The 288,358-nt window shown below is 34.6% G+C and overlaps 3 protein-coding genes across 3 annotated transcripts; all 3 read left to right on the forward strand.

Annotated features, from left to right (window-relative positions):
* The first annotated feature begins 79,588 nt into the window (after positions 1-79,588).
* LOC139886350 (uncharacterized) lies at positions 79,589-81,234 on the forward strand. Its single transcript, XM_071870133.1, has 2 exons — positions 79,589-80,000; positions 80,794-81,234. The coding sequence occupies exons 1-2, from the start codon at positions 79,683-79,685 to the stop codon at positions 80,920-80,922; spliced, it is 447 nt and encodes a 148-aa protein (XP_071726234.1). The 5' UTR covers positions 79,589-79,682; the 3' UTR covers positions 80,923-81,234.
* A 203-nt stretch (positions 81,235-81,437) lies between these two features.
* On the forward strand, positions 81,438-204,755 carry LOC139855078 (uncharacterized). The gene is made up of 7 exons (XM_071844334.1): positions 81,438-81,500; positions 82,270-82,479; positions 194,221-194,314; positions 203,645-203,745; positions 204,012-204,240; positions 204,388-204,512; positions 204,669-204,755. The coding sequence occupies exons 1-7, from the start codon at positions 81,438-81,440 to the stop codon at positions 204,753-204,755; spliced, it is 909 nt and encodes a 302-aa protein (XP_071700435.1).
* LOC139886351 (leucine-rich repeat protein 2-like) lies at positions 199,330-201,406 on the forward strand. The gene is made up of 7 exons (XM_071870134.1): positions 199,330-199,505; positions 199,670-199,805; positions 199,954-200,025; positions 200,348-200,491; positions 200,573-200,644; positions 200,742-200,813; positions 201,182-201,406. The coding sequence occupies exons 1-7, from the start codon at positions 199,427-199,429 to the stop codon at positions 201,246-201,248; spliced, it is 642 nt and encodes a 213-aa protein (XP_071726235.1). The 5' UTR covers positions 199,330-199,426; the 3' UTR covers positions 201,249-201,406.
* Positions 204,756-288,358: the final 83,603 nt, after the last annotated feature.

The following is a 288,358-nucleotide window of genomic DNA, read 5'->3' on the forward strand; positions in this document are numbered from 1 at the left end:
ATGGACAACTTAATTTAGCACAAAAATCTCTACTCATATAGCTTCTATCCGCACCCGAATCAAATAAAACGTAAGCAGATTTATTGTCAATAAGAAACGTACCCGTAACAAGCTCCGGGTCTTCCTGTGCCTCTGCCGCATTAATATTGAAAACTCTTCCGCGGCCTTGTCCATTCGTGTTCTCCTGGTTCGGGCAATTTCTAATAATGTGGCCCGGTTTTCCACATTTATAACAAACTACATTGGCATAGCTTGCTCCGACACTACTTGCTCCGCCATTACTCGTTCCGACACCATTTGTTCCTTTTGTTCTATTAACCCCTGGTCCGTAGACCTCACACTTCGCCGCGTGATATTGCTCTAAACATACATATTATTCGACGCAATATCACTTATATTTCATAGGTTTTTATCATCTACAAAGACATTCAATGCACATTTCACGAGAAAAACGACAAAAGTGGATAAGAGCTTACTATTTGAAGATTCGACGATAAAACGTTAGTTTTAACCAGATTTATATCAAGAAACGTTTATCCGAATAAAAGTACAAGATAGATGAAGAAAAGAGTTCAAATGTAAAGTGCCAAGTCAGAACACGTCAACACGGGATCAACAGAGAACGAACGAAAAAGAAAAATAAAGAAAATTGCTGTTTACTCTTACACGAATAGTGTAGGTCTACACGAATAGTGTAGAATATTTACTCTTACACGAATAGTGTAGGTCTACACGAATCGTGTAGAATATTTACTCTTACACGAATAGTGTAGGTCTACACGAATCGTGTAATGTTAGGCCAAAGTCACTGTTCGGATATCCAGAAGGTCGGCTGCTTTTTGGTTTTTAAACATTTCTTTTGACTCAATTGAAGACAGCAGGATTTCAACAAGTCTTTTTGACCAACTTTCATGTTTATAAAAGGAGTACGTTCAGAGATACAAAGACACAGAGAATATTACAACACAAATTTATATTTCAATTACTATAGTTAAAATTATTGTTAATTTTATTACGCTGTAAAAATAGTTTCAGTTATTAAGGGGGTATTGTTCGTGAAAAAGGGTGTTATTGTACGCATGAAAGGGGTGTTATTATTGTAATTTTTCTACCATTTGAAGTTAATGCAAGTGAAGGTATTTTAGTAAGTTTACTCTGTTAAAATTAGTGTTATTATTATGCTTGCATATCTATATTTTTATGTCTCCCCTAGTGTAATGGATAGCTAAATTTCCCTAGTGTTTGCTTAAATGTAGAGCCCCTAGTGAAATGGATTGTTACCATTAGTAAAGTTAAAATGTAACTTTAGTATTTTTAATATTGAGCCTAGTTAAAAGAACCATTTTTATGTAATTAGGTATTTAACCCTTGCCACTTAATTTAGTAAATTTAAATAACGAAAGTTATATTTATTTACCTAAATTAAGCTTCAACATTAAAAATGATCTAGACGAATTTATGGATAAGTTATTGACACCAATTTAGAAATAAACTTCGGTGGTTTGGGTGATATCAATAAATTATATGAAAGTGAAATTATAAAAAGGGAAACCGTTATAATTTGGGTAATGGCGAAAGTCAAAACTAGGCTAGGTCTCAATTTAAATACTTAGGGATTAGTAGCTTTCTAAAAAGAATCCGATAAAAATTAGATTTTATTTAGTTAAGTTGTAACTTTATATTTATTCGAGAGAAAAATGTAAAGTTTGATACTAGAACATTTTAATAGGGCGTAAAACTTAAGACAATCCATGGACCTAGGGGTGACACAATTAAGTAAACACTCCCATTTTATCTTATTTATACTTCTTATAAAAGTTTTATCATTTTTATTTACGAATTATAAGTTTAAAATATATAAAAATACATAAAAACATTTAATTTTTCGAACAGTAAACTGTCACATACTTTTAGCCTTACACGAATCGTGTACGGTCACACGAATCGTGTAGGCCTTGACGCGGCTACAGTACCAGCTAGGGTAAAAATTAGGGTTTTGATTAATTAATTATTTATAATTTAGGTTATTAGTTATTTAATTATTATAATTAGGTTATTTATTATATAATTAGTTTTAATTAAGTATAAAATACAAAAATACATGTTTTAATCCTAAAATTAGTATTAATCATTATAGGTTTATAAATTGTAATTAGTTTATAATTAGTAAATTAATTAAATTCCTTTTAATTTGTATTAGTTTTATTAAAAATGCATTTTAGTTAAATTAATTAAGTTTATATAATTTTTGCTTAAAACAAAAATCTAAATATATAATTTTATTAAAAATTACTATTTTACTAATTACCATTTAGTAGCATAATTAATGCATCATAATTAAGTATAATTTCATTTAGTAGCATTTTAAGATAATGCTTGTCATATTATAATTTTATTTTAATTAGTAAATTAGTTAAGTTATTTGCTTTCACTGTTACTATAAATTGCCTAATCCAAAACCCCTCTTTAATTAAGTTTGACATCAAAGACTATTAAAAAAACCATTAAACGCTCCATCTCCCTGTGGAACGAATCGGATTTACCAACAAACTAAACTACACGGATAGGACTAGTTGCCTATATATATGTGTGAAATCAACCTAAAATCTATAAAATACCACATATACAATAAATCAATTCGTGTAACAAAACAACTCAAATCCGTTCATAAATAAAGGTCTTGATCCAGCACATCAACTTTTTGGCGCCGCTGCCGGGGAGTTGGCAGTAAATAAATAGATAATTTTTCTGGTTCGTAGTAATAGTTGGATTTGTACGTGGAACGGGTTGTTGGATCACCAATTTTATTGGTCTTTGAAGGATCCTGCCCCTCTGCTGCATCTTTTGGCTATTCGAAACGTGGGCAAAAATCAGAAGGATAATCTATTTGTTTAAAGGTTTTTATCATTGTTTTTATGTTATTCGATCCTCTCGAGGAAATTCATTTCCAAGAAAGTTCAAAGTTTTTGAATAAATCCTTTAATTCTTTGTACAATTTCCCAAATTGTATGATCCGTTCAATCCTAAACTCGTTAAACTTAATCCGGAACCTCAAAGAATTAATAAAGGACAAAAACAACAAAAGGAAATAGGAAGTACTAGTAATTTTAAAACACCGAAAAAACACTAAAAAAAAAAGAGAAACAAATAGGTAACCCTAGATAAACCTTTAGTGAAGTGATCTCATAATAGAAATTAATGTATGAACTTACGTTCCTCCAACGCTGAATTAACTCCTTCACATCCTGAACCCGAAAGAAAACTCCACGAACGCTTAAGAGCTCAAGACGTAGATACTCTTGCTAAAAATTTAGAGTCACTTTCCTTAGAATCCGACTCTGAACCAATAATTCAACCAATCATAGAGCCGATTATTAAAGAAGAAGAAGAAATGGCTGATACAAATCAAACGATGGAAGCATTAATGAAGGCCACAAGAAAAGGTCAAGGCCACGCAATCATCCAACCCACGATGAGTGATGGCTTTGAAATAAAAGGTCAATTTTTACACATGGTAACTAATACATGCCAATTCGGTGGAGCTCCAAACGAGGATGCTAACGAGCATCTTCGTAAGTTTGTAAGCATTTGCAAACTATTCAAAATTAAGGATGTCACCGATGATGTCGCATGTTTAAAAATATTTCCATGGTCATTAAAAGATGAAGCTAGAGATTGGCTAGACTCATTACCTGAAGGCTATATTGAAGACTGGAATGATATGATGGACAAATTTTTGTCAGAATTCTTTCCGGCTTCAAAAGCAGCAAAATTACAAAGTGATATAAATCACTTTAAACAAAAACCTAATGAAACTCTTTATGAAGCTTGGACTCGATTCAATAAAATGCTTCGAATATGTCCTCAACACGGGTTGAGTACATTCCAAAAAGTCTGTGTATTTTATAAAGGAGTCAATGTTGCAACTAGAAAAGATATAGATGTTGCAGCCGGAGGTTCAGTTATGAAGAAAACACCTGAAGACGCTCATACAATCATTGCTGATTTAGCGTCCCATTCTCATAACTGGCATCAAGAAATAGAATTTTCTAGATCATCAAATGTTGCTAGTATTAAAAGTAATGATGAAATTGCTTCTTTAAAAGTTCAAATAGCAAATCAAGCAAGGCAAATCGAGAAAGTAACCAAGGAAATGCATTCTATTAGAGTAGGATGTGAACTATGCCAAGGTCCCCATCTTACTAGAGATTGTGATCAAAGTACAATGGAAGAGCAAGCAAATTTCTTAGGTTACTTACGAAAAGGTGAAATGAACTTTAGCGATTTTCCAGCTATAGAAGCAAACAATCGAAAATATCCTCCTATTAATAGCTATCAAGCAGGAGGACCTTCAGGATCAAATAATAACTATCAAAATAACAATAACTATCAAGGAGGAAATCCAGGTTACCAAAACAACCGGAATTTCCCAAATCAAAATCAAAGAAATCCGCCGCCAGGTTATAATAACCGAAATCAACCTCAACGAAATTATCAAAATAATTTCCAACACAATCAACCACAACCACTAGCACTCATGCAACCACAACCATTAGCAATTATGCAACCTCAACCCGAGAGGAAATCTGGTTTAGAAGATCTCTTAAGAGATTTTATGGTTAATCACGAGCAAAATGCGGAACTTCAAACTCAGCAAATCCGAAATCAACAAGCCACGATTCAGATTTTAGAAAGAGATGTTGGAAGGATCTCACAGTTACTAGCAGAGAGACCACCAAGTGCAAGTAATCCTCCGGTTATACTAAAGAAGAAGGATCCTCAAGCTCCAGCATATTCACAAGTGAATGCTATTTATAGTTTCTGTGAGGATGAAGCAAGTTTCAAAACACCGGAGCATAGTCCTATTTTTACTCTTGGGTGTGAAGATGATGATGAAGAGTGTGATGAGTTTATATTTTCTGATTTATCCAATATGGCGGATTACACTCCTTATCAAGAGATGGATGGTACCCGAGCTGAAAGTGTGAAAAGTATAACATGTGAAGATGAAGAGATCCGAGTTGGTGACATAACTCCCGAGTATGGTGATTATTTGATGAGGCTGATGTCAGGAAATCATGTGGAAGTGCAGAAAATAGAGATCACCGAGCCTTCCGAATTTAGGGTTAATGATAAGAAAACCACGGAAGAAGCGAAAGATATGGTAAAGCAAGCACCTAAAGTGGAAGACTACAAACCACCCATTCCATACCCGCAAGCACTTGCATCCGAAAAACCAAAGGAGAACCATTGTAAGCCTTTAAATACGGATAATATTTGTGTAGATGTACCTTTGGTTGATGTTATTTCAGGTATGCCAAACTATGGGAAATTCTTGAATGATTTGATGGCAAAAGAAGGAGTGTGTGAGCAAGCATCATCAGCATTCCTTGAAGCAGAATGTGCTGCTATTATGAAGAAGAATGAATTGCCACCTAAGTTAGGTGATCCCGGACCATTCATAGTACCTTGTAAGCTTAATGAATCTAAAACTCTTAGATCATTAGCTGACTCAGGTGCAAGTATAAATCTCATGCCTTATTCCATTTACTCGCATTTGAACTTAGGTGAACTTAAACTGACCAATTCAGGCATTAGATTCATTGATCAGTCGGTTAATAAACCTATAGGGATTGCTGAAAACTTAATAGTAAAAACAGGTGAACTTGAGTTTCTAGCTGACTTTGTAGTTGTAGACATGAAGGAAGATAAGTTTGTACCTATTATTTTAGGTAGACCATTCTTAGCAACTGCAAGTGCTTTAACAGATTGGAAAACAGGAAAACTAGTTTTGAAGGATAGAGGCAAGAGTGCAACCTATCAAACTGAGTTTAGTATGAACCCACCACCCACACCGATAGTTTCAGTGAATATTGTTGAAAATGTCAAACCCATTAGTCAACAAGCTAAGTGTGGGGAGGGTGATGAGGAGAAACTAGATAGTAAACCGCCCAATGATAGTGTTGTTGAGAAAACCATGAAAAAGTTATATGGTAGGGTTAGAAATGCTATGTCGAAAAAAGATGAACATTTGAGAGAGAGATTAGTGTCAAACTTATCGAAATTTGAGAAAGATAAGTTAAAAAATTTAGTTAAAGAGTCAAGATTTTCGGACTCTTGGTTATTGTCAAAAATTAATGGCGAGAATGGTTGCGGTAATGGTTCTATTGGAGTAAAGAAGGGTGATGTTTATCACCCCGACGTTAGTTAAAATTGGGGTGGAGTCGCGTGAACGACTCGCTAATAAACTTCACAAATTGTAAATAGTCCCATTCGTGTGTCTCGTTTTTATTTTAAATTCCTTTTTATTTGTATTTCTCATATACTTGTTTTAAAATTTAAAAATGTTAATCTTTTTAACACAAAAATAGAGTGTTTTTATTTTATTTTAAATTTGTTTTCGAAAATTTTTAAAACTTTAACTTTTAATGAATTGAATTTTATAAATTGAATTTAAAAATTTATAAACGGATTAAGATCAGGTATAACAACCGAATTTCCGTTACAAATATAAATTTATAAAAGATATTTTAAATTTAATTGATTACAAGTTATAAAAAAAAAAGTTGAAAAAGAAAAAGTAAAAAAAAAAAAAACTTATTATGTTTTTATTTTTTATATATTAGCAAGAAAATATAGTGTGGGGTAAAAATGTGTTGAACGATTGAATTAAAACCCCATATTTTGTGTGTTTTTAACATGGTTTTGACAGGTACAGACGAAAATGCAATTAGACGAAACGAAACATCAAATTACATTGTGATATAAACATTGGATATGATCATAGGTAAAACAATTTGAAAATCCAAATCGGTTAACAAAGGAAGTTCCAAATACTCTACACTTTTTGTCCTCTCAAATTTATACATTATTATCTGATTTTATGTAATGAGGGCATTACATAATCTTAAGTGTGGGGTGGGAATATATAAATTCTCGAGAACTAATAAGTTATTGGTTTTTATGAAAATTTGTAAATTTTTAAACAAATGTATCTAATCAATTTTTAAGGTAACTACGAGCAATTAAAGATCAGGTGTAAAAACCGAAATTGTTGTCTCCATACATTAAAAATACATAAGTTTATTTGTTTAAAACTTATAAAAGAAAACCATGTATAACAAGAATTTATAAATCCTTATATTGAGAACCATTTATCACATGTTTCTTTGAAGTTTATTGCAGATATCATTGCTACAGAATGTATAAACCTGAATATTCCATTATCACGAATAATAGAGGATGAATCAAATCCATCCCGTAAGGAAGTAAAGTCTTCCGAATTGACACACTTGCTAACTTATGTTAGAAGATGTAGTCCAGAACAGCTGTAGGTTGACGAAAAATCTTGAAAAGTCATCCCTAAAATCGGCTGGAAATCCACCTAACCTCAGCATCAAACAGGGTTTTTGGTGGTCAGACTTATCCTAACCATGAGATGGATCTGTCTCGTACAATGGGGGGGCACAATGCAAATTAGCTTTTAAGACTAATGAATCTAATCCCCAGATGGATGATCTCCGTAAAGATCAACTGCATCTATGTTTGACCGCGGTCAACATACATATGCCATAACAAATTGAGGTGTGCAAACTCATGGTTCACCGATGATATTTGGACACGATATAATTTTGTTCTAAAACTTATGCTATTTTATGAATTATATTTGTGTAAAACTATTTTTGGACATTTGGCTTCAAGTTCCATGATACTACAATCATGGGGGCGAATAGCTTGCTAATCGCCGACTGAGACTACGGTTTTCAGTTACCCTCAACCGGAATTTGAGGTTAAAACCGGAAAACGTGTCTAGTGTAAAAACTAGCATGACATCTTATAAAAATCATAAAACGTTTTCACAAGGTCCAATTTTCCCTAAGGATCCAAATTTTTAAACCCTAATCACGAGTTTCATGTTTGTTTCTGTTGTCAGAATTTCGTTTCGTGTGGTGTGCGTGTGATCCAATAAATACTGTGTTGTGTAATATATTTCATATAGCGTGTGTTTCATTTCGTGTAGCGTGTGTTGTGTGATCTAAATGTTTGATAAGAAAGATATATAATGTTCTAACTCTGTTAAAGGATGCAATTGCTTGAGGACAAGCAACGTTCTAGTGTGGGGTATTTTGATATTGCTCTAAACATACATATTATTCGACGCAATATCACTTATATTTCATAGGTTTTTATCATCTACAAAGACATTCAATGCACATTTCACGAGAAAAACGACAAAAGTGGATAAGAGCTTACTATTTGAAGATTCGACGATAAAACGATAGTTTTAACCAGATTTATATCAAGAAACGTTTATCCGAATAAAAGTACAAGATAGATGAAGAAAAGAGTTCAAATGTAAAGTGCCAAGTCAGAACACGTCAACACGGGATCAACAGAGAACGAACGAAAAAGAAAAATAAAGAAAATTGCTGTTTACTCTTACACGAATAGTGTAGGTCTACACGAATAGTGTAGAATATTTACTCTTACACGAATAGTGTAGGTCTACACGAATCGTGTAGAATATTTACTCTTACACGAATAGTGTAGGTCTACACGAATCGTGTAATGTTAGGCCAAAGTCACTGTTCGGATATCCAGAAGGTCGGCTGCTTTTTGGTTTTTAAACATTTCTTTTGACTCAATTGAAGACAGCAGGATTTCAACAAGTCTTTTTGACCAACTTTCATGTTTATAAAAGGAGTACGTTCAGAGATACAAAGACACAGAGAATATTACAACACAAATTTATATTTCAATTACTATAGTTAAAATTATTGTTAATTTTATTACGCTGTAAAAATAGTTTCAGTTATTAAGGGGGTATTGTTCGTGAAAAAGGGTGTTATTGTACGCATGAAAGGGGTGTTATTATTGTAATTTTTCTACCATTTGAAGTTAATGCAAGTGAAGGTATTTTAGTAAGTTTACTCTGTTAAAATTAGTGTTATTATTATGCTTGCATATCTATATTTTTATGTCTCCCCTAGTGTAATGGATAGCTAAATTTCCCTAGTGTTTGCTTAAATGTAGAGCCCCTAGTGAAATGGATTGTTACCATTAGTAAAGTTAAAATGTAACTTTAGTATTTTTAATATTGAGCCTAGTTAAAAGAACCATTTTTATGTAATTAGGTATTTAACCCTTGCCACTTAATTTAGTAAATTTAAATAACGAAAGTTATATTTATTTACCTAAATTAAGCTTCAACATTAAAAATGATCTAGACGAATTTATGGATAAGTTATTGACACCAATTTAGAAATAAACTTCGGTGGTTTGGGTGATATCAATAAATTATATGAAAGTGAAATTATAAAAAGGGAAACCGTTATAATTTGGGTAATGGCGAAAGTCAAAACTAGGCTAGGTCTCAATTTAAATACTTAGGGATTAGTAGCTTTCTAAAAAGAATCCGATAAAAATTAGATTTTATTTAGTTAAGTTGTAACTTTATATTTATTCGAGAGAAAAATGTAAAGTTTGATACTAGAACATTTTAATAGGGCGTAAAACTTAAGACAATCCATGGACCTAGGGGTGACACAATTAAGTAAACACTCCCATTTTATCTTATTTATACTTCTTATAAAAGTTTTATCATTTTTATTTACGAATTATAAGTTTAAAATATATAAAAATACATAAAAACATTTAATTTTTCGAACAGTAAACTGTCACATACTTTTAGCCTTACACGAATCGTGTACGGTCACACGAATCGTGTAGGCCTTGACGCGGCTACAGTACCAGCTAGGGTAAAAATTAGGGTTTTGATTAATTAATTATTTATAATTTAGGTTATTAGTTATTTAATTATTATAATTAGGTTATTTATTATATAATTAGTTTTAATTAAGTATAAAATACAAAAATACATGTTTTAATCCTAAAATTAGTATTAATCATTATAGGTTTATAAATTGTAATTAGTTTATAATTAGTAAATTAATTAAATTCCTTTTAATTTGTATTAGTTTTATTAAAAATGCATTTTAGTTAAATTAATTAAGTTTATATAATTTTTGCTTAAAACAAAAATCTAAATATATAATTTTATTAAAAATTACTATTTTACTAATTACCATTTAGTAGCATAATTAATGCATCATAATTAAGTATAATTTCATTTAGTAGCATTTTAAGATAATGCTTGTCATATTATAATTTTATTTTAATTAGTAAATTAGTTAAGTTATTTGCTTTCACTGTTACTATAAATTGCCTAATCCAAAACCCCTCTTTAATTAAGTTTGACATCAAAGACTATTAAAAAAACCATTAAACGCTCCATCTCCCTGTGGAACGAATCGGATTTACCAACAAACTAAACTACACGGATAGGACTAGTTGCCTATATATATGTGTGAAATCAACCTAAAATCTATAAAATACCACATATACAATAAATCAATTCGTGTAACAAAACAACTCAAATCCGTTCATAAATAAAGGTCTTGATCTAGCACATCACCGCGCTATGACCATTTCTTTTACACTTGTTGCAAAATTTGGTGCAGAACCCCGAGTGATACTTTTCACACCTTTGGCATAGCTGTTTCTGATTGTTGTTGTTGTTGTTGCGGTTATTATTGTTGTTGGGATGATTGTTGTAGTTGCTGTTGTTGTTGTTGTTGTTGTTGTTGTTGTTGTTGTTGTTGTTGTTGAGCCGTTTGTTGTAGTTGCGATTGATGTTGCGATTGTTGTTGTTGTTGTATTGGTGATTCTTATCACCATTTTCCTCCCACTTTCTTTTGACTTGCTTCACATTGGCCTCTTCAGCAGTCTGTTCTTTAATTCTTTCTTCAATCTGGTTCACTAGTTTGTGAGCCATTCTACATGCCTGTTGTATGGAGGCGGGCTCGTGTGAACTTATATCTTCTTGGATTCTTTCCGGTAATCCTTTCACAAACGCGTCGATCTTCTCTTCCTCATCTTCGAATGCTCCCGGACACAATAGGCACAATTCTGTGAATCGTCTTTCGTACGTGGTAATATCAAATCCTTGGGTTCGTAACCCTCTAAGTTCTGTCTTGAGCTTATTGACCTCGGTTCTGGGACGGTACTTCTCGTTCATCAAGTGCTTGAATGCTGACCACGGTAGTGCGTACGCATCGTCTTGTCCCACTTGCTCTAGATAGGTATTCCACCATGTTAACGCAGAACCTGTGAAGGTATGCGTAGCGTACTTCACTTTGTCTTCTTCAGTACACTTACTTATGGCAAACACCGATTCGACCTTCTCGGTCCACCGTTTCAATCCGATCGGTCCTTCGGTTCCATCAAATTCCAAAGGTTTGCAGGCAGTGAATTCTTTGTAGGTGCATCCTACACAATTTCCTGTACTGCTAGATCCAAGGTTATTGTTGGTATGTAGCGCAGCCTGTACTGCGGCTATGTTTGAAGCTAGAAAAGTACGGAATTCCTCTTCATTCATATTCACGGTGTGTCGAGTAGTCGGTGCCATTTCCTTCAAAATAGTTAAATGGAACAAGTTAATCATACAGAATATTAAGAGTAGTTAATAGTATTTCGTAGCATAATATGAACTCATTTATAAAAACTTTTTCTTCATATTAGCGTTTTATAAGTTTAAATTCGGGTAGTACCTACCCGTTAAGTTCATACTTAGTAGCTAATATACAATTCAACTACTACAATTCTATATGAAAAACTGATTATAATAATATTTCGCGTTCAAACTTTTATACAATATTTTACAAACTTACAATACCGCTTATTTTACATAAAGCATGAAATATAGCACACAATAACTTTGATACAAGATAGTTGTGAAGATAATTCTAGCTAATACACAAGTCGTTCAGCAAAGGCAATAAAGACACGTAATTCATACGTCCAGAAACAAGTCATGCATTCTGGTTTTACTAGGACTACTTCCCATCCTTGGTCTTGTGCAACATAACCGTTATGGCCGTTGATAAGACAGCGTGTTGTAACGTCATCAAAGGGACGAGGGTTACGTAATGTCCAACAATCCCGTAACAATCTAAAAACCTCATTTCTTACCCCAATTACCGACTCCGTCACTTGTGGAAATGTTTTGTTTAATAGTTGTAGCCCGATGTTCTTGTTCTCACTTTGGTGAGAAGCGAACATTACTAATCCGTAAGCATAACATGCTTCTTTATGTTGCATGTTAGCCGCTTTTTCTAAATCACGAAGTCCAATATTCGGATATATTGAGTCAAAATAATTTCTTAACCCGTTGCGTAAAATAGCATTTGGGTTCCCCGCAATATATGCGTCAAAGTAAACACATCGTAACTTATGGGTTTCCCAATGTGATATCCCCCATCTTTCAAACGAAAGTCTCTTATAAACCAAGACATTCTTGGAACGTTCTTCGAATGTCTTACAAACTGATCTCGCCTTAAATAGTTGTGCCGAGGAATTCTGGCCGACTCTAGACAAGATTTCATCAATCATGTCTCCGGGTAGGTCTCTTAAAATATTGGGTTGTCTATCCATTTTGTGTTTTTAAACTGTAAAATAGACAAGAGTTAGATTCATAAAAAATACTTATTAATACAAGCAATTTTTACATATATCATAAAGCATAAGAACACTATATTACATATATTACACCACACGAATACAACTCTCTTATTCTGACTCGTTCGTTTCTTCTTCTTCGATTTTTTTTCGTTTTGCCAAGTTTCTAGGGATATATGATGTTCCCCTAATACGAGCCGTCGTTATCCACATTGGTTTAGAAAAACCTGGTGGTTTAGAGGTTCCCGGGTCATTGTTACAACTTAAGGACTTCGGGGGTTGACGATACATATACAGTTCATCGGGGTTGGAATTAGATTTCTCTATTTTTATGCCCTTTCCCTTATTATTTTCTTTTGCCTTTTTAAATTCAGTTGGGGTAATTTCTATAACATCATCGGAATTCTCGTCGGAATCTGATTCATCGGAGAATTGGTAATCCTCCCAATATTTTGCTTCCTTGGCGGAAACACCATTGACCATAATTAACCTTGGTCGGTTGGTTGAGGATTTTCTTTTACTTAACCGTTTTATTATTTCCCCCACCGGTTCTATTTCTTCATCCGGTTCCGATTCTTCTTCCGGTTCCGATTCTTCTTCCGGTTCCGACTCTTCTTCCAGTTCCTCTTCGGGAACTTGTGAATCAGTCCACGAATCATTCCAATTTACATTTGACTCTTCATTATTATTAGGTGAGTCAATGGGACTTGTTCTAGAGGTAGACATCTATCACATAATATCAAACGCGTTAAGAGATTAATATATCACATAATATTCACATGTTAAAAATATATAGTTTCCAACAAAATTTGTTAAGCAATCATTTTTCAAGTAAACACGGTCGAAGTCCAGACTCACTAATGCATCCTAACAAACTAGATAAGATACACTAATGCAAAATTCTGGTTCTCTAAGACCATCGCTCGGATACCAACTGAAATGTCCCGTTCTTATTGATTAAAAACGTTCCATATTAATTGATTTCGTTGCGAGGTTTTGACCTCTATATGAGACGTTTTTCAAAGACTGCATTCATTTTTAAACAAACCATAACCTTTATTTCATCAATAAAGGTTTAAAAAGCTTTACGTAGATTATCAAATAATGATAATCTAAAATATCCTGTTTACACACGACCATTACATAATGGTTTACAATACAAATATGTTACAACAAAATAAGTTTCTTGAATGCAGTTTTTACACAATATCATACAAGCATGGACTCCAAATCTTGTCCTTATTTAAGTATGCGACAGCGGAAGCTCTTAATAATCACCTGAGAATAAACATGCTTAAAACGTCAACAAAAATGTTGGTGAGTTATAGGTTTAACCTATATATATCAAATCATAATAATAGACCACAAGATTTCATATTTCAATACACATCCCATACATAGAGATAAAAATCATTCATATGGTGAACACCTGGTAACCGACATTAACAAGATGCATATATAAGAATATCCCCATCATTCCGGGACACCCTTCGGATATGATATAAATTTCGAAGTACTAAAGCATCCGGTACTTTGGATGGGGTTTGTTAAGCCCAATAGATCTATCTTTAGGATTCGCGTCAATTAGGGTGTCTGTTCCCTAATTCTTAGATTACCAGACTTAATAACAAGGGGCATATTCGATTTCGATAATTCAACCATAGAATGTAGTTTCACGTACTTGTGTCTATTTTGTAAATCATTTATAAAACCTGCATGTATTCTCATCCCAAAAATATTAGATTTTAAAAGTGGGACTATAACTCACTTTCACAGATTTTTACTTCGTCGGGAAGTAAGACTTGGCCACTGGTTGATTCACGAACCTATAACAATATATACATATATATCAAAGTATGTTCAAAATATATTTACAACACTTTTAATATATTTTGATGTTTTAAGTTTATTAAGTCAGCTGTCCTCGTTAGTAACCTACAACTAGTTGTCCACAGTTAGATGTACAGAAATAAATCGATAAATATTATCTTGAATCAATCCACGACCCAGTGTATACGTATCTCAGTATTGATCACAACTCAAACTAAATATATTTTGGAATCAACCTCAACCCTGTATAGCTAACTCCAACATTCACATATAGAGTGTCTATGGTTGTTCCGAAATATATATAGATGTGTCGACATGATAGGTCGAAACATTGTATACGTGTCTATGGTATCTCAAGATTACATAATATACAATACAAGTTGATTAAGTTATGGTTGGAATAGATTTGTTACCAATTTTCACGTAGCTAAAATGAGAAAAATTATCCAATCTTGTTTTACCCATAACTTCTTCATTTTAAATCCGTTTTGAGTGAATCAAATTGCTATGGTTTCATATTGAACTCTATTTTATGAATCTAAACAGAAAAAGTATAGGTTTATAGTCGGAAAAATAAGTTACAAGTCGTTTTTGTAAAGGTAGTCATTTCAGTCGAAAGAACGACGTCTAGATGACCATTTTAGAAAACATACTTCCACTTTGAGTTTAACCATAATTTTTGGATATAGTTTCATGTTCATAATAAAAATAATTTTCTCAGAATAACAACTTTTAAATCAAAGTTTATCATAGTTTTTAATTAACTAACCCAAAACAGCCCGCGGTGTTACTACGACGGCGTAAATCCGGTTTTACGGTGTTTTTCGTGTTTCCAGGTTTTAAATCATTAAGTTAGCATATCATATAGATATAGAACATGTGTTTAGTTGATTTTAAAAGTCAATTTAGAAGGATTAACTTTTGTTTGCGAACAAGTTTAGAATTAACTAAACTATGTTCTAGTGATTACAAGTTTAAACCTTCGAATAAGATAGCTTTATATGTATGAATCGAATGATGTTATGAACATCATTACTACCTTAAGTTCCTTGGATAAACCTACTGGAAAAGAGAAAAATGGATCTAGCTTCAATGGATCCTTGGATGGCTCGAAGTTCTTGAAGCAGAATCATGACACGAAAACAAGTTCAAGTAAGATCATCACTTAAAATAAGATTGTTATAGTTATAGAAATTGAACCAAAGTTTGAATATGATTATTACCTTGTATTAGAATGATAACCTACTGTAAGAAACAAAGATTTCTTGAGGTTGGATGATCACCTTACAAGATTGGAAGTGAGCTAGCAAACTTGAAAGTATTCTTGATTTTATGAAACTAGAACTTTTGGAATTTATGAAGAACACTTAGAACTTGAAGATAGAACTTGAGAGAGATCAATTAGATGAAGAAAATTGAAGAATGAAAGTGTTTGTAGGTGTTTTTGGTCGTTGGTGTATGGATTAGATATAAAGGATATGTTATTTTGTTTTCATGTAAATAAGTCATGAATGATTACTCATATTTTTGTAATTTTATGAGATATTTCATGCTAGTTGCCAAATGATGGTTCCCATATGTGTTAGGTGACTCACATGGGCTGCTAAGAGCTGATCATTGGAGTGTATATACCAATAGTACATACATCTAAAAGCTGTGTATTGTACGAGTACGAATACGGGTGCATACGAGTAGAATTGTTGATGAAACTGAACGAGGATGTAATTGTAAGCATTTTTGTTAAGTAGAAGTATTTTGATAAGTGTATTGAAGTCTTTCAAAAGTGTATAAATACATATTAAAACACTACATGTATATACATTTTAACTGAGTCGTTAAGTCATCGTTAGTCGTTACATGTAAGTGTTGTTTTGAAACTTTTAGGTTAACGATCTTGTTAAATGTTGTTAACCCAATGTTTATAATATCAAATGAGATTTTAAATTATTATATTATCATGATATTATCATGTATGAATATCTCTTAATATGATATATATACATTAAATGTCTTTACAACGATAATCGTTACATATATGTCTCGTTTACAAATCATTAAGTTAGTAGTCTTGTTTTTACATATGTAGTTCATTGTTAATATACTTAATGATATGTTTACTTATCATAGTATCATGTTAACTATATATATATCCATATATATGTCATCATATAGTTTTTACAAGTTTTAACGTTCGTGAATCACCGGTCAACTTGGGTGGTCAATTGTCTATATGAAACATATTTCAATTAATCAAGTCTTAACAAGTTTGATTGCTTAACATGTTGGAAACATTTAATCATGTAAATATCAATCTCAATTAATATATATAAACATGGAAAAGTTCGGGTCACTACAATAACGACAAAATACAATACACAAAGATTCCCAAAATTATGTAATAGTAGTGGGTTTGTTCGGGTTTGGTGTTTGACAATCAAAGAAATGGTTTGTGTGATGTTTTTCGAATAAAACCTCAATAGAATATAAGAATAGAAGTTGCAGTATGAATATCGAGTAGCAACAGTTGATGAATGTTTGATGATGATTGTGTTGGTTGGTTCTCCGATGGTGTTATGGTGATGGAGGTTTGGTTCCTGGTGATCGAACACGAAACCACAATAGTATTAATAGGCGATGGGTTGTAAAAGTGATGGTGCTCTTGGTGAGTAAGGATTGTGGTGTATGAGTTCATCATGTTATATATGTAATCATATATATATTCACTGAAATGTTATAATTAATGAGAAGAAGAACCAAAAACAGTGACTAGGGAATAGTATAGCAGCCTTTAATTTGTTCTCTTCTACCGACAGTTTTCACGGGGTGTGTCCATTGCTAAACAGTTACGGCTAATTTAATTCGGAAAAATCCCATATTTTAAAATTAAGTCCATTTATTTATTTCAGTCATTACCTGTTTGAAATCCGATCAAAAAGATTCGATAATTACTTATTTTCTGTTCCAATTTATATGTACGGAGTACAAAAACTTAGATTGAAAAGGTAATAAAAATATTTATCAAAACTATAATCTTTTCAATCAAATTTTGGAACAACTTTTATTTTAAAACTTCACACACACACACACACACACACACACACACACACACATATATATATATATATATATATATATATATATATATATATTAGACCTATTTTAAAAATAATTAAACGTCAACCGAAAGTTACAGACATTTACCATTTAAGCTCAAAATTAATTATATTTAATATACACTATGTATATATATAAACAGTTTTAAATAACAAAATTTACTATGCACATAAATATATATTAAATAATTAAATTAAATATTACAATATATATATACAAGTAATGTACATATAAAATAATAGTTTTTATTACAATGTATTTTATTGTACATATTTATTTATAACAATAAATGTATATAATAGTTTATTAATGTTCATGTTATTATATATAATATACATATATTTAAATACACATATTTATATATATCCACATATTTACAAGCAATGGTTCGTGAATCATCGGGGACAGTCGAAGGTCACATGAATATATGAAAATAGTTCAAACTTTTTGAGACTCAACTTTACAGACTTTGCTTATCATCTCGAAATCATATAAAGATTAATTTTAAATTTGGTCAGAAATTTTTGGGTCGTCACAGTACCTACCCGTTAAAGAAATTTCGTCCTGAAATTTGAGTGAGGTCGTCATGGCTAACAATAAAAAATGTTTTCCTGACGAATATGAGCTGATAAATAGAGTTTTATTACTGTTGAGTAATATGAATAAGATAATTCGACTACAGAGTACGAGTGAAACTATTACAAAAGAGTGAAATGAGTAAATGAAGGTTCGTCTTAACCGGTGACGTAGTCACGATTGATTTCTGGAATTCAAGGATTTTAGAGGAAATCTTCGTAATAAGATTTGGTTTTTCGGTAATTAAGGAAATTAGGATTCTCTTTGATTAAATGCGATAATCTGTCTCGATTGTTTTGTCTGATATTTTGCTATAAATCCATCCTCTTCATTTCCTTTATATTTTGGAGATCCATACATTTGTTTTCTCTTCCTGACTTTAAGTCAAACGAATAATGGTCCAGAATTCGTATGTATCAAGTTTCGAATGTACATAACTAATGTTCTAAGAGAGAAATTGTAATAGTACGATCTTGATTGGTTAAATTACCAGAAAGATAGAACTATCAAGAAATTATGTTCTTGATATGTTTGGAGATTAAGTAGAATGTAAGAGTCGTGTAAAATGGCACATGATGATGTTGTGATCTGTGAATCATCACGTTCCATTTAGAAACTCAGCATGACTTACTGTAATATAATCACGTTGATCAAGTGTCATTATATTATACTAACTCATGCATCAGTTCCCAACACTACTTCAAAAACATTCATAATTTAAATTAAAAGATTTATAGAATATAGAAACTAAAACAGTTTTCTTTTATGAGATAACACAGATAGTGCGGAGAGATAATTAATATCGGACGAGAATATTTATGAAGATATCTTCAGAAATATTGAGGATATTTACAATGAATGATACGATAATATCTTGGAATGTTAGAACCAAATTGTGATGAAGAAATTCATTCACGATGATTTAGAACGGTTAAGGAGTAAGGTATTCGCTAAATATTTCATCAGAAATGGAATCATCAGGATTCTTTAAATACAAGGTTTGGTCCTTGTATTTGTCCTTGGTCTCCTTCATGGTTTGTTCGATTCATTTTTCAGAATTCAAAGATCTGATTCGTAAGCTAGAGTGCTTTTCAGAATTTCAGAATGAAAGTTCATAATTCTATGAGATAAATGTTATATGTATACATATAACTGTTGATGTAGAAATGCTATGAGATTCAAAATACTGATTGTTGATTTCCTATAAATTGTATGACAATTCTTGTTACAGGATGCGGATGAGTATATGATAAGACTTCAATAGATAAATATAGTGATTTGTCGGAGATATTTAAGCCAAGGAGCAACGAGGTTGCTGGTACGTCTACTGATAATATGGTGGGATATGAAAGGACCCTCGGTAACAATAAAAGTGCACGCATATATATTAAGATTATAATAAGGCTAATCCGAATGAAAATCGAAGTTGACTTGCTGGAGCTGTGACAAAATTTGCTACTTTGAAAAAGAACTGCAAAGTTATTTTAGGTAATAATAACACTAAAGGAATTAGCACAGCTACGTGTTAAACGTTTACTCAAGTTCCGAGTGTTTTCAAGTGCATAACTATATGCATCAATCTCTTCTTACATAGATGAAGTGCGGTTGGTTCATCCCCTCGATTGAGGTGTTTTCAAGAATTATGAAAGGTTTGAACGCAGATTGTAATCGTCAAGATACAAATGAGGTTTAAGATGAAATCAAGTGGCAACTTGAAGAAAGGTTTAGTTTCATATGTTATAATCAATATTTTAATTCATTTTAATCGTCCAATGTTATTAGTTCACAGTCGATAGTCCACAGTTAACAGTCCAATAATTCATATATAGTTTAATATATAATATTTAAATTAATTAATACGTATCGTGACCCGTGTACATGTCTCAGACTCGATCATAACTCAAACTATATATATTATTGTAGAATCAACCTCAACCCTGTATAGCTAACTCCAGCATTACTGCATATAGAGTGTCTATGGTTATTCCAAATAATATATATAGATGCGTCGATATGATATGTCAAAACCTTGTATACGTGTCCCGATATTTAAAGTGCGTAAAATAAATAACAGAAATTAAATGACGATAAATAAAATTGCTAGAATTAAAATTGCGATAAATAAGATGCAATAAATAAATTGTGATAAATAAATTACGATAAATAAATTGCGATACGGAATTAACAGTTAGCTAGGAATAGTTAGCGTGGATTCTTAACAAAATTTCTCATAGTTAATTTGTTTGTTTCTAACAAATTTTATTTTGTCCAATGTTTTCTTCATTATGCCACTTGTTGGATTCTGATAAATCAAAATCCAATTATGAAATTGGATGAAAATAGTTATTCTGCGGTGAACAGATTCGTATATCTGTGGATGTAGGTAGGATAGTAAATGATTGTTGAATCAGATGGGAAGAATGTACAGTGTAACTCATTAATGTGAAATCTAAATATTCCTCGGGTATTACCTACCCGTTAAAATATTTTCACCATTATCAGTTTGTACGAAAGAATTTTTAATTACAATTTTTATGAAAACATATATACATATATATTTTCTTCCGATGTAATCATGGATTTAATGAGTTAATATAGTATTAAACTCATTTGGTTTACCGTCAAAACCAGAATATATAATCTCTAAAACATTAGAGATTACATAATCGCCATGTCGAACGAAGATAAATGATGTAGAATGTCATGTAGAACGATGATTATACTCGAGGTACAGAATGAGATGCTGAGGCATAGATTGTTGATGGTACTGATGCTATTACTGATGATACTGTTGCTGCCGATGATGTTGCTGAAGCTGGTAAATTTTGCACCATATTCTCCAAATTGATTATTCGAGCGCGAAGTTCGTTGACTTCTTCTATTATTCCGGGATGATTGTCGGTCAGAACAAGTGGATGAATAAGGTTTAGAATTTTAGATAGAATATAATCGTGGCGAGATATTCAGGAAATGAAGGTGAAATTGGTGTTTCGGATTGGTTCGCCGGTGAGTTCTTCAGGTTCATCGCCTAGAGGGAAATTTGGTTGATGGGATGTATCGCCTTCTTCTCGTCTCTATCGATTAAGTCGACTACGAACTCATCAGATGAATTGGGGATGGTTGTTTGGTTGAATGCATTCTGGTGACGCTGCTTCCGTAGCTTGGGTGAACATCTATGTCGGAATAGTTGTTGGATTCCGAAGAACTTGAACTAATGGCTAGTTCCATTTCGTACGATTGAGTAAAGGGTTTTTCGATATGAAATGATTTTCGAATATTAGATGATATTCTAACTACATAGAATACATATATATAGCATAAAGATTTCACAAATTACGGAGAAAATTTCAAAAGCTGTCAGGCAAAGGTAACAGTAACAGATACGCTAAGATTTGAATTAGCAGATATGCTAAGATATGAATTTTATCTATACACTATTCATGCAATCAATGCAGTAAGATATGTCTAGACTAAGAATGATAAGCAGGTAATTTCCTAAGGATGATAAGTAGGTAATTTTCGACACGAAATGATAAGCAAAACTTTTGACATGCAGACACGGTCGAAGTCCAGACTCACTAATGCATCTAAACAAATATCAGTTAGACACACTAATGCAAGACCTGGTTCGTTAAGACCACCGCTCTGATACCACATGTCATACCCCGTCCTAATCCAACTGGACGAAGTCACCAACATCTGGTCCCATTGCGATGATCGACTCCAAATAATGTCTTTAAAATGAGCAAATGCACAGCGGAAGATTTCTTTCATACCTGAGAATAAACATGCTTTCAAGTGTCAACCAAAAGGTTGGTGAGTTCATTTGATTCCCTTTTACTCTTTACATTTTTGGGACTGAGAATATATGCGCTACTTTTACAACTGCTTTATTAAATGCTTTTGAAATACATTTAGAACTGCGAATACATGAAATGCTTTTATAAATGTTTGATAAGATAGACACAAGCAAAACATTCCTCGAATGAATTATGTGGACGTGATAATTGCCACAATTGATATGAATATTTTTCCCCCTGATTATTATTGCTTGGTAACCTATGAATTAGGGAACATCACTAATTTTGAGAATTAGTGCACGCCTAAATGACGAGAATCCTAAAGGTAGCTACCGGGTTTAACACCCCCACCCAGAATGTTCACTAGACGGAAGGGCTAGTGGGCGTGGTGTTTAGTACTTCAAAGTTTATATGATTATTATACAGACGAGATGTTCTGTTTTGGGGATATTATTATGCGCATTATATGTTAAGGTCGGTTACCAAGCCAAGCTATGAAAGCAATGAAAAGTGAATGTTATGTATCGAGAGAATGATTTTATACACAGGTTATGTGTATGTTATTTTTGTGCACAAGATATGTGTACGGTTACTAAGATTTATGAAAGATGATTTCGTACACGAGAAAGGTGTACTATATTTAAAAGATATCGCATGTACATTACAGGTGGGTATAGGATTCGGGCCCATTTGTACCATGCAGGATTTAAATCTTGTGGTCTATCAAAATGATGAATTTTATTGTTTTATGATAAATCTAATGAACTCACCAACCTTTTGGTTGACACTTGAAAGCATGTTTATTCTCAGGTATGAAAGAAATCTTCCACTGGGCATTTGCTCATTTTAAAGACATTATTTGGAGTCGATCATCGCAAAGGGACCAGATGTTGGTGACTTCGTCCAGTTGGATTAGGACGGGGTATGACATAAAGACCACCAATCATCCCGACCATTCGAGCATCATAAGACCTCAAACCTTGCAGCCGCTAGTCTTTCGGTGTACACCCATTAAATCACCATTACCAAACCTCACAAACACCTTACTACTGCAATCATCAAACGACACCAAAACAACCATAGATGACCACTATTGTTGCTGCTAAATGTTTTCTGTTTGCCCATATTCGAAACTCACTCAAGAAAAAGAAGAGGAGAGGAAGAGAATACGATGAAATTATGGACAATTATGAAATCATAATATGATGAATGTGGTGACATAAGGAGCTGTAAAGTGTAAAGAAGATGCACTTACGAATTATTTATGCAAAGTATTATTAGAGTCGGTAAACTATCTTTATGTTTAGGATAATGGACGATGAGGTGATGATGATGATTTGATGATGCGATTAGAATAATAACCTTTGAAGTCTTCTCCTGTTTAATCTCTATATTGGTGTCGATATACTACAACTGAACTAGTTTCAAATATATATTGGGCTCATTAACAAGTTGGGCTAATAGGCTTTATTTGAAGCCTTGTTCCATTCTATGTGATATTGGGCCGAATAGTTAACTGGCCATACGAATTATCATGTTCTTGATTCGCTGCTATAACCGTTTTCCTGCCATGTTACCGCTACTTGATTACGGGTTACAGAATACACACACATACCCATAATAGCAATGGTGATGATACACTGTGAAGGTGGTAAATGATATAAGTGATAACAATGATGTTATGATAATGATAAATTGAAGATGATGATTATGATAGTAGGGTGATGGTGAGTGATGATGTTTAACAATGATGAAGATGATGATACAGTGAAAACGAGATTGATGATGATGGTGATGAGAACGAAGGAGGAGGATAAACCGCGAACTTGGTGTATGATGTACAGTTTTGATGTTGATAATGATAGATGAATGGTACACGATGAGATCATGGAAGATGATAAGTGATAAACGATTTCGTACTAGTTAAATAATTAAACACGATAGTTATTAGAGAAACAAATAAAGTGCCCATTGGTTAGGGGTGTTGACAAGGAACGAGAGGTAACGGTTTCGAGCCTTGGCAAGGGTGTTTATATTTTTTTTAAAGCCTAGTACACTAAGGTAGTCTTTCTATTATTATTATTATTATTATTATTATTATTATTATTATTATTATTATTATTATTATTATTATTATTATTATTATTATTATTATTATTATTATTATTATTATTATTATTATTATTATTATTATTATTATTATTTATGTTTTTATTATCAAAAATATTATTATTATTATTAACATATAATATTTTATTTTTATTATTAATAGTATCATTATTATTATTTTTATCATTATTATTATTATGTTTAACATTATTATTAATACTTTTATCATTAATATTATTATTATCATTATTTATTATTATTACAATTATTATTTTTATAAACAAAAGATATTTATATAAAATGTATATTTATCACATATATTATAAGATTTTTAATTCATTAACTACTATAATATTATTTATATAACATTTATTAAAGTGTATACATCATATAAATATTTATAAGGATTAATATAATTATATATAAGGATATTCATCTATATGTATTATAAAAGATATATAAACTTAGTTGATTAATGTTACAATGTGTTAATATATATAAATGATATAGGTTCGTGAATCCGAGGCCAACCCTGCACTTGTTCAGTGCCGTCATATACATAATTGCTACGAAATACAGTATTGTGAGTTCATTTTATTCCCTTTTACTCTTTACATTTTTGGAACTGAGAATACAGCCGCTGCTTTATAACTGCTTTACAACTACTTTATTAAATGCCTTTGAAATATATATTTTTGGACTGAGATGCTTTTATAAATGTTTGACGAGATAGACACAAGCAAAACATTCCTCGAATGAATTATTATACAGACAGAAGTTCTGTTGATTATTATTGAATTAGGTGGACATGATAATTGCCACCAATTGATGAATATATTTTCCCCTGATTATTAATGGTTGGTAACCTAAGAATTAGAATCGGGTATGGCCTTAATTCATACGAATCCTAAAGGTAGCTATCGGTTTTAACACCCCCACCCAGAATGTTCACTAGACGGAAGAGCTAGTGGGCGTGGTGTTTAGTACTTCGAAGTTTATATATTATACAGACGAGATGTTCTGTTTTGGGGATATTATTGATGCGCATTATATGTTAAGGTCGGTTATCATGTTGAGCAATAAAATCGAAATGAATGTTATGCATCGAGAGAATGATTTTTATACACAGGTTATGTGTATTAGTTTTGTGCACGAGATATGTGCACGATTATTTAAAAATCGCGAGGCAACTTACGGGGGAGAAAAGGATACGAACCTACTCTACTAAGCATTATGAAAAATGGTTTCGTACACGAGATAGGTGTACTGTATTTGAATCTTGTGGTCTATCAAAATGATGAATTTTATTGTTTACGATAAACTTATGAACTCACCAACCTTTTGGTTGACACTTTAAAGCATGTTTATTTTCAGGTATGAAAGAAATCTTCCGCTGTGCATTTGCTCATTTTAGAGATATTACTTGGAGTCATTAATGACATATTTCAAAAGACGTAGCATTCGAGTAGTTGAGTTCATCAAGATTATTATTAAGTCAATTATAGTTGGATGTATTATGAAATGGTATGCATGCCGTCAACTTTCGATGTAATGAAAGTTTGTCTTTTAAAACCGAATGCAATGTTTGTAAAATGTATCATATAGAGGTCAAATACCTCGCAATGAAATCAACTATTGTGAATTGTTTATAATCGATATGAACGGGTCCTTTCATTCTCCAACTTCTTAACATGATCATCCCACAAATCGGGACACTCCGTCCTTCGGTGCCCTTCCTTACCACAATTATAACAAGTGAGTTTCGTTGTAGTAGATGGTTTGGTGCAATAACGGGCCATATGCCCCTTTCGTCCACAATTGTGACAAGAATACGGAAAAACTCCAGAAGCACCTTTCTTCACACTACCAACACTCTCGGCTGCACCTTTACTCTTCATGTTTGAAAATTTCGATTGACTCGAACCCTCAAATTTTCTTTTACCAACAGTAAATCCACTCTTCCTCAAAACGAGCGCCTCAAAACCTTTGGCCATGTCGAACAACTCATCAAAAGTCTTTCTAATGACCCATTCATATCAATTATAAAGGATTCACAATAGTTGATTACATCGCGAGGTACTTGACCTCTATATGATACATTTTACAAACATTGCATTCATTTTTAAAAGACAAACTTTCTTTATAATGAAAGTTGACGGCATGCATACCATTTCATAATATATCCAACTATATTTGACTTAATAATAATCTTGATGAACTCAACGACTTGAATGCAACGTCTTTTGAAATATGTCATGAAGGACTCCAAGTAATATCTCTAAAATGAGCAAATGCACAGCGGAAGATTTCTTTCATACTTGAGAATAAACATGCTTTAAAGTGTCAACCAAAAGGTTGGTGAGTTCATTAGTTTAACATTAATAATCATTTCCATCATTTTAATAGACCACAAGATTTTCATTTTCATTTCTCATAAATATACGTCTCATGCATAGAGACAAAAATAATCATTCATATGGATTGAATACCTGGTAACCGACATTAAGAAGATGCATATAAGAATATCCCCTATCATTTCGGGACATCCATCGGACATGATATAAAAACTTGAAGTACTAAAGCATCCGCTACAACGGATGGGGTTTGTTATGTAGTGACCCGAACTTTTCCATGTTTATATATATTAAATGAAATTGTTATTTACATGATTAAATGTTTCCAACATGTTAAGCAATCAAACTTGTTAAGACTTGATTAATTGAAATAGGCTTCATATAGACAATTGACCACCCAAGTTGACCGGTGATTCACGAACGTTAAAACTTGTAAAAACTATATGATGACATATATATGATTATATATATAGTTAACATGATATTATGATAAGTAAGTGTTTCATTAGGTATTTTAACAATGAGTTATATACATAAAATTGAGTTTATTGAATTAAGAAACTCGAAACGATAAATATAACGATTATCGTTATAGCAACGTCTTACTAAATACATATGAATCATATTAAGATATTGATACTATGTTTAATCATGATAAATGATAGGTAAACATGTCATTAAGTGTATTAACAATGAACTACATATGTAAAAACAAGACTACTAATTTAATGATTTCGAAACGAGGCATATATGTAACGATTATCGTTGTAACGACATTTAATTGTATATATTTCATATTAAGATATATTAATACATCATAATATCATGATAATGTAATAATTTAAATCTCTTTAGATATAATAAACAATGGGTTAACAACATTTAACATGATCGTTAACCTAAAGGTTTCAAAACAACACTTACATGTAACGACTAACGATGACTTAACGACTCAGTTAAAATGTATATACATGTAGTGTTTTAATATGTATTTATACACTTTTGAAAGACTTCAAGAAACTTATCAAAACACTTCTACTTAACAAAAATTCTTACAATTACATCCTTGTTCAGTTTCATCAACAATTCTACTCGTATGCACCCGTATTCGTACTCGTACAATACACAGCTTTTAGATGTATGTACTATTGGTATATACACTCTAATGATCAGCTCTTAGCAGCCCATGTGAGTCACCTAACACATGTGGGAACCATCATTTGGCAACTAGCATGAAATATCTCATAAAATTACAAAAATATTAGTAATCATTCATGACTTATTTACATGTAAACAAAATTACACATCCTTTATATCTAATCCATATACCAACGACCAAAAACACCTACAAATACTTTCATTCTTCAATTTTATTCATCTAATTGATCTCTCTCAAGTTCTATATTCAAGTTCTAAGTGTTCTTCATAAATTCTACAAGTTCTAGTTTCATAAAATCAAGAATACTTCCAAGTTTACTAGCTCACTTCCAATCTTGTAAAGTGATCATATAACCTCAAGAAATCCTTGTTGTTTACAGTAAGATATCATTCTAAATCAAGGTAATACTCATATACAAACTTTGATTCAATTCCTATAACTATAACTATCTTAATTCGAGTGATAATCTTACTTGAACTTGTTTTTGTATCATGATTCTACTTCAAGAACTTTCAAGCTATCCAAGATCCTTTGAAGCTAGATCATTTCTTGTCACTTCCAGTAGGTTTACCTACTAAACTTGAGGTAGTAATAATGTTCATAACATCATTTGATTCATACATATAAAACTATCTTATTCGAAGATTTGAACATGTAATCACTAGAACATAGTTTAGTTAATTCTAAACTTGTTCGCAAACAAAAGTTAATCCTTCTAACTTGACTTTTAAAATCAACTAAACACATGTTCTATATCTATATGATATGCTAACTTAATGATTTAAAACCGGAAAACACGAAAAACACCGTAAAATCGGATATACGCCGTCGTAGTAACACCGCGGGCTGTTTTGGGTTTGATAATTAAAAACTATGATAAACTTTGATTTAAAAGTTGTTCTTCTGGGGAAATTATTTTTCTTATGAACATGAAACTATATCCAAAAATCATGGTTAAACTCAAAGTGGAAGTATGTTTTTCAAAATGGTCATCAAGACGTCGTTCTTTCGACTGAAATGACTACCTCTTACAAAAACGACTTGTAACTTATATTTCTGACTATAAACCTATACTTTTACTGTTTGGATTCATAAAATAGAGTTCAATATGAAACCATAGCAATTTGATTCACTCAAAACGGATTTAAAACGAAGAAGTTATGGGTAAAACAAGATTGGATATTTTTTGATTGTTGTAGCTACGGGAAATATTGTAACAAATCTATATTAATCATATCCTAGCTAACTTATATTGTATTATGAAATGTCCCGTTCTTATTGATTAAAAACGTTCCATATTAATTGATTTCGTTGCGAGGTTTTGACCTCTATATGAGACGTTTTTCAAAGACTGCATTCATTTTTAAACAAACCATAACCTTTATTTCATCAATAAAGGTTTAAAAAGCTTTACGTAGATTATCAAATAATGATAATCTAAAATATCCTGTTTACACACGACCATTACATAATGGTTTACAATACAAATATGTTACAACAAAATAAGTTTCTTGAATGCAGTTTTTACACAATATCATACAAGCATGGACTCCAAATCTTGTCCTTATTTAAGTATGCGACAGCGGAAGCTCTTAATAATCACCTGAGAATAAACATGCTTAAAACGTCAACAAAAATGTTGGTGAGTTATAGGTTTAACCTATATATATCAAATCGTAACAATAGACCACAAGATTTCATATTTCAATACACATCCCATACATAGAGATAAAAATCATTCATATGGTGAACACCTGGTAACCGACAATAACAAGATGCATATATAAGAATATCCCCATCATTCCGGGACACCCTTCGGATATGATATAAATTTCGAAGTACTAAAGCATCCGGTACTTTGGATGGGGTTTGTTAGGCCCAATAGATCTATCTTTAGGATTCGCGTCAATTAGGGTGTCTGTTCCCTAATTCTTAGATTACCAGACTTAATAAAAAGGGGCATATTCGATTTCGATAATTCAACCATAGAATGTAGTTTCACGTACTTGTGTCTATTTTGTAAATCATTTATAAAACCTGCATGTATTCTCATCCCAAAAATATTAGATTTTAAAAGTGGGACTATAACTCACTTTCACAGATTTTTACTTCGTCGGGAAGTAAGACTTGGCCACTGGTTGATTCACGAACCTATAACAATATATACATATATATCAAAGTATGTTCAAAATATATTTACAACACTTTTAATATATTTTGATGTTTTAAGCTTATTAAGTCAGCTGTCCTCGTTAGTAACCTACAACTAGTTGTCCACAGTTAGATGTACAGAAATAAATCGATAAATATTATCTTGAATCAATCCACGACCCAGTGTATACGTATCTCAGTATTGATCACAACTCAAACTATATATATTTTGGAATCAACCTCAACCCTGTATAGCTAACTCCAACATTCACATATAGAGTGTCTATGGTTGTTCCGAAATATATATAGATGTGTCGACATGATAGGTCGAAACATTGTATACGTGTCTATGGTATCTCAAGATTACATAATATATAATACAAGTTGATTAAGTTATGGTTGGAATATATTTGTTACCAATTTTCACGTAGCTAAAATGAGAAAAATTATCCAATCTTGTTTTACCCATAACTTCTTCATTTTAAATCCGTTTTGAGTGAATCAAATTGCTATGGTTTCATATTGAACTCTATTTTATGAATCTAAACAAAAAAAGTATAGGTTTCTAGTCAGAAAAATAAGTTACAAGTCGTTTTTGTAAAGGTAGTCATTTCAGTCGAAAGAACGACGTCTAGATGACCATTTTAGAAAACATACTTCCACTTTGAGTTTAACCATAATTTTTGGATATAGTTTCATGTTCATAATAAAAATCATTTTCTCAGAATAACAACTTTTAAATCAAAGTTTATCATAGTTTTTAATTAACTAACCCAAAACAGCCCGCGGTGTTACTACGACGGCGTAAATCCGGTTTTACGGTGTTTTTCGTGTTTCCAGGTTTTAAATCATTAAGTTAGCATATCATATAGATATAGAACATGTGTTTAGTTGATTTTAAAAGTCAAGTTAGAAGGATTAACTTTTGTTTGCGAACAAGTTTAGAATTAACTAAACTATGTTCTAGTGATTACAAGTTTAAACCTTCGAATAAGATAGCTTTATATGTATGAATCGAATGATGTTATGAACATCATTACTACCTTAAGTTCCTTGGATGAACCTACTGGAAAAGAGAAAAATGGATCTAGCTTCAATGGATCCTTGGATGGCTCAAAGTTCTTGAAGCAAAATCATGACACGAAAACAAGTTCAAGTAAGATCATCACTTGAAATAAGATTGTTATAGTTATAGAAATTGAACCAAAGTTTGAATATGATTATTACCTTGTATTAGAATGATAACCTACTGTAAGAAACAAAGATTTCTTGAGGTTGGATGATCACCTTACAAGATTGGAAGTGAGCTAGCAAACTTGAAAGTATTCTTGATTTTATGAAACTAGAACTTTTGGAATTTATGAAGAACACTTAGAACTTGAAGATAGAACTTGAGAGAGTTCAATTAGATGAAGAAAATTGAAGAATGAAAGTGTTTGTAGGTGTTTTTGGTCGTTGGTGTATGGATTAGATATAAAGGATATGTAATTTTGTTTTCATGTAAATAAGTCATGAATGATTACTCATATTTTTGTAATCTTATGAGATATTTCATGCTAGTTGCCAAATGATGGTTCCCACATGTGTTAGGTGACTCACATGGGCTGCTAAGAGCTGATCATTGGAGTGTATATACCAATAGTACATACATCTAAAAGCTGTGTATTGTACGAGTACGAATACGGGTGCATACGAGTAGAATTGTTGATGAAACTGAACGAGAATGTAATTGTAAGCATTTTTGTTAAGTAGAAGTATTTTGATAAGTGTATTGAAGTCTTTCAAAAGTGTATAAATACATATTAAAACACTACATGTATATACATTTTAACTGAGTCGTTAAGTCATCGTTAGTCGTTACATGTAAGTGTTGTTTTGAAACCTTTAGGTTAACGATCTTGTTAAATGTTGTTAACCCAATGTTTATAATATCAAAAGAGATTTTAAATTATTATATTATCATGATATTATGATGTACGAATATCTCTTAATATGATATATATACATTAAATGTCGTTACAACGATAAACGTTACATATATGTCTCGTTTCAAAATCATTAAGTTAGTAGTCTTGTTTTTACATATGTAGTTCATTGTTAATATAATTAATGATATGTTTACTTATCATAATATCATGTTAACTATATATATAACCATATATATGTCATCATATAGTTTTTTTACAAGTTTTAACGTTCGTGAATCACCGGTCAACTTGGGTGGTCAATTGTCTATATGAAACCTATTTCAATTAATCAAGTCTTAACAAGTTTGATTGCTTAACATGTTGGAAACATTTAATCATGTAAACATCAATCTCAATTAATATATATAAACATGGAAAAGTTCGGGTCACTACAGTACCTACCCGTTAAATAAATTTCGTCCCGAAATTTTAAGCTGTTGAAGGTGTTGACGAATCTTCTGGAAATAGATGCGGGTATTTCTTCTTCATCTGATCTTCACGCTCCCAGGTGAACTCGGGTCCTCTACGAGCATTCCATCGAACCTTAACAATTGGTATCTTGTTTTGCTTAAGTCTTTTAACCTCACGATCCATTATTTCGACGGGTTCTTCGATGAATTGGAGTTTTTCGTTGATTTGGATTTCATCTAACGGAATAGTGAGATCTTCTTTAGCAAAACATTTCTTCAAATTCGAGACGTGGAAAGTGTTATGTACAGCCGCGAGTTGTTGAGGTAACTCAAGTCGGTAAGCTACTGGTTCGACACGATCAATAATCTTGAATGGTCCAATATACCTTGGATTTAATTTCCCTCGTTTACCAAATCGAACAACGCCTTTCCAAGGTGAAACTTTAAGCATGACCATCTCTCCAATTTCAAATTCTATATCTTTTCTTTTAATGTCAGCGTAGCTCTTTTGTCGACTTTGGGCAGTTTTCAACCGTTGTTGAATTTGGATGATCTTCTCGGTAGTTTCTTGTATAATCTCCGGACCCGTAATCTGTCTATCCCCCACCTCACTCCAACAAATCGGAGACCTGCACTTTCTACCATAAAGTGCTTCAAACGGCGCCATCTCAATGCTTGAATGGTAGCTGTTGTTGTAGGAAAATTCTGCTAACGGTAGATGTCGATCCCAACTGTTTCCGAAATCAATAACACATGCTCGTAGCATGTCTTCAAGCGTTTGTATCGTCCTTTCACTCTGCCCATCAGTTTGTGGATGATAGGCAGTACTCATGTCTAGACGAGTTCCTAATGCTTGCTGTAATGTCTGCCAGAATCTTGAAATAAATCTGCCATCCCTATCAGAGATAATAGAGATTGGTATTCCATGTCTGGAGACGACTTCCTTCAAATACAGTCGTGCTAACTTCTCCATCTTGTCATCTTCTCTTATTGGTAGGAAGTGTGCTGATTTGGTGAGACGATCAACTATTACCCAAATAGTATCAAAACCACTTGCAGTCCTTGGCAATTTAGTGATGAAATCCATGGTAATGTTTTCCCATTTCCATTCCGGAATTTCGGGTTGTTGAAATAGACCTGATGGTTTCTGATGCTCAGCTTTGACCTTAGAACACGTCAAACATTCTCCTACGTATTTAGCAACATCGGCTTTCATACCCGGCCACCAAAAATGTTTCTTGAGATCCTTGTACATCTTCCCCGTTCCAGGATGTATTGAGTATCTGGTTTTATGAGCTTCTCTAAGTACCATTTCTCTCATATCTCCAAATTTTGGTACCCAAATCCTTTCAGCCCTATACCGGGTTCCGTCTTCCCGAATATTAAGATGCTTCTCCGATCCTTTGGGTATTTCATCCTTTAAATTTCCCTCTTTTAAAACTCCTTGTTGCGCCTCCTTTATTTGAGTAGTAATGTTATTATGAATCATTATATTCATAGATTTTACTCGAATGGGTTCTCTATCCTTCCTGCTCAAGGCATCGGCTACCACATTTGCCTTCCCCGGGTGGTAACGAATCTCAAAATCGTAATCATTCAATAATTCAATCCACCTACGCTGCCTCATATTCAGTTGTTTCTGATTAAATATGTGTTGAAGACTTTTGTGGTCGGTATATATAATACTTTTGACTCCATATAAGTAGTGCCTCCAAGTCTTTAATGCAAAAACAACCGCGCCTAATTCCAAATCATGCGTCGTATAATTTTGTTCGTGAATCTTCAATTGTCTAGACGCATAAGCAATCACCTTCGTTCGTTGCATTAATACACAACCGAGACCTTGCTTTGATGCGTCACAATAAATCACAAAATCATCATTCCCTTCAGGCAATGACAATATAGGTGCCGTAGTTAGCTTTTTCTTCAATAACTGAAACGCTTTCTCTTGTTCATCATTCCATTCAAATTTCTTCCCTTTATGCGTTAATGCAGTCAAGGGTTTTGCTATTCTGGAAAAGTCTTGGATGAACCTTCTGTAGTAACCAGCTAGTCCTAAAAACTGGCGTATGTGTTTCGGAGTTTTCGGGGTTTCCCACTTTTCAACAGTTTCTATCTTTGCCGGATCCACCTTAATACCTTCTTTGTTCACTATGTGACCGAGGAATTGAACTTCTTCCAACCAAAATGCACACTTTGAAAACTTAGCGTACAATTCTTCCTTCCTCAATACTTCTAACACCTTTCTCAAATGTTCACCGTGTTCTTGGTCATTCTTTGAGTAAATAAGTATGTCATCAATGAAAACAATGACAAACTTGTCAAGGTATGGTCCACACACTCGGTTCATAAGGTCCATGAACACAGCTGGTGCATTAGTTAAACCAAACGGCATGACCATAAACTCGTAATGACCGTAACGTGTTCTGAAAGCAGTCTTTGGAATATCATCTTCTTTCACCCGCATTTGATGATACCCGGAACGTAAGTCAATCTTTGAATAAACAGACGAGCCTTGTAGTTGATCAAATAAGTCGTCGATTCTCGGTAGTGGGTAGCGGTTCTTGATGGTAAGTTTGTTCAACTCTCGGTAGTCGATACACAACCTGAATGTACCATCTTTCTTCTTGACAAACAAAACAGGAGCTCCCCACGGTGATGTGCTTGGTCGAATGAAACCACGCTCTAAAAGTTCTTGTAATTGGCTTTGCAGTTCTTTCATCTCGCTGGGTGCGAGTCTGTAAGGAGCACGAGCTATTGGTGCAGCTCCTGGTACAAGATCTATTTGAAATTCAACGGATCGATGTGGGGGTAATCCCGGTAATTTTTTCGGAAATACATCGGGAAATTCTTTTGCAATGGGAACATCATTGATGCTCTTTTCTTCAGTTTGTACTTTCTCGACGTGTGCTAGAACAGCATAGCAACCTTTTCTTATTAGTTTTTGTGCCTTCAAATTACTAATAAGATGTAGCTTCGTGTTGCCCTTTTCTCCGTACACCATTAAGGGTTTTCCTTTTTCTCGTATAATGCGAATTGCATTTTTGTAACAAACGATCTCCACTTTAACTTCTTTCAACCAGTCCATACCGATTATCACATCAAAACTCCCTAACTCTACTGGTATCAAATCAATCTTAAATGTTTCGCTAACCAGTTTAATTTCTCGATTCCGACATATATTATCTGCTGAAATTAATTTACCATTTGCTAATTCGAGTAAAAATTTACTATCCAAAGGCGTCAATGGACAACTTAATTTAGCACAAAAATCTCTACTCATATAGCTTCTATCCGCACCCGAATCAAATAAAACGTAAGCAGATTTATTGTCAATAAGAAACGTACCCGTAACAAGCTCCGGGTCTTCCTGTGCCTCTACCGCATTAATATTGAAAACTCTTCCACGACCTTGTCCATTCGTGTTCTCCTGGTTCGGGCAATTTCTAATAATGTGGCCTGGTGTTCCACATTTATAACAAACTACATTGGCATAACTTGCTCCGACACTACTTGCTCCGCCATTACTCGTTCCGACACCATTTGTTCCTTTCGTTCTATTAACTCCTGGTCCGTAGACCTCACACTTCGCCGCGCTATGACCATTTCTTTTACACTTGTTGCAAAATTTGGTGCAGAACCCCGAGTGATTCTTTTCACACCTTTGGCATAGTTGCTTCTGATTGTTGTTGTTGTTGTGGTTATTATTGTTGTTGGGATGATTGTTGTAGTTGCTGTTGTTGTTGTTGTTGTTGTTGTTGTTGTTGGGCCGTTTGTTGTAGTTGCGATTGATGTTGCGATTGTTGGGATAATTGTTGCGATTATTGTTGTAATTGCTGTTGTTGTTGTATTGGTGATTCTTATCACCGTTTTCCTCCCACTTTCTTTTGACTTGCTTCACATTGGCCTCTTCAGCAGTCTGTTCTTTAATTCTTTCTTCAATCTGGTTCACTAGTTTGTGAGCCATTCTACATGCCTGTTGTATGGAGGCGGGCTCGTGTGAACTTATATCTTCTTGGATTCTTTCCGGTAATCCTTTCACAAACGCGTCGATCTTCTCTTCCTCATCTTCGAATGCTCCCGGACACAATAGGCACAATTCTGTGAATCGTCTTTCGTACGTGGTAATATCAAATCCTTGGGTTCGTAACCCTCTAAGTTCTGTCTTGAGCTTATTGACCTCGGTTCTGGGACGGTACTTCTCGTTCATCAAGTGCTTGAATGCTGACCACGGTAGTGCGTACGCATCATCTTGTCCCACTTGCTCTAGATAGGTATTCCACCATGTTAACGCAGAACCTGTGAAGGTATGCGTAGCGTACTTCACTTTGTCCTCTTCAGTACACTTACTTATGGCAAACACCGATTCAACCTTCTCGGTCCACCGTTTCAATCCGATCGGTCCTTCGGTTCCATCAAATTCTAAAGGTTTGCAGGCAGTGAATTCTTTGTAGGTGCATCCTACACGATTTCCTGTACTGCTAGATCCAAGGTTATTGTTGGTATGTAGCGCAGCCTGTACTGCGGCTATGTTTGAAGCTAGAAAAGTACGAAATTCCTCTTCATTCATATTCACGGTGTGTCGAGTAGTCGGTGCCATTTCCTTCAAAATAGTTAAATGGAACAAGTTAATCATACAGAATATTAAGAGTAGTTAATAGTATTTCGTAGCATAATATGAACTCATTTATAAAAGCTTTTTCTTCATATTAGCGTTTTATAAGTTTAAATTCGGGTAGTACCTACCCGTTAAGTTCATACTTAGTAGCTAATATACAATTCAACTACTACAATTCTATATGAAAAACTGATTATAATAATATTTCGCGTTCAAACTTTTATACAATATTTTACAAACTTACAATACCGCTTATTTTACATAAAGCATGAAATATAGCACACAATAACTTTGATACAAGATAGTTGTGAAGACAATTCTAGCTAGTACACAAGTCGTTCAGCAAAGGCAATAAATACACGTAATTCATACGTCCAGAAACAAGTCATGCATTCTGGTTTTACTAGGACTACTTCCCATCCTTGGTCTTGTGCAACATAACCATTATGGCCGTTGATAAGACAGCGTGTTGTAACGTCATCAAAGGGACGAGGGTTACGTAATGTCCAACAGTCCCGTAATAATCTAAAAACCTCATTTCTTACCCCAATTACCGACTCCGTCACTTGTGGAAACGTTTTGTTTAATAGTTGTAGCCCGATGTTCTTGTTCTCACTTTGGTGAGAAGCGAACATTACTAATCCGTAAGCATAACGTGCTTCTTTATGTTGCATGTTAGCCGCTTTTTCTAAATCACGAAGTCCAATATTCGGATATATTGAGTCAAAATAATTTCTTAACCCGTTGCGTAAAATAGCATTTGGGTTCCCCGCAATATATGCGTCAAAGTAAACACATCGTAACTTATGGGTTTCCCAATGTGATATCCCCCATCTTTCAAACGAAAGTCTCTTATAAACCAAGACATTCTTGGAACGTTCTTCGAATGTCTTACAAACTGATCTCGCCTTAAATAGTTGTGCCGAAGAATTCTGGCCGACTCTAGACAAGATTTCATCAATCATGTCTCCGGGTAGGTCTCTTAAAATATTGGGTTGTCTATCCATTTTGTGTTTTTAAACTGTAAAATAGACAAGAGTTAGATTCATAAAAAAAATACTTATTAATACAAGCAATTTTTACATATATCATAAAGCATAAGAACACTATATTCCATATATTACACCACACGAATACAACTATCTTATTCCGACTCGCTCGTTTCTTCTTCTTCGGTTTTGGTTCGTTTTGCCAAGTTTCTAGGGATATATGATGTTCCCCTAATACGAGCCGTCGTTGTCCACATTGGTTTAGAAAAAACCTGGTGGTTTAGAGGTTCCCGGGTCATTGTTACAACTTAAGGACTTCGGGGGTTGACGATACATATAAAGTTCATCGGGGTTGGAATTAGATTTCTCTATTTTTATGCCCTTTCCCTTATTATTTTCTTTTGCCTTTTTAAATTCAGTTGGGGTAATTTCTATAACATCATCGGAATTCTCGTCGGAATCCGATTCATCGGAGAATTGGTAATCCTCCCAATATTTTGCTTCCTTGGCGGAAACACCATTGACCATAATTAACTTTGGTCGGTTGGTTGAGGATTTTCTTTTACTTAACCGTTTTATTATTTCCCCCACCGGTTCTATTTCTTCATCCGGTTCCGATTCTTCCGGTTCCGATTCTTCTTCCGGTTCCGACTCTTCTTCCGGTTCCTCTTCGGGAACTTGTGAATCAGTCCACAAATCATTCCAATTTACATTTGACTCTTCATTATTATTAGGTGAGTCAATGGGACTTGTTCTAGAGGTAGACATCTATCACATAATATCAAACACGTTAAGAGATTAAAATATCACATAATATTCATATGTTAAAAATATATAGTTTCCAACAAAAATGTTAAGCAATCATTTTTAAAGAAAACACGGTCGAAGTCCAGACTCACTAATGCATCCTAACAAACTCGATAAGACACACTAATGCAAATTTTCTGGTTCTCTAAGACCAACGCTCGGATACCAACTGAAATGTCCCGTTCTTATTGATTAAAAACGTTCCATATTAATTGATTTCGTTGCGAGGTTTTGACCTCTATATGAGACGTTTTTCAAAGACTGCATTCATTTTTAAACAAACCATAACCTTTATTTCATCAATAAAGGTTTAAAAAGCTTTACGTAGATTATCAAATAATGATAATCTAAAATATCCTGTTTACACACGACCATTACATAATGGTTTACAATACAAATATGTTACAACAAAATAAGTTTCTTGAATGCAGTTTTTACACAATATCATACAAGCATGGACTCCAAATCTTGTCCTTATTTAAGTATGCGACAGCGGAAGCTCTTAATAATCACCTGAGAATAAACATGCTTAAAACGTCAACAAAAATGTTGGTGAGTTATAGGTTTAACCTATATATCAAATCGTAACAATAGACCACAAGATTTCATATTTCAATACACATCCCATACATAGAGATAAAAATCATTCATATGGTGAACACCTGGTAACCGACAATAACAAGATGCATATATAAGAATATCCCCATCATTCCGGGACACCCTTCGGATATGATATAAATTTCGAAGTACTAAAGCATCCGGTACTTTGGATGGGGTTTGTTAGGCCCAATAGATCTATCTTTAGGATTCGCGTCAATTAGGGTGTCTGTTCCCTAATTCTTAGATTACCAGACTTAATAAAAAGGGGCATATTCGATTTCGATAATTCAACCATAGAATGTAGTTTCACGTACTTGTGTCTATTTTGTAAATCATTTATAAAACCTGCATGTATTCTCATCCCAAAAATATTAGATTTTAAAAGTGGGACTATAACTCACTTTCACAGATTTTTACTTCGTCGGGAAGTAAGACTTGGCCACTGGTTGATTCACGAACCTATAACAATATATACATATATATCAAAGTATGTTCAAAATATATTTACAACACTTTTAATATATTTTGATGTTTTAAGTTTATTAAGTCAGCTGTCCTCGTTAGTAACCTACAACTAGTTGTCCACAGTTAGATGTACAGAAATAAATCGATAAATATTATCTTGAATCAATCCACGACCCAGTGTATACGTATCTCAGTATTGATCACAACTCAAACTATATATATTTTGGAATCAACCTCAACCCTGTATAGCTAACTCCAACATTCACATATAGAGTGTCTAGGGTTGTTCCGAAATATATATAGATGTGTCGACATGATAGGTCGAAACATTGTATACATGTCTATGGTATCTCAAGATTACATAATATATAATACAAGTTGATTAAGTTATGGTTGGAATATATTTGTTACCAATTTTCACGTAGCTAAAATGAGAAAAATTATCCAATCTTGTTTTACCCATAACTTCTTCATTTTAAATCCGTTTTGAGTGAATCAAATTGCTATGGTTTCATATTGAACTCTATTTTATGAATCTAAACAAAAAAAGTATAGGTTTCTAGTCGGAAAAATAAGTTACAAGTCGTTTTTGTAAAGGTAGTCATTTCAGTCGAAAGAACGACGTCTAGATGACCATTTTAGAAAACATACTTCCACTTTGAGTTTAACCATAATTTTTGGATATAGTTTCATGTTCATAATAAAAATCATTTTCTCAGAATAACAACTTTTAAATCAAAGTTTATCATAGTTTTTAATTAACTAACCAAAAACAGCCCGCGGTGTTACTACGACGGCGTAAATCCGGTTTTACGGTGTTTTTCGTGTTTCCAGGTTTTAAATCATTAAGTTAGCATATCATATAGATATAGAACATGTGTTTAGTTGATTTTAAAAGTCAAGTTAGAAGGATTAACTTTTGTTTGCGAACAAGTTTAGAATTAACTAAACTATGTTCTAGTGATTACAAGTTTAAACCTTCGAATAAGATAGCTTTATATGTATGAATCGAATGATGTTATGAACATCATTACTACCTTAAGTTCCTTGGATGAACCTACTGGAAAAGAGAAAAATGGATCTAGCTTCAATGGATCCTTGGATGGCTCAAAGTTCTTGAAGCAAAATCATGACACGAAAACAAGTTCAAGTAAGATCATCACTTGAAATAAGATTGTTATAGTTATAGAAATTGAACCAAAGTTTGAATATGATTATTACCTTGTATTAGAATGATAACCTACTGTAAGAAACAAAGATTTCTTGAGGTTGGATGATCACCTTACAAGATTGGAAGTGAGCTAGCAAACTTGAAAGTATTCTTGATTTTATGAAACTAGAACTTTTGGAATTTATGAAGAACACTTAGAACTTGAAGATAGAACTTGAGAGAGTTCAATTAGATGAAGAAAATTGAAGAATGAAAGTGTTTGTAGGTGTTTTTGGTCGTTGGTGTATGGATTAGATATAAAGGATATGTAATTTTGTTTTCATGTAAATAAGTCATGAATGATTACTCATATTTTTGTAATCTTATGAGATATTTCATGCTAGTTGCCAAATGATGGTTCCCACATGTGTTAGGTGACTCACATGGGCTGCTAAGAGCTGATCATTGGAGTGTATATACCAATAGTACATACATCTAAAAGCTGTGTATTGTACGAGTACGAATACGGGTGCATACGAGTAGAATTGTTGATGAAACTGAACGAGAATGTAATTGTAAGCATTTTTGTTAAGTAGAAGTATTTTGATAAGTGTATTGAAGTCTTTCAAAAGTGTATAAATACATATTAAAACACTACATGTATATACATTTTAACTGAGTCGTTAAGTCATCGTTAGTCGTTACATGTAAGTGTTGTTTTGAAACCTTTAGGTTAACGATCTTGTTAAATGTTGTTAACCCAATGTTTATAATATCAAAAGAGATTTTAAATTATTATATTATCATGATATTATGATGTACGAATATCTCTTAATATGATATATATACATTAAATGTCGTTACAACGATAAACGTTACATATATGTCTCGTTTCAAAATCATTAAGTTAGTAGTCTTGTTTTTACATATGTAGTTCATTGTTAATATAATTAATGATATGTTTACTTATCATAATATCATGTTAACTATATATATAACCATATATATGTCATCATATAGTTTTTTTACAAGTTTTAACGTTCGTGAATCACCGGTCAACTTGGGTGGTCAATTGTCTATATGAAACCTATTTCAATTAATCAAGTCTTAACAAGTTTGATTGCTTAACATGTTGGAAACATTTAATCATGTAAACATCAATCTCAATTAATATATATAAACATGGAAAAGTTCGGGTCACTACATATTATACATGTATTCTAATATATTATGTAATCTTGGGATACCATAGACACGTATGCAAATGTTTTGACATATCATATCGACCCATGTATATATATTATTTGGAACAACCATAGACACTCTATATGCAGTAATGTTGGAGTTAGCTATACAGGGTTGAGGTTGATTCCAAAAATATATATACTTTGAGTTGTGATCTAGCCTGAGACGTGTATACACTGGGTCGTGGATTGATTCAAGATAATATATATCAATTTATTTTCGTACATCTAACTTTGGACAACTAGTTGTAGGTTACTAACGAGGACAGCTGACTTAATAAACTTAAAACATCAAAATGTATTAAAAATATTGTAATTATATTTTGAACATACTTTGATATATATGTACATATTTGTTATAGGTTCGTGAATCGACCAGTGGCCAAGTCTTACTTCTCGACTAAGTAAAAATCTGTGAAAGTGAGTTATAGTCCCACTTTTAAAATCTAATATTTTGGGATGAGAATACATGCAGTTTTATAAATGTTTTACGAAATAGATACAAGTAATTGAAACTACATTATATAGGTGAATGATCGAATCCGAATATGCCCCTTTTACTTGGTAACCTAAGAATTAGTAAACCGACCTACTAATTGACGCGAATCCTAAAGATAGATCTATTGGGCCTAACGAACCCCATCCAAAGTACCGGATGCTTTAGTACTTCGAATTCGTTTTTATCATGTCCGAAGGATTTCCCGGAATGATAGGGGATATTCTTATATGCATCTTGTTAATGTCGGTTACCAGGTGTTCACTATATGAATGATTTTTATCTCTATGTATGGGATGTATATTGAAATATGAAATCTTGTGGTCTATTATTATGATTTGATAATATATAGGTTAAACCTATAACTCACCAACATTTTCGTTGACGTTTTAAGCATGTTTATTCTCAGGTGATTATTAAGAGCTTCCGCTATTGCATACTAAAATAAGGATAAGATTTGGAGTCTATTCTGTAAAAACTGCATTCAAGAAACTTATTTTTGATGTAATATATTCTTATTTGTAAACCATTATTTAATGGTCGTGTGTAAACGGTATATTTTAGATTACCATTATTTGATAATCTACGTAATGCTTTTTAAATCTTTATAGATAAAATAAAGGTTATGGTTATTTTAAAAATGAATGCAGTCTTTGAAAAACGTCTCATATAGAGGTCAAAACCTCGCGACAAAATCAATTAATATGGAACGTTTATAATCAATATGAACGGGACATTTCAGTTGGTATCCGAGCGTTGGTCTTAGAGAACCAGAAAATTGCATTAGTGTGTCTTACCGAGTTTGTTAGGATGCATTAGTGAGTCTGGACTTCGACCGTGTTTTTCTTCAAAAACGATTGCTTAACATTTTTTTGTTGAAAACTATATATTATTAACATATAAATATTATGTGATATATTAATCTCTTAACGTGTTTGATATTGTGTGATAGATGTCTACCTCTAGTACAAATCCCATTGATTCACCTAATAATAATGAAGAGTCGAATATATTTTGGGAAGATTCACAAATTCCCGAAGAGGAACCGGAAGAGGAGGAACCGGAAGAGGAGGAACCAGAAGAGGAGGAATCGGAAGAGGAGGAACCAGAAGAAGAAGAGGTTCCGGAGGAAGAAATATTGATACCTATAGTAAATCGATTAAATAAAAGAAAATCCTCAACCAACGGACCAAAGTTAATAATGGTCAATGGTGTTTCCGCCGAGGAAGCAAAATATTGGGAAGATTACTAATTTTCTGATAAATCGGATCCCAATGAGGATTCCGATGATGTTATAGAAATTACCTCGAACCAATTTAATAAAGCGAAAGAAAATAATAAGGGAAAAGGTATAAAAATAGAGAAACCCGATTCCAACCCCGATGAACTTTATATGTATCGAAAACATCCGCATTTCCTAAAATGTGACAATGACCCGGGAACCTCTAAACCACCAGGTTTTTCTAAACCATTATGGAAAACGACGGCTCGTATTAGAGGAACACCATATATTCCTAGAAAATTAGGAAAACGAACCAAGTCCGAAGAAGAAGAAACCAGTGATTCAGATTAGAGGGTTGTAATCATGTTGTGTATTATATGTATTGTAGTGTGCTTGTACTTTTATGTTCTATGTAAAAATTGCTTGTATTGTTTGTTAATTATCTTTTACGAATCTAATCCTTGTCTATTTTACAGTATAAAAACAAAATGGACGTTAAGGGTAGAGTCTACCGAATATTTTAGAAGACCTACCAGAGGATATGATTGAGGAAATCTTGTCTAGAGTCGGTTAGAATTCATCAGCACATTTAGTTATGGCGAAATTAACTTGTCAAACATTTGAAAGAATTTCCAGAAATGCCTTAGTTTATAAAAGGCTTTCCTTTGATAGGTGGGGTATATCACATTGGGGAGACCGTAAGTTACGCCGTGTTTTCTTTAAAGCATTAAATGCGGGGAACCCAAATGCAATTTTACGCTACGGGTTAAGAACCTATTTTGACTCAACATATCCCAACATAGGATTTCGTGAATTAGAAAGAGCTTCTAACATGCAACATAAAGAAGCATGTTATGCTTACGGGTTAGTGATGTTCGCTTCTTACCAAAGTAAGAAAAAGAACATCGGATTGCAACTTTTAAATAAAACCTTCTCACAAGTGACGGATTCAGTAGTTGGGGTGAGAAACAAGGTTTTTAGATTATTACGGGGCTGTTGGACATTACGAAACCCTCGTCCTTTTGACGACATTACAACATGATGCCTAGCCAATGGTCATAATGGTTATTTTCCACAAGACCAAGGATGGGAAGTCGTCTTAGTAAAACCAGAATGCATGACTTGTTTCTGGACTTATGAATTACGTGTCTTTATTTTCTTTGCTGAACAACTTGCGTATTAACTAGATTCATCTTCAAAACTGTCCTGTATCATAGTGTACTATATTTCATGTTATATGTAATATAGCGAAGTTGTAAGTTTGAAGAATATTTATATGCGATATATTATTATAATCAGTTTTTCATATGGAATTGTAGTAGTTGAATTGTATATTAGCTACTAAGTATGAACTTAACGGGTAGGTAGTACCAGAATTTAAACTTATAAAACGCTAATATGAAGAAAAAGCTTTTATAAATGAGTTCATATTATGCTACGAAATACTATTGACTACTCTTAATATTCTGTATGATTAACTCGATTCAGTTGGCTATTTTGAAGGAAATGGCACCGACTACTCGACACACCATGAATATGAGCGAAGAGGAATTTCGTACCTTTCTTGCTGCAAACATAGCCGCAGTACAGGCTGCGCTACATACCAACAATAAATCTGAATCTTGCAATGCAACTAACTGCGCAAGAAATCGTGTAGGATACTCCTATAAATAATTCACTGCCTACAAAACTTTGGAATTTGATGGGACCGAAGGACCAATTGGATTGAAACGGTGGACCGAGAAAGTCGAATCGGTGTTTGCCATAAGTAAGTGTACTAAGGACAAAGTTAAATACGCTACGCATACCTTCACAGGTACTGCGTTAACGTGGTGGAACACCTATCTTGAACAGGTAGGACAAAATGCTGCTTACGCACTACCATGGTCAGCATTCAAGCAATTGATGAACGGGCAGTACCGCCCTAGAAACGAAGTCAATAAACTCAAGGCAGAACTTAGAGAGTTACGAACACAAGGGTTCGACGTTACCACATATGAACGACGATTCACAGAGATGTGCCTATTGTGTTCGGGAGCATTCGAATATGAAGAAGAGAAGATCGACGCATTTGTAAAAGGGTTACCAGTAAGGATTCAAGAAGATGTGAGTTCACACGAGCCCGCTTCTATACAGAAGGCAAGTCGAATGGCTCATAAACTCATAAATTAGATTGAGGGAAGAATTAAAGAGCAGGCGGCCGAAGAAGCCAATATGAAACAACTCAAGAGGAAGTGGGAGGAAAACGGTGACAAGAGTCACCAGTACAACAACAACAACAATTACAACCACAATCGCAACAACTATCCCAACAACCGTAACAACAATCGCAACAATAACCACAATCCTAACAATAACTACAACCCAACAACCCAACAACAATAACAATCCCAACAACCTCAATAACAACGACGGCAACAAAAACCAAAAACAGCCATGTCATAGGTGTGAAGAAAATCATCACGGGTTTTGCACGACATTTTGCAACAGGTGTAAAAGAAATGGTCATAGCGCGACAATGTGTGAGGTCTACGGACCAAAGTTTAACAGAACTAAAGGAACAAATAATGTCGGAACAAGTAATGCCGAAACGAATAGTGTCGGAGCAAGTAATACCAACACTGTTTGTTATAAATGTGGAAAACCGGGCCACATTAATAGAAATTACCCGAATTAGGGGTATACTAATGGGCAGGGCCGTGGAAGAGTTTTCAATATTAATGCGGCAGAAGCACAGGAAGACCCGGAGCTTGTTACGGGTACGTTTCTTATTGACGATAAATCTTCTTATGTTTTATTTGATTCGGGTGCGGATAGAAGCTATATGAGTAGAGAATTTTGTGCTAAATTAAGTTGCCCATTGACGCCTTTGGATAGTAAATTTTTACTCGAATTAGCAAACGATAAATTAATTTCAGTAGATAATATATGTCGGGAGAGAAAATTAAACTGGGGGATGAAACGTTTAAAATTGATTTAATACCAGTCGAGTTAGGGAGTTTTGACGTAATAATTGGCATGGACTGGTTGAAAAAGGTGAGAGCAGAGGTCGTTTGTTACAAAAATGCGATTCGCATTATGCGTGAAAAAGGAAAACCTTTAATGGTGTACGGAGAAAAGAACAACGCGAAATTAAATCTTATTAGTAGTTTGAAGGCGCAAAAACTAATAAGAAAAGGTTGTTACGTCATTCTAGCACACATCGAGGAAGTTAAACCTGAAGAAAAGAACATCAGTGATGTTCCCGTTGCAAAAGAAGTTTCTGATGTATTTCCGAAAAAATTACCGAGATTACCCCCACATCGATCCGTTGAATTTCAAATAGACCTTGTAACAGGAGCTGCACCAATAGCTCGTGCTCCATACAGACTCGCACCCAGCAAAATGAAAGAATTTTAAAGTCAGTTACAGGAACTTTTAGAGCGTGGTTTCATTCGACCAAGCACATCACCGTGGGGAGCTCCTGTTTTGTTTGTCAAGAAGAAGGATGGTACATTCAGGTTGTGTATCGACTACCGAGAGTTGAACAAACTTACCATTAAGAACCTCTACCCACTACCGAGAATCGACGACTTATTTGATCAACTACAAGGCTCGTCAGTTTATTCGAAGATTGATTTACGTTCTGGGTATCATCAAATGCGGGTAAAGGAGGATGATATTCCGAAGACTGCTTTCAGGACGCGTTACGGTCATTACGAGTTTATGGTTATGCCGTTTGGGTTGACTAACGCACCAGCTGTGTTCATGGACCTCATGAACCGAGTGTGTGGACCATACGTTGACAAGTTTGTCATTGTTTTTATCGATGACATACTTATTTACTCAAAGAATGATCAAGAGCACGAAGAACATTTGAGAAAAGTGCTAGAGTTGTTGAGGAAAGAAAAAATGTACGCTAAGTTTTCAAAGTGTGCATTTTGGTTGGAAGAAGTTCAATTCCTCGGTCACATAGTGAACAAAGAAGGTATTCAGGTGGATCCAGCAAAGACTGAAACCGTTGAAAAGTGGGAAACCCCGAAAACTCCGAAGCACATACGCCAATTTTTAGGGCTGGCTGGTTATTACAGGAGATTCATCCAATATTTTTCCAAAATAGCAAAACCCTTGACTGCATTAACGCATAAAGGGAAGAAATTTGAATGGAAGGATGAACAAGAGAAAGCGTTTCAATTGTTAAAGAAAAAGTTAACTACGGCACCTATATTATCATTACCTGAAGGGAATGATGATTTTGTGATATATTGTGACGCCTCAAAGCAAGGTCTCGGTTGTGTATTAATGCAACGAATGAAAGTAATTGCTTATGCATCTAGACAATTAAAGATTCATGAACAGAATTATACGACGCATGATTTGGAATTAGGCGCGGTTGTTTTTGCATTAAAGACTTGGAGGCACTACTTATATGGGGTCAAAAGTATTATATATACTGACCACAAAAGTCTTCAACACATATTTAATTAGAAACAACTGAATATGAGGCAGCGTAGGTGGATTGAATTGTTGAATGATTACGACTTTGAGATTCGTTACCACCCGGGGAAGGCAAATGTGGTAGCTGACTCCTTGAGCAGAAAGGACAGAGAACCCATTTGAGTAAAAGCTATGAATATAATGATTCACACTAATCTTACTACTCAAATAAAGGAGGCGCAGCAAGGAGTTTTAAAAGAGAGAAATTTAAAGGATGAAATACCCAAAGGATCGGAGAAGCATCTTAATATTTGGGAAGACGGAACCCGGTATAGGGCTGAAAGAATTTGGGTACCAAAATTTGGAGATATGAGAGAAATGGTACCTAGAGAAGCTCATAAAACCAGATACTCAATACATCCTGGAACGGGGAAGATGTACAAGGATCTCAAGAAACATTTTTGGTGGCCAGGTATGAAAGCCGATGTTGCTAAATACGTAGGGGAATGTTTGACGTGTTCTAAGGTCAAAGCGGAGTATCAGAAACTATCAGGTCTACTTCAATAACCCAAAATCCCGGAATAGAAATGGGAAAACATTACCATGGATTTCATCACTAAATTGCCAAGGACTGCAAGTGGTTTTGATACTATTTGGGTAATAGTTGATCGTCTCACCAAATCAGCACACTTCCTGCCAATAAGATAAGATGGCAAGATGGAGAAGTTAGCACGACTGTATTTGAAGGAAGTCGTCTCCAGACATGGAATACCAATCTCTATTATCTCTGATAGGGATGACAGATTTATTTCAAGATTCTGGCAGACATTACAGCAAGCATTAGGAACTCGTCTAGACATGAGTACTGCCTATCATTCACAAACTGATGGGCAGAGAGAAAGGACGATACAAACGCTTGAAGACATGCTACGAGCATGTGTTATTGATTTCGAAAACAGTTGGGATCGACACCTTCCGTTAGCAGAATTTTCCTACAACAACAGCTACCATTCAAGCATTGAGATGGCGCCGTTTGAAGCACTTTATGGTAGAAAGTGCAGGTCTCCAATTTGTTGGAGTGAAGTGGGGGATAGACAGATTACGGTTCCGGAGATAATACAAGAAACTACCGAGAAGATCATCCAAATTCAAAAACGGTTGGAAACCGCCCAAAGTCGACAAAAGATCTACGCCGACATTAAAAGAAAAGATATAGAATTTGAAATTGGAGAGATGGTCATGCTTAAGGTTGCACCTTGGAAAGACGTTGTTCGATTTGGTAAACGAGGGAAATTAAATCCAAGGTATATAGGACCATTCAAGATTATTGATCGTGTCGGACCAGTAGCTTACCGACTTGAATTACCATAACAACTCGCGGCTGTACATAACACTTTCCACGTCTCAAATTTGAGGAAATGTTTTGCTAAAGAAGATCTCACTATTCCGTTAGACGAAATTCAAATCAACGAAAAACTTCAATTCGTCGAAGAACCCGTCGAAATAATGGATCGTGAGGTTAAAAGACTTAAGAAAAATAAGATACCAATTGTTAAAGTTCGATGGAATGCTCGTAGAGGACCCGAGTTCACCTGGGAATGAGAAGATCAGATGAAGAAGAAATACCCGCACTTATTTCCAGAAGATACGTCAACACCTCCAACTGCTTAAAATTTCGGGACGAAATTTATTTAACGGGCAGGTACTGTAGTGACCCGAACTTTTCCATGTTTATATATATTAAATGAAATTGTTATTTACATGATTAAGTGTTTCCAACATGTTAAGCAATCAAACTTGTTAAGACTTGATTAATTGAAATAGGTTTCATATAGACAATTGACCACCCAAGTTGACCGGTGATTCACGAACGTTAAAACTTGTAAAAACTATATGATGACATATATATGATTATATATATAGTTAACATGATATTATGATAAGTAAGTATTTCATTAGGTATTTTAACAATGAGATATATACATAAAATTGAGTTTATTGAATTAAGAAACTCGAAACGATAAATATAACGATTATCGTTATAGCAACGTCTTACTAAATACATATGAATCATATTAAGATATTGATACACTATGTTTAATCATGATAAATGATAAGTAAACATGTCATTAAGTGTATTAACAATGAACTACATATGTAAAAACAAGACTACTAATTTAATGATTTCGAAACGAGGCATATATGTAATGATTATCGTTGTAACGACATTTAATTGTATATATATCATATTAAGATATATTAATACATCATAATATCATGATAATGTAATAATTTAACATCTCTTTAGATATAATAAACAATGGGTTAACAACATTTAACATGATCGTTAACCTAAAGGTTTCAAAACAACACTTACATGTAACGACTAACGATGACTTAACGACTCAGTTAAAATGTATATACATGTAGTGTTTTAATATGTATTTATACACTTTTGAAAGACTTCAAGACACTTATCAAAATACTTCTACTTAACAAAAATGCTTACAATTACATCCTCGTTCAGTTTCATCAACAATTCTACTCTTATGCACCCGTATTCGTACTCGTACAATACACAGCTTTTAGATGTATGTACTATTGGTATATACACTCCAATGATCAGCTCTTAGCAGCCCATGTGAGTCACCTAACACATGTGGGAACCATCATTTGGCAACTAGCATGAAATATCTCATAAAATTACAAAAATATTGGTAATCATTCATGACTTATTTACATGTAAACAAAATTACACATCCTTTATATCTAATCCATATACCAACGACCAAAAACACCTAAAAATACTTTCATTATTCAATTTTCTTCATCTAATTGATCTCTCTCAAGTTCTATCTTCAAGTTCTAAGTGTTCTTCATAAATTCTACAAGTTCTAGTTTCATAAAATCAAGAATACTTCCAAGTTTACTAGCTCACTTCCAATCTTGTAAAATGATCATCCAACCTCAAGAAATCCTTGTTATTTATAGTAAGATATCATTCTAAATCAAGGTAATACTCATATACAAACTTTGATTCAATTCCTATAACTATAACTATCTTAATTCGAGTGATAATCTTACTTGAACTTGTTTTTGTGTCATGATTCTACTTCAAGAACTTTCAAGCTATCCAAGATCCTTTGAAGCTAGATCATTTCTTGTCACTTCCAGTAGGTTTACCTACTAAACTTGAGGTAGTAATGATGTTCATAATATCATTCGATTCATACATATAAAACTATCTTATTCGAATATTTGAACATGTAATCACTAGAACATAGTTTAGTTAATTCTAAACTTGTTCGTAAACAAAAGTTAATCCTTCTAACTTGCCTTTTAAAATCAACTAAACGCATGTTCTATATCTATATGATATGCTAACTTAATGATTTAAAACCGGAAAACACGAAAAACACCGTAAAACCAGATATTCGCCGTCGTAGTAACACCGCGGGCTGTTTTGAGTTTGATAATTAAAAACTATGATAAACTTTTATTTAAAAGTTGTTCTTCTGGGAAAATGATTTTTCTTATGAACATGAAACTATATCTAAAAATCATGGTTAAAATCAAAGTGGAAGTATGTTTTTCAAAATGGTCATCAAGACGTCGTTCTTTCGCCTGAAATGACTACCTCTTACAAAAACGACTTGTAACTTATATTTCTGACTATAAACCTGATATTGCTCTAAACATACATATTATTCGACGCAATATCACTCATATTTCATAGGTTTTTATCTTCTACGAAGACATTCAATGCGCATTTCACGAGAAAAACGATAAAGGTAGACAAGAGTTTGTTATTTGAAGACTCGACGATAAAACGATCGTTTTAACCAGATTTATATCAAGAAACGTTTATCCGAATGAAAGTACAAGATGAAAGAAGAAAAGAGTTCAAATGTATAGTGCCAAGACAGTACACGTCAACACGAGATCAACAAAGAACAAATGAAGAAGAAAAATCAAGAAAACTGGAAATTTGCCTTACACGAATCGTGTACTATTACACGAATCGTGTAATATCTCTGGTCATACACGATTCGTGTATATATACCCGATTCGGGTAATGTTAGGCCTCAACAGTTTCCAGAACGTGCAAAAAGCTGGCGGCTGCTTTATTATTTTTTATACTACTTTTGGCTAGTGCTGCAAGTAATGGACGAATAATCATCAAAACACTCAGCAATTGGACAGTCTTTTTGACCAAATTAAGCTCAACTACTACTTCTATTCAAGCATAAATACGGAGTACTATCAACAGACACAAGAGAGATATTACAACACATTTACAACACAAGTTTATTATAGTTAAATTATTGTCAATTTTATTACGCTGTAAAAATAGTTTCAACTATTAAGGGGTATTGTTCGTGATAAAGGGTGTTATTATATGCGTGAAAGGGGTGTTATTATTGTAATTTTTCTACCATTTGAAGTTAATGCAAGTGAAGATATTTTAGTAAGTTTACTCTGTTAAAATTAGTGTTGTTATTATGTTTGCAGATCTATATTTTTATGTCTCCCCTAGTGTAATGAATAGCTAAATTTCCCTAGTGTTTGCTTAAATGTAGAGCCCCTAGTGAAATGGATTGTTACCATTAGTAAAGTTAAAATGTAACTTTAGTATTTTTTAATATTGAGCCTAGTTAAAAGAACCATTTTTATGTAATTAGGTATTTAACCCTTGCCACTTAATTTAGTAAATTTAAATAACGAAAGTTGTTTTTATTTACACAAATTAAGCTTCAACATTAAAAATGATCTAGACGAATTTATGGATAAGTTATTGACACCAATTTAGAAATAAACTTCGGTGGTTTGGGTGATATCAATAAATTATGTGAAGGTGAAATTATAAAAAGGGAGACCGTTATAATTTGGGTATTGGCGAAGGTCAAAACTAGGCTAGGTCTCAATTTAAATACTTAGGGAATAGTAGCTTTCTAAAAAGAATCCAATGAAAATTAGATTTTATTTAGTTAAGTTGTAACTTTATATTTATTCGAGAGAAAAATGTAAAGTTTGATACTAGAACATTTTAATAGGGCGTAAAACTTAAAACAATCCATGGACCTAGGGGTGACACAATTAAGTAAACACTCCCATTTATCTTATTTATACTTCCTATAAAAAGTATTGTTGTATTTATTCATGAATTATAAGTTTAAAATATATAAAAATACATAAAAACATTTAATTTTCGTAACAGTTATGTGTCACACATTTTTACACTTACACGAATCGTGTAACCTCACACGAATCGTGTAAGGCTTGAATACGGCTACAGTACACCGTAGGTCAAAAATTAGGGTTTTAATTATTTAATATTATAAAATTAGGTTATTAGTTATTTATTTATTATAATTAGGTTATTTATTATATAATTAGTTTTAATTAATATAAAATACTTAAATACATGTTTTAATCCTAAAATTAGCATTAACTATTATAAGTTCATAAATTATAACTAGTTTATAATTAGTTAATTAATTAGTTTCCTTTTAATTTGTATTAGTTTTATTAAAAATGTCATTTAGTTAATTTAAATAAGTTTATATAATAATTACTTAAAACAAATTTCTAAACATATAGTTTTATTAAAAATTACTATTTTACTAATTACCATCTAGTAATATAATTGTCACATAATAATTAATATAATTTCAATTAGATTCCCTTTTTAAGTTAATTTTTGTAATCTTGTAATTTCATTTAGTAATTTAGTTTAAGTTATCTTCTTTTACTGTTACTATAAATTGCCTAATCCAAAACCCTCTTTAATTAAGTTTGACATCAAAGACTATTAAAAAACCATTAAACACTCCATCTCCCTGTGGAACGAATCGGATTTACCAACAAACTAAACTACACGGATAGGACTAGTTGCCTATATATATGTGTGAAATCAACCTAAAATCAATAAAATACCACATATACAATAAATCAATTCGTGTAACAAAACAACTCAAATCCGTTCATAAATAAAGGTTTCGATCCAGCACATCAACTTTTTGGCGCCGCTGCCGGGGAGTTGGCAGTTAAATAAATAGATAATTTTTCTGGTTCGTAGTAGTAGTTGGATTTGTACGTGGACCGGGTTGTTGGATCACCAATTTTATTGGTCTTTGAAGGATCCTGCCCCTCTGCTGCATCTTTTGGCTATTCAAAACGTGGGCAAAAATCAGAAGGAAAATCTGTTGTTTAAGGGTTTTTATCATTGTTTTTATGTTATTCGATCCTCTCGAGGAAATTCATTTCCAAGAAAGTTCAAAGTTTTTGAATAAATCCTTTAGTTCTTTGTACAATTTCCCAAATTGTATGATCCGTCCAATCTTAAACTCATTAAACTTAATCCGGAACCTCAAAGAATTAATAAAGGACAAAAACAACAAAAAGAAATAGGAAGTACTTTTAAAACACCGAAAAACACTAAAAAAAAAAGAGAAACAAATAGGTAACCCTAGATAAACCTTTAGTAAAGTGATCTCATAATAGAAATTAATGTATGAACTTACGTTCCTCCAACGCTGAATTAACTCCCTCACATCCTGAACCCGAAAGAAAATTCCACGAACGCTTAAGAGCTCAAGAAGTAGAATCTCTTGCTAAAAATTTAGAGTCACTTTTCTTAGAATCCGACTCTGAACCAATAATTCAACCAATCATAGAGCCGATTATTAAAGAAGAAGAAGAAATGGCTGATACAAATCAAACGATGGAAGCATTAATGAAGGCCACAAGAAAAGGTCAAGGCCACGCAATCATCCAACCCACGATGAGTGATGGCTTTGAAATAAAAGGTCAATTTTTACACATGGTAACTAATACATGTCAATTCGGTGGAGCCCCAAATGAGGATGCTAACGAGCATCTTCGTAAGTTTGTAAGCATTTGCAAGCTTTTCAAAATCAAAGATGTCACCGATGAAGTTGCATGTTTAAAAATCTTTCCATGGTCATTAAAAGATGATGCAAGGGATTGGCTAGACTCATTACCAGAAGGATATATTGAAAACTGGAATGATATGATGGATAAATTTTTGTCAGAATTCTTTCCTGCTTCAAAAGCAGCAAAATTACAAAGTGACATAAATCACTTTAAACAAAAGCCTAATGAAACTCTTTATGAAGCTTGGACCCGATTCAATAAAATGCTTCGAATATGTCCTCAACACGGGTTGAATACATTCCAAAAGGTCCAAATATTCTATAAAGGAGTCAATGTGACAATTAGAAAAGATATAGATGTTGCAGCTGGAGGTTCGATCATGAAGAAAACACCTGAAGACGCTCACACAATCATTGCTGATTTAGCCTCCCATTCTCATAATTGGCATCAAGAAATAGAATTTTCTAGATCATCAAATGTTGCTAGTATTGAAAGTAATGATGAAATTGCTTCTTTAAAAGTTCAAATAGCAAATCAAGCAAGGCAAATCGAGAAAGTAACCAAGGAAATGCATGCTATCAGAGTAGGATGTGAACTGTGCCAAGGCCCCCATCTTACTAAAGATTGTAATCAAGCAACAATGGAAGAGCAAGCAAATTTCTTAGGTTACTTACGAAAAGGTGAAATGAACTTTAGCGATTTTCCAGCTATAGAAGAAAACAACCGAAGATATCCTCCTATCAACAGCTATCAAGTAGGAGGACCTTCAGGATCGAATAATAACTATCAAAATAACAACAACTATCAAGGTGGAAATCAAGGTTACCAAAACAACCGGAATTTTCAAAATCAAAATCAAAGAAATCCACCGCCAGGATATAATAACCGAAATCAACCTCAAAGAAATTATCAAAATAATTTCCAACCCAATCAACCGCAACCATTAGCACTCATGCAACCACAACCATTAGCAATTATGCAACCTCAACCCGAGAGGAAATCTGGTTTAGAAGATCTCTTAAGAGATTTTATGGTTAAGCATGAGCAAAATGCAGAGCTCCAAACTCAGCAAATTCGAAATCAACAAGCTACAATACAAAACTTAGAAAGAGATGTTGGAAGGATCTCACAGTTACTATCAGAGAGACCACCAGGTACTCTCCCCTCAAATACTCAAGTGAATCCCAACAATCCCCAAACAAGGAACGAGCATGTAAATGCTATAACTACTAGAAGTGGTTTAACTACTAAACCCGAGACTCCAAAATCTCCGGAAGTTCCTTTATCTCCTACTATTTCACCAATACCGGTTGATGAAAACGAGCAAGATAACGAAGAACAAGAGAAAAATGATCTACCGGAGGTCATACAAAAGAAAATTGAAGAACCACCAGTAAAAGTGCATAAGGAACCTATTCCTTACCCAAAAGCATTAAAGAAAGATAGACTCGCAAAGCGATATGAGAAATTTGCGGACATGATTAAGCAAATTAGCATTAACATGCCACTCGCAGAAGTTCTTAGGGATATGCCCAACTACGGGAAATTCTTAAAAGATCTAATATCTTCAAAGGGTAAATACCATGATGTTTCTGCCACATTCCTCCATGAAGAATGTTCGGCTATCTTAAAGAAACAAAATGTACCTCCAAAATTAGGAGACCCTGGTAGTTTTATCATACCATGTATGATGGGTGATTCGGTAGTGTACGATGCACTAGCCGATCTAGGTGCAAGTGTCAATTTAATGCCTTACTCATTATATTTAAAACTCGACTTGGGAGACCTAAAACCAACCCGAATGGGTATTCGATTAGCAAATTAATCATTTGATACTCCCATAGGTATAGCCGAGGATATACTTGTAAAAGTTGGCTCACTCATCTTCCCCGTCGACTTTGTTATTCTAGAAATGCAAGAGGACACAAAAGTTCCTATCATTTTAGGACGTCCTTTCCTAAATACTGCAGATGCTATCATCAATGTCCAAAAAGAACAATTAAGTCTAGGTGTAGGAAACGAGAGAATAATTTGTCACATTGACAAAGCCATGAAAAGACCCACTTCTACCGATGACTCTTGTTTTCAAATTGATGTTATAGATCTATGTGTCGAAAATGAATTAAAAGAACTACTAGAAATTGATATCCCGGGATTAGCCCCGGTAAGTGAAGATGAATACTTCAATATTGATGAAGATTTTGATAAGTTAATGAAGGTAGTCACGGATGACGAGACCATTAACGAAGAAATTCCCAATGAAGAGGAAACATTTGAGGAAATCAATAATGAAGATAGATTCCGTATAAAGAATTCCTTGGAAGAACCACCCGTACTAGAGCTTAAAGAGCTACCCAAACACTTGGAGTATGCTTATCTCGAAGGTACATATCAATTACCAGTAATTATCGCTTCACATCTTTCCGATAATGAGAAAGATAGGTTAATTTCTGTTTTAAAAACCCATAAAAAAGCTATAGCCTGGAAAACAACCGACATTCCGGGAATAAACCCGTCTTACTGTACACATAAAATTCTCCTTGAGAATGATTACAAACCCGTAGTACAAAGACAACGTAGGCTAAATCCCAACATGAAAGAAGTTGTCAAAAAGGAGGTTATCAAGTTACTTGATGCCGGGTTAATATACCCTATATCCGATAGCCCGTGGGTTAGTCCTGTTCAAGTAGTACCCAAGAAAGGGGGTACAACTGTAATCCTTAATGATAAAAATGAACTCGTTCCTACGAGGACAGTCACTGGTTGGAGAGTCTGTATAGACTACCGTCGTTTAAATGACGCCACAAGGAAAGATCATTTCCCACTACCTTATATTGATCAAATGTTAGAACGTTTAGCGGGAAAAGAGTACTATTGTTTCCTTGATGGATTCTCCGGTTATTTTCAAATTCCCATTGATCCATTAGACCAAGACAAGACAACTTTTACTTGTCCATTTGGTACCTTTGCATACCGACGAATGCCGTTCGGATTATGCAATGCGCCAGGCACCTTCCAAAGGTGTATGATGGCAATATTTCATGACATGATAGAAGGAAGTATGGAAGTCTTCATGGACGATTTCTCTGTTTTTGGAGATTCCTTCGATTCATGCCTTTCAAACCTCGAACGAATGTTAATTCATTGTGAAGAATCAAATCTTGTTTTAAATTGGGAAAAATGCCACTTCATGGTGAAGGAAGGCATTGTCTTAGGACACAAGATTTCTCGAGATGGAATGGAAGTAGACAAAGCTAAGATTGATGTAATTTCAAAGCTTCCTCCTCCAACTAACGTTAAAGGAATTCGTAGTTTCTTAGGTCATGCGGGATTCTATCGACGATTCATAAAGGATTTTTCCAAAATCGCTCGACCCATGACTAAACTTCTTGAGAAAGATAGTACATTCGATTTCAATGACGAATGCCTACAAGCTTTCTCCATCCTAAAAGAAAAACTTACGAATGCACCTATCATAGTACCTCCCGATTGGTCCAAACCATTTGAGTTAATGTGTGACGCAAGCGATTATGCCTTAGGTGCTGTTTTAGGACAACGCTCAGATAATCATTTTCGTCCGATTTATTATGCAAGTAAAACTCTAACAGGAGCCCAAATTAATTATACCACCACAGAAAAGGAACTCCTAGCAGTTGTCTATGCATTTGATAAATTTCGGTCATATTTAGTGTTGTCTAAAACCATTGTTTACACAGATCATTCAGCACTTAGATACTTATTCAAGAAGCTAGACGCAAAACACCGTCTAATTCGTTGGGTTCTTTTACTACAAGAATTCGACATTGAAATACGTGATAAGAAAGGAGCTGAGAATCTAGCTGCCGATCACTTATCTCGACTTGAAAATCCCGAATTAGAGAAACTTGATGATACAATCATCAAAGATACATTCCCTGATGAATCTCTAATGAGAATAGAAACCGACTTTGAAATTCCATGGTTTGCTGATTTTGCAAACTATCTTGCTACAGGAGTATTAATTAAAAATCAAACATACCAGCAAAAGAAGAAATTCTTTGCTGATTTAAAGTATTACTTCTGGGAGAGTCCTAATCTTTTTCGAATAGGAGCGGATCAAGTTATCCGCCGTTGCATATATGGTAAAGAAGCTCAACAAATATTAGAGCACTGTCATCAAGGCCCAGCAGGTGGTCATTTCGGACCTAGCTATACAGCCAAAAAGGTTTTTGACTCGGGCTTTTATTGGCCAACTATTTTCAAAGATGCATATCACATGGTTAAAACATGTGATTCTTGTCAAAGATCGGGAAATATCTCCAAGAGAGACGAAATGCCACAACAAAGCATCCAAGTATGCGAAATATTTGACATTTGGGGTATTGACTTCATGGGTCCATTCCCCGCTTCTAACAAATGTAAATACATTCTCGTAGCAGTCGATTATGTTTCTAAATGGGCTGAAGCAAAAGCCCTACCCACTAACGATGCTCGAGTTGTTGTTAGCTTCCTTAAAAACCTTTTCTCACGTTTTGGGATTCCAAAGGCATTAATCAGTGATCGTGGAACTCATTTTACAAATCAATTACTCGAGAAAGTGCTTAAAAAGTATGGAGTTAATCATCGTTTCTCAACTTCTTACCACCCTCAAACGAGTGGCCAAGTTGAAAACACTAATCGAGGTCTTAAACGAATTTTAGAAAGAACGGTAAATAACAACCCGAAAATCTGGCATCGAAAGCTAGATGATGCGCTATGGGCATTTAGAACCGCATTTAAAACGCCCATTGGTACTACACCTTTCCGATTAGTTTATGGTAAGGCATGTCATCTACCTGTCGAAGTCGAACACAAGGCATATTGGGCTTTAAGAGAATGTAACACCGACCTTGTGCAAGCCGGGGAAAACCGATTCTTACAAATTAATGAATTAGATGAATTAAGACTACAAGCATATGAAAACTCTAAAACATATAAAGAGAAAACTAAAAGATGGCACGATGCACGACTAAAAACAAAGGAATTTGAACAGGGAGATAAAGTTTTAGTCTTCCAATCACGTTTTAAGTTTTCACCTGGGAAATTAAGATCCCGATGGTCTGGGCCATATATAATAAAACAGGTTTTTCCATCTGGATATGCAGAATTGTACGGTAAAAACGGTGGAACTTTCAAGGTGAACGGTCATCGACTAAAACTATACTTTGAAGGGATCAACACTACGGAAAGAGACGAAGTCACATTCTACCCTAAGGACAAGTAAATTCAGGGTAACTCTAAGGTTTTAAACTCCATTCTCACTTTTCATTTTTATCTTCAAGAGTGGAGTTCGATTGGTCTTTCCCTAGCAGACCCTAAAGAACTAGTCTTCTCCCCCCATTCTACCTTTTTAATTTCTTTTGGTTTGTTTTTATTTCTTTATTTTCAAGATGCGAGGTAAATATACCTACAACCACTTCATTTTAATGTGCGATAAAATTCTACCAAGAGATGTGGTATTAGATATTAAGAAACGATGCGATGCGATAAGAAAAAGAGAAAGACAAGATTATAATGAAAAAAATTATGCAAAAGGTAAATCAAAATGCGCTAAGAGACGTCGAGCACGACAATTGGGTAAATGTGGAAAATGTGGAAAACCGGCTCACTCCGGAGATTGCCCAAAGAACCAAACGGACTCTAATTTCGAGTACGTAACTTTATGCCGAGAAGGGCCTTTCAAATGCTTAGACGAAAACCTTTTAAACCCACGTGGTTACGCCTACGAGGCGATGGGAAGTGAAATTTCGCGACTCGACTACGAAGCGAGTCAACGTGGGTTCACTATCTAATTCTTTTTCTCGTCCATTGTATGTATGTGCATATTTTGTTTTTATTTTGTGTGTTTATGTTTTTGTGTGTTTATTGTTTGCCGTGTGTTTTTTTTTAAAAAAAAAAAAAAAAAAAAAAGGGTTTATTTAATTTAAATTGATTAAACTTGAATTTAACCTGTTTTCATTGAAAACAATAATGTTAAAGTGTTAAAACTGAATTATTGTTGTTCAAACTGCACGAAATTAATTGTTAAATTGTTAAGATATCTTTTAAATAGTAAACCACGAAAACAAAATAAAAATCAGAAAAATTCTTTCTACTAAATTGAGGTGAAACGCCTTGAGTTTAACTTGTTTCTTTGAAAATGAAAATGTTAGGTGTCACAACTGAATTTTCATTTTTAAAAATTGTACATAATATTTATTAAACTCTAAAAGTCTGTAGTAGATTGTAAAAAATATACTCTTTTATCAATAACCGTAAAAATATATAACTTGTAAATCTTTGTTGCGGATAATGATAGGTTTGACGACCGACATTAATCTCTACCTAGACGATAGGAAACAAAGTTTTAAGTTTGAAAATTAGTTGATTAAAGGGTATATAACAAAAATAGAGTGAATTTTTATTTGTTTAATTTTTATTTTTCATGTACTTGTTTTTATTTTACTTATTTTCGATAAAACTATAAAAAATTTTAAACTTTTAATTAATTGAATTTTATAAATTGAAATTAAAAATTTATAAATGGATTAAGATCAGGTGTAAAAACCGAATTTCCGTTACAAATATAAATTTTTAAAAGATATTTTAAGATTCAATTGATTTTAAGTTATAAAAAAAATATAGAGTGTATTTTAATTTGTTTAAACTTTTATTTTTCATGTACTTGTTCTAAAATTAAAAATGTTAATATCTTTAACACAAAAATAGAGTGTTTTTATTTTATTTTTGAATTTGTCTTCAGAAAAAACGTTAAAAACTTTAACTATTAATGAATTGAATTTTATAAATTTATTTTTAAGATTTATAAACGGATAAAGAACAGGTGTAAAAACCGAATTTCCGTTACAAATATAAATCTATAAAAGATATTTTAAATTTAATTGATTATAAGTTATATAAAAAAAAATATAAAATAAAAAAAATATATAAAAAGAAAAAAAAATTAGTTTGTAATAACATAATTTTTTGGTGTGTATTGAAACTTATTATATTTTTATTTTTTATATATTAGCAAGAAAATATAGTGTGGGGTAAAAATGTGTTGAACGATTGAATTAAAACCCCATATTTTGTGTGTTTTTAACATGGTTTTGACAGGTACAGACGAAAATGCAATTAGACGAAACGAAACATCAAATTACATTGTGATACAAACATTGGATATGATCATAGATAAAACAATTTGAAAATCCAAATCGGTTAACAAAGGAAGTTCCAAATACTCTACACTTTTTGTCCTCTCAAATTTATACATTATTATCTGATTTTATGTAATGAGGGCATTACATAATCTTAAGTGTGGGGTGGGAATATATAAATTCTCGAGAACTAATAAGTTATTGGTTTTTATGAAAATTTGAAATCAAAGACTATTAAACAAATGTATCTAATCAATTTTTAAGGTAACTACGAGCAATTAAAGATCAGGTGTAAAAACCGAAATTGTTGTCTCCATACATTAAAAATACATAAGTTTATTTGTTTAAAACTTATAAAAGAAAACCATTTATAACAAGAATTTATAAATCCTTATATTGAGAACCATTTATCACATGTTTCTTTGAAGTTTATTGCAGATATCATTGCTAAGGAACGTATAAACCTGAATATTCCATTATCACGAGTAATAGAGGATGAATCAAGTCCATCCCGTAAGGAAGTAAAGTCTTCCGAATTGACACACTTGCTAACTTATGTTAGAAGATGTAGTCCAGAACAGCTGTAGGTTGACGAAAAATCTTGTAAAGTCATCCCTAAAATCGACTGGAAATCCACCTAACCTCAGCATCAAACAGGGTTTTTGGTGGTCAGACTTATCCTAACCATGAGAAGGATATGTCCCGTACAATGGGGGGGCACAATGCAAATTAGCTTTTAAGACTAATGAATCTAATCCCCAGATGGATGATCTCCGTAAAGATCAACTGCATCTATGTTTGACCGCGGTCAACATACATATGCCATAACAAATTGAGGTGTACAAACTCATGGTTCACCGATGATATTTGGACACGATATAATTTTGTTCTAAAACTCATGCTATTTTATGAATTATATTTGTGTAAAACTATTTTTGGACATTTGGCTTCAAGTTCCATGATACTACAATCATGGGGGCGAATAGCTTGCTAATCGCCGACTGAGACTTCGGTTTTCAGTTACCCTCAACCGGAATTTGAGGTTAAAACCGGAAAACGTGTCTAGTGTAAAAACTAGCATGACATTTTATAAAATCATAAAACGTTTTCACAAGGTCCAATTTTTCCTAAGGATCCAAATTTTTAAACCCTAATCACGAGTTTCATGTTTGTTTCTGTTGTCAGAATTTCATTTCGTGTGGTGTGTGTGTGATCCAATAAATACTGTGTTGTGTAATATATTTCATATAGCGTGTGTTTCATTTCGTGTAGTGTGTGTTGTGTGATCTAAATGTTCGATAAGAAAGATATATAATGTTCTAACTCTGTTAAAAGATGTAATTGCTTGAGGACAAGCAACGTTCTAGTGTGGGGTATTTTGATATTGCTCTAAACATACATATTATTCGACGCAATATCACTCATATTTCATAGGTTTTTATCTTCTACGAAGACATTCAATGCGCATTTCACGAGAAAAACGATAAAGGTAGACAAGAGTTTGTTATTTGAAGACTCGACGATAAAACGATCGTTTTAACCAGATTTATATCAAGAAACGTTTATCCGAATGAAAGTACAAGATGAAAGAAGAAAAGAGTTCAAATGTATAGTGCCAAGACAGTACACGTCAACACGAGATCAACAAAGAACAAATGAAGAAGAAAAATCAAGAAAACTGGAAATTTGCCTTACACGAATCGTGTACTATTACACGAATCGTGTAATATCTCTGGTCATACACGATTCGTGTATATATACCCGATTCGGGTAATGTTAGGCCTCAACAGTTTCCAGAACGTGCAAAAAGCTGGCGGCTGCTTTATTATTTTTTATACTACTTTTGGCTAGTGCTGCAAGTAATGGACGAATAATCATCAAAACACTCAGCAATTGGACAGTCTTTTTGACCAAATTAAGCTCAACTACTACTTCTATTCAAGCATAAATACGGAGTACTATCAACAGACACAAGAGAGATATTACAACACATTTACAACACAAGTTTATTATAGTTAAATTATTGTCAATTTTATTACGCTGTAAAAATAGTTTCAACTATTAAGGGGTATTGTTCGTGATAAAGGGTGTTATTATATGCGTGAAAGGGGTGTTATTATTGTAATTTTTCTACCATTTGAAGTTAATGCAAGTGAAGATATTTTAGTAAGTTTACTCTGTTAAAATTAGTGTTGTTATTATGTTTGCAGATCTATATTTTTATGTCTCCCCTAGTGTAATGAATAGCTAAATTTCCCTAGTGTTTGCTTAAATGTAGAGCCCCTAGTGAAATGGATTGTTACCATTAGTAAAGTTAAAATGTAACTTTAGTATTTTTTAATATTGAGCCTAGTTAAAAGAACCATTTTTATGTAATTAGGTATTTAACCCTTGCCACTTAATTTAGTAAATTTAAATAACGAAAGTTGTTTTTATTTACACAAATTAAGCTTCAACATTAAAAATGATCTAGACGAATTTATGGATAAGTTATTGACACCAATTTAGAAATAAACTTCGGTGGTTTGGGTGATATCAATAAATTATGTGAAGGTGAAATTATAAAAAGGGAGACCGTTATAATTTGGGTATTGGCGAAGGTCAAAACTAGGCTAGGTCTCAATTTAAATACTTAGGGAATAGTAGCTTTCTAAAAAGAATCCAATGAAAATTAGATTTTATTTAGTTAAGTTGTAACTTTATATTTATTCGAGAGAAAAATGTAAAGTTTGATACTAGAACATTTTAATAGGGCGTAAAACTTAAAACAATCCATGGACCTAGGGGTGACACAATTAAGTAAACACTCCCATTTATCTTATTTATACTTCCTATAAAAAGTATTGTTGTATTTATTCATGAATTATAAGTTTAAAATATATAAAAATACATAAAAACATTTAATTTTCGTAACAGTTATGTGTCACACATTTTTACACTTACACGAATCGTGTAACCTCACACGAATCGTGTAAGGCTTGAATACGGCTACAGTACACCGTAGGTCAAAAATTAGGGTTTTAATTATTTAATATTATAAAATTAGGTTATTAGTTATTTATTTATTATAATTAGGTTATTTATTATATAATTAGTTTTAATTAATATAAAATACTTAAATACATGTTTTAATCCTAAAATTAGCATTAACTATTATAAGTTCATAAATTATAACTAGTTTATAATTAGTTAATTAATTAGTTTCCTTTTAATTTGTATTAGTTTTATTAAAAATGTCATTTAGTTAATTTAAATAAGTTTATATAATAATTACTTAAAACAAATTTCTAAACATATAGTTTTATTAAAAATTACTATTTTACTAATTACCATCTAGTAATATAATTGTCACATAATAATTAATATAATTTCAATTAGATTCCCTTTTTAAGTTAATTTTTGTAATCTTGTAATTTCATTTAGTAATTTAGTTTAAGTTATCTTCTTTTACTGTTACTATAAATTGCCTAATCCAAAACCCTCTTTAATTAAGTTTGACATCAAAGACTATTAAAAAACCATTAAACACTCCATCTCCCTGTGGAACGAATCGGATTTACCAACAAACTAAACTACACGGATAGGACTAGTTGCCTATATATATGTGTGAAATCAACCTAAAATCAATAAAATACCACATATACAATAAATCAATTCGTGTAACAAAACAACTCAAATCCGTTCATAAATAAAGGTTTTGATCCAGCACATCAAAACCTATACTTTTTCTGTTTAGATTCATAAAATAGAGTTCAATATGAAACCATAGCAATTTGATTCACTCAAAACGGATTTAAAACGAAGAAGTTATGGGTAAAACAAGATTGAATATTTTTTTATTGTTGTAGCTACGGGAAATATTGTAACAAATCTATATTAATCATATCCTAGCTAACTCATATTGTATTATACATGTATTCTAATATATTATGTAATCTTGGGATACCATAGACACGTATGCAAATGTTTTGACATATCATATCGACCCATGTATATATATTATTTGGAACAACCATAGACACTCTATATGCAGTAATGTTGGAGTTAGCTATACAGGGTTGAGGTTGATTCCAAAAATATATATACTTTGAGTTGTGATCTAGCCTGAGACATGTATATACTGGGTCGTGGATTGATTCAAGATAATATATATCAATTTATTTCTGTACATCTAACTTTGGACAACTAGTTGTAGGTTACTAACGAGGACGGCTGACTTAATAAACTTAAAACATCAAAATGTATTAAAAATATTGTAATTATATTTTGAACATACTTTGGTATATATGTACATATTTGTTATAGGTTCGTGAATCGACCAGTGGCCAAGTCTTACTTTCAGACGAAGTAAAAATCTGTGAAAGTGAGTTATAGTCCCACTTTTAAAATCTAATATTTTGGGATGAGAATACATGCAGTTTTATAAATGTTTTACGAAATAGACACAAGTAATTGAAACTACATTATATGGATGAATGATCAAAGCCGAATATGCCCCTTTTACTTGGTAACCTAAGAATTAGTAAACGGATCTACTAATTGACGCGAATTCTAAAGATAGATCTATTGGGCCTAATGAACCCCATCCAAAGTACCGGATGCTTTAGTACTTCGAATTCGTTTTTATCATGTCTGAAGGATTTCCCGGAATGATAGGGGATATTCTTATATGCATCTTGTTAATGTCGGTTACCAGGTGTTCACCATATGAATGATTTTTATCTCTATGTATGGTATGTATATTGAAATATGAAATCTTGTGGTCTATTATTATGATTTGATAATATATAGGTTAAAACTATAACTCACTAACATTTTTGTTGATGTTTTAAGCATGTTTATTCTCAGGTGATTATTAACAGCTTCCGCTGTTGCATACTAAAATAAGGACAAGATTTGGAGTCCATGCTTGTATGATATTATGTAAAAACTGCATTCAAGAAACTTATTTTTGATGTAATATATTCTTGTTGTAAACCATTATGTAATGGTCGTGTGTAAACGGTATATTTTAGATTATCATTATTTGATAATCTACGTAATGCTTTTTAAACCTTTATAGATAAAATAAAGTTTATGGTTGTTTTAAAAATGAGTGCAGTCTTTGAAAAACGTCTCATATAGAGGTCAAAATCTCGCGACGAAATCAATTAATATGGAACGTTTATAATCAATATGAATGGGACATCTCATGTTAGGCCCAATAGATCTATCTTTAGGATTCGCATTAATTAGTAGATCGGTTTACTAATTCTTAGGCTATCAAGCTAAAGGGGCATATTCGGCTTCGATCATTCAACCATATAATGTAGTTTCGATTACTTGAGTCTATTTCGTAAAACAGTTATAAAAGCAGCGCATGTATTCTCAGTCCCACAAATATATATTGCAAAAGCATTTAAAAAGGGAGTAATGAAACTCACGATACAATATTTTGTAGTAAAAATATTCATACGACGATACTGAACAATGCAAGGTTGGCCTCGGATTCACGAACCTATATCATTTATATTTATATATATATATATATATATATATATATATATATATATATATATATATATATATATATATATATATATATATATATATATATATATATATATTTATTAGTTATATCATTTTTATATTAATAACCTATATGTTTCATATATTCTTTTTATATATATGTAAAATAAAAAATATTACTCTTGTTATGTTTTATATATTAGATATATTTTTATGTATATATATATATATTTTTTATATATATCGTTTGTTTGTTAAAATTATAATAATATTAAAATAATATTAGTAATGGTAAAAATAATAATAATGATAATAGAGTTAGAAATGACACTTAACGATAAAAATGATAACTTAAATAAAAATGATACATTTAATAAAAATGTTGATTTTAATAATAATGAATACTAATACTAATAACTATAAAAATAATGATTTTACTAATAATAATAATAATAATAATAATAATAATAATAATAATAATAATAATAATAATGATACTAATATTTATATTTTTAATATTTGTAATAACATAATAATAATATTAATTACTAATAACAATAATAATAATAATAATAATAATAATAATAATAATAATAATAATAATAATAATAATAATAATAATAATAATAATAATAATAATAATAATAATAATAATAATAATAATAATAATAAAAATGAGTAATAAGTAAACTACCTCAATGAAGTAGCCCTTAAAAAAATGCCTAAGTCCGGGTTTGAACCCACGACGTCTCGCTAACCCGTTAACACCTTTAAACCAATGAACTAACGATTCGTTTTGGTACTAACCCGCATGATTAACTAGTTCATCATCATCAAACACTTACCGTTACATCATTATTATCATGATCTAATATCATCATCATTCTTATATCATAATCATCATGATTATTCAGTATCATCATGCCATCATCATCTAACATCATCATCATAAACTACTACGTACACCTATGTCAAGTAATTACTATCATCATTTTCTTATTACTATCATCAACATAATATCCATCATCACACCCGTATCATCATGGAATCATATAACATAATTAACTCATCATTTTTCAAATTAATCATTATCTTTATTGCCATTACTTACAAACCATAATCATCATTAATCATCATATCACAATTATCATAGTATAATCATCATCATGATCTTTACTATCATTATCATAATTCACATTATTGACATCATCTCACAGTTTCACCATCATCTATTTATCATGTACCATACCATTTTCATCACCTCGACACCCTCATCATCCTAACTCTCGATCTTTCATTTCATCACCTCCTTCGTGTAACATCCTCCCAAAATACACACATATATCATTATCATTCATATCTTAGTTACCACAGGAACCGAATAACAAATAAAAAAAATTGTAGCTGGTACAGGAGGTCTTCGTGGTTTATATATGACAAGGCAGCCCAAAATTCTAGTACATGGCCCAACAGCAAAATAAAAAATGGCACAACTGAAATAAATGGGCACATGAATCTCGGCCTTTTAGCAGCCCAAATGTATAAGTCCATTTGGCCGAAATTTTCTGTTTGCATAGCTCGTTTGATTATATCCACCAAATCCTATCACTAGTTTATTTAAAAGAAAACCTTGGCCTAATTCTAATATCTTTTCCTACAGTAACAAGATCCACCAACATACCCATTATCATAAGTCAAAAAGTGAATTCCATTCATTAATAAGACAACCGAAAGTAGTGGATTTGCAGCTGTCTTAATCGATTACTATAGTTATAATATTGAATCAAAAAGGTGAAAGTGTTTTAGTTGGTTCTCGGTTAAGACTAGAAGAGAGAGAAATGTGAGAGAGAGAGAGAGAGAGAGAGAGAGAGATCGTGGTGATCATGGTGTAGGGTGTTTTATGGCTGCAAGAAAGCAGTAATAGTTGCAGTAGCGTAGCAATAGAAGTAGTAGTTATCAAAAGTAAGAGAGTGATGGTGTTCGATAGTAACCTGAAACAGAAACCGTGACTTAGCGGTGGTGATTGGGCGGTGTTGGTGATCGAGAAAAAAAATGAACAAGATGGTGATTTGGGTCTGTTTCGTTAACTGCAGTAAGCCTGATCCACAACAACAAAATAGCACCTATTACTCATTGACGATGAGTTGGTGAACCGTAGGTGGTGATGAGGTTGATTGTTGTCGCAGCTTGGTTTAGTCACGGTTCAACAATAACAATAATAGTAGTAGCTATTAGTGATTGATGGGGATGATGGTGAAGGGTTTGTTTGATTTGTTGTGGTGGGTTGTTTTGGTCCAAACAATAGTAACGGACTGCAGTCACAGGTGATGGTTCGAGTTTTAAGAAGAAAGGTGGTTTTCGATTATGAGAGAGAGTGGAGAGAGGAATAGAGAGTAGGGAGGTGAGTTTTGATGGTGATTACTAGGGTGGTGGTTTGTAGTGGTTCTAGGTGGATGAGAGGTGATGATGGCCGGATAGTGGTGGTTGTAGGTGGGTTTCGATTGTGTTTGTTCATCGATCAAAAACGATATGACTAGTATTGAGTTTTGATGGTGTATTGTTTTGATGATCAACGAAGACGATAAGTTGTTCATGATGATCGAAGGTGGTGGCAAGTGGCTCACAACATAAAACGAAAGAGAAGCTCGAGTAAGAATGGGAGAGATATAGAGAACGAGGGAGATAGATAAATGGTTGCAGGGTGAAGTATATATATATATATATATATATATATATATATATATATATATATATATATATATATATATATATATATATATATATATATATATATATATAATATATGTATGTCTCCATTTTGTGAAGAATTAATAAAGAGAACACAGTACTCATCAATCATAAAACAATTATCACGGATCATTCATAGTTCATAAAGTAATAATAATATAATTATAATAATGTTTAAAAATATAAACGTGTGAATATATTAGCCGTCGTCTACTATTCCTTTCACGGACTGGATTTCATACTCCATTGATAGTCAGGGGCGGATAAAAGTTATTAGAAAAATTCCAAAATTTTAATTCAAGTATATTTACTTACTTTGGTCATTATGGTATAAAATTCGATCTTTAGCTATTACATAAAAATTAACTCGCTGTCCACACTCGATCTCAGGTAAAATATAAAAATATGTTGAAATTTATTAATTAGCTCCTAAATATATTTTTTAATAAGCCTAAAATTTATCTAGCTTATTTTTATGAATCACCGTTTATTTTATAATCACATAAGTTCGAATTTAACCTATTTAATAATTATCAAAATGATAAACGAGTGCTACAAGCGTTTGTTAAATAAATTCTATATATTCAGTATATATATATATATATATATATATATATACATATATATACATATATATATATAGACATATATATATATATATATATATATATGTATATATATATATATATATGTATATATATGTATATATATATATATATATATGTCTATATATATATATATATATATATATATATATATATATATATATATATATGTCTATATATATATATATATATATAGTAATATCATATATTATTTTATTTACAAATGAATTAAATCATATAAGTTTCTATTTCAAATATATATATATATATATATATATATATATATATATATATATATATATATATATATATATATATATATATATATATATATATATATATAAATTTAAATATATATGTATTTATTTATAGATAGTGGTTCGTGAATCGTCGTGATCAGTCGAAGGGTAAATGATTACATGAAACAGTTCAAAATTTTTGAGACTCAACCTAACAGACTTTGCTTAACGTATCAGAATTATGAAATCGTATCGTAAGTTTGGTTCAAAATTATTCGAAATTTTCCGGGTCACTACAGTCTTCACCGTGGTTACACTAATCTTCTCTTGATAGTGGTCATTTAAAATTCGATAGAAGTTTTCCTTCAAGATTTTATCATTCCCGACATACTCCGGGCAAAATTGGGTCTTTGACAAGAAAACGGATTTGAGAGTGTTCAAATCCATCGACCCTTGTCTCAAGGCACGCAACTCGTCCTTAAATCTAGTAAGATCGGCAGAAGTTCGGTATTCTTTGAAAAATTCCGCCTTGAATTCATCCCAAGTGAATTCCATGCATTGCTCTTCACCATAAAGTTGAATTTTCGCGTCCCACCACAACTTTGCATCACCCCTTAACATGCTATAACCATACCTCGTCTTCTTATCAAGAAGGTATTCACAAGTACGAAAAGCCCCCTCCATATCTTAAATGGGTCTCGTTCGCCTTCAAAGGTGGGAGGTTGAGAATCCTTGAAATTCTTATAAAAGAAGTCCCGCCTTCCAACATTATCTTCTTGTAGAACAACCTTCACTTGTTCCTTAACTAGATTGACTACTTTCTCGTCAATCGAGTCTAGAAACATCTTCCTAACGTCCTCAAGGAAAGCCATGTGATGCCTTTTCAAAATGGCCTCAACCTTGGCCGTAAACTCGGAGTCCTCGCTCGTACCTCTTTCATTGGTATCATGTCCGTTTCTCATCTTCATTCTATAAAACTGAAATAGGTTAAACCATTAAACGAAAAGACATAACACATAAATACAAATACACCTCACCCCCCATCTTGCTCAACAATCATCGTACATCGCTTGTTTGACACGATTTGAACCCGTAACAATGGTAGCTAATCATTGTTACGCGAGCACGTCGCATTAACTTGCTAGTACAATGCCTATCTCGCTTGATGATTGCAAACACAATACAAAACAATTAGTGCATAGTTAGTTCACCTAAACCTAGGCACTAACAAATCCCTGTTCCGACCCGTCTCCTACAAGTCCCGCATAAAGCGCATACACAATAAAGTCTAAGTCTAGGCACATATCTCAAGTCGTCTAAATCCCTTAGACCATGCTCTGATACCACTTGTAACAACCTAACCCGTTATCCAACCGAATACGTGCAATAAAAAAAAATTTACAAAGGGGTGCGCGGCGCGCACAAGCTACATCAGCTTCTATCCGGTTTTGCCAATTTTCAAATAAAGATCTCCCACTTCCCGAAACATTTAGATGAAATGCTTTTCACAACATGTTATAATAGTTAAAACTCACACGATTCAATAATAAAATAAGTTTTACGAAACGGGGCCCACATCGACCCGAATTACAAGTATCATACTAAACATAAGTTTCGACCACATTAGTTTAAATTCCAAACTACACTTTGAGCATGGTGTTTGGGGGTTAAACTACCCAAATCTCGGTCAAACTTCAAAAGCTAAACGTCCCAAAAAGCGTCTCCTATCAACACAAAGCGGGATCACTAGTCCAAACAAACGCCCTTACCCTTGTCCACGCCAGAGCCTATAAAAAGGTAAACAACGAGAGGGTAAGCAAAACACTTAGTGAATGCAATAATTATACATATACATATATAACCTACTTACTTGCAATCACTTACACAATACCTCATACAAGCTAGCAATTCAACAACCATGCAAACGTTATGCATAAACTAAAAACCGCAATTCACAATGAGCTAGCAATACCAATAGCATATAGTTCACAATTAAATATGCTAATAAAAAATTCACACAACCATGGTTAACCAATCGTACAAGGGAACGGTACTCGCGAGGGACCATCGGAGTTCATAACATCCATTAGTGTACTTAAACACCGCGTAATCACTAATCTCCCGGGTGATGTCTTAAACACCGCGACTAACTCACCCCCATGACAATGTGGTGTCTTAAACACCGCGACAATCCCACATGTCAATCAAACCCATGAGTGGTGTCTTGAACACCGCGACAATCCCACTCCCATGACAATGTGGTGTCTTAAACACCGTGACTATCCCACATGTCAATCAAACTCATAAGTGGTGTCTTGAACACAGCGACAATCCCACTCGCTACGTAGAATGTGGTGTCTTGAACACCGCAACTATCCCACATTCACGCTACACAAATAAATACATTATATACATACGTGCATAATTATTCCACTCACCTTACGCCTTCGGTGAGTTGATAAACCAAGCTCGCAACTTCAAAATAACGTACCATTACATTATGCACATATATCAATCATACATTCAAGTTGGTCAGCCAACTTATTCGCCATCAAAGTGCCATTTGACCCATAGTGCAAACGTGACCCATTTGCACCATTAACTCTACCACTAGGTCGGGATTTTGTCAAACCCTTATCCACAATTCAATTATGGTCTTAATACGGTTATCTCATTTTCGCACCCATTAACCCACTTGGGTCATCAAAGGCTCATTTGACCCATTTCAAGGTTAACACACTCATTTCGGTCACTAACATACCCAATATACCCATTCACTTTAACCACTAAGTGTGCTAGTGATTTACTAACATTTAAGACCGATTTACACAAATTAACATTTCAAAACCCTAAGTTAGTCATCTTTGAGTCCTCATGACCCAATCTTACCCACAACACCCAAAATCACCAAATATGGGTTTTATGTTCATCACTAACCCAAACCCTAACCCTTATATAAATCAAAGTAAGGAAATTAAGATTAGAGCATACCACCACTATCACAACGTAGCTAGTGATTAGATGAACAACTTTAATACACGCGATTTGGCCCGAAATCAACTTCTTCCTTATCGATTTGAGCTTTCTCTCACTTAAAGGGTTTCTCACTCTAGGAATTGAATTGAAGAGATGAGGTGGTTGGTGATAAATTTAAGTGTGTTTCATCCACCACCCATCTGGCCATTACATCCCCAAACTCGTTCTCATGTGAAAAGACCACAATGCCCTTCATTTAACTTTAATTTAAAAAACTGGAAACTGCCAACAGTAGCAGTGCGCGGCGCGCACCCCTACATATGCGCGGCGCGCACAATGGCCTGGGCAGGCTTTGACCTCTATTTAATTACACACTGCAGCCCACACTTTATGTACTCTATTTACAATCTGTACGAATAGTTATTTGGGTCTTACAACTTGTTATATTTTTAAAGTCGGCCAAATCTGTGTGTATTACTTCAAGTAATTGAGGGCTTTTATATGCAACATTTTTAAAGGACTTTTTAGCATATTTTGCTTCAACACATATTGCACACTTTGAAAATTCTTTTGCATCAATTACCTTAATCAGATTCATACTTCTAAGTTTCTTTATGGATGATATATTTAAATGTCCTAATCTACCATGCCACATATTAGCAGACTCAACTATATAAGCAAAAGCAGATGAACTTTCATTAGAACTTGAATCAATATTTAGTACAAATAAGCCCCCATTCTCATATCCCATCCTGACAAACACATTATTCTTAGAGATGACTACTTTATCAGCCTCAAGAACAACTTTTAAACCTGCCTTAAGTAGCAACGAACCTGACACCATATTTCTACGAAGAGAAGGCACATATAAGACATTATTTAAGGCCAAAGTTTTACCAGAGGTGAATTTCAAAAGAACCTTTCCTTTACCAAGTACTCCAGCAGTGTTGGAGTTTCCCATGAAGACATGTTGACCTTCTGGAACCTCTTCAAGTTGATGAAAAAGTCCCCTGTTATTGCAAAAGTGCCCTGTAGCACCACTATCCATTATCCACACGGAATTATCTTCTATCAGATTGGTTTCAACAACCACGGCAACTATAATATCATTTTCAACAACGTTGACTTGTGGTGCAATCTGCTTTTGATTTGAATTTTATTGATCTTTGCGGTCTTTGCATTGAAAAGCTTTGTGCCCGGACTTCCCACAAACATAGCACGAGCCTTTGATTTTTTGAATACCACCATCTCCTTTTCTTGGGACGAATTTCTTCTTCTGGTGCCCAATTTTATAGTTCTTATCTTTTCCTTTGAACCTGTTTTTTGAAGGACCAACAGATTCAACCAAGTTAGCTTTAATAGAACCAGTAGGTTAGTGATTTTCTTATCCTTCAGTCGATTAGCTTCTTCGGTTCTCATGTGACTTATAAGTTCTTGCAATGACAGATCACGTTTTGCTTGAGTTGATTGCGGTAGTCATTCCATAGAGGAGGAAATTTCTCCAGCAACACATTTGCTTGCAAAACTTCACACATCTTCATTCCTTCATTTAGAACATCAGTCACCAAGTTTTCATATGTATGTATTTGTTCCATGATTGGCTTGTCATCTACCATCTGAAATTGCAACCAATTTCCAACTACATATTTCTTTTTACCAGCATCATCTGCACCATATTTTTTCTCAAGGGTTTCCCAAATAACTTTTGCAGATTTTTGGTTGATAAAAAGATCAAAAAGAGTATTAGTCATATGATTCAAAAGATGACCTCGAGCAGTCCTGTTATCTTTTTCAAATTTCGGTTACAATTTATCCAATTCAATTGTTGACTTTTCAGTAACAACATCAGGACTCTTAGAGGTATCAATTGTCGACTTTTCGCTAACATCAGTAGGACTCTTAGAGGTATTGTGTTCAAATTCTTGAAATAGAACATAGTCAATTTCAAGTTACTCAAAGAAAATTAAAATTTTTTGAGACCATCTTTTGTAATTGGTTCCATCAAACGGTTCCAATTTTGACAAATCTGGTAATACCTTATTCAATGATACAACCATTTAGAAAATAAAAATTTAATTTTGCTTTCAAATTGTTGGTCCTGGCTGTATCTACGAACCAGCACAAATCAATATATATATATATATATATATATATATATATATATATATATATATATATATATATATATATATATAACAGTAACCAAAATCACTTATCGAAAAGAGAATGAGTTGTTGAGCTGTGATACAATCACTGCCTTGAAAGCAAAATTCAGCACGACCGAGGTGCAATCGAGAATGCTATTTGCTCCCCAAGGTTAACGCAACCAGTCGACTAACATGTGCACTCGTGGTGGACGACTTGGAGCTTGCCAAACAATTTCCCAAAATATACAAATTAATCGTGGAGAAAAGCAGATGATTTTATGAGAATGAAATCACTGAAAAAAGAGAGTTTTTGTGCCCCAATATATGAAGCCAGTATAAGGTATTTAAACCTAAAATTAACAACCGACTCTTGAGAAAAGTATGGTGTACGTGGAGTAAGTTTTGGGCTGCTCCTTTCAATTAGGAGACTTTATTACTTGGACTCTTTTTTATCCAACGTACATATAGAAATCAATACTTTACTTGGTCAAATTAGAATAAAACATATATTCTACTGATATAAAATTAGCAGCCATTATATAATAATAATCTTAACTTATTATTCCAACACCTTTTACTTTGTTTGAGAGGATCTCATTCGTGAATACGAGAATGAAGTGGAAATGTGTATCATAACTAAACTAATCTACTTATTTGGGTTTGAAATCACTTCAATTTGAAGGTCATTCTCGATTATGAAAACTCAAACCTTTTAAACAAATATTCCGTACATGATATATACGGAGTATGATATTATATTAATCTATATATAATTAGAATTGGAATTAATTATTGAATGAAATTCTCTTAGCTTTCCAAAAAAAAAAAAAAAAAAAAAAAAGGAATTAGAATTAATTATACTATAAATAAATTGGCCTATCCAATATGTCAAACTCAAATCATACTCATATCATTTTTATATATCAAAATCAAATCAAAATATCAATCAAAACACTCTAACATTACTGTTTATATGTCTCAGATTGAGACATAACAAATTATGAAATCATGTATTCGACTTTAATTCAATCTTATTCGATCTAGATGGAATTTACCTTGAAAGGAATGAAAAAGGAATGAATGACTATATATGAGTATATGTTAATAAATGTGATATAAAACATGACAACAACACTCTTATCCGTATAGCTTATATATGTAGCATTGATATTTTTACATATTGTTGAGGATAATCTAGCTAAACACATTAATCACAACACAAAGCCAATTCATGACTGAAATTTGTACGAAGTAATATTGAACTAGCGGTTTCAAAACAAGTCAGTATGTAACAAATGGTCGCAAAGAGGCTGCAACTCTCATCTACATTAGAATCTAACGATAAATCCATTTAGTTATACCAAGTCTCTTATATTTTTAAACAAAAACATGTTGAAACATGATATCACTAGAATAGTTATGTATTGTATTATTTAAGTTTAAAACGAGAATGATAACTGTAACCTTTAGCTCTATGATTAAGCTTACGGTATATAGATTATTTTCATATGAATAAGGGTCTGTTTACTTTTTATTTCATTAAGTCCTGTATAAGTAAAGATGGCAGTATGGATATATAATGTCTATATGCAATAATCAAAAATTGAAAAAATCTTGTTTACTTATTGTGCTGAATAATTCATCTGAATGATAAAATTGACTTTTTTACCCCTAAACTAAATAGATAAAATTGAACATTAGTCGCTCATATTTAACTAAAAAGAAACCAATATTATGAAAATAAGCTCGTAAAATTATCAATTTTAGCTGGGTTAAGATCGATTAACATCATGGTCACGAGACCCACCTTCATCATCTACAGGTTGCCTTGAGTATACTAATAATTAAGAGTTTTTTAAGTAGTATAATTTTGCTCATGCCCATTCTGAATCATAAATAAATTTTCATTTAAAGCTAATAATTAATGAAAACTCACATGTTAGACATTTTGTCGAACACATTGCCTACACCAAAAACTAAATATATTTTTCATACAATTCTTCCAACACCCGTAATACCTAAACTCACTATTTTCTATAAAAATCATACATCAAATCAATTAAAATACCTTATGGATTACGTGATTTTCCAAATTGGTTTCAAGTGCAATGAGCTTGTGAAACTATAAGGAAATTAGGGCAATCAATCATATATGGTTCCCAAGGATCATTTTGCGAAGAGCAAATGAGCCGTCATCACAGAACGACGAGGTCGAGTGAAGTCATTGGACAATTAGCGTGGGCCATTCAAGAGAGTAGAAAAAACAAGACGTAAAAAAATTGTTTGATGAAGAAGGAGCTTCACGTTTATGTGTTCATTTGAAGAAAGGGGGTAATATTGGTAAGAAACAAGCCAGATGGGGACAAGTGCTATATTTTGGGTGAGTCAAACAGGTCTCTAGTAAATTAAGCAAAAAAAATAAGTCACAAGTAAACAAGTAAAAGTGGTGACCGAATAATCAATTTAGAACAATAAGTCATATTAAGTTCAAAGTAAACAGCCCCTAAGTAAGAGATTTCATGAATTTATTCATGCATCAAAAATAATTAAATTAAAGAAAGGCAATATTTAAAAAAAAAATTATACCTTTTAATTATTTTAGAAGAGTTTGAAAGTTTTAATATAAATCTAAAGATTATGTTTAACATTTTTTAAATAATAAATAATTTAAAATGTTTTATGTAGTGCAGATTAATTCCCAAAAACTAAAAAATAATAAACTAGTACTACTACCAAGGTTGCAAAATTCGATATTCGGAGATTAATCAGTCGGGACTTTGGAAGGATTAATCGGCAATTCGGGGATTAATCGGAGATTAATCGGATTATACTGTATACATTTAAATATTAAATTTTAAAAATTATATGTGTAACTATAGAAAAAAAAATCATAAATATAAAGAAAATTTTTAACATAATTGTCTAAAAATGTTCATTTTGCTTCAAAACTATACAATTCTAGTTTAAATTCATGTTAAAATGTTAACCATTTTTTACTTTGATTGACTTTGATTACCATATGCGATTTTGATCTATCAATTAATGTTGACCGTTTAATTAAACGGATTTTTAGAAAACGGAACGTATTGCTCCTAAAAATGATTAATCGAAGATTAGTCGGCGAGTAATCGGATTTTTACAACACTGACTACTACTACTACTACTTGGCTTGTTTTGTTAGGAACTTAATAGGCGAAGTCATGAACCCAAAAAATGATAAGTAGCCCAAAATCATGAGCCCAAAGATCATCCTTGTTCGGGCGCGTATCATATTTCAAAGTCGGAGCTCCGGTCCGAATATAAAGCCCTCTTTCCCTAAAACCCCAAAATTCTCGCACTAAATTGAGTATATTCTTATCCTAAACACAGCCTCCACTTTCAGACCAAACAATCAATCAATCAATCAAACACCATGGCTATGGCTATGCCGCTGGGGCTTTTCTCTCCCGTCGGAACTACGCCGTTAACCAAATCTCCGTCATCAGCATCCTCGTTAATGTTTGTTAAACCGACGTCGTTTCGATTGTCTCAAGTTAAAGTGTGCACAATAGTAACATACGCCACCGCTTCTGAACCTGCGACGGAAACGAAGAAGAGAGCGCCGAGAGGATTCTCGAAACCGCGTCCGGTGTCGCCGGAAATGAAGGAATTTCTTGGCGGTAGAACCGAAATTCCACGTACTGAAGTTTTGAAAGTTATTTGGGCTCATATCAAAGAAAAAAACCTTCAGGTAACGGCAAGCGATATATTACTCGTATATCTATCTAATCATTCATTTTCAGAATTTATAGTTGCTAATTAAATACAGTAGTTTATATGAAACTGTTGTTAGTTTTTTGTTCAATTTTTAAGCTTTCAATTGCTTTTTATTTATGAAACCCTAACTTGCTGAGGCAGCCGAGTGGCGGTCAATTTTTGCTTTTATCTCAGAGTTTATAGTTTTTACACAGAAACGATTATTTGTTTGTTAATATATATATATATATATATATATATATATATATATATATATATATATATATATATATATATATAATTATTATTTATTTATTTTTGCTGTCTTTTCAGTGTTTTTAGTTTTATACTAACAGTTGTGTAAACACTAGGCTTGGTTATAAACGTCGATTGTTGTTTCATTTTTACAATAATAATTAGTTGATCATTTTTTATGTCCAGTCTTGAACGCATGTTTGAAAAAGTTACTCTCAATAACTAGTCTTTAAATTGTTTATATGAAACACTAGCTTGTTACCAAACACTACTCAGGATAGAAAACTATAAGCTTGATAGTTGATGAATGTGATTCCAATGCTTGAATTTGGCACTCATTTTAGGGTGTTTACTTGATTTGTACTGTTTTGATTACCAAAGATTTTTTAAGTATTTGCTTCTGATTTAGGTATAAGTCTTGTTTGATTTCGGTGGCTTTACTGGCACGAGGCTTTTGTGTTGACATGCTAGTTTGAAATCGATTGTTTTGTCTTACTGTGTTCATTTTATTTTTATTTTATCTATTTATTTAGGATCCATCGAATAAGAGAGTTATTGTATGTGATGAGAAGCTGAAGAAGATATTTGGAGATAGGGATCAAGTTGGGTTTTTGGAGATTGCTGGCCTAATTAGTCCTCACTTCAAGAAAGTGGAAAATTAGTCTGTGTTCACTGGTGGTGGTGGTGGTGGTGAGGTCAGGTGCTATGTAAATGAAGATCTATTTTGGTTGATGATATTACTAGTTACTAGTTACTAGTAGAAACAAAGAAAGAATGCAAGAATGAATGAATAGTACGTAGTACTCTCTACACCCAACTTTTTGTAGTTTATGTATGGCTCCTATTAGGTTTGAGAAGCCAAATTTTAGAATCTTGTTTTCCTAGTGTTTTTGGTTTCTTGAATCTTTTTACTTTAAAATTGTTTAGGCTTCTATGTTTAATGGATTTATATGCGCACTAGTAGTTTCATATTTCATGTGTTGTGCTTGATACTTTCCTGCTTGCAGTATGAAGTATGAACTTGTGGTCACTTGATATCCCGTTCTATTGCATGTAGCACATAAATGAGTAGTATCAGTTTGTGCCTTTGTGGTTTGATCTCAACTCTAATATCAATATATTCTATTCTCATCACCAACCTCATTAGTGTTTTGCTTAATGACCTTTTATTTTCAAAATGCCAAGGTTGGAGATTCTATTTTCAGCTACAGAAATGTGTTCAAGTGGAAGAAAGATTTTCGTATACATGTCTGAAGTGTAGACCTAAATTCATACATAATTCATACACTTGACACTGGCCTAATTTTATACATAATTCTTACACTAAAGCACATTCATCCTTCCTTGTTTAGGCACGTATAGTTAGACATATTTAGCATTTTTCGTGGAAGAACTTGGAGGGAAATGTGGTTCCTTCTTGTTTTTATATACAATATCATTTTATCAATGAAATGTAAAACTTAAATCTAAACTCATTTAGGGGTTATTCTATGTTTTGGCTGACATGAAGTTATATTTGTAACTGTTAAGACTGTTGAGCATAGAACCTTCAACCTTAGAGTCAAAACAGAATGTATCAAGATAATATATCAATTCCAAATTCAAGAGTCAAGACATGTTTAAAGCTATTAAAACAAGAGTTTCCAATGCAAGGGTGGTGAGTTTGGTTTCAAATCGTTAATAAATGTTGGGATTTCTTGACTTAGTTCTTCAATAACCTTTATTTTTCTCATAAGAGAGTTCTTAAAATAAATATACTTTAGTCTTTATATAAATATAATATTTAAATACAAATAGATATAGAATATCTTTATATAAATATAAAATTTAATTACAAATAGATATAGAATATAGATAGATAGGTAGTTAAAGCAGCTGGTTTTGGTTAATCTCTACCTTTTTAAAGTACCAAATAAACCCGGTGGGTTCCTCAAAAGAACGTCAAATTCCATGGTGACGAACTTATATTTTTGGATCGAGAGGATGCTGTTTTACCTTGTGGTTCGAAGGCTCAGGACATTTCGGTTTTAGATGTGGACGAGGAGATTACTCTCGAGTCAGTTGCTCCGAATGTGGGCCCTTCAAAGGTGGCGGATGTCACTTTGCTCAACATAAAAGAAGGTAAGAAACCGGTGGCTTTTTTTGGCGGTGAAGATGAAGGTTCTTCCACGGGTAAATATGCGAGTTTCTTCAAGTCGGTGATGAAAGATTTTGAAGGTGTTTGCGTCGAGGGTAAACTCATTAATTCTAACATAGCTCCCAAATCCGAAAGGTTGAACGAAAAAAGTTTAAGGGGGAAGAATTGAAGAACTTCAGTGTGGTTGGCGTTTGATCGTTTTGATGGGTCTTGTTTTCTTTTCTAGTCTTATTGCATTGCTTGGATCTTTTGGTTGGTCCGTGTTTGTTTTAGGCTTTTAAGTGTTCGTGTGTGCTCGGTTTGGTATGTTTAGGTTTGTTGGTTTGGTTGCTCGGTTTTGTGTTTGTTTTTCTTCCGTTGGATAGCTTCTGGATAGTTTAGGGTGGGTCTATTGTTAGTTTAGTTTTTAGTTGTGATCCGGTTGGGTGTATTGTTGGCTCTTGTTTTGTTTCTTTCATCTTTTAATCGAGGTTGTAAGAGACGCTGGACGGGGTTGAGACGATCGGGTCTCGAGCGACACAACGATCAAGACGGGGTCGAGATGGGTATTGACTAATGTTGACTTTTTTTATATATTACAAACAAAAACATCTCAAACACAAATATGTAAAATTAAAGAAAATTTCTATATTTGATTTTAAATATTTGCATTTAGTTTGAAATAATGTTTATGTTTAAAATATATATTAAAAGCCAACGTTTGTCAAAATCCATCTCGATCGTTTTTAAGGTTTTTGACAGTTGTTTAATCGTTAATCGTTAACTGTTTTTTACCTGTTTTTTTTAAATTCGTTGCGATAGTGAAAAATAAATTCGTTGTGAATTGCAACACTGCTTTTAATGAAATTACTATTACTATTGTACTTGCTATGTTTTTTTTTTTTTTTTTTTTTTTTTTTTTGACAAAAACATAAATTAAATTAACAAGACTCGATTCATTAAAATGATGAAAAGAGCCAAAAGTACAATAAACATCATCTACAATCCTTCGTATGAATCCTTCGTATGAAAGAAAGAGACCGAGTAACAAAAGGCTACGATTGAGATGTTATTAGGGTGCTCCCAATGGTTACGCCCAGCAGCCGCTCAGAAGCCGCCCAGGCTGGGCCTTGATGGCACCAATTTCGCCCAGGTCGCGCCCAGGTCTAGCCCAGCTTGATCTGCTACGAAATCGTCCAGTTTCAGCATTTTTGTGGACGAGGGAGATGCAATAATCACAGGTACCTTTTGCTTTTGAAGTTGCACATGTATTTATTTAATTAAGATAGTGGGTTCAATTTATTTGAGGGAGGAGTGTCATTGTTGGGAATGTTTAGTCCTGTGTTTAGTCCTGATAAGGAAGTGGGATGGAAGTGATGATGTGTCGCTGAATGGTTGACTAGTCCTGGAAGACATTCTGTGTAACAACCCAACCCATTTCCAAACTGAATATGCGAAAATAAAATTTTTTTTTTTTTTTTTTTTAAACTGTATAGTGCGCGGCGCGCACAAGCCCCAACAGCTTCTGTCCGGAATTGCAATTTTTCAAATAAAGATCTCCCACTTCCCGACGTATTTAGACGAAACGCTTTTCACCACATGTTCATATATGTAAAACTAACACGAATCAATCATAAAACAAGTTTTACAAAACGGGGCCCACATCGGCCGTTTTACGAGTTTCGTACAAATCATGAGTTTCGACCACATTAGTTTAATTTCCAAACGACACTATGAGCATGGTGTTTGGGGGTTAAACTGCCCAAATCTCGGTCAAACTCCAAAAGCTATCACATCCCAAAAGCGTCCCCTAAACAACAAGCGGGATCTCTAATCCAATCGAATGCCCTTACCCTTGTCAACGCCGGAGCCTATAAAAAGATAAACAACGAGAGGGTAAGCAAGGCTTAGTGAATGCAATAATTATACATATACATATATAATATACCTACTTGCATACACTTACACACACCGTATTAATCGCTAGCAATCACAATTAGCATACAAACTCCAAGTATAAGCTAATAACCTCCAAATACCGCAACTAGCATAATCAATAGCATATTCACCAAAATAATATATTATGCTATACAACAACTCATACACAAGCTATATGGTTAACCATAAACGCGTCATGGTGCTACCGGCTCCATGGTTCACACCATACGCAATGCTATGACGCTACCGGCTCCGTGGTTCACGTCACTACGCATTTGAGTCATACTCTTTTATAGTGCTACCTGCTCCGTGGTTCACACTTCGGTGCTACCGGCTCCGTGTTTCACACCTAATTTTTATAGTGCTACCGGCTCCGTAGTTCACACTTTGATGCTACCGACTCCGTGGTTCACATCACAACACATGAACCACGATGCTACCGGTTCCGCGGTTCACATCATAGTACACTCGCACACACTATGGCACTCTCGTCTCCGTGGGTCATACCATAGCATACAAATAAATACACCATATACATACATGTATAATTACTCCACTCACCTTAACAATTTGGTGACGATTTTATAATTCCGCAAGCTTCAAAGCAAAGTACCTAATATAATAAGTACTCCATTAACACACAAACTAGTTGGACTAAATGCCAATAATTTACACATGTGCATTCAATGACTTAATTGCATTAAATGCCCCATTTACCAAAACCGTCATTTAAGGTCAAGACCCATCATCAATCACTAAAAGCTAGTGATTAAGGTCTAACAACATCGATTTACACAAACTTAGGACATTTCACACTCATCTTGCCCAACTAGGTCAACACCTACCCATTTAATCACTTAATGTCAACACACCCATTTCGGGTCTTCCACAAACCCACATAACACCCATTTACTAAACATCTAGGTGTGCTAGTAATTAACTAACCAATTTATGTTCATACACCCCAATTAACACTTTAAAACCCTAGGTTAGTTACTATTGAGTCTTCATGACTCAATCTTACCCAAGAACACCCAAAATCGCCAAATATGGGTTTTATGTTCGCCATTTACCCAAACCCTAACCATAATATAAATTTAAGTAAGGAAATAAAGATTAGAGCATACCACCACAATCAAAACGTAGCTAAAAGTTAGATGAACAAGTTTAATACTTGAGCTTTAACCCGGATCAAGCTCCTTCCTCCTTGATTCAAGCTTTCTCTCACAAGAACACTCTTCTCTCTCTAGAATTTGATTTGGGATTGAAGATAAGGTTGGTGATGAAGTTAAGTGTGTTTCACCCACCACCCAACTGACCATTTAATGCCCTAACCCGTTTTCATGTGAAAAGACGACAATACCCCTCATTTAGCTTTTAATCAAAAGCTGGGATTCGCCAACCATAGAAGTGCGCGGCGCACCCCTATATCTGCGCGGCGCGCACGAAGGCCTGGGCAGGCACTGACCCCTGTTTAACTGCACAACGTTACCCACACTCTATGTACCATATTTACCCTATTTATATTTCAGTACAATAATTGTTCGGGTCTTACAACTCTCCACCACTTGACTCGGAGCGCGTCCTCACGATCCAAGCATGACTAGCGGGAAGATACACCAACACAAACTCTTCGGACTCCCATGTGAACTCGGAACCTTTACTTCGACGCCATTGAACTTTATATGTTCTCACCTCCTTATTCCTCAACCTTTTCACCTTTTCATCGAGTATAGCAACTGAAATGTCCCGTTCTTATTGATTAAAAACGTTCCATATTAATTGATTTCGTTGCGAGGTTTTGACCTCTATATGAGACGTTTTTCAAAGACTGCATTCATTTTTAAAACAAACCATAACCTTTATTTCATAAATAAAGGTTTAAAAAGCTTTACGTAGATTATCAAATAATGATAATCTAAAATATCCTGTTTACACACGACCATTACATAATGGTTTACAATACAAATATGTTACATCGAAATCAGTTTCTTGAATGCAGTTTTTACACAATATCATACAAACATGGACTCCAAATCTTGTCCTTATTTTAGTATGCAACAGCGGAAACTCTTAATATTCACCTGAGAATAAACATGCTTTAAACGTCAACAAAAATGTTGGTGAGTTATAGGTTTAACCTATATATATCAAATCGTAACAATAGACCACAAGATTTCATATTTCAATACACATCCCATACATAGAGATAAAAATCATTCATATGGTGAACACCTGGTAACCGACATTAACAAGATGCATATATAAGAATATCCCCATCATTCCGGGACACCCTTCGGATATGATATAAATTTCGAAGTACTAAAGCATCCGGTACTTTGGATGGGGTTTGTTAGGCCCAATAGATCTATCTTTAGGATTCGCGTCAATTAGGGTGTCTGTTCCCTAATTCTTAGATTACCAGACTTAATAAAAAGGGGCATATTCGATTTCGATAATTCAACCATAGAATGTAGTTTCACGTACTTGTGTCTATTTTGTAAATCATTTATAAAACCTGCATGTATTCTCATCCCAAAAATATTAGATTTTAAAAGTGGGACTATAACTCACTTTCACAGATTTTTACTTCGTCGGGAAGTAAGACTTGGCCACTGGTTGATTCACGAACCTATAACAATATATACATATATATCAAAGTATGTTCAAAATATATTTACAACACTTTTAATATATTTTGATGTTTTAAGTTTATTAAGTCAGCTGTCCTCGTTAGTAACCTACAACTAGTTGTCCACAGTTAGATGTACAGAAATAAATCGATAAATATTATCTTGAATCAATCCACGACCCAGTGTATACGTATCTCAGTATTGATCACAACTCAAACTATATATATTTTAGAATCAACCTCAACCCTGTATAGCTAACTCCAACATTCACATATAGAGTGTCTATGGTTGTTCCGAAATATATATAGATGTGTCGACATGATAGGTCGAAACATTGTATACGTGTCTATGGTATCTCAAGATTACATAATATACAATACAAGTTGATTAAGTTATGGTTGGAATAGATTTGTTACCAATTTTCACGTAGCTAAAATGAGAAAAATTATCCAATCTTGTTTTACCCATAACTTCTTCATTTTAAATCCGTTTTGAGTGAATCAAATTGCTATGGTTTCATATTGAACTCTATTTTATGAATCTAAACAGAAAAAGTATAGGTTTATAGTCGGAAAAATAAGTTACAAGTCGTTTTTGTAAAGGTAGTCATTTCAGTCGAAAGAACGACGTCTAGATGACCATTTTAGAAAACATACTTCCACTTTGAGTTTAACCATAATTTTTGGATATAGTTTCATGTTCATAATAAAAATCATTTTCTCAGAATAACAACTTTTAAATCAAAGTTTATCATAGTTTTTAATTAACTAACCCAAAACAGCCCGTGGTGTTACTACGACGGCGTAAATCCGGTTTTACGGTGTTTTTCGTGTTTCCAGGTTTTAAATCATTAAGTTAGCATATCATATAGATATAGAACATGTGTTTAGTTGATTTTAAAAGTCAAGTTAGAAGGATTAACTTTTGTTTGCGAACAAGTTTAGAATTAACTAAACTATGTTCTAGTGATTACAAGTTTAAACCTTCGAATAAGATAGCTTTATATGTATGAATCGAATGATGTTATGAACATCATTACTACCTTAATTTCTTTGGATAAACCTACTGGAAAAGAGAAAAATGGATCTAGCTTCAATGGATCCTTGGATGGCTCGAAGTTCTTGAAGCAGAATCATGACACGAAAACAAGTTCAAGTAAGATCATCACTTGAAATAAGATTGTTATAGTTATAGAAATTGAACCAAAGTTTGAATATGATTATTACCTTGTATTAGAATGATAACCTACTGTAAGAAACAAAGATTTCTTGAGGTTGGATGATCACCTTACAAGATTGGAAGTGAGCTAGCAAACTTGAAAGTATTCTTGATTTTATGAAACTAGAACTTTTGGAATTTATGAAGAACACTTAGAACTTGAAGATAGAACTTGAGAGAGATCAATTAGATGAAGAAAATTGAAGAATGAAAGTGTTTGTAGGTGTTTTTGGTCGTTGGTGTATGGATTAGATATAAAGGATATGTAATTTTGTTTTCATGTAAATAAGTCATGAATGATTACTCATATTTTTGTAATTTTATGAGATATTTCATGCTAGTTGCCAAATGATGGTTCCCACATGTGTTAGGTGACTCACATGGGCTGCTAAGAGCTGATCATTGGAGTGTATATACCAATAGTACATACATCTAAAAGCTGTGTATTGTACGAGTACGAATACGGGTGCATACGAGTAGAATTGTTGATGAAACTGAACGAGGATGTAATTGTAAGCATTTTTGTTAAGTAGAAGTATTTTGATAAGTGTATTGAAGTCTTTCAAAAGTGTATAAATACATATTAAAACACTACATGTATATACATTTTAACTGAGTCGTTAAGTCATCGTTAGTCGTTACATGTAAGTGTTGTTTTGAAACCTTTAGGTTAACGATCTTGTTAAATGTTGTTAACCCAATGTTTATAATATCAAATGAGATTTTAAATTATTATATTATCATGATATTATCATGTATGAATATCTCTTAATATGATATATATACATTAAATGTCTTTACAACGATAATCGTTACATATATGTCTCGTTTAAAAATCATTAAGTTAGTAGTCTTGTTTTTACATATGTAGTTCATTGTTAATATACTTTATGATATGTTTTCTTATCATAGTATCATGTTAACTATATATATATATATATATATCCATATATATGTCATCATATAGTTTTTACAAGTTTTAACGTTCGTGAATCACCGATCAACTTGGGTGGTCAATTGTCTATATGAAACATATTTCAATTAATCAAGTCTTAACAAGTTTGATTGCTTAACATGTTGGAAACATTTAATCATGTAAATATCAATCTCAATTAATATATATAAACATGGAAAAGTTCGGGTCACTACAGTACCTACCCGTTAAATAAATTTCGTCCCGAAATTTTAAGCTGTTGAAGGTGTTGACGAATCTTCTGGAAATAGATGCGGGTATTTCTTCTTCATCTGATCTTCACGCTCCCAGGTGAACTCGGGTCCTCTACGAGCATTCCATCGAACCTTAACAATTGGTATCTTGTTTTGCTTAAGTCTTTTAACCTCACGATCCATTATTTCGACGGGTTCTTCGATGAATTGAAGTTTTTCGTTGATTTGGATTTCATCTAACGGAATAGTGAGATCTTCTTTAGCAAAACATTTCTTTAAATTCGAGACGTGGAAAGTGTTATGTACAGCCGCGAGTTGTTGAGGTAACTCTAGTCGGTAAGCTACTGGTCCGACACGATCAATAATCTTGAATGGTCCAATATACCTTGGATTTAATTTCCCTCGTTTACCAAATCGAACAACGCCTTTCCAAGGTGCAACTTTAAGCATGACCATCTCTCCAATTTCAAATTCTATATCTTTTCTTTTAATGTCAGCGTAGCTCTTTTGTCGACTTTGGGCGGTTTTCAACCGTTGTTGAATTTGGATGATCTTCTCGGTAGTTTCTTGTATAATCTCCGGACCCGTAATCTGTCTATCCCCCACTTCACTCCAACAAATCGGAGACCTGCACTTTCTACCATAAAGTGCTTCAAACGGCGCCATCTCAATGCTTGAATGGTAGCTGTTGTTGTAGGAAAATTCTGCTAACGGTAGATGTCGATCCCAACTGTTTCCGAAATCAATAACACATGCTCGTAGCATGTCTTCAAGCGTTTGTATCGTCCTTTCGCTCTGCCCATCAGTTTGTGGATGATAGGCAGTACTCATGTCTAGACGAGTTCCTAATGCTTGCTGTAATGTCTGCCAGAATCTTGAAATAAATCTGCCATCCCTATCAGAGATAATAGAGATTGGTATTCCATGTCTGGAGACGACTTCCTTCAAATACAGTCGTGCTAACTTCTCCATCTTGTCATCTTCTCTTATTGGTAGGAAGTGTGCTGATTTGGTGAGACGATCAACTATTACCCAAATAGTATCAAAACCACTTGCAGTCCTTGGCAATTTAGTGATGAAATCCATGGTAATGTTTTCCCATTTCCATTCCGGGATTTCGGGTTGTTGAAGTAGACCTGATGGTTTCTGATGCTCAGCTTTGACCTTAGAACACGTCAAACATTCTCCTACGTATTTAGCAATATCGGCTTTCATACCCGGCCACCAAAAATATTTCCTGAGATCCTTGTACATCTTCCCCGTTCCAGGATGTATTGAGTATCTGGTTTTATGAGCTTCTCTAAGTACCATTTCTCTCATATCTCCAAATTTTGGTACCCAAATCCTTTCAGCCCTATACCGGGTTCCGTCTTCCCGAATATTAAGATGCTTCTCCGATCCTTTGGGTATTTCATCCTTTAAATTTCCCTCTTTTAAAACTCCTTGTTGCGCCTCCTTTATTTGAGTAGTAAGGTTATTATGAATCATTATATTCATAGATTTTACTCGAATGGGTTCTCTGTCCTTCCTGCTCAAGGCATCGGCTACCACATTTGCCTTCCCCGGGTGGTAACGAATCTCAAAGTCGTAATCATTCAATAATTCAATCCACCTACGCTGCCTCATATTCAGTTGTTTCTGATTAAATATGTGTTGAAGACTTTTGTGGTCGGTATATATAATACTTTTGACCCCATATAAGTAGTGCCTCCAAGTCTTTAATGCAAAAACAACAGCGCCTAATTCCAAATCATGCGTCGTATAATTTTGTTCGTGAATCTTCAATTGTCTAGACGCATAAGCAATCACCTTCGTTCGTTGCATTAATACACAACCGAGACCTTGCTTTGATGCATCACAATAAATCACAAAATCATCATTCCCTTCAGGCAATGACAATATAGGTGCCGTAGTTAGCTTTTTCTTCAATAACTGAAACGCTTTTTCTTGTTCATCATTCCATTCAAATTTCTTCCCTTTATGCGTTAATGCAGTCAAGGGTTTTGCTATTCTGGAAATGTCTTGGATGAACCTTCTGTAGTAACCAGCTAGTCCTAAAAACTGGCGTATGTGTTTTGGAGTTTTCGGGGTTTCCCACTTTTCAACAGTTTCTATCTTTGCCGGATCCACCTTAATACCTTCTTTGTTCACTATGTGACCGAGGAATTGAACTTCTTCCAACCAAAATGCACACTTTGAAAACTTAGCGTACAATTCTTCCTTCCTCAATACTTCTAACACCTTTCTCAAATGTTCACCGTGTTCTTGGTCATTCTTTGAGTAAATAAGTATGTCATCAATGAAAACAATGACAAACTTGTCAAGGTATGGTCCACACACTCGGTTCATAAGGTCCATGAACACAGCTGGTGCATCAGTTAAACCAAACGGCATGACCATAAACTCGTAATGACCGTAACGTGTTCTGAAAGCAGTCTTTGGAATATCATCTTCTTTCACCCGCATTTGATGATACCCGGAACGTAAGTCAATCTTTGAATAAACAGACGAGCCTTGTAGTTGATCAAATAAGTCGTCGATTCTCGGTAGTGGGTAGCGGTTCTTGATGGTAAGTTTGTTCAACTCTCGGTAGTCGATACACAACCTGAATGTACCATCTTTCTTCTTGACAAACAAAACAGGAGCTCCCCACGGTGATGTGCTTGGTCGAATGAAACCACGCTCTAAAAGTTCTTGTAATTGGCTTTGCAGTTCTTTCATCTCGCTGGGTGCGAGTCTGTAAGGAGCACGAGCTATTGGTGCAGCTCCTGGTACAAGATCTATTTGAAATTCAACGGATCGATGTGGGGGTAATCCCGGTAATTCTTTCAGAAATACATCGGGAAATTCTTTTGCAATGGGAATATCATTGATGCTCTTTTCTTCAGTTTGTACTTTCTCGACGTGTGCTAGAACAGCATAGCAACCTTTTCTTATTAGTTTTTGTGCCTTCAAATTACTAATAAGATGTAGCTTCGTGTTGCCCTTTTCTCCGTACACCATTAAGGGTTTTCCTTTTTCTCGTATAATGCGAATTGCATTTTTGTAACAAACGATCTCCGCTTTCACTTCTTTCAACCAGTCCATACCGATTATCACATCAAAACTCCCTAACTCTACTGGTATCAAATCAATCTTAAATGTTTCGCTAACCAATTTAATTTCTCGATTTCGACATATATTATCTGCTGAAATTAATTTACCATTTGCTAATTCGAGTAAAAATTTACTATCCAAAGGCGTCAATGGACAACTTAATTTAGCACAAAAATCTCTACTCATATAGCTTCTATCCGCACCCAAATCAAATAAAACGTAAGCAGATTTATTGTCAATAAGAAACGTACCCGTAACAAGCTCCGGGTCTTCCTGTGCCTCTACCGCATTAATATTGAAAACTCTTCCACGGCCTTGTCCATTCGTGTTCTCCTGGTTCGGGCAATTTCTAATAATGTGGCCTGGTTTTCCACATTTATAACAAACTACATTGGCATAACTTGCTCCGACACTACTTGCTCCGCCATTACTCGTTCCGACACCATTTGTTCCTTTCGTTCTATTAACCCCTGGTCCGTAGACCTCACACTTCGCCGCGCTATGACCATTTCTTTTACACTTGTTGCAAAATTTGGTGCAGAACCCCGAGTGATTCTTTTCACACCTTTGGCATAGCTGCTTCTGATTGTTGTTGTTGTTGCGGTTATTATTGTTGTTGGGATGATTGTTGTAGTTGCTGTTGTTGTTGTTGTTGTTGTTGGGCCGTTTGTTGTAGTTGCGATTGATGTTGCGATTGTTGGGATAATTGTTGCGATTATTGTTGTAATTGCTGTTGTTGTTGTATTGGTGATTCTTATCACCGTTTTCCTCCCACTTTCTTTTGACTTGCTTCACATTGGCCTCTTCAGCAGTCTGTTCTTTAATTCTTTCTTCAATCTGGTTCACTAGTTTGTGAGCCATTCTACATGCCTGTTGTATGGAGGCGGGCTCGTGTGAACTTATATCTTCTTGGATTCTTTCCGGTAATCCTTTCACAAACGCGTCGATCTTCTCTTCCTCATCTTCGAATGCTCCCGGACACAATAGGCACAATTCTGTGAATCGTCTTTCGTACGTGGTAATATCAAATCCTTGGGTTTGTAACCCTCTAAGTTCTGTCTTGAGCTTATTGACCTCGGTTCTGGGACGGTACTTCTCGTTCATCAAGTGCTTGAATGCTGACCACGGTAGTGCGTACGCATCGTCTTGTCACACTTGCTCTAGATAGGTATTCCACCATGTTAACGCAGAACCTGTGAAGGTATGCGTAGCGTACTTTACTTTGTCCTCTTCAGTACACTTACTTATGGCAAACACCGATTCGACCTTCTCGGTCCACCGTTTCAATCCGATCGGTCCTTCGGTTCCATCAAATTCCAAAGGTTTGCAGGCAGTGAATTCTTTGTAGGTGCATCCTACACGATTTCCTGTACTGCTAGATCCAAGGTTATTGTTGGTATGTAGCGCAGCCTGTACTGTGGCTATGTTTGAAGCTAGAAAAGTACGGAATTCCTCTTCATTCATATTCACGGTGTGTCGAGTAGTCGGTGCCATTTCCTTCAAAATAGTTAAATGGAACAAGTTAATCATACAGAATATTAAGAGTAGTTAATAGTATTTCGTAGCATAATATGAACTCATTTATAAAAGCTTTTTCTTCATATTAGCGTTTTATAAGTTTAAATTCGGGTAGTACCGACCCGTTAAGTTCATACTTAGTAGCTAATATACAATTCAACTACTACAATTCTATATGAAAAACTGATTATAATAATATTTCGCGTTCAAACTTTTATACAATATTTTACAAACTTACAATACCGCTTATTTTACATAAAGCATGAAATACAGCACACAATAACTTTGATACAAGATAGTTGTGAAGATAATTCTAGCTAGTACACAAGTCGTTCAGCAAAGGCAATAAAGACACGTAATTCATACGTCCAGAAACAAGTCATGCATTCTGGTTTTACTAGGACTACTTCCCATCCTTGGTCTTGTGCAACATAACCGTTATGGCCGTTGATAAGACAGCGTGTTGTAACGTCGTCAAAGGGACGAGGGTTACGTAATGTCCAACAGTCCCGTAATAATCTAAAAACCTCATTTCTTACCCCAATTACCGACTCCGTCACTTGTGGAAACATTTTGTTTAATAGTTGTAGCCCGATGTTCTTGTTCTCACTTTGGTGAGAAGCGAACATTACTAATCCGTAAGCATAACATGCTTCTTTATGTTGCATGTTAGCCGCTTTTTCTAAATCACGAAGTCCAATATTCGGATATATTGAGTCAAAATAATTTCTTAACCCGTTGCGTAAAATAGCATTTGGGTTCCCCGCAATATATGCGTCAAAGTAAACACATCGTAACTTATGGGTTTCCCAATGTGATATCCCCCATCTTTCAAACGAAAGTCTCTTATAAACCAAGACATTCTTGGAACGTTCTTCGAATGTCTTACAAACTGATCTCGCCTTAAATAGTTGTGCCGAGGAATTCTGGCCGACTCTAGACAAGATTTCATCAATCATGTCTCCGGGTAGGTCTCTTAAAATATTGGGTTGTCTATCCATTTTGTGTTTTTAAACTGTAAAATAGACAAGAGTTAGATTCATAAAAAAATACTTATTAATACAAGCAATTTTTACATATATCATAAAGCATACGAACACTATATTACATATATTACACCACACGAATACAACTATCTTATTCCGACTCGCTCGTTTCTTCTTCTTCGGTTTTGGTTCGTTTTGCCAAGTTTCTAGGGATATATGATGTTCCCCTAATACGAGCCGTCGTGATCTACATTGGTTTAGAAAAACCTGGTGGTTTAGAGGTTCCCGGGTCATTGTTACAACTTAAGGACTTAGGGGTTGACGATACATATAAAGTTCATCGGGGTTGGAATTAGATTTCTCTATTTTTATGCCCTTTCCCTTATTATTTTCTTTTGCCTTTTTAAATTCAGTTGGGGTAATTTCTATAACATCATCGGAATTCTCGTCGGAATCCGATTCATCGGAGAATTGGTAATCCTCCCAATATTTTGCTTCCTTGGCGGAAACACCATTGACCATAATTAACCTTGGTCGGTTGGTTGAGGATTTTCTTTTACTTAACCGTTTTATTATTTCCCCCACCGGTTCTATTTCTTCATCCGGTTCCGATTCTTCTTCCGGTTCCGATTCTTCTTCCGGTTCCGACTCTTCTTCCGGTTCCTCTTCGGGAACTTGTGAATCAGTCCACAAATCATTCCAATTTACATTTGACTCTTCATTATTATTAGGTGAGTCAATGGGACTTGTTCTAGAGGTAGACATCTATCACATAATATCAAACACGTTAAGAGATTAATATATCACATAATATTCATATGTTAAAAATATATAGTTTCCAACAAAAATGTTAAGCAATCATTTTTAAAGAAAACACGGTCGAAGTCCAGACTCACTAATGCATCCTAACAAACTCGATAAGACACACTAATGCAAATTTTCTGGTTCTCTAAGACCAACGCTCGGATACCAACTGAAATGTCCCGTTCTTATTGATTAAAAACGTTCCATATTAATTGATTTCGTTGCGAGGTTTTGACCTCTATATGAGACGTTTTTCAAAGACTGCATTCATTTTTAAAACAAACCATAACCTTTATTTCATAAATAAAGGTTTAAAAAGCTTTACGTAGATTATCAAATAATGATAATCTAAAATATCCTGTTTACACACGACCATTACATAATGGTTTACAATACAAATATGTTACATCGAAATCAGTTTCTTGAATGCAGTTTTTACACAATATCATACAAACATGGACTCCAAATCTTGTCCTTATTTTAGTATGCAACAGCGGAAACTCTTAATATTCACCTGAGAATAAACATGCTTTAAACGTCAACAAAAATGTTGGTGAGTTATAGGTTTAACCTATATATATCAAATCGTAACAATAGACCACAAGATTTCATATTTCAATACACATCCCATACATAGAGATAAAAATCATTCATATGGTGAACACCTGGTAACCGACATTAACAAGATGCATATATAAGAATATCCCCATCATTCCGGGACACCCTTCGGATATGATATAAATTTCGAAGTACTAAAGCATCCGGTACTTTGGATGGGGTTTGTTAGGCCCAATAGATCTATCTTTAGGATTCGCGTCAATTAGGGTGTCTGTTCCCTAATTCTTAGATTACCAGACTTAATAAAAAGGGGCATATTCGATTTCGATAATTCAACCATAGAATGTAGTTTCACGTACTTGTGTCTATTTTGTAAATCATTTATAAAACCTGCATGTATTCTCATCCCAAAAATATTAGATTTTAAAAGTGGGACTATAACTCACTTTCACAGATTTTTACTTCGTCGGGAAGTAAGACTTGGCCACTGGTTGATTCACGAACCTATAACAATATATACATATATATCAAAGTATGTTCAAAATATATTTACAACACTTTTAATATATTTTGATGTTTTAAGTTTATTAAGTCAGCTGTCCTCGTTAGTAACCTACAACTAGTTGTCCACAGTTAGATGTACAGAAATAAATCGATAAATATTATCTTGAATCAATCCACGACCCAGTGTATACGTATCTCAGTATTGATCACAACTCAAACTATATATATTTTAGAATCAACCTCAACCCTGTATAGCTAACTCCAACATTCACATATAGAGTGTCTATGGTTGTTCCGAAATATATATAGATGTGTCGACATGATAGGTCGAAACATTGTATACGTGTCTATGGTATCTCAAGATTACATAATATACAATACAAGTTGATTAAGTTATGGTTGGAATAGATTTGTTACCAATTTTCACGTAGCTAAAATGAGAAAAATTATCCAATCTTGTTTTACCCATAACTTCTTCATTTTAAATCCGTTTTGAGTGAATCAAATTGCTATGGTTTCATATTGAACTCTATTTTATGAATCTAAATAGAAAAAGTATAGGTTTATAGTCGGAAAAATAAGTTACAAGTCGTTTTTGTAAAGGTAGTCATTTCAGTCGAAAGAACGACGTCTAGATGACCATTTTAGAAAACATACTTCCACTTTGAGTTTAACCATAATTTTTGGATATAGTTTCATGTTCATAATAAAAATCATTTTCTCATAATAACAACTTTTAAATCAAAGTTTATCATAGTTTTTAATTAACTAACCCAAAACAGCCCGCGGTGTTACTACGACGGCGTAAATCCGGTTTTACGGTGTTTTTCGTGTTTCCAGGTTTTAAATCATTAAGTTAGCATATCATATAGATATAGAACATGTGTTTAGTTGATTTTAAAAGTCAAGTTAGAAGGATTAACTTTTGTTTGCGAACAAGTTTAGAATTAACTAAACTATGTTCTAGTGATTACAAGTTTAAACCTTCGAATAAGATAGCTTTATATGTATGAATCGAATGATGTTATGAACATCATTACTACCTTAATTTCTTTGGATAAACGTACTGGAAAAGAGAAAAATGGATCTAGCTTCAATGGATCCTTGGATGGCTCGAAGTTCTTGAAGCAGAATCATGACACGAAAACAAGTTCAAGTAAGATCATCACTTGAAATAAGATTGTTATAGTTATAGAAATTGAACCAAAGTTTGAATATGATTATTACCTTGTATTAGAATGATAACCTACTGTAAGAAACAAAGATTTCTTGAGGTTGGATGATCACCTTACAAGATTGGAAGTGAGCTAGCAAACTTGAAAGTATTCTTGATTTTATGAAACTAGAACTTTTGGAATTTATGAAGAACACTTAGAACTTGAAGATAGAACTTGAGAGAGATCAATTAGATGAAGAAAATTGAAGAATGAAAGTGTTTGTAGGTGTTTTTGGTCGTTGGTGTATGGATTAGATATAAAGGATATGTAATTTTGTTTTCATGTAAATAAGTCATGAATGATTACTCATATTTTTGTAATTTTATGAGATATTTCATGCTAGTTGCCAAATGATGGTTCCCACATGTGTTAGGTGACTCACATGGGCTGCTAAGAGCTGATCATTGGAGTGTATATACCAATAGTACATACATCTAAAAGCTGTGTATTGTACGAGTACGAATACGGGTGCATACGAGTAGAATTGTTGATGAAACTGAACGAGGATGTAATTGTAAGCATTTTTGTTAAGTAGAAGTATTTTGATAAGTGTATTGAAGTCTTTCAAAAGTGTATAAATACATATTAAAACACTACATGTATATACATTTTAACTGAGTCGTTAAGTCATCGTTAGTCGTTACATGTAAGTGTTGTTTTGAAACCTTTAGGTTAACGATCTTGTTAAATGTTGTTAACCCAATGTTTATAATATCAAATGAGATTTTAAATTATTATATTATCATGATATTATCATGTATGAATATCTCTTAATATGATATATATACATTAAATGTCTTTACAACGATAATCGTTACATATATGTCTCGTTTAAAAATCATTAAGTTATTAGTCTTGTTTTTACATATGTAGTTCATTGTTAATATACTTTATGATATGTTTTCTTATCATAGTATCATGTTAACTATATATATATATATATCCATATATATGTCATCATATAGTTTTTACAAGTTTTAACGTTCGTGAATCACCGATCAACTTGGGTGGTCAATTGTCTATATGAAACATATTTCAATTAATCAAGTCTTAACAAGTTTGATTGCTTAACATGTTGGAAACATTTAATCATGTAAATATCAATCTCAATGAATATATATAAACATGGAAAAGTTCGGGTCACTACAGCAACCGGCTCCTCAACATATTCTAGCTTGTTGTTCAACTCGATTTCGTCTAATGGCATCCAAGAAGAATCATCCGCGAGACACTTGCGGAGATGGGAAACATGAAATGTATTATGGATCCCCGCAAGTTCTTCCAGTAATTCCAAACGATACGCAACTTCACCAACACGAGCTAAAATTTTAATTGGCCCAATAAACCGAGGAGCTAACTTTCCCCGTTTTCGAAACCGAATAACACCTTTCCATGGAGAAACTTTAAGCATCACCATGTCGCCCTCTTGAAACTCAATCGGTCGTCTTCGTTTGTCGGCATACGCCTTTTGTCTATCTTGAGCCTTTTTCAAATGAGCCCGTGTAAGACCCAAATATTTATTGTACATAATGTATTTATGGTGTACGATGCGTGTATGAAGTGTACGTGTTGCTTGCTCGAACGCCGAAGGAAACTGGACGTTGTCTGAAGTGACAAGGTGTGTACGTATCTTTTCAACCCCAAATAAAGTTTGTGTTGATGTTTCAAAGCCTTACCATTAGAAATAAAATCTTATTACGTTTCCAACGATATTTGATTCATCGAAAACGGAGCTACGGTCAAAAAGTTATGGCCAAAACAAGAAACTGAAAACTGACCTGAAGGTTGGAGCGGCGCTCCACCTTATGGCGCGGCGCTCCGAATGCGTCAGAAGAAATTTTCATCTTTTTTAAAAGGTTTAAATGAGGGGTACTTTGGTCTTTTCATTTAGGGTCGATTTAGGGTCACCAAAACTGATCTAGAACTCATTTCTCACCCACACAAACACTCTCATCCATATCTAGAGAGAGAGGAAGGGTTCTAGAGTGAGAGAGCTTGAATTGGAGAAGAAGGAGTTGGATTCTCACCAAAGCTCGGGTTTTAAAGTTGTTCATCTCGCTCCTAGCTATGTTTTGGTAGTATTGGTAAGTTCTAACTCCGAATTTCATTTGTTAGATTTCGATATTCAAGTTAGGGTTTGAGATTGTTAGTTGTAAAACCCATTTGGTTGATGAAGAGGGTTTATGGAAACTTGCTATTTTGATATTTGGCGGGTTTTGGGTTGGTTAATGATTTAACCATGTTTAAGACTTGTAAATGGTGTATAATCACTAGTGTTAGTGATTATTGGTGTTTTGGAAACCATTAGGGTTCTTATGGTTGACTAATTTTGACTAGAGTCAAAATTAGGGTTTGTTGATGATTATGACTCAATTGCCGATTTAATGAGGTTTATAAACTTAAAATGGATTAAGTTGAAGTATAAAACCGAGTTATATATGCTTTGGTGTCAAAACTTGTAATTGGTGAGATTTTGACTTTATGGGTCAAAATTAGGGTTTATGGGCGATTTTGAGAACGATAAGTGTTTAACACTTGTGATTGGGTTTAATTGGCATATTAGGACCATTTTCACTTGTGTTAGTGATCATTGGTTAGTTTGGGCACGTTTTGTGCTTGGAAGTGCATTTGGGTCGAAATTGCACTAAGTGTCGAATTGGGTTGGTTTGTAAATCCACTCTAAGTGTGTTGTTGTAATTGTGATAATGGAATAGGTACTTTCCATTGACGAGTTGCGAATTATTTGAAAGCATTCATCAAGGCGACAAGGTGAGTGTTAATATCCTATATGCATATGTATGTGTAGGATGGGTGCGGGTCGGGTGAAGTGATTCTCGGCTATAGAGCTCACTTCACATGTAGGTGGATTTGATGGACTTGTGTATGGGTCCAATTGGCACGATTGTGCGTTTTGGTTGGCCACCTTTGGCGAAGTACACACTTTGGGTGTACGTTATCACACGTGGTTGCGAGTGGAATGATTATACATGTGTGTATATAATGTATCTATTTGTAGGGCGGGAAAGGGGCCGGGTATACGTGTCTATACCACCAAGAGTTAGTGATATATTTCGTTGTACACTAACGATGGATATTTCGTTGTCCAAATTGCCCAAGAGTTAGTGATATATTTCATTGTACACTAACGATGGATATTTCGTTGTCCAAATTGCCCAAGAGTTAGTGATATATTTCGTTGTACACTGACGATTGCTTGAACGGATATTTCGTTGTCCGTGTCGCCTAGGGGTTAGTGATATATTTCGTTGTACACTAACGGTTGTTACGAACACCGATGGGAAATTCGAAGTACCATTCCCTTGTGTTATTGGTTAACCATAATTACGCGTTGTATTGTAGTATATTATATTATTCGAGTTATATATATATATATATTGACGTATTGTTGTGATGTAGCTAACCCTCCAGGTGTAGCTTATTTGGCGTTGTTCACGTCGTTGTTGGTGAACTTATATTTTGTTGATATCTTTAGCTCGTTGCTTAGAGATCGTACGGTATGCTTAGTGTAGTTGCCTTATTCATGGATGCTTCGGTATGCGGTATTTGATATTTGTGTGGCGTGTCCATTTTATACATATATATGTATGTAGTATATTATCACTCACTAAGCGTTAGCTTACCCTCTCGTTGTTTACCTTTTTATAGATTCGCTTGGATGCGGTGGCTCGGGTAAGCGTGGGAACTAGTGGCTTGCGTAGTTGCTTTAGAAGGCTTGCTTTTGGATTGATTAGGATTGGGTAGCGTATCCCCAATCGCCATGCTCGGCTTTATTTTGTATTAAAAGTCTTGTGGTCGAAAACACGTATTTGTACTTAAAGGGGTAATTTGGGCATATGTGGGCCTGGTGTCGTAAAACCCTTTTTATTAATGGAACGTGTTAGTATTACATATTTGAATATGTGGTGTAAAGCGTTTCGTTTAAAAATGTTGGGAAGTGGTCAATCTTTTTCGCGTAATTGACTTTTTGGGACAGCAGCCTGTCCAGGCCATTCTGCGCGCCGCACAATAGCTTGGCGCACCGCGCAAGTTCCTGCACAAAGAAATTTTTTTTAATCGATATTTCCGCGTGATCGTTTGTATAACGGGTTGGGGTGTTACAAGTGGTATCAGAGCATGGTCTAAGGGATTTAGGTGACTTGAGATAGGTGCCTAGACTTAGACTTTTGTGTGTGCTTAATTTATTGCGGGACTTGTAGGATTACGGGTCGGAATAGGTTATAGTTAGTGCCTTGTTTGTAGGTGGACTAACGTTTATATTAGTAATGCGGATACTATTAATATATTAATTGTGTTGTGATAATAATTCTCGCGTATGTGCATATCGCGTTGAATTTTGTTTGTGTTTGTTTATATCATCGAGCGAGGCGGTCGTTGTACTAACGAGTTGATACGGTGTGTGTGCGTAATAAGGACTTGCAAACCTTATTACGGGTGCAAATCGTGTCTAGCAAGTGATGTACGCCGAGTGTTTAGCAAGATGGGGCGGTATTGTGTGTGTGCTTTATACGTTCGTGATCTAATCGCTTTGCATTCCTTAGAATGGCGACGGGAAACGGGATCGAGACGAACGATTTGGAGTTTAACGCTAGAGTTGCGGCCGCCGTTACGGAGCAAATGAGTGCGTTTCGAGAAGAAATGGATAGGAAGTATTCCGAACTTCAAGGTAGTAGTGGAATGGAGCGTTGTCTTAAGAACTTCATGAGTGATCGGGTGAAATTTGACAAACTAAAGCAATTGGATGATTGCGAGTGTATAGTTCGTGTAATTTGTGGTACACTTTTCGTTCGAAGTGTTTAAGGATAGGTTAGGATCCTTGGTATGCTCAAAGTTGAAGCAAGACATGGTGATGGGCCGTGTGAACCCAATTATTGGTAAAGTCTACCTTTGGTAGCATTGTGCGGGTGTACGAGATGCGGTTATTGAACGTAGTTCCAAGTGGGGGAGTTACACTCCCGCACGCGGAGGTTTTAGTGTGAGATTTCGGACAATGCTTTTGGTAGATCCGAAATTTGTGTCGGGACCTAGATTTGGTCGATTTGTGGTAGAGTACAATTTCGGTTAAATTGTACCTATGATTTTTGGATTTGAATTATCACCAAGGTGGTAATGTGGTAAATCTCGTTGAGAGATAATGGACGGGTATGACGAGCAAGGTAAAATCCCTCGGTTAAGGGATGTGCGTATCGGATCCTCTTTTAGAGAATTAATGTTTTGTGCCTATGTTTGATATAGGTGGTTCTTGCTCGATTGTGTGAATGGTTAGTGGTGTCCGTTAGGATTCACTATGGCGTAGCAGAGCGCGTTGTTACGCTACCCGTCGTTCGAGGCCAAAAGGGCGTTGATTGATGAAGCATGACCTTCGGGGTCCGCTGACTTCATCATGGTATTGGTGATTGATGAAGCATGACCTTCAGGGTCCGCTAACTTCATCATGGGATCGTTGATTGGTGGAGCATGACCTTCGGGGTCCGCTGACTTCATCATGAGATCGTTGATTGGTGAAGCATGACCTTCGAGGTCCGCTGACTTCATCATGGGCGTAGTGTTATATCGGTGAAGCATGACCGTTGACGGGGTCCGCTGACTCCATCCGGTGTTGAGATTTGGGAAGTGGGTCGCGTGTAGTTTTCTGCCAGCCTTCATGTTGTTGGATGTGAGATCTATTGGTTGTTTTATACGCCAATGGTGGAGTCGTAAGGACCACGTTGTGTGAACTAACGGTGGTTTTATATGCCGATGTTGGGGTCGTGGGGACCATGTCGTGGGATTAGTGAGGCGATAGCCGTGTTTCGCTCACATGTTGTTACGGGTGTAACAATAGTCGATTTTTGTGCACCTTGGGTTTAGCGTTGCCATAGTCATTTTGGGCGCTTTTGGTTTTAGCCGTTGATTATGATGTTAGGATAGTAGCGTATTGGTTATATTGTGCACTACAAAGGATGTTTAGTGGTAAGTGTAATCCGTAAGGATTCATGTGGTTCGATCTTCAACGTTCGGATTGTTGACTTTAGGTTGAGACTTGGTCGCTTTTAGCGTTGTCCTTGGTAAAGGTACGCTAAGGAATTGATATCTCGGTACGAGATTGGTTGAGTTTGTCCCGATATGGGGAAAAGAGCAGGTTTTAGTGCTCGGATGGTGGTTTTGTTAAATCGCGGGTGACGATTTAGTTGTTAAAGGCGATTCATTTGGAAGGATTGCCTAAGAAAGTCAAATTGGAACATATGTTGAGGACCTTTGAGTGTAGGTCCAGATGGTTAAGTGACGAGGATCACGAGAACGTGATCGAGTTTAAGTGGGGGAGAGTTGTAAGACCCAAATATTTATTGTACATAATGTATTTATGGTGTACGATGCGTGTATGAAGTGTACGTGTTGCTTGCTCGAACGCCGAAGGAAACTGGACGTTGTCTGAAGTGACAAGGTGTGTACGTCAACCCCAAATAAAGTTTGTGTTGATGTTTCAAAGCCTTACCATTAGAAAGAAAATCTTATTACGTTTCTAACGATATTTGATTCATCGAAAACGGAGCTACGGTCAAAAAGTTATGGCCAAAACAAGAAACTGAAAACTGACCTGAAGGTTGGAGCGGCGCTCCACCTTATGGCGCGGCGCTCCGAATGCGTCAGAAGCAATTTTCAGCTTTTTTAAAAGGTTTAAATGAGGGGTACTTTGGTCTTTTCATTTAGGGTCGGTTTAGGGTCACCAAAACTGATCTAGAACTCATTTCTCACCCACACAAACACTCTCATCCATATCTAGAGAGAGAGGAAGGGTTCTAGAGTGAGAGAGCTTGAATTGGAGAAGAAGGAGTTGGATTCTCACCAAAGCTCGGGTTTTAAAGTTGTTCATCTCGCTCCTAGCTATGTTTTGGTAGTATTGGTAAGTTCTAACTCCGAATTTCATTTGTTAGATTTCGATATTCAAGTTAGGGTTTGAGATTGTTAGTTGTAAAACCCATTTGGTTGATGAAGAGGGTTTATGGAAACTTGCTATTTTGATATTTGGCGGGTTTTGGGTTGGTTAATGATTTAACCATGTTTAAGACTTGTAAATGGTGTATAATTACTAGTGTTAGTGATTATTGGTGTTTTGGAAACCATTAGGGTTCTTATGGTTGACTAATTTTGACTAGAGTCAAAATTAGGGTTTGTTGATGATTATGACTCAATTGCCGATTTAATGAGATTTATAAACTTAAAATGGATTAAGTTGAAGTATAAAACCGAGTTATATATGTTTTGGTGTCAAAACTTGTAATTGGTGAGATTTTGACTTTATGGGTCAAAATTAGGGTTTATGGGTGATTTTGAGAACGATAAGTGTTTAACACTTGTGATTGGGTTTAATTGGCATATTAGGACCATTTTCACTTGTGTTAGTGATCATTGGTTAGTTTGGGCACGTTTTGTGCTTGGAAGTGCATTTGGGTCGAAATTGCACTAAGTGTCGAATTGGGTTGGTTTGTAAATCCACTCTAAGTGTGTTGTTGTAATTGTGATAATGGAATAGGTACTTTCCATTGACGAGTTGCGAATTATTTGGAAGCATTCATCAAGGCGACAAGGTGAGTGTTAATATCCTATATGCATATGTATGTGTAGTATGGGTGCGGGTCGGGTGTAGTGATTCTCGGCTATAGAGCTCACTTCACATGTAGGTGGATTTGATGGACTTGTGTATGGGTCCAATTGGCACGGTTGTGCGTTTTGGTTGACCACCTTTGGCGAAGTACACACTTTGGGTGTACGTTATCACACGTGATTGTGAGTGGAATGATTATACATGTGTGTATATAATGTATCTATTTGTAGGGCGGGAAAGGGGCTGGGTATACGTGTCTATACCACCAAGAGTTAGTGATATATTTCGTTGTACACTAACGATGGATATTTCGTTGTCCAAATTTCCCAAGAGTTAGTGATATATTTCGTTGTACACTAACGATGGATATTTCGTTGTCCAAATTGCCCAAGAGTTAGTGATATATTTCGTTGTACACTGACGATTGCTTGAACGGATATTTCGTTATCCGTGTCACCTAGGGGTTAGTGATATATTTCGTTGTACACTAACGGTTGTTACGAACACCGATGGAAAATTCGAAGTACCATTCCCTTGTGTTATTGGTTAACCATAATTACGCATTGTATTGTAGTATATTATATTATTCGAGTTATATATATATATATATATATATATTGACGTATTGTTGTGATGTAGCTAACCCTCCGGGTGTAGCTTATTTGGCGTTGTTCACGTCGTTGTTGGTAAACTTATATTTTGTTGATATCTTTAGCTCGTTGCTTAGAGATCGTACGGTATGCTTAGTGTAGTTGCCTTATTCATGGATGCTTCGGTATGCGGTATTTGATATTTGTGTGGCGTGTCCATTTTATACATATATATGTATGTAGTATATTATCACTCATTAAGCGTTAGCTTACCCTCTCGTTGTTTACCTTTTATAGATTCGCTTGGATGCGGTGGCTCGAGTAAGCGTGGGAACTAGTGGCTTGCGTAGTTGCTTTAGAAGGCTTGCTTTTGGATTGATTATTATTGGGTAGCATATCCCCAATCGCCATGCTCGGCTTTATTTTGTATTAAAAGTCTTGTGGTCGAAAACTCGTATTTGTACTTAAAGGGGTAATTTGGGCATATGTGGGCCCGGTGTCGTAAAACCCTTTTTATTAATGGAACGTGTTAGTTTTACATATTTGAATATGTGTTGTAAAGCGTTTCGTCTAAAAATGTTGGGAAGTGGTCAATCTTTTTCGCGTAATTGACTTTTTGGGACAGCAGCCTGTCCAGGCCATTCTGCGCGCCGCGCAATGGCTTGGCGCGCCGCGCAAGTCCCTGCACAAAGAATTTTTTTTTTAATCGATATTTCCGCGTGATCGTTTGTATAACGGGTTGGGGTGTTACAGCCCGAATCATATCAATCTTGCTATTCGTCTCCAAAACCAAATCGGTACTCCCGATCTCTCTTTGTCCCACTTCACCCCAACAAATCGGAGTTCGACACCTCCGCCCATAAAGCATCTCTTAAGGTGGCATCCCGATACTAGTATGATAACTATTATTGTACGAGAATTCCACCAAAGGTAAGTGCTCATCCCAACTACCACCGAAATCTATAATACACGCCCGTAACATATCCTCCAATGTTTGATTCGTACGTTCGGTTTGACTATCCGTTTGAGGATGATACGCCGTGCTCAATTTCAATTGTGTACCCATATCTTCATGAAACTTCTCCCAAAATCGAGATGTGAAACGGGTACCTCGATCCGAAATAATAGATATAGGAACCCCGTGTCTCACTATCACCTCCTTGATAAACAACTTAGCCAAAGTCTCCGATGATATCGCTTCCCGAATGGGAAGAAACAAGGCACTCTTTGTCAATCGATCAACTATTAGTCAAATCGAGTCAAATTGGGTTCTCGCCGTCTTTGGTAACTTTGTGATGAAATCCATGGTAATGTGCTCCCATTTCCATTTCGGGATTTCTAACGGTTGTAACTTACCATACGGCTTTTGGTGCTCGGCCTTAACTTGCAAACACGTGACGCATTGTTCGACATACTTTATGACATCACGTTTCATGCCCGGCCACCAATACTCCTTTTTCAAATCAAGATACATTTTCGTCGCGCCCGGATGAATGGAATACTTTGACTTATGTCCTTCATCAAGTAGCACCCGTCGATGATCACCCATTTTAGGCACCCACACTCTTCCTTGAAAAGATAACAAACCATGCGGACCTAAGGTAATAAACTCCGTTTGTCCCACGATTCGTTCCTCATGCTTATTGTTAACAAAAGCTTCAATTTGAGTCTCGCCAAGCTTTACAAGAAAATCGTTAGTAATAATCATGCATAACGATCCTACTCGTATCGCCGGATGTTGACTCTTCCGACTTAACGCATCCGCGACCACATTCGCCTTACCCGGATGATAAAGTATTTCACAATCATAGTCTTTCACCACATCCATCCATCTACATTGACGATAGTTCAAATCTCTTTGATCAAAAAGGTGTTTTAAGCTCTTGTGATCCAAATAAATTGTACACTTGACACCATACAAGTAATGGCGCCAAATTTTCAACGCATGAACAACCGCCGCCAACTCAAGATCATGAGTCGGATATCTCGTTTCGTGTTCCTTTAATTGTCGAGAGGCATAAGCGATGACTTTACCTCTTTGCATTAGAACACACCCTAGTCCGTTTAGAGAAGCATCACAATAGACCGTCATGTCTTCCACCCCTTCCGGCAAAACTAGCACCGGAGCTTGACACAACTTCTCTTTTAACAATTGGAAAGCAATTTCTTGCTCGTTCTCCCAATTAAATCTCGCGTTCTTTCTTGTCAACTTCGTCAATGGAGAAGCAATCTTGGAAAAGTCTTGGTATAAACCGACGATAATAACCGGCCAATCCGAGAAAACTTCGAATTTCCGTAGGCGTAGTCGGTCGTCCCCAACTCTTCACCGTTTCTATCTTCCCCGGATCTACTTGAATACCGTCTTTGTTCACAATATGACCAAGGAATTGAACTTTCCTTAGCCAAAATTCACATTTGGAGAATTTAGCGTACAACTTCTCCTTCCGCAACGTCTTCAACACACCCCGCAAATGATGTTCATATTCCTTCATACTCTTCGAATAGACAAGTATGTCGTCGATGAACACAATAACCGACTTGTCCAACATAGGTTGGCACACTCGATTCATAAGATCCATGAATGACGCCGGTGCATTCGTAAGACCAAAAGGCATTACTACGAGTTCAAAATGCCCGTAACGAGTTCGAAAAGCCGTTTTCTCAATATCTTTCTTACGGACCCGCATTTGGTGATAGCTGAACCGTAGGTCGATTTTAGAGAAATATGTTGCACCTTGGAGTTGGTCAAACAAATCGTCAATCCGAGTGATAATGCCAAAATCATACATGTTTATTGTCATTATTTCGATCTAATTCTGTATCTATTTGTATGTATTTGTTGTACTTAAGCATTGTAATTCATGTATATTTGTAAAAGTCCATTGTGATTGAACAAATGAAGACCAACAGCGAAAACAAAGTTAAAACCAAGATTGAACGCTTAAAACAGCCCGAAACCACTGAAACAGGTCCAAATGCGGCGCTTCTATCTCAGATGCGGCGCATCTCTGCACCAAATAACTCCCGACAGTTTCAGATGCGGAGCATTAGGATTTCTGGACCAAAACAGCACCAGATGCGGCGCATCTGAGAGGGATGCTGAAATGTCCCGTTCATATTGATTATAAACTTTCCATATTAATTGATTTCGTCGCGAGGTTTTGACCTCTATATGAGACGTTTTTCAAAGAATGCATTCATTTTTAAAATAACCATAACCTTTATTTTATCTATAAAGGTTTAAAAAGCATTACGTAGATTATCAAATAATGATAATCTAAAATATACCGTTTACACACGACCATTACATAATGGTTTACAATAAGAATATATTACATCAAAAATAAGTTTCTTGAATGCAGTTTTTACATAATATCATGCAAGCATGGACTCCAAATCTTGTCCTTATTTTAGTATGCAACAGCGGAAGCTCTTAATAATCACCTGAGAATAAACATGCTTAAAACGTCAACAAAAATGTTGGTGAGTTATAGGTTTAACCTATATATTATCAAATCATAATAATAGACCACAAGATTTCATATTTCAATATACATCCCATACATAGAGATAAAAATCATTCATATGGTGAACACCTGGTAACCGACATTAACAAGATGCATATAAGAATATCCCATATCATTCTGGGAAATCCTTCGGACATGATAAAAACGAATTCGAAGTACTAAAGCATCCGGTACTTTGGATGGGGTTCGTTAGGCCCAATAGATCTATCTTTAGGATTCGCGTCAATTAGTAGATCGGTTTACTAATTCTTAGGCTACCAAGCAAAAGGGGCATATTCGGCTTCGATCATTCACCCATATAATGTAGTTTCATTTACTTGTATCTATTTCATAAAACATTTATAAAACTGTATGTATTCTCATCCCAAAATATTAGATTTTAAAAGTGGGACTATAACTCACTTTCACAGATTTTTACTTCGTCGGGAAGTAAGACTTGGCCACTGGTCGATTCACGAACCTATAAAAAATATGTACATATATATCAAAGTATGTTCAAAATATATTTACAACATTTTTAATACGTTTTACTATTTTAAGTTTATTAAGTCAGCTGTCCTTGTTAGTAACCAACAACTAGTTGTCCATAATTAGATGTACAGAAATAAATCGATATATATTATCTTGAATCAATCCACGACCCAATGTATACATGTCTCAGGCTAGATCACAATTCAAATTATATATATTTTTGGAATTAACCTCAACCGTGTATAGCTAACTCCAACATTACTGCATATAGAGTGTCTATGGTTGTTCCAAATAATATATATAGATGGGTTGATATGATATGTCAAAACATTTGCATACGTGTCTATGGTATCCCAAGATTACATAATATATTAGAATACATGTATAATACAATATAAGTTAGCTAGGATATGATTAATATAGATTTGTTACCAATTTTCACGTAGCTACAACAAGCAAAAATAACCAATCTTGTTTTACCCATAACTTCTTCGTTTTAAATCCGTTTTGAGTGAATCCAATTGCTGTGGTTTCATATTGAACTTAAGTTTATGAATCTATACAGAAAAAGTATAAGTTTATAGTCGAAATTACAGGTTACAAGTCGTTTTTGTAAAGGTAGTCATTTCAGTCGAAAGAACGACGTCTAGATGACCATTTTGGAAAACATACTTCCACTTTAAGTTTAACCATGATTTTTGAATATAGTTTCATGTTCATAAGAAAAAATCATTTTCCTAGAAGGAAAACTTTTAAATCAAAATTTATCATAGTTTTTAATTAACTAACCCAAAACAGCCCGCGGTGTTACTACAACGGCGTATATTCGATTTTACGGTGTTTTTCGTGTTTTCAGGTTTTAAATCATCAAGTTAGCATATCATATAGATATAGAACATGTGTTTATTGATTTTAAAAGTCAAGTTAGAAGGATTAACTTTTGTTTGTGAACAAGTTTAGAATTTACTAAACTATGTTCTAGTGATTTCAAGTTTAAACCTTCGAATAAGGTAGTTTTATATATATGAATCGAATGATTTTATGAACATCATTACTACCTCAGCTTTTGTGGATAAACCTACTGGAAATTATAAAAATAGATCTAGCTTCAAAGGATCCTTGGATGGCTTGAAAGTTCTTGAAGCAGAATCATGACACGAAAACAAGTTCAAGTAAGATTTCCACTCGAAATAAGATTGTTATAGTTATAGAAATTGAATCAAAGTTTGAACATGAGTATTACCTTGTATTAGAAAGATATCTTACTGTAAATAAGAAAGATTTCTTGAAGTTGGATGATCACTTTACAAGATTGGAAGTAAGCTAGCAAACTTGGAAGTATTCTTGATTTTATGAAACTAGAACTTATAGTATTTATGAAGAACACTTAGAACTTGAAGATAGAACTTGAGAGAGATCACTTAGATGAAGAAAATTTAAGAATGAAAGTGTTTGTAGGTATTTTTGGTCGTTGGTATATGGATTAGATATAAAGGATGTGTAATTTTGTTTTCATGTAAATAAGTCATGAATGATTACTCATATTTTTGTACTTTTATGAGATATTTCATGCTAGTTGCCAAATGATGGTTCTCACATGTGTTAGGTGACTCACATGGGATGCTAAGAGCTGATAATTGGAGTGTATATACCAATAGTACATACATCTAAAAGTTGTGTATTGTACGAGTACGAATACGGGTGCATACGAGTAGAATTGTTGATGAAACTGAACGAGGATGTAATTGTAAGAATTTTTGTTAAGTAGAAGTACTTTAATAAGTGTATTGAAGTCTTTCAAAAGTGTATGAATACATATTAAAACACTACATGTATATACATTTTAACCGAGTCGTTATGTCATCGTTAGTCGTTACATGTAAATGTTGATTTGAAACCTTTAAGTTAACGATCTTGTTAAATGTTGTTAACCCATTGTTTATTATATCAAATGAGATGTTACATTATTACATTATCATGATATTATGATGTATTAATATATCTTAATATGATATATATACAATTAAATGTCGTTACAACGATAATAGTTACATATATGCCTCGTTTCGAAATCCTTAAGTTAGTAGTCTTGTTTTTACATATGTAGTTCATTGTTACTATACTTAATGATATGTTTACTTATCATAATACCATGTTAACTATATATATCCATATATATGACATCATATAGTTTTTACAAGTTTTAACGTTTGTGAATCACCGGTCAACTTGGGTGGTCAATTGTCTATATAAAACCTATTTCAATTAATCAAGTCTTAACAAGTTTGATTGCTTAACATGTTGGAAACACTTAATCACGTAAATAACAATTTCATTTAATATATATAAACATGGAAAAGTTCGGGTCACTACAGTACCTACCCGTTAAATAAATTTCGTCCCGAAATTTTAAGCAGTTGGAGGTGTTGGCGTATCTTCTGGAAATAAGTGCGGGTACTTCTTCTTCAACTGATCTTATCATTCCCAGGTGAACTCGGGTCCTCTACGAGCATTCCATCGAACCTTAACAATTGGTATCTTGTTTTGTTTAAGTCTTTTAACCTCACGATCCATTATTTCGACGGGTTCTTTGATGAATTGAAGTTTTTCGTTGATTTGGATTTTGTTTAACGGAATAGTGAGATCTTCTTTAGCAAAACATTTCTTCAAATTCGAGACGTGGAAAGTTTTATGTACAGCCGCGAGTTGTTGAGGTAACTCAAGTCGGTAAGCTACTGGTCCGACACGATCAATAATCTTGAATGGTCCAATATACCTTGGATTTAATTTCCCTCGTTTACCAAATCAAACAACGCCTTTCCAAGGTGCAACCTTAAGCATGACTATCTCTCCAATTTCAAATTCTATATCTTTTCTTTTAATGTCGGCGTAGCTCTTTTGTCGACTTTGGGCGGTTTTCAACCGTTATTGAATTTGGATGATCTTCTCGTTGGTTTCTTGTATTATTTCCGGACCCGTAATCTGTCTATCCCCCACTTCACTCCAACAAATTGGAGACCTGCACTTTCTACCATAAAGTGCTTCAAACGGCACCATCTCAATGCTTGAATGGTAGTTGTTGTTGTAGGAAAATTCTGCTAACGGTAGATGTCGATCCCAACTGTTTCCGAAATCAATAACACATGCTCGTAGCATGTCTTCAAGCGTTTGTATCGTCCTTTCGCTCTGCCCATCAGTTTGTGGATGATAGGCAGTACTTATGTCTAGACGAGTTCCTAATGCTTGTTGTAATGTCTTCCAGAATCTTGAAATAAATCTGCCATCCCTATCAGAGATAATAGAGATTGGTATTCCATGTCTGGGGACGACTTCCTTCAAATAAAGTCGTGCTAACTTCTCCATCTTGTCATCTTCTCTTATTTGCAGGAAGTGTGCTGATTTGGTGAGACGATCAACTATTACCCAAATAGTATCAAAACCACTTGCAGTCCTTGGCAATTTAGTGATGAAATCCATGGTAATGTTTTCCCATTTCCATTCCGGGATTTCGGGTTGTTGAAGTAGACCTGATGGTTTCTGATGCTCCGCTTTGACCTTAGAACACGTCAAACATTCCCCTACGTATTTAGCAACATTGGCTTTCATACCTGGCCACCAAAAATATTTCTTGAGATCCTTGTACATCTTCCCCGTTCCAGGATGTATTGAGTATCTGGTTTTATGAGCTTCTCTAAGTACCATTTCTCTCATATCTCCAAATTTTGGTACCCAAATTCTTTCAGCCCTATACCGGGTTCCATCTTCCCGAATATTAAGATGCTTCTCCGATCTTTTGGGTATTTCATCCTTTAAATTTCCCTCTTTTAAAACTCCTTGTTGCGCCTCCTTTATTTGAGTAGTAAGGTTAGTGTGAATCATTATATTCATAGCTTTTACTCGAATGGGTTCTCTGTCCTTTCTGCTCAAGGCGTCGGCTACCACATTTGCCTTCCCCGGGTGGTAACGAATCTCAATGTCATAATCATTCAACAATTCAATCCACCTACGCTGCCTCATATTCAGTTGTTTCTGATTAAATATGTGTTGAAGACTTTTGTGGTCGGTATATATAATACTTTTGACCCCATATAAGTAGTGCCTCCAAGTCTTTAATGCAAAAACAACCGCGCCTAATTCCAAATCATGCGTCGTATAATTCTGTTCGTGAATCTTCAATTGTCTAGACGCATAAGCAATTACTTTCGTTCGTTGCATTAATACACAACCGAGACCTTGCTTTGAGGCGTCACAATATATCACAAAATCATCATTCCCTTCAGGTAATGACAATATAGGTGCCGTAGTTAACTTTTTCTTTAACAATTGAAATGCTTTCTCTTGTTCATCTTTCCATTCAAATTTCTTCCCTTTATGCGTTAATGCAGTCAAGGGTTTTGCTATTCTGGAAAAGTCTTGGATGAACCTTCTGTAGTAACCAGCTAGTCCTAAAAACTGGCGTATGTGTTTCGGAGTTTTCGGGGTTTCCCACTTTTCAACAGTTTCTATCTTTGCCGGATCCACCTTAATACCTTCTTTGTTCACTATGTGACCGAGGAATTGAACTTCTTCCAACCAAAATGCACACTTTGAAAACTTAGCGTACAGTTTTTCTTTTCTCAGCAACTCTAGCACTTTTCTCAAATGTTCTTCGTGCTCTTGATCATTCTTTGAGTAAATAAGTATGTCATCGATGAAAACAATGACAAACTTGTCAAGATATGGCCCACACACTCGGTTCATGAGGTCCATGAACACAGCTGGTGCGTTAGTCAATCCAAACGGCATAACCATAAACTCGTAATGACCGTAACGCGTCCTAAAAGCAGTCTTTGGAACATCATCCTCCTTCACCCGCATTTGATGATATCCAGAACGTAAATCGATCTTCGAATAAACAGACGAGCCTTGTAGTTGATCAAATAAGTAGTTGATTCTCGGTAGTGGGTAGCGGTTCTTGATGGTAAGTTTGTTCAACTCTCGGTAGTCGATACACAACCTGAATGTACCATCTTTCTTCTTGACAAACAAAACAGGAGCTCCCCATGGTGATGTGCTTGGTCGAATGAAACCATGCTCTAAAAGTTCCTGTAACTGACTTTGTAATTCTTTCATTTCACTGGGTGCGAGTATGAAGCACGAGCTATTGGTGCAGCTCCTGGTACAAGGTCTATTTGAAATTCAACGGATCGATGTGGGGGTAATCCCGGTAATTCTTTCGGAAATACATCGGGAAATTCTTTTGCGACGGGAACATCACTGATGTTCTTTTCTTCAGGTTTAACTTCCTCAATGTGTGCTAGAATGACGTAACAACCTTTTTTTATTAGTTTTTGCGCCTTCAAACTACTAATAAGATTTAATTTCGCGTTGTTCTTTTCTCCGTACACCATTAAAGGTTTTCCTTTTTCACTCATAATGCGAATCGCATTTTTGTAACAAATGACCTCTGCTCTCACCTTTTTCAACCAGTCCATGCCAATTATTACATCAAAACTCCCTAACTCGACTAGAATTAAATCAATTTTAAACGTTTCATCCCACAGTTTAATTTCTCTCTCCCGACATATATTATCTGCTGAAATTAATTTACCGTTTGCTAATTCGAGTAAAAATTTACTATCCAAAGGCATCAATGGGCAACTTAATTTATCACAAAATTCTCTACTCATATAGCTTCTATCCGCACCCGAATCAAATAAAACATAAGCAGATTTATCATCAATAAGAAACGTACCCGTAACAAGCTCCGGGTCTTCCTGTGCTTCTGCCGCATTAATATTGAAAACTCTTCCACGGCCATGCCCATTAGTATTCCCCTGATTCGGGCAATTTCTAATAATGTGGCCCGGTTTTCCACATTTATAACAAACAGTGTTGGTATTACTTGCTCCGACACTATTCGTTTTGGCATTACTTGTTCCGACATTATTTGTTCCTTTAGTTATGTTAAACTTTGGTCCGTAGACCTCACACTTTGTCGCGCTCTGACCATTTCTTTTACACCTATTGCAAAATGTCGTGCAAAACCCCTGATGATTTTCTTCACACCTATGACATGGCTGTTTTTGGTTTTTATTGCCGTTGTTGTTATTGAGGTTGTTGTTGGGATTGTTATTGTTGTTGAAACCGTTGTTGTAGTTGTATTTGTTGTTGTTGTTGGGATGTTTGTTGTAGTTATTGTTAGGATTGCGGTTATTGTTGCGATTGTTGTTGCGGTTGTTGGGATAGTTGTTGCGATTGTGGTTGTAATTGTTGTTGTTGTTGTACTGGTGACTCTTGTCACCGTTTTCCTCCAACTTCCTCTTGAGTTGTTTCGTGTTAGCTTCTTTGGCCGCCTGCTCTTTAATTCTTCCCTCAATCTGATTTATGAGTTTATGAGCCATACGACTTGCCTTCTGTATAGAAGCGTGCTCGTGTGAACTCACATCTTCTTAAATCCTTACTGGTAACCCTTTTAAAAATGCGTCGATCTTCTCTTCTTCATCTTCGAATGCTCCCGGACACAATAGGCACAACTCTGTGAATCGTCGTTCATATGTGGTAACGTCGAACCCTTGTGTTCGTAATTCTCTAAGTTCTGCCTTGAGTTTATTGACTTCGTTTCTAGGACGGTACTGCTCGTTCATCAATTGCTTGAATGCCGACCACGGTAGTGCGTAAGCAGCATTTTGTCCTACCTGTTCAAGATAGGTGTTCCACCACGTTAACGCAGTACCTGTGAAGGTATGCGTAGCGTACTTAAATTTGTCCTCTACAGTATACTTACTTATGGCAAACACCGATTCTACTTTATCGGTCCACCGTTTCAATCCAATTGGTCCTTCGGTTCCATCAAATTCCAAAGGTTTGCAGGCAGTGAATTCTTTGTAGGAGCATCCTACACGATTTCTTACGCCGTTAGCTGCATTGCTAGATTCAGAGTTATTGTTGGTATGTAGCGCTGCCTGTACTGCGGCTATGTTTGCAGCAAGAAATGTACGAAATTCCTCTTCGCTCATATTCATGGTGTGTCGAGTAATCGGTGCCATTTCCTTCAAAATAGCCAACTGAATCGAGTTAATCATACAGAATATTAATAGTAGTCAATAGTATTTCGTAGCATAATATGAACTCATTTATAAAAGCTCTTTCTTCATATTAGCATTTTATAAGTTTAAATTCGGGTACTACCTACCCGTTAAGTTCATACTTAGTAGCTAATATACAATTCAACTACTACAATTCCATATGAAAATATGATTATAGTAATATATCACATATAAATATTCTTCAAACTTACAACATCGCTATATTACATATAATATGAAATATAGTACACTTTGATACAGGACAGTTTTGAAGATAAATCTAGTTAATACGCAAGTTGTTCAGCAAAGGAAATAAAGACACGTAATTCATAAGTCCAGAAACAAGTCATGCATTCTGGTTTTACTAAGACGACTTCCCATCCTTGGTCTTGTGGAAAATAACCGTTATGACCATTGGCTAGGCAGCATGTTGTAATGTCGTCAAAAGGACGAGGGTTTCGTAATGTCCAACAGCCCCGTAATAATCTAAAAACCTTGTTTCTCACCCCAACTATTGAATCCGTCACTTGTGGGAAGGTTTTATTTAAAAGTTTCAATCCAATGTTCTTTTTCTCACTTTGGTAAAAAGCGAACATCACTAACCCGTAAGCATAACATGCTTCTTTATGTTGCATGTTAGAAGCTCTTTCTAATTCATGAAATCCTATGTTGGGATATGTTGAGTCAAAATAGGTTCTTAACCCATAGCGTAAAATTGCATTTGGGTTCCCCGCATTTAACGCTTTAAAGAAAACACGGTGTAACTTATGGTCTCCCCAATGTGATATACCCCACCTATCAAAGGAAAGCCTTTTATAAACTAAGTCATTTCTGGAAAGTCTTTCAAATATTTGACAAGTTAATTTCGCCATAACTAAATGTGCTGACGAATTCTGACCGACTCTAGACAAGATTTCCTCATTCATATCCTCTGGTAGGTCTTCTAAAATATTCGGTTGTTTACCCTTAACGTCCATTTTGTTTTTATACTGTAAAATAGACAAGGATTAGATTCGTAAAAGATAATTAACAAACAATACAAGCAATTTTTACATAGAACATAAAAGTACAAGCACACTACAATACATATAATACACAATATGATTACAATCTTCTAATCTGAATCACTGGTTTCTTCTTCTTCGAACTTGGTTCGTTTTCCTAATTTTCTAGGAATATATGGTGTTCCTCTAATACGAGCCGTCGTTTTCCATAATGGTTTAGAAAAACCTGGTGGTTTAGAGGTTCCCGGGTCATTGTTACATTTTAGGAAATACGGATGTTGTCGATACATATAAAGTTTATCGGGGTTGGAATCGGGTTTCTCTATTTTTATACCTTTTCCCTTGTTATTTTCTTTCGCTTTATTAAATTGGGTCGAGGTAATTTCTATAACATCATCGGAATCCTCATCGGGATCCGATTCATCAGAAAATTGGTAATCTTCCCAATATTTTGCTTCCTCGATGGAAACACCATTGACCATTATTAACTTTGGTCTGTTGGTTGAGGATTTTCTTTTATTTAATCAATTTACTATAGGTATCAATATTTCTTCCTCCGGAACCTCTTCTTTTTCTGGTTCCTTCTCTTCCAATTCATCCTCTTCTGGTTCCTCTTCTTCCGGTTCCTCCTCTTCCGGTTCCTCCTCTTCCGGTTCCTCCTCTTCCGGTTCCTCCTCTTCTGGTTCCTCTTCGGGAATTTGTGAATCTTCCCAAAATATATTCGACTCTTCATTATTATTAGGTGAATCAATGGGATTTTTACTAGAGGTAGACATCTATCACATAATATCAAACATGTTAAGAGATTAATATATCACATAATATTTACATGTTAATAATATATAGTTTCCAACAAAAAAATGTTAAGCAATCTTTTTTGAAGAAAAACACGGTCGAAGTCCAGACTCACTAATGCATCCTAACAAACTCGGTAAGACACACTAATGCAATTTTCTGGTTCTCTAAGACCAACGCTCTGATACCAACTGAAATGTCCCGTTCATATTGATTATAAACGTTCCATATTAATTGATTTCGTCGCGAGGTTTTGACCTCTATATGTGACGTTTTTCAAAGACTGCATTCATTTTTAAAACAACCATAACCTTTATTTTATTTATAAAGGTTTAAAAAGCATTACGTAGATTATCAAATAATGATAATCTAAAATATACCGTTTACACACGACCATTACATGATGGTTTACAATAAAAATATATTACATCAAAAATAAGTATCTTGAATGCAGTTTTTACATAATATCATACAAGCATGGACTCCAAATCTTGTCCTTATTTTAGTATGCAACAACGGAAGCTCTTAATAATCACCTGAGAATAAACATGTTTAAAACTTCAACAAAAATGTTGGTGAGTTATAGGTTTAACCTATATATTATCAAATCATAATAATAGACCACAAGATTTCATATTTCAATATACATCCCATACAGAGAGATAAAAATCATTCATATGGTGAACACCTGGTAACCGATATTAACAAGATGCATATAAGAATATCCCCTATCATTCCGGGAAATCCTTCGGACATGATAAAAATGAATTCGAAGTACTAAAGCATCCGGTACTTTGGATGGGGTTCGTTAGGCCCAATATGTAGTGACCCGAACTTTTCGGAACCTTTCTATGATTATATGTTTAATGAAAACTATATTTACATGATTAAATGTTTCCAACATGTTAAGCAATTAAACTTGTTAAGACTTGGTTAATTGAAACGGAAATTTTGTAAACGTCTGATTACCCAGTTTGACCAATGATTCACGAACGCTATAAGTTATATATGACATGATGATACATAAATGAATAAATATATATGTTTAACATGATATAATGATCATCAAGTATCTCATTAAAAATAGTAACAATAAATTATATACTTAATAAGGAGACTATTGACGTATGAAACTCGAAACGATACATATAACGATTATCGTTATAACCACGTCTTACTAAATATATATGAAGCATATTAATATATTGTTATATTATATATAACATGATAATATGATAATTAAATATATCATTAAGTGTATTAACAATGAACTACATAAGTAAAAACAAGACTACTAACTTAAGGATTTCGAAACGAGACATATATGTAACGATTATCGTTGTAACGACATTTAAATGTATATATCATATTAAGAAATATTAATATATCATAATATCATGATAATATAATAATTTAAAATCTCATTTGATATTATAAACTTTAGGTTAACAACATTTAACAAGATCGTTAACCTAAAGGTCTCAAAACAACACTTACATGTAACGACTAACGATGACTTAACGACTCAGTTAAAATGTATATACATGTAGTGTTTTAATATGTATTCATACACTTTTGAAAGACTTCAAGACACTTATCAAAATACTTCTACTTAACAAAAATGCTTACAATTACATCCTCGTTCAGTTTCATCAACAATTCTACTCGTATGCACCCGTATTCGTACTCGTACAATACACAGCTTTTAGATGTATGTACTATTGGTATATACACTCCAATGTTCAGCTCTTAGCAGCCCATGTGAGTCACCTAACACATGTGGGAACCATCATTTGGCAACTAGCATGAAATATCTCATAAAATTACAAAAATATGAGTAATCATTCATGACTTATTTACTTGAAAACAAATTTACATATCCTTTATATCTAATCCATACACCAACGACCAAAAACACCTACAAACACTTTCATTCTTCAATTTTCTTCATCTAATTGATCTCTCTCAAGTTCTAACTTCAAGTTCTAAGTGTTCTTCATAAATTCTACAAGTTCTAGTTACATAAAATCAAGAATAGTTTCAAGTTTGCTAGCTCACTTTCAATCTTGTAAGGTGATCATCCAACCTCAAGAAATCTTTGTTTCTTACAGTAGGTTATCATTCTAATACAAGATAATAATCATATTCAAACTTTGGTTCAATTTCTATAACTATAACAATCTTATTTCAAGTGATGATCTTACTTGAACTTGTTTTCGTGTCATGATTCTGCTTCAAGAACTTCGAGCCATCCAAGGATCCGTTGAAGCTAGATCCATTTTTCTCTTTTCCAGTAGGTTTATCCAAGGAACTTAAGGTAGTAATGATGTTCATAACATCATTCGATTCATACATAAAAAGCTATCATATTCGAAGTGGTAAACTAGTAATCACTAGAACATAGTTTAGTTAATTCTAAACTTGTTCACAAATAAAGTGAATCCTTCTAACTACACTTTTAAAATCAACTATACACATGATCTATATCTATATAATATGCTAACTTAATGATTTAAAACCCGGAAATACGATAAACACAATAAAACTGGATTTACGCCGTCGTAGTTACAACCGGGGGCTATTTTGGTTTGGATAATTAAAAACTATGAAAAACTTTGATTTAAAAGCTATACTTCTGGGAAAATGATTTTTCTTATGAACATGAAACCATATCCAAAAATCATGGTTAAACTCAAAGTGAAAGTATGTTTTTCAAAACAGTCATCAAGATATCGTTCTTTCGACGGAAATGACTACCTCTTTCAAAAACGACTTGTAACTTGTATTTCCAACTATAAACCTATACCTTTTCTGTTTAGTTTCATAAATTCAAGATCAATACGAAACCGTGGCCACTTAAATCACTCAAAACGGATTAGAAACGAAGAAATGGCGAGCAAAACAAAATTGATAAAAACTACTCATTTTAGCTACGTGAAAATTGGTAACAAATCTATTCCAACCATAACTTAATCAACTTGTATTGTATATTATGTAATCTTGAGATACCATTGACACGTATACAATGTTTCGACCTATCATGTCGACACATCTATATATATTTCGGAACAACCATAGACACTCTATATGTGAATGTTGGAGTTAGGTATACAGGGTTGAGGTTGATTCCAAAATATATATAGTTTAAGTTGTGATCAATACTGAGATATGTATACACTGGGTCGTGGATTGATTCAAGATAATATATATCGATTTATTTATGTACATCTAACTGTGGACAACTAGTTGTAGGTTACTAACGAGGACAGCTGACTTAATAAACTTAAAACATCAAAATGTATTAAAAGTGTTGTAAATATATTTTGAACATACTTTGATATATATGTACATATTTGTTATAGGTTTGTGAATCGACCAGTGGCCAAGTCTTACTTCCCGACGAAGTAAAAAATCTGTGAAAGTGAGTTATAGTCCCACTTTTAAAATCTAATATTTTTGGGATGAGAATACATGCAGGTTTTATAAATGATTTATAAAATAGACACAAGTAAGTGAAACTACATTCTATGGTTGAATTATCGAAATCGAATATGCCCCTTTTTATTAAGTCTGGTAATCTAAGAATTAGGGAACAGACACCCTAATTGATGCGAATTCTAAAGATAGATCTATTGGGCCTAACAAACCCCATCCAAAGTACTGGATGCTTTAGTACTTCGAAATTTATATCATATCCGAAGGGTGTCCCGGAATGATGGGGATATTTCTTAAATATGCATCTTGTTAATGTCGGTTACCAGGTGTTCACCATATGAATGATTTTTATCTCTCTGTATGGGATGTGTATTGAAATATGAAATCTTGTGGTCTATTATTATGATTTGATAATATATAGGTTAAACCTATAACTCACCAACATTTTTGTTGACGTTTTAAGCATGTTTATTCTCAGGTGATTATTAAGAGCTTCCACTGTCGCATACTTAAATAAGGACGAGATTTGGAGTCCATGCTTGTATGATATTGTGTAAAAACTGCATTCAAGAAACTTATTTCGTTGTAACATATTTGTATTGTCAACCATTATGTAATGGTCGCGTGTAAACAGGATATTTTAGATTATCATTATTTGATAATCTACGTAAAGCTTTTTAAACCTTTATTGATGAAATAAAGGTTATGGTTTGTTTTAAAATGAATGCAGTCTTTGAAAAACGTCTCATATAGAGGTCAAAACCTCGTAACGAAATCAATTAATATGGAACGTTTTTAATTAATAAGAACGGGACATTTCAGTTGGTATCCGAGCGTTGGTCTTAGAGAACCAGAATTTTGTATTAGTGTGTCTTATCGAGTTTGTTAGGATGCATTAGTGAGTCTGGACTTCGACCGTGTTTACTTGAAAAATGATTGCTTAACAAATTTTGTTGGAAACTATATATTTTTAACATGTGAATATTATGTGATATATTAATCTCTTAACGTGTTTGATATTATGTGATAGATGTCTACCTCTAGAACAAGTCCCATTGACTCACCTAATAATAATGAAGAGTCAAATGTAAATTGGAATGATTCGTGAACTGATTCACAAGTTCCCGAAGAGGAACCAGAAGAAGAGTCGGAACCGGAAGAAGAATCAGAACCGGAAGAAGAATCGGAACCGGAAGAAGAAATAGAACCAGTGGGGGAAATAATTAAACGGTTAAGTAGAAGAAAATCCTCAACCAACCGACCAAAGTTAATTATGGTCAATGGTGTTTCCGCCAAGGAAGCAAAGTATTGGGAGGATTACCAATTCTCCGATGAATCGGATCCTGACAAGGATTCCGATGATGTTATAGAAATTACCCCAACACAATTTAATAAGGCAAAAGAGAACAATAAGAGAAAGGGCATAAAAATAGAGAAATTTGATTCCAAACCCGATGAACTTTATATGTATCGTCAACACCCGTATTTCTTAAGTTGTGACAATAACCCGGGAACCTCTAAACCACCAGGTTTTTCTAAACCAATGTGGAAAACGACGGCTCGTATTAGGGGAACATCATATATCCCTAGAAACTTGGCAAAACGAACCAAAACCGAAAAAGAAGAAATGAGCGAGTCAGAATAAGATAGTTGTATTCGTGTGGTGTAATATATGTAATATAGTGTGCTTATGCTTTATGATATATGTAAAAATTACTTGTATTAATAAGTATTTTTTTTTATGAATCTAACTCTTGTCTATTTTACAGTATAAAAACACAAAATGGATAGACAGCCCAATATTTTAAGAGACCTACCCGGAGACATGATTGATGAAATCTTGTCTAGAGTCGGTCAGAATTCCTCGGCACAACTATTTAAGGCGAGATCAGTTTGTAAGACATTCGAAGAACGTTCCAAGAATGCCTTGGTTTATAAAAGGCTTTCGTTCGAAAGATGGGGGATATCACATTGGGAAATCCATAAGTTACGATGTGTTTACTTTGACGCATACATTGTGGGGAACCCAAATGCTATTTTACGCAACGGGTTAAGAAATTATTTTGACTCAATATATCCGAATATAGGACTTCATGATTTAGAAAAAGCGGCTAACATGCAACATAAAGAAGCATGTTATGCTTACGGGTTAGTAATGTTCGCTTCTCACCAAAGTGAGAACAAAAACATCGGGCTACAACTATTAAACAAAACGTTCCCACAAGTGACGAAGTCGTTAAATGGGGTAAGAAATGAGGTTTTTAGATTGTTATAGGACTGTTGGACATTACGTAACCCTCGTCCCTTTGACGACGTTACAACACGCTATCTTATCAATGGCCATAACGGTTATGTTCCACAAGACCAAGGATGGGAAGTAGTCCTAGTAAAACCAGAATGCATGACTTGTTTCTGGACGTATGAATTACGTGTCTTTATTGCCTTTGCTGAACGACTTGTGTACTATCTATGAATTACGTGTCTTTATTGCCTTTGCTGAACGACTTGTGTACTAGCTAGAATTATCTTCACAAACATCTTGTATCAAATTTATTGTGTGCTATATTTCATGCTATATGTAAAATAAGCGGTATTGTAAGTTTGTAAAATATTGTGTAAAAGTTTGAACGCGAAATATTATTATAATCAGTTTTTCATATAGAATTGTAGTAGTTGAATTGTATATTAGCTTCTAAGTATGAACTTAACGGGTAGGTACTACCCGAATTTAAACTTATAAAACGCTAATATGAAGAAAAAGCTTTTATAAATGAGTTCATATTATGCTACGAGATACTATTGACTACTCTTAATATTCTGTATGATTAACTTGTTTCATTTGACTATTTTGAAGGAAATGGCACCAACTACTCGACACACCTTGAATATGAGCGAAGAGGAATTTCGTGCCTTTCTTGCTTCAAACATAGCCGCAGTACAGGCTGCGCTACATACCAACAATAACCTTGGATCTAGCAGTACAGGAAATCGTGTAGGATGCACCTACAAAGAATTCACTACCTGCAAACCTTTAGAATTTGATGGAACCGAAGGACCGATCGGATTGAAACGGTGGACCGAGGAGGTCGAATCGGTGTTTGCCATAAGTAAGTGTACTGAAGAGGACAAAGTGAAGTACGCTACGCATACCTTCACAGGTACTGCGTTAACATGGTGGAATACCTATCTAGAGCAAGTGGGACAAGATGATACTTACGCACTACCGTGGTCAGCATTCAAGCACTTAATGAATGAGAAGTACCGTCCCAGAACCGAGGTCAATAAGCTCAAGACAGAACTTAGAGGGTTACGAACCCAAGGATTTAATATTACCATGTATGAAAGACGATTCATAGAATTGTGCCTATTGTATCCGGGAGCGTTCGAAGATGTGGAAGAGAAGATCGACGCGTTTGTGAAAGGATTACCGGAAAGAATCCAAGAAGATATAAGTTCACACGAGCCTGCCTCCATACAACAGGCATGTAGAATGGCTCACAAACTAGTGAACCAGATTGAGGAAAGAATTAAAGAACAGGCGGCTGAAGAGGCCAATGTGAAGCAAGTCAAAAGAAAGTGGGAGGAAAACGGTGATAAGAATCACCAATATAACAACAACAGCAATTACAACAATAATCGCAACAACTATCCCAACAATCGCAACATCAATCGCAACTACAACAAACGGCCCAACAACAACAATAACAACAACAACAACAGCAACTACAACAATCATCCCAACAACAATAACAACCGCAACAACAACAATAATCAGAAGCAGCTATGACAAAGGTGTGAAAAGTATCACTCGGGGTTCTGCACCAAATTTTGCAACAAGTGTAAAAGAAATGGTCATAGCGTGGCGAAGTGTGAGGTCTACGGACCAGGAGTTAACAGAACGAAAGGAACAAATGGTGTTGGAATGAGTAATGGTGGATCAAGTAGTGTCGGAGCAAGTTATGCCAATGTAGTTTGTTATTAATGTGGAAAACCGGGCCACATTATTAGAAATTGCCCGAACCAGGAGAACACGAATGGACAAGGCCGCGGAAGAGTTTTCAATATTAATGCGGCAGAGGCACAGGAAGACCCGGAGCTTGTTACGGGTACGTTTCTTATTGACAATAAATCTGCTTACGTTTTATTTGATTCGGGTGTGGATAGAAGCTATATGAGTAGAGATTTTTGTGCTAAATTAAGTTGTCCATTGACGCCGTTGGATAGTAAATTTTTACTCAAATTAGCAAACGGTAAATTAATTTCAGCAGATTATATATGCCGGAATCGAGAAATTAAACTGGGTAGCGAAATATTTAAGATTGATTTGATACCAGTAGAGTTAGGGAGTTTTGATATAATAGTTGGCATGGACTGGCTGAAGAAGGTGAAAGCAGAGATCGTATGTTATAAAAATGCAATTCGCATTGTACGAGAAGAAGGAGAACCCTTAATGGTGTACGGAGAAAAGGGCAACACGAAGCTACATCTTATTAGTAATTTGAAGGCACAAAAACTAATAAGAAAAGGTTGCTATGATGTTCTAGCACATGTCGAGAAAGTACAAACTGAAGAAAAGAGCATCAATGATGTTTTTGTCGCAAAAGAATTTCCCGATGTATTTCCGAAAGAATTACCGGGACTACCTCCACATCGATCTGTTGAATTTCAAATAGATCTTGTACCAGGAGCTGCACCAATAGCTCGTGCTCCTTACAGACTCGCACCCAGCGAGATGAAAGAACTGCAAAGCCAACTGCAAGAACTATTAGAACGTGGTTTCATTCGACCAAGCACATCACCATGGGGAGCTCCTGTTTTGTTTGTCAAAAAGAAATATGGTACATTTAGGTTGTGTATTGACTACAGAGAGTTGAACAAACTTACCATCAAAAACCGTTATCCACTGCCGAGAATTGACGACTTATTTGATCAACTACAAGGCTCGTCGGTTTATTCGAAGATCGATTTACGTTCTGGATATCATCAAATGCGAGTAAAGGAGGATGATATTCCAAAAACTGCTTTTAGGACGCGTTATGGTCATTACAAGTTTATGGTTATGCCGTTTGGATTGACTAACGCACCAGCTGTGTTCATGGACCTTATGAACCGAGTGTGTGGGCCATATCTTGACAAGTTTGTCATTGTTTTCATCGATGACATACTTATTTACTCAAAGAATGATCAAGAGCACAAAGAACATTTGAGAAAAGTGCTAGAAGTATTGAGGAAAGAAAAACTGTACGCTAAGTTTTCAAAGTGTGCATTTTGATTGGAAGAAGATCAATTCCTCGGTCACATAGTGAACAAAGAAGGTATCCAGGTGGACCCGGCAAAGATCGAAACCATTGAAAAGTGGGAAACCCCAAAAACTCCGAAGCATATACGTCAATTTTTAGGATTGGCTGGTTACTACAGAAGATTCATCCAAGATTTCTCCAAAATAGCAAAACCCTTGACTGCATTAACGCATAAAGGGAAGAAATTTGAATGGAAGGATGAACAAGAGAAGGCGTTTCAGTTATTGAAGAAAAAGCTAACTACGGCACCTATATTGTCATTGCCTGAAGGGAATGATGATTTTGTGATATATTGTGACGCCTCAAAGCAAGGTCTCGGTTGTGTATTAATGCAACGAATGAAGGTAATTGCTTATGCGTCTAGACAATTGAAGATTCACGAGCAAAATTATACGACGCATGATTTGGAATTAGACGCGGTTGTTTTTGCATTAAAGACTTGGAGGCACTACTTATATGGGGTCAAAAGTATTATATATACCGACCACAAAAGTCTTCAACACATATTTAATCAGAAACAACTGAACATGAGGCAGCGTAGGTGGATTGAATTGTTGAATGATTACGACTTTGAGATTCGTTACCACCCGGGGAAGGCAAATGTGGTAGCCGACGCCTTGAGTAGAAAGGACAGAGAACCCATTCGAGTAAAATCTATGAATATAATGATTCACAATAACCTTACTACTCAAATAAAGGAGGCGCAACAAGGAGTTTTAAAAGAGGGAAATTTAAAGAATGAAATACCCAAAGGATCGGAGAAGCATCTTAATATTCGGGAAGATGGAACCCGGTATAGGGCTGAAAGGATTTGGGTACCAAAATTTGGAGATATGAGAGAAATGGTACTTAGAGAAGCTCATAAAACCAGATACTCAATACATCCTGGAACGGAGAAGATGTACAAGGATCTCAAGAAATATTTTTGATGGCCAGGTATGAAAGCCGATGTTGCTAAATACGTAGGGGAATGTTTGACATGTCCTAAGGTCAAAGCGGAGCATCAGAAACCATCAGGTCTACTTCAACAACCCGAAATCCCGGAATGGAAATGGGAAAACATTACCATGGATTTCATCACTAAATTGTCAAGGACTGCAAGTGGTTTTGATACTATTTGGGTAATAGTTGATCGTCTCACCAAATCAGCACACTTCCTGCCAATAAGAGAAGATGACAAGATGGAGAAGTTAGCACGACTGTATTTGAAGGAAGTCGTCTCCAGACATGGAATACCAATCTCTATTATCTCTGATAGGGATGGCAGATTTATTTCAAGATTCTGGCAGACATTACAGCAAGCATTAGGAACTCGTCTAGACATGAGTACTGCCTATCATCCACAAACGGATGGGCAGAGTGAAAGGAAGATACAAACGCTTGAAGACATGCTACGAGCATGTGTTATTGATTTTGGAAACAGTTGGGATCGACATCTACCGTTAGCAGAATTTTCCTACAACAATAGCTACCATTCAAGCATTGAGATGGCTCCGTTTGAAGCACTTTATGGTAGAAAGTGCAGGTCTTCGATTTGTTGGAGTGAAGTGGGGGATAGAAAGATTACGGGTCCGGAGATAATACAAGAAACTACTGAGAAGATCATCCAAATTCAACAACGGTTGAAAACCGCCCAAAGTCGACAAAAGAGCTACGCCGACATTAAAAGAAAAGATATAGAATTTGAAATTGGAGAGATGGTCATGCTTAAGGTTGCACCTTGGAAACGTGTTGTTCGATTTGGTAAACGAGGGAAATTAAATCCAAGGTATATTGGACCATTCAAGATTATTGATCGTGTCGGACCAGTAGCTTACCGACTTGAGTTACCTCAACAACTCGCGGCTGTACATAACACTTTCCACGTCTCGAATTTGAAGAAATGTTTTACTAAAGAAGATCTCACTATTCCGTTGGACGAAATCCAAATCAATGAAAAACTTCAATTCATTGAAGAACCCGTTGAAATAATGGATCGCGAGGTTAAGAGACTTAAACAAAACAAGATACCGATTGTTAAGGTCTAATGGAATGCTCGTAGAGGACCCGAGTTCACCTGGGAACGAGAAGATCAGATGAAGAAGAAGTACCTGCACTTATTTCCAGAAGATGAGCCAACACCTCCAATCGCTTAAAATTTCGGGACGAAATTTATTTAACGGTTAGGTACTGTAGTGACCCGAACTTTTCCGAACCTTTCTATGATTATATGTTTAATGAAAACTATATTTACATGATTAAATGTTTCCAACATGTTAAGCAATTAAACTTGTTAAGACTTGGTTAATTGAAACGGAAATTTTGTAAACGTCTGATTACCCAGTTTGACCAATGATTCACGAACGCTATAAGTTGTATATGACATGATGATACATAAATGAATAAATATATATGTTTAACATGATATAATGATCATCAAGTATCTCATTAAAAATAGTAACAATAAATTATATACTTAAAAAGGAGACTATTGACGTATGAAACTCGAAACCATACATATAACGATTATCGTTATCACCACGTCTTACTAAATATATATGAAGCATATTAATACATTGTTATATTATATATAACATGATAATATGATAATTAAATATATCATTAAGTGTATTAACAATGAACTACATAAGTAAAAACAAGACTACTAACTTAAGAATTTCGAAACGAGACATATATGTAACGATTATCGTTGTAACGACATTTAAATGTATATATCATATTAAGAAATATTAATATATCATAATATCATAATAATATAATAATTTAAAATCTCATTTGATATTATAAACTTTGGGTTAACAACATTTAACAAGATCGTTAACCTAAAGGTCTCAAAACAACACTTACATGTAACGACTAACGATGACTTAACGACTCAGTTAAAATGTATATACATGTAGTGTTTTAATATGTATTCATACACTTTTGAAAGACTTCAATACACTTATCAAAATACTTCTACTTAACAAAAATGCTTACAATTACATCCTCGTTCAGTTTCATCAACAATTCTACTCGTATGCACCCGTATTCGTACTCGTACAATACACAACTTTTAGATGTATGTACTATTGGTATATACACTCCAATGTTCAGCTCTTAGTAGCCCATGTGAGTCACCTAACACATGTGGGAACCATAATTTGGCAACTAGCATGAAATATCTCATAAAATTACAAAAATATGAGTAATCATTCATGACTTATTTACTTGAAAACAAAATTACATATCCTTTATATCTAATCCATACACCAATGACCAAAAACACCTACAAACACTTTCATTCTTCAATTTTCTTCATCTAATTGATCTCTCTCAAGTTCTAACTTCATGTTCTAAGTGTTCTTCATAAATTCTACAAGTTCTAGTTACAGAAAATCAAGAATAGTTTCAAGTTTGCTAGCTCACTTCCAATCTTGTAAGGTGATCATCCAACCTCAAGAAATCTTTGTTTCTTATAGTAGGTTATCATTCTAATATAAGGTAATAATCATGTTCAAACTTTGGTTCCATTTCTATAACTATAACAATCTTATTTCAAGTGATGATCTTACTTGAACTTGTTTTCATGTCATGATTCTGCTTCAAGAACTTCGAGCCATCCAAGGATCCGTTGAAGCTAGATCCATTTTTCTCTTTTCCAGTAGGTTTATCCAAGGAACTTAAGGTAGTAATGATGTTCATAACATCATTCGATTCATACATAAAAAGCTATCATATTCGAAGTGGTAAACTAGTAATCACTAGAACATAGTTTAGTTAATTCTAAACTTGTTCACAAATAAGTTAATCCTTCTAACTACACTTTTAAAATCAACTATACACATGATCTATATCTATATGATATGCTAACTTAATGATTTAAACCCGGAAACACGATAAACACCATAAAACCGGATTTACGCCGTCGTAGTTACAACCGGGGGCTATTTTGGTTTGGATAATTAAAAACTATGAAAAACTTTGATTTAAAAGCTATACTTCTGGTAAAATGATTTTTCTTATGAACATGAAACCATATCCAAAAATCATGGTTAAACACAAAGTGAAAGTATGTTTTTTTTCAAAACAGTCATCAAGATGTCGTTCTTTCGACGGAAATGACTACCTCATTCAAAAATGACTTGTAACTTGTATTTCCAACTATAAATCTATACCTTTTCTGTTTAGTTTCATAAATTCAAGTTCAATACGAAACCGTGGCAGCTTAAATCACTCAAAACGGATTAGAAACGAAGAAATGGCGAGCAAAACAAAATTGGTAAAAACTACTCATTTTAGCTACGTGAAAATTGGTAACAAATCTATTCCAACCATAACTTAATCAACTTGTATTGTATATTATGTAATCTTGAGATACCATAGACATGTATACAATGTTTTGACCTATCATGTCGACACATCTATATATATTTCAGAACAACCATAGACACTCTATATGTGAATGTTGGAGTTAGCAATACAGGGTTGAGGTTGATTCCAAAATATATATAGTTTGAGTTGTGATCAATACTGAGATATGTATACACTGGGTCGTGGATTGATTCAAGATAATATATATCGATTTATTTCTGTACATCTAACTGTGGACAACTAGTTGTAGGTTACTAACGAGGACAGCTGACTTAATAAACTTAAAACATCAAAATGTATTAAAAGTGTTGTAAATATATTTTGAACATACTTTGATATATATGTACATATTTGTTATAGGTTCGTGAATTGACCAGTGGCCAAGTCTTACTTCCCGACGAAGTAAAAAATCTGTGAAAGTGTAGTCCCACTTTTAAAATCTAATATTTTTGGGATGAGAATACATGCAGGTTTTATAAATGATTTACAAAATAGACACAAGTAAGTGAAACTACATTCTATGGTTGAATTATCGAAATCGAATATGCCCCTTTTTATTAAGTCTGGTAATCTAAGAATTAGGGAACAGACACCCTAATTGACACGAATTCTAAAGATAGATCTATTGGGCCTAACAAACCCCATTCAAAGTACCGAATGCTTTAGTACTTCGAAATTTATATCATATCCGAAGGGTGTCCCGGAATGATGGGGATATTTCTTAAATATGGATCTTGTTAATGTCGGTTACCAGGTGTTCACCATATGAATGATTTTTATCTCTATGTATGGGATGTGTATTGAAATATGAAATCTTGTGGTCTATTATTATGATTTGATAATGTAACGACCCGTCAAAATCGCTATTGACGCAGCACGTTAATCATTGATTCCACAGTGAGGTTTTGACCTCTATATGATACGTTTTGATAAAATATTGCATTCATTAAAATAAGTGACTTTCTAAACATAGAAAGTTATAAACATGTGGGCGAGTGCTTAAGTATAAGCAAAACCTCAAAATACATAAGTCTTTAATTTACAGGTTGACTTCACAGTCCAATTATTTATTACACAACGTAGTTTTATTTTGAATGCAATAAACTTTGTACAAAGCATGAGAGACTCCATACAGGCAACAAGCACATCACAGCGGAAGCATTCTAAGGCCTGAGAATAAAACATGCTAAAAAAATCAACACGAATGTTGGTGAGTTATAGGTTTAATTGCTCGAGTCATAAACATATATAAAGATAGACCACAAGATTTCATCAAAAGTTTATCAATAGATTCTACATAACAGAGCACCCTGGTAACTAAACTTAACGCTATAGTGATAATTACCCCATTCGTTTTAATATACGCAAACCAACGTGTCTTAAACTCAAATAACATACGTCCGTTAAAAGGCTAGCGCTCTAGCTCGGACGGGGATGTCAAGCCCTATGGATCCATATACAATTATTCGCACCCACCAGTCCATATCCTATGTACTGGCAGCTACTAGTTACCAAAGCTAAGGGATTTTCGGTTTAACTAAGTGTAGAATTTAGTATGTACTTGTGTCATATTGCGTTTAAAATAAATTGCATGTATTCTCAGCCCAAAAATATTTAAAGCATTTAAAAAGGGAGACTATAACTCACAGTTCAATATTGCAATTCAATATTGTAGGCAAATTGCATAGACGTAATGATGGTAGAAGACTGTATGGTTGGTCTTGGATTCAAGAACAATACCCCGAATAATACCCAATATTTCCTTATTTTAAAACGGTTTGAAACCCGAATTAAAAATACCCTCGAATATACTTTATTATTATTAAACTTAAAATTAAAATTATAATTATAATTATAAATATAAAATTTACGTACAGAAATTATTATGAAAAATTCGTCGAGCAAAACTGACCTTTTATAGTACTTTTCGATTTACTGTAGCTCATGCGATCGCATGAGTTTTCAGGGTTTTTGCCATGCGATCGCATGGCCGCCTTTTTCGTTTTTGTTTGCTAGTTCGTCGACATCAAATAGTATCTTACTGTAGCAAATAGTGTTTTACTGTAGCAAATAGTGTTTTACTGTAGCAAAGTAATTTTTAATGTAGCAATAGGGTTTTACTGTAGGAAAGTCGTTTTTACTTGTACATATATATATATATATATATATATATATATATATATATATATATATATATATATATATATATATACATACATATAATTGTTCATGAATCGTTGAGAGTAATCAAAGGTAATTGTATATATGAAACAGTTCTAAAATTTTGAGACTCAATCTAACAGACTTTGTTTAGCGTGTTAAAATAATAAATCGTATAGAGAATTGGTTTAAATAAGTCAAAAATTTTCGGGTCATCACAGTACCTTCCCCTTAAAGAAAATTTCGTCCCGAAATTTTGAGTAGTACCTGTTTCATAAGCGATATCAGTGAACAAATGTGGATACTTTTGCTTCATTTGATCTTCACGTTCCCAAGTAAACTCGGGTCCTCGTCTTGCGTTCCAATGAACCCTAACTATCGGTATTTTGCTTTGTTTTAATTGTTTGACCTCACGGTCCATGATTTCAACAGGTTCTTTGATAAAATGGAGTTTATCATTGATTCGTATTTCGTCAAGAGGAATTACGACATCCTCTTCAGCTAAACATTTCTTTAAATTTGACACGTGAAATGTGTTGTGAACACTACTAAGTTCTTGTGGTAGCTTTAATCGATAAGCAACTGTTCCAATTCTTTCGGTGATTTCAAAGGGTCCTACGTACCTAGGACTTAGCTTTCCTCGTTTACCGAATCGCACAACACCTTTCCAGGGTGACACTTTCAACATGACTTTGTCGCCCACTTGAAATTCTAGCGGTTTTCTTCTTACATCAGCATAACTCTTTTGGCGACTCATGGCCGTTTTCAATCGATGTTGTATTTGAATGATCTTGTCGGTGGTTTCATGAATAATTTCTGGTCCAGTAAGTTGTCTTTCTCCTACTTCGCTCCAACAGATAGGAGATCTGCACTTTCTACCGTAAAGTGCTTCAAATGGCGCTGCGTTGATGCTCGTATGATAGCTGTTATTGTATGAAAATTCTGCTAACGGTAAGTGTCGATCCCAACTGGTTCCAAAGTCAATCACGCATGCCCGTAACATGTCTTCCAATGTTTGTATTGTTCTTTCACTTTGACCATCTGTCTGTGGGTGATAAGTGGTGCTCATATCTAATCGAGTTCCCAATGCTTTTTGTAATGATTGCCAAAAACGTGATGTGAATCGGGTGTCGCGATCAGATATGATGGAGATGGGTACACCATGCCTGGAAACTACTTCCTTCAAATATAGGCGTGCTAATTTCTCCATACTGTCTGTCTCCTTTATTGGTAGGAAGTGAGCTGATTTAGTTAGACGATCAACTATCACCCAAATAGTATCATGACTACTTGCAGTCCTTGGCAATTTCGTAATGAAATCCATGGTTATTCTTTCCCATTTCCACTGCAGAATTTCTGGTTGTTGTAGTAATCCTGACGGCTTTTGGTGCTCAGCTTTAACCTTTGCACACGTCAAACATTTGCTTACATAAGTAGCAATTTCTGTCTTCATATTAGGCCACCAATAGAACTTCTTGAGATCGTGGTACATCTTCCCATTTCCTGGGTTAATTGAGTACCTCGTTTTGTGTGCTTCATCCAGTACTAGTTGCCTTAGATTACCATGTTTTGGTACCCATATCCTACCAGCAAAATACAGGGTTCCATCGGCTTTTACTTCAAGCTGTTTTTCTAACCCTCTGCTCATTTCGCCTTTTTCATTTTCTTCTTTTAAAGCCTCTAACTGTGCTGCTTGAATTTGCTTTGTGAGATCAGTACGAATTGTAATATTCAAAGCTCGGACCCTAAGAGGTTTTACTCTTTCTTTCTGACTTAGGGCATCGGCTACAACATTAGCCTTTCCGGGGTGGTAACGGATTTCACAATCGTAATCGTTTAATAACTCTACCCAGCGACGTTGCCTCATATTGAGTTGTTTTTGATCAAAAATATGCTGAAGACTCTTATGGTCGGTGTACACTGTACACTTGGTGCCATATAGATAGTGTCTCCATATTTTGAGTGCAAAAACTACAGCTCCAAGTTCCAAATCGTGTGTCGTACAGTTCTTTTCATGAATTTTTAGTTGTCGTGAGGCGTATGCGATGACTTTTGTGCGTTGCATTAATATACATCCTAAACCTTGGCGCAAAGCATCACAATAGATCACGAAATCATCATTTCCTTCCGGTAATGACAAAATGGGTGCAGACGTTAACTTCTTCTTTAATAACTGGAATGAGGATTCCTGTTCCGTGGACCAATCATACTTCTTTCCCTTTTGAGTTAATGCAGTTAAGGGTTTGGCGATTCTAGAGAAATCTTGAATGAATCTTCGGTAATAACCAGCAAGACCTAAGAATTGGCGGATTTGTGTTGGAGTCTTCGGTGTTTCCCATTTACTAATGGCTTCGATCTTGGTAGGGTCAACTTTAATTCCATGGTTACTGACAACATGTCCCAAAAATTATACTTCTTGTAACCAGAAATCACACTTCGAAAATTTTGCGTACAATTCTTCTTTCTTGAGTATCTCTAGTACCAGTCTTAAGTGTTTCTCATGTTCTTCCTTGTTCTTCGAGTAAATCAATATGTCGTCGATAAAAACAATGACAAATTTGTCTAAATACGGTCTACAGATGCGATTCATTATATCCATGAATACTGCTGGAGCATTAGTTAATCCAAAAGGCATGACTAGAAACTCATAGTGACCGTAACGGGTTCTGAATGCGGTTTTAGGAACATCTTCTTCCTTCACTCTCAGCTGATGATATCAGGAGCGTAGATCAATCTTAGAATAAACACTTGATCCTTGCAATTGATCAAACAAATCATCAATCCTCGGTAATGGGTACCGATTCTTGATCGTTAATTTGTTTAATTCTCGGTAATCTATGCACATTCTCATAGATCCATCCTTCTTCTTGACGAACAGAATAGGAGCACCCCAAGGTGAAAAACTAGGATGAATAAATCCACGGTCCGATAATTCTTGCAACTAGTCTTGTAATTCTTGCATTTCTGAAGGTGCAAGTCTATATGGAGATCAGGATACAGGTGCAGCTCCTGGTATGAGATCAATCTGGAATTCTACACATCTGTGTTTAGGTAGCCCCGGTAATTCTTCTGGAAATACTCCGGGATATTCTCTTACAACCGGCATGTCATCAATGCTTCTTTCTTCAGTATTGATCTTCTTTACGCGTGCCAGAATAGCATAACAACCTTTTTTTATAAGTTTCTAGGCCTTCATACAGCTGATAAAGTTCAGCTTTGAGTTGCTCTTCTCCCCATAAATCATTAATGACGTTTCATCCTTACGAGGGATGCGGATTGCTTTCTCAGCGCAAACAACTTCCGCTCTTGTTTTGGACATCCAGTCCATGCCAACGATTACGTCAAAACTTCCTAATTCTACGGGTATCAAATCGATTTTGAAGGTTTCACCAGCGAGATTCATTTCGCAACCATGGCAAATTTTATCGGCTTTTATCAGTTTACCATTAGCTAATTCAATAGTATATTTATCGTCTAGAGGTAATGATGCACATTTTAGTTTAGAACTAAAGTCTTTACACATATAACTTCTATCAGCACCCGTATCAAACATAATAGAAGCTTGTTGATTATTAACGGTAAACGTACCCGTGACAAGATTAGGATCCTCACGTGCTTTACTGGCACTAACATTAAATGCCCTCCCACGTGTGGGTTCTTTGTTCTTCTCCTTATCAGGGCATTGATTTATAAAGTGACCAGACTTCCCGCATCCATAACATTTCTTGACATCGGTCAATTTTGTCTTTACTTCAGAAACGGTGGCATAGCAATCTTTCGCCACATGTCCTTTCTTGTTGCACTTGTCACGGACCACTTGGCAATAACCTGCATGATGTGTGTAACATCTTTTACAGAACAGATGGGGTCCCTTATAGTTTGGACTTGCAGTTTCCCCATCTTGTTTACCTTTAAAAGTTTCTTGTTTCTTCAGTTGAGTACTTTTGCCCTTATAGTCTTCCCATTTCCTCTTTCCTTCAGTTGTCTTGACTTCGGTAATTGGTGCCTTAATCGAACTCTCTGTGATCTGGTCCATGAGTTGGTGTGCCATTGTCATGGCTTCCTGCATCGTATTCGGTTTGGACGTTGTAACATTTCCTTTGATATTGATCGATAAACCGTCAATATACATTTCTATCTTTCGTTTCTCGTTTGGCACCAATTCGGGACACAACAAGGCTAGTTCCATGAAACGCTTTTCATAGTTATTGAGATTCGAGCCGATAACCTTCAGATTACGTAACTCAGATTCCATTTTTCTGATCTCGTTTCGAGGACAGTACTCCTCGATTAGCATCTTTTTCAGTTCTTCCCAAGAGATATCATATGCCATATCTATTCCTTCTGCTTTAGCATAATTGTTCCACCAAGTAAGTGCACCATCTTGCAACGTGCACGAAGCATACTTTGACTTGTCTCCGTTTGCACAATTACTGATTTTGAAAACAGACTCCATCTTTTCAAACCATCGGGTTAGACCGACTGGTCCCTCGGTTCCACTAAACGTCTGTGGTTTGCATCCTTGAAAAGTTTTGTATGAGCATCCGTTTCGTGAGTTTGTGTTTACGGCTGCTGCTTTGGCTGCTGCTTCGGCTGTTGCTTTTGCTGCCTCGGCTGCAGCAATTTTTTCATTCACACGTTTCTCGACTAGTTGCTCAAACTCAGCATCCGACATTTGAGACATGTTTCTTCAATAAACACAACAGAGATAATTTAATCATATAGAATATTATAAGTAAAATGAGTTGTCAATAGTTAATCGTAGCATATTAATAATATGAACAAATTATTATAAAAGCCTTTTCTTCTTATTAGCATTTTATAATTATTTCTAGGGTATTACCTACCCGTTAAGTTCATACATAATAGCTAGTACAAGGAATTAACTACTAAAATCCTAATAATATTTCACTATGAAAAATTATAGCGAGTTACTACATTATTATGTAATAATAGTAATAAGAAGTAGTAATAATACAAATAATCATTCCATGCATTTATTATTAATAAACCAAAATAATACAATACCATACAATACTGATATTTTACATATGCTTATTTTACATAACAAGATAGAGTAGCACACATAAGCAATAAAATAGCGCATGGAAGATTTATGGTTGCGAGGTCGTTTATTCAGAACTATCAGAAATTTCTTCCCATTTGGTTCTCTCTGCCAATTGTTTGTGTGCACATGGTCCGACAGACATTCTGGCAGTGTATTTTATTTTTAGTTGGGGTTTTGAGGTACCCGTTGCCTCAGTGGGTTTAATACAATAAGGGTGGTTACGGATCGAATGGTCCTGTTCCTTTTTAATAATTAAGGACTTTTTATTATTGTGGTTGTTTTTATTATCTATAGCAAGTTGGAATTTCTCCTTAGTGATCTCTTTTATTTCATTAGCAAAATCCTCCTCCTTACTGATCTCGTCTGATGACGAACTGTCTGAGTCATGTGTAGGAGAATATGATGACGAACTGCGAGAATAAGTACCGGTGGTCATGAACCGAAATCTGCCAGGCGTAATCGGCACAACCCGCCCGTCGGCGGTATATCTGGACCAATGTCCATATTTGTTTAGAAATGGACGATCCTCGTTTACTCCAGGGATCATGGGTCCATGCCAATGATACTGTGGCTCCGGAAAACTAGAGTTGGGTGGAGCTGGAACGTACTCTGGGTTTACCGGGAGTTGAGATTCCCCGGCTAACACAATTTCTTCTTTAATAGGTATTGGAACGCCCTTTTCAGTTGTGGATAGAATAGATTCAGTGTCTGATTCTGAGTCGTACAAAATGATAGGATTAGAAGAAGTCATCTATCACATAATTGAAACAACAATTACGTTAGCATATAAATATATCACATATAATGTTTTTGACCAAATGATAAGCAAAATTCAGTAAAAACAAATATGGTCATAGTCCAGACTCACTAATGCATCCTAACAATTACCAGTTAAACACACTAATGTAATTTCTGGTTCCCTATGACCTCAAGCTCGGATACCAACTGTAACGACCCGTCAAAATCGCTATTGACGCAGCACGTTAATCATTGATTCCACAGTGAGGTTTTGACCTCTATATGATACGTTTTGATAAAATATTGCATTCATTAAAATAAGTGACTTTCTAAACATAGAAAGTTATAAACATGTGGGCGAGTGCTTAAGTATAAGCAAAACCCCAAAATACATAAGTCTTTAATTTACAGGTTGACTTCACAGTCCAATTATTTATTACACAACGCAGTTTTATTTTGAATGCAATAAACTTTGTACAAAGCATGAGAGACTCCATGCAGGCAACAAGCACATCACAGCGGAAGCATTCTAAGGACCTGAGAATAAAACATGCTAAAAAAATCAACACGAATGTTGGTGAGTTATAGGTTTAATTGCTCGAGTCATAAACATATATAAAGATAGACCACAAGATTTCATCAAAAGTTTATCAATAGATTCTACATAACAGAGCACCCTGGTAACTAAACTTAACGCTATAGTGATAATTACCCCATTCGTTTTAATATACGCAAACCAACGTGTCTTAAACTCAAATAACATACGTCCGTTAAAAGGCTAGCGCTCTAGCTCGGACGGGGATGTCAAGCCCTATGGATCCATATACAATTATTCGCGCCCACCAGTCCATATCCTATGTACTGGTAGCTACTAGTTACCAAAGCTAAGGGATTTTCGGTTTAACTCAGTGTAGAATTTAGTATGTACTTGTGTCATATTGCGTTTAAAATAAATTGCATGTATTCTCAGCCCAAAAATATTTAAAGCATTTAAAAAGGGAGACTATAACTCACAGTTCAATATTGCGATTCAATATTGTAGGCAAATTGCGTAGACGTAATGATGGTAGATGACTGTATGGTTGGTCTTGGATTCAAGAACAATACCCCGAACAATACCCAATATTTCCTTATTTTAAAACGGTTTGAAACCCGAATTAAAAATACCCTCGAATATACTTTATTATTATTAAACTTAAAATTAAAATTATAATTATAATTATAAATATAAAATTTACGTACAGAAATTATTATGAAAAATTCGTCGAGCAAAACTGACCTTTTATAGTACTTTTCGATTTACTGTAGCTCATGCGATCGCATGAGTTTTCAGGGTTTTTGCCATGCGATCATATGGCCGACTTTTTCGTTTTTGTTTGCTAGTTCGTCGACATCAAATAGTATCTTACTGTAGCAAATAGTGTTTTACTGTAGCAAATAGTGTTTTACTGTAGCAAAGTAATTTTTACTGTAGCAATAGGGTTTTACTGTAGGAAAGTCGTTTTTACTTGTACATATATATATATATACATACATATAATTGTTCATGAATCGTTGAGAGTAATCAAAGGTAATTGTATATATGAAACAGTTCTAAAATTTTGAGACTCAATCTAACAGACTTTGTTTAGCGTGTTAAAATAATAAATTGTATAGAGAATTGGTTTAAATAAGTCAAAAATTTTCGGGTCATCACAGATAATATATAGGTTAAACCTATAACTCACCAACATTTTTGTTGACGTTTTAAGCATGTTTATTCTCAGGTGATTATTAAGAGCTTCCACTGTCGCATACTTAAATAAGGACGAGATTTGGAGTCCATGCTTGTATGATATTGAGTAAAAACTGCATTCAAGAAACTTATTTCGTTGTAACATATTTGTATTGTAAACCATTATGTAATGGTCGCGTGTAAACAGGATATTTTAGATTATCATTATTTGATAATCTACGTAAAGCTTTTTAAACCTTTATTGATGAAATAAAGGTTATGGTTTGTTTTAAAATGAATGCAGTCTTTGAAAAATGTCTCATATAGAGGTCAAAACCTCGCAACGAAATCAATTAATATGGAACGTTTTTAATCAATAAGAACAGGACATTTCACAATAGATCTATCTTTACGATTCGCGTCAATTAGTAGATCGGTTTACTAATTCTTAGGCTACCAAGCAAAAGGGGCATATTCGGCTTCGATCATTCACCCATATAATGTTGTTTCATTTACTTGTGTCTATTTCGTAAAACATTTATAAAACTGCATGTATTCTCATCCCAAAATACTAGATTTTAAAAGTGGGACTATAACTCACTTTCACAGATTTTTACTTCGTCGGGAAGTAAGACTTGGCCACTGGTCGATTCACGAACCTATAACAAATATGTACATATATATCAAAGTATGTTCAAAATATATTTTCAACATTTTTAATACGTTTTACTGTTTTAAGTTTATTAAGTCAGCTGTCCTTGTTAGTAACCTACAACTAGTTGTCCATAATTAGATGTACAGAAATAAATCGATATATATTATCTTGAATCAATCCACGACCCAGTGTATACACTTCTCAGGCTAGATCACAACTCAAACTATATATATTTTTGGAATCAACCTCAACCCTGTATAGCTAACTCCAACATTACTGCATATAGAGTGTCTATGGTTGTTCCAAATAATATATATAGATGGGTCGATATGATATGTCAAAACATTTGCATACGTGTCTATGGTATCCCAAGATTACATAATATATTAGAATACATGTATAATACAATATAAGTTAGCTAGGATATGATTAATATAGATTTGTTACCAATTTTCACGTAGCTACAACAAGCAAAAATAACCATTCTTGTTTTACCCATAACTTCTTCGTTTTAAATCCGTTTTGAGTGAATCCAATTGCTATGATTTCATATTGAACTTAATTTTATGAATATATACAGAAAAAATATAAGTTTATAGTCAGAATTACAGGTTACAAGTCATTTTTGTAAAGGTAGTCATTTCAGTCGAAAGAACGACGTCTAGATGACCATTTTGGAAAACATACTTTCACTTTAAGTTTAACCATGATTTTTGGATATAGTTTCATATTCATAAGAAAAAATCATTTTCCCAGAAGAACAACTTTTAAATCAAAATTTATCATAGTTTTTAATTAACTAACACAAAACAGCCCGCGGTGTTACTACAACGGCGTATATTCGGTTTTACGGTGTTTTTCGTGTTTTCAGGTTTTAAATCATTAAGTTAGCATATCATATAGATATAGAACATGTGTTTATTTGATTTTAAAAGTCAAGTTAGAAGGATTAACTTTTGTTTGCGAACAAGTTTAGAATTAACTAAACTATGTTCTAGTGATTTCAAGTTTAAACCTTCGAATAAGGTAGTTTTATATATATGAATCGAATGATGTTATGAACATCATTACTACCTCAGATTTTGTGGATAAACCTACTGGAAATGAGAAAAATAGATCTAGCTTCAAAGGATCCTTGGATGGCTTGAAAGTTCTTGAAGCAGAATCATGACACGAAAACAAGTTCAAGTAAGATTTCCACTCGAAATAAGATTGTTATAGTTATAGAAATTGAATCAAAGTTTGAATATGAGTATTACCTTGTATTAGAAAGATATCTTACTATAAATAAGAAAGATTTCTTGAAGTTGGATGATCACTTTACAAGATTGGAAGTAAGCTAGCAAACTTGGAAGTATTCTTGATTTTATGAAACTAGAACTTATAGAATTTATGAAGAACACTTAGAACTTGAAGATAGAACTTGAGAGAGATCACTTAGATGAAGAAAATTAAAGAATTAAAGTGTTTATAGGTGTTTTTGGTCGTTGGTATATGGATTAGATATAAAGGATGTGTAATTTTGTTTTCATGTAAATAAGTCATGAATGATTACTCATATTTTTGTAATTTTATGAGATATTTCATGCTAGTTGCCAAATGATGGTTTCCATATGTGTTAGGTGAATCACATGGGCTGCTAAGAGCTGATCATTGGAGTGTATATACCAATAGTACATACATCTAAAAGTTGTGTATTGTACGAGTACGAATACGGGTGCATACGAGTAGAATTGTTGATGAAACTGAACGAGGATGTAATTGTAAGCATTTTTGTTAAGTAGAATTATTTTGATAAGTGTTTTGAAGTCTTTCAAAAGTGTATGAATACATATTAAAACACTACATGTATATACATTTTAACTGAGTCGTTAAGTCATCGTTAGTCGTTACATATAAATGTTGATTTGAAACCTTTAAGTTAACGATCTTGTTAAATGTTGTTAACCTATTGTTTATTATATCAAATGAGATGTTAAATTATTACATTATCATGATATTATGATGTATTAATATATCTTAATATGATATATATACAATTAAATGTCGTTACAACGATAATAGTTACATATATGCCTCGTTTCGAAATCCTTAAGTTAGTAGTCTTGTTTTTACATATGTAGTTCATTGTTAATATACTTAATGATATGTTTACTTATCATAATACCATGTTAACTATATATATCCATATATATGACATCATATAGTTTTTACAAGTTTTAACGTTCGTGAATCACCGGTCAACTTGGGTGGTCAATTGTCTATATAAAACCTATTTCAATTAATCAAGTCTTAACAAGTTTGATTGCTTAACATGTTGGAAACACTTAATCATGTAAATAACAATTTCATTTAATATATATAAACATGGAAAAGTTCGGTTCACTACAGATGCGGCGCATCCAAGCCAGATGCGGCACATCTGTCCCAGATGCGGCGCATCTGATCCCCTGCCGACAGTTCTGAGTGCAGAATCGAGCTGGAATCTACTGAACGTAAAGAGATGCGGTGCATCCCAAAGAGATGCTGCGTATCTGGTCACTTTCTGGCCAAAATACCTAACTTTTGAGCCTATTTAATGGAGCCTTTGGTTACATACTTGATACATCTTCATTATTACGTTCTCCCTCAGTTCTAGTACGATTTTCAAGGCTCGAGGAAGGCTACAAGGCAATCTCCACTCTTTCAACATCAATATTAAGCTAGAGTTATTCATCGAAATCGGTATTATTGTTTTATATCTTTTAAACATGAATTCAAATTGTATTTACTGTTTCATTAGTTCTACTATGATTATGTTTGGCTAAAAACCTTGTGTGTTTGCTTCAATGTAAGATTTATGGCTTGGAATTGTTCTATACTTTGATGTTATGCTAGTTATATATATGTTTGATTGATTAAATTATCTAGTTCAACCGTAAGAACCATTGTTATGATTGCTTAGTTCATTACTTCAATTATATAGATTGCAAACCTATTAATGTGAGTTAACTAGGAAAACAATCTATACTTCAATACACCTAGTAATCTTGATGATTAGATGCATAAACTTAAGTGATTTTGTTATGTGTTTAATTCGGTAATTGAATAAGTTCCAAAGCAACATAGTTATGAAATTACCTCAAGTGATTGTTGTAATTTAGGTTTCACGTGAGTTTAACTGGGTTGGATCTAGTTAGTTAATCAATCTAAATCACCATGTTCTTTCAAAAGATCCATTGTTGTAATCATCCTTGTATCCTAGTTCAATTATGTAAGTTATGACTTGGTTTATGTGAGTTTATCAAAGACCATAGCTTATACTTCAACACCTAGTGATCTAGCCACCTATATGTAAGTATAGGATGTTAATTGAACGATATTTAGGATATACAATCATGTAGTTTACTTAGAGTGATCTTGGTAAACTAGGTTTTATGTGAATTCAACCACGAAAGAATCTTGTAGATTAAACATAGCTCTTAAGTTTATAGAAATTGTGAAATTGATATAAATTGCTCTATTGTAACTATCACATAACGGTTTTAATTATAAAAGAACAATCCCTGTCATTTATCAAACATAGAAGTAAACACCGCATTCTCATTCTTGTTATTCATTATATTTATTTACTCTTTCGTTAAACGAAAATACAACTTCAAACACAAACCCCCCTTTAGAATAATTAATCGTTGTAAAATCCTTAAAACAAACTTCTCCCTATGGATCGAACTGGTCAATTTACTTGCTAGTTACTGCATGATCGGGTTTAGTTGCCTGTATTATGTGTTAATTATTAAGCATTATTGTCTACATTTTAAAGGTTACGTATTGACACATCAACTTTTTGGCGCCGCTGCCGGGGAAGCGGTTTTGTTAAAAGATTTTAATAAACTTTGAATTATTCGATCCTTTTGTAGGAATTCAATTCCTAGAAAAGTTACTTTTTATTGTAAGCTTGTATTTTTGCAATTGGTTTGTTTGTGGTGTTGTGATTTCAGGATAGGTATTAATGCATGAATCTACGTTCTTCCAACTCTAATTTAATTCCTTCATATCCTGAACCTGAAAGAGAACTTCACGAACGCTTAAGAGCTCAAGAAGTAGAATCTCTTACGCAGGGTTTAGAATCACTTTCATTAGATTCTAACTCTGAACCAATTGTTCAACCAATCATAGAGCCAGTTATTAAAGAAGAGGAAGAGATGGTTGCTACAAATCAAACGATGGATGTATTAATGAAGGCAACAAGAACAGGTCAAGACCACGCAATTATTCAACCCACGATGACTGATGGTTTTGAAATAAAGGGTCAATTTCTCTACATGGTGACTAATACATTCCAATTCGGTGGAGCCCCAAATGAGGATGCTAACGAGCATCTTCGTAAGTTTGTAAGCATTTGCAAGCTTTTCAAAATCAAAGATGTCACCGATGAGGTCGCATGTTTAAAAATATTTCCATGGTCATTAAAGGACGATGCAAGAGATTGGCTAGACTCATTAGCGGAAGGTTATATTGAAGATTGGATGATATGATGGACAAGTTTTTGTCAGAATTCTTCCCTGCTTCAAAAGCAGCAAAGTTGCAAAGTGATATAAATCACTTCAAGCAAAAGTCTAATGAGACTCTTTATGAAGCTTGGACTCGATTCAATAAAATGCTTAGGGTATGTCCTCAACACGGGTTGAATACATTCCAAAAGGTCCAAATACTCTATAAAGGAGTCAATGTGGCTACTCGAAAGGATATTGATGTTGCAGCAGGAGGATCAATCATGAAAAAAAGGCCCGAAGAAGCTCACACAATCATTGCTGATATAGCAGCACATTCTCATAATTGGCATCAAGAGATGGAGTTCTCTAGATCATCGACAGTTGCTAATGTCGAAAGCAATGATGAAATCACTGCATTAAAAGTTCAATTGGCAAATCAAGCAAGGAAAATTGAGAAGGTAACCAAAGAAATGCACGCTATCAGGGTAGGGTGTGAATTGTGCCAAGGTCCCCATCTCACTAGAGATTGTGATCAAACAACGATGGAAGAGCAAGCAAATTTCTTAGGTTACTTGCGTAAAGGTGAAATGAATTTTGACGACTTTCCGGCGGTTGAAGCAATGAACCGGAAATATCCCCCCTATCAACAGTTATCAAATAGGAGGACCTTCGGGTTCAAACAACAACAATTACCAATGAGAAAATTCAGGTTACCAAAATAACCGGAATTTTCCAAATCAAAATCAAAGAAATGCACCACCGGGTTACAATCACCTAAACAATCGTAATCAACCTCCACGAAATTACCAAAATAATTTCCAACACAATCAACCACAACCACAACCACAAGCACTTATACAACCACAACCCGAGAAGAAATCCGGTTTAGAAGATCTTTTGAGAGATTTTATGGTTAAGCACGAGCAAACTGCGGAACTTCAAACTCAGCAAATTCGAAATCAACAAGCTACAGTTCAGAATTTAGAAAGGGATGTTGGAAGGATCTCACAGTTACTAGCAGAGAGACCACCTGGTGCTCTCCCCTCAAATACTCAAGTGAATCCCAGTAACAATCAAACAAGGAATGAGCATGTAAATGCTATAACTACTAGAAGTGGTTTAACCACTAACCCGGAGACCCTTAAGTCCCCGGAAGTTCCTTTGTCTCCTTCTGTTTTGCAGGTACCTGTTGATGTAGATGAGCATGTTGAAAAAAGAACAAGAGAAAGATGATCCACCGGAGGTCATATCGAAGAAAAGTGAAGAACCACCAGTGAAGGTGTACAAGGCACCTATTCCATACCCAAAAGCATTGAAGAAAGACAGACTCGTGAGCCAATATCAAAAATTTGCAGATATGATCAAGCAAATCAGCATTAACATGCCACTCGCGGAGGTTCTTAAGGGTATGTCCCATTACGGGAAGTTTTTGAAAGATCTCATATCCTCGAAGGGTAAATACCACGAAGTTTCTGCCACATTCCTCCATGAGGAGTGTTCGGCCATCTTGAAAAAGAAAAATGTACCTCTAAAATTGGGAGATCCGGGTAGTTTTATCATACCATGTATGATGGGTGATTCGGTAGTGTACGATGCACTAGCCGACCTAGGTGCAAGTGTTAACCTAATGCCTTACTTGTTATATTTGAAACTTGACTTAGGAGACTTGAAACCAACCCGGATGGGTATTCGATTAACAAATCAATCATTTAATACTTCCATAGGTATAGCCGAGGATATTCTGGTAAAAGTTGGCTCACTTATCTTTCCCGTCGACTTTGTTATTCTAGAAATGCAAGAGGACACAAAAGTTCCTATTATTTTAGGACGTCCTTTCCATAACACCACAGATGCTATCATTAATATCCAAAAAGAACAATTAAGTCTAGGTGTGGGAAACGATAGAATAATTTGTCACATTGACAAAGCCATGAAACGACCCACTTCCACCGATGACTCTTGTTTTCAAATTGATGTTATAGACCTTTGTGTTGAGAATGAATTGCAGGAGCTACTTGAAATTGATACCTCGGGGTTAACCCCGGTAAGTGAAAGTGAATATTTCAATATTGATGAGGATTTTGATGAGTTGATGAAGGTGGTCACAGATGATGAGACCATAGAAGAAGAAATTCCCAAGGAAGAGGAATCATTTGAAGATATTGGAAATAAAGATAGATTTCGAATAAAGAATTCCTTGGAAGAACCACCCGTACTAGAGCTTAAGGAGCTACCCAAACACTTGGAGTATGCTTATCTCGAAGGTACATCTCAATTACCGGTAATTATTGCTTCACATCTTTCCGATAACGAGAAGGATAGGTTAATCTCTGTTTTGAAAACCCATAAAAAGGCTATAGCCTGGAAAACGACCGACATTCCAGGGATAATGAAATGTCCCGTTCTTATTGATTAAAAACGTTCCATATTAATTGATTTCGTTGCGAGATTTTGACCTCTATATGAGACGTTTTTCAAAGACTGCATTCATTTTAAAACAAACCATAACCTTTATTTCATCAATAAAGGTTTAAAAAGCTTTACGTAGATTATAAAATAATGATAATCTAAAATATCCTATTTACACACGACCATTACATAATGGTTTACAATACAAATATGTTACAACAAAATAAGTTTCTTGAATGCAGTTTTTACACAATATCATACAAGCATGGACTCCAAATCTCGTCCTTATTTAAGTATGCGACAGCAGAAGCTCTTAATAATCACCTGAGAATAAACATGCTTAAAACGTCAACAAAAATGTTGGTGAGTTATAGGTTTAACCTATATATATCAAATCGTAACAATAGACCACAAGATTTCATATTTCAATACACATCCCATACATAGAGATAAAAATCATTCATATGGTGAACACCTGGTAACCGACATTAACAAGATGCATATATAAGAATATCCCCATCATTCCGGGACACCCTTCGGATATGATATAAATTTCGAAGTACTAAAGCATCCGGTACTTTGGATGGGGTTTGTTAGGCCCAATAGATCTATCTTTAGGACTCGCGTCAATTAGGGTGTCTGTTCCCTAATTCTTAGATTACCAGACTTAATAAAAAGGGGCATATTCGATTTCGATAATTCAACCATAGAATGTAGTTTCACGTACTTGTGTCTATTTTGTAAATCATTTATAAAACCTGCACGTATTCTCATCCCAAAAATATTAGATTTTAAAAGTGGGACTATAACTCACTTTCACAGATTTTTACTTCGTCGGGAAGTAAGACTTGACCACTGATTGATTCACGAACCTATAACAATATATACATATATATCAAAGTATGTTCAAAATATATTTACAATACTTTTAATATATTTTGATGTTTTAAGTTTATTAAGTCAGTTGTCCTCGTTAGTAACCTACAACTAGTTATCCACAGTTAGATATACAGAAATAAATCGATAAATATTATCTTGAATCAATCCACGACCCAGTGTATACGTATCTCAGTATTGATCACAACTCAAACTATACATATTTTGGAATCAACCTCAACCCTGTATAGCTAACTCCAACATTCACATATAGAGTGTCTATGGTTGTTCCGAAATATATATAGATGTGTCGACATGATAGGTCGAAACATTGTATACGTGTCTATGGTATCTCAAGATTACATAATATACAATACAAGTTGATTAAGTTTTGGTTGGAATAGATTTGTTACCAATTTTCACGTAGCTAAAATGAGAAAAATTATCCAATCTTGTTTTACCCATAACTTCTTCATTTTAAATCCATTTTGAGTGAATCAAATTGCTATGGTTTCATATTGAACTCTATTTTATGAATCTAAATAGAAAAAGTATAGGTTTATAGTCGGAAAAATAAGTTACAAGTCGTTTTTGTAAAGGTAGTCATTTCAGTCGAAAGAACGACGTCTAGATGACCATTTTAGAAAACATACTTCCACTTTGAGTTTAACCATAATTTTTGGATATAGTTTCATGTTCATAATAAAAATCATTTTCTCAGAATAACAACTTTTAAATCAAAGTTTATCATAGTTTTTAATTAACTAACCCAAAACAGCCCGCGGTGTTACTACGACGGCGTAAATCCGGTTTTACGGTGTTTTTCGTGTTTTCAGGTTTTAAATCATTAAGTTAGCATATCATATAGATATAGAACATGTGTTTAGTTAATTTTAAAAGTCAAGTTAGAAGGATTAACTTTTGTTTGCGAACAAGTTTAGAATTAACTAAACTATGTTCTAGTGATTACGAGTTTAAACCTTCGAATAAGATAGTTTTATATATATGAATCGAATGATGTTATGAACATCATTACTACCTCAAGTTTAGTAGGTAAACCTACTGGAAGTGACAAGAAATGATCTAGCTTCAAAGGATCTTGGATGGCTTGAAAGTTCTTGAAGTAGGATCATGACACAAAAACAAGTTCAAGTAAGATTTTTACTCGAATTAAGATAGTTTATAGTTATAGAAATTGAATCAAAGTTTGAATATGAATATTACCTTGAATAAGAAAGATAACCTACTGTATATAACAAAGGTTTCTTGATCTTAGATGATTACTTGGAATGGATTAGAAAGCTTGGAAGTAAATTAGTAAACTTGAAGGGATTTTTGAAGTGTTCTTGAAGTGTTCTTCCTATGATGATTATAGCTTGATTCTTGAAGTGATTTTTGATGAAGATGATGATTAAATACTGGAAAAATACGTTCATAATAGTGTGGGTGTGTTGAGAGAGAATTAGAAAGAGAATTGGAAGTGAAATGGAGTGAATGATGAGTGGTAATTGGTGAGTGGTGAGTGGGGTTAAAAGGAGTTCTAGTTAGTTGACTAGCTCATGGTAGAAGTTAAAATTGATTAGTCATACATGACATAATCAATAGTGGAATCCCATGCTAGTTCCTATTGGTATATACCCATAGTAAGTACGTTTTAAAGCTGTGTATAATACGGGTAAGAATACGACTAGAATTCTTGATGAAAGAAAAGAATGGGAAAGTAACTGTAACCATTTTCGTTAAGTATGAGTGTTTTGATATATGTCTTGAAGTCTTCCAAAAGTATTTTAATACATCTAAATACACTACATGTATATACATTTTAACTGAGTCGTTAAATCATCGTTAGTCGTTACATGTAAGTGTTGTTTTGAAACCTTTAAGTTAACGATCTCAATTAATGTTGTTAACCCATTGTTTATTATATATAATGAGATGTTAAATTATTATATTATCATGATATTATGATATATTAATATATCTTAATATGATATATATACATTTAAATGTCGTTACAACGATAATCGTTACATATATGTCTCGTTTCGAAATCCTTAAGTTAGTAGTCTTGTTTATATGTATATAACTCATTGTTAATATACTTATGGAGATACTTACTTATCATAATCTCATGTTAACCATATGTATATCCATATATATATCGTCATGTCATTTTTACAAGTTTTAACGTTCGTGAATCGCCGGTCAACTTGGGTGGTCAATTGTCTATATGAAACATATTTCAATTAATCAAGTCTTAACAAGTTTGATTGCTTAACATGTTGGAAACATTTAATCATGTAAATATCAATCTCAATTAATATATATAAACATGGAAAAGTTCGGGTCACTACAGTACCTACCCGTTAAATAAATTTCGTCCCGAAATTTTAAGCTGTTGAAGGTGCTGACGAATCTTCTGGAAATAGATGCGGGTATTTCTTCTTCATCTGATCTTCACACTCTCAGGTGAACTCGGGTCCTCTACGAGCATCCCATCGAACCTTAACAATTGGTATCTTGTTTTGCTTAAGTCTTTTAACCTCACGATCCATTATTTCGAGGGGTTCTTCGATGAATTGGAGTTTTTCGTTGATTTGGATTTCATCTAACGGAATAGTGAGATCTTCTTTAGCAAAACATTTCTTCAAATTCGAGACGTGGAAAGTGTTATGTACAGCCGCGAGTTGTTGAGGTAACTCAAGTCGGTAAGCTACTGGTCCGACACGATCAATAATCTTGAATGGTCCAATATACCTTGGATTTAATTTCCCTCGTTTACCAAATCGAACAACGCCTTTCCAAGGTGCAACTTTAAGCATGACCATCTCTCCAATTTCAAATTCTATATCTTTTCTTTTAATGTCAGCGTAGCTCTTTTGTCGACTTTGGGCGGTTTTCAACCGTTGTTGAATTTGGATGATCTTCTCGGTAGTTTCTTGTATAATCTCCGGACCCGTAATCTGTCTATCCCCCACTTCACTCCAACAAATCGGAGACCTGCACTTTCTACCATAAAGTGCTTCAAACGGCGCCATCTCAATGCTTGAATGGTAGCTGTTGTTGTAGGAAAATTCTGCTAACGGTAGATGTCGATCCCAACTGTTTCCGAAATCAATAACACATGCTCGTAGCATGTCTTCAAGCGTTTGTATCGTCCTTTCACTCTGTCCATTAGTTTGTGGATGATAGGCAGTACTCATGTCTAGACGAGTTCCTAATGCTTGCTGTGATGTCTGCCAGAATCATGAAATAAATCTGCCATCCCTATCAGAGATAATAGAGATTGGTATTCCATGTCTGGAGACGACTTCCTTCAAATACAGTCGTGCTAACTTCTCCATCTTGTCATCTTCTCTTATTGGCAGGAAGTGTGCTGATTTGGTGAGACGATCAACTATTACCCAAATAGTATCAAAACCACTTGCAGTCCTTGGCAATTTAGTGATGAAATCCATGGTAATGTTTTCCCATTTCCATTCCGGGATTTCGGGTTGTTAAAGTAGACCTGATGGTTTCTGATGCTCAGCTTTGACCTTAGAACACGTCAAACATTCTCCTACATATTTAGCAACATCGGCTTTCATACCCGGCCACCAAAAATGTTTCTTGAGATCCTTGTACATCTTCCCCGTTCCAGGATGTATTGAGTATCTGGTTTTATGAGCTTCTCTAAGTACCATTTCTCTCATATCTCCAAATTTTGGTACCCAAATCCTTTCAGCCCTATACCGGGTTCCGTCTTCCCGAATATTAAGATGCTTCTCCGATCCCTTGGGTATTTCATCCTTTAAATTTCCCTCTTTTAAAACTCCTTGTTGCGCCTCCTTTATTTGAGTAGTAAGGTTATTATGAATCATTATATTCATAGATTTTACTCGAATGGGTTCTCTGTCCTTCCTGCTCAAGGTATCGGCTACCACATTTGCCTTTCCCGGGTGGTAACGAATCTCAAAGTCGTAATCATTCAACAATTCAATCCACCTACGCTGCCTCATATTCAGTTGTTTCTGATTAAATATGTGTTGAAGACTTTTGTGGTCGGTATATATAATACTTTTGACCCCATATAAGTAGTGCCTCCAAGTCTTTAATGCAAAAACAACCGCGCCTAATTCCAAATCATGTGTCGTATAATTTTGTTCGTGAATCTTCAATTGTCTAGACGCATAAGCAATCACCTTCGTTCGTTGCATTAATACACAACCGAGACCTTGCTTTGATGTGTCACAATAAATCACAAAATCATCATTCCCTTCAGGCAATGACAATATAGGTGCCGTAGTTAGCTTTTTCTTCAATAACTGAAACACTTTCTCTTGTTCATCATTCCATTCAAATTTCTTCCCTTTATGCGTTAATGCAGTCAAGGGTTTTGCTATTCTGGAAAAGTCTTGGATGAACCTTCTATAGTAACCAGCTAGTCCTAAAAACTGGCGTATGTGTTTCGGAGTTTTCGGGGTTTCCCAATTTTCAACAGTTTCTATCTTTGCCGGATCCACCTTAATACCTTCTTTGTTCACTATGTGACCGAGGAATTGAACTTCTTCCAACCAAAATGCACACTTTGAAAACTTAGCGTACAATTCTTCCTTCCTCAATACTTCTAACACCTTTCTCAAATGTTCACCGTGTTCTTGGTCATTCTTTGAGTAAATAAGTATGTCATCAATGAAAATAATGACAAACTTGTCAAGGTATGGTCCACACACTCGGTTCATAAGGTCCATGAACACAGCTGGTGCATTAGTTAAACCAAATGGCATGACCATAAACTCGTAATGACCGTAACGTGTTCTGAAAGCAGTCTTTGGAATATCATCTTCTTTCACCCGCATTTGATGATACCCGGAACGTAAGTCAATCTTTGAATAAACAGACGAGCCTTGTAGTTGATCAAATAAGTCGTCGATTCTCGGTAGTGGGTAGCGGTTCTTGATGGTAAGTTTGTTCAACTCTCGGTAGTCGATACACAACCTGAATGTACCATCTTTCTTCTTGACAAACAAAACAGGAGCTCCCCACGGTGATGTGCTTGGTCGAATGAAACCACGCTCTAAAAGTTCTTGTAATTGGCTTTGCAGTTCTTTCATCTCACTGGGTGCGAGTCTGTAAGGAGCACGAGCTATTGGTGCAGCTCCTGGTACAAGATCTATTTGAAATTCAACGGATCGATGTGGGGGTAATCCCGGTAATTCTTTCGGAAATACATCGGGAAATTCTTTTGCAATGGGAACATCATTGATGCTCTTTTCTTCAGTTTGTACTTTTTCGACGTGTGCTAGAACAGCATAGCAACCTTTTCTTATTAGTTTTTGTGCCTTCAAATTACTAATAAGATGTAGCTTCGTGTTGCCCTTTTCTCCGTACACCATTAAGGGTTTTCCTTTTTCTCGTATAATGCGAATTGCATTTTTGTAACAAACGATCTCTGCTTTCACTTCTTTCAACCAGTCCATACCGATTATCACATCAAAACTCCCTAACTCTACAGGTATCAAATCAATCTTAAATGTTTCGTTAACCAGTTTAATTTCTCGATTCCGACATATATTATCTGCTGAAATTAATTTACCATTTGCTAATTCGAGTAAAAATTTACTATCCAAAGGCGTCAATGGACAACTTAATTTAGCACAAAAATCTCTACTCATATAGCTTCTATCCGCACCCGAATCAAATAAAACGTAAGCAGATTTATTGTCAATAAGAAACGTACCCGTAACAAGCTCCGGGTCTTCTTGTGCCTCTGCCGCATTAATATTGAAAACTCTTCCGCGGCCTTGTCCATTCGTGTTCTCCTGGTTCGGGAAATTTCTAATAATGTGGCCCGGTTTTCCACATTTATAACAAACTACATTGGCATAACTTGCTCTGACACTACTTGCTCCGCCATTACTCGTTCCGACACCATTTGTTCCTTTCGTTCTATTAACCCCTGGTCCGTAGACCTCACACTTCGCCGCGCTATGACCATTTCTTTTACACTTGTTGCAAAATCTGGTGTAGAACCCCGAGTGATACTTTTCACACCTTTGGCATAGCTGCTTCTGATTGTTGTTGTTGTTGCAGTTATTATTGTTGTTGGGATGATTGTTGTGGTTGCTGTTGTTGTTGTTGTTGTTGTTGTTGGGCCGTTTGTTGTAGTTGCGATTGATGTTGCGATTGTTGGGATAATTGTTGCGATTATTATTGTAATTGCTGTTGTTGTTGTATTGGTGATTCTTATCACCATTTTCCTCCCACTTTCTTTTGACTTGCTTCACATTGGCCTCTTCAGCAGTCTGTTCTTTAATTCTTTCTTCAATCTGGTTCACTAGTTTGTGAGCCATTCTACATGCCTGTTGTATGGAGGCGGGCTCGTGTGAACTTATATCTTCTTGGATTCTTTCCGGTAATCCTTTCACAAACGCGTCGATCTTCTCTTCCTCATCTTCGAATGCTCCCGGACACAATAGGCACAATTCTGTGAATCGTCTTTCGTACGTGGTAATATCAAATCCTTGGGTTCGTAACCCTCTAAGTTCTGTCTTGAGCTTATTGACCTCGGTTCTGGGACGGTACTTCTCGTTCATCAAGTGCTTGAATGCTGACCACGGTAGTGCATACGCATCGTCTTGTCCCACTTGCTCTAGATAGGTATTCCACCATGTTAACGCAGAACCTGTGAAGGTATGCGTAGCGTACTTTACTTTGTCCTCTTCAGTACACTTACTTATGGCAAACACCGATTCGACCTTCTCGGTCCACCGTTTCAATCCGATCGGTCCTTCGGTTCCATCAAATTCCAAAGGTTTGCAGGCAGTGAATTCTTTGTAGGTGCATCCTACACGATTTCCTGTACTGCTAGATCCAAGGTTATTGTTGGTATGTAGCGCAGCCTGTACTGCGGCTATGTTTGAAGCTAGAAAAGTACGGAATTCCTCTTCATTCATATTCACGGTGTGTCGAGTAGTCGGTGCCATTTCCTTCAAAATAGTCAAATGGAACAAGTTAATCATGCAGAATATTAAGAGTAGTTAATAGTATTTCGTAGCATAATATGAACTCATTTATAAAAGCTTTTTCTTCATATTATCGTTTTATAAGTTTAAATTCGGGTAGTACCTACCCGTTAAGTTCATACTTAGTAGCTAATATACAATTCAACTACTACAATTCTATATGAAAAACGGATTATAATAATATTTCGCGTTCAAACTTTTACACAATATTTACAAACTTACAATACCGCTTATTTTACATATAGCATGAAATATAGCACACAATAAATTTGATACAAGATGGTTGTGAAGATAATTCTAGCTAGTACACAAGTCGTTCAGCAAAGGCAATAAAGACACGTAATTCATACATCCAGAAACAAGTCATGCATTCTGGTTTTACTAGGATTACTTCCCATCCTTGGTCTTGTGGAACATAACTGTTATGGCCGTTGATAAGACAACGTGTTGTAACGTCATCAAAGGGACGAGGGTTGCGTAATGTCCAACAGTCCCGTAACAATCTAAAAACCTCATTTCTTACCCCAATTACCGACTCCGTCACTTGTGGGAACGTTTTGTTTAATAGTTGTAGCCCGATGTTCTTGTTCTCACTTTGGTGAGAAGCGAACATTACTAATCCGTAAGCATAACATGCTTCTTTATGTTGCATGTTAGCCGCTTTTTCTAAATCACGAAGTCCAATATTCGGATATATTGAGTCAAAATAATTTCTTAACCCATTGCGTAAAATAGCATTTGGGTTCCCCGCAATATATGTGTCAAAGTAAACACATCGTAACTTATGGATTTCCCAATGTGATATCCCCCATCTTTCGAACGAAATCCTTTTATAAACCAAGGCATTCTTGGAACGTTCTTCGAATGTCTTACAAACTGATCTCGCCTTAAATAGTTGTGCCGAAGAATTCTGACCGACTCTAGACAAGATTTCATCAATCATGTCTCCGGGTAGGTCTCTTAAAATATTGGGTTGTCTATCCATTTTGTGTTTTTATACTGTAAAATAGACAAGAGTTAGATTCATAAAAAAAATACTTATTAATACAAGCAATTTTTACATATATCATAAAGCATAAGCACACTATATTACTTATATTACACCACACGAATACAACTATCTTATTCCGACTTGCTTGTTTCTTCTTCTTCGGTTTTGGTTCGTTTTGCCAAGTTTCTAGGGATATATGATGTTCCCCTAATACGAGCCGCCGTTATCCACATTGGTTTAGAAAAACCTGGTGGTTTAGAGGTACCCGGGTCATTGTTACAACTTAAGGACTTCGGGGGTTGACGATATATATAAAGTTCATCGGGGTTGGAATTAGATTTCTCTATTTTTATGCCCTTTCCCTTATTATTTTCTTTTGCCTTTTTAAATTCAGTTGGGGTAATTTCTATAACATCATCGGAATTCTCGTCGGAATCCGATTCATCGGAGAATTGGTAATCCTCCCAATATTTTGCTTCCTTGGCGGAAACACCATTGACCATAATTAACCTTGGTCGGTTGGTTGAGGATTTTCTTTTACTTAACCGTTTTATTATTTCCCCCACCGGTTCTATTTCTTCATCCAGTTCTGATTCTTTTTCCGGTTCCGATTCTTTTTTCGGTTCCGACTCTTCTTCCGGTTCCTCTTCGGGAACTTGTGAATCAGTCCACGAATCATTCCAATTTACATTTGACTCTTCATTATTATTAGGTGAGTCAATGTGACTTATTCTAGAGGTAGACATCTATCACATAATATCAAACGCGTTAAGAGATTAATATATCACATAATATTCACATGTTAAAAATATATAGTTTTCAACAAAATTTGTTAAGCAATCATTTTTCAAGTAAACACGGTCGAAGTCCAGACTCACTAATGCATCCTAACAAACTAGATAAGACACACTAATGCAAAATTCTGGTTCTCTAAGACCAACGCTCGGATACCAACTGAAATGTCCCGTTCTTATTGATTAAAAACGTTCCATATTAATTGATTTCGTTGCGAGGTTTTGACCTCTATATGAGACGTTTTTCAAAGACTGCATTCATTTTAAAACAAACCATAACCTTTATTTCATCAATAAAGGTTTAAAAAGCTTTACGTAGATTATCAAATAATAATAATCTAAAATATCCTGTTTACACACGACCATTACATAATGGTTTACAATACAAATATGTTACAACAAAATAAGTTTCTTGAATGCAGTTTTTACACAATATCATACAAGCATGGACTCCAAATCTCGTCCTTATTTAAGTATGCGACAGCGGAAGCTCTTAATAATCACCTGAGAATAAACATGCTTAAAACGTCAACAAAAATGTTGGTGAGTTATAGGTTTAACCTATATATATCAAATCGTAACAATAGACCACAAGATTTCATATTTCAATACACATCCCATACATAGAGATAAAAATCATTCATATGGTGAACACCTGGTAACCGACATTAACAAGATGCATATATAAGAATATCCCCATCATTCCGGGACACCCTTCGGATATGATATAAATTTCGAAGTACTAAAGCATCCGGTACTTTGGATGGGGTTTGTTAGGCCCAATAGATCTATCTTTAGGATTCGCGTCAATTAGGGTGTCTGTTCCCTAATTCTTAGATTACCAGACTTAATAAAAAGGGGCATATTCGATTTCGATAATTCAACCATAGAATGTAGTTTCACGTACTTGTGTCTATTTTGTAAATCATTTATAAAACCTGCACGTATTCTCATCCCAAAAATATTAGATTTTAAAAGTGGGACTATAACTCACTTTCACAGATTTTTACTTCGTCTGGAAGTAAGACTTGGCCACTGGTTGATTCACGAACCTATAACAATATATACATATATATCAAAGTATGTTCAAAATATATTTACAACACTTTTAATATATTTTGATGTTTTAAGTTTATTAAGTCAGTTGTCCTCGTTAGTAACCTACAACTAGTTGTCCACAGTTAGATATACAGAAATAAATCGATAAATATTATCTTGAATCAATCCACGACCCAGTGTATACGTATCTCAGTATTGATCACAACTCAAGTTGATTAAGTTATGGTTGGAATAGATTTTTTACCAATTTTCACGTAGCTAAAATGAGAAAAATTATCCAATCTTGTTTTACCCATAACTTCTTCATTTTAAATCCATTTTGAGTGAATCAAATTGCTATGGTTTCATATTGAACTCTATTTTATGAATCCAAACAGAAAAAGTATAGGTTTATAGTCAGAAAAATAAGTTACAAGTCGTTTTTGTAAAGGTAGTCATTTCAGTCGAAAGAACGACGTCTAGATGACCATTTTAGAAAACATACTTTCACTTTGAGTTTAACCATAATTTTTGGATATAGTTTCATGTTCATAATAAAAATCATTTTCTCAGAATAACAACTTTTAAATCAAAGTTTATCATAGTTTTTAATTAACTAACCCAAAACAGCCCGCGGTGTTACTACGACGGCGTAAATCCAGTTTTACGGTGTTTTTCGTGTTTCCAGGTTTTAAATCATTAAGTTAGCATATCATATAGATATAGAACATGTGTTTAGTTAATTTTAAAAGTCAAGTTAGAAGGATTAACTTTTGTTTGCGAACAAGTTTAGAATTAACTAAACTATGTTCTAGTGATTACGAGTTTAAACCTTCGAATAAGATAGTTTTATATATATGAATCGAATGATGTTATGAACATCATTAATACCTCAAGTTTAGTAGGTAAACCTACTGGAAGTGACAAGAAATGATCTAGCTTCAAAGGATCTTGGATGGCTTGAAAGTTCTTGAAGTAGGATCATGACACAAAAACAAGTTCAAGTAAGATTTTTACTCGAATTAAGATAGTTTATAGTTATAGAAATTGAATCAAAGTTTGAATATGAATATTACCTTGAATAAGAAAGATATCCTACTATATATAACAAAGGTTTCTTGATTTTAGATGATTGCTTGGAATGGATTAGAAAGCTTGGAAGTAAATTAGTAAACTTGAAGGGATTTTTGAAGTGTTCTTGAAGTGTTCTTCCTATGATGATTATAGCTTGATTCTTGAAGTGATTTTTGATGAAGATGATGATTAACTACTGGAAAAATACGTTCATAATAGTGTGGGTGTGTTGAGAGAGAATTAGAAAGAGAATTGGAAGTGAAATGGAGTGAATGATGAGTGGTAATTGGTGAGTGGTGAGTGGGGTTAAAAGGAGTTCTAGTTAGTTGAATAGCTCATGGTAGAAGTTAAAATTGATTAGTCATACATGACATAATCAAGAGTGGAATCCCATGCTAGTTCCTATTGGTATATACCCATAGTAAGTACGTTTTGAAGCTGTGTATAATACGGGTAAGAATACGACTAGAATTCTTGATGAAAGAAAAGAATGGGAAAGTAACTGTAACCATTTTCGTTAAGTATGAGTGTTTTGATATATGTCTTGAAGTCTTCCAAAAGTATTTTAATACATCTAAATACACTACATGTATATACATTTTAACTGAGTCGTTAAGTCATCGTTAGTCGTTACATGTAAGTGTTGTTTTGAAACCTTTAAGTTAACGATCTCAATTAATGTTGTTAACCCATTGTTTATTATATCTAATGAGATGTTAAATTATTATATTATCATGATATTATGATATATTAATATATCTTAATATGATATATATACATTTAAATGTCGTTACAACGATAATCGTTACATATATGTCTCGTTTCGAAATCCTTAAGTTAGTAGTCTTGTTTATATGTATATAACTCATTGTTAATATACTTATGGAGATACTTACTTATCATAATCTCATGTTAACCATATGTATATCCATATATATATCGTCATATCATTTTTACAAGTTTTAACGTTCGTGAATCGCCGGTCAACTTGGGTGGTCAATTGTCTATATGAAACATATTTCAATTAATCAAGTCTTAACAAGTTTGATTGCTTAACATGTTGGAAACATTTAATCATGTAAATATCAATCTCAATTAATATATATAAACATGGAAAAGTTCGGGTCACTACAGATAAACCCGTCTAATTGTACACATAAAATTCTCCTTGAGAATGACTTCAAACCAGTAGTACAAAGACAATGTAGGATAAATCCCAACATGAAAGAGGTTGTTAAAAAGGAGGTAGTCAAGCTTCTTGACACCGGGTTAATCTACCCCATCTCCGATAGTCCTTGGGTTAGTCCAGTACAAGTAGTACCCAAAAGGGGGGTACAACCGTTATTGTAAATGAAAAGGACGAACTCGTTCCAACTAGAACGATTGCTGGCTGGAGAGTCTGTATTGATTACAGACGTCTCAATGATGTCACTAGAAAGGATCATTTCCCGTTGCCTTTTATTAATCAAATGATTGAACGATTAGCGGGGAAAGAATATTATTGCTTTCTAGATGGTTTCTCCGGTTACTTCTAAATTCCAATTGATCCCAACGACCAAGAAAAGACCACATTCACTTATCCTTTCGGGACCTTTGCCTATCACCGCATGCCATTTGGTTTATGCAATGCACCCGGAACCTTTCAAAGGTTCATGATGGCAATTTTTGATGATATGGTAGAGGATTATATGGAAGTCTTCATGGATGACTTTTCCGTGTTTGGAGACTCCTCTGAATCATGTCTTTTTAACCTTGAACGTATGCTTATCCTATGTGAGAAAGCAAACTTGGTCCTAAATTGGGAAAAATGCTTCTTCATGGTGAAGGAGGGCATTGTACTTGGTCACAAGATATCTCGTGCGGGAATAGAGGTAGATAAAGCTAAAATTGAAGTTATCTCTAAGCTACCTATACCGACGAATGTCAAGGCCATTAGAAGCTTTCTTGGTCACGCGGGATTCTATAGACGATTTATCAAAGACTTTTCTAAAATCGCCCGCCCAATGACCAAACTTCTTGAAAAGGATGCTCTATTTGACTTTGATTCTAATTGCGAGAACGCATTCTCCATTCTAAAGTCAAAACTCACACAAGCTCCCATTATCGTATCTCCGGATTGGAGTATGCCTTTTGAGTTAATGTGTGACGCGAGCGATTATGCCTTAGGTGTTGTCTTATGAAAACGACCCGATAATCATTTTCGTCCAATTTATTATGCGAGCAAAACTCTAACGGGAGCTCAAATTAATTATACCACCACGGAAAAGGAGCTCCTGGCGGTTGTTTATGCGTTTGATAAATTTTGGTCATATTTGGTGTTGTCCAAAACCATTGTTTACACGGACCATTCGGCCTTTAGGTACTTATTCTCGAAACTAGATGCAAAGCATTGTCTCATACATTGGGTTCTTTTACTTCAAGAATTTGACATTGAGATACGTGACAAGAAAGGAGCCGAGAATCTAGTTGTCGATCATCTATCCTGACTTGAAAACCCCGAATTAGATAAACTTGATGATACAATCATCAAGGACACATTTCCTGACGAATCTCTAATGAGGGTTGACAAGGAATCTTAAATCTCATGGTTTGCCCATTTTGCAAACTATCTTCCTTCAGGCATTCTTCAAAAAGGACTTTCTTATCAACAAAAGAAGAAATTCTTTGCGGATTTGAAGTCCTATTTCTGGGAACACCCCGACCTATTTCGTGTTAGTGCGGATCAAGTGATTCGCCGTTGTGTGTACGAAAAAGAGGCTCAACAAATTCTTGAGCATTGCCATCAAGGGCCCACCGGCGGTCATTTCGGACCAAACCACACCGCAAGAAAAATCCTTGACTCGGGCTTTTATTGGCCCACGATCTTTAAAGATGCCCATAATTTCGTTCAGACTTGTAATGCATGCCAACGAACGGGTAACATCACGAAAAAGGATGAGATGCCTCAAACCGGCATCCAAGTTTGTGAAATCTTTGATATTTGGGGAATCGATTTCATGGGACCATTTCCAAGTTCCCATAAGTGCAAGTACATCCTAGTAGCCGTTGAATATGTATCTAAGTGGGCTGAAACGAAAGCTTTACCTACGGATGATGCTAGGGTGGTGGTGAACTTCTTGAAAAATCTCTTCTCACGCTTTGGAATCCCAAAGGCGCTCATATCCGATCGAGGAACACATTTTGTCAACAACCTTCTTGAAAAGGTGTTGAAGAAGTATGGCGTAACTCATCGTTTCTCTACTCCATACCACCCGCAAACGAGTGGTCAAGTGGAGAACATAAATCTACCTTGAAATGCATACTTGAGAAGACGGTTGATAACAACCCTAAGATTTGGCAACGCAAGTTAGATGATGCGTTGTGGGCCTTTAGGACTGCTTTTAAAACACCAATCGGTACCACACCATTTAGACTTGTATATGGTAAAGCGTGCCATCTTCCGGTTGAAGTGGAACATAGAGCATACTGGGCATTGAAGCTTTGTAATTTAGACATGGAAAAGGCTGGTGAAAACCGATTCATGCAAATGCATGAATTAGAAGAGTTAAGGTTAGAAGCGTACGAGAATTCGAGCTCGTATAAGGAGAAAACGAAAAGGTGGCATGATGCCCGATTGAAAGAAGTGAAAGAGTTTAAAACCAGTGATAAGGTTTTGGTTTTTAACTCACGGTTTAAATTTTCTCCTGGAAAGTTGAAGTCCCGATGGACGGGACCTTATTTGGTGAAACAAGCATTTCCATCGGGATATGTTGAATTGTTTGGAAACGGAAACACTTTTAAAGTGAATGGTCATCGATTAAAACTCTATTTTGATGGAGTTAATACCACGGTTCAAGATGACATCACTTTCTCCCCCAAAGCTAATTAGCTTGGGAAGGAGTCGCGTGAACGACTCACTAATAAACTTCACAAATTGTAAATAGTTCCATTCGTGTGTCTCATTCCTTAGGAATGATTGTTTTGAGTGATTTTTCGAGCTTTAGTACGAACCAAGTTGTTTACGGACCTTCCGCAATGTTTAATATGTAACGACCCGACCAAAACCGTTATTGACGGCGTCGTTAACTTAGGTCCCGTTGCGTGGTCGTAGTCCCTATATGAGACTCGTTTGACCAAAATTATGTCGCGTTCATTTGAAAGGTACAAAGTTTAGTTTAACAAACGGATCGACAATAAGTTTAAGTTTACAAAGTTATAAAGTATGAATGAAATAACTTGCGACATAATTAGTTTGAAACCACAGTTGCTATAAATAGCGTAAGTAAGTAGACAAAAGTTTGAATCCAAAAATGCTATCCCTAGCGTATGCATGCATGGTTGACTCCAATCAAGTAATCAAAGAGTGCGGAAGCATGTATCAAATAGCCATGTATAAACCTGAGAAAACATAGAAGAATCTGTCAACACAAAAACGTTGGTGAAATCATAGGTTTAAGTAAGTGAGTAAAAGTAAAGTAAGTCGAACCACAAGATTTGCAAAGTTGAAATAATAGTAGTACATTCTAAAAGTTAATATTCACGAGCACCCAATTATCAAAACTTAACATTCCGTCCGTTGAATACCCCATCAATAGTGCTAGAACAAACACTGATTCTCGAAAATATATTTCATCCGTAGACGGTAGCGAACCGTCAAAGATGAGGGTTGTCAAACCCATATGGCCATATAACATAAGTTCTCGCTTACACCATCTGATGTAACTAATGATAATCGGATTGAGGATTTTCGTTCTAAACTCGTATGTAGAATGTTTGTTTTCCCGTTCTTGTGTTCACTTAGTTCAAAAGAATCGTTTATGTTTTCTCATCCCAAAAGTAAGTTCAAAAGAGTAAAAAGTGGGACTATGATCTCACCTCGAGTGCACGAGTATAAAAGTACTTCGCAAAGTAAACGTGTGCATGAAAGTTGCTTAGCCTTGACCTAAACAATTAAGTTATATCAATTAACCGTTACGACACAAGGTCGGGCGAAATGTGTTCAATTAGTCCTATGGCTCGTTACGACTCGATTAAGTATAGCATGTGAATCACGTTGTCAAGTTTCATACAAGAAACAAGTATAAAAGCATGTTAGAATGATTGTATAAAAGTTTGGTTAAGTTTGACTAAAAGTCAAACTTGGTCAAAGTCAACGAAAAAGTCAACATGTTCGGGTCGGGCCCCGGACTATTTTTCTATGCTAATTATTCATATACAAGTATATTAAAACAAGTTTCATGTGAATCGGAGGTCGATAGCTAGTCAAACATTTCGCGTGAAAAGTGACAAAGTGAGCAGAATCTGGCCAGACCCATTTGCGCGCCGCGCGGGGTGAGGTGCGCGCCGCGCACCATGCTGTTCAGCTATTTTCTGCAGTTTTCAACTTATGCACGAATCCAACTTCAAAAATTCCTAACTCACAAACCGCAAATCTCCTAAACATGTATCTTATATCGTTGGAAAGGTATTTTGACGAGCAATACAACTAACCACATATCATCAAACAAAAACATCATTTATAATAGCCGAAATCTCATCAAGTGATCAATAAAAGTCCATTTTCAAAGTTTCAAGTTCATCAAATGCATTTTGAGTTCCGGGAATCCAATTCACACATATGATATGCCGTTTTGAAGGTAATCAAACACACATTGCAACAAAACACTTAACAACAATATCTCATAGCATTTGACGCATCAAAAGTTCATGTAAAGCTCATCAAACCCTAATCCAAGTTCTCAAAATCATTAATCATGTTCTTGGAGTTTCCTTAATCAACCTATACATCAAAACGAAGCTAATGATACAAGTAACACTTTTAAAACATGCACTTTAACAATCTAACAACATTTGATCATCCAAAATCAAGGATTAAGCTAACCCACTTCAAAAGTTCAAACTAGTTACTCAAATCAACAAATCGAGCAATTAAAACATATATTCATGCTAGACACGAGCCATAGACACTAACTAACACAATTTCAAGTCAAAAACACGAATTTATAGAAATCTAGAGTTTTTAGAAAGTTACCCAAACTTGATGAAATTTGTATCAAAATGTAGAGGATGAAGAGAGGATCACGAAAATGTAGTTTGTTTTGAAGTTTGCTTCCAATCCCGAATTTAGATGATGATTTTATGAAGTTGGGGTTTGTGTGTGTGTTCTTGCTAGAGAGAAAGAGAGAGAGAGAGGGAGATGGTTGAATGGTGGTGATTGGGGTGGACTAGTTGACCTAGTCAACTAGTTTGCCCCGTGTCAATTTTAGTCCCTCGAGTTTAGAAGCGGGTGCGGGAATTAACCAAACGAATATTTTAAAACGCTCGAGTAAACGGGTGATGTCAAAATTAAGTAGCGGGAATATAATGAACGTTACTCACGGAAACTATTAATTTAAATACGAAAGATTATTTTTAAAAAAAAAAAGACGGTGTTAAAATTAAATTTAACGGAAAAACGCGGGATGTTACATAATACGCGAAAAAACATCAAAAACTGGTGCAACAGGGCCAGATGCGCCGCATCTATGCTCGATGCGCCGCATCTGAGGACAAGAAAAATCCCGACAGTTTCAGATGCGCCAAGAATTGGTCATGCGTCACTTTTGGGCCACCAGATGCGCCGCATCAGCTTCAGATGCACTGCATCCGAGCCAGATGCGCAGCATCTGCTCCAGATGTGCCGTATCTGTGTCTGATTGTTGGAGTCTGCCTATTTTTTTTGCACAAATACGGGAGTTTATCAATTTTACTCATTTTTTCACCTACAATTCTGACTTTCATCTCATTTTCTCTCAAGGATTCCATCTCCAAACACTAAATCAACTGATTAAACCCATCTTTGAGCATCTAATCCATCTATCAACATGAGAAAGGTAAGATTAATCTTCATTTCTTCATGATTCTTGTGTTCTTCATTCTCAAATTCGGATTTAGCTTGTTCTAAGTGTGGGGATGTTTGAATCTTCATGTTTTGGTCATTATATGCTTGTATTGTTGTTACTAATCCTTATTCATGCTCGAATTTCATGATTAATTGTTTAAAAATTTACTTTACAAATTAGGGTTTTTCATGAATTTGGGGGTTTCGAAATTTTTGACCATTAATTGATTAAATTGAGATCTTTTGAAGTTTAATTACTAGCTTACACTAGCAATTTGCCTTGAAACCTTGTTGAAACACATGATTTTGAATAAATTGAGAATTAGGGTTCTTGAATTGGGGATTTTGACTTTTGTTGACTAGTAAGTGTTCTAATTGGAATTAAAGCAATTCATTGATTATGCTAAACTCATATATGCCTTAACTTAATGTTTGTTCGAATTGAAAAGTTTTATTTTCGGAAGTTAAGGATTGTATGCTTAGGCTTTTTGATGAAATTGTATACGTGAGTCGACTTTAGTGTCTAAATATATGATAACCATTGATTGCATATTGTTTGACATGCTTATTGATGAATGCTAATGGTTTCATATACTTGTTTTGGTGAAACTAATTATGCTATATATGATTGAACTTATGAAGTGATAAAGATTATGAGTCATACTAGTACATGTTTATTAAAAATGAGATAAGTACATCCATGATAGAATTATGTTTGACATGAGAGTTTGTGTAATGCGTACGATATAACATGTTCTACATGGTTTTAGCTTGTGCAATATGAAAGATGTTTTGAATTTCTTTAACGCTAATCAACTTGGTTTGTTGTTTTGTTTGTTTGGTTTTGTTGTGTTTTTATGTAGACTAGAGCATCATCATCAAACCCAAAATCAAAGAAGCAAAAAGGCCCGGCAATTAGAGATCCGGACACGAGTGACGAAGAAAATATTGTGGAAGAAGAAATGGATATTGACAACCAACAACTAAATGTCCGTGGATTAACCACTCCGGATCCATGGATCAATGCAGTTTTGAGGCATCCGGAATATCATGAACGGATGAAGGCACTTCTACACAAAGACGTATATCCGGGGAAATATATCGATTGGACACCATTAGAAGAAGCCGGTGAATATCAAAATTTTCGTAACCTTTTCCGAGTATCGTATCAAGGCCATCGAATATATGCATGGGAAAACCTGTTCAGAATGCAAGAAAGAGTGTACCCACTTTTAGTCAAAGAATTCGTTGGTTCACTTAGGGTTGATTACACGTCACCAACATCAGGTACCTTTATGAGATTTCAGCTTGGAGGGCAAGACCGGACATTAACACTGCTACAATTTGTAAAGGCACTAGATATTTATGAAGGTTTGCCACACCAATTGATGCAAAATTACTTTAATCAATGTATAGTCTACGTTTCTTCTTTTAATCTTGCAGAAGCATGGGTGGACATGAGCAATAGCGCATATAGTGCAAGCAAGCAGACTTGTAGCAAGCTACATACTTACAAGCATCGATGCGTCCAAAGATTCATTTCAAGTACCATAAACTGTCGAAAAGATAATAGCGAAAAAGTTACCAACTTGGATATCTGGTACATTCACGCGATATTGGTTCACACCCATGTTCATATTCCACGAATGATTCTCACTTTCCTTCTCGAAGAAAGGAAAAAGATTACACCAATTATGGGCGGCCATTTTGTAACCAGGATTGCCCAACATTTTCGTATCAATACAAGTGGGTTAGAGGAGAAACATATGATTGCCTTTGATAGAGTACGTTATACAAGGGCAGACATTTTGATGAGGGGGTCGAACGGAGTTCTAACTAGGTATGTGGATCCCGAGAATAGGCAACCACAACAACCACAACCGCAGCCAGATCCACAGTCGAATGTTAGAAGTAGTTCGGGTCCGAGAAATGATTAGGAGGCTTACATGGCGCGACAATTTTCGGATTTGCGACTCCATAATGATCGAAACACTCAAAAGGTAATTGATCACTACGATACAGGTAACAAGGGAGATGCAACATTACATTGATGTAGGGAATGATAGAATGTGGTACACTCAAGCGAGGCAGCAAAATCAGCTTAACTGGATACATGAACAGACCGTGTCATACGCTGCAGATCCCGCTAACTATACCCCCTCTCCTTGGCCTGCATACGAACCATGGGTTCGAATGGGTGATCCATATCCTGCGCCTTATCCTCCTCCTGCATACCCCCTAACCCACCTAATGAAGATACTGCTGTCGTCCCTACTCAAGCAAACTATCAGGGGTACAACCCTTCAATATTTCAGGACGACGACGCAGAAAACCAAAACGAAGGTGGAACTGGCCCAAGTAACTCTTTTTGGGGATTCTTATGAAGTTGACGTGATTATTCGTGAAAGGTTTGAATGATGATTGGTTTGTTTGAAAAACAATTTAAATTCATGTTTGGTGTGTAATAACTTAATAGTATGTTGGACGTTTGTAATTTGAATAACTTTGTTAATTAGGTGTGGGGTTTTCAGTACACGGAGTACAAACCCATTGTTTCTATGAAATGTTTGCTTTGTTTGAATTGATACAGGTGAGCATTGTGCTATATGCTGCATTTTTTACAAAGACTGGCAGTAAGTTCAGCACATACTTGATTGGTGATTGTTTTGTGGTTGCAAGAAGTGGATGATGTTCTTATGCTAGCATTCAGTTCAGCGCCATCATCCCGTGAACTTCAGTTTTAGACATTGAAAGTAATAACCTCTCTTACACTCTTTAACCCTCTCGAATTTAAATTTTCCTGATTTCATGTAACGAGGGCGATACATGAACTCAAGTGTGGGGAGGAAGTTATAAATTCTTTCAGGTTTTTGATTTTGGTTAAAAAGGCTTAAAATGGTGAAATTTTTTTAACTTTTATCTCCATAAATTCAAATTTTGTTTAAAATTTGTAGATTTTAAAACTAGGTGTATACACCGAAATTATTATCACAAAACAAATTAAGAAACAACCAAATGATTGAGTTTATTTTGTTAAAAATCATAAAACTAGTAGTCATATAAAAGATATAATCATCATGCTATACCACATTCTGAATGAAAAGAATCATCAAGTAATTTATTGTTCTAACAATCTAATCCAATGCTCATCTATGTAATGATTGTGAAGGAAGTCAAGTCTTCCAATATGACACACTTGCTAACTTATGTTAGAAGATGTAGTCCAGAACAGCTGTAGGTTGACGAAAAATCTTGAAAAGTCATCTCTATCATCGGCTGGAAATCTACCTCACCTCAGCATCAAACAGGGTTTTTGGTGGTCAGACTTATCCTAACCATGAGATGGATCTGTCTCATACAATGGGGGCACATTGCAAATTAGCTTTTAAGACTAATGAATCTAATCCCCAGATGGATGATCTCCGTAAAGATCAACCGCATCTATGTTGACTATGGCCAACATACATATGCCATAACAAATTGAGGTGTGCAAACTCATGGTTCACCGATATATTTGGACATGATATAGTTTCTTCTAAAAACTTATGCTATTTTATGAACTATATTGTGTAAAACCATTTTTAGGACATCCGGTTTCAAGTTCCATGATACTTCAATCATGGGGGCGAGTAGCTTGCTAAGCGCCGACTGAGGCTTCAGTTTTCAATTACCCTCAACCGGACTTTGAGTTTAAAACCTGAAAACTTGTTAGTGTAAAAACTAACATGTCTAATTTTCAAAATATAAAAGGTTTTTCGCAAAGGTCCTAATTTCCCTAAGGATCCAAATTTTTAAGAAATGTGGACTTTAAAACCCACCTTTCGACTTTGGTGTGATTTCATTTCGTGTGTGTACTCCAAAGATGTGTGTATACTTAAAAAGTGTGAGTGTGTACATTTTGTGATTCGTGTGTGTTTTCATCAATGTGTATTCACTATAATAAATTTCAAATTCTTGTAAGTTTTGCTTGAGGACAAGCAAGGTTTAAGTGTGGGGATTTTGATAACGCCAAAATCATACATGTTTATTGTCGTTATTTCGATCTAATTCTGTATCTATTTGTATGTATTTGTTGTACTTAAGCATTGTAATTCATGTATATTTGTAAAAGTCCATTGTGATTGAACAAATGAAGATCAACAGCGAAAACAAAGTTAAAACGAAGATTGAACGCTTAAAACAGCCCGAAACCACTGAAACAGGTCCAAATGCGGCGCATCTACCTCAGATGCGGCGCATCTCTACACCAAATAACTCCCGACAGTTTCGGATGCGGAGCATTAGGATTTCTGGACCAAAACAGCACCAGATGCGGCGCATCTGAGAGGGATGCGGTGCATCCAAGCCAGATGCGGCGCATCTAATCCCCCGTCGACAGTTTTGAGTGCAGAATCGATCTGGAATCTACTGAACGTAAAGAGATGCGGCGCATCCCAAAGAGATGCGGCGCATCTGGTCACTTTCTGGCCAAAATACCTAACTTTTGAGCCTATTTAATGGAGCCTTTGGTTACATACTTGATACATCTTCATTATTACGTTCTCCCTCAGTTCTAGTACGATTTTCAAGGCTCAAGGAAGGCTACAAGGCAATCTCCACTCTTTCAACATCAAGATTAAGCTAGAGTTATTCATTGCAATCAGTATTATTGTTTTATATATTTTAAACATGAGTTCGAATTGTATTTACTGTTTCATTAGTTCTACTATGATTATGTTTGGCTAAAAACCTTGTGTGTTTGCTTCAATGTAAGATTTATGGCTTGGGATTGTTCTATACTTTGATGTTATGCTAGTTATATATATGTTTGATTGATTAAATTATCTAGTTCAACCGTAAGGACCATTGTTATGATTGCTTATTTCATTACTTCAATTATATAGATTGCAAACCTATTAATGTGAGTTAACTAGGAAAACAATCTACACTTCAATACACCTAGTAATCTAGACGATTAGATGCATAAACTTAAGTGATTTTGTTATGTGTTTAATTCGGTAATTGAATAAGTTCCAAAGCAACATAGTTATGAAATTACCTCAAGTGATTGTTGTAATTTAGGTTTCACGTGAGTTTAATCGGGTTGGATCTAGTTAGTTAATCAATCTAAATCACCATGTTCTTTCAAAAGATCCATTGTTGTAATCATCCTTGTATCCTAGTTCAATTATGTAAGTTATGACTTGGTTTATGTGAGTTTATCAAAGACCATAGCTTATACTTCAACACCTAGTGATCTAGCCACCTATATGTAAGTATAGGATGTTAATTGAACGATATTTAGGATATACAATCATGTAGTTTACTTAGAGTGATCTTGGTAAACTAGGTTTTATGTGAATTCAACCACGAAAGAATCTTGTAGATTAAACATAGCTCTTAAGTTTATAGAAATTGCGAAATTGATATAAACTGCTCTATTGTAACTATCACATAACGGTTTTAATTATAAAAGAACAATCCCTGTCATTTATCAAACATGGAAGTAAACACCGCATTCTCATTCTTGTTATTCATTATATTTATTTACTGTTTCGTTAAACGAAAATACAACTTCAAACACAAACCCCCCTTTAGAATAATTAATCGTTGTAAAATCCTTAAAACAAACTTCTCCCTGTGGATCGAACTGGTCAATTTACTTGCTAGTTACTGCATGATCGAGTTTAGTTGCCTGTATTATGTGTTAATTATTAAGCATATTGTCTACATTTTAAAGGTTACGTCTTGACACATCACCGAGGTAATGGATAACGATTCTTGATCGTCACTTTGTTCAACTCCCGATAATCGATGCAAATCCGCATACTACCATCCTTCTTCTTCACGAAGAAAACCGTAGCGCCCCATGGAGAAGCACTCGGTCGAATAAAACCCTTTTCAAGCAACTCTTGGGTTTGATTTAACAACTCTTGCATTTTCATTCTGCGCTAAACGATAAGGAGTTTTAGCAATGGGAGTAGCTCCGGAACCAACTCAATGCGAAATTCAACTTGTCTTTCCGCCGGAACACCCGGTAACTCGTCCGAAAAAACATCTTCGAATTCACTAACCACCGGAATTTCACGAATGGGTGGTGGCTCATCACGAGTATCCACAACATGGGCAAGAAAAGCCATGCCACCACTAACAAGGAAACGACGTGCTCGTGCAAAAGTGCATATCGGCACAAGTCTTCTTCGCTTATCGTCATGAATAATTAACTCTCCCCCACTTGGGGTCTTCACACGAATAGATTTTTCATGGCATGCAATATCGGCTCTATAACGATCAAGCCAATCAATACCAATGACAATATCAAAATCACCCAAAGTCATCGGGATAAGATCAATTTTAAAGTTTTCGGCACCAAACACAACATCACAATTTTTACACACATCAACCACTAGCACCGTCTTGCCATCCGCTATTTCAACTTCTACCGGACGACTTAACTTAGCTAACGGTTTATTAAGTTTAGTCACAAACTTTGGTGACACAAACGACAAGTTAGCACCACTATCAAAAAGTATCCTTGCCGGATTAGAGTTAACCATGAAAGTACCTGAGACAACTTCGTTAGATTGTTTGGCTTCGTCATTGGTCATCAAATAATTGCGACCCCTAGCCGTACCCGCCGCCTACTCCAACTTCTTAACATGTTCACCCCACAAATCGAGGCATTCCGGCCTTCGGTGCCCTTCTTTACCACAATTGTAACAAGTGAGCTTTGGTGTTGATGATGCATTTGTACAATCACGAGCCATGTGTCCTTGCCGTCCACAATTATAACATTTGGGTCCAAAGCCCCCGGACGCACCCTTCTTCACACTACCAACACTCTCACTAGCACCCTTACTCTTTTTGTTAGATTGACTAGTAGCTTCAAACTTCCTTTTGCCGAAAGTGAAGCCACTCTTTCTCAACACTAGCGCCTCAAAACCTTTGGCCATATTAAACAACTCATCGAAGCTTTTCACCACGTTCACATTAATCTTCTCTTGATAATTGTCGTTCAAGATTCGATAGAAATCTTCCTTCAACATTTTATCATTCCCGACATACTCCGGGTAAAATTGGTTCTTTGACAAGAAAATGGATTTGAGAGTGTTCAAATCCATCGACCCTGCCTCAAGGAGCATAACTCGTCCTTAAGCCTAGTAAGATCGGCCGAAGTTCGGTATTCGTCGAAAAACTCCTTCTTGAATTCATCCCAAGTGAATTCCATGCATTGTTCTTCGCCATAAAGTTGGATCTTCGCGTCCCACCACAATTTAGCATCGCCCCTCAACATACTACACCCGTACCTTGTCTTCTTATCGAGAGGACATTCACAAGTACGAAAAGCCCCCTCCACATCGGAGATCCAACGGGCACTTTTAAGAGGGTCTCGTTCACCATCAAAGGTGGGAGGTTGACAGTCCTTGAAATTCTTATAGAAGAAATCCCGTCTCCCCACATTATCTTCTTGTAGAACAAGCTTAACTTGTTCCCTAACCACATTAACTAGTTGCTCGTCGATCGTATCTAGAAACATCTTCTTAACGTCTTCGAGAAACTCCGCTTTTTGACGTTTAAAGATGGCCTCAACTTTGGCCGTGAACTCAACGTCCTCACTCGTACTTCCGTCATTGGTGTCTTGTCCATTTCTCATCTTCATTCTATAAAACGGAATAGATTAAATAATGAAATGAAAGGACATAACTGATGTGTGCAGCGGGGTGTACGAAATAGTATTAATTTAAATACGAAATACGACGAAATATTACACAAGTTTTAATTATTTATTTACAAAATGGATATACCTAAACCTTGCTACAACACTATAGGCAGTGTACCTAATCGTAGAGTAGTATAGTTTTTAGTAAGTCCGGTTCGTTCCACAGGGAGCGGGCTTATTGCACACTATATTTTTAAACAACTATATTTGTACAAAATATATATAATTATATATAATAATATATAAAAAAGGTTTACCGTTTAATGACCGGTTTGTTGATTTATATTTTAAGCGAAGCGTATAGTAAATGATGATATTTAAATAACAATATAAAATAAATAACAATAATTAAAATGACAATAAATAAAAGTACGAGGAAAAATGAAATAAAATATATTATGCTTATTTAAGCTTCCGTAATCATGATGGTTGACGTGTTGATTTTAGTTTTATGCCCATGGGTTAATTGTCCTTTGTCCTGGATTATTTAATATGTCCGTCTGGTTTTTGTCCATAACAGTCCATCAGTCATAAATATAAAGTGCGAGTGTCCTCATCAAATTATCCTTATACCCGAAGTAAAATATTCCAACTAATTGGAGACTTAAACTGTAACAAGATTTTAATACTTTGTTTAATGATTACACCAGGTTATCGACTGCGTGTAACCCAATGTTTTAATACTTTGTTATCAATTATACCAAGTGTCCTTGTACATAATTTCACCCCTGTTTTAATAATTCTAGTGACTATTAATCCATTCTCGTGTCCGGTTAAATGAACAATTATTCGTACGTATAAATATCCAGCCCATCGTGTCCGATCGAGTGTATATGGTTATTTATAGGGACGTCTAATTGTAAATCTTTATATTAAAATTAACAAACTATCATATAGTAAAACAAATATAAAGCCCATTAATAGCCCATAGTCTAATTTCCACAAGTGTCGTTCTTTTGTCCAAACCCCAATTATGGTACAAAGTCCAATTACCCAATTTTAGTAATTAGCCCAACATCATGATTACTTCGGATTAAATAAGCATAATAATAACTTAAGTACGAGACATCAATTTAAAAAGGAGAACATAGCTTACATTGATTATTTATCGCGTAGTATTACACGGACAGAGCTTCGACTTTAAAACCCGTAAAATAACCTTTGCATAACCCAAAACTAATCTAATATAAAACTACACTATACTATTTATATATAATATATATATATATATATTTATTATTATTACAGAGGAGTATTATTATTATTATTATCTTTTTTATGGCCAAAACTCGTTGCCTTTTATAGATGTGGTCTGATCCTGAGGCCCATGCGATCGCATGGGTTCTCAGTGTTAATCTCATGCGATCGCATGGCCAGTCTGGCCATGCCCAATTGCTTTGTTTGCTAGCTTGTCGACGTTATATTTAATTATATAATATAATATATATAATTTTATATAATTATATATATATTATATTATATTCTTGTGCATAGTAGACTCATAATTTTTGGTCCGTTGCGTCGGGCGTTGATAGTTGGCTCAGGTCCCGGTTCCGGATTTTTGAACGTCCTTTCGTATAATTTAATATCTTGTACTTTGCGTTCCGCAACTTGTACTTTTGTCATTTTTAGACGTTTCTTATCAATAAATTGAACCACTTGGATTGTATCTCGTACATTTGAGCTTTTTGGTCATTTGCGTCTTCAAATTGTCGTTTTCGCCTTTTGTCTTCGCACTTATTTAATATAAACGATTACAACTTAAAATAGGACAATTACAACTAAATAATTTACATATTGGGAGGATATTGCTACTAAATATATGTTCATTTGGAGCACTATCAAATATCCCCACACTTGAACGTTGCTTATCCTCAAGCAATATAGAACTTGAAATTAAATCACACGAATCACTTCTTTATTCTTCACACTTTATACATTAGTGATTTTGATACGGCGGTATAAACAATGATAGTAACGATGTTGTTTACAGTCCCACATGACTATAAAAATTTAGATCCTTAAGGAAATTGGATCTTTATGAAAACATTTGATCTTTTGAAAATTCATTCTAGCTTTTACCCTAGATAAGTTTTCCGGAATACCCCTTCACCGGTGTTTGCAAAATATTTTTGTGGGTTTTGTGTGTTTTAGATTTGAAAATTTTAGCTCAAAACTTATGGTTTTGTGTCACCCACTTGCTAACCTTGTATTGGGAAAGCAACACGTCCAGTATACTTGTCCCGTATATTACCTTTCGGCAAACTACCGTCCGGTTGTAAAGGAAAGCGATGAACAAGAAACTGTTAAGGCAATGTTTAATGACATGCATTTGTTCATGGTCTAAAACGTGTCGGATGCAATTACTATCCTTTGTAGGAGCAATAGTAAAGATCACCCTATAATTTTTTTCGGTCTGGCACAAGGTCCTGTCTTCGACCATGCTATGCAACCACCGTTCTTACGGTTGACACCTGATTTGGTTCAGGTGACCTAATGAATTCCAGGTGAATTCTTAGGATTTTACGTTCAATGGTAATGAACGCATTGAAAATGGGTTTTCAGAAAACAAATCGGTTTTAATTTGATCAAAATATTTTCTCGTTCAAGCTCGAGTTTAGATATCATCGAATTCCATGAGTTTGTAATTCTCAATCTTTAAGGTCAATCTCTAGGATTGAGTAATATCAGTCTTAAAAGCCGATTTTTAATCTTTAAGGAGATTATCCTTTCTGGGGATCTGATTCATTAGTCTTATCAAGCTAATTTGCACGGCGCCCTCCCCATTTTACGAGACAGATCCTCTCATGGTTAGGATAAGTCTGACCACTTGGCGACCCTGTTTGATGCTGAGGTCCGTGGATTTCCTGCTGATTTTAGAGATGACTTTTCTAGATTTTTCGTCAACCTACAGCTGGTCTGGACGATAACTTCTTGACTAAATCAAGAAGCGCGTGTCTTTTTCGGAAGACTTTACTTCCATTTAATGATGGAATTGATTCATCGTGTAGATCCATCCTTTCTTTTATCTTTATTATAATATTGCGGGTAAAACAGTCAATTTAGTCCAAAACAAAAGCACCTGCAATAACTTTACAGAAACATGTGATAGATAGTTTTTTTTTTTAATTGAATAACTTGGTACATTCTCCCCACACTTAGTTTCTTTCTTTGCCTTTTTATTCTCCTTTATTCCATTTTAAATGAATTCAAGTGTTTTAGGGTGTTTCTCAATTTTATGTCCTTTCCGAGGTAACGATAATTTCGGTATTAACACCTAGTTTTCATCGTTCATAAATATGTATAAACATGATTATGAATTCATTTAGTTGAAAATTTTTCAAATTTTCACAAAATTTGGCCATTAAACCAAGTGTAAACCTGAGAGAATTTACAACCCTTCCCCACACTTGAGATCATGCAATGCCCTCATTTGCATGAAATCAGACTCTAATTATAAATTCATGAGGGTGATTAGTGCAGAAAAGTAGTTAAAGATACCCAGTTTTGTAATTACAAAGCTCGTCGAATGATAGATGGCGCGCCTCATCGTTCATCCCTTCTTGTTTTATCACACATGTTTTTTTTTCTTCTTCAAAAACGGCTGATTTTCTGAGCTGTTTGTTAATATTTGAAAATGCGTCTTTTACCCTTACTTATTATGCATGTTTATTAACGAGTTTTGCACTAACCCAAACCCCTAATTTAACGTTAAGTGGGGTTAGACTTCCCCACACTTAGTTGACGATATGTGAAGTCGGTAGAATAAGTTCCACGAATTAGAATAGTGAGCCAGTTATTTATATCTCGGGTGGTGTATGATATATCAATGGGTTTAAAGTTTAGACTCACCCGATCGTCACTACTTAATTCTTTTTTAAGTGTAGCTTTTAGTAAATGGATATGTCTCTTTTCTGGTTCTTGGTCAAATGGATCGATATACATCGACATACATATTATAGGGCAGACAATTCCTAACATTTCCTTTCGTTCATTCTCGGGATCAAAGGTTTCACCTCTATTACCCAATTGGGTGAAATTCGAGGTGTCATTATCTATTACAGCTCGTAGTTCATCTTCGGTGGATGACTCGTCTATTGAGAATATTGGGTTGGAAGGTTGTGGAATGGTGAATTTCGGGATCGAAGTAGATTCTTTTTCATTAACGGTACTTATCGGTCCCACCACTTTGGTCTCGGGGGTAAATTTTTCAACGTTATCATTTTCCCAAGAGTACCAATTTGTCACCCTTACTTCTTCTTCATTCATTGATTGATCGATGATTTCGTCGGTAGAGGCTAATGTGTCGATATGTTGTGAAATTGGTAAAGTTGAATAAAAAGTTTCATCGGGATAGTTGGTGATTTCGGAGCTCTCGAATTCATCAAAATTCGATGATATGAGATTTTCTTGCACAATACTCCTTAGATCAACAGGTGTGTAATCTGATAGAGTTTCAACTTGCCTATTTACAAACTCTCTCATTTGTTCATTTTGAGCATCGAGTTCTTCGAGTTTGATTTTCATATTGTCTAAAAGATTTTCAGACACATAATTCTCCTCGTCTTCTGGTTGTTGAGTTTGGAAATATTCTTGGGAATAATCCCAATTTGAATTGTATTCCTCATAATCATTCCATTCAGGTTCCATGGGTGCGTAATTTTCCATAGGAACATAATAATAACATTTCCATGTTGAATGATAATCTCCACAGATTTCACAACCAGTTATTGTTTCGTCATTCGTGATCCAAGATTGACCGAACGAATTGTCATCAACACCCGTTTGAGAGTATTGATTAAATTGATTTCGGATGTCATAAAGAGTTTCCAAAATATTCTCGAGATTTTCCATAATGCGCTTTTTTTATACCAAATTTTAGCTACAATGTGGTGCATTTACTTAATTATCCTATTAGTTATAAAAATAAAAATTATATAAGTTATCAAATTAATAGACTTTTTCTGATTTTGCCCACGTTTCGAATAGCCAATAGATGCAGCAGGGAGCCAGAACCCTTTAAATCGGAAGCTCACAACTCAGCCACTAACAAATCCAACTATTACTACGAACCAGAAAATTTGGATGTCTATCAATTTAACCGTTTAAAATAATTTTTTTCGTTTTTGAAATTTTAAAGAAGAAATAGAAAATTCTATGTCCTAAAAACTAGATCGTCGAGAAATAAGAAAGAAAAAGAAGCGCGTCAAAAAACGTCGAAAAATAAAAATAAGAAAGAAAAACGTCGAAACTTAAAAGGTACTAAAATTTATAAACAGCGTCGCAAAATTCTAAAGCACCTAAATCTTAATCTAAAGAAAAGGCACTTAAGTGATTTTACGACAAAACCTAAAAATCTAGAAATATAAAATAAGCTACGGCAAAATACTAGTCTTAAAATTAATTACGAACGATAAAAATACAAATATTACGAATAAACGATAGAAATACAAATTGTAATTAAAATGATAAAAATATAAATTTTATAAAAATATTATTTTTATATTATATATTTTATAAAAGTATTAATTTTTTTATAATTATAAAACTAATTAAAACTTAAATTACAAATTAAATTAAAACTAAAACTAAATATTATTATAAATAACCCTAAATAATAATAATAATAAATAATACCCCGTAATAAATGCTGAAATAGGGTTTCTGGCGTGTCAGATTAGGCCATGCGATCGCATGGCTTTACAACACCCGGCTCATGCGATCGCATGGGTCTGGGTTCCAGTTTTTTTTTTGTTTTTTATTGTTTTTCTAAAAATGATATATAAATATATGTATACAAATATATATTAAAAATATAGCGTTTCGCCGAGTCCCCGGCAGCGGCGCCAAAAACTTGATGTGTGCAGCGGGGTGTACGAAATAGTATTAATTTAAATACGAAATACGACGAAATATTACACAAGTTTTAATTATTTATTTACAAAATGGATATACCTAAACCTTGCTACAACACTATAGGCAGTGTACCTAATCGTAGAGTAGTATAGTTTTTAGTAAGTCTGGTTCGTTCCACAGGGAGAGGGCTTATTGCACACTATATTTTTAAACAACTATATTTGTACAAAATATATATAATTATATATAATAATATATAAAAGGGGGTTTACCGTTTAATGACCGGTTTGTCGATTTATATTTTAAGCGAAGCGTATAGTAAATGACGATATTTAAATAACAATATAAAATAAATAACAATAATTAAAATGACAATAAATAAAAGTACGAGGAAAAATGAAATAAAATATATTATGCTTATTTAAGCTTCCGTAATCATGATGGTTGACGTGTTGATTTTAGTTTTATGCCCATGGGTTAATTGTCCTTTGTCCTGGATTATTTAATATGTCCGTCTGGTTTTTGTCCATAACAGTCCATCAGTCATAAATATAAAGTGCGAGTGTCCTCGTCAAATTATCCTTATACCCGAAGTTAAATATTCCAACTAATTGGAGACTTAAACTGTAACAAGATTTTAATACTTTGTTTAATGATTACACCAGGTTATCGACTGCGTGTAACCCAAGGTTTTAATACTTTGTTATCAATTATACCAAGTGTCCTTGTACATAATTTCACCCCTGTTTTAATAATTCTAGTGACTATTAATCCATTCCGTGTCCGATTAAATGAACAATTATTCGTACGTATAAATATCCAGCCCATCGTGTCCGATCGAGTGTATATGGTTATTTATAGGGACGTCTAATTGTAAATCTTTATATTAAAATTAACAAACTATCATTTAGTTAAACAAATATAAAGCCCATTAATAGCCCATAGTCTAATTTTCACAAGTGTCGTTCTTTTGTCCAAACCCCAATTATGGTACAAAGTCCAATTATCCAATTTTAGTAATTAGCCCAACATCATGATTACTTCGAATTAAATAAGCATAATAATAACTTAAGTACGAGACATTAATTTAAAAAGGAGAACATAGCTTACATTGATTATTTATCGCGTAGTATTACACGGACAGAGCTTCGACTTTAAAACCCGTAAAATAACCTTTGCATAACCCAAAACTAATCTAATATAAAACTACACTATACTATTTATATAATATATATATATATATATATATATATATATATATATATATATATATATATATATATATATATATATATATATATATTATTACAGAGGAGTATTATTATTATTATCTTTTTTATGGCCAAAACTCGTTGCCTTTTATAGATGTGGTCTGATCCTGAGGCCCATGCGATCGCATGGGTTCTCAGTCTTAATCTCATGCGATCGCATGGCCAGTCTGGCCATGCCCAATTGCTTTGTTTGCTAGCTTGTCGACGTTATATTTAATTATATAATATAATATATATAATTTTATATAATTATATATATATTATATTATATTCTTGTGCATAGTAGACTCATAATTTTTGGTCCGTTGCGTCGGGCGTTGATAGTTGGCTCAGGTCCCGGTTCCGGATTTTTGAACGTCCTTTCGTATAATTTAATATCTTGTACTTTGCGTTCCGCAACTTGTACTTTTGTCATTTTTAGAGGTTTCTTATCAATAAATTGAACCACTTGGATTGTATCTCGTACATTTGAGCTTTTTGGTCATTTGCGTCTTCAAATTGTCGTTTTCGCCTTTTGTCTTCGCACTTATTTAATATAAACGATTACAACTTAAAATAGGACAATTACAACTAAATAATTTACATATTGGGAGGATATTGCTACTAAATATATGTTCATTTGGAGCACTATCAATAACACATATGTATATATATATCTATATACCACACTACCCCATCTCGCTCAACAATCGTCGTACATTGCTTGTTTGACACGGTTTGAACCCGTAACAATGGTAGCTAATCATTGTTACGCGAGCACGTCGCATTAACTTGCTAGTACAACGTCTATGTCGCTTGATGATTGCTAACACAACATAAACAATTAGCGCAAGGTTAGTTCACATAAACCTAAACACTAGTCAACTCCCGGTCCGACGCGTCTCCTACAAGTCCCGCATTAAACGCATACACATTTAAGTCTAAGTCTAGGCACCTATCTCAAGTCGCCTAAATCCCTTAGACCATGCTCTGATACCACTTGTAACAACCCAACCCATTTCCAAACTGAATATGCAAATTTTTTTTTTTTTAAACAGTATAGTGCGCGGCGCGCACAAGCCCCAACAGCTTCTGTCCGGAATTGCAATTTTTCAAATAAAGATCTCCCACTTCCCGACGTATTTAGACGAAACGCTTTTCACCACATGTTCATATATGTAAAACTAACACGAATCAATCATAAAACAAGTTTTACAAAACGGGGCCCACATCAGCCGTTTTACGAGTTTCGTACAAATCATGAGTTTCGACCACATTAGTTTAATTTCCAAACGACACGATGAGCATGGTGTTTGGGGGGTTAAACTACCCAAATCTCGGTCAAACTCCAAAAGCTATCACATCCCAAAAGCGTCCCCTAAACAACAAGCGGGATCTCTAATCCAATCGAATGCCCTTACCCTTGTCAACGCCGGAGCCTATAAAAAGATAAACAACGAGAGGGTAAGCAAGGCTTAGTGAATGCAATAATTATATATATACATATATAATATACCTACTTGCATACACTTACACACACCGTACTAATCGCTAGCAATCACAATTAGCATACAAACTCCAAGTATAAGCTAATAACCTCCAAATACCACAACTAGCAAAATCAATAGCATATTCACCAAAATAATATATTATGCTATACAACAACTCATACACAAGCTATATGGTTAACCATAAACGCGTCATGGTGCTACCGGCTCCGTGGTTCACACCATACGCAATGCTATGACGCTACTGGCTCCGTGGTTCACGTCACTATGCATTTGAGTCGTACTCTTTTATAGTGCTACCTGCTCCGTGGTTCACACTTCGGTGCTACCGGCTCCGTGGTTCACACCTAATTTTTATAGTGCTACTGGCTCCGTGGTTCGCACTTTGATGCTACCGGCTCTGTGGTTCACATCACAACACATGCACCATGATGCTACCGGCTCCGTGGTTCACATCATAGTACACTCGCACACACTATGTGAAATGTCCCGTTCTTATTGATTAAAAACGTTCCATATTAATTGATTTCGTTGCGAGGTTTTGACCTCTATATGAGACGTTTTTCAAAGACTGCATTCATTTTTAAAACAAACCATAACCTTTATTTCATAAATAAAGGTTTAAAAAGCTTTACGTAGATTATCAAATAATGATAATCTAAAATATCCTGTTGACACACGACCATTACATAATGGTTTACAATACAAATATGTTACATCGAAATCAGTTTCTTGAATGCAGTTTTTACACAATATCATACAAACATGGACTCCAAATCTTGTCCTTATTTTAGTATGCAACAGCGGAAGCTCTTAATATTCACCTGAGAATAAACATGCTTTAAACGTCAACAAAAATGTTGGTGAGTTATAGGTTTAACCTATATATATCAAATCGTAACAATAGACCACAAGATTTCATATTTCAATACACATCCCATACATAGAGATAAAAATCATTCATATGGTGAACACCTGGTAACCGACAATAACAAGATGCATATATAAGAATATCCCCATCATTCCGGGACACCCTTCGGATATGATATAAATTTCGAAGTACTAAAGCATCCGGTACTTTGGATGGGGTTTGTTAGGCCCAATAGATCTATCTTTAGGATTCGCGTCAATTAGGGTGTCTGTTCCCTAATTCTTAGATTACCAGACTTAATTAAAAAGGGGCATATTCGATTTCGATAATTCAACCATAGAATGTAGTTTCACGTACTTGTGTCTATTTTGTAAATCATTTATAAAACCTGCATGTATTCTCATTCCAAAAATATTAGATTTTAAAAGTGGGACTATAACTCACTTTCACAAATTTTTACTTCGTCGGGAAGTAAGACTTGGCCACTGGTTGATTCACGAACCTATAACAATATATACATATATATATCAAAGTATGTTCAAAATATATTTACAACACTTTTAATATATTTTGATGTTTTAAGTTTATTAAGTCAGCTGTCCTCGTTAGTAACCTACAACTAGTTGTCCACAGTTAGATGTACAGAAATAAATCGATAAATATTATCTTGAATCAATCCACGACCCAGTGTATACGTATCTCAGTATTGATCACAACTCAAACTATATATATTTTGGAATCAACCTCAACCCTGTATAGCTAACTCCAACATTCACATATAGAGTGTCTATGGTTGTTCCGAAATATATATAGATGTGTCGACATGATAGGTCGAAACATTGTATACGTGTCTATGGTATCTCAAGATTACATAATATACAATACAAGTTGATTAAGTTATGGTTGGAATAGATTTGTTACCAATTTTCACGTAGCTAAAATGAGAAAAATTATCCAATCTTGTTTTACCCATAACTTCTTCATTTTAAATCCGTTTTGAGTGAATCAAATTGCTATGGTTTCATATTGAACTCTATTTTATGAATCTAAACAGAAAAGTATAGGTTTATAGTCGGAAAAATAAGTTACAAGTCATTTTTGTAAAGGTAGTCATTTCAGTCGAAAGAACGACGTCTAGATGACCATTTTAGAAAACATACTTCCACTTTGAGTTTAACCATAATTTTTGGATATAGTTTCATGTTCATAATAAAAATCATTTTCTCAGAATAACAACTTTTAAATCAAAGTTTATCATAGTTTTTAATTAACTAACCCAAAACAGCCCGCGGTGTTACTACGACGGCGTAAATCCGGTTTTACGGTGTTTTTCGTGTTTCCAGGTTTTAAATCATTAAGTTAGCATATCATATAGATATAGAACATGTGTGTAGTTAATTTTAAAAGTCAAGTTAGAAGGATTAACTTTTGTTTGCGAACAAGTTTAGAATTAACTAAACTATGTTCTAGTGATTACGAGTTTAAACCTTCGAATAAGATAGCTTTATATGTATGAATCGAATGATGTTATGAACATCATTACTACCTTAAGTTCCTTGGATGAACCTACTGGAAAAGAGAAAAATGGATCTAGCTTCAATGGATCCTTGGATGGCTCAAAGTTCTTGAAGCAAAATCATGACACGAAAACAAGTTCAAGTAATATCATCACTTGAAATAAGATTGTTATAGTTATAGAAATTGAACCAAAGTTTGAATATGATTATTACCTTGTATTAGAATGATAACCTACTGTAAGAAACAAAGATTTCTTGAGGTTGGATGATCACCTTACAAGATTGGAAGTGAGCTAGCAATCTTGAAAGTATTCTTGATTTTATGAAACTAGAACTTTTGGAATTTATGAAGAACACTTAGAACTTGAAGATAGAACTTGAGAGAGATCAATTAGATGAAGAAAATTGAAGAATGAAAGTGTTTTTAGGTATTTTTGGTCGTTGGTGTATGGATTAGATATAAAGGATATGTAATTTTGTTTTCATGTAAATAAGTCATGAATGATTACTCATATTTTTGTAATTTTATGAGATATTTCATGCTAGTTGCCAAATGATGGTTCCCACATGTGTTAGGTGACTCACATGGGCTGCTAAGAGCTGATAATTGGAGTGTATATACCAATAGTACATACATCTAAAAGCTGTGTATTGTACGAGTACGAATACGGGTGCATACGAGTAGAATTGTTGATGAAACTGAACGAGGATGTAATTGTAAGCATTTTTGTTAAGTAGAAGTATTTTGATAAGTGTCTTGAAGTCTTTAAAAAGTGTATGAATACATATTAAAACACTACATGTATATACATTTTAACTGAGTCGTTAAGTCATCGTTAGTCGTTACATGTAAATGTTGTTTTGAAACCTTTAGGTTAACGATCTTGTTAAATGTTGTTAACCCAATGTTTATAATATCAAAAGAGATTTTAAATTATTATATTATCATGATATTATGATGTACGAATATCTCTTAATATGATATATATACATTAAATGTCGTTACAACGATAATCGTTACATATATGTCTTGTTTCAAAATCATTAAGTTAGTAGTCTTGTTTTTACATATGTAGTTCATTGTTAATATACTTAATGATATGTTTACATATCATAATATCATGTTAACTATATATATAACCATATATATGTCATCATATAGTTTTTACAAGTTTTAACGTTCGTGAATCACCGGTCAACTTGGGTGGTCAATTGTCTATATGAAACCTATTTCAATTAATCAAGTCTTAACAAGTTTGATTGCTTAACATGTTGGAAACATTTAATCATGTAAATATCAATCTCAATTAATATATATAAACATGGAAAAGTTCGGGTCACTACAGCACCTACCCGTTAAATAAATTTCGTCCCGAAATTTTAAGCTGTTGAAGGTGTTGACGAATCTTCTGGAAATAGATGCGGGTATTTCTTCTTCATCTGATCTTCACGCTCCCAGGTGAACTCGGGTCCTCTACGATCATTCCATCGAACCTTAACAATTGGTATCTTGTTTTGCTTAAGTCTTTTAACCTCACGATCCATTATTTCGACGGGTTCTTCGATAAATTGAAGTTTTTCGTTGATTTGGATTTCATCTAATGGAATAGTGAGATCTTCTTTAGCAAAACATTTCTTCAAATTCGAGACGTGGAAAGTGTTATGTACAGCCGCGAGTTGTTGAGGTAACTCAAGTCGGTAAGCTACTGGTCCGACACGATCAATAATCTTGAATGGTCCAATATACCTTGGATTTAATTTCCCTCGTTTACCAAATCGAACAACGCCTTTCCAAGGTGCAACTTTAAGCATGACCATCTCTCCAATTTCAAATTCTATATCTTTTCTTTTAATGTCAGCGTAGCTCTTTTGTCGACTTTGGGCGGTTTTCAACCGTTGTTGAATTTGGATGATCTTCTCGGTAGTTTCTTGTATAATCTCCGGACCCGTAATCTGTCTATCCCCCACTTCACTCCAACAAATCGGAGACCTGCACTTTCTACCATAAAGTGCTTCAAACGGCGCCATCTCAATGCTTGAATGGTAGCTGTTGTTGTAGGAAAATTCTGCTAACGGTAGATGTCGATCCCAACTGTTTCCGAAATCAATAACACATGCTCGTAGCATGTCTTCAAGCGTTTGTATCATCCTTTCACTCTGCCCATCAGTTTGTGGATGATAGGCAGTACTCATGTCTAGACGAGTTCCTAATGCTTGCTGTAATGTCTGCCAGAATCTTGAAATAAATCTGCCATCCCTATCAGAGATAATAGAGATTGGTATTCCATGTCTGGAGATGACTTCCTTCAAATACAGTCGTGCTAACTTCTCCATCTTGTCATCTTCTCTTATTGGCAAGAAGTGTGCTGATTTGGTGAGACGGTCAACTATTACCCAAATAGTATCAAAACCACTTGCAGTCCTTGGCAATTTAGTGATGAAATCCATGGTAATGTTTTCCCATTTCCATTCTGGGATTTCGGGTTGTTGAAGTAGACCTGATGGTTTCTGATGCTCAGCTTTGACCTTAGAACACGTCAAACATTCTCCCACGTATTTAGCAACATCGGCTTTCATACCCGGCCACCAAAAATGTTTCTTGAGATCCTTGTACATCTTCCCCGTTCCAGGATGTATTGAGTATCTGGTTTTATGAGCTTCTCTAAGTACCATTTCTCTCATATCTCCAAATTTTGGTACCCAAATCCTTTCAGCCCTATACCGGGTTCCGTCTTCCCGAATATTAAGATGCTTCTCTGATCCTTTGGGTATTTCATCCTTTAAATTTCCCTCTTTTAAAACTCCTTGTTGCGCCTCCTTTATTTGAGTAGTAATGTTATTATGAATCATTATATTCATAGATTTTACTCGAATGGGTTCTCTGTCCTTCCTGCTCAAGGCATCGGCTACCACATTTGCCTTCCCCGGGTGGTAACGAATCTCAAAGTCGTAATCATTCAATAATTCAATCCACCTACGCTGCCTCATATTCAGTTGTTTCTGATTAAATATGTGTTGAAGACTTTTGTGGTCGGTATATATAATACTTTTGACCCCATATAAGTAGTGCCTCCAAGTCTTTAATGCAAAAACAACCGCGCCTAATTCCAAATCATGCGTTGTATAATTTTGTTCGTGAATCTTCAATTGTCTAGACGCATAAGCAATCACCTTCGTTCGTTGCATTAATACACAACCAAGACCTTGCTTTGATGCATCACAATAAATCACAAAATCATCATTCCCTTCAGGCAATGACAATATAGGTGCCGTAGTTAGCTTTTTCTTCAATAACTGAAACGCTTTCTCTTGTTCATCATTCCATTCAAATTTCTTCCCTTTATGCGTTAATGCAGTCAAGGGTTTTGCTATTCTGGAAAAGTCTTGGATGAACCTTCTGTAGTAACCAGCTAGTCCTAAAAACTGGCGTATGTGTTTCGGAGTTTTCGGGGTTTCCCACTTTTCAACAGTTTCTATCTTTGCCGGATCCACCTTAATACCTTCTTTGTTCACTATGTGACCGAGGAATTGAACTTCTTCCAACCAAAATGCACACTTTGAAAACTTAGCGTACAATTCTTCCTTCCTCAATACTTCTAACACCTTTCTCAAATGTTCACCGTGTTCTTGGTCATTCTTTGAGTAAATAAGTATGTCATCAATGAAAACAATGACAAACTTGTCAAGGTATGGTCCACACACTCGGTTCATAAGGTCCATGAACACAGCTGGTGCATTAGTTAAACCAAACGGCATGACCATAAACTCGTAATGACCATAACGTGTTCTGAAAGCAGTCTTTGGAATATCATCTTCTTTCACCCGCATTTGATGATACCCGGAACGTAAGTCAATCTTTGAATAAACAGACGAGCCTTGTAGTTGATCAAATAAGTCGTCGATTCTCGGTAGTGGGTAGCGGTTCTTGATGGTAAGTTTGTTCAACTCTCGGTAGTCGATACACAACCTGAATGTACCATCTTTCTTCTTGACAAACAAAACAGGAGCTCCCCACGGTGATGTGCTTGGTCGAATGAAACCACGCTCTAAAAGTTCTTGTAATTGGCTTTGCAGTTCTTTCATCTCGCTGGGTGCGAGTCTGTAAGGAGCACGAGCTATTGGTGCAGCTCCTGGTACAAGATCTATTTGAAATTCAACGGATCGATGTGGGGGTAATCCCTGTAATTCTTTCGGAAATACATCAGGAAATTCTTTTGCGACGGGAACATCATTGATGCTCTTTTCTTCAGTTTGTACTTTCTCGACGTGTGCTAGAACAGCATAGCAACCTTTTCTTATTAGTTTTTGTGCCTTCAAATTACTAATAAGATGTAGCTTTGTGTTGCCCTTTTCTCCGTACACCATTAAGGGTTTTCCTTTTTCTCGTATAATGCGAATTGCATTTTTGTAACAAACGATCTCCGCTTTCACTTCTTTCAACCAGTCCATACCGATTATCACATCAAAACTCCCTAACTCTACTGGTATCAAATCAATCTTAAATGTTTCGCTAACCAGTTTAATTTCTCGATTCCGACATATATTATCTGCTGAAATTAATTTACCATTTGCTAATTCGAGTAAAAATTTACTATCCAAAGGCGTCAATGGACAACTTAATTTAGCACAAAAATCTCTACTCATATAGCTTCTATCCGCACCCGAATCAAATAAAACGTAAGCAGATTTATTGTCAATAAGAAACGTACCCGTAACAAGCTCCGGGTCTTCCTGTGCCTCTGCCGCATTAATATTGAAAACTCTTCCACGGCCTTGTCCATTCGTGTTCTCCTGGTTCGGGCAATTTCTAATAATGTGGCCCGGTTTTCCACATTTATAACAAACTACATTGGCATAACTTGCTCCGACACTACTTGCTCCGCCATTACTCGTTCCAACACCATTTGTTCCTTTCGTTCTATTAACCCCTGGTCCGTAGACCTCACACTTCACCGCGCTATGACCATTTCTTTTACACTTGTTGCAAAATTTGGTGCAGAACCCCGAGTGATTCTTTTCACACCTTTGGCATAGCTGCTTCTGATTGTTGTTGTTGTTGCGGTTATTATTGTTGTTGGGATGATTGTTGTAGTTGCTGTTGTTGTTGTTGTTGGGCCGTTTGTTGTAGTTGCGATTGAGGTTGCGATTGTTGGGATAATTGTTGCGATTATTGTTGTAATTGCTGTTGTTATTGTATTGGTGATTCTTATCACCGTTTTCCTCCCACTTTCTTTTGACTTGCTTTACATTGGCCTCTTCAGCAGTCTGTTCTTTAATTCTTTCTTCAATTTGGTTCACGAGTTTGTGAGCCATTCTACATGCCTGTTGTATGGAGGCGGGCTCGTGTGAACTTATATCTTCTTGGATTCTTTCCGGTAATCCTTTCACAAACGCGTCGATCTTCTCTTCCTCATCTTCGAATGCTCCCGGACACAATAGGCACAATTCTGTGAATCGTCTTTCGTACGTGGTAATATCAAATCCTTGGGTTCGTAACCCTCTAAGTTCTGTCTTGAGCTTATTGACCTCGGTTCTGGGACGGTACTTCTCGTTCATCAAGTGCTTGAATGCTGACCACGGTAGTGCGTAAGCATCATCTTGTCCCACTTGCTCTAGATAGGTATTCCACCATGTTAACGCAGAACCTGTGAAGGTATGCGTACCGTACTTCACTTTGTCCTCTTCAGTACACTTACTTATGGCAAACACCGATTCGACCTTCTCGGTCCACCGTTTCAATCCGATCGGTCCTTCGGTTCCATCAAATTCCAAAGGTTTGCAGGCAGTGAATTCTTTGTAGGTGCATCCTACACGATTTCCTGTACTGCTAGATCCAAGGTTATTGTTGGTATGTAGCGCAGCCTGTACTGCGGCTATGTTTGAAGCTAGAAAAGTACGGAATTCCTCTTCATTCATATTCACGGTGTGTCGAGTAGTCGGTGCCATTTCCTTCAAAATAGTTAAATGGAACAAGTTAATCATACAGAATATTAAGAGTAGTTAATAGTATTTCGTAGCATAATATGAACTCATTTATAAAAGCTTTTTCTTCATATTAGCGTTTTATAAGTTTAAATTCGGGTAGTACCTACCCGTTAAGTTCATACTTAGTAGCTAATATACAATTCAACTACTACAATTCTATATGAAAAACTGATTGTAATAATATTTCGCGTTCAAACTTTTATACAATATTTTACAAACTTACAATACCGCTTATTTTACATAAAGCATGAAATATAGCACACAATAACTTTGATACAAGATAGTTGTGAAGACAATTCTAGCTAGTACACAAGTCGTTCAGCAAAGGCAATAAAGACACGTAATTCATACGTCCAGAAACAAGTCATGCATTCTGGTTTTACTAGGACTACTTCCCATCCTTGGTCTTGTGCAACATAACCGTTATGGCCGTTGATAAGACAGCGTGTTGTAACGTCATCAAAGGGACGAGGGTTACGTAATGTCTAACAGTCCCGTAATAATCTAAAAACCTCATTTCTTACCCCAATTACCGACTCCGTCACTTGTGGGAACGTTTTGTTTAATAGCTGTAGCCCGATGTTCTTTTTCTCACTTTGGTGAGAAGCGGACATTACTAACCCGTAAGCATAACATGCTTCTTTATGTTGCATGTTAGCCGCTTTTTCTAAATCACGAAGTCCAATATTCGGATATATTGAGTCAAAATAATTTCTTAACCCGTTGCGTAAAATAGCATTTGGGTTCCCCGCAATATATGCGTCAAAGTAAACACATCGTAACTTATGGGTTTCCCAATGTGATATCCCCCATCTTTCAAACGAAAGTCTCTTATAAACCAAGACATTCTTGGAACGTTCTTCGAATGTCTTACAAACTGATCTCGCCTTAAATAGTTGTGCCGAGGAATTCTGACCGACTCTAGACAAGATTTCATCAATCATGTCTCCGGGTAGGTCTCTTAAAATATTGGGTTGTCTATCCATTTTGTGTTTTTAAACTGTAAAATAGACAAGAGTTAGATTCATAAAAAAATACTTATTAATACAAGCAATTTTTACATATATCATAAAGCATAAGCACACTATATTACATATATTACACCACACGAATACAACTATCTTATTCCGACTCGCTCGTTTCTTCTTGTTCGGTTTTGGTTCGTTTTGCCAAGTTTCTAGGGATATATGATGTTCCCCTAATACGAGCCGTCATTGTCCACATTGGTTTAGAAAAACCTGGTGGTTTAGAGGTTCCCGGGTCATTGTTACAACCTAAGGACTTCGGGGGTTGACGATACATATAAAGTTCATCGGGGTTGGAATTAGATTTCTCTATTTTTATGCCCTTTCCCTTATTATTTTCTTTTGCCTTTTTAAATTCAGTTGGGGTAATTTCTATAACATCATCGGAATTCTCGTCGGAATCCGATTCATCGGAGAATTGGTAATCCTCCCAATATTTTGCTTCCTTGGCGGAAACACCATTGACCATAATTAACCTTGGTCGGTTGGTTGAGGATTTTCTTTTACTTAACCGTTTTATTATTTCCCCCACCGGTTCTATTTCTTCATCCGGTTCCGATTCTTCTTCCGGTTCCGATTCTTCTTCCGGTTCCGACTCTTCTTCCGGTTCCTCTTCGGGAACTTGTGAATCAGTCCACGAATCATTCCAATTTACATTTGACTCTTCATTATTATTAGGCGAGTCAATGGGACTTGTTCTAGAGGTAGACATCTATCACATAATATCAAACGCGTTAAGAGATTAATATATCACATAATATTCACATGTTAAAAATATATAGTTTCCAACAAAATTTGTTAAGCAATCATTTTTCAAGTAAACACGGTCGAAGTCCAGACTCACTAATGCATCCTAACAAACTCGATAAGACACACTAATGAAAAATTCTGGTTCTCTAAGACCAACGCTCTGATACCAACTGAAATGTCCCGTTCTTATTGATTAAAAACGTTCCATATTAATTGATTTCGTTGCGAGGTTTTGACCTCTATATGAGACGTTTTTCAAAGACTGCATTCATTTTTAAAACAAACCATAACCTTTATTTCATAAATAAAGGTTTAAAAAGCTTTACGTAGATTATCAAATAATGATAATCTAAAATATCCTGTTGACACACGACCATTACATAATGGTTTACAATACAAATATGTTACATCGAAATCAGTTTCTTGAATGCAGTTTTTACACAATATCATACAAACATGGACTCCAAATCTTGTCCTTATTTTAGTATGCAACAGCGGAAGCTCTTAATATTCACCTGAGAATAAACATGCTTTAAACGTCAACAAAAATGTTGGTGAGTTATAGGTTTAACCTATATATATCAAATCGTAACAATAGACCACAAGATTTCATATTTCAATACACATCCCATACATAGAGATAAAAATCATTCATATGGTGAACACCTGGTAACCGACAATAACAAGATGCATATATAAGAATATCCCCATCATTCCGGGACACCCTTCGGATATGATATAAATTTCGAAGTACTAAAGCATCCGGTACTTTGGATGGGGTTTGTTAGGCCCAATAGATCTATCTTTAGGATTCGCGTCAATTAGGGTGTCTGTTCCCTAATTCTTAGATTACCAGACTTAATTAAAAAGGGGCATATTCGATTTCGATAATTCAACCATAGAATGTAGTTTCACGTACTTGTGTCTATTTTGTAAATCATTTATAAAACCTGCATGTATTCTCATCCCAAAAATATTAGATTTTAAAAGTGGGACTATAACTCACTTTCACAAATTTTTACTTCGTCGGGAAGTAAGACTTGGCCACTGGTTGATTCACGAACCTATAACAATATATACATATATATATCAAAGTATGTTCAAAATATATTTACAACACTTTTAATATATTTTGATGTTTTAAGTTTATTAAGTCAGCTGTCCTCGTTAGTAACCTACAACTAGTTGTCCACAGTTAGATGTACAGAAATAAATCGATAAATATTATCTTGAATCAATCCACGACCCAGTGTATACGTATCTCAGTATTGATCACAACTCAAACTATATATATTTTGGAATCAACCTCAACCCTGTATAGCTAACTCCAACATTCACATATAGAGTGTCTATGGTTGTTCCGAAATATATATAGATGTGTCGACATGATAGGTCGAAACATTGTATACGTGTCTATGGTATCTCAAGATTACATAATATACAATACAAGTTGATTAAGTTATGGTTGGAATAGATTTGTTACCAATTTTCACGTAGCTAAAATGAGAAAAATTATCCAATCTTGTTTTACCCATAACTTCTTCATTTTAAATCCGTTTTGAGTGAATCAAATTGCTATGGTTTCATATTGAACTCTATTTTATGAATCTAAACAGAAAAGTATAGGTTTATAGTCGGAAAAATAAGTTACAAGTCATTTTTGTAAAGGTAGTCATTTCAGTCGAAAGAACGACGTCTAGATGACCATTTTAGAAAACATACTTCCACTTTGAGTTTAACCATAATTTTTGGATATAGTTTCATGTTCATAATAAAAATCATTTTCTCAGAATAACAACTTTTAAATCAAAGTTTATCATAGTTTTTAATTAACTAACCCAAAACAGCCCGCGGTGTTACTACGACGGCGTAAATCCGGTTTTACGGTGTTTTTCGTGTTTCCAGGTTTTAAATCATTAAGTTAGCATATCATATAGATATAGAACATGTGTGTAGTTAATTTTAAAAGTCAAGTTAGAAGGATTAACTTTTGTTTGCGAACAAGTTTAGAATTAACTAAACTATGTTCTAGTGATTACGAGTTTAAACCTTCGAATAAGATAGCTTTATATGTATGAATCGAATGATGTTATGAACATCATTACTACCTTAAGTTCCTTGGATGAACCTACTGGAAAAGAGAAAAATGGATCTAGCTTCAATGGATCCTTGGATGGCTCAAAGTTCTTGAAGCAAAATCATGACACGAAAACAAGTTCAAGTAAGATCATCACTTGAAATAAGATTGTTATAGTTATAGAAATTGAACCAAAGTTTGAATATGATTATTACCTTGTATTAGAATGATAACCTACTGTAAGAAACAAAGATTTCTTGAGGTTGGATGATCACCTTACAAGATTGGAAGTGAGCTAGCAATCTTGAAAGTATTCTTGATTTTATGAAACTAGAACTTTTGGAATTTATGAAGAACACTTAGAACTTGAAGATAGAACTTGAGAGAGATCAATTAGATGAAGAAAATTGAAGAATGGAAGTGTTTTTAGGTGTTTTTGGTCGTTGGTGTATGGATTAGATATAAAGGATATGTAATTTTGTTTTCATGTAAATAAGTCATGAATGATTACTCATATTTTTGTAATTTTATGAGATATTTCATGCTAGTTGCCAAATGATGGTTCCCACATGTGTTAGGTGACTCACATGGGCTGCTAAGAGCTGATAATTGGAGTGTATATACCAATAGTACATACATCTAAAAGCTGTGTATTGTACGAGTACGAATACGGGTGCATACGAGTAGAATTGTTGATGAAACTGAACGAGGATGTAATTGTAAGCATTTTTGTTAAGTAGAAGTATTTTGATAAGTGTCTTGAAGTCTTTCAAAAGTGTATGAATACATATTAAAACACTACATGTATATACATTTTAACTGAGTCGTTAAGTCATCGTTAGTCGTTACATGTAAATGTTGTTTTGAAACCTTTAGGTTAACGATCTTGTTAAATGTTGTTAACCCAATGTTTATAATATCAAAAGAGATTTTAAATTATTATATTATCATGATATTATGATGTACGAATATCTCTTAATATGATATATATACATTAAATGTCGTTACAACGATAATCGTTACATATATGTCTTGTTTCAAAATCATTAAGTTAGTAGTCTTGTTTTTACATATGTAGTTCATTGTTAATATACTTAATGATATGTTTACATATCATAATATCATGTTAACTATATATATAACCATATATATGTCATCATATAGTTTTTACAAGTTTTAACGTTCGTGAATCACCGGTCAACTTGGGTGGTCAATTGTCTATATGAAACCTATTTCAATTAATCAAGTCTTAACAAGTTTGATTGCTTAACATGTTGGAAACATTTAATCATGTAAATATCAATCTCAATTAATATATATAAACATGGAAAAGTTCGGGTCACTACACTATGGCACTCCCGGCTTCGTGGGTCATACCATAGCATACAAATAAATACACCATATACATACATGTATAATTACTCCACTCACCTTAACAATTTGGTGACGATTTTATAACTCCGCAAGCTTCAAAACAAAGTACCTAATAGAATAAGTACTCCATTAACACACAAACTAGTTGGACTAAATGCCAACAATTTACACATGTGCATTCAATGACTTAATTGCATTAAATGCTCCATTTACCAAAACCGTCATTTAAGGTCAAGACTCATCATCAATCACTAAAAGCTAGTGATTAAGGTCTAACAACACCGATTTACACAAACTTAGGACATTTCACACTCATCTTGCCCAACTAGGTCAACACCTACCCATTTAATCACTTAATGTCAACACACCCATTTCGGGTCTTCCACAAACCCACATAACACCCATTTACTAAACAGCTAGGTGTGCTAGTAATTAACTAACCAATTTATGTTCATACACCCCAATTAATACTTTAAAATCCTAGGTTAGTTACTATTGAGTCTTCATGACTCAATCTTACCCAAGAACACCCAAAATCGCCAAATATGAGTTTTATGTTCGCCATTTACCCAAACCCTAACCATAATATAAATTTAAGTAAGGAAATAAAGGTTAGAGCATACCACCACAATCAAAACGTAGCTAAAAGCTAGATGAACAAGTTTAATACTTGAGCTTTAACCCGGATCAAGCTCCTTCCTCCTTGATTCAAGCTTTCTCTCACAAGAACACTCTTCTCTCTCTAGAATTTGATTTGGGGTTGAAGATAAGGTTGGTGATGAAGTTAAGTGTGTTTCACCCACCACCCAACTGGCCATCTAATGCCCTAACCCGTTTTCATGTGAAAAGACGACAATACCCCTCATTTAGCTTTTAATCAAAAGCTGGGATTCGCCAACAGTAGAAGTGTGCGTCGCGCACCCCTATATCTGCGCGGCGCGCACGAAGGCCTGGGCAGGCACTGACCCCTGGTTAACTGCACAACGTTACCCACACTCTATGTACCATATTTACCCTATTTATATTTCAGTACAATAATTGTTCGGGTCTTACATTCCGTAATGGTTGGGAGCACTCTTAGAACTATATAAGCTAAACAATTCGATTAATCCGGAATTAAAAACCATGAATTACTATGCCAAAAAAATATAGAATTGATGAGCCAACTGTACTTGTTATAATTTATAATATGATGATATATGATATATGATATATGATATGATATGATATGATATGATATGATATGATATGTTTGTTTAAAAAAAGAGCGAGAGAGAGAGAACAGTAAAAAAGAACTGGATTCACAAGTAATTTAGAACATGACTTGACTTTTCCCATCTCGAATTCACCTCCAATAAAAAACGCTCCATCTGCATTTTCCATTGACCAAAAGTCTAAGTAAAAGACCATTTCTCCTCTAATCTTCTTTTTCTTCTTCATCTGCTTCATAAATAAACCCAATTTCAAATTCCTTCCTTATTTTTGTTCCCTTCACAAATATGGCTTCATTTACCTTCTCAGTCTTTATTCTATCGCTACTGTTATCTCTAACTCGCATACTATGCACCAATTCTGAAGGTAAGCCTAGTTGCTCCCTCCGTTAGGGTTTCAAACTTTTTCATTTAATTATGGCTTTCTAGGTAATTCTTCATGACTTTTGAGCTTTATTCAAAATCTTGAAAATCCATCTCACGATTCTTGTTAAATTCATAATTTTTTTTTTTTTTTTTTATATGTTACAGGAAATGCTTTGCATGCTCTAAGAAGCAAGCTTTCTTCTGATCCCAAAAACGTGTTGCAGAGTTGGGATCCTACACTTGTAAATCCTTGTACATGGTTTCATGTTACATGTGACTCTAACAATCATGTTATTCGTCTGTAAGATCATTACTGTATTATTTATTATTTTAAGATTCTTACAGTAATAATTATTAATACCCAGTTTGTTTCAGTTTTAAGTAGTACTAGTAGTATTTTGTGTGTTTCTTAATTTGAAGATGGTAACTTTTGTATTGTTTAATTTCAGGGATTTGGGAAATTCAAACATATCTGGGTCTCTGGGTTCTGAGCTTGGTGAGCTCAAGCATCTTCAGTACTTGTAATTTCTCATTACTCTTTGACCTGATTATTATTATTATTATAGGTAGTATATTTTTTGCTAAATTATAAAGGTTATTTGAGTTAAGACTGCTGAGTTTACAAAAGATTCATCTAAATTGTGATTATGAGGGATAAGTTGTAGGTCTCTACTGGAAATATTAGCTTCTTTCTTTAATAATCGAATCATCTTGGTGTAGGGTAACTTTTAGTCTTTTTTCTTCACATAATAAGTGATGATTTTGTGGATTTGTTATATACTACTTGTTTGTTTTTGTTTATCTTGTATGGTTAATGTGAAGACTTAATGCCTGAATTTACAGAGAACTATACTTGAATAACATTGAAGGCAAAATTCCAAAGGAATTAGGGAACTTAAAAAACCTTGTGAGCATGGATCTATATGGCAACAAATTCCAAGGGGAAATCCCTAAATCGTTGTCAAAGTTGAAGTCTTTACGATTTCTGTAAGTAAAAATCAATGGTTAATAACATAAATCATTCACTCTTGGATACATACAAACTGAAATGGTATTTTCCAATTGCAGGCGATTAAACAACAACAAGCTTTCAGGACCCATTCCAAGGGAGCTCACAAGTCTCTCTAACCTGAAAGTTTTGTAAGTTGTTGTAAGGATTATTAGTATTAATATAAACATGAGTTGATTGTGATTTCTTATTAATTAATCAAATATCTGTCATGTGATGATGTTGCAGTGATGTTTCTAATAACAATCTGTGTGGCACAATACCTATTGATGGCCCTTTCACAAATTTTCCAATGGAAAGGTATTTCTCGCACTATAGTGTGTATGAAAATCTGCTGCACCTTTGCTAAGTTTTGATTCATAGGTCTTAATGGAGCGAGTATATTTGAACAAAAATATGACCTACAATCCAAAATGTGTCATTTATACTATTTGAGCGAAGGTCCTTCTGATCTTTCTGCCCTTGGGTGGAGAAACGACTCCCTTTATTCTATTCTAATTCTAGGGTAGGGTAGGGTATGGCAGAGGAATGATTGTCCCCCCATACCTCATATTCGTATGAGGGATTGAGTTTTGTTGTTTGTCGTCTTTCTATACATATTGATTATATCGTCAGAATGGGATCAATCGATACAAATCTATTAGTATGTTTATTTTTTTCTGTTTCAGTTTTGAAAACAACGTACTGAACGGACCAGAGCTGCAAGGACTTGTCTCCTACGATTTTGGGTGCTAAATTACTGAAACAGGGCAAGTGCTTTGTCAAATTTCTAGGAATTACTAGCATCTTATCTTATTGTCAACCTGTATTCCTTAGCTTTTTATTTGTATCTACAAGTAAGTATATGAAAACAATAGAAACGTTTTATCCCAATAAGTTTCAGCTGAAGGATCTATTATTGTGTGGAAAATTAATTGAATTTTACTTGATGAGTATAATACTGGTATGCTTTAAGTAGTATATACTTGATACTTACTGGTATCAGTTTCAAAGTCTCTGATGTGCTTCAGAAATTGATTGGCGTTAGATGTATAATTGATTTGTAAAAGTATTATTGAGTTTCACTTGCTAGGAGCTGAGGTTAGGTTGTTAGAATCCACGCTAGAAAAGCTATATATGGTCCACGTTTGATCAAACTTGTATGATTGTGAAATAGAATGTCATCACGCGAATGGCTCAGAGTTGGGAGTGAATATGTATGATTGTGCTTTCAGTTAACAAAAATGTATCATCCCCTTTTTACTAAGGTTGCTATTTGTTTTCTAATATGTTTATTCTGAAGATCTGCAGAACAATCTATACACAATCTATACGGTAGATGTGGCCTAAAGATATGTATGTTGGATAATGAATACTACGGATTATTTGTTTTTATGTCTCCAATATAACTTAATCATTGGTGCAACACTAAGAAACACATTTTTAAGTCTGCGAATTTGTGGATAGAATAAGATATTATTTTATCTTTATGTTTTCAGAAAAATAAATAGTCTATAGTAATACATAATAAGATATGTAGACAATACACCTAAATCTTCTAAATCGTGTTTCTCAAAAGGTGTTATCTATCTCATTGCTGATTTTGGATTAGACAAGTTTAACAATCTTATTTTTAATGCGATATGTTGCTGCATGTTATATTATATTATTCAATTCAACTAGATGAATTTTTGTATATCGACTTGAAGTCATTTCACAATAAATAACATACGTACGTGCATAATTCAATGTGAAAGTGAAAATACCCAAAACAAAGGGGGCTACATTCAATGTTGGTTTTAAATATTTGTCGCGTGTTGTTCTAGATTGCTTAGTTTTTAGAGTGGTGAGCTTTAGTTTTTGTTTGTTTAGCTCGGTAGTTCTCGCGTTTGTATGTTTAAAAGGATTTCCAAATGAAATTATTTTCTAATTATATAAGTTCTCCGTTTTTTCGACAATAAAAAAACAAAGGGGGTAATTAATTAGAAGATAGTTCAGTAATAACCAAAGTGTATGCACCTTTCATTCATAGTATACAAAGCAAAAGACTTAGTGTACAGATTCCCAATGCATTACATATAAAATGAATTAATACAATATCTATTCGGACTATATATATACTAGTGAAATGACTTGTGGAACCACGAGTTTGTCTAAACGAAACAGTTTAATGGTATATTTTAGGTATTAAGTGAATTTAAACGCTAAAGTCATTTAGTTTAATGACCCAACGGATTCTGACTAAGAAACTTCTCGTTGTTTTTACAAACACATTGATGTACCTAACTTGGTCTGAATAAATGAACTACATTTATTCTCTCACCGTCATCTTCCAATTTTCATTACAATTACTATTTTCCTTGTCATAATAGCCTACATTAGAACCTTTTATTGAGACGTGTATTTCGTATACATATATAACGTAATTAATCTCGTAAAGTGAACTCATATTTAAATTTGAATAATAAAAAAAAAATATAATAATAATTAAAACTTAATGAGAGTGAATTTTTTTCCCGAAAAACATAAAATAAATAAATAAGTAGATTTAATTTAATTAGTTATTAATAATTAGATTAATGACATCACTTTAGGGGTTTAGATTTTTTTTCTTTTTCTTTTTAATTTTTTCTTAACAAAAGAATTAGCATAATAATGATATCATCATTGTAGGATTTTAATAGAAACTATAGATAGTTAATAGCAATACTACTTTTTATTAAAAGATACATATAATAATATATACGGTATGATCTTATTTAATCTGATATATTATGTCTCGTTATTAGTTAAATAGCTGATAGTTGACTAATATAATTACTAGTTAATGTGCATTGCTTGCAATATTGATATACAATTATTATCATCGATCTAGTTTCTCTCTCTCTATTTCGATTGAACCATAACAAACTGAAGAAATATGACAAAGTGCCTTAAAAATGGTTACTGCGCGAATATTTACATGAACACAATAAGGAAGAGATGCTTGATTTCCAACTCAATCAGGGTTCCATTTATCAAACCACCATGTTTCCAACATCCAAGAACTTATTTTTCCCAATTTCCTCAAAGAAAACTTAAGGAGGTTTCTGTTTCATTTGTTCGTACCATGTCTACGACGAAACCATGCTTTTCTTGGATTCCAAAGACAGGATTTATAGGGTGGTATTTGGGTATGATTAACACCCGACCCATTCTTACTAAAAGCATCACCTCTGGCCTTGTTTATACTGCTGCTGATTTATCCTCTCAGGTACCCCATAACTTAACGATCACTTGATTATAATAAATTTCTTTATAAAAATTAATTTATGTCCATACCAAGTGAATTTAGCAACAGTCTGAATTTGATCTTGCATTGCACTTGAAGTTTGAAATCTTCATGTAAATATCATGTATCTTGCCCCTTAATTAATAAGTAATTAAGTATATTAGGTCCACCCATAACAATGGTTTCCTTGTTTTGCCAAAAAGAGTGTTTTATATATAGATTTATTTGCAATCTGATGGATAATTCAGACAATGACACGATCATCGTCAGAGGCTTATGATGCTGTTCGCACTTGTCGGATGGGTGGATTTGGAATGATGGTATTAGGTCCATGTTTGCATTACTGGTTCAACTTATTGTCTACAATCATTCCAAAGCGAGACCTTATTGCAACATTAAAAAAGATGGTGATGGGAAAAATAATATTTGGGCCTGCTGTCACTCTGGTCTTTTTATCCTTGAATGCGGGTGTACAAGGTAATAATTAATGTGATTGTGTTGTACTAGTATATGTATTATGTGTCATGTAGTCAGTCAGTACTCAGTAGTAATGTGATTGTGGCTTGTTTGTTTGTTGAATATCACTGATCTATATATCTATGTATGTATGTATGTATGAATCAGGTGAAAGTGGTTCAGAAATAGTTGCTAGATTAAAGAGAGACTTGATACCTAGTGTGTTAAATGGTGTTATGTACTGGGCTGTATGTGATTTTTTCGTATTCAAATTCACACCTCTTCATTTGCAGGTAAATTAAAATCAAATTATTCAAATTTATCTATGCATACTTCATTTCATTTCATGGGTGGAAACATTATTATTACATTATTAAGATGTGGTGCAACCAATATACTAATTAGTATTGACTATTGATTGATATTGGTTTTGTGAGAATTGAATGCAGCCGCTAGTGAGCAACTCATTTGCATATATATGGACCATCTATATGACATACATGGCAAGCTTAGAGAAAGCTGCAGACACCAAGTAATACAAACAACTCCCTACTCACTATGAGTAATTAATTTGTGACATCAAATTTCTTGTTATTTATTTGTTCAAAAATAGGTTGTAGTTACATTTGTGGTCTGGATGTTGAACAACTATTACACAAATATCTGGTACTTTAGTCAACCCATCTTTTCTAGTTTATAACTCACAATTTTACAAAACTCAATACTGTTATATTTCAGTAGGCTTATAACTACCTTTAGTGGCCTGGTTCAATATATTCAAATTGAAAGAACCAATAAAAGAGAGATGTGTTGTAGAAGATATATGAGAGAAAGAGGTTGAAGAGGTGTGATGTATTTAATGTATATGTGTGTTTTTGTAACTTACATTATGCACATATATATAGTACAAATTTTACTATCCATATTTGACTAATTACCATCCATATTTAACTACTAAATTTACAACACTCCCTCTTGGATGGTAATTTTTTTAAAGAGCAATTAATACTGCCTCGTTAAAAACCTTGCTAAAGAAAATCCAGTGGGATAAAACTTTAGCTAAGGGAAAAAGAGTGCAGCATAGAGTTGACTCCCCCTCAAGTAGACAACGCTGAGTCGTCACATCTTTTGAACTTGCCTCATGCCAATATTGTGAACGTATGTTTTGAAAACAGCGATTGACAGTGCTTTGGTATAAAGATCAGTAGAGTTGTTGATTGAACGTATCTCATTTTAATCTGGTTGTCTTTTACGAGATCTTGAGTATATGAGAAGAATCTGAGGTTTTCATCTGAAACTGTATCATCTAAATCTTTTATGTACAAGTTTGACCCATGTGATTTGTCTACAGTCTCCTTCATGATTTGCTCAAACTGTTGTTTCAATTCCTATTCCCTTTCAGTCTTTTTCTGAGCCTTACCAATATACCATTCTTTTCCATCTAACTTATGACCGTTAAGACCGTTTATAGCTTTAGCGCCTCGTCAGCATTTATGTTTTGTTCTGTCATTTTTGATACTCTTCTTTCATTTGTACTATGTAAGCTGTATTATCTTCATAGATAGTTGTTGGGCTTTTATATCGTTCTAGTCCACAAAAATCAATAATGATTTGTATCATTGATCTTAACTAAAATCATTCCCGAGTAGCTTCATGTAACGCAATCACTTCGGCATGATTTGATGATGTTGCAACAAGTGTTTGCTTTGAGAACGTCATGATATTACGGTGCCTCCATTTAGGAATACATATCCAGTTTGAGATTTAGCTTTATGTAGATCAGATAAATAATCTGCATCTGTATAACCAAACAAATCTTGTTTCGAGTTGTTAGAATAAAATAATTATAAATCAGTAGTTCCCCGAAGGTATCAAACTATTTGTTTGATCCCATTCCAATGTCTTTTGGTAGGGGCTGAGCTGAACCTTATCAACAAATTAACTGCAAAAGAAATGTCAGATCTTGTATAATTTGTAATATACATAAGAGCCCCAATTGCACTAAAATATGGAACTTCTGAACCAAGAAGATCTTCATGATCTTCTAGAGGATGAAATGGATTAGTATCAATATTAAGATCTAACAACCATATGAGTACTTAATGGTTTTTGTCTTGTCCATATTAAAATATTTTAAAATCTTTTCGGTATAAGTTGTTTGATGTATAAGTAAGTCATTAGTTATATGCTCAATATGTAAATCAACGTAATACTTGATTTTTTTTTATTTTAAAATCTTTCTTTAGAAGTTGAATGGCTTCATAGATTTCTTTATTTAAGATAATTGATATAAACAGCTATGATCACATATCCGAACATTGTTTTTATAAAACACACGTGCAAATAAGTTTATATGTATACCCTTTTCTTATCAAGTAGTAATTTAATCGATTATACCACATACGTCCCGATTGTATAAACTCATTTAGAAATCTTTGTGATTTAATGGAATATATTCCATTGGGTTTTGCATTAGATGCTTATGATACCTTAACCCTTCAGGTATATTCATATATATATATATATATATATATATATATATATATATATATATATATATATATATATATATATATATATATATATATATATATCATTATTAAGTGATCCATACAGATAAGTAGTAACAACATCCATGAGATGCATTTAAATAACTACCAGGTTGATTAAGTATCTAATAAGTAATTGTATTCATTATAGGAGGATAAGTTTTTCTCCTAATTCATTTCTGGTCTTTGTGGGAAATCTTGAGTTACAAGTCAAGTTTTGCCTTGTAACTTCATTTGCACATTTCTTTTCGGATAAAAATTCATTTGTATCCCATTGTTTCACATCTTTAAAAGTGATAACGATTGATCCAAAAACTTTTCTTTTATTGAGCGATTCTAATTCAGCTCGTATTGCTCATTTCCGTTGAGTTCAATCACGTCTATTTTGATATTCAATGACAGATTTTGGTTCCAGATCATCATCTTTATTCATGATGTCATTGTAACATTATATGAAAATATCTCATCAAGATTTTTCATTTCATTTCAGTTTCATAATATTGCATAATTTATTGCAATTTATGTATTTACATTTATCAATATCCTCTGCAGAAGGAGTATTGATTTGTGGTTCTTCTTGAACACTTTCTTTTACCTCATTATCAGCTGATTTTCTTTTTCGAGCATTTTTATCTTTGGAACCAATTGGTCTCCCACGTTTCTGCCGTAGCAAAGACTCATAAGTGACATTATTGCCAGCTTTTGTAATTTCAATTCTAGCTGAAGCATTTACTGCTGGTATATATGATTTAGTCACTTATTTTTTGTATCTTTAAATGCATAAAGTAATTAATTTGCAAGTTCTTGCATATGCATTATATTTGAACTTTCTTTTCGCATTCTTTTGTGCGATGATCAATATTCCTTAATTGATGTTCACACCATGAAACATCATTTTATTTATATTTCATTTCTCCCCCTAATATAGGGAACAATGTTTCATTAAAGTGACAATCGACAAAACTTGCTGTAAAAACATCACCCGTCATGGGTTCAATATATCTTATGATTGAAGATGTTTCATATCTAACATATATTTCAATCCTTCTTTGAGGAACCATTTGTTGTGATTGTTCAATTAAAAATACACTGCACAACCAAATGTTCTAAGATGAAAAATATTCGGTCTCCACCAAAATTAAGTTGGTAATGGAGAATATTTATAACTTGCACTTGATTTAATGCGAATTAATGTCACATCATGTAAATTTACATGTCCCCATATAAATATTGAGAGTTTTGTACTCATTTCTAATTGTCTAGTTATTAGCTGTAAGCATTTATCTATTGATTCAGCTAAACTAATTTTGTGTATGCACATGAGCAACTGGATCTTCAACAACAATCCTTGTAGACATATAATAATCATTAAAAGCTTGAGATGTTAACTCACCAGCATTATCAAGTCTCATCCTTTTAATGGTGTAATCAGAATAATGTGTTCTTAATTTAATAATTTGTGCAAGAAACTTTGCAAATGCCATATTACGGCTTGATAACACACAAACATGAGACCATGCGTTAGATGCGTCTATTAGAAAAATGGTCCACATGATGGATGAATTGGTCCATATATATACCCTTGAATTCTTTCAAGAAACATTGGTGATTATTTCTCAATGTGCTTTTCATTAATCGCCATATGTGCTTTTCATTAATCACCATATGTGTTTTTCGTTAATCACTATATATGCTTTTCATTAATCACTATATGTGCTTTTCATTAATCACCATATGTGATTTTCATTAATCACCATATGTGCTTTTCATCATATATCATTTTCACCATATGCGTTTTTAATCATATGTGCTGCGCTTTTCGTCATATGCACTTTTCATTATATGCGCTTTTAATTATATGCGCCGCACTTTTCATCATATACGTTTTTTATCATATGCGCTTTTAATCATATGCGCTACGCTTTTCATCATATGCGCTTTTTATCATATGCGCTTTTAATCCTATGCGCTGCGCTTTTCATCATATGCGCTTTTTATCATATGCGCTTTTCTGTGCTACATAGATATTTCTCATTTTCGATTATCATTGACTGATAATCATATCCATTATGATATATATCAGAGAAACTTAACAAATTTCTCTTTGATTTGGGAGAAAACAAGACATTGTTTACCAAAAAATTCGTACCATTTGGTAATATGAAATTTTGCCTTTTTCGTTCCTTATATCAAGTTTGCAAGAGCTAATATAGTATTTAAAATTCCTTCATTTGATTTAAATCAATGAAATATTTCTTAGATTTGATCATAGTGTGTATGTTACTACTATCTGCAATACATAGGTCTTTACCATTTAATTGATGTTGTATTTCAGCAGGATTCATACTAAAACTTCAAATAAGATAAGCAAATAATGAGTTATATTTCAGCAAGATAATCAAATTATATTACCTGCAAACAAGTTATAATCTGAAGTACATAAAAGATAACACTTAATAAAACATATGCGTTATGGTCTAAAACCATTTATTTATGAGTGATACATAAAAAAAAACTAGGCATCTTAGAAAATTCAAACCATTCAAGTCTAAAGGTAGCTCAGGGTTAATTTAATCAAGATTTGTCAACAGATTCACTCTCGTTTTCTTTTCTTTTGGGACTTATTTGTAGAGCTAAACAAGATGTTCATGTATTCAAGAAATACTAGACTGATGATCCACGTTACCAGATCATTAATAAGAATCTCCGGAATTCTTATAAGAGCGTCTACTAATATCTTTAATTTTATTCTTTCATGGATCACCGTTATTATTATTATTTTTTTTGATAATTAATATCGTATCTATCTTTGAGTATTTTCCATAATACACTTGGATTTTCGATCATATAATATGTAGATTCTAAGGACTCGTCAATATGTTTGCTAAGAAAAATACTTACTATTGCTTTCTCTTGTTTGGAATAATTGTTATTTTCATTCAGGGTTTCTAAAATACCGTTTGATTCAAGATGTTTTTCTACATTCATAACCCATGTTAAGTAGTTGTTCCCACTTGTTCTAAATGAGCAAATTTAAGCCTTTTCAAATTCGATATTTTCTATTATCAAAAAGATGAATAACATAAATCATAATCATAATCAACTTCTATTCATAGACAAATAATAAAATGAAATTAGAATCATTTTAAATTCATAAGTAGCAAACAACAGAATAATGGTATGATTACAAATAATAAAACCACAAGGGCAGGATAGAATATAGGTTCACCCGGTGGTATATTAGCAACAATGATGATAGTTAATATGACCAATACAATAGAAAAAATCGTCCTTGTGTGAATCATTTTTACAAAAACTTTTTGAGAGTAGTAATCTGAAAAATGAAGATTGATTTGTGAAAATGTGAAAACGGAGATGTTTATTTTATATTTGAAAAATATAGTTGTTGTAACATCGTCAGTTGACGTTAACAACCGTTATGTATATATGACCGTTGTAACGTCGTTAGTTGACGTTAACGAATAAAGTCACTATATCAAAACGCGTATGAGTAATATAAAGGACAAGATTTTTTTTTCTTATTTTAACTTTTAAGATTTACTTTTAATAAAAATACAAACTACTTTTTCTTATTTTAACTTTTAAGATTTACTTTTAATAAAAATACAAACTACTTTTCTTATTTTAACTTTTAAGATTTACTTTTAATAAAAATACAAACTACTTTTCTTATTTTAACTTTTAAGATTTACTTTTAATAAAAATACAAACTACTTTTTCTTATTTTAACTTTTAAGATTTACTTTTAATAAAAATACAAACTACTTTTTCTTATTTTAACTTTTAAGATTTACTTTTAATAAAAATACAAACTACTTTTTCTTATTTTAACTTTTAAGATTTACTTTTAATAAAAATACAAACTATTTTTTCTTATTTTAACTTTTAAGATTTACTTTTAAGAATAAACATTAGTATGCATGAAATAAATAATGATTAATTGCATAAGTAATCATAAATGTTAGATAACATATAAAGACCCCATCGTATTCGTGTTGATCGGAATTAATCTCGACCCATGGTACCGTGTTGTCAAATGACGTGTTGCGTACATAAAGTACCGTGTTGTCAAATGACGTGTTGCGTACAATCATGAGGTCTTATTAATATAAATATAAATGTTAGTGAAGTTAATAAGAGTTAGATTACAGAAAATATAATTCAGGCGGTATAACCGACCATATATAACTTAAATAACATAAATATAAATGTTAGTGAAGTTAATAAAAGTTAGATTACAGAAATATAATTTAGGCGGTATAACCGACCATATATAACTTAAATAACATAAATATAAATGTTAGTGAAGTTAATAAAAGTTAGATTACAGAAATATAATTCAGGCGGTATAACCGACCATATATAACTTAAATAACATAAATATAAATGTTAGTGAAGTTAATAAAATTTAGATAATTTCTTACCTTGATTAGTGACGTGTGCTTGCTTAGATAAACCTTGATTATACGGAGCACTTCGTGCTGATAACGTGTTATATTTCAGTAGGCTTATAACTACCTTTAGTGGCCTGGTTCAATATATTCAAATTGAAAGAACCAATAAAAGAGAGATGTGTTGTAGAAGATATATGAGAGAAAGAGGTTGAAGAGGTGTGATGTATTTAATGTATATGTGTGTTTTTGTAACTTACATTATGCACATATATATAGTACAAATTTTACTATCCATATTTGATTAATTACCATCCATATTTAACTACTAAATTTACAACAAATACGAAAATAATATCTCATAAATTTTTAATGGGTTATATAAAAAGTTAGATTTGACTAAGAAAAATATCAACCGCATTCATTTCAACTGTCAAAGCATTTACCAGCTACGGCTGAGTCTTTGATTGTAGCATTCCCAAAAAGAAAAAATAATGATATTTATGAAATAAGTATATTAATGGACTATTATAATTATTGGATTGTAACCTTTACTGTATTTAATTAAATCGGTCGTGATAAATCGACCACTTTGCAAAGGTCGGCAACATGACTGAAATGACGGGTAGGGTTTTTGACGAGAGAGACAGCTTTCCACCACTTGTTCAGGGCGGCTTCTGATGGATGTTATATAATACCCTGTCCCCACATCCGTTAGAGAAAAATATTGTGAGTCCCTTATAAGCTCAAAGTTGTGCCTAATTGATATCTTCCACATTGGTTTTTAGTTTAAACCTGGAGATACCCGGTTAGTCCACTGCTTTAGCATATGAGGGGAGATTGTCTCTCGGGTTGTGACGGGCACTCGGTTCGTGCATCTCTTGAGGCCGATTCGAGGGTCATTTCATATGGTATCAGAGCTGCTCAAGTTCCGTTCGGGATGGTGGGGCAAATCTGATCGATGAAGATGAGTTTAGGCGAATCCCACAACGGCCGTGGACGTGGGGGAGTTTGTAATACCCCGTCCCACATCCGTTAGAGAAAAAATATTGTGAGTCCCTTATAAGATCAAAGTTGTAGCTGATTGTCTCTCGGGTTGTGACGGGCACTCGATTCGTGCATCTCTTGAGGCCGATTTGTAACATCCCGCCTTTTTCCGTTTACTTTCCGTTTATTTATTTAAAGTCCGTTATATAATTATAACATCTTCCGTTAAAAATTGTTTTAAAATATCTCGTTTAGGTAATTCACGCACCCGCTTTAAACCCGAGGGACCAAAGTTGCCAAGGAGCTTAAGTAGTTGACTAGGTCAACTAGTCAAACCCCACTTACCACCACACATTCATTCATCACCTCCCATCTCATTTACTACTTCCATTTTTGCTCTCATTTCACCCAATTCAAAGAATCATCATCCATTTTAAATCTAGCAAGTGTTCTTCAAAACAAATTGCATATTTGGAATCCTTGCAACTTCCTCTTCGATTCCATACCGATTTCATCTATTTTGGGTAACTTTCTAAAATCACTCGATTCTTTGTTCTTGATGTTTTTAACTTATAAAAGTGTTAATTAGTGTCTATGGCTCAAGTCTAACATGAATATATGATTTATATGCTTGTTCTTGTCATTTTGATGTAACTAGCTTAAACTTGAAATGGGTGTGTTTGATTTTGAGATTTGGTTGCTTAAATGTTGTTAGATGTTAAAAGTGCATGTATTAAATGTGTTACTAGCATCACTAGCTTCAATTTGGTATGTAGGTTGACATGAAAGAGCTTCATAAACATAATTGTTAAATTTGTGACTTTGAGTTAGGGTTTGATAGAAGTAAAATGGATGTTTGATGCATTAAATGCTTTGCAATGTGGTTTGTAAGTGTTTAGTGGTGTTATATGCATAATTACCTACAAAACGGCGTATTATATGTATGCATTTAATTCCCGAATCATAAATGTGCATTTATGAACTTGAAAGCATTTATGGTGGGCATTTAATGAGCTTTCAACTTGGATTTGTTTATTGTAAATGATGTTTTTAATTGATGAAATGTGTTTAGTTGTGTTCCTCGTTAAATTATCTTTCCAACGATGTATGGCATGCGTTTTGAATGTTTTCGGTCCATAAGTTATGTTAAATTGAGTTTTGGTTCGAGACTTAACAAAATGCTGCAAATAGCACTTTTTCCAGGAACGCGCGCCACACACCCTTTCGCGCGCAGCGCAAATGTGAAGTTTCAAATGCTTAACCCCTGAGATATTACCTGACCTGGTTCCACGCCTAAATGCGCGCCGCGCACTCCTGCGCGCACCGCGCATATCTCCAGGCCAAAATTCTTTGTTGTTTTATTTTTCACAAACTTTTTCCCTATTAACCGCAACTCCGATTAACATGAAATTTGGATAGCATGTGAAATGTCCCGTTCTTATTGATTAAAAACGTTCCATATTAATTGATTTCGTTGCGAGGTTTTGACCTCTATATGAGACGTTTTTCAAAGACTGCATTCATTTTTAAAACAAACCATAACCTTTATTTCATAAATAAAGGTTTAAAAAGCTTTACGTAGATTATCAAATAATGATAATCTAAAATATCATGTTTACACACGACCATTATATAATGGTTTACAATACAAATATGTTACATCGAAATCAGTTTCTTGAATGCAGTTTTTACACAATATCATACAAACATGGACTCCAAATCTTGTCCTTATTTTAGTATGCAACAGCGGAAGCTCTTAATATTCACATGAGAATAAACATGCTTTAAACGTCAACAAAAATGTTGGTGAGTTATAGGTTTAACCTATATATATCAAATCGTAACAATAGACCACAAGATTTCATATTTCAATACACATCCCATACATAGAGATAAAAACCATTCATATGGTGAACACCTGGTAACCGACATTAACAAGATGCATATATAAGAATATCCCCATCATTCCGGGACACCCTTCGGATATGATATAAATTTCGAAGTACTAAAGCATCCGGTACTTTAGATGGGGTTTGTTAGGCCCAATAGATCTATCTTTAGGATTCGTGTCAATTAGGGTGTCTGTTCCCTAATTCTTAGATTACCAGACTTAATAAAAAGGGGCATATTCGATTTCGATAATTCAACCATAGAATGTAGTTTCACGTACTTGTGTCTATTTTGTAAATCATTTATAAAACCTGCATGTATTCTCATCCCAAAAATATTAGATTTTAAAAGTGGGACTATAACTCACTTTCACAGATTTTTACTTCGTCGGGAAGTAAGACTTGGCCACTGGTTGATTCACGAACCTATAACAATATATACATATATATCAAAGTATGTTTAAAATATATTTACAACACTTTTAATATATTTTGATGTTTTAAGTTTATTAAGTCAGCTGTCCTCGTTAGTAACCTACAACTAGTTGTCCACAGTTAGATGTACAGAAATAAATCGATAAATATTATCTTGAATCAATCCACGACCCAGTGTATACGTATCTCAGTATTGATCACAACTCAAACTATATATATTTTGGAATCAACCTCAACCCTGTATAGCTAGCTCCAACATTCACATATAGAGTGTCTATGGTTGTTCCGAAATATATATAGATGTGTTGACATGATAGGTCGAAACATTGTATACGTGTCTATGGTATCTCAAGATTACATAATATACAATACAAGTTGATTAAGTTATGGTTGGAATAGATTTGTTACCAATTTTCACGTAGCTAAAATGAGAAAAATTATCCAATCTTGTTTTACCCATAACTTCTTCATTTTAAATCCGTTTTGAGTGAATCAAATTGCTATGGTTTCATATTGAACTCTATTTTATGAATCTAAACAGAAAAGTATAGGTTTATAGTCGGAAAAATAAGTTACAAGTCGTTTTTGTAAAGGTAGTCATTTCAGTCGAAAGAACGACGTCTAAATGACCATTTTAGAAAACATACTTCCACTTTGAGTTTAACCATAATTTTTGGATATAGTTTCATGTGCATAATAAAAATCATTTTCTCAGAATAACAACTTTTAAATCAAAGTTTATCATAGTTTTTAATTAAATAACCCAAAACAGCCCGCGGTGTTACTACGAAGGCGTAAATCCGGTTTTACGGTATTTTTCGTGTTTCCAGGTTTTAAATCATTAAGTTAGCATATCATATAGATATAGAACATGTGTGTAGTTAATTTTAAAAGTCAAGTTAGAAGGATTAACTTTTGTTTGCGAACAAGTTTAGAATTAACTAAACTATGTTCTAGTGATTACGAGTTTAAACCTTCGAATAAGATAGTTTTATATATATGAATTGAATGATGTTATGAACATCATTACTACCTCAAGTTTAGTAGGTAAACCTACTGGAAGTGACAAGAAATGATCTAGCTTCAAAGGATCTTGGATGGCTTGAAAGTTCTTGAAGTAGGATCATGACACAAAAACAAGTTCAAGTAAGATTTTTACTCGAATTAAGATAGTTTATAGTTATAGAAATTGAATCAAAGTTTGAATATGAATATTACCTTGAATAAGAAAGATAACCTACTGTATATAACAAAGGTTTCTTGATCTTAGATGATTACTTGGAATGGATTAGAAAGCTTGGAAGTAAATTAGTAAACTTGAAGGGATTTTTGAAGTGTTCTTGAAGTGTTCTTCCTATGATGATTATAGCTTGATTCTTGAAGTGATTTTTGATGAAGATGATGATTAACTACTGGAAAAATACGTTCATAATAGTGTGTGTGTGTTGAGAGAGAATTAGAAAGAGAATTGGAAGTGAAATGGAGTGAATGATGAGTGGTAATTGGTGAGTGGTGAGTGGGGTTAAAAGGAGTTCTAGTTAGTTGACTAGCTCATGGTAGAAGTTAAAATTGATTAGTCATACATGACATAATCAAGAGTGGAATCCCATGCTAGTTCCTATTGGTATATACTCATAGTAAGTACGTTTTGAAGCTGTGTATAATACGGGTAAGAATACGACTAGAATTCTTGATGAAAGAAAAGAATGGAAAAGTAACTGTAACCATTTTCGTTAAGTATGAGTGTTTTGATATATGTCTTGAGGTCTTCCAAAAGTATTTTAATACATCTAAATACACTACATGTATATACATTTTAACTGAGTCGTTAAGTCATCGTTAGTCGTTACATGTAAGTGTTGTTTTGAAACCTTTAAGTTAACGATCTCAATTAATGTTGTTAACCCATTGTTTATTATATCTAATGAGATGTTAAATTATTATATTATCATGATATTATGATATATTAATATATCTTAATATGATATATATACATTTAAATGTCGTTACAACGATAATCGTTACATATATGTCTCGTTTCGAAATCCTTAAGTTAGTAGTCTTGTTTATATGTATATAACTCATTGTTAATATACTTATGGAGATACTTACTTATCATAATCTCATGTTAACCATATGTATATCCATATATATATCGTCATGTCGTTTTTACAAGTTTTAACGTTCGTGAATCGCCGGTCAACTTGGGTTGTCAATTGTCTATATGAAACATATTTCAATTAATCAAGTCTTAACAAGTTTGATTGCTTAACATGTTGGAAACATTTAATCATGTAAATATCAATCTCAATTAATATATATAAACATGGAAAAGTTCGGGTCACTACAGTACCTACCCGTTAAATAAATTTCGTCCCGAAATTTTAAGCTGTTGAAGGTGTTGACGAATATTCTGGAAATAGATGCGGGTATTTCTTCTTCATATGATCTTCACGCTCCCAGGTGAACTCGGGTCCTCTACGAGCATTCCATCGAACCTTAACAATTGGTATCTTGTTTTGCTTAAGTCTTTTAACCTCACGATCCATTATTTCGACGGGTTCTTCGATGAATTGAAGTTTTTCGTTGATTTGGATTTCATCTAACGGGATAGTGAGATCTTCTTTAGCAAAACATTTCTTCAAATTCGAGACGTGGAAAGTGTTATGTACAGCCGCGAGTTGTTGAGGTAACTCAAGTCGGTAAGCTACTGGTGCGACACGATCAATAATCTTGAATGGTCCAATATACCTTGGATTTAATTTCTCTCGTTTACCAAATCGAACAACGCCTTTCCAAGGTGCAACTTTAAGCATGACCATCTCTCCAATTTCAAATTCTATATATTTTCTTTTAATATCAGCGTAGCTCTTTTGTCGACTTTGGGCGGTTTTCAACCGTTGTTGAATTTGGATGATCTTCTCGATAGTTTCTTGTATAATCTCCGGACCCGTAATCTGTCTATCCCCCACTTCACTCCAACAAATTGGAGACCTGCACTTTCTACCATAAAGTGCTTCAAACGGCGCCATCTCAATGCTTGAATGGTAGCTGTTGTTGTAGGAAAATTCTGCTAATGGTAGATGTCGATCCCAACTGTTTCCGAAATCAATAACACATGCTCGTAGCATGTCTTCAAGCGTTTGTATCGTCCTTTCTCTCTGCCCATCAGTTTGTGGATGATAGGCAGTACTCATGTCTAGACGAGTTCCTAATGCTTGCTGTAATGTCTGCCAGAATCTTGAAATAAATCTGCCATCCCTATCAGAGATAATAGAGATTGGTATTCCATGTCTGGAGACGACTTCCTTCAAATACAGTCGTGCTAACTTCTCCATCTTGTCATCTTCTCTTATTGGCAGGAAATGTGCTGATTTGGTGAGACGATCAACTATTACCCAAATAGTATCAAAACCACTTGCAGTCCTTGGCAATTTAGTGATGAAATCCATGGTAATGTTTTCCCATTTCCATTCCAGGATTTCGGGTTGTTGAAGGAGACCTGATGGTTTCTGATGCTCAGCTTTGACCTTAGAACACGTCAAACATTCTCCTACGTATTTATCAACATCGACTTTCATACCCGGCCACCAAAAATGTTTCTTGAGATCCTTGTACATCTTCCCCGTTCCAGGATGTATTGAGTATCTGGTTTTATGAGCTTCTCTAAGTACCATTTCTCTCATATCTCCAAATTTTGGTACCCAAATCCTTTCAGCCCTATACCGGGTTCCGTCTTCCCGAATATTAAGATGCTGCTCCGATCCTTTGGGTATTTCATCCTTTAAATTTCCTTCTTTTAAAACTCCTTGTTGCGCCTCCTTTATTTGAGTAGTAAGGTTATTATGAATCATTATATTCATAGATTTTACTCGAATGGGTTCTCTGTCCTTCCTGCTCAAGGCATCGGCTACCACATTTGCCTTCCCCGGGTGGTAACGAATCTCAAAGTCGTAATCATTCAACAATTCAATCCACCTACGCTGCCTCATATTCAGTTGTTTCTGATTAAATATGTGTTGAAGACTTTTGTGGTCGGTATATATAATACTTTTGACCCCATATAAGTAGTGCCTCCAAGTCTTTAATGCAAAAACAACCGCGCCTAATTCCAAATCATGCGTCGTATAATTTTGCTCGTGAATCTTCAATTGCCTAGACGCATAAGCAATCACCTTCGTTCGTTGCATTAATACACAACCGAGACCTTGCTTTGATGCGTCACAATAAATCATAAAATCACCATTCCCTTCACGCAATGACAATATAGGTGCCGTAGTTAGCTTTTTCTTCAATAACTGAAACGCTTTCTCTTGTTCATCCTTCCATTCAAATTTCTTCCCTTTATGCGTTAATGCAGTCAAGGGTTTTGCTATTCTGGAAAAGTCTTGGATGAACCTTCTGTAGTAACCAGCTAGTCCTAAAAACTGGCGTATGTGTTTCGGAGTTTTCGGGGTTTCCCACTTTTCAACAGTTTCTATCTTTGCCGGATCCACCTTAATACCTTCTTTGTTCACTATGTGACCGAGGAATTGAACTTCTTTCAACCAAAATGCACACTTTGAAAACTTAGCGTACAATTCTTCCTTCCTCAATACTTCTAACACTTTTCTCAAATGTTCACCGTGTTCTTGGTCATTCTTTGAGTAAATAAGTATGTCATCAATGAAAACAATGACAAACTTGTCAAGGTATGGTCCACACACTCGGTTCATAAGGTCCATGAACACAGCTGGTGCATTAGTTAAACCAAATGGCATGACCATAAACTCGTAATGACCGTAACGTGTTCTGAAAGCAGTCTTTGGAATATCATCTTCTTTCACCCGCATTTGATGATACCCGGAACGTAAGTCAATCTTTGAATAAACAGACGAGCCTTGTAGTTGATCAAATAAGTCGTCGATTCTCGGTAGTGGGTAGCGGTTCTTGATGGTAAGTTTGTTCAACTCTCGGTAGTCGATACACAACCTGAATGTACCATCTTTCTTCTTGACAAACAAAACAGGAGCTCCCCACGGTGATGTGCTTGGTCGAATGAAACCACGCTCTAAAAGTTCTTGTAATTGGCTTTGCAGTTCTTTCATCTCGCTGGGTGCGAGTCTATAAGGAGCACGAGCTATTGGTGCAGCTCCTGGTACAAGATCTATTTGAAATTCAACGGATCGCTGTGGGGGTAATCCCGGTAATTCTTTCGGAAATACATCGGAAAATTCTTTTGCAATGGGAACATTATTGATGCTCTTTTCTTCAGTTTGTACTTTCTCGACGTGTGCTAGAACAGCATAGCAACCTTTTCTTATTAGTTTTTGTGCCTTCAAATTACTAATAATATGTAGCTTCGTGTTGCCCTTTTCTCCGTACACCATTAAGGGTTTTCCTTTTTCTCGTATAATGCGAATTGCATTTTTGTAACAAACGATCTCTGCTTTCACTTCTTTCAACCAGTCCATACCGATTATCACATCAAAACTCCCTAACTCTACTGGTATCAAATCAATCTTAAATGTTTCGTTAACCAGTTTAATTTCTTGATTCCGACATATATTATCTGCTGAAATTAATTTACCATTTGCTAATTCGAGTAAAAATTTACTATCCAAAGGCGTCAATGGACAACTTAATTTAGCACAAAAATCTCTACTCATATAGCTTCTATCCGCACCCGAATCAAATAAAACGTAAGCAGATTTATTGTCAATAAGAAACGTACCCGTAACAAGCTCCGAGTCTTCCTGTGCCTCTGCCGCATTAATATTGAAAACTCTTCCGCGGCCTTGTCCATTCGTGTTCTCCTGGTTCGGGCAATTTCTAATAATGTGGCCCGGTTTTCCACATTTATAACAAACTACATTGGCATAACTTGCTCCGACACTACTTGCTCCACCATTACTCGTTCCGACACCATTTGTTCCTTTTGTTCTATTAATCCCTGGTCCGTAGACCTCACACTTTGCCGCGCTATGACCATTTCTTTTACACTTGTTGCAAAATTTGGTGCAGAACCCAGAGTGATACTTTTCACACCTTTGGCATAGCTGCTTCTGATTGTTGTTGTTGTTGTTGCGGTTATTATTGTTGTTGGGATGATTGTTGTAGTTGCTGTTGTTATTGTTGTTGTTGTTGTTGGGCCGTTTGTTGTAGTTGCGATTGATGTTGCGATTGTTGGGATAATTGTTGCGATTATTGTTGTAATTGCTGTTGTTGTTGTATTGGTGATTCTTATCACCGTTTTCCTCCCACTTTCTTTTAACTTGCTTCACATTGGCCTCTTCAGCAGTCTGTTCTTTAATTCTTTCTTCAATCTAGTTCACTAGTTTGTGAGCCATTCTACATGCCTGTTGTATGGAGGCGGGCTCGTGTGAACTTATATCTTCTTGGATTGTTTCCGGTAATCCTTTCACAAACGCGTCGATCTTCTCTTCCTCATCTTCGAATGCTCCCGGACACAATAGGCACAATTCTGTGAATCGTCTTTCGTACGTGGTAATATCAAATCCTTGGGTTCGTAACCCTCTAAGTTCTGTCTTGAGCTTATTGACCTCGGTTCTGGGACGGTACTTCTCGTTCATCAAGTGCTTGAATGCTGACCACGGTAGTGCGTACGCATCATCTTGTCCCACTTGCTCTAGATAGGTATTCCACCATGTTAACGCAGAACCTGTGAAGGTATGCATTGCATACTTCACTTTGTCCTCTTCAGTACACTTACTTATGGCAAACACCGATTCGACCTTCTCGGTCCACCGTTTCAATCCGATCGGTCCTTCGGTTCCATCAAATTCCAAAGGTTTGCAGGCAGTGAATTCTTTGTAGGTGCATCCTACACGATTTCCTGTACTGCCAGATCCAAGTTTATTGTTGGTATGTAGCGCAGCCTGTACTGCGGCTATGTTTGAAGCTAGAAAAGTACGGAATTCCTCTTCATTCATATTCACGGTGTGTCGAGTAGTCGGTGCCATTTCCTTCAAAATAGTCAAATGGAACAAGTTAATCATACAGAATATTAAGAGTAGTTAATAGTATTTCGTAGCATAATATGAACTCATTTATAAAAGCTTTTTCTTCATATTAGCGTTTTATAAGTTTAAATTCGGGTAGTACCTACCCGTTAAGTTCATACTTAGTAGCTAATATACAATTCAACTACTACAATTCTATATGAAAAATTGATTGTAATAATATTTCGCGTTCAAACTTTTATACAATATTTTACAAACTTACAATACCGCTTATTTTACATAAAGCATGAAATATAGCACACAATAACTTTGATACAAGATAGTTGTGAAGATAATTCTAGCTAGTACACAAGTCGTTCAGCAAAGGCAATAAAGACACGTAATTCATACGTCCAGAAACAAGTCATGCATTCTGGTTTTACTAGGACTACTTCCCATCCTTGGTCTTGTGGAACATAACCGTTATGGCCGTTGATAAGACAGCGTGTTGTAACGTCGTCAAAGGGACGAGGGTTATGTAATGTCCAATAGTCCCGTAACAATCTAAAAACCTCATTTCTTACCCCAATTACCGACTCCGTCACTTGTGGGAACGTTTTGTTTAATAGTTGTAGGCCGATGTTCTTGTTCTCACTTTGGAGAGAAGCGAACATTACTAATCCGTAAGCATAACATGCTTCTTTATGTTGCATATTAGCCGCTTTTTCTAAATCACGAAGTCCAATATTCGGATATATTGAGTCAAAATAATTTCTTAACCCATTGCGTAAAATAGCATTTGGGTTCCCCGCAATATATACGTCAAAGTAAACACATCGTAACTTATGGATTTCCCAATGTGATATCCCCCATCTTTCGAACGAAAGCCTTTTATAAACCAAGGCATTCTTGGAACGTTCTTCGAATGTCTTACAAACTGATCTCGCCTTAAATAGTTGTGCCGAAGAATTCTGACCGACTCTAGACAAGATTTCATCAATCATGTCTCCGGGTAGGTCTCTTATAATATTGGGTTGTCTATCCATTTTGTGTTTTTATACTGTAAAATAGACAAGAGTTAGATTCATAAAAAAAATACTTATTAATACAAGCAATTTTTACATATATCATAAAGCATAAGCACACTATATTACATATATTACACCACACGAATACAACTATCTTATTCCGACTCGCTTGTTTCTTCTTCTTCGGTTTTGGTTCGTTTTGCCAAGTTTCTAGGGATATATGATGTTCCCCTAATACGAGCCATCGTTATCCACATTGGTTTAGAAAAATCTGGTGGTTTAGAGGTTCCCGGGTCATTATTACAACTAAAGGACTTCGGGGGTTGACGATACATATAAAGTTCATCGGGGTTGGAATTAGATTTCTCTATTTTTATGCCCTTTCCCTTATTATTTTCTTTTGCCTTTTTAAATTCAGTTGGGGTAATTTCTATAACATCATCGGAATTCTCGTCGGAATCCGATTCATCGGAGAATTGGTAATCCTCCCAATATTTTGCTTCCTTGGCGGAAACACCATTGACCATAATTAACCTTGGTCGGTTGGTTGAGGATTTTCTTTTACTTAACCGTTTTATTATTTCCCCCACCGGTTCTATTTCTTCATCTGGTTCCGATTCTTCTTCCGGTTCCGATTCTTCTTCCGGTTCCGACTCTTCTTCCGGTTCCTCTTCGGGAACTTGTGAATCAGTCCACGAATCATTCCAATTTACATTTGACTCTTCATTATTATTAGGTGAGTCAATGGGACTTGTTCTAGAGGTAGACATCTATCACATAATATCAAACGCGTTAAGAGATTAATATATAACATAATATTCACATGTTAAAAATATATAGTTTCCAACAAAATTTGTTAAGCAATCATTTTTCAAGTAAACACGGTCGAAGTCCAGACTCACTAATGCATTCTAACAAACTCGATAAGACACACTAATGCAAAATTCTGGTTCTCTAAGACCAACGCTCTGATACCAACTGAAATGTCCCGTTCTTATTGATTAAAAACGTTCCATATTAATTGATTTCGTTGCGAGGTTTTGACCTCTATATGAGACGTTTTTCAAAGACTGCATTCATTTTTAAAACAAACCATAACCTTTATTTCATAATAAAGGTTTAAAAAGCTTTACGTAGATTATCAAATAATGATAATCTAAAATATCCTGTTTACACACGACCATTATATAATGGTTTACAATACAAATATGTTACATCGAAATCAGTTTCTTGAATGCAGTTTTTACACAATATCATACAAACATGGACTCCAAATCTTGTCCTTATTTTAGTATGCAATAGTGGAAGCTCTTAATATTCACCTGAGAATAAACATGCTTTAAACGTCAACAAAAATGTTGGTGAGTTATAGGTTTAACCTATATATATCAAATCGTAACAATAGACCACAAGATTTCATATTTCAATACACATCCCATACATAGAGATAAAAACCATTCATATGGTGAACACCTGGTAACCGACATTAACAAGATGCATATATAAGAATATCCCCATCATTCCGGGACACCCTTCGGATATGATATAAATTTCGAAGTACTAAAGCATCCGGTACTTTGGATGGGGTTTGTTAGGCCCAATAGATCTATCTTTAGGATTCGTGTCAATTAGGGTGTCTGTTCCCTAATTCTTAGATTACCAGACTTAATAAAAAGGGGCATATTCGATTTCGATAATTCAACCATAGAATGTAGTTTCACGTACTTGTGTCTATTTTGTAAATCATTTATAAAACCTGCATGTATTCTCATTCCAAAAATATTAGATTTTAAAAGTGGGACTATAACTCACTTTCACAGATTTTTACTTCATCGGGAAGTAAGACTTGGCCACTGGTTGATTCATGAACCTATAACAATATATACATATATATCAAAGTATGTTTAAAATATATTTACAAAACTTTTAATATATTTTGATGTTTTAAGTTTATTAAGTCAGCTGTCCTCGTTAGTAACCTACAACTAGTTGTCCACAGTTAGATGTACAGAAATAAATCGATAAATATTATCTTGAATCAATCCACGACCCAGTGTATACGTATCTCAGTATTGATCACAACTCAAACTATATATATTTTGGAATCAACCTCAACCCTGTATAGCTAACTCCAACATTCACATATAGAGTGTCTATGGTTGTTCCGAAATATATATAGATGTGTCGACATGATAGGTCGAAACATTGTATACGTGTCTATGGTATCTCAAGATTACATAATATACAATACAAGTTGATTAAGTTATGGTTGGAATAGATTTGTTACCAATTTTCACGTAGCTAAAATGAGAAAAATTATCCAATCTTGTTTTACCCATAACTTCTTCATTTTAAATCCGTTTTGAGTGAATCAAATTGCTATGGTTTCATATTGAACTCTATTTTATGAATCTAAACAGAAAAGTATAGGTTTATAGTCGGAAAAATAAGTTACAAGTCGTTTTTGTAAAGGTAGTCATTTCAGTCGAAAGAACGACGTCTAGATGACCATTTTAGAAAACATACTTCCACTTTGAGTTTAACCATAATTTTTGGATATAGTTTCATGTGCGTAATAAAAATCATTTTCTCAGAATAACAACTTTTAAATCAAAGTTTATCATAGTTTTTAATTAACTAACCCAAAACAGCCCGCGGTGTTACTACGAAGGCGTAAATCCGGTTTTACGGTATTTTTCGTGTTTCCAGGTTTTAAATCATTAAGTTAGCATATCATATAGATATAGAACATGTGTGTAGTTAATTTTAAAAGTCAAGTTAGAAGGATTAACTTTTGTTTGCGAACAAGTTTAGAATTAACTAAACTATGTTCTAGTGATTACGAGTTTAAACCTTCGAATAAGATAGTTTTATATATATGAATCGAATGATGTTATGAACATCATTACTACCTCAAGTTTAGTAGGTAAACCTACTGGAAGTGACAAGAAATGATCTAGCTTCAAAGGATCTTGGATGGCTTGAAAGTTCTTGAAGTTGGATCATGACACAAAAACAAGTTCAAGTAAGATTTTTACTCGAATTAAGATAGTTTATAGTTATAGAAATTGAATCAAAGTTTGAATATGAATATTACCTTGAATAATAAAGATAACCTACTGTATATAACAAAGGTTTCTTGATCTTAGATGATTACTTGGAATGGATTAGAAAGCTTGGAAGTAAATTAGTAAACTTGAAGGGATTTTTGAAGTGTTCTTGAAGTGTTCTTCCTATGATGATTATAGCTTGATTCTTGAAGTGATTTTTGATGAAGATGATGATTAACTACTGGAAAAATACGTTCATAATAGTGTGTGTGTGTTGAGAGAGAATTAGAAAGAGAATTGGAAGTGAAATGGAGTGAATGATGAGTGGTAATTGGTGAGTGGTGAGTGGGGTTAAAAGGAGTTCTAGTTAGTTGAATAGCTCATGGTAGAAGTTAAAATTGATTAGTCATACATGAAATAATCAAGAGTGGAATCCAATGCTAGTTCCTATTGGTATATACTCATAGTAAGTACGTTTTGAAGCTGTGTATAATACGGGTAAGAATACGACTAGAATTCTTGATGAAAGAAAAGAATGGAAAAGTAACTGTAACCATTTTCGTTAAGTATGAGTGTTTTGATATATGTCTTGAAGTCTTCCAAAAGTATTTTAATACATCTAAATACACTACATGTATATACATTTTAACTGAGTCGTTAAGTCATCGTTAGTCATTACATGTAAGTGTTGTTTTGAAACCTTTAAGTTAACGATCTCAATTAATGTTGTTAACCCATTGTTTATTATATCTAATGAGATGTTAAATTATTATATTATCATGATATTATGATATATTAATATATCTTAATATGATATATATACATTTAAATGTCGTTACAACGATAATCGTTACATATATGTCTCGTTTCGAAATCCTTAAGTTAGTAGTCTTGTTTATATGTATATAACTCATTGTTAATATACTTATGGAGATACTTACTTATCATAATCTCATGTTAACCATATGTATATCCATATATATATCGTCATGTCGTTTTTACAAGTTTTAACGTTCGTGAATCGCCGGTCAACTTGGGTTGTCAATTGTCTATATGAAACATATTTCAATTAATCAAGTCTTAACAAGTTTGATTGCTTAACATGTTGGAAACATTTAATCATGTAAATATCAATCTCAATTAATATATATAAACATGGAAAAGTTCGGGTCACTACAGCATGCTCACATATGATTTCTCATCATGGAAAAATTCTCGGATACCCGACCCGACCCCGTTGACTTTGACTTTGACCAAGTTTAACTTTTAGTCAAACCTAACCAAATACGTATGCAATCGTTCTAACTTGCTTTTATACTTGTATTGCATGAAACTTGACAACGTGATTCACATGCTATATAATTGAGCCGTAACGAGCCATAGGACTAATTGAACAACTTTGACTAACCGTGTTTACCGTTATTGATACAACCTATTTGTTTAGGTCAAGACTAGCATCCGTTCTTACACACATTTACTTGTGAAGTGCTTTTACACTCTTGCACTCAAGGTGAGATCATAGTCCCAATTTTACTCTTTTTAACTTACATTTGGGATGAGAAAACATAAACGTTTCATTTTACAAAGTGAACACAAGTACGAAAACAAACATTCTACATACGAGTTAGAACAAAATCCTCAATTCGATTATCATTAGTTACACTTGCCGGGTGTAAGTGAGAACTTATGTTGTATGGCCATATGGGTTTGACAAACCCTCATTTGGACGGTTCGCTACCGTTATTTGGATGAAATATATTTTCGAGAAACAGTGTATGTTCTAACACTATTGTGATGGGGTTCGTGGAAAGTTAAGCCATGATAATTGGGTGCTCGTGATAACAAATTTTAGAATGGTTTACTATTATTTCAACGTTATAAATCTTGTGGTTCATTTGTACTTACTCACTTACTTACTTAAACCTATAATTTCACCAACGTTTTTCGTTGACAGATTTCTATGTTTTTCTCAGGTCCTTGAACGTTTTGTGATACATGCTTCCGCTCACTATTTTTGATACTTGCTTGGATGTCAAGTATGCATCATACATGGAGCATCTTTTGACTTACTTTTAAATTGTGTCACATAGGTTTCATTTGTACGTTAAACGTTGTAATGTAACTAGTCGTTGAACTAATTTTGTAAACTTGAAACATATTTACATTTGAAATGAATGCGACATATTTTGGTCAAACCTCATTTTAAAGACTTATGACCACGTAACGGGACCTAAGTAGACGGCGCCGTCAATGATGATTTTGTCGGGTCGCTACAGATGGTATTAGAGCGTTGATTGTATGGATTTAGAGTTCATTGGTGTCAACCCCGAGTCATAGGGTACATTAGTGAGTCTAGACTACAACCTGCATATAGACTTGAAGTAGGAATTACTTGACTACTTGTGCATTCATACTTGAACTCTTCTATTTGTATCTAACTCTTATTTCATCTTATCTCACGTAGTTTAATTTGATTGACACGCCACCTTGACTTTATGAGGTAATGTCGAATGCACATATGAATTAGGGTAATATAATTTTCGGGATTATATTACGGTGACTCATATGGACGTTCCGACATTATAACATAAAGAATTTAGGGCGAGTCATGGAAAATTTTCTATATTTATTTCATATCACGATTAGTATTATTGAGGATACTAATCAACGATATTCTTGTGTCTTGAAGGAACAATGCCTCCTCACCGAGTCCCGCGCAATGAAACTCCCGAACAAGCTCTTCAACGAATGATAGCCACCGCCGTAGATGCGGCCATGGCCGTTCACTCATCCAACAACAATAACAATAATAACAACAACAACAACAACAACAACAATGGAGCCGGTAACTCAAACGAGGGATGTTCCTACAAAGCTTTCATGGGGTGTAAACCTCACACTTTCGATGGGACCGGAGGACCGGTTGCTCTCACTCGATGGTTTGAGCAAATGAAAGCCGTTTTTAGCATATGCGGTTGCCGAGACCAAGATAAGGTCAAATACTCCACCCACACTTTTGCCGGTATCGCTCTCACGTGGTGGAACACGTATGTACAATCGGTGGGTACCGATGAAGCCCACGCTCTCTCTTGGCCCGATTTAAAAGAAAAGATGATCACCGAATACTTTCCCCGCGAAGAGACTCGAAAGCTCGAAAGCGAGCTAAAAGGTTTGAAAGCGGTCGGAAACGACCTCAACGCTTATAATCTACGATTTGCAGAGCTAGCTCTAATGTGTCCAAACCTTGTAAATCCCGAGCCCCTACGAGTTGAACTTTACATGGATGGCCTTCCTAAGAGCATCAAACATGGGGTAATGTCATCCAAACACGCTAACCTACAAGAAGCTTTGAAGATGGCCCGCCAATTGATAGAAACCGTGGACGAAATCGTAGTACCGGCACCTAAGGCCGAGGATAAATCGGGTGGCAACAAAAAAAATGGGAAGCTGATAGTGCTTCAAATGAACATATATTTAGTCGCAATATCATCCCAATATGTAGAGTTTTTAATTGTAATTTTCTTATTTTTAGTTGTAATAGTTTAAATAAATAAATGCGAAGTCGAAGCACGAATATTAAAGAATTGAAGAAAAAGTGCCACTAAAGCCTGAAAAGTGCCACTAAAGCCATAGTGCACTCAAAAGTGCCACTAAAAGTGAGTTAAAGACTTGCGCGGATTTTGGGAGTTAAGGAAAATAATTTTTTGTGCAAATTACAAATTTCAAAACGCAAAGTACAAGATATTAAATAGTACGAAAGGACGTTCGAAAATCTGGAACCGGGACCTGAGCCAACTATCAACGCCTGACGCAACGGACCAAAAATTACAAGTCTACTATGCACAAGAATATAAAATAATATTTAAATAATTATATAAATTATTTATATATTATATATTATATTAAATAACGTCGACAAGCTAGGAAACAAACCAAGGTAGGCTGGATCCAGCTGGCCATGCGATCGCATGGCCCTGCTGCCTTATTTCCATGTGATCGCATGGCATGAAAAAGTTGGCCAAGTGCTATAAATTCGCCAGTTTCAGTCGACTCTCGAGAGACATATATCATATACTCCTCTAAAATAATATATATATATATATATATATATATATATATATATATATATATATATATATATATAGTGTAGTTTTATATTAGATTAGTTTGGTTTATGTAAAAGTTATTTTACGGGTTCTAAAGTCGAAGTTCTGTCTGTGTAAAGCTACGCGATAAATACTCAATGTAAGTTATGTTCTCCTTTTTAAATTAATGTCTCGTAACTAAGTTATTATTATGCTTATTTAAATCGAAGTAATCGTGATGTTGGGCTAAATATTAAAGATGGGGTAATTGGGCTTTGTACCATAATTGGGGTTTGGACAAAAGAACGACACTTGTGGAAATTAGACTATGGGTTATTAATGGGCTTTATATTAAATTAACGATACCTCGTTAATTTAATATAAAAGTTACAATTTGACGTATCTATATATAACCACATACGCTTAATCGAATACGATGGGCGGGATATCTATAAATACCAATAATTGTTCATTTTACCGGACACGGGGATGGATTAATAGTCAATGGACTCATTAAAATAGGGGTGGATTACATTCAAGGGTAATTGGTGTAATTGTTAACAAAGTATTAAAACCTTGGTTTACACACAGTTGATAACCTGGTGTATTCATTAAATAAAGTATTAAGACCTTGTTACAGTTCGAATCCCCAATTATTTGGAATATTTGACTTCGGGTATAAGGTTAAATTTGCCGAGCATTTTATAATTATGACCGATGAACTATTATGGACAAAAACCAGATAGGTTTCAAATACATCCAGGACAAAGGACAATTAACCCAGGGTAATAAATAATCAAAATGTCAAACATCATGGTTACGGAAGTTTAAATAAGCATAATTATTATATTGGTATTTATTTTACGCACTTTAATTATTGTCATTTATATTTACGCTTAAGTTTTAAAATCGACAAACCAGTCATTAAATGGTAAACCCCCTTTTATATATTATTACTATATATAATATATTTTGTACAAACCTAATTGTTTAAAAATATAGTGTAAAATAAGTGGTCTCCCTGTGGAACGAACCGGACTTACTAAAAACTATACTACTCTATGATTAGGTACACTGCATATAGTGTTGTTGCAAGGTTTAGGTATATTCACTCTATAAATAAATAAATAACTTGTGTAAAATTGTATCGTATTTAATAGTATTTTGTAGTAAAAATATAACTATTTTATACACCACCTCGCACACATCAAGTATTTTTGGCGCCGCTGCCGGGGACTCGGCGAAACGCTATATTTTTAATTTATTTTTGTATAAATATATTTATATATAATTTTTAGAAAAACAATATAAAAAAAAAACCTGGAAACCAGGCCAATGCGATCGCATGTGTCGGATGTTGTAAAACCATGCAGTCGCATGGCTGACGTGACAGACCCAAACCTTGGATTGCATTTAATTCGCGTAGGGTTTTAATATATTTATTATTATTATTTAGGGTTTAGTTATAATATATTAATTAGTTTATTTTAGTTTTAATTTTTAATTAGTAATATTAAGTTTTAATTATTATTATTAATTATACAGTTTAATATATTTATATAATAAATAATATAAATATAATATTTTTATAAAAATAAGTAATTTTGTCATTTTTTGTCTCTTTTTATAATTTGTATATTTTAAATATTTGTATATTTATCGTTCGTAATTAGCTTTAAACTTAGTTTTTACCATAATATTTTATATTTCTAGACTTTTAGACTTTGCCGTAAAATCCCTTAAGTGCCTTTTCCTTAGATTAAGATTTAGGTGCTTTAGAATTTTGCGACGCTGTTTATAAATTTTAGTACCTTTTTAAGTTTCGACGCGCTACTTTCTTATTTTTATTTTTCGACGCCTATTATTTTTCGATTTTTATTTTTTGACGTTTTTCGACGCGCTCGTTTTCTTTCTTATTTTTCGCCGCTCTAGTTTTTAGGACATATAATTTTCTATTTCTTCTCTAAAATTTCTTTAAACTTCAACGAAAAATTATTTTAAGTAGTTAAATTGATAGACATCCAAATTTTCTGTTTTGTAGTAATAGTTGGATTTGTTAGTGGCTGAGTTGTGAGCTTCCGATTTAAAGGGTTCTGGCTCCCTGCTGCATCTATTGGCTATTCGAAACGTGGGCAAAAGCAGAAAAGTCTATTATTTTGATAACTTATATAATTTTTATGTTTTATAACTAATAGGATAATTAGTAAATGCACCACATTGTAGCTAAAATTTGGTAATAAGCACATTATAGAAAATCTCGAGAATATTTTGGAAACTCTTTATGACATCCGAAATCAATTTAATCAATACTCTCAAACGGGTGTTGATGACAATTCGTTCGGTCAATCTTGGATCACGAATGACGAAACAATAACTGGTTGTGAAATCTGTGGAGATTATCACTCTACATGGGAATGTTTTTATTACGTTCCTATGGAAAATTACGCACCCACGGAACCTGAATGGAACGATTATGAAAAATACAATTCAAATTGGGATTATTCCCAAGAATATTTTCAAACTCAACAACCAGAAGATGAGGAAAATTATGTGTCTGAAAATCTTTTAGACAATATGAAAATCAAACTCGAAGAACTCGATGCTCAAAATGAACAAATGAGAGAGTTTGTAAATCGGCAAGCTGAAACTCTATCAGATTACACACCTGTTGATCTGAGGAGTATTGTGCAAGAAAATCTCATATCATCGAATTTTGATGAATTCGAGAGCTCCGAAATCACCAATTATCCCGATGATACTTTTTATTCAGCTTTACCAATTTCACAACATATCGACACATTAGCCTCTACCGATTAAATCATCGATCCATCAATGGATGAAGAAGAAGTAAGGGTGACAAATTGGTACTCTTGGGAAAATGATAACGTTGAAAATTTTACCCCCGAGACCAAAATGGTGGACCGATAAGTACCATTAATGAAGAAGAATTTGCTTCGATCCCGAAATTCACCATTTCACAACCTTCCAACCCAATATTCTCAATAGACGAGTCATCTACCAAAGATGAACTACAAACTGTAATAGATAATGACCCCTCGGATTTCACCCAATTGGATAATAGAGGTGAAAACTTTGATCCCAAGAATAAAAGGAAGGAAATGTTTGGAATTGTCCACCCTATAATATGTATGTCGGTGTATATCGATCCATTTGACCAAGAACCAGAAAAGAGACATATCCATTTACTAAAAGCTACACTTAAAAAAGAATTAAGTAGTGACGATCGGGTGAGTTTAAACTTTAAACCCATTGATATATCATACACCACCCGAGATATAAATAACTCGCTCACTATTTTAATTCGTGGAACTTATTCTACCGACTTCACATGTCGTCAGCTAAGTGTGGAGAAGTCTAACCCCACTTAACGTTAAATTAGGGGTTCGGGTTAGTGCATAACTCGTTAATAAAAATGCATGATGAGTTAGGATAAAAGACGCATTTTCAAATATTAGCAAGCAGTTCAGAAAAGCAACCGTTTTTGAAGAAAAACATGTGTGATAAAACAAGAAGGAATGAACGATGAGGCGCGCCATCTATCATTCGACGAGCTTTGTAATTACAAACTGGGTATTTTCAATCACTTTTCTACACTAATCACCCTCATGAATTTATAATTAGAGTCTGATTTCATGCAAATGAGGGCATTGCATGATCTCAAGTGTTATCAAGGGTTATAAATTCTCTCGGGTTTGCACTTGGTTTATTTGCCAAATTTTGTGAAAATTTAAAAAAAATTTCAAATAAATGAATTCAAAATCATGTTTATACATATTTATGAACGATGAAAACTAGGTGTTAATACCGAAATTATCGTTACCTCGGAAAGGACATAAATTGAGAAACACCCTAAAACACTTGAATTCATTTAAAATGGAATAAAAGAGAATAAAACGGCAAAGAAAGAAACTAAGTGTGGGGAGAATGTACCAAGTTATTCAATTAAAAAACTATCTATCACATGTTTCTGTAAAGTTATTGGAGGTACTTTTGCTTTGGACAATACTAATCAGTTTTACCCGATTTACTGTAATATATTCAAAAGAAAAGATGGATCTACACAATGAATAAATTCCATCATTAAAAGGAACTAAAGTCTTCCGAAAAAAGACACGCCCTTCTTAATTTAGGTCAAGAAGTTGTCGTCCAGACCAGCTGTAGGTTGACGAAAAATCTAGAAAAGTCATCTCTAAAATCAGCAGGAAATCCACGGACCTCAGCATCAAACAGGGTCGCCAAGTGGTCAGACTTATCCTAACCATGAGAGGATCTGTCTCGTAAAATGGGGAGGGCGCCGTGCAAATTAGCTTGATAAGACTAATGAATCAGACCCCCAGAAAGGATAATCTCCTTAAAAATAAAAAATCAGCTTTTAAGACTGATATTACTCAATCCTAGAGATTGACTTTAAAGATTGAGAATTACAAACTCATGGAATTCAATGATATCTAAACTCGAGCTTGAACGAGAAAATATTTTGATCAAATTAAAACCAATTTGTTTTCTGAAAACTTATTTTCAATGCGTTCATTACCATTGAACATAAAATCTTAGGAATTCACCTGGAATTCATTAGGTCACCTGAACCAAAAATGGTGTCAACCGTAAGAACGGTGGTTGCGTAGCATGGTCGAAGACAGGACCTTGTGCCAGACCGAAAAATTATAGGGTGATCTTTACTATTGCTCCTACAAAGGATAGTAATTGCATCCAACACATTGTAGACCATGAACATCTGCATGTCATTAGACATCGCCTTAACAGTTGCTTGTTCAACGCTTTCCTTTACAACCGGACGGTAGTTTACCGAAAGGTAATATACGGAGCAAGTATACTGGACGTGTTGCTTTCCTAATACAAGGTTAGCAAGTGGGTGACACAAAATCATAAGTTTTGAGCTAAAATTTTCAAATCTGAAACCCACCAAACCCACAAAAACATTTTGCAAACACCGGTGAAGGGTTATTCCTGAAAACTTATTTAGAGTAAAAGTTAGAATGGATTTCTAAATGATCAAATGTTTTCATAAAGATCCAATTTTCTTAAGGATCTAAATTTTTATAGTCATGTGGGACTGTAAACCACATCGTTACTATCATTGTTTATACCGCCGTATCAAAATCATAAATGTATAAAGTGTGAAGAATAAAGAAGTGATTCGTGTGATTTAATTTCAAGTTCTGTATTGCTTGAGGACAAGCAACGCTCAAGTGTGGGGATATTTGATAGTGCTCCAAATGAACATATATTTAGTCGCAATATCATCCCAATATGTAGAGTTTTTAATTGTAATTTTCTTATTTTTAGTTTTAATAGTTTAAATAAATAAATGCGAAGTCGAAGCACGAAGATTAAAGAATTGAAGAAAAAGTGTCACTAAAGCCTGAAAAGTGCCACTAAAGCCATAGTGCACTCAAAAGTGCCACTAAAAGTGAGTTAAAGACTTGCGCGGATTTTGGGAGTTAAGGAAAATAATTTTTTGTGCAAATTACAAATTTCAAAACGCAAAGTACAAGATATTAAATAGTACGAAAGGACGTTCGAAAATCCGGAACCGGGACCTGAGCCAACTATCAACGCCCGACGCAACGGATCAAAAATTACAAGTCTACTATGCACAAGAATATAATATAATATTTAAATAATTATATAAATTATTTATATATTATATATTATATTAAATAATGTCGACAAGCTAGGAAACAAACCAAGGTAGGCTGGATCCAGCTGGCCATGCGATTGCATGGCCCTGCTGCCTTATTTCCATGCGATCGCATGGCATGAAAAAGTTGGCCAAGTGCTATAAATTCGCCAGTTTCAGTCGACTCTCGAGAGACATATATCATATACTCCTCTGTAATAATAAATATATATATATATATATATATATATATATATATATATATATATATATATATATAGTATAGTGTAGTTTTATATTAGATTATTTTGGTTTATGTAAAAGTTATTTTACGGGTTCTAAAGTCGAAGTTCTGTCTGTGTAAAGCTACGTGATAAATACTCAATGTAAGTTATGTTCTCCTTTTTAAATTAATGTCTCGTAACTAAGTTATTATTATGCTTATTTAAATCGAAGTAATCGTGATGTTGGGCTAAATATTAAAGATGGGGTAATTGGGCTTTGTACCATAATTGGGGTTTGGACAAAAGAACGACACTTGTGGAAATTAGATTATAGGCTATTAATGGGCTTTATATTAAATTAACGATACCTCATTAATTTAATATAAAGGTTACAATTTGACGTATCTATATATAACCACATACGATTAATCGGATACGATGGGCGGGATATCTATAAATACCAATAATTGTTCATTTTACCGGATACGGGGATGGATTAATAGTCAATGGACTCATTAAAACAGGGGTGGATTACATTCAAGGGTAATTGGTGTAACTGTTAACAAAGTATTAAAACCTTGGTTTACACACAGTTGATAACCTGGTGTATTCATTAAACAAAGTATTAAGACCTTGTTACAGTTCGAATCCCCAATTAGTTGGAATATTTGACTTCGGGTATAAGGTTAAATTTTCCGAGCATTTTATAATTATGACCGATGAACTATTATGGATAAAAACCAGATAGGTTTCAAATACATCCAGGACAAAGGACAATTAACCCAGGGTAATAAATAATCAAAATGTCAAACATCATGGTTACGGAAGTTTAAATAAGCATAATTATTATATTGGTATTTATTTTACGCACTTTAATTATTGTCATTTATATTTACGCTTAAGTTTTAAAATCGACAAACCAGTCATTAAATGGTAAACCCCCTTTTATATAGTATTACTATATATAATATATTTTGTACAAACATAATTGTTTAAAAATATAGTGTAAAATAAGTCGTCTCCCTGTGGAACGAACCGGACTTACTAAAAACTATAATACTCTATGATTAGGTACACTGCCTATAGTGTTGTAGCAAGGTTTAGGTATATCCACTCTATAAATAAATAAATAACTTGTGTAAAATTGTATCGTATTTAATAGTATTTTGTAGTAAAAATATAACTATTTTATACACCACCTCGCACACATCAAGTATTTGGCGCCGCTGCCGGGGACTCAGCGAAACGCTATATTTTTTATTTATTTTTGTATAAATATATTTATATATAATTTTTAGAAAAACAATATAAAAAAAAACCTGGAAACCAGGCCCATGCGATCGCATGAGTCGGATGTTGTAAAACCATGCAGTCGCATGGCTGACGTGACAGACCCAAACCTTGGACTGCATTTAATTCGCGTAGGGTTTTAATATATTTATTATTATTATTTAGGGTTTAGTTATAATATATTAATTAGTTTATTTTAGTTTTAATTTTTAATTAGTAATATTAAGTTTTAATTATTATTATTAATTATACAGTTTAATATATTTATATAATAAATAATATAAATATAATATTTTTATAAAAATAAGTAATTTTGTCATTTTTTGTCTCTTTTTATAATTTGTATATTTTAAATATTTGTATATTTATCGTTCGTAATTAGCTTTAAACTTAGTTTTTGCCATAATATTTTATATTTCTAGACTTTTAGACTTTGCCGTAAAATCCCTTAAGTGCCTTTTCTTTAGATTAAGATTTATGTGCTTTAGAATTTTGCGACGCTGTTTATAAATTTTAGTACCTTTTTAAGTTTCGACGCGCTACTTTCTTATTTTTATTTTTCGACGCATATTATTTTTCGATTTTTATTTTTCGACGTTTTTCGACGCGCTCTTTTTCTTTCTTATTTTTCGCCGCTCTAGTTTTTAGGACATAGAATTTTCTATTTCTTCTCTAAAATTTCTTTAAACTTCAACGAAAAATTATTTTAAGTGGTTAAATTGATAGACATCCAAATATTCTGTTTTTTAGTAATAGTTGGATTTGTTAGTGGCTGAGTTGTGAGCTTCCGATTTAAAGGGTTCTGGCTCCCTGCTGCATCTATTGGCTATTCGAAACGTGGGCAAAAGCAGAAAAGTCTATTATTTTGATAACTTATATAATTTTTATGTTTTATAACTAATAGGATAATTAGTAAATGCACCACATTGTAGCTAAAATTTGGTAATAAGCGCATTATGGAAAATCTTGAGAATATTTTGGAAACTCTTTATGACATCCGAAATCAATTTAATCAATACTCTCAAACGGGTGTTGATGACAATTCGTTCGGTCAATCTTGGATCACGAATGACGAAACAATAACTGGTTGTTAAATATGTGGAGATTATCACTCTACATGGGAATGTTTTTATTACGTTCGTATGGAAAATTATGCACCCACGGAACCTGAATGGAACGATTATGAAAAATACAATTCAAATTGGGATTATTCCCAAGAATATTTCCAAACTCAACAACCAGAAGATGAGGAAAATTATGTGTCTGAAAATCTTTTAGACAATATGAAAATCAAACTCGAAGAACTCGATGCTCAAAATGAACAAATGAGAGAGTTTGTAAATCGGCAAGCTGAAACTCTATCAGATTACACACCTGTTGATCTGAGGAGTATTGTGCAAGAAAATCTCATATCATCGAATTTTGATGAATTCGAGAGCTCCGAAATCACCAATTATCCCGATGATCCTTTTTATTCAGCTTTACCAATTTCACAACATATCGACACATTAGCCTCTACCGATGAAATCATCGATCCATCAATGGATGAAGAAGAAGTAAGGGTGACAAATTGGTACTCTTGGTTATCATCATCGATCCGCACGGGTTATCAACAACTAAGGGTTAAGTGGGAAGATGTCTCCAAAACCTCTTTCCGGACTCGTTATGGTAGTTATGAATTTGTTATAATGCCATTTGGTCTAACTAACGTACTGGTGGTATTCATGGATCTTATGAACTGCGTGTGTAAACCATACCTCGACAAATTTGTTATCGTGTTCATCGATGATATTTTGGTCTATTCTAAAAGCAACGAAGAACACGAACAACATCTCTGACTTGTGCTTGAACTTTTAAGACAAGAATGACTCTATGCCAAATTCTCCAAGTGTGAATTTTGGTTGAAGAAAGTTCAATTTCTTGGTCATGTTGTAAGTGATCAAGGTATTAAAGTCGATCCATCAAAAATCGAGGCCATTAACAAATGGGAAACCCCTACTACTCCTACTCACATTCGTCAATTCTTGGGTCTCGCCGGATACTATCGTAGATTCATCAAAGATTTCTCTTTGGTTTCCCGTCCCCTAACCGCGCTTACTCACAAGGGAAGAAAATTCATTTGGGCAACCGAACAAGATTCCACATTTCAAATCTTGAAGACAAAGCTTACCACCGTTCCTATCTTGTCATTTCCTGAAGGCAATGATGATTTTGTTGTGTATTGCGATGCCTCGAAACATGGTTTTGGGTGTGTATTAATGCAACGAAAGAAAGTCATTGCTTATGCCTCTCGACAACTAAAAATTCATGAACGGAACTACACGACACATGATCTCGAACTCGGAGCCGTTGTCTTTGCACATAAAATGTGAAGACACTATCTTTAGAGAACCAAGAGTACTATCTTCACCGATCACAAAAGCCTTCAACACATCTTCGATCAAAAACAACTAAACATGAGACAACGACGGTGGATTGAAACTTTGAACGATTACGATTGTGAGCTTCGTTACCATCCCGGGAAGGCAAATGTGGTAGCCGATGCCTTAAGTCGAAAAGAAAGAGCTTTAAACATCACCATCCACACCAATCTCAATAATCAAATTTGTGTAGCCCAAGACGAGGCTCTCAAGGATGAAAACATCTCTCTCGAATGCTTGAACGTCCTCACCTCTCGATTCGAAGTTAAGGAGACCGGACTCCGATATTTCGCCTGAAGAATTTGGGTTCCTAGTTATGGGGACTTGCGAAGCCTTATTCTATACGAAGCCCATAAGTCAAGGTATTCGATTCACCCCGGTGCCAATACGATATACCACGACCTTAAGGAACAATATTGGTGGCCAAACATTAAAAGGGACGTTGCTACTTATGTTGGAAAGTTCCTAACTTGCTCCAAAGTCAAAGCCGAACACCAAAGACTGTCCGGGCTACTTCAACAACCCGAAATCCCGTAATAGAAGTGGGAGAGAATAACGATGGATTTTATCACAAAACTACCAAGAACGGCGAGCGGTTATGATACTATTTGGGTTATTATAGACCGTCTCACCAAATCCGCCCACTTCCTAGCCATGAAGAAAACCGACAAAATGGAGAAACATGTACAACTCTACATTAAAAAGATCATAGCCCGTCACGGTGTACCATTATCGATTATTTCCGATCGAGATGGCCGTTTTGTTTCTAGATTTTGGCGTACTTTACAAGAAGCGTTGAGAACACGATTAGACATGAGCACCGCATACCATCCGCAAACCGACGGGCAAAGCGAATGCACAATTCAAACCTTGGAAGACATGCTACGAGCTTGCGTTATCGATTTCGGAAAAGCATGGGACAAGCACTTGCCTCTCGCCGAATTCTCCTACAACAACAGTTATCACGTGAGTATTAACGCCGCACCATTCGAAGCATTAACGCCGCACCACGCGACACACAAATCATCGGACCCGAACTCATTCATGAAACAACCAAGAAGATCGTTCAAATCGGAGATAGGCTTAGGACGGCCAGTAGTCGTCAAAAGAGCTATACTGACAAAAGACGCAACGACCTCGAATTTCAAGTCGATGACTGCGTAATGTTAAAAGTCGCGCCTTGGAAAGGTGTAATCCATTTCGGGAAACGCGGGAAGCTAAATTCGCGGTATATTGGTCCTTTCGAAATATTGGAACGTGTTGGAACCGTTGCTTATCATTTAGATCTTTCGCCTCAACTGAGCTCCGTTCATCCTACTTTCCATATATCAAATTTGAAGAAGTGTTTTGCCGAACCCGAACTCGTCATCCCTCTCGAGGAGCTTACTATTGATGACAAACTTCATTTTGTGGAGGAATCGGTTGAAATTGTGGACAACTCCATCAAAACGCTAAAACAAAGCCGAATCCCAATCGTTAAAGTCCGTTGGAACGCCAAAAGAGGACCCGAGTTTACTTGGGAAAGAAAAGATCAAATGCAAAGGAAATACCCTCATTTATTCGTAGATTTGGAAACGCAAGACCCCGAAGAAGAAACAACGACCACTACGCCTACTTAAATTTCGGGACGAAATTTCTTTTAAGGAGTAGATAATGTAACATCCCGCCTTTTTTCGTTTACTTTTTGTTTATTTATTTAAAGTCCATTATATAATTATAACATCTTCCGTTAAAACGCGTTTTAAAATATCTCGTTTAGGTAATTCACACACCCGCTTTAAACCCGATGGACCAAAGTTGCCAAGGGGCTTAACTAGTTGACTAGGTCAACTAGTCAAACCCCACTTACCACCACACATTCATTCATCACCTCCCATCTCATTTATTACTTCCATTTTTGCTCTCATTTCACCCAATTCAAAGAATCATTATCCATTTTAAATCTAGCAAGTGTTCTTCAAAACAAATTGGATATTTGGAATCCTTGCAACTTCCTCTTCGATTTCATACCGATTTCATCTATTTTGGGTAACTTTCTAAAATCACTAGATTCTTTGTTCTTGATGTTTTTAATATATAAAAGTGTTAATTAGTATCTATGGCTCATGTCTAACATGAATATATGATTTATATGCTTGTTTTTGTCATTTTGAGGTAACTAGCTTAAACTTGAAATGGGTGTCTTTGATTTTGAGATTTGGTTGCTTAAATGTTGTTAGATATTAAAAGTGCATGTATTAAATGTGTTACTAGCATCACTAGCTTCAATTTGGTATGTAGGTTGACATGGAAAAGCTTCATAAACATAATCGTTAAATTTGTGACTTTGAGTTAGGATTTGATAGAAGTAAAATGGATGTTTGATGCATTAAATGCTTTGTAATGTGATTTGTAAGTGTTTAGTGGTATTATACGCATAATTACCTACAAAACGGCGTATTATATATATGCATTTAATTCCCGAATCATAAATGTGCATTTATGAACTTGAAAGCATTTCTGGTGGGCATTTAATGAGCTTTCAACTTGGATTTGTTTATTGTAAATAATGTTTTTGATTGATAAAATGTGTTTAGTTGTGTTCCTCGTTAAATTACCTTTCCAACAATGTATGGCATGCATTTTGAATGTTTTCGGTCCATGAGTTATGTTAAATTGAGTTTCGGTTCGAGACTTAACAAAATGCTGCAAACAGCACTTTTTCCAGGAACGCGCGCCGAGCACCCTTTCGCGCGTCGCACAAATGTGAAGTTTCAAATGCTTAACCCCTGAGATATTACCTGACCTGGTTCCACACCTAAATGCGCGCCGCGCACTCCTGCGCGCACCGCGTATATCTCCAGGCCAAAGTTCTTTGTTGTTTTTTTTTTCACAAACTTTTTCCCGATTAACCGCAACTCCGATTAACATGAAATTTGGATAGCATGCTCACATATGATTTCTCATCATGGGAAAATTGTCGGATACCCGACCTGACCCCGTTGACTTTGATTTTGACCAAGTTTGACTTTTAGTAAACCTAAACAAATACGTATGCAATCGTTCTAACTTGCTTTTATACTTGTATCTTGCATGAAACTTGACAATGTGATTCACATGCTATATAATTGAGTCGTAACGAGCTATATGACTAATTGAACAACTTTGACCAACCGTGTTTACCGTTATTGATACAACCTATTTGTTTAGGTCAAGACTAGCATCCGTTCTTACACACATTTACTTGTGAAGTGCTTTTACACTCTTGCACTCAAGGTGAGATCATAGTCCCAATTTTAGTCTTTTTAACTTACATTTGGGATGAGAAAACATAAACGTTTCATTTTACAAAGTGAACACAAGTACGAAAGCAAACATTCTACATACGAGTTAGAACAAAATTCTCAATTCGATTATCATTAGTTACACTTGCCGGGTGTAAGCGAGAACTTATGTTGTATGGCCATATGGGTTTAACAAACCCTCATTCAGACGGTTCGCTACCGTTATTCGGATGAAATATATTTTCGAGAAACAGTGTATGTTCTAACACTATTGTGATGGGGTTCGTGGAAAGTACTAAAATGTCCCGTTCATATTGATTATAAACGTTCCATATTAATTGATTTCGTTGCGAGGTTTTGACCTCTATATGAGACATTTTTCAAAGACTGCATTCATTTTTAAAACAAACCATAACCTTTATTTTATCGATAAGGTTTAAAGTACACCACCTAGATTATCCGAAATGATAATCTAAAAATATCACACTTACACACTACCAATACATATTGGTTTACAGTATTAATATGTTACAACAAAGTAAATTTCGAATGCAGTTTTAAACAATATTATACAAGCATGCTGACTCCAAATCTTGTCCATATATTAGCATGCAACAGCGGAAGCTCTTAATAATCACCTGAGAATAAACATGTTTTAAACGTCAACAAAAATGTTGGTGAGTTATAGGTTTAACCTATATATTTATCAAATCATAATAATAGACCACAAGATTTCATATTTCAATACACATCCCATACATAGAGATAAAAATCATTCATATGGTGAACACCTGGTAACCGACATTAACAAGATGCATATAAGAATATCCCCTATCATTCCGGGACATCCATCGGACATGATAAAACAATATCGAAGTACTAAAGCATCCGCTACAACAGATGGGGTTTGTTGAGCCCAATAGATCTATCTTTAGGATTCACGTCAATTAGTAGACTGGTTTACTAATTCTTAGGTTACCAAGTAAAAAGGGGCATATTCGGCTTCGATCGTTCAACCATAGATAGTAGTTTCGTGTACTTGTGTCTATTTTGTAAATCATTTATAAAACTGCATGTATTCTCATCCCAAAATATTAGATTTTAAAAGTGGGACTATAACTCACTTTCACAGATTTTTTACTTCGTTGGGAAGTAAAACTTGGCCACTGGTCGATTCACGAACCTATAACAAATATGTACATATATATCAAAGTATGTTCAAAATATATTTACAACATTTTTAATACGTTTTAATGTTTTAAGTTTATTAAGTCAGCTGTCCTCGTTAGTAACCTACAGCTAGTTGTCCATAGTTAGATGTACAGAAATAAATTGATATATATTATCTTGACCCAATCCACGACCCAGTGTATACATGTCTCAGGCTAGATCACAACTTAAAGTATATATATTTTTGGAATCAACCTCAATCATGTATAGCTAACTCCAACATTACTACATATAGAGTGTCTATGGTTGTTCCAAATAATATATATAGATGAGTCGATATGATATGTCAAAACATTTGCATACGTGTCTATGGTATCCCAAGATTACATAATATATTAGAATACATGTATAATACAATATAAGTTAGCTAGGATATGATTTGTATAGAATTGTTACAATATTTCCCGTAGCTACAACAATCAAAAAATATCCAATCTTGTTTTACCCATAAATTCTTCGTTTTAAATCCGTTTTGAGTGAATAAAATTGCTATGGTTTCATATTGAAGTCTATTTTATGAATCTAAACAGAAAAAGTATAGGTTTATAGTCAGAAATATAAGTTACAAATCATTTTTGTAAGAGGTAGTCATTTCAGTCGAAAGAACGACGTCTTGATAACCATTTTGAAAAACATACTTCCACTTTGAGTTTAACCATGATTTTTGGATATAGTTTTATGTTCATAAGAAAAATTATTTTCCCAGAATAACAACTTTTAAATCAAAGTTTATTATAGTTTTTAATTATCAAACCCAAAACAGCCCGCGGTGTTACTACGACGGCGTATATCCGGTTTTACGGTGTTTTGGGTGTTTTCAGGTTATAAATCATTAAGTTAGCATATCATAAAGATATATAACATGTGTTTAGTTGATTTTAAAAGTCAAGTTAGAAGGATTAACTTTTGTTTGCGAACAAGTTTAGAATTAACTAAACTATGTTCTAGTGATTACAAGTTTAAACCTTCGAATAAGGTAGTTTTATATATATGAATAGAATGATGTTATGAACATCATTACTACCTCAGGTTTTGTGGATAAACCTACTGGAAATGAGAAAAAATAGATCTAGCTTCAAAGGATCCTTGGATGGCTTGAAAGTTCTTGAAGCAAAATCATGACACGAAAACAAGTTCAAGTAAGATTTCCACTCGAAATAAGATTGTTATAGTTATAGAAATTGAATCAAAGTTTGAATATGAGTATTACCTTGTATTAGAAACATATCTTACTGTAAATAAGAAAGATTTCTTGAGGTTGGATGATCACTTTACAAGATTGGAAGTAAGCTAGCAAACTTGGAAGTATTCTTGACTTTATGAAACTAGAACTTATAGAATTTATGAAGAACACTTAGAACTTGAAGATAGAACTTGAGAGAGATCAATTAGATGAAGAAAATTGAAGAATAAAAGTTTTTGTAGGTGTTTTTGATCATTGGTATATGGATTAGATATAAAGGATGTGTAATTTTGTTTACATGTAAATAAGTCATGAAAGATTACTAATATTTTTGTAATTTTATGAGATATTTCATGCTAGTTACCAAATGATGGTTACCACATGTGTTAGGTGACTCATATGGGATGCTAAGAGCTGATCATTGGAGTGTATATACCAATAGTACATACATCTAAAAATTGTATATTGTACGAATACGAATACGGGTGCATACGAGTAGAATTGTTGATAAAACTAAACGAGGATGTAATTGTAAGCATTTTTGTTAAGTAGAAGTACTTTGATAAGTGTCTTGAAGTCTTTCAAAAGTGTATGAATACATATTAAAACACTACATATAAATACATTTTAACTGAGTCGTTAAGTCATCGTTAGTCGTTACATGTAAATGTTGTTTTAAAACAACGATCTTGTTAAATGTTGTTAACCCATTGTTTATTATATTTAAAGAGATGTTAAATTGTTACATTATCATGATATTATGATATATAATATATCTTATTATAATATATATACAGTTAAATGTCGTTACAACGATAATCGTTACGTATATGTCTCGATTCGAAATCATTAAGTTAGTAGTCTTATTTTTACATATGTAGTTCATTGTTAATACACTTAATGATATATTTACTTATCATTTAACATAATTAACCAAGTGTATCAATATTTTAATATGATTCATATGTACTTAGTACGACGTTGTTATAACGACAATCGTTATATAAATCGTTTTCGAGTTTCTTAATTCATTAGTCTCATTTTTATGTATATAACTCATTGTTAAAATACCTAATGAAATACTTACTTATCATAATATAATGTTAACTATATATATAACCATATATATGTCATCATATAGTTTTTACAAGTTTTTAACGTTCGTGATTCACCGGTCAACTTGGGTGGTCAATTGTCTATATGAAACCTATTTCAATTAATCAAGTCTTAACAAGTTTAATTGCTTAACATGTTGGAAACACTTAATCATGTAAATAAAAATTTCATTTAATATATATAAACATGGAAAAGTTTGGGTCACTACAGTACCTACCCGTTAAATAAATTTCGTCCCGAAATTTTAAACAGTTGGAGGTGTTGACGTATCTTCTGGAAATAAGTGCGGGTATTTCTTCTTCATCTGATCTTCTCATTCCCAGGTGAACTCAGGTCCTCTACGAGCATGTATTCAAGCGTTTGTATCATCCTTTCGCTCTGCCTATCAGTTTGTGGATGATAGGCAGTACTCATGTCTAGACGAGTTCCTAATGCTTGCTGTAATGTCTGCCAGAATCTTGAAATAAATCTGCCATCCCTATCAGAGATAATAGAGATTGGTATTCTATGTCTGGAGACGACTTCCTTCAAATACAATCGTGTTAAATTCTCCATCTTGTCATCTTCTGTTATTGGCAGGAAGTGTGCTGATTTGGTGAGACGATCAACTATTACCCAAATAGTATCAAAACTACTTGCAGTCCTTGGCAATTTAGTGATGAAATCCATGGTAATGTTTTTCCATTTCCATTCCGGGATTTCGGGTTGTTGAAGTAGACCTGATGGTTTCTGATGCTCAGATTTGACCTTAAAACACGTCAAACATTCTCCTACGTATTTAGCAACATCGGCTTTCATACCCGGCCACAAAAAATGTTTCTTGAGATCCTTGTACATCTTCCCCGTTCCAGGGTGTATTGAGTATCTGGTTTTATGAGCTTCTCTAAGTACCATTTCTCTCATATCTCCAAATTTTGGTACCCAAATTCTTTCAGCCCTATACCGGGTTCCATCTTTCTGAATATTAAGATGCTTCTCCGATCCTTTGGGTATTTCATCCTTTAAATTTACCTCTTTTAAAACTCCTTGTTGCGCCTCCTTTATTTGAGTAGTAAGGTTATTGTGAATCATTATATTCATAGCTTTTACTCGAATGGGTTCTCTGTGCTTTCTGCTCAAGGTGTCTGCTACCACATTTGCCTTCCCCGGGTGATAACGAATCTCAAAGTCGTAATCATTCAACAATTCAATCCATCTGCGCTGTCTCATGTTCAGTTGTTTCTGATTAAATATGTGTTGAAGACTTTTGTGGTCGGTATATATAATACTTTTGAACCCATATAAGTAGTGCCTTGATATTGCTTTAAACATACATATATTTCGACGCAATATCATTTATATTTCATCGACTTTTACCGAAACGAAGACATTCAAATGCATAATTCACGAGAAAAACGGAAAAGTAAACGCGAGCTTGAAGTTTGAAAAAATGATAATAAACGACGGGTTTTAACCAAATATATATCGAGATAACGTTTATCCGAATGAAAGTCCAAGATGATCGAAGAGAAAGAGTTCAAATGAAAAGTTCCAAGTCAATATACATCACGGATCAACAAAGAACAAACGAAAAAAATAAAATTAAGAAAACTGCCGATTACTCCTACTCGGATCGTGTGGTGTTCTACGCGAAACACGTAGTATTTTTTGCCTTACGCGAAACGTGTGGATGGTTACGCGAAACGCGTAATGTCAAGACCAGATTCAGATTCAATTTCACATGGGACGGCTGCTTTTGGATATACTATTACTACTTTTTCACTTTACAGAATGAAAAGAAGAATATTACAGATCAAGGGATCAACTTCTCAGATGATATAATACGGAGTACTAGTGCAAGGGAGATAGACAGAGACAGTACACAATTCACAGTTCCAAAAATTCCATATACATACATACTTACAACATAAGTACGCAGAGGTTTTTAGAGAGAGATACTACAAAATTATTAGTCTTTTATTTTATCAAGTACTCTGTATTAGTATTATTTTCAGTTCCAAGTTCAATTTTTAGGATAGTTTTTATATTAAGGGTGTATTGTTCGTGATTAAGGGTATTATTGTGCGAGTAAAAAGGGTATTATTATTGTAATTTTCTACCGCTTGAAGTTAATGAAAGTGAAGATTTTCGTAAGTATACTCCATTAAAATTATAGTTATCAATTTTTATCGTTATTATTATGTTTGTATATTTATATTTTTATGTTTACCTTAGTATAATGAGTAGCTAAATTTCCCTAGTATTTGCTTAGATGTAGAGCCCCTAGTGAAATGGATTGTTATCATTTGTAAAAATTAAAATGTAACTTAAGTATTTTTAACATTGAGCCTAATTAAAAGAACCATTATAATATACTTGGATATTTAACCCCTGTCACTTAATTTATTAGATTCAAATAACGAAAGTTATTTTTATTTATATAAATTAAGCTTCAACATTAAAAGTGATTTAGAAGAACTTATGAATAATTTATTAATACTAAATTAGAAATAAAGTTCGGTGGTTTAGGTAATATCACTAGTCATATAATAGTGAAATTGTAAAAAGGGAAACCGTTATGATTTGGGTTTTGGCGAAAGTCAAAACTGGGTTGGGTCTCAATTTAAATACTTGGGAAATAGTAACTATCTAAAATAAGATCCGATGAAAATTAGACTTAATTTAGCTAGTTGAAACTTTATTTATTCGAAAGAAAAATATAAAGTTTTATACTAACATTTTAAATAAGAGCTTAAACTTAAAACAATCCATGGATCTAGAGGTGACACATTTAAGTAAATACTCCCATTTTTATATTGTAAAATAATTATTATTATTATTATTTACTTATTATTATACACTTAAATTAAATATATACATCAAAATACTCAAATTTGTACCAGTACTATTTGTCACATCGGATATATCATACGCGGATCGTGTAGAAATCACGCGAAATGTGTACCTTAAAAACTATACGCGGAACGCGTATAGTTGTACGCGAAACGCGTACGTGTAATATCAGCACTGTTCCGAATTTATTTAAATGTCAAGGTTTTAAATTAAACCTTTTATTATTAATTTTAAAGTAAATAATTTATAATTAGTTTAATTATTATAATTTCCTATAATTCATATTTAATTTAATTAAAACTTGTTATTTAGTTAATTTAAATAAAATTTGTATTATAATTTATTGCTCAAAACAAAATTCTAATCAATTAGTTTTATTAAAAGTTATTATATTATTAATTATCATTTAGTAATAAACTTGTTTTATCACAATTAGTATAGTTTCAATTAATTCACTTTTTAGTTAATAATTATAAATCATGTAATTTTGTAATTTTAATTAATAAGTAGTTCAATTAAATTAAGAATAAGTTATATTTTATTATTATTATTTTATGCTAAATATAAATTCCTAATCCAAAACCCCCTTTAAATAAGTTTAACTTCAAAGACTATTAAAAACTATTAAACACTGTCTCCCTGTGGAACGAACCGGATTTACCAACAAACTAAACTACGCGAATAGGACTAGTTGCCTATATGTGTGAAATCAACCTGAATTCATTAAAATACCACATATACAATAAATCAATTCGTGTAACAAAATAACTCAAATCCGTTCATAAATAAAGATATTGTTTCAACGCATCAACTTTTTAGCGCCGCTGCCGGGGATTTGGCAGTTAAATAAATAGATAATTTTTCTGATTCGTAGTAGTAGTTGGATTTGTACGTGGACTGTGTTATTGGAGCCAAACAGTACTCAATTATATTAGGACCAAACAAATCCTGCCCCTCTGCTGATCTTTTGGCTATTCGAAACGTGAGCAAAATCAGAAGGAAAATCTGTTTGTTTAAAGGTTTTTATCATTGTTTTTATGTTACTCGATCCTTTTGAAGAAATTCAATTCTTAGAAAAACTTTAGGTGTTGTGATTCCATAATAGAAATTAATGCATGAATTTACGTTCTTCCAACACTGAATTAACTCCTTCATATCCTGAACCCGAAAGAGAATTTCACGAACGTTTAAGAGCTCAAGAAGTAGAATCTCTTGCTGAGGATTTAGAATCACTTTTATTAGATTCTAACTCTGAACCAGATATTCAACCAATCATAGAGCCATTTATTAAAGAAGAAGAAGAAGAAGAGATGGCTGTTACAAATCAAACGATGGAAGCATTAATGAAGGCGACAAGAACAGGTCAAGGCCACGCAATTATTCAACCTACGATGACTGACGGCTTTGAAATAAAAGGTCAATTCCTTCACATGGTAACTAATACATGCCAATTTGGTGGAGCTCCAAATGAGGATGCTAACGAGCATCTTCGTAAGTTTGTAAGCATTTGCAAGATATTCAAGATCAAAGATGTCTCCGATGAAGTCGCATGTTTGAAAATCTTTCCATGGTCCCTAAAGGATGATGCAAGAGATTGGCTAGACTCATTACCAGAAGGTTATATTGAAGATTGGAATGACATGATGGACAAATTTTTGTCAGAATTCTTCCCTGCTTCAAAAGCAGCAAAGTTACAAAGTGATATAAATCACTTCAAGCAAAAGTTTAACGAGACTCTTTATGAAGCTTGGACTCGATTCAATAAAATGCTTAGGGTATGTCCTTAACACGGGTTGAATACATTCCAAAAAGTCCAAATATTCTATAAAGGAGTAAATGTGGCTACTCGTAAAGATATCGATGTTGCAGCTGGAGGTTCGATCATGAAGAAACACCGGAAGACGCTCACACAATCATTGATGATATAGCAGCACATTCTCATAATTGGCATCAAGAGATAGAATTCTCTAGATCATCAACCGTTGCTAATATCGAAAGCAATGATGAAATTGCTTCTTTAAAAGTTCAAATGGCAAATCAAGCAAGGCAAATTGAGAAAGTAACCAAATAAATGCATGCTATCAGGGTAGGATGTGAACTGTGCCAAGGTCCCCATCTTACTAGAGATTGTGATAAAACAATGATGGAAGAGCAAGCAAATTTCTTAGGTTACTTACAAAAAGGTGAAATGAATTTCAACGATTTTCCAGCACTAGAAGCAAATAACCGAAAATATCCTCCAATCAACAACTATCAAATAGGAGGACCTTCAGGTTTAAACAATAATTATCAAGGACGAAATCCGGTTGTGACACCGCTAATTTTTTATTTTTTTTTACGTGGCGGAAGCATAATATTAATTAAATACGATATCGACATTTGTACAAACCGATGTCACGTGTCATTAAAACAATTTACATATTAACAGGAAGAGACGTAAATACATTCTGTTTTCAAAAGTACATTGTTCATATTCTAAAAGACCACATCAGAGTTAATCCTGTCAAACATAACAGCATCATGCCCGTCTTCTCCCAAAAGCACTATCTACAAAAGCTAACAACCTGCAGTGAAATGTCCCGTTCTTATTGATTAAAAACGTTCCATATTAATTGATTTCGTTGCGAGGTTTTGACCTCTATATGAGACGTTTTTCAAAGACTGCATTCATTTTTAAACAAACCATAACCTTTATTTCATCAATAAAGGTTTAAAAAGCTTTACGTAGATTATCAAATAATGATAATCTAAAATATCCTGTTTACACACGACCATTACATAATGGTTTACAATACAAATATGTTACAACAAAATAAGTTTCTTGAATGCAGTTTTTACACAATATCATACAAGCATGGACTCCAAATCTTGTCCTTATTTAAGTATGCGACAGCGGAAGCTCTTAATAATCACCTGAGAATAAACATGCTTAAAACGTCAACAAAAATGTTGGTGAGTTATAGGTTTAACCTATATATATCAAATCGTAACAATAGACCACAAGATTTCATATTTCAATACACATCCCATACATAGAGATAAAAATCATTCATATGGTGAACACCTGGTAACCGACAATAACAAGATGCATATATAAGAATATCCCCATCATTCCGGGACACCCTTCGGATATGATATAAATTTCGAAGTACTAAAGCATCCGGTACTTTGGATGGGGTTTGTTAGGCCCAATAGATCTATCTTTAGGATTCGCGTCAATTAGGGTGTCTGTTCCCTAATTCTTAGATTACCAGACTTAATAAAAAGGGGCATATTCGATTTCGATAATTCAACCATAGAATGTAGTTTCACGTACTTGTGTCTATTTTGTAAATCATTTATAAAACCTGCATGTATTCTCATCCCAAAAATATTAGATTTTAAAAGTGGGACTATAACTCACTTTCACAGATTTTTACTTCGTCGGGAAGTAAGACTTGACCACTGGTTGATTCACGAACCTATAACAATATATACATATATATCAAAGTATGTTCAAAATATATTTACAACACTTTTAATATATTTTGATGTTTTAAGTTTATTAAGTCAGCTGTCCTCGTTAGTAACCTAGAACTAGTTGTCCACAGTTAGATGTACAGAAATAAATCGATAAATATTATCTTGAATCAATCCACGACCCAGTGTATACGTATCTCAGTATTGATCACAACTCAAACTATATATATTTTGGAATCAACCTCAACCCTGTATAGCTAACTCCAACATTCACATATAGAGTGTCTATGGTTGTTCCGAAATATATATAGATGTGTCGACATGATAGGTCGAAACATTGTATACGTGTCTATGGTGTCTCAAGATTACATAATATATAATACAAGTTGATTAAGTTATGGTTGGAATAGATTTGTTACCAATTTTCACGTAGCTAAAATGAGAAAAATTATCCAATCTTGTTTTACCCATAACTTCTTCATTTTAAATCCGTTTTGAGTGAATCAAATTGCTATGGTTTCATATTGAACTCTATTTTATGAATCTAAACAAAAAAGTATAGGTTTCTAGTCGGAAAAATAAGTTACAAGTCGTTTTTGTAAAGGTAGTCATTTCAGTCGAAAGAACGACGTCTAGATGACCATTTTAGAAAACATACTTCCACTTTGAGTTTAACCATAATTTTTGGATATAGTTTCATGTTCATAATAAAAATCATTTTCTCAGAATAAAAACTTTTAAATCAAAGTTTATCATAGTTTTTAATTAACTAACCCAAAACAGCCCGCGGTGTTACTACGACGGCGTAAATCCGGTTTTACGGTGTTTTTCGTGTTTCCAGGTTTTAAATCATTAAGTTAGCATATCATATAGATATAGAACATGTGTTTAGTTGATTTTAAAAGTCAAGTTAGAAGGATTAACTTTTATTTGCGAACAAGTTTAGAATTAACTAAACTATGTTCTAGTGATTACAAGTTTAAACCTTCGAATAAGATAGCTTTATATGTATGAATCGAATGATGTTATGAACATCATTACTACCTTAAGTTCCTTGGATGAACCTACTGGAAAAGAGAAAAATGGATCTAGCTTCAATGGATCCTTGGATGGCTCAAAGTTCTTGAAGCAAAATCATGACACGAAAACAAGTTCAAGTAAGATCATCACTTGAAATAAGATTGTTATAGTTATAGAAATTGAACCAAAGTTTGAATATAATTATTACCTTGTATTAGAATGATAACCTACTGTAAGAAACAAAGATTTCTTGAGGTTGGAAGATCACCTTACAAGATTGGAAGTGAGCTAGCAAACTTGAAAGTATTCTTGATTTTATGAAACTAGAACTTTTGGAATTTATGAAGAACACTTAGAACTTGAAGATAGAACTTGAGAGAGTTCAATTAGATGAAGAAAATTGAAGAATGAAAGTGTTTGTAGGTGTTTTTGGTCGTTGGTGTATGGATTAGATATAAAGGATATGTAATTTTGTTTTCATGTAAATAAGTCATGAATGATTACTCATATTTTTGTAATCTTATGAGATATTTCATGCTAGTTGCCAAATGATGGTTCCCACATGTGTTAGGTGACTCACATGGGCTGCTAAGAGCTGATAATTGGAGTGTATATACCAATAGTACATACATCTAAAAGCTGTGTATTGTACGAGTACGAATACGAGTGCATACGAGTAGAATTGTTGATGAAACTGAACGAGGATGTAATTGTAAGCATTTTTATTAAGTAGAAGTATTTTGATAAGTGTATTGAAGTCTTTCAAAAGTGTATAAATACATATTAAAATACTACATGTATATACATTTTAACTGAGTCGTTAAGTCATCGTTAGTCGTTACATGTAAGTGTTGTTTTGAAACCTTTAGGTTAACGATCTTGTTAAATGTTGTTAACCCAATGTTTATAATATCAAATGAGATTTTAAATTATTATATTATCATGATATTATCATGTATGAATATCTCTTAATATGATATATATACATTAAATATCTTTACAACGATAATCGTTACATATATGTCTCGTTTAAAAATCATTAAGTTAGTAGTCTTGTTTTTACATATGTAGTTCATTGTTAATATACTTAATGATATGTTTACTTATCATAGTATCATGTTAACTATATATATATCCATATATATATCATCATATAGTTTTTACAAGTTTTAACGTTCGTGAATCACCGGTCAACTTGGGTGGTCAATTGTCTATATGAAACATATTTCAATTAATCAAGTCTTAACAAGTTTGATTGCTTAACATGTTGGAAACATTTAATCATGTAAACATCAATCTCAATTAATATATATAAACATGGAAAAGTTCGGGTCACTACAGTACCTACCCGTTAAATAAATTTCGTCCCGAAATTTTAAGCTGTTGAAGGTGTTGACGAATCTTCTGGAAATAGATGCGGGTATTTCTTCTTCATCTGATCTTCACGCTCCCAGGTGAACTCGGGTCCTCTACGAGCATTCCATCGAACCTTAACAATTGGTATCTTGTTTTGCTAAAGTCTTTTAACCTCACGATCCATTATTTCGACGGGTTCTTCGATGAATTGGAGTTTTTCGTTGATTTGGATTTCATCTAACGGAATAGTGAGATCTTCTTTAGCAAAACATTTCTTCAAATTCGAGACGTGGAAAGTGTTATGTACAGCCGCGAGTTGTTGAGGTAACTCAAGTCGGTAAGCTACTGGTCCGACACGATCAATAATCTTGAATGGTCCAATATACCTTGGATTTAATTTCCCTCGTTTACCAAATTGAACAACGCCTTTCCAAGGTGAAACTTTAAGCATGACCATCTCTCCAATTTCAAATTCTATATCTTTTCTTTTAATGTCAGCGTAGCTCTTTTGTCGACTTTGGGCGGTTTTCAACCGTTGTTGAATTTGGATGATCTTCTCGGTAGTTTCTTGTATAATCTCCGGACCCGTAATCTGTCTATCCCCCACCTCACTCCAACAAATCGGAGACCTGCACTTTCTACCATAAAGTGCTTCAAACGGCGCCATCTCAATGCTTGAATGGTAGCTGTTGTTGTAGGAAAATTCTGCTAACGGTAGATGTCGATCCCAACTGCTTCCGAAATCAATAACACATGCTCGTAGCATGTCTTCAAGCGTTTGTATCGTCCTTTCGCTCTGCCCATCAGTTTGTGGATGATAGGCAGTACTCATGTCTAGACGAGTTCCTAATGCTTGCTGTAATGTCTGCCAGAATCTTGAAATAAATCTGCCATCCCTATCAGAGATAATAGAGATTGGTATTCCATGTCTGGAGACGACTTCCTTCAAATACAGTCGTGCTAACTTCTCCATCTTGTCATCTTCTCTTATTGGCAGGAAGTGTGCTGATTTGGTGAGACGATCAACTATTACCCAAATAGTATCAAAACCACTTGCAGTCCTTGGCAATTTAGTGATGAAATCCATGGTAATGTTTTCCCATTTCCATTCCGGGATTTCGGGTTGTTGAAGTAGACCTGATGGTTTCTGATGCTCAGCTTTGACCTTAGAACACGTCAAACATTCTCCTACGTATTTAGCAACATCGGCTTTCATACCCGGCCACCAAAAATGTTTCTTGAGATCCTTGTACATCTTCCCCGTTCCAGGATGTATTGAGTATCTGGTTTTATGAGCTTCTCTAAGTACCATTTCTCTCATATCTCCAAATTTTGGTACCCAAATCCTTTCAGCCCTATACCGGGTTCCGTCTTCCCGAATATTAAGATGCTTCTCCGATCCTTTGGGTATTTCATCCTTTAAATTTCCTTCTTTTAAAACTCCTTGTTGCGCCTCCTTTATTTGAGTAGTAATGTTATTATGAATCATTATATTCATAGATTTTACTCGAATGGGTTCTCTGTCCTTCCTGCTCAAGGCATCGGCTACCACATTTGCCTTCCCCGGGTGGTAACGAATCTCAAAGTCGTAATCATTCAATAATTCAATCCACCTACGCTGCCTCATATTCAGTTGTTTCTGATTAAATATGTGTTGAAGACTTTTGTGGTCGGTATATATAATACTTTTGACCCCATATAAGTAGTGCCTCCAAGTCTTTAATGCAAAAACAACCGCGCCTAATTCCAAATCATGCGTCGTATAATTTTGTTCGTGAATCTTCAATTGTCTAGACGCATAAGCAATCACCTTCGTTCGTTGCATTAATACACAACCGAGACCTTGCTTTGATGCATCACAATAAATCACAAAATCATCATTCCCTTCAGGCAATGACAATATAGGTGCCGTAGTTAGCTTTTTCTTCAATAACTGAAACGCTTTCTCTTGTTCATCATTCCATTCAAATTTCTTCCCTTTATGCGTTAATGCAGTCAAGGGTTTTGCTATTCTGGAAAAGTCTTGGATGAACCTTCTGTAGTAACCAGCTAGTCCTAAAAACTGGCGTATGTGTTTCGGAGTTTTCGGGGTTTCCCACTTTTCAACAGTTTCTATCTTTGCCGGATCCACCTTAATACCTTCTTTGTTCACTATGTGACCGAGGAATTGAACTTCTTCCAACCAAAATGCACACTTTGAAAACTTAGCGTACAATTCTTCCTTCCTCAATACTTCTAACACCTTTCTCAAATGTTCACCGTGTTCTTGGTCATTTTTTGAGTAAATAAGTATGTCATCAATGAAAACAATGACAAACTTGTCAAGGTATGGTCCACACACTCGGTTCATAAGGTCCATGAACACAGCTGGTGCATTAGTTAAACCAAACGGCATGACCATAAACTCGTAATGACCGTAACGTGTTCTGAAAGCAGTCTTTGGAATATCATCTTCTTTCACCCGCATTTGATGATACCCGGAACGTAAGTCAATCTTTGAATAAACAGACGAGCCTTGTAGTTGATCAAATAAGTCGTCGATTCTCGGTAGTGGGTAGCGGTTCTTGATGGTAAGTTTGTTCAACTCTCGGTAGTCGATACACAACCTGAATGTACCATCTTTCTTCTTGACAAACAAAACAGGAGCTCCCCACGGTGATGTGCTTGGTCGAATGAAACCACGCTCTAAAAGTTCTTGTAATTGGCTTTGCAGTTCTTTCATCTCGCTGGGTGCGAGTCTGTAAGGAGCACGAGCTATTGGTGCAGCTCCTGGTACAAGATCTATTTGAAATTTAACGGATCGATGTGGGGGTAATCCCGGTAATTCTTTCGGAAATACATCGGGAAATTCTTTTGCAATGGGAACATCATTGATGCTCTTTTCTTCGGTTTGTACTTTCTCGACGTGTGCTAGAACAGCATAGCAACCTTTTCTTATTAGTTTTTGTGCCTTCAAATTACTAATAAGATGTAGCTTCGTGTTGCCCTTTTCTCCGTACACCATTAAGGGTTTTCCTTTTTCTCGTATAATGCGAATTGCATTTTTGTAACAAACGATCTCCGCTTTCACTTCTTTCAACCAGTCCATACCGATTATCACATCAAAACTCCCTAACTCTACTGGTATCAAATCAATCTTAAATGTTTCGCTAACCAGTTTAATTTCTCGATTCCGACATATATTATCTGCTGAAATTAATTTACCATTTGCTAATTCGAGTAAAAATTTACTATCCAAAGGCGTCAATGGACAACTTAATTTAGCACAAAAATCTCTACTCATATAGCTTCTATCCGCACCCGAATCAAATAAAACGTAAGCAGATTTATTGTCAATAAGAAACGTACCCGTAACAAGCTCCGGGTCTTCCTGTGCCTCTACCGCATTAATATTGAAAACTCTTCCACGGCCTTGTCCATTCGTGTTCTCCTGGTTCGGGCAATTTCTAATAATGTGGCCTGGTTTTCCACATTTATAACAAACTACATTGGCATAACTTGCTCCGACACTACTTGCTCCGCCATTACTCGTTCCGACACCATTTGTTCCTTTCGTTCTATTAACCCCTGGTCCGTAGACCTCACACTTTGCCGCGCTATGACCATTTCTTTTACACTTGTTGCAAAATTTGGTGCAGAACCCCGAGTGATTCTTTTCACACCTTTGGCATAGTTGCTTCTGATTGTTGTTGTTGTTGCGGTTATTATTGTTGTTGGGATGATTGTTGTAGTTGCTGTTGTTGTTGTTGTTGTTGTTGTTGTTGTTGGGCCGTTTGTTGTAGTTGCGATTGATGTTGCGATTGTTGGGATAATTGTTGCGATTATTGTTGTAATTGCTGTTGTTGTTGTATTGGTGATTCTTATCACCGTTTTCCTCCCACTTTCTTTTGACTTGCTTCACATTGGCCTCTTCAGCAGTCTGTTCTTTAATTCTTTCTTCAATTTGGTTCACGAGTTTGTGAGCCATTCTACATGCCTGTTGTATGGAGGCGGGCTCGTGTGAACTTATATCTTCTTGGATTCTTTCCGGTAATCCTTTCACAAACGCGTCGATCTTCTCTTCCTCATCTTCGAATGCTCCCGGACACAATAGGCACAATTCTGTGAATCGTCTTTCGTACGTGGTAATATCAAATCCTTGGGTTCGTAACCCTCTAAGTTCTGTCTTGAGCTTATTGACCTCGGTTCTGGGACGGTACTTCTCGTTCATCAAGTGCTTGAATGCTGACCACGGTAGTGCGTACGCATCGTCTTGTCCCACTTGCTCTAGATAGGTATTCCACCATGTTAACGCAGAACCTGTGAAGGTATGCGTAGCGTACTTTACTTTGTCCTCTTCAGTACACTTACTTATGGCAAACACCGATTCGACCTTCTCGGTCCACCGTTTCAATCCGATTGGTCCTTCGGTTCCATCAAATTCCAAAGGTTTGCAGGCAGTGAATTCTTTGTAGGTGCATCCTACACGATTTCCTGTACTGCTAGATCCAAGGTTATTGTTGGTATGTAGCGCAGCCTGTACTGCGGCTATGTTTGAAGCTAGAAAAGTAAGGAATTCCTCTTCATTCATATTCACGGTGTGTCGAGTAGTCGGTGCCATTTCCTTCAAAATAGTTAAATGGAACAAGTTAATCATACAGAATATTAAGAGTAGTTAATAGTATTTCGTAGCATAATATGAACTCATTTATAAAAGCTTTTTCTTCATATTAGCGTTTTATAAGTTTAAATTCGGGTAGTACCTACCCGTTAAGTTCATACTTAGTAGCTAATATACAATTCAACTACTACAATTCTATATGAAAAACTGATTATAATAATATTTCGCGTTCAAACTTTTATACAATATTTTACAAACTTACAATACCGCTTATTTTACATAAAGCATGAAATATAGCACACAATAACTTTGATACAAGATAGTTGTGAAGATAATTCTAGCTAGTACACAAGTCGTTCAGCAAAGGCAATAAAGACACGTAATTCATACGTCCAGAAACAAGTCATGCATTCTAGTTTTACTAGGACTACTTCCCATCCTTGGTCTTGTGCAACATAACCGTTATGGCCGTTGATAAGACAGCGTGTTGTAACGTCATCAAAGGGACGAGGGTTACGTAATGTCCAACAGTCCCGTAATAATCTAAAAACCTCATTTCTTACCCCAATTACCGACTCCGTCACTTGTGGAAACGTTTTGTTTAATAGTTGTAGCCCGATGTTCTTGTTCTCACTTTGGTGAGAAGCGAACATTACTAATCCGTAAGCATAACATGCTTCTTTATGTTGCATGTTAGCCGCTTTTTCTAAATCACGAAGTCCAATATTCGGATATATTGAGTCAAAATAATTTCTTAACCCGTTGCGTAAAATAGCATTTGGGTTCCCCGCAATATATGCGTCAAAGTAAACACATCGTAACTTATGGGTTTCCCAATGTGATATCCCCCATCTTTCAAACGAAAGTCTCTTATAAACCAAGACATTCTTGGAACGTTCTTCGAATGTCTTACAAACTGATCTCGCCTTAAATAGTTGTGCCGAAGAATTCTGGCTGACTCTAGACAAGATTTCATCAATCATGTCTCCGGGTAGGTCTCTTAAAATATTGGGTTGTCTATCCATTTTGTGTTTTTAAACTGTAAAATAGACAAGAGTTAGATTCATAAAAAAAATACTTATTAATACAAGCAATTTTTACATATATCATAAAGCATAAGAACACTATATTCCATATATTACACCACACGAATACAACTATCTTATTCCGACTCGCTCGTTTCTTCTTCTTCGGTTTTGGTTCGTTTTGCCAAGTTTCTAGGGATATATGATGTTTCCCTAATACGAGCCGTCGTTGTCCACATTGGTTTAGAAAAACCTGGTGGTTTAGAGGTTCCCGGGTCATTGTTACAACTTAAGGACTTCGGGGGTTGACGATACATATAAAGTTCATCGGGGTTGGAATTAGATTTCTCTATTTTTATGCCCTTTCCCTTATTATTTTCTTTTGCCTTTTTAAATTCAGTTGGGGTAATTTCTATAACATCATCGGAATTCTCGTCGGAATCCGATTCATCGGAGAATTGGTAATCCTCCCAATATTTTGCTTCCTTGGCGGAAACACCATTGACCATAATTAACTTTGGTCGGTTGGTTGAGGATTTTCTTTTACTTAACCGTTTTATTATTTCCCCCACCGGTTCTATTTCTTCATCCGGTTCCGATTCTTCTTCCGGTTCCGATTCTTCTTCCGGTTCCGACTCTTCTTCCGGTTCCTCTTCGGGAACTTGTGAATCAGTCCACAAATCATTCCAATTTACATTTGACTCTTCATTATTATTAGGTGAGTCAATGGGACTTGTTCTAGAGGTAGACATCTATCACATAATATCAAACACGTTAAGAGATTATTATATCACATAATATTCATATGTTAAAAATATATAGTTTCCAACAAAAATGTTAAGCAATCATTTTTAAAGAAAACACGGTCGAAGTCCAGACTCACTAATGCATCCTAGAAAACTCGATAAGACACACTAATGCAAATTTTCTGGTTCTCTAAGACCAACGCTCGGATACCAACTGAAATGTCCCGTTCTTATTGATTAAAAACGTTCCATATTAATTGATTTCGTTGCGAGGTTTTGACCTCTATATGAGACGTTTTTCAAAGACTGCATTCATTTTTAAACAAACCATAACCTTTATTTCATCAATAAAGGTTTAAAAAGCTTTACGTAGATTATCAAATAATGATAATCTAAAATATCCTGTTTACACACGACCATTACATAATGGTTTACAATACAAATATGTTACAACAAAATAAGTTTCTTGAATGCAGTTTTTACACAATATCATACAAGCATGGACTCCAAATCTTGTCCTTATTTAAGTATGCGACAGCGGAAGCTCTTAATAATCACCTGAGAATAAACATGCTTAAAACGTCAACAAAAATGTTGGTGAGTTATAGGTTTAACCTATATATATCAAATCGTAACAATAGACCACAAGATTTCATATTTCAATATACATCCCATACATAGAGATAAAAATCATTCATATGGTGAACACCTGGTAACCGACAATAACAAGATGCATATATAAGAATATCCCCATCATTCCGGGACACCCTTCGGATATGATATAAATTTCGAAGTACTAAAGCATCCGGTACTTTGGATGGGGTTTGTTAGGCCCAATAGATCTATCTTTAGGATTCGCGTCAATTAGGGTGTCTGTTCCCTAATTCTTAGATTACCAGACTTAATAAAAAGGGGCATATTCGATTTCGATAATTCAACCATAGAATGTAGTTTCACGTACTTGTGTCTATTTTGTAAATCATTTATAAAACCTGCATGTATTCTCATCCCAAAAATATTAGATTTTAAAAGTGGGACTATAACTCACTTTCACAGATTTTTACTTCGTCGGGAAGTAAGACTTGACCACTGGTTGATTCACGAACCTATAACAATATATACATATATATCAAAGTATGTTCAAAATATATTTACAACACTTTTAATATATTTTGATGTTTTAAGTTTATTAAGTCAGCTGTCCTCGTTAGTAACCTACAACTAGTTGTCCACAGTTAGATGTACAGAAATAAATCGATAAATATTATCTTGAATCAATCCACGACCCAGTGTATACGTATCTCAGTATTGATCACAACTCAAACTATATATATTTTGGAATCAACCTCAACCCTGTATAGCTAACTCCAACATTCACATATAGAGTGTCTATGGTTGTTCCGAAATATATATAGATGTGTCGACATGATAGGTCGAAACATTGTATACGTGTCTATGGTGTCTCAAGATTACATAATATATAATACAAGTTGATTAAGTTATGGTTGGAATAGATTTGTTACCAATTTTCACGTAGCTAAAATGAGAAAAATTATCCAATCTTGTTTTACCCATAACTTCTTCATTTTAAATCCGTTTTGAGTGAATCAAATTGCTATGGTTTCATATTGAACTCTATTTTATGAATCTAAACAAAAAAGTATAGGTTTCTAGTCGGAAAAATAAGTTACAAGTCGTTTTTGTAAAGGTAGTCATTTCAGTCGAAAGAACGACGTCTAGATGACCATTTTAGAAAACATACTTCCACTTTGAGTTTAACCATAATTTTTGGATATAGTTTCATGTTCATAATAAAAATCATTTTCTCAGAATAAAAACTTTTAAATCAAAGTTTATCATAGTTTTTAATTAACTAACCCAAAACAGCCCGCGGTGTTACTACGACGGCGTAAATCCGGTTTTACGGTGTTTTTCGTGTTTCCAGGTTTTAAATCATTAAGTTAGCATATCATATAGATATAGAAAATGTGTTTAGTTGATTTTAAAAGTCAAGTTAGAAGGATTAACTTTTATTTGCGAACAAGTTTAGAATTAACTAAACTATGTTCTAGTGATTACAAGTTTAAACCTTCGAATAAGATAGCTTTATATGTATGAATCGAATGATGTTATGAACATCATTACTACCTTAAGTTCCTTGGATGAACCTACTGGAAAAGAGAAAAATGGATCTAGCTTCAATGGATCCTTGGATGGCTCAAAGTTCTTGAAGCAAAATCATGACACGAAAACAAGTTCAAGTAAGATCATCACTTGAAATAAGATTGTTATAGTTATAGAAATTGAACCAAAGTTTGAATATAATTATTACCTTGTATTAGAATGATAACCTACTGTAAGAAACAAAGATTTCTTGAGGTTGGAAGATCACCTTACAAGATTGGAAGTGAGCTAGCAAACTTGAAAGTATTCTTGATTTTATGAAACTAGAACTTTTGGAATTTATGAAGAACACTTAGAACTTGAAGATAGAACTTGAGAGAGTTCAATTAGATGAAGAAAATTGAAGAATGAAAGTGTTTGTAGGTGTTTTTGGTCGTTGGTGTATGGATTAGATATAAAGGATATGTAATTTTGTTTTCATGTAAATAAGTCATGAATGATTACTCATATTTTTGTAATCTTATGAGATATTTCATGCTAGTTGCCAAATGATGGTTCCCACATGTGTTAGGTGACTCACATGGGCTGCTAAGAGCTGATAATTGGAGTGTATATACCAATAGTACATACATCTAAAAGCTGTGTATTGTACGAGTACGAATACGAGTGCATACGAGTAGAATTGTTGATGAAACTGAACGAGGATGTAATTGTAAGCATTTTTATTAAGTAGAAGTATTTTGATAAGTGTATTGAAGTCTTTCAAAAGTGTATAAATACATATTAAAACACTACATGTATATACATTTTAACTGAGTCGTTAAGTCATCGTTAGTCGTTACATGTAAGTGTTGTTTTGAAACCTTTAGGTTAACGATCTTGTTAAATGTTGTTAACCCAATGTTTATAATATCAAATGAGATTTTAAATTATTATATTATCATGATATTATCATGTATGAATATCTCTTAATATGATATATATACATTAAATATCTTTACAACGATAATCGTTACATATATGTCTCGTTTAAAAATCATTAAGTTAGTAGTCTTGTTTTTACATATGTAGTTCATTGTTAATATACTTAATGATATGTTTACTTATCATAGTATCATGTTAACTATATATATATCCATATATATATCATCATATAGTTTTTACAAGTTTTAACGTTCGTGAATCACCGGTCAACTTGGGTGGTCAATTGTCTATATGAAACATATTTCAATTAATCAAGTCTTAACAAGTTTGATTGCTTAACATGTTGGAAACATTTAATCATGTAAACATCAATCTCAATTAATATATATAAACATGGAAAAGTTCGGGTCACTACATGCAGGGAGGAGATGGAGGGGAATTAGCACGAAGCTAAGTGAGTACGACTAACTACAGGCCATACCATACATAAGTGTTATACTAATCATGTCACAATAGTCTAACACATAAACATCACCCAAGTGCCGTCTACAGAGACTCTAGCGGCTCGGCCAAACAATTAACCACCAGCTGATCGGACTGGGGCTTACCAGAAGTTCCTCCACCACCTTATGTACATACATAATCCACACGCGACGAACACGTCATTCACATATATATACACCACGGCTGTCTAGGCCACCACATGAGGAACCTAACTCGCAGGTTGATCTCTCCTACCGAGGCCACCACACAATAGGGACGCACTGGGCTCCAGCAGACAAGCATCAACTAACATGTAGTCATCACAACAACTAACTAACCACAACAATAAGTATATCAAACAAGCATGGTAATCATAATATAACATGCTTCTATATACTATATTCTCCAGTTAGTCCCACTTACCGATTACCAACAAGCGAGAAGGTATTCAGCTATCTAATCACTGAACCTTCTCTTTCTCCTTTTCTCCTGAGAAAGACATATACACAAGTTAGTTTTTTGTCCATTAACATCAAATAACGCAATACAGAAATTTTTGTCAGAAAAAGTGTCCGCTAAAATTTTTTGCTTATGCACTTTCAAAATTTACATCATAAACACCAAAATACAAACGGGCAGCATAACGGCTAGAAATCGACACTTAGTAAAATTTTCACTGTCTAAGACCATCGGTCGATGGTCCCATCCATCGGCCGATCGTCAATGTAGTGACCCGAACTTTTCCATGTTTATATATATTAATTGAGATTGATATTTACATGATTAAATGTTTCCAACATGTTAAGCAATCAAACTTGTTAAGACTTGATTAATTGAAATATGTTTCATATAGACAATTGACCACCCAAGTTGATCGGTGATTCACGAACGTTAAAACTTGTAAAAACTATATGATGACATATATATGGATATATATATAGTTAACATGATACTATGATAAGTAAACATATCATTAAGTAGATTAACAATGAACTACATATGTAAAAACAAGACTACTAACTTAATGATTTTTGAACGAGACATATATGTAACGATTATCGTTGTAAAGACATTTAATGTATATATATCATATTAAGAGATATTCATACATGATAATATCATGAAAATATAATAATTTAAAATCTCATTTGATATTATAAACATTGGGTTAACAACATTTAACAAGATCGTTAACCTAAAAGTTTCAAAACAACACTTACATGTAACGACTAACGATGACTTAACGACTCAGTTAAAATGTATATACATGTAGTGTTTTAATATGTATTTATACACTTTTGAAAGACTTCAATACACTTATCAAAATACTTCTACTTAACAAAAATGCTTACAATTACATCCTCGTTCAGTTTCATCAACAATTCTACTCGTATGCACCCGTATTCGTACTCGTACAATACACAGCTTTTAGATGTATGTACTATTGGTATATACACTCCAATGATCAGCTCTTAGCAGCCCATGTGAGTCACCTAACACATGTGGGAACCATCATTTGGAAACTAGCATGAAATATCTCATAAAATTACAAAAATATGAGTAATCATTCATGACTTATTTACATGAAAACAAAATTACATATCCTTTATATCTAATCCATACACCAACGACCAAAAACACCTACAAACACTTTCATTCTTCAATTTTCTTCATCTAATTGATCTCTCTAAAGTTCTATCTTCAAGTTCTAAGTGTTCTTCATAAATTCCAAAAGTTCTAGTTTCATAAAATCAAGAATACTTTCAAGTTTGCTAGCTCACTTCCAATCTTGTAAGGTGATCATCCAACCTCAAGAAATCTTTGTTTCTTACAGTAGGTTATCATTCTAATACAAGGTAATAATCATATTCAAACTTTGGTTCAATTTCTATAACTATAACAATCTTATTTCAAGTGATGATCTTACTTGAACTTGTTTTCGTGTCATGATTCTGCTTCAAGAACTTCGAGCCATCCAAGGATCCATTGAAGCTAGATCCATTTTTCTCTTTTCCAGTAGGTTTATCCAAGGAAATTAAGGTAGTAATGATGTTCATAACATCATTTGATTCATACATATAAAGCTATCTTATTCGAAGCTTTAAACTTGTAATCACTAGAACATAGTTTTGTTAATTCTAAACTTGTTCGCAAACAAAAGTTAATCCTTCTAACTTGACTTTTAAAATCAACTAAACACATGTTCTATATCTATATGATATGCTAACTTAATGATTTAAAACCTGGAAACACAAAAAACACCGTAAAACCGGATTTACGCCGTCGTAGTAACACCGCAGGCTGTTTTGGGTTAGTTAATTAAAAACTATGATAAACTTTGATTTAAAAGTTGTTATTCTGAGAAAATGATTTTTATTATGAACATGAAACTATATCCAAAAATTATGGTTAAACTCAAAGTGGAAGTATGTTTTCTAAAATGGTCATCTAGACGTCGTTCTTTCGACTGAAATGACTACCTTTACAAAAACGACTTGTAACTTATTTTTCCGACTATAAACCTATACTTTTTCTGTTTAGATTCATAAAATAGAGTTCAATATGAAACCATAGCAATTTGATTCACTCAATACGGATTTAAAATGAAGAAGTTATGGGTAAAACAAGATTGGATAATTTTTCTCATTTTAGCTACGTGAAAATTGGTAACAAATCTATTCCAACCATAACTTAATCAACTTGTATTGTATATTATGTAATCTTGAGATACCATAGACACGTATACAATGTTTCGACCTATCATGTCGACACATCTATATATATTTCGGAACAACTATAGACACTCTATATGTGAATGTTGGAGTTAGCTATACAGGGTTGAGGTTGATTCCAAAATATATATAGTTTGAGTTGTGATCAATACTGAGATACGTATACACTGGGTCGTGGATTGATTCAAGATAATATTTATCGATTTATTTCTGTACATCTAACTGTGGACAACTAGTTATAGGTTACTAACGAGGACAGCTGACTTAATAAACTTAAAACATCAAAATATATTAAAAGTGTTGTAAATATATTTTGAACATACTTTAATATATATGTATATATTGTTATAGGTTCCTGAATCAACAGTGGCCAAGTCTTACTTCCCGACGAAGTAAAAATCTGTGAAAGTGAGTTATAGTCCCACTTTTAAAATTTAATATTTTTGGGATGAGAATACATGCAGGTTTTATAAATGATTTACAAAATAGACACAAGTACGTGAAACTACATTCTATGGTTGAATTATCGAAATCGAATATGCCCCTTTTTATTAAGTCTGGTAATATAAGAATTAGGGAACATACACCCTAATTGACGCGAATCCTAAAGATAGATCTATTGGGCCTAACAAACCCCATCCAAAGTACCGGATGCTTTAGTACTTCGAAATTTATATCATATCCGAAGGGTGTCCCGAAATGATGGGGATATTCTTATATATGCATCTTGTTATTGTCGGTTACCAGGTGTTCACCATATGAATGATTTTTATCTCTATGTATGGGATGTGTATTGAAATATGAAATCTTGTGGTCTATTGTTACGATTTGATATATATAGGTTAAACCTATAACTCACCAACATTTTTGTTGACGTTTAAAGCATGTTTATTCTCAGGTGAATATTAAGAGCTTCCGCTGTTGCATACTAAAATAAGGACAAGATTTGGAGTCCATGTTTGTATGATATTGTGTAAAAACTGCATTCAAGAAACTGATTTCGATGTAACATATTTGTATTGTAAACCATTATGTAATGGTCGTGTGTAAACAGGATATTTTAGATTATCATTATTTGATAATCTACGTAAAGCTTTTTAAACCTTTATTTATGAAATAAAGGTTTTGGTTTGTTTTAAAAATGAATGCAGTCTTTGAAAAACGTCTCATATAGAGGTCAAAACCTCGCAACGAAATCAATTAATATGGAACGTTTTTAATCAATAAGAACGGGACATTTCAGTTGGTATCCGAGCGTTGGTCTTAGAGAACCAGAAAATTTGCATTAGTGTGTCTTATCGAGTTTGTTAGGATGCATTAGTGAGTCTGGACTTCGACCGTGTTTTCTTTAAAAATGATTGCTTAACATTTTTGTTGGAAACTATATATTTTTAACATATGAATATTATGTGATATATTAATCTCTTAACGTGTTTGATATTATGTGATAGATGTCTACCTCTATAACAAGTCCCATTGACTCACCTAATAATAATGAAGAGTCAAATGTAAATTGGAATGATTTGTGGACTGATTCACAAGTTCCCGAAGAGGAACCGGAAGAAGTGTCGGAACCGGAAGAAGAATCGGAACCGGAAGAAGAATCGGAACCGGATGAAGAAATAGAACCGGTGGGGGAAATAATAAAACGGTTAAGTAAAAGAAAATCCTCAACCAACCGACCAAAGTTAATTATGGTCAATGGTGTTTCCGCCAAGGAAGCAAAATATTGGGAGGATTACCAATTCTCCGATGAATCGGATTCCGACGAGAATTCCGATGATGTTATAGAAATTACCCCAACTGAATTTAAAAAGGCAAAAGAAAATAATAAGGGAAAGGGCATAAAAATAGAGAAATCTAATTCCAACCCCGATGAACTTTATATGTATCGTCAACCCCCGAAGTCCTTAAGTTGTAACAATGACCCGGGAACCTCTAAACCACCAGGTTTTTCTAAACCAATGTGGACAACGACGGCTCGTATTAGGGGAACATCATATATCCCTAGAAACTTGGCAAAACGAACCAAAACCGAAGAAGAAGAAACGAGCGAGTCGGAATAAGATAGTTGTATTCGTGTGGTGTAATATATGTAATATAGTGTTCTTATGCTTTATGATATATGTAAAAATTGCTTGTATTAATAAGTATTTTTTTTATGAATCTAACTCTTATCTATTTTACAGTTTAAAAACACAAAATGGATAGACAACCCAATATTTTAAGAGACCTACCCGGAGACATGATTGATGAAATCTTGTCTAGAGTCGGCCAGAATTCTTCGGCACAACTATTTAAGGCGAGATCAGTTTGTAAGACATTCGAAGAACGTTCCAAGAATGTCTTGGTTTATAAGAGACTTTCGTTTGAAAGATGGGGAATATCACATTGGGAAATCCATAAGTTACGATGTGTTTACTTTGACGCATATATTGCGGGGAACCCAAATGCTATTTTACGCAACGGGTTAAGAAATTATTTTGACTCAATATATCCGAATATTGGACTTCGTGATTTAGAAAAAGCGGCTAACATGCAACATAAAGAAGCATGTTATGCTTACGGATTAGTAATGTTCGCTTCTCACCAAAGTGAGAACAAGAACATCGGGCTACAACTATTAAACAAAACGTTTCCACAAGTGACGGAGTCGGTAATTGGGGTAAGAAATGAGGTTTTTAGATTATTACGGGACTGTTGGACATTACGTAACCCTCGTCCCTTTGATGACGTTACAACACGCTGTCTTATCAACGGCCATAACGGTTATGTTGCACAAGACCAAGGATGGGAAGTAGTCCTAGTAAAACCAGAATGCATGACTTGTTTCTGGACGTATGAATTACGTGTCTTTATTGCCTTTGCTGAACGACTTGTGTACTAGCTAGAATTGTCTTCACAACTATCTTGTATCAAAGTTATTGTGTGCTATATTTCATGCTTTATGTAAAATAAGCGGTATTGTAAGTTTGTAAAATATTGTATAAAAGTTTGAACGCGAAATATTATTATAATCAGTTTTTCATATAGAATTGTAGTAGTTGAATTGTATATTAGCTACTAAGTATGAACTTAACGGGTAGGTACTACCCGAATTTAAACTTATAAAACGCTAATATGAAGAAAAAGCTTTTATAAATGAGTTAATATTATGCTACGAAATACTATTAACTACTCTTAATATTCTGTATGATTAACTTGTTCCATTTAACTATTTTGAAGGAAATGGCACCGACTACTCGACACACCGTGAATATGAATGAAGAGGAATTCCGTACTTTTCTAGCTTCAAACATAGCCGCAGTACAGGCTGCGCTACATACCAACAATAACCTTGGATCTAGCAGTACAGGAAATCGTGTAGGATGCACCTACAAAGAATTCACTGCCTGCAAACCTTTGGAATTTGATGGAACCGAAGGACCCATCGGATTGAAACGGTGGACCGAGAAGGTTGAATCGGTGTTTGCCATAAGTAAGTGTACTGAAGAGGACAAAGTGAAGTACGCTACGCATACCTTCACAGGTTCTGCGTTAACATGGTGGAATACCTATCTAGAGCAAGTGGGACAAGATGATGCGTACGCACTACCGTGGTCAGTATTCAAGCACTTGATGAACGAGAAGTACCGTCCCAGAACCGAGGTCAATAAGCTCAAGACAGAACTTAGAGGGTTACGAACCCAAGGATTTGATATTACCACGTACGAAAGACGATTCACAGAATTGTGCCTATTGTGTCCGGGAGCATTCGAAGATGAGGAAGAGAAGATCGACGCGTTTGTGAAAGGATTACCGGAAAGAATCCAAGAAGATATAAGTTCACATGAGCCCGCCTCCATACAACAGGCATGTAGAATGGCTCACAAACTAGTGAACCAGATTGAAGAAAGAATTAAAGAACAGACTGCTGAAGAGGCCAATGTGAAGCAAGTCAAAAGAAAGTGGGAGGAAAACGGTGATAAGAATCACCAATACAACAACAACAGTAATTACAACAATAATCGCAACAATTATCCCAACAATCGCAACATCAATCGCAACTACAACAAACGGCCCAACAACAACAACAACAACAGCAACTACAACAATCATCCCAACAACAATAATAACCGCAACAACAACAACAATCAGAAGCAGCTATGCCAAAGGTGTGAAAAGAATCACTCTGGGTTCTGCACCAAATTTTGCAACAAGTGTAAAAGAAATGGTCATAGCGCGGCGAAGTGTGAGGTCTACGGACCAGGGGTTAATAGAACGAAAGGAACAAATGGTGTTGGAACGAGTAATGGCGGAGCAAGTAGTGTCGGAGCAAGTTATGCCAATGTAGTTTGTTATAAATGTGGAAAACCAGGCCACATTATTAGAAATTGCCCGAACCAGGAGAACACGAATGGACAAGGCCGTGGAAGAGTTTTCAATATTAATGCGGTAGAGGCACAGGAAGACCCGGAGCTTGTTACGGGTACGTTTCTTATTGACAATAAATCTGCTTACGTTTTATTTGATTCTGGTGCGGATAGAAGCTATATGAGTAGAGATTTTTGTGCTAAATTAAGTTGTCCATTGACGCCTTTGGATAGTAAATTTTTACTCGAATTAGCAAATGGTAAATTAATTTCAGCAGATAATATATGTCGGAATCGAGAAATTAAACTGGTTAGCGAAACATTTAAGATTGATTTGATACCAGTAGAGTTAGGGAGTTTTGATGTGATAATCGGTATGGACTGGTTGAAAGAAGTGAAAGCGGAGATCGTTTGTTACAAAAATGCAATTCGCATTATACGAGAAAAAGGAAAACCCTTAATGGTGTACGGAGAAAAGGGCAACACGAAGCTACATCTTATTAGTAATTTGAAGGCACAAAAACTAATAAGAAAAGGTTGCTATGCTGTTCTAGCACACGTCGAGAAAGTACAAACTGAAGAAAAGAGCATCAATGATGTTCCCATTGCAAAAGAATTTCCCGATGTATTTCCGAAAGAATTACCGGGATTACCCCCACATCGATCCGTTGAATTTCAAATAGATCTTGTACCAGGAGCTGCACCAATAGCTCGTGCTCCTTACAGACTCGCACCCAGCGAGATGAAAGAACTGCAAAGCCAATTACAAGAACTTTTAGAGCGTGGTTTCATTCGACCAAGCACATCACCGTGGGGAGCTCCTGTTTTGTTTGTCAAGAAGAAAGATGGTACATTCAGGTTGTGTATCGACTACCGAGAGTTGAACAAACTTACCATCAAGAACCGCTACCCACTACCGAGAATCGACGACTTATTTGATCAACTACAAGGCTCGTCTGTTTATTCAAAGATTGACTTACGTTCCGGGTATCATCAAATGCGGGTGAAAGAAGATGATATTCCAAAGACTGCTTTCAGAACACGTTATGGTCATTACGAGTTTATGGTTATGCCGTTTGGTTTAACTAATGCACCAGCTGTGTTCATGGACCTTATGAACCGAGTGTGTGGACCATACCTTGACAAGTTTGTCATTGTTTTCATTGATGACATACTTATTTACTCAAAGAATGACCAAGAACACGGTGAACATTTGAGAAAGGTGTTAGAAGTATTGAGGAAGGAAGAATTGTACGCTAAGTTTTCAAAGTGTGCATTTTGGTTGGAAGAAGTTCAATTCCTCGGTCACATAGTGAACAAAGAAGGTATTAAGGTGGATCCGGCAAAGATAGAAACTGTTGAAAAGTGGGAAACCCCGAAAACTCCGAAACACATACGCCAGTTTTTAGGACTAGCTGGTTACTACAGAAGGTTCATCCAAGACTTTTCCAGAATAGCAAAACCCTTGACTGCATTAACGCATAAAGGGAAGAAATTTGAATGGAATGATGAACAAGAGAAAGCGTTTCAGTTATTGAAGAAAAAGCTAACTACGGCACCTATATTGTCATTGCCTGAAGGGAATGATGATTTTGTGATTTATTGTGATGCATCAAAGCAAGGTCTCGGTTGTGTATTAATGCAACGAACGAAGGTGATTGCTTATGCGTCTAGACAATTGAAGATTCACGAACAAAATTATACGACGCATGATTTGGAATTAGGCGCGGTTGTTTTTGCATTAAAGACTTGGAGGCACTACTTATATGGGGTCAAAAGTATTATATATACCGACCACAAAAGTTTTCAACACATATTTAATCAGAAACAACTGAATATGAGGCAGCGTAGGTGGATTGAATTATTGAATGATTATGACTTTGAGATTCGTTACCACCCGGGGAAGGCAAATGTGGTAGCCGATGCCTTGAGCAGAAAGGACAGAGAACCCATTCGAGTAAAATCTATGAATATAATGATTCATAATAACATTACTACTCAAATAAAGGAGGCGCAACAAGGAGTTTTAAAAGAGGGAAATTTAAAGGATGAAATACCCAAAGGATCGGAGAAGCATCTTAATATTCGGGAAGACGGAACCCGGTATAGGGCTGAAAGGATTTGGGTACCAAAATTTGGAGATATGAGAGAAATGGTACTTAGAGAAGCTCATAAAACCAGATACTCAATACATCCTGGAACGGGGAAGATGTACAAGGATCTCAAGAAACATTTTTGGTGGCCGGGTATGAAAGCCGATGTTGCTAAATACGTAGGAGAATGTTTGACGTGTTCTAAGGTCAAAGCTGAGCATCAGAAACCATCAGGTCTACTTCAACAACCCGAAATCCCGGAATGGAAATGGGAAAACATTACCATGGATTTCATCACTAAATTGCCAAGGACTGCAAGTGGTTTTGATACTATTTGGGTAATAGTTGATCGTCTCACCAAATCAGCACACTTCCTACCAATAAGAGAAGATGACAAGATGGAGAAGTTAGCACGACTGTATTTGAAGGAAGTCGTCTCCAGACATGGAATACCAATCTCTATTATCTCTGATAGGGATGGCAGATTTATTTCAAGATTCTGGCAGACATTACAGCAAGCATTAGGAACTCGTCTAGACATGAGTACTGCCTATCATCCACAAACTGATGGGCAAAGCGAAAGGATGATACAAACGCTTGAAGACATGCTACGAGCATGTGTTATTGATTTCGGAAACAGTTGGGATCGACATCCACCGTTAGCAGAATTTTCCTACAACAACAGCTACCATTCAAGCATTGAGATGGCGCCGTTTGAAGCACTTTATGGTAGAAAGTGCAGGTCTCCGATTTGTTGGAGTGAAGTGGGGGATAGACAGATTACGGGTCCGGAGATTATACAAGAAACTACCGAGAAGATCATCCAAATTCAACAACGGTTGAAAACCGCCCAAAGTCGACAAAAGAGCTACGCTGACATTAAAAGAAAAGATATAGAATTTGAAATTGGAGAGATGGTCATGCTTAAAGTTGCACCTTGGAAAGGCGTTGTTCGATTTGGTAAACGAGGGAAATTAAATCCAAGGTATATTGGACCATTCAAGATTATTGATCGTGTCGGACCAGTAGCTTACCGACTAGAGTTACCTCAACAACTCGCGGCTGTACATAACACTTTCCACGTCTCGAATTTAAAGAAATGTTTTGCTAAAGAAGATCTCACTATTCCGTTAGATGAAATCCAAATCAACGAAAAACTTCAATTCATCGAAGAACCCGTCGAAATAATGGATCGTGAGGTTAAAAGACTTAAGCAAAACAAGATACCAATTGTTAAGGTTCGATGGAATGCTCGTAGAGGACCCGAGTTCACCTGGGAGCATGAAGATCAGATGAAGAAGAAATACCCGCATCTATTTCCAGAAGATTCGTCAACACCTTCAACAGCTTAAAATTTCGGGACGAAATTTATTTAACGGGTAGGTACTGTAGTGACCGAACTTTTCCATGTTTATATATATTAATTGAGATTGATATTTACATGATTAAATGTTTCCAACATGTTAAGCAATCAAACTTGTTAAGACTTGATTAATTGAAATATGTTTCATATAGACAATTGACCACCCAAGTTGATCGGTGATTCACGAACGTTAAAACTTGTAAAAACTATATGATGACATATATATGGATATATATATATATAGTTAACATGATACTATGATAAGAAAACATATCATAAAGTATATTAACAATGAACTACATATGTAAAAACAAGACTACTAACTTAATGATTTTTAAACGAGACATATATGTAACGATTATCGTTGTAAAGACATTTAATGTATATATATCATATTAAGAGATATTCATACATGATAATATCATGAAAATATAATAATTTAAAATCTCATTTGATATTATAAACATTGGGTTAACAACATTTAACAAGATCGTTAACCTAAAAGTTTCAAAACAACACTTACATGTAACGACTAACGATGACTTAACGACTCAGTTAAAATGTATATACATGTAGTGTTTTAATATGTATTTATACACTTTTGAAAGACTTCAATACACTTATCAAAATACTTCTACTTAACAAAAATGCTTACAATTACATCCTCGTTCAGTTTCATCAACAATTCTACTCGTATGCACCCGTATTCGTACTCGTACAATACACAGCTTTTAGATGTATGTACTATTGGTATATACACTCCAATGATCAGCTCTTAGCAGCCCATGTGAGTCACCTAACACATGTGGGAACCATCATTTGGCAACTAGCATGAAATATCTCATAAAATTACAAAAATATGAGTAATCATTCATGACTTATTTACATGAAAACAAAATTACATATCCTTTATATCTAATCCATACACCAACGACCAAAAACACCTACAAACACTTTCATTCTTCAATTTTCTTCATCTAATTGATCTCTCTCAAGTTCTATCTTCAAGTTCTAAGTGTTCTTCATAAATTCCAAAAGTTCTAGTTTCATAAAATCAAGAATACTTTCAAGTTTGCTAGCTCACTTCCAATCTTGTAAGGTGATCATCCAACCTCAAGAAATCTTTGTTTCTTACAGTTGGTTATCATTCTAATACAAGGTAATAATCATATTCAAACTTTGGTTCAATTTCTATAACTATAACAATCTTATTTCAAGTGATGATCTTACTTGAACTTGTTTTCGTGTCATGATTCTGCTTCAAGAACTTCGAGCCATCCAAGGATCCATTGAAGCTAGATCCATTTTTCTCTTTTCCAGTAGGTTTATCCAAGGAAATTAAGGTAGTAATGATGTTCATAACATCATTCGATTCATACATATAAAGCTATCTTATTCGAAGGTTTAAACTTGTAATAACTAGAACATAGTTTAGTTAATTCTAAACTTGTTCGCAAACAAAAGTTAATCCTTCTAACTTGACTTTTAAAATCAACTAAACATATGTTCTATATCTATATGATATGCTAACTTAATGATTTAAAACCTGGAAACACGAAAAACACCGTAAAACCGGATTTACGCCGTCGTAGTAACACCGCGGGCTGTTTTGGGTTAGTTAATTAAAAACTATGATAAACTTTGATTTAAAAGTTGTTATTCTGAGAAAATGATTTTTATTATGAACATGAAACTATATCCAAAAATTATGGTTAAACTCAAAGTGGAAGTATGTTTTCTAAAATGGTCATCTAGACGTCGTTCTTTCGACTGAAATGACTACCTTTACAAAAACGACTTGTAACTTATTTTTCCGACTATAAACCTATACTTTTTCTGTTTAGATTCATAAAATAGAGTTCAATATGAAACCATAGCAATTTGATTCACTCAAAACGGATTTAAAATGAAGAAGTTATGGGTAAAACAAGATTGGATAATTTTTCTCATTTTAGCTACGTGAAAATTGGTAACAAATCTATTCCAACCATAACTTAATCAACTTGTATTGTATATTATGTAATCTTGAGATACCATAGACACGTATACAATGTTTCGACCTATCATGTCGACACATCTATATATATTTCGGAACAACCATAGACACTCTATATGTGAATGTTGGAGTTAGCTATACAGGGTTGAGGTTGATTCCAAAATATATATAGTTTGAGTTGTGATCAATACTGAGATACGTATACACTGGGTCGTGGATTGATTCAAGATAATATTTATCGATTTATTTCTGTACATCTAACTGTGGACAACTAGTTATAGGTTACTAACGAGGACAGCTGACTTAATAAACTTAAAACATCAAAATATATTAAAAGTGTTGTAAATATATTTTGAACATACTTTAATATATATGTATATATTGTTATAGGTTCGTGAATCAACAGTGGCCAAGTCTTACTTCCCGACGAAGTAAAAATCTGTGAAAGTGAGTTATAGTCCCACTTTTAAAATCTAATATTTTTGGGATGAGAATACATGCAGGTTTTATAAATGATTTACAAAATAGACACAAGTACGTGAAACTACATTCTATGGTTGAATTATCGAAATCGAATATGCCCCTTTTTATTAAGTCTGGTAATCTAAGAATTAGGGAACAGACACCCTAATTGACGCGAATCCTAAAGATAGATCTATTGGGCCTAACAAACCCCATCCAAAGTACCGGATGCTTTAGTACTTCGAAATTTATATCATATCCGAAGGGTGTCCCGGAATGATGGGGATATTCTTATATATGCATCTTGTTATTGTCGGTTACCAGGTGTTCACCATATGAATGATTTTTATCTCTATGTATGGGATGTGTATTGAAATATGAAATCTTGTGGTCTATTGTTACGATTTGATATATATAGGTTAAACCTATAACTCACCAACATTTTTGTTGACGTTTAAAGCATGTTTATTCTCAGGTGAATATTAAGAGCTTCCGCTGTTACATACTAAAATAAGGACAAGATTTGGAGTCCATGTTTGTATGATATTGTGTAAAAACTGCATTCAAGAAACTGATTTCGATGTAACATATTTGTATTGTAAACCATTATGTAATGGTCGTGTGTAAACAGGATATTTTAGATTATCATTATTTGATAATCTACGTAAAGCTTTTTAAACCTTTATTTATGAAATAAAGGTTTTGGTTTGTTTTAAAAATGAATGCAGTCTTTGAAAAACGTCTCATATAGAGGTCAAAACCTCGCAACGAAATCAATTAATATGGAACGTTTTTAATCAATAAGAACGGGACATTTCAGTCAACACACCATCGGTCGATGGTCTCCCCCAATCGGTCGATTGTCAAAATTACATCCGTTGGTCAGAAGTCATACACCATCGGTCGATGGTCTCGTCCACCGGTCGATCGTCCCTCACCATCGGTCGATGGTCAACGACCATCGGCCGAAGGTAGTTCATCAGCTGCAACAGCAGCAAAGTGACGGGTTTCACCCAAAATCGACCAATTCTTGCTCTGAAGCTCGATTATGACCTAAAAACTGACCAAATCAAAGACACTATACATTAAGAAACATCAACCCACAAGATTTGGACTCAAACAACATCAAATCTAACCACTTTGACCCAAAATACACATTTTATAAAAACTAACACAAAAATCCCATTTTCTTGAAGATTAAAGCATGAAAACTTGTGATTCTTACCTTGAAAGAATCAGTGAATCACAAGGAACACAAAGATGTAAATGATTCGAGCTCTAAAACAAGGATTAGAAATTAGGGTTTGATGTAGGTGAGATGATGAAGAACGGGTTGTTTTTAGGAAAAGTCTAGAAAATGCAAGAAGGGGATAGACATCAGTCTATTATTTGGGATTAAATCCCATACTGTGTAAAACACGGGTATTTATCAGTTATCTGATATCTTTCGTACATCATTTGGCAACCCAAACGAAGTCCAAATTAAATAAAAAAACTTGTTCTGTGACCCTTGTCACAAACTGGTCCTAATCACATTATTATTTAATAGTAAATATTAAATAAAAATAAAAACATATAATAATACAATACTAACTTAAGGGCAATATAGTAATCTTACATCTAGGCCCGATTGAGGATGTTACAAATCTACCCCCTTAAGAAGATTCCATCCTCGGAATCTGGTCAAGGTCAAACAAATGGGGATAGCGCGCTCTCATTAAATCCTCAGTTTCCCACATCAAGTTAGAACCTAAACTGTGCCGCCATTCCACTAACACAATTGGAATCTGTTTCTTTCTTAACTTTGTGACTTTCTTGTCCACTATTCTAACCGGCTCTTCTACTAGTTACTTAGTCAAGTCGACTTTCAAATCTTTCAATAGAAGAATCTGACTTTCATCGTCTACTTTGCACTTTCTCAGATAGCACACGTTGAACATGTTGTGAATTCCTGCTAACTCTGATGGAAGATCTAAAACAACAATTTGATCATTCAGAATTTCTATGATTGAAAATGGTCCAATAAATCTTGGCGCTAATTTACCACGTTTACCGAATCTGATCACCCCTTTCCATGGCGAAATTTTTAGGTATACATGATCACCTACATTAAATGTTACCGGACGTCTGCGCAGATCAGCATACATCTTTTGCCGGTCTCTGGCTGCTTTTAACTTCTCTCGTGCAATTTCAACCTTTTCTGCAGTTATCTGAACAATTTCGGGACCTGCAAATTATTTCTCACCTGCTTCTAACCAACATATAGGAGTTCTGCATTTGCGACCATACAACATTTCATACGGTGGCATTCCGATACTCGAATGATATGAATTGTTGTAAGCAAACTGTATTAATGGAAGATGCGAATTCCAAGAACCACCATATTCTAAGACACACGCTCTCAACATGTCTTCTAACGTTTGAATCGTCCGTTCACTCTGACCGTCTGTTTACGGATGATAAGCTGTACTTAGATTCACACGTGTACCTAGATTCTGTTGTAAACTGTTCCAGAAGTTAGATACAAACCTAGTATCCCTGTCGGAAACTATTGACAACGGTACACCATGTCGACTAACGATCTCTTTTAAGTACAACTCTGCCAAATCACTCAACGAAGCGGTTTCACGAGTAGCTAAAAAATGAGCACTCTTTGTTAAACGATCCACTATCACCCAGATCATGTCATGACCTTTCTGGGTTCGGGGTTTGTGTGTTACAAAATTCATCGTTATATGATCCCATTTCCACCGAGGAATATCTAACTGTCGTAGAGATCCATACGGTTTCTGATGTTCTGCCTTAACTTGCGCACAAATATGACATTTTTTGACAAAATTTGCAACATCTATCTTCATTGTCGGCCACCAATACAATGTTTTCAAGTCTCTATACATCTTTGTACTACCTGGATGCACTGATAATCTCGATTTATGCGCTTCAGTAAGGATTAAATCCCTCAAATCTCCAAGCATAGGCACCCAAATTCGGTCATTATAGGTCTTTAATCCTCTAGAATTATTGCATAGGTCAAATTTTCTTTTAGTCATTTGTTCAGTCTTTAGGTTTTCGTCATTCAAAGCTACTAACTGTACGGTTTTAAATCGATCAATCAAGTCTGAAACTATTTCAATTCTCATAAATCTAACATTTTCGATGGTTTTCTTGCGACTCAGAGCATCTGCGACCAGATTTGCTTTACCCGGATGGTACTTAATCTCACAATCGTAGTCTTTAATCAATTCTAAACATCGACGTTGACGCATATTTAATTCTTTCTGCGAAAAGATATATTGAATACTCTTATGATCTGTATAGATTTCACAATGTGTACCATACAAATAATGTCTCCAAAGCTTCAAAGCAAACACAACTGCAGTTAACTCTTAATCATGAGTAGGGTAATTTCGTTCATGATTCTTCAACTATCGTGAAGCATACGTTATAACTTTATTTCTTTGCATCAAAACACAACCCAAACCTGCACGTGACGCATTGCAGTAGACCACAAAATCTTCTGTTCCCTCCGGTAAAGCTAAAACTGGCGCTTGACATAACAACTGTTTAAGAGTCTGAAAAGCCTTTTCTTGTTCATCAGTCCATCGAAAGGCTACATCTTTTCTGGTTAAATTATTTAATGGACCTGCTATTTTAGAGAAGTCTTTGATAAATCGGCGGTAATAACCTGCTAAACCCAGAAAACTCTTAATTTCTGTCGGCGTTTTCGGTGAGTTCCAATTCATTACGGCCTCTATCTTAGACTGATCTACTTTAATACCCTGTTCACAAATCACATGACCCAGAAATTGTACTTCCCACAGCCAAAATTCACACTTGGAGAACTTAGCGTACAACTGTTCCTGTTTCAGAAGCTCTAACACCAATCTCAGATGCGTAGCATGATCTTCCTCGGTTTTCGAATATATCAAGATATCATCTATGAAGACAATCACAAACTTATCAAGATACTGACGACACACCCTGTTCATGAGATCCATAAACACCGCTGGCGCGTTTGTTAACCCAAATGGCATCACTAAAAATTCATAATGACCATATCTAGTTCTAAACGCTGTGTTCGGTATATCGTTCTCTGCAACACGTACCTGATGATACCCTGAACGTAAATCAATCTTTGAAAAATAGGAAGCACCCTGTAACTGATCAAATAAGTCATCTATTCTTGGTAATGGATACTTATTCTTGATTTTTCTCTTATTTAAGTCGCGGTAATCAATACACATACGAAGTGACCCATCTTTCTTTTTCACAAACAAAATAGGAGCACCCCACGGTGAAGAACTTGGTAGGATAAACCCCTTATCTAACAGGTCCTGAATCTGAGACATCATTTCTCGGATTTCTGACGGAGCTAATCTGTAAGGAGCTTTTGCAACTGGCGTAGCACCTGGAACCAAATCAATTTTATACTCTACTTCACGTACTGGAGGTAACCCTGGTAAATCATCTGGAAATACTTCTGGAAATTCTGACACAACGGGAATATCGGTCACCTGCTTCTTCTCTTTCTTAACATCAATCATGTAGGCTAAGAATGAATCACACCCTTTCGTTATTGCCTTCTGAGCTTTCATTAGGGAAACCATAGGGAAGTTAAATCCACTGCGCTCTCCCCTAGCTATCACTCAGGATCCGTCGGCAAAACGGAAAGAAATCATCTTCTTATCACACTTAATATTAGCCCTATTAGCTCTTAATCAATTCATACCTATGACTACATCAAAGCTAGGTATAGGCATCAACAAACAGGTTAAAGGGAAAGAATGGCCGTCAATTTCGATGGTAATTCCAGACACAGATGACGTGCATGGAACCATTTTACCATCAGCTACTTCTATCCTCAAAGGCGCATCTAACATCCTAACAGGCAACTTCAACTTATTACAAAAGCCTAAGGACATAAAAGAACGATTCGCTCTAGAATCAAATAACACACGAGCTGGCAAGGAATTAACCAAGAACATACCGGTAATGACGTCATCGGTAGCGGTTGCAGCGTCTACCGTCATCTGAAACGCCCTTGCCTCTGTTGTTGGAGGATTCTTTCTCTTCTGCCCGGCAGTAGAAGCAGAAGATCCCCCAGAAGTAACTGACCTCGCCCCTGACCCTGCCCCAGAACTGGATCTCGATGCAGATGGAAAATTCGCTGATCTATGTCCTACCTGATGACAAGTCCAACACACATCGAACTTAAAGGGACAAGTTGTTGTTTCATGACCTAGTACTCCACATCTCAAGCATCTTCGGGTCATTGGAGAACATGGACCGGCATGAGTTGACTTACAAACATTACACCAACCAGACTGAATAGAACCCGATCCACTCGTAACAGACTTACTTTTCTGTTTAAACCCACCTGACTTCTTACCACGAAATCCTGATTGCTTACTTGATTGCTGACCAGACTGACCACCTGTTTAACCCTCTAGTTTTCCCCCAAAATATCCACCTTTTGAACTTTCTCTCTTCGTTGCCATTATATCACCTTCAGTAACTTTAGCCATCTCATGAGCCTGTGCCAATGTGGTTGCAAATCTCGCAACTGTCCTATATTCTGGCTTAATCACTCGCATAAAATGCTGAATCTTATCTTTCTCAGTTGGTACCCACTATTGAACGAACCTTAGCTTAGATGTGAAATCTCTGAAAACCTCATCAATCGTCATACTTTCTGCCATCTTCATACTCAGAAACTCGGTTTTCAATCTTTCCATCTCATACTCTGAACAATACTGCTCATGAGCTTTAGCAGCAAATTGTTCCCAGGTAATTTGACTGATCTGTTCTTTAGGTAAATATGCAGTGATAGAGTCCCACCATTCCATTGCTTCACCTTTGAGAAGCCTACTAGCAAATAACACCATGGATTCTGGCTCACAAAAACATGCTTCTAACGCCCTCTCCACTTCTCTTAGCCAATTGACGGTCATCGTAGGGTTTGTGTGTCCGCTGTACTTAGGAGGTTTGCAATCCATAAACTGTTTATAGGTACACTTCCTTCTTGTCTCAGGGACTTGAAATGGGTACATCATTTGATTAGGAAAAGTCTGGTTAAACGGAAATGGCATTTGATAGTTTTGATAGGTATTTTGTGGAAAATGCGATTGGGAACTGACTTCCGCTTGAGTATAAAAGTTAGGAGGAAGGGCTATATTTAACGCAGTGGTATTAGGGTTCCATTGCGCCCGTTCTTGTTCCAATTCCTTAATTTTCTCTTGAGCTTCCAGTAACCGACTTTGAAGTTCTATTACTTCTTGAGAAGTTTCTTCTTCTGAAGATACATGTCCATCTTCGTCAGGGGCTCTAAAAGTACCAGTTCCAGGGACAGTAGGGCCAGTAGCGGTTGCTTGATTATCTGCCATTACTACACTACCACAACACTCACACCAAAGCTTAGTATAAATTCTGTTAGTACTAACAACTAACACATATCCTGTCCTAATACTCACTTAACCCGTCCCCAGCATGTTATGTTTGACATGACTCTTCTAAGTTTGGGAACATGACATACTGATCACAATGCACATGCTGCCAAACTCAGCTCTGATACTAACTTGTGACACCGCTAATTTTTTTTTACGTGGCAGAAGCATAATATTAATTAAATACGATATCGACATTTGTACAAACCGATGTCACGTGTCATTAAAACAATTTACATATTAACAGGAAGAGACGTAAATACATTCTATTTTCAAAAGTACACGGTTCATATTCTAAAAGACCACATCATAGTTAATCCTATCAAACATAACATCATCATGCCCGTCTTCTCTCAAAAGCACTATCTATAAAAGCTAACAACCTGCAGGGAGGAGATGGAGGGGAATTAGCACGAAGCTAAGTGAGTACGACTAACTACAGGCCATAGCATACATAAGTATTATACTAATCATGTCACAATAGTCTAACACACAAACATCACCCAAGTGCCGTCTACAGAGACTCTGGCGGCTCGGCCAAACCATTAACCACCAGCTAATCGGACTGGGGCTTACCAGAAGTTCCTCCACCACCGTATGTACATACATAATCCACACGCGACGGACACGTCATTCACATATATATACACCACAGCTGTCTAGGCCACCACATGAGGAACCCAACTTGCAGGTTGATCTCTCCTACCGAGGCCACCACACAATAGGGACGCACTGGGCTCCAGCAGACAAGCATCAACTAACATGCAGTCATCACAACAACTAACTAACCACAACAATAAGTATATCAAACAAGCATGGCAATCATAATATAACATGCTTCTATATACTATATTCTCCAGTTAGTCCCACTTACCGATTACCAGCAAGCGAGAAGGTATTCAGCTATCTAATCACTGAACCTTCTCTTTCTCCTTTTCTCCTGAGAAAGACATATACACAAGTTAGTTTTTTGTCCATTAACATCAAATAACGCAATACAGAAATTTTTGTCAGAAAAAGTATCCGCTAAAAATTTTTGCTTATGCACTTTCAAAATTTACATCATAAACACCAAAATACAAACAGGCAGCATAACGGCTTGAAATCGACACTTAGTAAAATTTTCACTGTCTAAGACCATCGGTCGATGGTCCCATCCATCGGCCGATCGTCAACACACCATCGGTCGATGGTCTCCCCCAATCGGTCGATTGTCAAAATTACATCCGTTGGTCAGAAGTCATACACCATCGTTCGATGGTCTCGTCCACCGGCCGATCTTCCCTCACCATCGGTCGATGGTCAACGACCATCGGCCGAAGGTAGTTCATCAGCTGCAACAGCAGCAAAGTGACGGGTTTCACCCAAAATCGACCAATTCTTGCTCTGAAGCACGATTATGACCTCAAAACTGACCAAATCAAAGACACTATACATTAAGAAACATCAACCCACAAGATTTGGACTCAAACAACATCAAATCTAACCACTTTGACCCAAAATACACACTTTATAAAAACTAACACAAAAATCCCATTTTCTTGAAGATTAAAGCATGAAAACTTGTGATTCTTACCTTGAAAGAATCAGTGAATCACAAGGAACACAAAGATGTAAATGATTCGAGCTCTAAAACAAGGATTAGAAATTAGGGTTTGATGTAGGTGCGAAGATGAAGAACGGGTTATTTTTGGGAAAAGTCTAGAAAATGCAAGAAGGGGATAGACATCAGTCTATTATTTGGGATTAAATCCCATACTGTGTAACACACGGGTATTTATCAGTTATCTGATATCTTTCGTACATCATTTGGCAACCCAAATGAAGTCCAAATTAAATAAACAAACCTGTTCTGTGACCCTTGTCACAAACTGGTCCTAATCACATTATTATTTAATAGTAAATATTAAATAAAAATAAAAACATATAATAACACAATACTAACTTAAGGGCAATATAGTAATCTTACATCTAGGCCTGATTGAGGATGTTACACCGGTTTACCAAAATAACCAGAATTTCCCAAATCAAAATCAAAGAAATGCACCACCAGGTTACAATAACCTAAACAACCGAAATCAACCTCAACGAATTTATCAAAATAATTTCCAACACAATCAACCACAACCACCACCACAAGCACTTATACAACCACAACCCGAGAAGAAATCCGGTTTAGAAGATCTCTTGAGGGATTTTATGGTTAAAGACGAGCAAACTGCGGAAATTCAAACTCAGCAAATTCGAAATCAACAAGCTACGATTCAGAATTTAGAAAGAGATGTTGGAAGGATCTCACAGTTACTATCAGAGAGGCCACTAGGCGCTCTCCCCTCAAATACTCAAGTGAATCCCAACAACAATCAAACAAGGAATGAGCATGTAAATGTTATAACTACTAGAAGTGGTTTAACTGTTAACCCAGAAACTAGTAAGTCCTCAGAAGTTCCTTTGTCTCCTTCTATTTTACAAGAACCTGTTGATATAGATGAACATGTTGAGAAAGAACAAGAGACAGATGATCCACCTGAGATCATATCGAAGAAAAATGAAGAACCACCAGTGAAGGTGCACAAGGCACCTATTCCATACCCGAAGGCATTAAAGAAAGACAAACTCGCGAGCCAATATCAGAAATTTGTAGATATGATCAAGCAAATTAGCATTAACATGCCACTCGCGGAAGTTCTTAGGGGTATGCCAAATTATGGAAGGTTTATCAAGGATCTCATAGCCTATAAAGGTAAATATGAAGAAGTTTCAACCACATTCCTCAATGAGGAATGATCAGCAATTTTGCAAAAGCAAAAGATGCCACTGAAACTTGAAGATCCTGGTAGTTTCATTATTCCGTGTCTGATGAGAGATTCAGTAATGTACGATGCATTAGCTGACTTAGGCACAAGTATCAATCTTATGCCACACTCCTTGTACTTAAAACTAAACCTAGGTGATCTAAAACCAACTAGGATGCGTATACGCCTAGCCGATAGAACTTTTAACTATCCTATTGGTATTGCCGAAAACTTACCGGTTAAAGTTAATCATTTAATCTTTCCTGCCAATTTCGTTGTCCTTGAAATGGAAGAAAATAGTAAGGTTTCCCTAATTCTAGGGCGACCTTTTCTAAATACCGCTGACGCGATTGTGCGTGTTAAAGATAAAAAGCTTAGTCTAGGTGTAGGGGAAGATAGAGTTACCTTAGACATAGAATGTTATAAGGTAGACATTGTTGATTGTTGTGTCGAAAAAGAATTGCAAGAATTACTAAATATAGACACTTCGAACTTCACCCCAATGAGTGAAAGTGATGAATTCGATGTAGAGCTTGAACTTGAAGAATTGTTGAAAGTAGTCATCGATGAAGATTGCTGTGAGGAAGAAATTCCCAAGGAAGATGAACCCTTTGAAGAAATTACCGATGGTAATAGGTTCTGAATAAAATCTTCCTTTGAAGAACTGCCAACCTTGGAACTTAAAGAACTCCCGGAACAGTTGGAGTATGCTTATCTCCAAGGTACGTCACAATTACCTGTTATAATTTCATCAAAACTTTCCAATGACGAAAAGAGTAGGTTAATGTCCGTTCTAAAAACTCATAAGAAAGCAATTGCTTGGAAAACAACCGATATTCCAGGGATTAACCCCGCTTATTGTACTTATAAGATTCTAATGGAAGAAGATTTTAAACTCGTGGTACAAAGACAACGAAGGTTAAATCCTAACATGAAAGAAGTTGTCAAAAAGGAGGTTATCAAGTTACTTGATGCAGGGTTAATATACCCTATATCCGATAGCCCATGGGTTAGTCCTGTTCAAGTGGTACCTAAGAAAGGGGGTACAACTGTTATTCTTAATGATAAAAATGAACTCGTTCCTATAAGAACAGTCACTGGCTGGAGAGTCTGTATAGACTACTGTCGTTTAAACGACGCTACAAGGAAAGATCATTTCCCTCTTCCTTATATTGACCAAAGGCTAGAACGTTTAGCGGGAAAAGAGTACTATTGTTTCCTTGATGGATTCTCCGGTTATTTTCAAATTCCCATTGATCCAAAAGACCAAGACAAGACAACTTTTACTAGTCCATTTGGTACATTCGCATACCGACGAATGCCGTTCGGATTATGCAACGCGCCTGGCACCTTTCAAAGGTGTATGACGGCAATATTTCACGACATGATAGAAGGAAGTATGGAAGTCTTTATGGACAATTTCTCTGTTTTTGGAGACTCCTTCGATTCATGCCTTTCAAACCTCGAGCGAATGTTAATTCGTTGTGAGGAATCAAATCTTGTTTTAAATTGGGAAAAATGCCACTTCATGGTGAAGGAAGGCATTGTTTTAGGACACAAGATTTCAATA

Source organism: Rutidosis leptorrhynchoides, chromosome 1 (assembly GCF_046630445.1).
Source record: "Rutidosis leptorrhynchoides isolate AG116_Rl617_1_P2 chromosome 1, CSIRO_AGI_Rlap_v1, whole genome shotgun sequence".
Taxonomy (NCBI): domain Eukaryota; kingdom Viridiplantae; phylum Streptophyta; class Magnoliopsida; order Asterales; family Asteraceae; genus Rutidosis; species Rutidosis leptorrhynchoides.

What these genes read in the sequence shown, in the direction of transcription:
- LOC139886350 (XM_071870133.1), top strand. Translation starts at nt 79,683, where the DNA reads ATGGCTATGGCTATGCCGCTGGGGCTTTTCTCTCCCGTCGGAACTACG. An exon ending in TCAAAGAAAAAAACCTTCAG is followed by an intron (nt 80,001 to 80,793) that starts GTAACGGCAAGC and finishes CTATTTATTTAG; the next exon opens with GATCCATCGAATAAGAGAGT.
- LOC139855078 (XM_071844334.1), top strand. Translation starts at nt 81,438, where the DNA reads ATGCCAAGGTTGGAGATTCTATTTTCAGCTACAGAAATGTGTTCAAGT. An exon ending in CAAGTGGAAGAAAGATTTTC is followed by an intron (nt 81,501 to 82,269) that starts GTATACATGTCT and finishes TGTGGTTCGAAG; the next exon opens with GCTCAGGACATTTCGGTTTT. An exon ending in TGATGAAAGATTTTGAAGGT is followed by an intron (nt 82,480 to 194,220) that starts GTTTGCGTCGAG and finishes CGGTTGGTTGAG; the next exon opens with GATTTTCTTTTACTTAACCG.
- LOC139886351 (XM_071870134.1), top strand. Translation starts at nt 199,427, where the DNA reads ATGGCTTCATTTACCTTCTCAGTCTTTATTCTATCGCTACTGTTATCT. An exon ending in AACAATCATGTTATTCGTCT is followed by an intron (nt 199,806 to 199,953) that starts GTAAGATCATTA and finishes GTTTAATTTCAG; the next exon opens with GGATTTGGGAAATTCAAACA. An exon ending in TTGAAGTCTTTACGATTTCT is followed by an intron (nt 200,492 to 200,572) that starts GTAAGTAAAAAT and finishes TTCCAATTGCAG; the next exon opens with GCGATTAAACAACAACAAGC.